The sequence below is a fragment of the Erpetoichthys calabaricus genome, chromosome 1 (genome assembly GCF_900747795.2).
Source record: "Erpetoichthys calabaricus chromosome 1, fErpCal1.3, whole genome shotgun sequence".
In the NCBI taxonomy this organism is placed as follows: domain Eukaryota; kingdom Metazoa; phylum Chordata; class Cladistia; order Polypteriformes; family Polypteridae; genus Erpetoichthys; species Erpetoichthys calabaricus.
Window position 1 is genome coordinate 77525126 of NC_041394.2, and position 288358 is coordinate 77813483.

Consider the following 288358-nt stretch of genomic DNA (forward strand, 5'->3'; position numbering starts at 1 on the left):
TTAAAAATAAAAAATAAAAAGGTTACAATAGTTTTCAAAGCCACTGTAGATTGCGTACGATGCCTGCATATACCTTCCAGGTTGTGAGGGAATAAACACAGTCAGTGCTAAGTATAACATAAGGAGAGAATGTTCACCATCAATTTACCAAAAATTGGACTATGGGTAGACATATTTGAGTACAAGAAACACTGGAGTTTATACAAAGCATGATGGCTCATTTGGTTTTGCTTAGCAGAACACGATGATAGTCTGATAAAATTAATTGAGTGACAAAAAGCAGTGATTTCCATTAGCTGGAAGACTATTTTAAAAGAAAAAAAAAGAAATGGTTTAATGTTTTAATTGTGACTTTAATTTTATAACCGATACATCAATATTCTAGCGTCTGTGTCATGACTCCACAGAGTGTATCCTGACCACATTAGATACAAGGCAGGAGTTTATCCTTAATGGGCTCCAGTGTATCATAGGGCATGCTCACACTTACACAGAGGGTCAGCTGTCAGCCTAAACTGGAAGCTTTCAGCATGTGACTGGTACAGGGACCGCAGGAAAAAAAAGTGCACACAGTGATGATGTGAAAACTCCAAAAAGAGAGGTACTGAGCCAGGATTTAAAGCATTAATTGAGAGATTAGCACTAATCAAAAAAAGAAGAAAGAAAGGAAAAGAATGCAATGGGAGAAAAAAAATCAAGGTAGAAAATAGGACTGAACGAGGAGTAGGATCGGAGGTATGAACCAGTGCAAGACAATCAGGAAAGAACCCTGTGGAGAGGGAGAGGAATAGTGCTCCAGGGGCGAATCACACCTGCATCAAGGGAGCAGGAGCACAGAGGGGCTTTGAGGGTCGTCCTACACATACCTAACAATGGTGGTGGGATGACAAAGCCAGGCTTTGGGCATCCCAGCGGGTGAAGGAATGAAAGCCATTTTAAAGGATGATTGTGTTTGCTGGTGTCTCTGCCTACTGAGGAGATCCAATGGGTAAGATTGAAGGCAAGAAAAAGACTCACTAATGACACTAATGGTAAGACAGCAGAAGTATCCAGATTTTAACTCCAAGATTTCATTCTTGATTTTAACATTATTTTTTTTGGATTATTAATTGATTGATTTTAACTCCCACGAGGCATTTATTTTATTTTACTGGATTATTTATTTGATTGAAGAATGCACTGCCCCTTGTTTATTTGTTAGACACTGGATGATTGAATAAAACTACACTGTGCACTTGTGTTTGCAGTAGCCTTGTTTGTATGATTCCTCATTGCACTAGTCCATCTTCGATTTCATGCATATTGATAACCTGGGTAGAAAAAGATGCCAGGACTGCAGGAAACTGGGCATCACATTATCTATCTATCTATCTATCTATCTATCTATCTATCTATCTATCTATCTATCTATCTATCTATCTATCTATCTATCTATCTATCTATCTATCTATCTATCTGTCTAAATATTGGTATTTGCACTTGGTGCCATTCAAGTCTACAGCACACTGCTTCCTTTTTCAAACCTTTTTTATTCACCACAGTGTTAAAGCACAGGGTGTATGGCAATAAGCAAACCAGAGCAGGACACAAGCATGACACAGGATTCAATAACCCAGACTCATGTGTAACACACCAATTTAAAATAGCCAGTTAAACAATTTACTTCACACTGATAATGATTGTCCCAATAACTAAACCCAAACCGATGGAACTTTGAGAAAACTGCACTAAACAATGCACAGCCATGCTGTGCCTAAAATATATATACAGTATTTCTACCGTAAAATCTATGTTGATAAATGTAAGAGTTCAATGATATTATGATAGCTCCAAGGAGTTTGTGTGCCATTGCAAAGCACTGTATTTGGTTGCTGGAACAGCTGGCTTCTCAAAGAGAGGTCTGTGTAACACTGCTGACTGTTACAACAGCAGGTGATGTCTGCACCGGTATAAGCAGAAATTCCATTATTGAAATGAGCAGCTTAAGCACCAGCTGTAGGGGAGTCCATGAAAGGGCTGAGCCTGCCACAGTCATGCAAACACCATTTTAGCCTCAAAGGCTAAAGCAAGCAGTCATTCTAAGGGTAGCGAGCCCACCTAAAATAGCAATGAAATGAGCAAAAATCGATCTGGTCAGCACTGGAAAGCACCATCCAACACTACAGTATTAAGTAAGTGTAAGGGGGAGACTTTTTTAGGAGTCGCTAAAACCTGGAGTAAATATGTAATCTCAATCCAAATTAAATCAGAACCTTTTCTTAAAGCAATTGTCTGTTTTCAGAAGAAGTGAAATGCTATTTAAGTTCAGCCAATGAGGATTCAGCATTATTCTTTTAAATTTCCACCTGAACCACATGGATGAAAATGAAATTTGTGAGTAATGTTCCGAAAAATAAACATTTCTTAAAGCTAATTGTGCAAAAAAGTAGCTTACCATTAGCAATCTAGACATCACATGGAAAGTTGAAAGTCTCATATCCTCGGTCCCGCTGCAGATGGGAGAAATCTCATTGTAATAACTGATGCCACATTTTCTTTTAAATCTCACATGAAAAACATGAATATGACAGCTATTATAAAATCATATTCCTGACACGTAATGCTGTTGAGTCTCTCATCCATGCCTTTGTTACATATCAATTGCACTGCTCAGCGTCTCAGACAGCACTGAGTTCTTATGAAGGCTGAATCTTAAAAACACATCACTTTATTACAGCACCTTTGTGCACAATTAAGCTTTGAGAAATGCTTTTGTCATCCATATGTTGATTTTGTTTTAGCAAATCCAATTACTGGGGTAGTGTTTTCAGTGTAGGTTTGTGTGTCTTCTGGATAGCAATGAAATACTAAACCCAAGATACAGCAGCAAATATTGGCCAAGTGGGGAATTATAAATGATAAAAACTGACCTAGAACAAAACACTATGGAATGCTGTGAACAAGAGGAAGAGGCTGACCTGAAAATGCCATTGATGACAACCTGCCAGCTTACTGGTGTAAAGGGTGTACCAGAATCAAAATTAATTTACTACTTTTTAACTTGCACCATAGTATAGCCCCTCCATATCTTTAGAGTGTATAAAAAGTGTTAACACTAGTATTGTTTTAGTTAGCAATTAATATTTGTTTTGTTGTCAATTAAGGTTTTATCACAGAACATCTTTAGGGGTGTTTTAAAAATATTTTTTAAAACTGATTTCAGAAACATAATTATTTTTGACTTACTGTACGTCTTGTTTTTAGGCTTTATACTTACTATATGAATCTGTATTAAGGTGTACAAGTTTTTAAAGTTAAATCCAGGATCAAATGTTTTTTACTGCTATTTGTGAATGTTTTACAATGTTCCAGATGAATGTTGGAGTGGACAGCGCCAATGTGGCGAATGGACATTTCCCGAAATGGAAAATCAATACCAAAGCAACTGGAGTCCCAATACGCTTGCTGATGTTTGCTGGACGCTTGAGACATACAGCTCTTAGGCCAAATACAGCAGAAAATTATACGCTTCTATCTTTTAGGTGAGCATGTGTGTATAGTGTAATTATATGTTTATTCCATGTTTTAATCTTGTGTCACCTAACTGATTCATTTGACCAAAAACAAAAGTTAAATTTGTTACCCTGTGTTATTTTTGTCATTCTTTTGTGACTTTATTGCATCGTTTTTTTTTTTTGTTTTTTTTTTGCCATATTCCAAAGGATGCCACAATTTTGTGCATTCTTCTTCACAGTCATTGCTATGCTTTTTATGACAATGACATTATTATGAACTGGGACTCCCTTTTAAAATTCTTACCATTTTAAATAATTATTTCTCCATACTCTATCTCAGGGGTTCACAATTGAAGGTAAATTTTGCCCACTCAGGGGTTTATTTGCTTAAAAAAGCTAAAGTCATGAAGATCTTGATTAGTTCCCAAAGACGACACGAGACTTCTCTTTCAACACTTGCACTAAGAATATCCAAAATCGTAGTAGAAAAGCAAGAACACGCATCTCACTGACTGATGTATTCTCATCGACTCTGTGTGTTTCATTCATTAGTTGTTTTTAGATAAGTGAAATAGCATTATTTCATGCTATTGTAATTGTTATTTGAACTTAAAATAAAAATGTTAAAAACAGCATCTTAAAATTTCCCCTTTATCAATTGCTTTATTATGGTAGAAGTATAAACTCAAATTACGTAACAAAACAGGGTGGGGATAAATTCGCTTTTGAAAGGTTACCACGGGATTAACGGGGTGAAAAATGTTGGGAACCCCTGATCTGTGTGATTCTCTGGAAGACTTTAACCTCATGGAATATTAATAAGTAACTACACTTTATTAATAATGTAGTTATAAACCAATAATAATTATTTCCTTTATTTTAAGCACATCACACTGCCATATTGTAGCATTGTCTGAGAAAAGAGAAAACTGAAATTTTAGTGATTGGCAATAATGGATATAATGAGGTTATTATAAATAAACTCGATGCATTAGGATTAAAAGTCAAGATGGAGGTAAAGAATTTAGGGGTAACTGTTGACTGTGACCTTAATTTTAAATCATATATTGATGAAATCACTAGGACAGCATATTTTCACTTAAGAAATATAGCAAAAGTTAGACCTCTTATATCATTGAAAGATGCTGAGAAATTAGTTCACGCTTTTGTTTTCAGTCGACTAGATTACTGTAACGCACTCCTCTCAGGACTACCCAAAAAAGACATCAATCGATTGCAACTAGTGCAGAATGCAACTGCTAGAATCTTAACTAGGAAAAGAAAAGCCGAACACATCACCCCAGTTTTGACGTCACTACATTGGTTACCTGTGTCATTCAGAATTGACTTTAAAATACTGCTCATGGTTTACAAAGCATTAAATAATCTCACTCCATCTTATATACTGGAATGTCTGACATCTTATATTCCAAATCGTAACCTTAGATCTTCAAATGAGTGTCTGCTTACAATTCCAAGAGCTAAACTTAAAAGAAGTGGTGAGGCGGCCTTCTACTGTTATGCTCCTAAAATCTGGAATAGCCTGCCAATAGGAATTTGCCAGGCTGATACGGTGGAGCACTTTAAAAAACTGCTAAAACACATTACTTTAACACGGCTTTCTCATAACTTCATTTTTATTCAATCCAGATGCTCTGCATATTCAATTAATTATCATTACTATTCATGGTGGCTCCAAAATCAGTACTAACCCCTACTCTCTCTTCTGTTCTTTTTCCGGTTTTCTGTGGTGGCGACCTGCGCCACCACCACCTAATCAAAGCACCATGATGTCCCTTCATTGATGGATTAAATGCCAGAAGTCCATGTGACCATCATCATCAAGTCCATCCATGAAAACCCTGAATACAATGAGGACTGATCATTTATGTTAGGTAGAATGCCTAGAGGGGGCTGGGCGGTCTCATGGCCTGGAAATCCCTGCAGATTTCATTTTTTCTCCAACCGTCTGGAGTTTTTTTTGTTTTTTCTGTCCTCCCTGGCCATCGGACCTTACTTTTATTCTATGTTAATTAGTGTTCTCTTATTTTAATTCTTACTTTTTCTTTTTTCTCTTTCTTCATCATGTAAAGCACTTTGAGCTACATTATTTGTATGAAAATGTGCTATATAAATAAATGTTGTTGTTGTCATTTTGTAACTGTGTTGACTCTCTGTAGGCACCATATACCATTTCACAGATGCACCACTATGTAACCTAGCACGGTTTTCAGGGCTGCATCTAAGATTATGGATTCCATCTTTAAACAATTCTGTGTGTGAGTGTTCTCAGTGATTAGTGTCTTGTGATAATTGAATCATAGCAACTCTTCATGCAAATTTGTTTATTGTCTTGGTTTTAGTACAAGTGTCACTCGCAGTTACTGAATCCTGGCAATCCTCCTTTTGATCTCATTAATGGTTTAGTGCTATGGTTTTGGCTTTGTATTCTCTGACTTCTGGTATCTGATGGCTATGTTTTGTTTTTTTGACAGACATCTCCAGTTCTGGTGAACCGTGTTCTAGCATTCCATCTAGCAGGCAATTTTGGAGGGCTTGCTGGAATGAAAAAAGAAGATGGGCTTTGTCTATGCTGCAGACCAGAATATTAAACTGGATAATGCATCTTGCATTACAGATATACACAGTAATGTGTGCAACAGAATTGGATGGCACATTTTACAAGGTTTCCAAACTTTGAAAAACCTAAGGAAGGTAACATTCTTTTTAATTTTGACCAAATTTTGTTTTTTTGACAATATTTGTCAAATGTTTTGGTTTATAACTGATTCAACAATCTTCTTTGTACTGACCACTGCTTGCCCTCGATTATCCTTCCAGTTCATCTGGACTTACCTTTGTCCAGTATATGTATTAATCACATAGTCTCATTCATTTCATGATGTTTCGCCCGGTTTAGGCCACATGGGTGACTGAGCCTTTAGTGTTGCCAAAGCATTCCTGTGGAATGCACACCATTTCTGTGTCAATACATGTACTGTGTTATTTATACTTAATTTAAAGCACAACTGGAAATTTGTCTCTTGAAGCAACAATTTTCCTTCGTAACCTTTAGAACATTTTATGTGCTTTAGAAATGGTTATCTTTATATACTTTGCTGTGTCTGCTTTTTATGGTATTGATATTGTTATCTTTATTTTACGGTGTGTTATTTTATTCTCTTTTTCATTCTACAGTATCCTTGAGTATCTTGAAGGGCACTTCTAAATAAAATGAATTATTATCATCATTATTATGATTTTGCATACTTTCTATGGAACACCTGTCAGACTTTTGATGTATCCCACTAAGTGCTCACTTCACAAATTGCCATTCAGTGTCTTTCTATCACATTACTTGTGTTAATTTAAAGGCAAGCCTGTGCAGTTCCAATAACTCCCCAACTTGGAGCAAAAAGACCAAAACAACTTTAAAGAGACAACAATGATGTTGTATTCAACAAAAGCAAAGAGAATGGGTTTATCACATGAAGATGCAAAAGTAAAAAATAAAAAAAATAGACAGGGTCTACAGATGCAACATATCCTTTTCTAAAAAGCAAGTGTTAGGTTTTCCAGTCTGCTAACACTAAAAAAGCAAAAGATAAAGAAACTATCTTCTTCATCCTATCCCATAGGAGTGAAAAATCAAAAAAGAGATCTCCTTAATATCTTTTTGGCTTCTCCTAGACAGCAATGAGTTCAAAAAGAAATAAAATGGAGACATTTTCTTTTGTTTCCAGCTTCTCAGCTTTTGCTCCTAAGTAAAAATACCTCTGTATTATCACAAATGTCTCCTCTTGAATTTCGGCAGAGATCTCAGCAAAGTCACACGATGGGCTCATATTTTCCAAATAGTGCCTTGAGATTTTTTTTTTTTGCAATTTCAAAGTACTTGCATTGTATATTCAGTAAGATATGGTGAAATGTATGGATGGCAGTAATAAAATACTATCATTACAAACCTGTAGTGCTTGCTTACTAGTTGCTCTAATCTCTATTGCTGTTCACCAATTAGTTCATACTTATTCTGGAAAAAAAGTTAGGAAGTGTGGCATAGTGGTTAAGACATAGTGGTTAAGACATTGGACTTCAAATCCTGAAGCTGTGGTTTTAAATCCCACTACTGACACCGCTGTGTGACCATGAGCAAGTCACTTCATCTGGCAGTGCTCCAATTGGAAAAACAAAACAAATATAACCAATTGTATCTGAAATGTTGTAAGACACCTTGGATAAAGGCATTATTCCAATAATAAGTAAAAAAACATGAAGTCTTGAAAGAGGTAACAACACTAGAAAGTGATCTCACAAAATATAACGTGTATTTTAAACAAAATTCTCAGTTTTGACTGCTTTTAACTCAGTTGTATCTCATGTCTCCTTTTTTGTCTAAAGCTGCTTCTCCTAAGGAATTCTAGGAGAAACATCTGTGACAACGTTGATTCTTAAATATAACATAAATGAGAATCTCTGTAAAGTCTCATGAGCCATCAAAGATCAACCTTTGAGAAGTAAAATTTTCCTATGGGATATCTGGTAGCACAAATTCCCTGTTAAGCGCTCTTATAGGAATCATCGATTCATATGCCACCCTGAAGTTCCTTCTGGTTCTGCACCACGACAATTTCCAGGTTCAGGGCTGAACTTTCAGAGCTCAAAAGACTCTATCCTTAACTTTAATTCAGGTATCACATCACCTTTAAAAGTATTTAAGATTCATCAATTAGATTTTATTAAGAATATAATCAGTGCCCAGTCCTCTGCTCTTTTTAATATGCCTAAATTATCTTGATACAAATATAAACATCAAAGCTGTTGTGTTTGCAGATGATGCTACACTAGCTGGAATAGGAAATGCTTTTTAATGAGAGTTTTTGAAATTTAAAAACTTATACGATATCATCAATTTGAAACATCTCAATGAAAATTGACCTTGCCTGACATTTTTCCTTCAAGAATAAGTGTGTCAGATTTCAACAAATTCACTCTGCTGGCAGACAAGTTGTTTCCTGCAGACAGACAGATGAACAGACATTATGACATTTGGTGCTTTTTGCATTATAAGTGAACCTGAGTCAAAAAGATGTAACAGCTCTAGAGAAAGTCCAGAGAAGAACAACTAGCCGAATTCCAAGATTGCAAGGTATTGTATGTGCTACAGAGAAGGATTAAAAGAGTTGAAACTTTTCAGTTTAAGATGTATTTTGTGAGGATTTCCTCTGAATACTCTAGTTTCCTTGTACATTCCAAACACATGTGTTTGAGGTTATTAGACTTCTATAAACTGGCTTGATATACAGTAGTGGTGATGTAGATAGATAGATAGATAGATAGATAGATAGATAGATAGATAGATAGATAGATAGATAGATAGATACTTTATTAATCCCCAAGGGGACATTCACATACTCCAGCAGCAGCATACTGATAAAAACAATATTAATTAAAGAGTGATAATAACGCACTGCAAGTTAAAAAAAATGCAAGGTGGAGAGTGCGAGGCAGGTATAACAGTCAATAACATCGTATAATGTTAATGTTTACCCCCCTGGGTGGAATTGTAGAGTCGCATAGTGTTGGGGAGGAACGATCTCCTCAGTCTGTCAGTGGAGCGGGACAGTGACAGCAGTCTGTCGCTTAAGCTGCTCCTCTGTCTGTAGATGATACTGTTCAGTGGATTCTCCATGATTGACAGGAACCTGTTCAGAAGCCTGATGTGCCGTATTCCTAAGAATGCCCTGTGTGGAATATATCCAAATCAAATCAAATTTTGCTTGTCACCTGCAAATTATGCTGTACATACAGTACAATATGTAGTGAAATGCTTAGTTGCTCCCCAATGATTGTTCCTTTAAGAAGAATATAAAAGAACAATAAAAATAATACATGACTTTATAAATACCAAAGCCATCATTATACATTTAAATATGTAATAAATTATAACTAAGTAAATAAATAATTTAATGTCAGAAGGTTGGAAATAGGGTATACTGTAGTTCCAGACACACCTTTTGGACTGTGGAACTAAGCTCCTCCTCAGTCTCTCTAAAGTGGACTTCAGGTAGTGGTATCGTTTACATGCCTCAGCACAGACAGGAGGCTTTTGTTGCCTGATATCTCTAATCATTTTCTTTACCCTGGTTCGACATAGTTTGGTGTAGATGTCCTGACTGTAGACTGTTGTTCTACTCATAGTAGTTGGAAAGCAGGCCAACCACAGCTATGTCATCAGCAAACTTGACAATGATGTTAGATTCATATGCATCCTTGCAGTCAAATGTGTGGAGGTAGTACAGCAGAGGACTCAGAACACAACCCTGTGGAGGGCCTGTGTTGAGACCGAGGAATGATGAGGCCTGGCCACCCACTTGAAAAACATGGGGTCTGCCTAACAGAAAGTTAAAAATCCAACTGCACAATGAAGTGCTCAGACACAGGGCCCTGAGCTTGTGTTAAATGCAAAACTACTGTCTATAAATAGAATTTGCACATAATTCCCTCTCTTGTTGTCCAGGTTGTCCAGTACTGTATGAAGGATCAATGTGATCCTCTGAGGATCTACTGGAGCAATATGTACACTGTAATTGGATCCAGTTCTTCTGCCAGAGACCGCACATATTTGATTTTTGACTAGCCTTTTGAAACACTTCATTGCTATAGGCATTAGTGCGAGACTGAGTGTTGGTAATTCAGACAGGTTGGAATTGCTTTCTTAGGTACAGGGGCAATGGTGGATCTTTTAAATAATATTTGTATGACAGACTGGGTAAGGAGTAATTATGTTTGGGTTGACTTATGCCTTGTGTCAAATGTGTTAGACTGGTGTCTGGCTCCCCTTGACCCTTTATCAAGCTTTATCAGTGTCACATACACATGCATGGGAGGCAGCAGCAAGGTCTGGATGATTCAGAAGTGCCGATAGGTGGGGCTATTCATGTGCACTAAAGCCTTCTTTCCTTCCTTGCAAGAAACAAATAAGATCTAACCCACTTCCTTCTGGCTACAGAACACAATCCTGATGATGTTATTTCGTCACTCCTCATCTAGATGGTCTGCCTCTTCCTTTTGCTCAACTATAAAAGAACCACCTATTCTTCTTCCCTGCAGCAGTCTTGTATTGGGCTCAGTCCTATGAGTTTACTCACAGCTATCATGTGCTTTTTCATTGCAGTGAAAATTGCAATATACGGGGTGGATCCCCCCAAATCTTTATCTTTTGTCCTAGTCTTTCTACAACAGGTAATTTTTTTTCATTATTTACTTGATTTTCATTACTGTGCTCTTATGCAGTACTGGTTCATGAATCATTGAACCCACTCATCTAGAATAGTGATAAGGAGCCACAACCTATATTAGCTGTTCAAACACACTTTCACTATCACTTCTACTGAGTCCGTCAAGAGTTGCTGATCAATCTAACCAACACATATTTGGGATGTGGGAAGAAAATTGAAAATTAGAATACTGGAAGAAAAGCACTGACAGACACATGTTGAATGACTCGAATCCACAGAGGGCTCTGGAGATGTGAGACAGCATTACGTACCACTGTGCCATGTCTCCTTAAACAGTAAATATTCATTACTTAAGGTACAAATTTCATTTATGAGACTCCCATCATTTATAATGCAGCCGCCTTGAGAAGTCTAGGATTTTTAAATTCCTTGCACATGAGCAGTCAGGTTGATTGTAAAGGCTGTTGACACCTGCAGAGTACAACAAGTAAAGCTGTGGTGCACATAATGAAAAACAAGAACAGTATTTATGAAGGAGGAAGCAATGACTGTGAAATTCATCCAATGTTTCTAAAATATCTTTATATTTGGAATATACAAGGATAAAAGTTACACCTGGGTAAAGTACATTCATGAAATAGCACAGAGATATGAGGGAGAAAGCAGAAAAACTCAGTAACAAAAATAAGATGAGAGTTGGAAGAGACAGACTTCAATGGATTTCTGCAATGAGCCATGAGAGCATTTTTCATACATATCTGGAAACTGTCTCTCCAGCTTAAACTAAACATCAGTGAATGGGTAGATTCTCGTGGCAACAGCTCACCAAAACATGTCTGATAAGTCAACTAGAGTCTCAGCAAACCAGGCTGGTGATAACTAGACAGCACAAAGCTGTCTCTTTTTAAGTGGAAATTGAATATTTCTTGGCACTGATGTATTATGAACGCATATGGATTCAATTTCAAAATTAAATTGATTCAGCGACAGAAAGACAAAAAGAGGGAAGGAACAATGCTTCTGTCTAGTTTTGAGCAAGCTTATTAATTGCTTTTCCTAGTGTCTGTAGAAGAAAATATCAATTGAGCATTGGCATCTCTGAGTCTCAACATGAAAAGGCTGAAAAGTGGTGTTGAGGTTTGATCAAGAAACTCCTGAGGTTTATAATTATTCATATTTCACTGAATACTACTTTATTTCAGAATTTAGTTTAATTTTAATATAAATTAAACAGCTTTGCATTACTTGCCAGCCCCCTAAAATGCTTTTTTTTTGCCTATTGATTTTACATTATGTTTTGAGCATGAATGAAAAAAAACATGCCTTTCCTGACACAGGATTTTTTATAGTGTAGTACAGTGATTTACACTGCTACCCTGTCTATTACTCTCTGTGTGAAGATGGTACAATATGTGTTTTCTCTGGTTTCCTCTTCTGTTAGGTTAATCTGTAACTGTACATAATTCTATCCAGACCAAGTGTGAAGCAGCCATTCGAGGCTTTATTCTTCCTTGCATTTGATACCCCCAGAGTACATTTAGACTCATGAAATCCCTCCAGTGAATGACTAGGGTTCAGAAAATGGTCAAATAAATTGATAGAAACATTTAGAACAGATAAACCATTAATGGTTTCTCAAACTGTAAGTGAACTTGAAAAAGTAACCTACAGTGGCTTCAGAAAGCATTTAGCCCTGTTCACTTTTTTCACATTTTTTCAAATGGCACCCTGTGCTAAATCATTTATATTCATTTTTCTTTCTCTCATCAAGCAGCACTCAACACCCCAGGATGACAGAGCAAAAACAGGATTTTGAACATTTTTGCAAATGTATTAAAAGTAAAAAAACTGAAATATCACAAGTATTCAGACCCTTTCCTCAGCAATTAGTTGAAGTACCTCTGGCAGTGATTATAGCCTGTAGTCTCCTTGAGAATTATGTGACAAGCTTCACACGCCTGGATTTGGGGATTTTCTGCCATTCTTTTGCACAGAACCTCTCAGGTTCTGTCAGGTTGGATTGAGACCATTGGTGGACAGACTCACTCTCATTGGTTGAACAGATTTCACTTAGAGATATCTTTGTACTTTCCTCCAGTAAGCTTTCTCTCAACGTTGTCTAGTCTTCCAGTCCCTGCCACTGAAAAAACAACCCCAACACATGATGCTTCACTGTCAGAATGGTACTGCACAATTAATAAGTGGGGTCTGGTTTCCGTGGAAGAAACTTACAGGCACCCCTCCCCCACTGTGTGTCCCGTATAGGCAATAAATGTATGCAAGAGAAAGCGTCAATCATTCTTCTTTATTATCTAAGTCTTGCAAGAGATAGCACCTACAACACAAGCAACTTATTAGCAAGTGTTACAAAGGAGAGGACCTTGTCAAGCTCTATTTATAACACTTCATTTATTAGATCACAATTCCAAGGAATTCTTTACATAATCAGAAAACTTTTAACATGATTGGCTACACCCAGTTACTAATGGCACATGACAAAACATTGATACTTTAAATAATCACAGTTAACCCAGTCCACTAGGTTGATTGTTAGCTTAGGAGTACATGACTTTAGATGTTAAAAGTACATGGTCCCCTGCACATCCATTCCGTTCTGAATCATCTATTTCCTTCTTGGTTCATCTAAGGAAACTTAGCCTGAGCATAACAATACAACAATGATTATGCCTTAAATATGACCCTTTCTCTTAAACTTTATATATTTGTGCTATAAAATAACTATAAAATGCCTTTATCATAGTGAATATTAAAATAACAATTTCAGCCTTTAAGTATAGGCTCTGAAGATAAAAATATGAAACTCGAGCACAAACTCGACAGATAATAAAGCTGAGCTCCTTTTAACAGTTACCTGCATCACAAACTAAGTGCAAATTGAACCAGGGTCCAAATTCAACTCCTACATTTCCTATAGACATTGTGGTAATTTTGCTTCATCAGAATCTTGTTTCTCACAGTTTGAGTCCTTTAGGTGCCTTTTTGCAAACCCCAAATGGGCTTCCCTACAGTTTTTATACAGGAAAGGCTTCAGTCCAAAAATTTTGTCATAAAGCCCAGATCTGTGGAGTACTGCGGTAATGGTTGTCCTTCTTGAAGTTTCTCTTACCTCCACACAGGTTTTCTGGAGCTCAGCCAGAGTGTTCATTGGATTCTTGGTCACCTTTCTTACCATGTCCCTTCTCTCATGATTGCTCAGTTTGGCTGGGTGGGTGGAGAGCTCTAGGAAAAGTTGTGGTTGTTGCTTCTTCCATTTAAGAATTATGAAGGCAACAGTGCCCTTGGAAATCTTCAATGCTGTAGAAATTTTTGTAGCCTTCTCCAAATTTGTGCCTCAATATGGTCCTGTCTTTAATGGTCCTGCAGGCTATTCCTTCAATCTAATGGTTTGGTTCTGGTTCTGACACACATTGTCCACTGTGGGACTTCATATAGACAAATGTGTTTCTTCCTTAATCAAGTGCAATCAATTGAATTTACCACAGATGATCTCCAACAAAGGTGTAGAAACATCTCGGTTATGATTAATAGAATGGGAAGCACCTGAGCCATAGAAAAGGGTCTGAACACTTGTGTCATTGTGATAATTCAAAGCTGTATTTTTAATACATTTGCAAAAATTTTAAATCCTGTTTATGCTTTCTCAATCTGATGTATTGCGTACTGTTTGAGGAGGGAAAATGAATTTGAATGATTTTAGAAGAAGGCTAAAACATAACAAAATGTGAAAAAGGTGAATACTTTCTGAATGCACTGTATATTTCTATGACTAGTACTTGTTCATCCAACCATTTAGCTTCAAATGTCTACTGGGAGCCAAGTTGTGAGGGAGCTAATTTAACAGCAGACTCTTGGTCTCGAGTGTGATGAAAGATAGATTTCACATTAGAACATTATCAAAGCCACTAAATCCATTTCAGAGTCACGGGTGCCACAGGCTGTCCTAGCAGCATTGGGCACTATACAAACCTGGAATGCAGGCCAGTCTAGCATATCACCCATTCATACACACACTCATATGGGGCAATTTCAAATTCAGCTTAAAGTGCATGTGAACATTTTTCTAGGGTTCCAGGATTAAAAACACACACATACATGGGGAGAATAAGCAAACTCCACAAAGACTGCAACAGAGCAATGCATTAAAATCCAGGATGCTAGATTTGAGAGGCAGCTGTACCAGGGCAACCTGTGTCACCCATAATTGATTATTGACGTTGAAAAAATGTAGCTTTTTATGATCTCAGTTACAGGGAAGATTATTAAATTGGGACCTTGTCCATATTTTTAAATGATTTTTATTAATATAAAAAAGTAAAAAATGGATGACTATTGTCATTAACATAACTGTTTCTATAAACCACATTGATAAATTGCAGGATTAAATGGCTGTTTGTTGTAAAGAAACTAAAACAAATCTATTGGAGCAGTTAGGCTGTTAGTTGATGTGACAGGAAAAGTCAGGTTTTAGAAGAAGAATAAATGGAAGCAGTTGATGATGAATTAGCCCACAAGATTGTGACTTGATGACCCGAAATTGTGGCACACTCAAGAAAGAATGCAAAACTGCAAATGTAAGGTGCAGATAACAATTTCTTTTGTTGGGCATGTTTAATTCAGGTTTTTATATTTTGTAAGACAGATCAGAAAAAGATGTCCATAAAAGAACCATCATTTTGCTAGCCGTTGACATAAGAGCTAACATGTTTCAGGAAATCATTACACACTGAAATGTTAAATCAATGTATCACAGTCTGTTTCTATCCATGGCATTTCACAAAAGATGAACAGATATTATGCTACGTATGCCAAGTCATTAGCATTATGAATTGGCTTTTGTTCAAATTATTTATTACTGAGACAAATTAATAAGCTTTTAAAATTTATCTTACAAGAAATCTCTGGTTTCATTGAAACAATACACAATATGGTTATAAAAATCAAAGAAATAAATTGTTATGTTACAAGTCCTTGACAGTATGGTGTACAGCAGTTCTTAAAATATATGGAATATAAATGTTTTAAACATATTTTGTGATCAAAGAGTTGTTAATAAGCATACATCAGAAAATGTGGTGAGACTTTGTCATGGACACAGGGATGTGCTTATCTATAAATAAGCAATCCTTCAAGAGTCAAAATAATCAATGTTCACTTACTGATGGGTCACAAAAATGTAAAGGAAAATGTAACATTAAAAAAGGAATATGTCACATATTTTGTATGGATGTTTGACTTCTACTGCTTCTCAGTATATATTGTACACAAGACATAAAGGTGCTGACTTCTGCATATTCTGTAACTTATTCAATAAACATCACTTCAAAATGCTGAATTATGAGCATCAAAAGAAGATATGTTAATGACCCAGATGGGTCATGTTAATTACCTGGATAGGAGGCTCCTAGAGGACAGATAGACATCCCGCCCAAGGGTGAGAAAGGCGCCAGACCCGAAAAAGTCTCCTCGGGAGGATGGATAGACATCCTAACCAGGAAGAAAGATTCCTTACCTAGGTGGGAAGCCTGAGGCAGATGCACAGGCGTCCCATCCAGACATATTTCTAGGACCTTTCCTGGCCAGGATGAAAGGGACGAACAGAGAAAAACTGTCTCTGGGGGATGTTTATTACCCCCAGTTGCTAGATGGCAGAGGCCTTCCATACCAGTACCCATTTGGCAGAGAATAACAGGAATTGTAGTCCATCAGCGCAACCCTGCTGGGGTCCGTGGGTGCCGCAAGATATTTCTGCTGGGAGAAATACTCCCTGCTATGTGGGATATCTGTGTGACCCAGAAGTGCTTCCAGCAGGAAACAGCCCTGGCACCGGAAGTACTCCCGGGTCCTCAAGAAAAGAGACCACAGTCCCTTGTTCATGGAGGTCGAGGCTGGGTGGAAGAAAAGCAACACTCAACTGGAGTAAGGCAGTGCAGTGGAGAGAGGAGAGCTGAACTGGAGAAGAGACAACAAACTTGTTTATGTGCTTAATACTGATATATTATATAATAAAACACCCTTTATTTGAACCTGGGATTGTCTTGGTGTGTTCGTGTTGGGGTTTCGGGCTCTATGGTGACCTCTAGCCTTCACAGTACATATATGGTAAGACAGTGACATTACTTTGCATGACAGTAAAATGTGCAAAATACTGTATATGTAAGTAGCACCAACTGCTTTTGTGACAGTATATGTTATTAGATATTATTTATTTAATTTACCTAATAATCTTCTTACCATTACTTAAAAACCAGAGCGCAGGGATTTGGTCTCATCCTTTGTGTGAGATGGATGGCTAGAGCTGAGCTCCATTAGCAGCAGTGTTATTGTCCCCTTTTTTACTATCATCCCGAGGTATCCAGTATTTACATTATACATGAGTTTAAATAGGCATGAGCAGCAAACAAAGGGTTCAGAAAGAAAAGGATAAGGCAGCTAAACTTTCATCAAAGTCAAAACCAGCCTCAAGGTCATAGTACGGCCTACCAGAGACTAACCTGGAACAGATGGGCAAAGGAACTGATATACTAAGACATCATGCTGCAGCATTGCCTCCCGCTGAAAATGAAATTGGGAGTGAACATGGCGGGCAAAAAAGATTCAGAGATTTCAGGAGGACTATTGGAATCTGAGTATGGCCCTTTCACCTCCGCTATCAGACACAGCTTAAGTCCCTCCTGAGTCAGGCGCATCAACCGCAACTGGACTCACAACTATGCCTACGGAGTGCGGAGAAGACCGGAACGCACTTTTTGAGCTGAAGGAAATCATTGCTACACTTGAGGGGGACATAAATGATATAAAGAGCAATATAAAGAAGGATATAAAGAAAAAAATAATGGACCTAAACAAGAAGAGTAAGAAACAGCATCAACATATAAAGGACCTGGAGAAACATTTAAGTAATAAATTTACTGTAGCCTTTACAGACATTCTAGGAATAATTGATGAAAAAAATACAAGAAAATGCAAGTTAGAGAGTAAATTCAGAGTACTCGCTGTTCAGTTTGAAGATGAAAAGGCAACAGCAGCAAAATCAGAATGCAAAGTGCTCGATGACAAGCTAGCTGCACAAGAAGATAGATATAGAAGGAACAACATCAGAATCAAATGTCTCCCTGAAAAATGTGAAAGTCCAAATCTAGTGAAATTCATAGCTGAACTATTCTCTAAAATAACTGGAGAGGACTTCAAGTTGGATACTGAGATTTCAGCAGCCTACCGTAAATATGGATCGTATGCCTCAAAACTGAGAAGGCTTATTGTCCGTTTCAACAAACTTACAGACCAAGCAAAAGTTAATGTCCCTTCTCAGACAGAAAGAAGATATTATACTTGAAAATAACCATATTTGTATTTTCCCAGATTTTCCCCCTGCGACAGCTGCAAAAAGTGCTGCATACAGTATTAAATGTCTATGCAGTGTTGATATCAGATACAGCCTCTTGTACGCTGCCAAATTAAAAATGAGTATTGAAAGTCAGTTTTACATTTTTAGCTCTCCAAATGAAGCAGAAAAAGAGCTAAGCAGACTGATCCCAACATCCTTTTGAAACACAATCATGAGTCATACCGTGTTCTGACAAGGCAAAGAAGATTCTCCTTGCAACTTGGAACATCTGTAATATGACATTTGTTGTAACTACATTTCTATTTCCTTTTCAGCTTCCTTTCCCATTTCTTTTTTTCAATTATTATATTATATTGGCATCTCTTTCAATGAATATATGGTTCTTTTTGGCAACTACAAAGTAACTAGCTATTTACAGGATTTTTTTTCCACTTCACATTCTTGATTTATTCTATTGGGAATTTACTACCATACATTATCTCAGTCTCCACAGGAACTGTTTAATTGATAACAATAGGTTTATTGTATTGGGACCCACCACTGCTGGGGGGTTTATTTTGTTCTGGACATGCTGTCTGTCTTGGGATGTCAGAGGACCAGGACTTTGTGAAGTGTGGTATGCCTTATTTGGAGAGGCAAAAATAGGTTTTGGGCAAAACAAGAGCTTTGCTATTTCTTATTTAACCTTTCTACCCCAACAAACCGTTAATACCAACAGAATAGGCTTCGTACCCATAACACCAGCCAATAATATGACATCTAGGTCAAAGCTATCATATACTGTATAAAAATGTACTACCTTAACTTAAGACTACAAAATGTCAACAAAAGTCAGAAGCAATGTTTTTATGACCAAACAGTGAACTTTGTGGGCTGAAATGTTAAAGATCTTAATCAGGTATTAAAGAGAAAGCATTCACACACTTAAAGGGTTTAAATGCCAACATAGTATTTTTACAGGAGACTCACATAATAAGTAAGGACCAGTTTTGATTGCAAAGGGGTTGGATTGGCCAAGTTTTTCACTCCAGCTTTACCAAGAAAACTAGGGGTGTGGGAATCTTAATACAGTGGAACCCTGGGTTACGAGTTTAATCCGTTCCAGAACCGAGCTCGTAACCCGATCTGCTCGTAACCCGAACGAATTTTCCCCATTTAAAATAATGGAAATGAGATTAATCCGTTCCAGCCCTCCCAAAAAGTCCCCAAAATATCATAAATAATGGAAAAAAACATGTTTTTAAATAAGAAACAAACATCAAAATACTGTATTAGTAAATATAGTTAAATAAAAGATAAACCAACTTAAGAAAATGTAACCTTACCTTGGCGGCAGACGATTGCAGTTAACGGAGAGCGGCTGAGGAAGGAGGGAGGGAGGGAAGGAGGACTAGATACGTACTGGCACGATACATAGATTACGGTATGGTACATGTACGGTAAAACTAAAACAACACTCGCCAGCTGCCTTCTGGTCTGCACTTGCTGCCTCGCCATGTCTTACAACAGAGTGAATGCCTGATCGCTTCTTAAATCTGTCGAACCATCCATGACTAGCCTTGAATTCTGGTTCTACTACATCCGTAGATGTGGATGGTTCTTTCTGCTTCAGGTCATTGTAAATGATGCGAGCTTTCTCGCTTATGACTGTTTCAGTAAGCATATCTCCTGCCAACTCTTTCTCTTTTATCCACAATAACAGCAGGTTTTCCATTTCTTCATGGATAGCCGACCTTTGCTGTGTAATTACGGTCATGCCTTTTGCTACTTTTACACTCTTTATGGTCTCCTTTTGCTTTAGTATTGTGCATATCGTGGACATACTGCGGTTGTAAATTTTGGCGAGTTCCATCACACGCACACCTCTCTCATGCTTTTCTATAATTTCCTGCTTCAACTCGACTGACAGCATCCTTTTCTTCTTGCTGCTGTCCTTTCCACTTCCTACCTTCTTTGAAGACATGGTTAATACCCAATATGTATGAAACACACACAAAAAAGTTCAAGAAACGTGGATGTACTACGATAAGAAGAGCGATACGTCTTTCCAGCGCGCGGTAACATGTGAGAAGGAAGAGATGCTGTGATACCAGAGAATTGTGGGTAAAAGAGGATTCTGGGTACAAATACTGTACAGTAGTAGTACGTAGGACAGTAAAGGAATGGTTGGGATAAGCCTTTGAAACGGCTCTGGGTAGAAGGGGTGACTAGCGGTGACGTATCGGAGCTCGGCTCGTAAAACGGGCAGGCCTCGTAAACCGGGCAGAAATTTTGCTCGGATCGCGGCTCGTAAACCGAATTACTCGTATACCGAGCTGCTCGTAAACCGGGGTTCCACTGTACACAGAACTTTCCCATTTCTATCGTCAGACATAATATGTGATCCTGAAGGACGGTATGGTGATGGGCAATTTATTTAATACCAAAGTGATTCTGATAAAAATGTATGCACCTAATGTGGATAATATAAATTACATCCAAAGTGTATTTGCATCTATTCCTAATGTGAACACTCATAAAATTATAATGGCCGGAGACTTTAATTGTGTTTTAAAGTCAGACCTAGATAGGTCTTCAGCTACAGTGGGGATGACATCTAATAAAGCAAAAATAATTACACAGTTTGTAATGGAAAAGAACTCATCAGACCCATGGAGGTATTTAAATTCTAACCTTAGAGCATATTCCTTCTTCTAACAAGTTGATAACTGTTACTCAAGAATTGATTATTTCTTCATAAACAATAATTTTTTGGCTATTATCAAATCGTGTAAGTACAGTGCTATTGTTATCTCCGACCTTGCCCCTCTGATCATGGAGCTTAACATATTATGTCCTACGCACTCATTTTGTAGTTTGTGTCCTAACCCCCTGTCATTAGCACTGTACAGAATTCATATCCAAGCAAATTGATTATTTTCTGGAGACAAATGCATCCCCAGAGGTCTCTGCATGTATATCCTGGAAAACTGTGAAGGCATTTTTAAGAGGACAGATTATTTCATGTCTCTCAAAAATAAACTGGAAACCAAGACGTGGTCTGAGTTAATCAGCGAAAAACCACAATAGATCTAGAATATGCCAGGTCTTCAAATGAGGCACTAAATAGGAAAAGACATGTTTTTCAATCAAAATTTAACTTCTTGACTAATAAAGAAACAGAACAGCTAATCTTTAAATTGCAACATAATTATTATAGGAAGGCCATAAAAATTCTAGATCAACAAATCCACAAGCAGAAAGTCCACAATACAATAACAGTAATTACCAACACAAACGGAGATAAAATCGTTGACTGTAACAATATAACTCATACATTTAGAGAGCTCTATAAATCCTTATATTCCATTCAGTCAAAAGAAGATAAGATGCAATGTAATGAGTTATTTCACTCATTACAGATATCACAGCTAGATTTAATGCTCTGGAACTGGATAAACCCCTGACACTTTCAGAGTTACTAGATGCTATAAACTCATCTTCAAAATGGGAAAGCAGCCGGCCGCGCTGGCTACCCAGTGGAATTTTATAATTTTTTAAAATTAGTTGCACCATTATTATCAATCAACATTTACAGAAGATAAAGACAAAAAATTCAACCTCAAACTTTTCACCAAACATTAATTTCCGTCTTTCCTAAGAAAAATAAGGACTTATTATGTTATGCATCATACAGAACAATCTCACTCCTGAAAAATGATGTTAAGATACTCTTCAAAGTTCTAGCTAGAAGGTCTGAGAAAGTGCTTCCTTCTGTAATATCACAACACCAAACTGGATTTATTAAAGGCAGACACTTAGTTTCTAATCTTCGATGTTTAATACAATATATTCACCCATTAAATCTAACACCACAGAGATTTAACTATCTTTTAATGCAGAAAAAACATCTAACATCGTTGAATGTGGCTACCTATTCACCACATTGCACAAATTTGGGTTTGGCCCAAACATATGTGCATGGATTAAAGTATTCTATACTAGTCCAGAAGCCTCAGTTTTGATTAACAACATTATTTCAGACTATTTCAAACTTGAACGCAGTACTCAACAAAGATGTCCCCTATTACCATTAAGCCATTGGCTGTTTACTTTCAAAATGCATCAGAGATTATGGGGATTTTCAGAGAAGGACTTGAACAGAAAATATATGCAGATGATATGTTATATACATGATATGTGATATATCTGCACTAGCAGATTTTCAAAAAATATCTTGACTCAAAATTAGAGTAAAATGTGCTTTTTCACTCCTTGTGTGATTTTAAGCAGTACAAGAAATAAATTGATGTTGTTGTTGTATTAGGTATACTGCTGTATGTATGTCTTTTTCATTCTCTTAAGTACCTTGTGATGATGAACGCATCAAATGATCCTATTAAAAACAAGAACACAAGCCATTTCAGTTTTGTGCTTAACCTTGGGCCATGTTGCTACTTTTGTTGCACATAATGGTGCTGTTTATGTAAGAAAAGTTTTAATGAGAAGCATTCACTCCAAACTTATAGTCAATCCCGATACACAAAACCCTTTAAAAATGTCATCAAGCCAGAATATAAAGAACCCTAAATTATACAGTGCATTGTAATGAATTGAATGTGTCTATTATTCGTTGTTTTAAGAAATATTTCCTAATTTTATTGTAAATGTACCCCTTAACAATTTCCATCTCCACAAGTATATTTTAAAAAAAAGGCAAGAAATAATAGTGTAAATCTGATGGTGTTAATTCAGGAGATTTGTTATAATTATATTACTTTAAAATGGAGTTGTTGTATTTCTATTCCTATGTATGCTGCTAAAATACAAAGTGTGAAGCTATTTTTCAGAAACCTGCTATATGTATTGCCTATAAATTCAGAAGAAATACTGAGTGAGTGTATGTGGATTAGCATTTTTCTCACAAGATCTGCAGACACTACCTGCAGTGAAGTCTATCCACCCTGCCATTCATGTTAAGGCTTGCATTTCAACAGACCATGTCATCATTGTTGTATGATGTACTTTTAACTTATAAAAATCTGGAATTCTTCCTTATGATCTAAGTTCAAAGTGAAACTATTCCCTATACATCAAGTTCACTACACAGCAGAACTGTTGATGAGTGCTCTAGATGTATGTGGGATACAGCATACTCTCCTCTAGCCCCTCCCACTATACAAGTGGGCACTGGTTCAGCTCCAATGAAGACCTTGCCTCCTGCATGAATGGTCATGTTCATGGTCAACATGAAATCTAACTCTAGAAGAAGCTGATCTTGGATAGGAGCAACATAGACCTCCCATCTCCATGACTTTGCTGCCAATTTTTAACTTCACTATTTTCCCTTTTATAACGACCATCTCCTTTCCTGACTCTGCATTATGCAGCAGCACTGTTGTGGAGGCTGACAGTTCTCCCAATCTCAGCTTCTCATATAGTTCTAATGAAATGATGGTGACCTCAGTTCCTGTATCCACAATTGCTTGAATAGGCAAGTTGTTTATGGTGACTGAAATATGTCGGCTGGGTCCTAGTGCAGCCATCTTTCCCACACTGGATAAGTTGGTCAGCCTCTTAACACTTCCATCACAGACTCTGGGGCATGAATCATCTGGGACTGAGTTAACTTGTTTCTCTGACTTTCTGCACTCACATCTGAAATGACCTTCTTCACCACAGGAGTAACAAACTCCTTTGCCAGCGGAAGATGGGCTTGATGAACGAAGCTGGGTTGTTCTGCTTGGGCTAGGTGGCTGGCATGCACTGGTCCTCCCTCGGTCCATTGCAGGTCGAATACTGGACGATCTGTCCCTTGGGTATGGGGATTGCACACGTGAAGAGGAGCCACTATGATTTAGGACATCATCCAGAGTTACTTGAAGTCTCTCCACTTTATTAAGTATATCTTGCATCTGCTCCCTGGTCACAGGTAGTTGACTAGTGGTTTCTTGAGGACATAGGGCAGTATTTAGAGTAACATCCATGTCCTCATCGCCCCAGTAAACATGTCTAAGCCATCCCCTTGCCTCAGGGTCTCTGCCAAGTGTTGCTCTGTAATTATGTTCATGCACCGTAACCAACCTTTGGGCTTCAGACAAAGTTGCTGGATCTTTATTCATGACTTCGTAAGCCACACACTGGTTGCGAAACCCCTTCAGGAAAATATCAGCGGCTAACTGGTCCTGCAGGTCCAAATTTACTCAAGGATATGCTAATATCACTGGACGATGCACTTCCTCGGCAAACTCTGCCCCAGACTCCTTTTTTTAGTGAAGCTCACCAAGTCATCGGCGAATGGTGGCAAAGGGATCCACCTGTCCAAACTGCTGGGTCTGCTGCTCCACCAGAAGGGCATAGTCTTCTCGAATGTGTTCAGGGAGTGAACAGACATGATGCATAGCTTGCCCTGTGAGTCTTTCATACAGCCAATCCACTCATTCAGTCCCAGTCCATACATGCCTCTGTGCTGCCCTCTCAAAAGGAACAAAAAATATCTCCCAGTCTTCTTTTCCATCAAATATGGCTACCTTTGCTTTTGTGCAGCATGATGTTGCAGGGCGCTGTCCATAATGGTGGTAGTAGCTGTTTGGGCCATTCTGTAAAGTAGTGTTGTCATTATTTTCCTGGGACAGGCAGCTGGGCCTGCCATTCTCCAGAATGGGTGAATGATCTGTTCTGTTAGGGTGACTCCTGGTTGTGGTGGATGGTGGTGCTATAGCTCTTCTATCCAAGATATGGGGGCACACAATGGGTTCTGAAGTAGGGTCCATAGCAGGACTGGAGATGCGAGATCGCTGGTGAATGATTTCTAACTCAGAAGAAAACTGCTGCTCTGCTGTTGTCAGTGCAGGTCTGGGTGAGCTTTCATACATGGACAGCATTGGATGTGGGGAAGCAGACAGCAAACTGGGTATTAGACTTTCAAATGTTCTGGAAAACACTTCTGGGCCTTCAGGGTCTACTGGGGGACTGTACCTAGCATCCTGCAAAGTTCTCCCTGCAGCCTCGATTTTCTGCATTGTTGGTGACAAAATTTTGTTGAAACTGCTGGACCTGGTGCTCAGAAATCACAGCCCCTTCCTCTGATTTATGGTCAGCTTCTTCCATTATCTTTAATTTGGTTATTTATTAATCTTTGTTTATCTTGCAAACTGAAGTAGCCGCTCTTATTTTTCCCACAATACAATCTCTATAACTTCTCAGTGCTGTTTTTTTTTTTTTACCATAGCACAGGCTAGTCTGCTGCTTCAGACGGCTAGAGTCTGCCTTCTTGTCACGTGACCTTGAAGTGCTGCTGGCAGTCTTCTTAGCACTCTCCTCTTTATTTATTAATTAGTTTAAATCCTCATATCAATGTCTCCACCTATGTGAACACTCCACTCCTCAATTTCGTTATCACAGTAAGGACTTACTTTTTTGCCGCTGCTGTTTTATTTGTCTTCCACACTGGTGAATCCATCCCGATGCTGACACCACTTGTCGTGCCGTCCAAGCGGTGTGGGTAAAAAAACTGGTCCACGACAAAGATATCCGTCAGGAAGCCTTTAATAATTAACTAAACATTATCCAGAATTATTCAGCAACATTTGCATTGAATTTAATGAAAAAAATTTCTGTTTAACATGTCATTGCTCTAGCTCAGAGTACAGAGCGCTTTTAGTATGCATCCATACACCAAGCCTGTGAGCAAACAACAACCAAAAAACCTGAGCTTTTACTGTGCATAACAACCACAATAACTCCCAATGTGTCAAAGTCACCCTGAACATTAGAGATGTTAAAACAGCAGCCCTGATCTCTTTCTCGTCATTACAACATAAAAGGAATAACAAAACATTTACCTAAACAAACAGTAGAATACTTCAATCATTTCGAACAGATAACAGGCAGGGAAAAGTATACCAGTCTCTTGATGCATATTAAAGAGATGGTCATTGGTTTTCTAGGTGTAACCTGATTGGAGATTTGGGAAAAAAATTTCTAATTCAATGTAAATGTTTCTATTTATTTATAAGAAAGTAAGAATGCATCTCTTCTTCATATTGTTGTGATGTGGAGATACAAACAAGAAACCTCCAAAAGACCCACAAAACAAGCCAAGAACTTAATTAGCCTCTCCAGAATAGACTCACTAAAAGCAGCCAGCCCCCAAATGTCACAGGGATACTTTGGCCAAAGCAGGCACCAAGAATGGTGAGCTGGCTTAAAGGCACAATAATAGCAAAGGAGTCTCAAAAAACATCAAACAAAAAACATCAAAAGTGAAAACTGTGTGCATTGGAAAGGCACTATATAAATAAAGTTTAGAATTATTATTATTATAAAGACAATCCCAAACTGAAATCTTAATAAATTGAAAGGTTATTAAAAAATGCTCATAGGAGCAAAAAGGGTATGCCTAAAAAAGGCAATCCAACTCCCAATAAACAAGTACGATACCAGTTATTCAAAGAAAAAGGCATCAAAAACCTAATAGACCAGAGAAAAAATAAGGAAAACAATACTCACACTAAACTCCTCATACAAATGTAGTGCTCCAATGCTTAGTCTCTTCTTTTGACTGACTTTTAAAACCAGAAGGTGGGCCCAGCAGCAGTGACGTCAGCATGGCACCACCCTTTGGGGGTTTCACCCAAAGAATGCAGAGATAATCAAAGCATTTAAGAGACAATGTTAAATCATAAACAAACCTAATGGAAAACACATAAAGATGTGAAAAATAATTTAAAAAATAACAAAAACAACAATAAAACAGAAAAGTAACATTAATCTAGGATGACACATAACCCTGATGGGTGATGATCCTTATTTTAATGAGATTCAACTAGAAAGCATAAGGTAAAGAGACCTGGGGCCTCATGTATAACGCCGTGCGTAGAACTCACACTATAACATGACATAAGCACAAAAGCGGGATTGTGCGTACGCACAGAAAAATCCACATGCGGGAATCTGTGCACACGCATACTTTCACGTTCTTCCACTACATAAATCCCGATCAGCGTGAAAAGTAACGCACATGCATGCGCCTTCTGTCCCGCCCCAACTCCTCCCAGAATTACGCCTCTTTGAATATGCAAATCAATATAAATAGCCTTCTGTGAAAAGACAATGGGAAAAGCACAGGGGAAAATATAAAATTTCAGCGAATACCAAGTGGAGGCAAAGGAAAAACGTACTATTTGTTGGTTTAAACAGTGGTATAATCAACAAAAGGAGGTTGACCGAGTGACAGAGTGTCAGAGAAACTTGAAAGATCCAAGTTCACAAAGTTGCACAGTGCCCGAAATAAAAAAGAAATCACATATCAAAGTCGCCGTGAAAAGGCGAGTCGTAGCCAACCGTCTGAGTGTCATATGAAACCTTATTAGGGTACAGACAAAAAAAATAGGCACACAGTGGGAAAAAAGCACGAAATGTCAACTTTAATCTCGAAATTCCCACTTTAATCACGTAGTTTATTTTGCCATTAAAGTAGAACATCATAAACTTCATCTTAAAATCATTTACTAGTTTCTCAAGTAGCACGTTAAATGCTTTGTTCTGTATTTGATCTTCTATGTGCTCTATGTGTGTGAATCACTACATGCTTCCGTTCTTTCTCTTTCTCCGACAGGACACAGAATCCATTACATTCGTGATATTACAGCTCTCTGAATAATTAAAATACTGAGATGTATACGTGATATCATTTTCATGATGATAGGAATGAAAGCATGTTATTAAACATGGGAACACGGTGGCGCAGTGATTGTTCATATCTCACGCAAGAGTCTTGCTGTGCCATGTGCGACCTTCGATGAAATAATTTATTACAGAAGCACTGTCTCTTTCAAACGTACTAACCTCCAATTCCTGTCCTTACTTTTCTTTCTCCAAATGCCCAATCGCCACACAATCAGCTCTGTAATAGACGTTAAGCCATCTGTAAGCTTAGAACGCCGATTCTTCAAAACTTTTAAGGAACATTGAAATATCTTCGTATCTAACCCTAACCCTTCTATCTTTCCAGTGTCGCGTCAGCGCAGGAATACAACGCAATGCAGGAACAAGCCCTGAACTAGCTAGCGCTGCGGCACCGTGTCCTCACATGTTTAATTATTAACAATACAGATTATTTAAATGAAGTTAAAGTTTTATCTGTATAATATAATCAGCATATTTTGCTGCATTTCATCTTCAAAATGAATACCGTCATCATATGTAAATACGCGCTTTATAAAGTGGCGCAGGTTGTGCAATATTATAACTGTAGTGCAAGTTTACAGTGAGGTAATTGTACTTATAAGTCTCAAACAGTTCTACAAGGAGCACTTGATGGACTGATTGAGTGCGTTTAGAGTTCTTGGGATGAAACCTTTTCTAAACCGCGAAGTCCGTACTGGGAAGTCTCTATAAAGTGTTTTGCCGTGGCTCAGGCAGCGTCTGCTTCATGCTGTATACTGATATTTCTCTTTCCGATCAGCTGCTACTGTGATTCCCCACTCAGATACAGTGATATAAATACTCCGAGTGGTGCAGTGAGAGTAATATGGAAAAAGATGATCTGCTGTGGCAACCCTTAACGGGAGCAGCTGAAAGAAGAAGAAGATACAGTGAGAGTTACAACGCTAAAGCAGTTATGGTATTTGGAATACTATGGCTATTCCCTGGACCATTATATTGCTGCAGGTTAATTACAATCAGATGCATTACACTAATTAACAATATGCAGTTAGTTTCAGTGTATTTATAAAGCAACGTCAGGAATGTGGATCTAAGAAAGAAAGGTGATCACACAGGAACAGTAGCACTGCTTTGATGCTGGGTGCCGCCAGTCTGCAAAACCGATCGGATAACTTGTGTACGCCAAGGTATGAGTTACCGTGGAAATGTGCGTGGCTTTACGCCAAGTTTAGGTTTTATACATCGCGATTTGAGCGTGGAAACGGGAGTATGCAACATTTCTGTGCGTACGCACCGTTTATACATGAGGCCCCTGGTTTTGGAATTGTTACTGAAGCTCATTGAGTTTCAGGGTCATACTTAAATATTATAGTTAGTCCACCAAAATTTCAAACACTGTACTGTACAATAAGTACTTTCTAAAACTTTTTACTTCTCTACAGTTTTTGTTTATTTGACTTTATTTTCGATGATATTCTTGTCTGTAGAAGGATGAGACATCTTCCAGCCCTCTGTCTACTGGCTGGGTGAACTACCTTTACATCTGACTTAATGATGGGCATGGCCAGATTAAGGTGGGTGCTATTGATGCTGCAGCATTAGGCCCATTCCTGAAATAGGCCCAGATGAAAACAGACGAGAATTTTCCAGAAGCTGAACAGTTTTCCTTTGCTATATTAACCTCAAAATAATTCTTAGAATGAAATTTGGAGTCTGACTTTCAGATGCCTAGACACAGCGTTACTTATTGTACAGTTACTATTGTTCTTTTCGCTGTGACGTAACTATAACGTCATTGTGTTTTGTTTATTGTTAACCGAAGATTTCAAGTTAATGCTATCAATTTTATGTTAAACAGTTTACTTAGTAATTTAGCTGTGTTTTTTGCAATATCTTGGGGATTCTTGCTACTTTATTATTGTTCGGTAAGTGCCACATAGTAAATTTTTCACCTTGAAAGTTAGTTGTACAGTAAAAATCGATGGCTATTTAAATGGTTATCTGTAAAGGTAAAACTAAAAGGCTGCCTGCGGGCCCGGCATGGATGTTTAGAATTTTTTAAATCCTCGACAGGATTCTACTCTATTATGAAATTTAAATTGTGGACAAATTTTTACCCTTAAGAGCCTGAACTGAGTCACTTTGACCCAATGTCTCTGCAAATTAATTTTTTCTTACTCTGTTTCGTAAGAGAATTGCAAAATTTTGTGTATTTCATGGTTAGGTTTTCTGCATTAAGTGCACTTTTCAGACAATTGCTATTGAATGTTGATGTTACATAGTTTGATGTTAATCTCGAGTTGTTACAATACTACGTCGGTATTATTATTCATGTTCAATAAATGCTGGCTGGTTGCATCGCAAGCAATTAAGGCTCCTTGGTTGGTCTTAGTGCGCATGTACGGTGAGTGTCGAATGCACATGCACCAATGCCGAGAAATCAGGCCCAATTTCATCTTAATCCGGCCCTGATGATGGGTGGGTAGGCTAAGCCATGAAAAAACCATGGCATCTGTTACCACACTAGAGTGGATTAACTTTCAGCTTCTCACAAGTTTTAAAAGAATCTCCAGAGAAAGCAATTCATGTTTTAAGATCAAGTGACAGTCCATAAAGATAACCATGTCATCTTAATCAGTTGCAGTTTCTTTCTGCAGAGTATTTGTATTCAGTACTAAAGTCCTTTGTACCTTCATTTTTTAGCCTTTAAAGAGCTTTGCTTCTTTTGTGATAAAGGTAATAATTATCTCTCATGTAACTGTCAGCATCTTTTGGGTTATAGCCTGTGAACTGTAGAGTTCCATCCACTGTCCTGGGGTATAACGAGATTTTTTTGAACTGTAACAGAGAGAGAAGGAGAAAGAGAAAAAGAGAAGCGCGCCATCTAAAACTCCAATGCAGGCTGATTCTGATAAGGGCATAGTTATAACAGTTGTCAACCATGTCCTGCAGAGTAAAGTCATGTTTTAAGCCTGTTACATTTTTCAGTGTACTTGGTGAGAAGTCAAGCAAAATGACACCTTTTATTGGCTAACTAAAAAGATTACAATATACAAACTTTTGAGGCAACTCAGGCCCCTTCTTCAGGCAAGAAGATGTAGTGCTTCTCTTAGCAATAGGCTGAATGTACCATGCTTAAAAGGAATGTTTAAACTTTTATTTGAATTTGATACATATTTTATTTTCTTTTTTTCTTCAGCAGTAGGGTTTAGGAATCCATCTCTGATTTATTATTGGTTTATTGATCTGAGATTGTTTAGAAGAAGTTGAAAGTATTTCATATCTTGCTTTCCGTTTTATTTTCTCAACAGCATCACCATATTCTCTTGTATTTATGTATTGTTGTTATCCTTGATGGTACCTTGTTACATCCTGAAGTCATTACTGCAATGGTATAAAGTCAGCTTTGTACACTTTCTGGTTGTCCAAGATTCTGTATACTAAATAACAACATAAGTAGTAGTATTGTGTGTGTGTGTGTGTGTTTGACTTAAATGTTTTGAATCTCTTGGCATGTCTTTCCAGTGTGATTTCTAGTTAATGTATTTGACTTAATTTATTTAGGTACCCTTACTATTGTCCTCACCCTTGATTTTCTCCTGCCTATCTCCTGGTCCTCTTTGTTATTCTCCCTGTCATTTTTCAACTAAGTAGAATAGTGGACTTTAATTCACATTGTATACTTGCCTTTCCCTTATTAGCAAAGAAACTCTTTTTATTATTTTTTTATTTCCCTTTTCCTGGTTTGTCACAACTGAAGTGTCATCTTTCAAGCCAATTTAAAATTGAAACATGGAACTAAAATCGGATTGGGTCTCATTTTTGGCTTCAAATAAACTTACCTTTATATGTTTTAGTTTAGCTTTTAATAGTCAGTGGGACTGCAGTGGGTGGTGCATCCCAGCTGGGACATTCAGAAGTATTTTATTCTTCCGGGATACCAACATAATGGAGTTAATCCCCCAGCCAGCTAGAAGGCAGCAGCTACAGTATATTGTTCCCAGGTAATCCCAGAACCCACAAAGAATCCTGGGAATTATCACTGCTGCAGTCTTCACACAGGGTGTAGGACCAGCTTTAACCTGGATGTGCATCCTATCTCCGTAGGAGTGATACTGGTATTGCTTTGGATATCCCAGAACCATAGCCATGGGCATCTTCCTTCATCTGGGACATCAATAGTCATGTACCAAGGAAAAAGACAAGTGACAAGACAAGGGGAGACTTTAAAAATCAGAACTATGGCAGTCTTTATTTTAAAATGGAGAATTAAAGTGCAAAGATTATGCAAAACTGTATAATAAATACATCACCCAATAAATACAATAGTTCAAATAACTATATCCATAAAATCTGTGCTTTTTAAACTGTGCCAACCAGTGTTTTTAGGGTGTTCAATAAATAGAAAATCCAAACAAATAAATTACAATCCCAAATTGGCGAGGTAAAACCTTTTTTTGTGGTCCTTCTCCTCACCTCAGACATTGTCAGTTCCATAGGAATCAGCAGTAATGCAGCCCACCAAAACCCCAGTCTACCACAAAGACATGAAATGCAACTGCCTGCAGCACCCTGGGCACCTTTACCTTCAAAGGATGATGCTGTGTGCCACGTACTGATCTAGTATGCAGATTCTAGCTGCACTGCAACATCTTCCACAGTATGTTCCCAATACGTCTTGCCCTCCTACAAATAATATTGTGTCTCAAGCTTCCTTCCTCCAACAAGCTCCATTGGCCTCCCCTCATATTGCCAGCTCCACTTCTCAGCCAATGACAGCACAGCCACTTCCAGGAGCCATTACATCACTCCATCTGGCTTTTTAACAAACAGCCAAGGCGATTCTACCCTTTCCTTCTTCCTTCTAGCTCTCCCAGCGATCGCACACTCTCCATTTCTCTCTCAGAAACAAAACACAACCTTTCTCCTGTGCTAACCCAATTCCTTTTATATTCAACTTGACCCATGGTTGCTGCCTGCTGATTACCATCACCACCTGACCAATTATCTTCTAACTAGACCAAAGCACATTTTCTTGTGCATGCCTTTCACCAGTCTGCACTAAAATCAATAAAACCATTAAATAATCTATTAAAACATCTACTCCTTCAAACTCTACTTACCACCATGCTTCCGAGGTATGCCTTAAAAGAGCCCCCCTAACTTCAATCAGAAAGTCTGGAGCTGAAAGTATTGCAGGGGCAAGAGCTCTCCTGGCAAGGAGGAAGACAAGGCCAAAGAATGAAAGGAAAGCATCAGAGGTTGGAAGGAGACTACTATTTGGGGCCAGTCAAAGCCTAAAGTCAGTAAAGGCATTCTTAACTAGGCAGGCCAACAATGGACATAGTTGTGTGTACTTTCCTTTGTGTATGTCTCTATTCCCTTCCATTATATCATCTTACCTTTAGCTCAGTTCTCTCAATAAAGCACCTTATTTGTTTCAAACTCTAGCCATGCCTAGTTGTTGTTCAAGGTCAGAGGGTCTCTCAAAACTACCCTTGGAGATCACAAGCTTTCAGCACTTTTAAGATGTTTGTTAATTTGTGCCTTTGGTTGGATTTGACTCACACTCTGTCTTATTCAATTCAATGTTTAATTGCAAACTTCAATAACCCCTAATATGACTGACAGTGTCAGAACTCTCCTACTGCCATTCAAAGGGTGCAGTTGAGAAAAACGAGACACAATGAAAAAAGTTACTAAGTGTTTTTCTATGAATGGTGCTTCTTTTGAAATGATTTATTATTTAATCAATCTTTTCATTCTTAGTGGCATCAAAGTGTGACCTTACTGCAAGTGCATTGCACTGTAAGCCAAAATGTTGTAGGAGTGAATCATGTTGTGATATGCAAGTCACTGTGGATAAAAGGTGTTTAGTTGTACATGCATAATAATATAGCATTTTTATATGAAGCTGACAAAAATCTCTTATATATATTTCTCTTCTGGTTTGTCCTGCTTCCACTTCAAAACCGGTCCCGCCCACACGCAGCTGACACGGCATTTCTCGATTCCTATTCGTCCTCTTCCAAACCCTTCCCCAAGCTGCCTGCGGCAACAAAACTTTTCAAACACGAACCTCACTTGCTAAACACAAGAAATGGCATTCTTCCCAACAACTATATGAGTGCCAGAAATGCAATAAGAAGTTCACTACATAGGATTGTCTGACTAAACACAACAAAACTCATTCACAAGTCTTGCAATGCGACATCTGCAAAGCAACATTTCCAAACCAACGCAGTCTCAGCAGACATGCACACAATCCTCTTCCCGTTACCACAGGTGGTACTTCACCTAATTCCTGTCTTCCCATCCAAGAGTACAACATTGGGACTCCAGACCAGCAGTGCAAACACTGTCATGCAGTATACTGGCCTGCTGAGCGTAATACATCCAACAAGTACTCGAGGTGCTGCCATGACAGTAAAGTAGCTTTACCACCTTTGCGGGAGCCACCTGTGTCTTTAGAACAGCTTCTTACACAGCAAACATCAGAAGCTAAAAATTATCGTGAACACATTTGAGAATACAACTCTTCTCTAGCGTTTGCTTACATGGGTGCACAGATAACTCAACCTCCTGGCCACGGACCATACTGTTTTAAAATACACAGTGTCATAAACTTGACTCCGAGACATAGAACGTTTTGGGGCAGTCACTTGTATAATTGGTGTCCCAGCTGCAAAGTCATAATATTATATACAGCACTGATGTGCACAAAACCGAGTCTAAAACAGAACTGAGGGAATAGGGAAAAGTTGCAGGCTTTTAAAGGGGAAGACAGGAAGTGAGATCATAGGGGTCGGGCTCATGAAGGTCTTCAGCTATTAGTTTGGGCCCGGACATAACATCACAGGGGCTGGAGCCGGCAAGGTCTCCTTCCATAGGCTCGGTCCCGGAAATGATGTCAAGAGACCCAGGTGGAATCTCTCGTGAATGGTCTACAGGAAAGGGAGAAAAAGAGTCAGTGCACTCTGCCACATCCCGGTATGCCTCGGAACTGCCCTTACTCAAGCCCTTTAGCTGCCTCCCATGTGCTCTTGTGTGACAACGGGCAAATTTATCACCAAATCTCTCCACTATACACTAACACTTCTGCCTCTCCAGGATATGGACAGTTGTATGTTTTTGACAAAGCACAAGCTACTGAAGTACGCTTATAAAATAAAGCAAACTCTGCATGCAGTGAAAATTTACTTCTCCAGCTAGATTCCATGCTCAGAACCATCAACCCCTTCGCTAAATCATACAAACACATGCATGAAATCGCTCACACCAATCCAACAGCATCTGTACAAATGGTTTTCAGGGAACACCCTAGGCAGGATATATGACGATACAATGCCCCGACATGTCACACCGATGTTGCAGCGATTTTCGCCTGCTGAAAGGGACATTTGCATCTATCCCATATGCAACTCCTGTAAACAGATTTCCACGCTCAATATGAATTGTGATCCTATGTTTTACCCACTTTTATTCCCTTATGGAGACATTGGCTGGCACAAAGATTTACAACATGTTCCCGATAAAAGAACTGCCAAGCGAATATGGCTTACTCAATGCCGATTTTACGCGTACAGATTAGAAATGTGGAATACATTTAGTATTTTGCACTCCAGTGGCAAACTATTCCAACAGTACATCGTAGATTCGTATGTTAAAACAGAGGACGCGCGTCTCAACTATCTCACATTACATCAACATAATCTGCGCATGGAACAATACAAAGGACTGTCAGACGCACTGCAAGCAAACACTGAAAATAACAACATACATGTAGGCAAAATTGTCATATTAACGTCCACATTTCCAGGAAGTCCAAGATACATGCAACAAAACTATCAGGATGCCATGACCATAGTACATAAATTCGTAAAGCCTGATTTCACAACTGCGTCTTTCAAAATAGTATTTATTTCTGAATACATTTTTCACTGTTTTCCGTTCCTATTCTTACACTGCCATATGCTACGGCGGGCGTTGGCTAGTCTAATTTATTTCTTTAACTTGTTTAACATAGTATAGTCAAACTGAAGAATGTAGGACTACATACAGTATGTTTTAAAAATAGTCTGAGAGGAATAGAATTAAAATGGACATTAAATGAACCCTAGTCCAAACTTTCAGGAGTTTGATCAAGCAATAGGCAGGTGATTAATAACTGATAGCCACAGTCGCAGGAGTTTGTTGTCTTTTTTTTAGGATTTCAGTACCATTCATTTACATGTCCATCTGTTAGTTACTACAGAATTCCTTTAACTGTGTGCACAGCTCAGAAGTTAATCACTTTCTGCACTATTTTAGGCACATATTGTACCACACTGTGATATGGCAAAGTGAGATGAACAGCTGTGTGGAATGTGACCAGCAGTGGGTGGATGGTTTCAAAATGAGAATTATTTTATTCATTATACAAGCAAGCCAAAATAACTTTCTCCCCTGAACTTGCTGTACACCTGCTTACCAGTCCTTTCACTTCCTCCATTCATACAGACATTGATCTTCTCAACCTACTTTTTCCATCACAGATTTGTTGGAAGCCAGAACCTCAGCTGCATTGTATACAAATAAGCAATGTTGAATGAGGACTTCTGTCACACACACCCACACACTTACTCATATAAGGCCATCTCAGAGACGCTAGCTAACTGAAAGTAGAATTTACAATGGGAGATGTATCGAAAGTATTTCTTATGAGAAGGATTTAGGAGTTATAGTGGACTTGACACTATCATCTGTCAGACAGTGTTCAGAAGCCATTAAGAAGGATAACAGAATGTTAGGTTATATAGCATGACGTGTGGAGTCCAAGGAGGTTATGATCAACCTTTATAATGCACTGGTGATGCCTCATTTGGAGTACTGTGTGCAGTTTTGGTCTCCAGGCTACAAAAAGGACATAGCAGCATTGGCAAAAGTAAAGAGAAGAGTGACTAGGCTGATTCCAGGGCTACAGGGTTATGAGGAAAGATTAAAAGAGCTGAACCTTTACAGTTTAAGAAAAAGAAGATTAAGATGAGACATGATTGAAGTGTTTAAATTATGAAAGGAATTAGTACAGACTGTTATTTTTAAAAGAACACTGGAAAACAGAAAATTTCACCCAAACATAAGGAAGTTTTTCTTTACACATTGAACCAGCTTCCAAGTAGTGTGATAGAGAGTAAGGCTTTAAGGACTTTCAAAATGGATTGATGTTGTTTTAGAAGAATTAAGCGGATAGGAGCAGCAGGGAAGGACTGTCCCTCCTTTGGGGCTTCCACCTGACCTTTCCGTAACATTATGGCACTGGAAATACTTTCAGGTCAGGCATAAAGAGGGCCCTCTCAACTGACTCAGGGAGTTGGAGTCAGTTGAGTAGGACAACACTATTCTGGAGGGAGTGGAGGAAGGACAAAAAGCAGAGAAGATAATTATGTTTTGACAAATGCCTGTAAAAGTATTATTGTAAATAAAGGGTTATTTGAACCTTGAACTGGTTTTCCTGCAGTTGTGTCAAGGGTTTGGGATACTGAGACACTCCCTAGTGGCCATAACAGTTATAACTTAATTATTGTTTCCCAAATATATCTTAATCATTAGTTATACCCAACAATGAACTGAAAGGTTTTAAATTGTAAGATAAAAGAAAATCAATATTTTTGTCTCCTATGTGCAGCCTTCATGTCTTATCATTCTGATAATGACTGCAAACCATCACTCATCCCTTACACTTCAGAAATAAAGAGTCACATTATCCTCTCATCAGGAATAAAATCAGAGATAATCACTAACCCTCTCCTATGGTGACCCTGTTATATTACAATTTGTCTCTTTCTTAGAATGACTCATAGTTTTGATAAAGTTAAACTTCCCCAGGTCCCTTTACAGCTTTAAAAGACAGCAAATATGGTTTCACTAACTAATCCCCTATAACTCTTTCTTACGTGAGATAGAAAAAGAACGAGAGTATGGAGGAGGCCAAGAAAAATCTAATCATGCTCTGGTGGAGAAGCCCTTGTAAACAGAGAGCTGTGAAGATTCCTGGTTATCAGATTTAGAAAATTGTCTCCCTGAGATAGCAGGTGAAGAGTCACTGGAGTGCTGCTGAAAGGTCATTATGGAAAAGTGAAAATACCCTTGCGTGTTTCAATAAAGCCTTATGTCTGATGGTGCAGACTTGCGATTTAGCTTGTTTGCAAAGAGATAGATAAACTCTCAAAGTGGCACTCGAGAACAAACAAATCCCCACCACCCCGGGCTAAGCACGCATGCATTTAGAAAGGTCATTTTTATGACAGAGAGATGCTTCTAAGAAATCAGATTGAAATGTCCGGAGAACTGCTATTTTCTGTGCTTCAGGTTACTCCAGTGTAATTCATTGTCTACTTGCATTACAGGTCAAAATACTGCACTACTTCAGCAGCCTAAAGAGTTAATATGTTTTGGCATGCAATACAATGCCAACCTTAAAAGGCTGCAATCTATTATGTCCCACGTTTAGAGCATAGTATAGTGAACTGTTTTATTTTTGACACATTTTTAAAAATTCCAATAATCAGTTTTACCATATAATACTGTATATAAAACAAAATGGCAACATGGTGCCATCTCAATTCTTGAATCTGCTGGAGTGTATTTTGATTATTAGTTTCCTCCTAAACCACCAATTTCCTTCAACATCTCTAAAACGGGAAAATAAACACAAAAACTGTCTGAAGAGTAGGTTCAAGTCCTGTCTCTGTCACTGCTCTGTGCAATGTCTGCCTGTTTTCTCTGTGTCCTTATGTATTTTCTTCTAGTACTCTGACTTTCTTCCCATACCTAAAAGAAATGCCAGTTAGAATACATTGTGACTCTCAATTGAGGGTGAGGGTTGATATATATGAGTGTGTCCTATAACAGCCTGTTGCTCCTGAAATGTATCCAGTGCTGCCAGGATAGGCTCTAGCCACTATGACGTGGAACTCGATTATCTATCTATCTATCTATCTAAGCTGATTTAGTATACAGGTGAATGGAAGGTTATATACTGTAAATGTTCGACTGATTATCAATACAGAACTGACTCAATTTGAATAAGGATATGCGTGTGCACATATATGTCTAACAATGTACTAGTGTCACATAAATGGTTAGTTTCTGCTCTGTTCAAACTGCTCTAGGCTTTGGTAAAAATGTACTTCAGAAGAGAGTTTAAAAAATGGCAGATAGCTAATGTATTGAGAAGGAGTTACCAACATGATGAAAAAGGGTTTAGGCCTTCAAAAAGGCCCATAAAGGCAGATCAGTAACTTCTCTAGCCAGCCCAGATAAGTCACACCCAGTTCAGCTTGCCCTAGACAATTATCTGATTAGCAGGCCTCAAACCCGGGGTATGGAGGGGGGGGTTCGGATGGCAAAATAATACAAAATATAAACAAATTGCACAAAATGCTCCACAAGGGATGGGATAACCAAAATCCTAGGCTTGTAAACAGAAGGGCAATATAGAACTTTTATAAAGGAAGAATGTATTTGACAAAAGAGAAAAAACAAAGCAAAATGTTTAAAACAGAAAAGGATTAGTCTAAAAGACAATCTACCGCAACCAAGTTCTAATACACAAATTGTAAATCGTAAGGGCAAATCCAAATAAACAGTCAAGAAAATCCAGTAACCAGCAAAACAAGAAATAATAATAATACTTACAAAAAAGCTCCTAATATAAGCCAATGAATTATTAGTTGGATCTCTCTTTATCTGGGTCTCCAGATAAAGGCAGAGGGAGGTTGTGGTTTCGGGGTGGCACTGTCTCCTGAGGCTCCACCCCTAAAACACATGGAAAATAGAAAATACATACAAATATGAAAAATAATAATTCAAAAATAACAAACACATAAACTGAAGTTGATACGTAACAGCTAGATATCTGGCAAATATGTTTTAAGTTATACTTCACTAAAGACCATTACACAACTCTACACAACTTTTCCAGTGATTTTCAGTTATTTTTCAGCAATTTTTACACTTCTTTTAGATAATCTTAGCAAACTGGGGACACTTATAGCACACTTGTTAGAAATCTGTTATGTAATGTGACATACTCAAAAATGTCTGAGTTAGTGAAAGCCAACCTAATTCAGGATGATCGTAAGAAATATAATTATTTACTTCATGAGGGAGAAGTACATAATAATCAAGTATAGTCCTGTCAAATAACTTGAAATATTAAAATGTGTTCTTCAGTTTAACCCCTTCACCGCCCTCTGCCGGATATATCCGGCACCGCTGTTTTAATGCTAACGCCATACTGCCGGAATTATCCGGCACATTTGCCTGTGGTTATATGAATGCCTGGCAAGTAGTATAACTGACGGTTTGGCGTGGGTATTATTACTACGTTGTATTTCGACAAGTCTGTGGTTGTTTTGGCCGGTCATGTGACGTGATTCGCATGTAACAGCTGTGAATATGGCGAAACGTAAACTGACTTCAAGTGAGGCTTTGCAGGCGATTTTGGACAGTTCTGATCATGATTGTAGCAGTTCTGAAGAAGATTTTAGTGACAGTGATGAGCAGCAACGTGCGCTGCATGATATTGTGAATGAAGACGCATCGGATGACGGCGCTGAGTGGGTGTATCCCCAGCATCTCAGCTGGGCTGCTGCCCGTGGTGAACTACCTTTTCTGCATTCGTTTGAGGGAACGTGTGGCTTTATTGTTGATGTAAACAATTACACTGCTGAGCAGTTTTATGAGCTGTTTGTGTCACCTGATTTGATTAGACATTTTGTTCATCAGACAAATCTGTATGCAGCACAGTTTATTGAGAAAAATCCCAATTTACCTCCACATTCCCGTGTTCGTGCTTGGTTTGACACTGATGAAAACGAAATGAAAAAATTCATTGGGATTTTGATGTTGATGGGAATAATCAGAAAACCAGATATTGAGATGTACTGGTCTACAGATCCTATGTATGCAACACCTATTTTTGCAGCTGTCATGACACGTAACCGATTCTCTTTGCTGCTGAAATTCTTTCATTTGAATGACAACAGAAACGAGCGAGATAAGAAAAATCCAAACCGCGACCACTTGTTCAAGCTACGTCCTTTGATTGATCATTTATTTGAAGCATTTCAGTTGCCCTACATGCCAGGACCGTCAGTTGCAGTTGATGAAAGTTTATTGTCGTGGAAGGGCCGCTTACAGTTTCGACAGTATCTACCATTGAAAAGGGCACGGTTTGGTATCAAGATGTTTTGCTTAGCTGAGAATTCAGGTTACATTTATAGATTTCGTGTATACACTGGCAACTTGCACAACATTTAGTGGTCAATACTGCTTGAATAAATGTAAAAAATGTAAAAAAAAATGTAAAAAAGTAAAAAAACAAAAATTGTTCAGATTTCGCCTGGCTTGGGGAATATTTAGGGAGTTGGCGGTTAAAGGGTTAAATGTTTAAAGTCAATGTATTTGTCATTTTTCATCCTCTGATAGAGGTTCATAGAGTGCTAGATCCATATTAAAAGATGAAATAGTCTAAAATGATACAAAACGTGCTTATTTTTAAAATGTGTCATTTTTAACCTACTTGAAGTGGCTCTTAAAAAACTAGGACCACCAGTAAAGTATCTCTATATATATAAAGTCCAACTTCTGTCTGTCTGTCTGTCCGCTTTTCATGAGAGAACTACTTAACAGATTTAAATCAATTTTTTTCTATAATTTGCTTGAACATTCAATTAAGAATCAGAGTTCGCTTGCAGGAGCGATGTATTTGCGCTAATCCGAGACAGAGGCTGTGGGCTGAGAGGAGGGGGAAGCACCCTTCTCACTGTCCTGTTTCACTACTATTTGGGGGGAGCCACAGGAGACATCAAGTCAAATATCAAAAATATTATATTCTTTATCAGCATCCACAAAATAGCATAAATTGATACTCTACATGCCCATACTTCTAATCCACATATTTTAGAAGTTTTGTAAAAAAGAGTAACCCCTTTTATCCCATTAGGGGGCAAACTCCTGGGGGGTGTTGATGTGGTATGCACAACATCAGGTCCCTCTGATTATTTTTGCTGAAGACACCTATTGGTTAACTCTTCGTCTTAAGGTTGTAATTTCATGCACAAAACATGGTTCAAAAATAGCCAAAAAATTAAGCTATACGAGGTAGCACTAAATAAATAAGAGCTCTAAGTGGAGAAAAACATAACAATACAAGGAACTTGCTTCCCCTCTGATTAGTCCTACCACTTACTTGCGTGATTTAACACCACGAGTACCATGAAGCACTCTGACTTCTCACCTCACATTCTTTGAGTCTTTCTTCTTTCCACCAGTGAGCCTTCACTGTGTCTGTGCTTCTCCTGACTTTAGACTCAATGGCAAAAGACATTTTTAAACTCCCTCCTGGTGTAATTTGATGGCTCAGCCCCTGTTGCCTTTTTCTGGGTAAAGTGGTACAACTACAGAGCTCCTTCCTGTATCCCTACATCCTTGAGTGCTATTTAGACTATAACATGCTAGGTTTCTTAAAAAAAAGGCACTTTGACTTCTCTTAACTGGAACAAATAATCTGCTAGCTGGTGACACTTTAGTGAAAACATCAGAGATGGCTATAGAATATTATTAAAAAGCCATACGATATTGATCAGTTAATTCATTTTATATTAAAGAGGAACTCGACATAAACACAAAAGACTTGCAAATGGATTACTTTTTTGAATGTCAAAAGTAGCTATTTGCACAGACTGCACATTCAATTTCATTAATTTTTGCACAGAGACTTACAAGCTTTTCTTCTTAATGTAGTCTGACTACTTCTTTTATTTAGGAGTGTATCTGAGACAGTGCCTACCCTATTCCAGTATGTTTCAAAAAGGAACTACAAAAGAGAATTTGACATCCTTGAACCACAACTAACATTTACACAATTACAGCAAACTGACTCAACTTTGGGTTCATCTGCCCATAAAATAAGCAGAAGTCCAATCTACTTGTCATTTTTCTATTGTGTTATGAAATTTAATATAATATAACACCCTGTGATGCACTGTGCCATCATCTAATGCAGTCTGAGCCAGCTGTTATGAAGTATGTCATCTCCAAATGTGCTGTGCAAAATTTGTTACACTTGTTTAACTATGAGAAATAAACATTTTTTCAGTCTTAGAAAAATTGCAGTCCAAGACAACTAACTGAGTTCCTTTTGGAATTTATTCACTTTTCCTGATGCAGAATATTTAGCTTTTGTAAGGTCTCTCAGTAAAGGTTCATATTTCAATCAACTACAAATAACAAGAAGCCTTCAAAACAATATGACAATTAGGAGACTGATTACAGATAGCGATATAAACATATTGATAATCTACACTAAAAAAAGATAACCGAGTTCATTAAATTCAACTTTTTTTTTGTACCAAAAGGGAAATTTGGTTTGACAAAAGGTTTTACAGCTGACATGGTTACATGACGTAATATTAAAAAACACAAAGAACATAGCCATCAAACAAACTCAGAAACTCTGAATTAGTCTGTCAAGTATGACTTTGTCTGATTTCAGATCATGATGTCAATTCAAAATGGCACGGATTTTAGTGAAAGCTGTAGTAGTATACTGTATATTAGCACTTCTGTCTATTTGTGTCTTATTAAATCTGCCATACAGACAGTACTGTCCAACTTATATCTGTGGACATGTTGCTAAGATGTTTAGATACAGAAAATACTGTGTAATTCATTCTTATCAATTGCTATATATTTATTCCGATTGAGCAAGCACAACAAAGGTTTTGCCAGACTTGTCCATATTGGCTTTCCAAATGTTTTACTGGAACGTGGTGTGGAATAAAAATTAGACTTAGGGGTCACATAGTCATTTAGGATAAAGTGTTTTGATATGCTTTCAATATTAACATATAGCATTCATCTTAAAAAATAGAATAAAGGGTTAATACATGTCAGAAACCTGTTCAGATAAAGGTCAAGTAAGCAACAAAAACAAAGATGTAGTACACAACATGTACTGAAAGATGACTAAGAGAGGACTAAAAAGTCATCAGATGTCCTGTGAACAACTGGAATGGATTGTTGTTACATAGAAATTTCAAGGGCAGTGGCTCAACCCAAAGGGTGTAAGAATAATAATGTAGTAGACTTTTATTTTATACTAGCTGTGTAAGCCCGTGCTGTAAAAAGCCCAGTGTCCTAGAAACTATTGAAATGATCAGAAAAAAATTGAAATGTAGAGATGTTAGGTATTTGAAAGGAACTACTCTAGGTGTCTCTCTCCTAGGAGGTTTTGTTTTGCCAACGTGCTCGCATCGCTTGTGTGTTAGCAGTGGGAGGAAAAGTAAAAGCAATACCGTTTTGCCGATGTTAACGCTAAGTAACTTTGGCTTTCTTCGGAGGTTTCGTTTTGCCGACGTGCTAGCCTTGCTTGTATATTAGCGGTGGAAGGAAAAGTAAAAGGAATACCATTTTGCTGATGTTAGCAGCTAAGCAAATTTGTCTTTCTTCTGAGGTTTCGTTATGCTGACGTGCTGGCTCCACTTGTGTTATTATCAGCTAGGCAAGTTTTCTGTTTCCTCGCACGTGGAGTCCTTACACCAACTCCAGCTCTCACTTCCGGGCCAGACAAACATACACACTTCCACGCGTAGACGTTTATATATAAGATAGATCATTTGCGTATAAACCAACTAACCAACCAGAGTAAATGTATGCATGATTGACAGTGTTATGTAAATTCAGCTGCTTATTAAAAAGACCTATACCTTTAATATTTGAGCATTCTCATCATGCTGTAACAGACTGCTGTAAAGAATGCTCCCTCCTCAGCTTGGTGGTGCAATAAATGGCGCAGGTAGACAAGCTTTTCTCCTGCCTGATTACCGACTCAAAGGTTTTATCAGATTTGTCCTGATAGAGGATAAGTCTCTTTCCTTAATTAAGATGTTGATTTCTACCACAGGGGTCAACTCGAGTGTGAAATTATTCCCATCTTTGACATCCGACTTCCAAGGTAAATGGAACAGAGCATTAGTACATATAAATACATTCCACTAGAGCAGTAAACATAATATTTATGTTGAAACATGGGATCAAACATCTTACACATAAAAATTAAACTAACATTTAGTTTTGCATAATGATTAATGCTAATGCTTAATGTTCATCCAATGATATAAGTCTTTGAGTGTTTCTTAAAGTTGAACTTAGAATTTAGAAAATGAATAGAAGCTTGGATAAAAGAGTATTTGAACTGGTTGATTTATATCCTTGGGATCTTGAACTCGTGACCTGATGGAAATAACTGAAACTAAAAATGTAGTGGGTGAGTCCTGTCTAATAGAATACATTCTGCTTACTGTAATATTTTCTTATTAAACAAGTCTGTCACATTTGACTGTTGAGACCTTGTTGTGTTACTATTCCATTTTACAGTTTCATTTATTCTGTTTTTGTTGCTGTCATTAATATTTCCAAACTTTAGGGATGCTGAATGTGAAGCCAGATTTCCAGTATAATGCATTTTTGACGAAGACAAAATGTATTAGCATTTTGCCTCGTGTGATTGCCCGGGATTGGTTCCTGCCTTGTGCCCTGTGTTCACTGGGATTGGCTCCAGCAGACCCCCGTGACCCTGTGTTCGGATTCAGCGGGTTGGAAAATGGATGGATAAAATACAAGCATTGTAATAGTACTTGCAGCAAATAAGCTCATAAATGTAAGATCAAAAACAAGTAACTTTGGTAAGACTACAGCAAAAGTACAAGAGGGGAAATGTCATGTAGAGGGTTCTCATAAGTTTTTGTTGTTTACTGGGGGACTTTATGGTTCTCTGGGTACCCACAGCCTTGGCATTACCCATTTCCCAGGACAATGATAGTCATCTGCCAAGATGGACTAGTGCAACAGGAACAAAGACAAAAAGACTGCTGCAAAGTGCTTAGCACAGTTTATTCTAAATAAATCAAAAAAGTCCAAATGTGTTTAAAAATGTAGCGCAGGTTCTCCAAATAAATAATCCATAAAAATGACTGCTCTTGTGGTAGTTAATAATAAAATCATCCAAAACAACATGTTAAAATCAAGAATAAAATCAATGGGTTAAAAATAGGCTGTTTGTCTCCTTCTCTGAGCTCCAGTGCACACTTCTTTCCCATTTCCTCTGCACACCTTCCATCATTAGCTTTATTGCCAGCCACCTCTCCTGTTAATCTGCTTGAATGCCTGGAGCCCAACTTCTATCATTCCATCTCCATCATCAGGTGTCCATAGGGGACCCTTAGAGTTCTCGGTCACTCCTATTCCTGGAGTGCTGTTCCTCCCACTCCCCAAAGAGCATCCCAGCTTCCATGCCTCAACTCCACTGTACTAGCTTGATCTCACGATTCTTTGCTTTCTCTTGAACTTTTTCCTTGTTTTTCTCTTTCTCCTTTTTGTTTTCCTACATCCTTTTAATACTTTGTGGGTATAGGTGCTTGTCTTAGCGACATGTGGAATTGTCATTGAAGAATGGCTCGGCTCATCTTGCTTGCACATGGGCTAGCATTCAGCCAATTCTCCAATTGAACAGCTCATGGTTGCACGACTTTTCGCCAACGTACACCCACACCTATAAATCCTGAGCTGTACAGTTTTTATAAAAAATCATAAAATGCCAAGGACCCTGTTGCATTTTACCACAGACCTTGGAAGAATAAAGGCTGAGAACCATTGGACTTGGGAACTCAGTGAGCTTTACAATTCATACTCATGTATTTAATGTTGTTAGTTTAGAGGTTTTTTTTATATTATAAGAATAATAATTTAAATATACACTTTGTTTAAAGTTTCCGGTTGCTTTCTTAATTGTCATTTATTTCCTGTAGCATTTTGGCAAGTGAACACAGGACAGTTCATACTTAACGACCTTAAACACAGAAGCCACACTCATGGTGCCTGCCCTACTTATGTCCTAGGAGTAGTTGACCCCAGTGTTATGTTACCCCAGCCAGAGTTTATTCCCTGACTTATGTTTATTTTAATTTTTTGTGGCTTCTTATTTTATCTTAAATAATCGTTTTTCATGTTTATTTTAATTATGTGTTTTCTGTTTATTTATTGTTCAGTATCTCCAATATGTATTGTGTTATGTTCTCTTGTGTTTATTGTGCTTTGCGGGTGGAACCCCAAGGTGAGGCTACCCTTATGTTACAACTGAAGGACCGCCCTCTGCTTTTATCTTCTGAAGCTGAGAATAGGTCCTTCAGTGATTCATTGGCATTTAGAGTGTGCTTTGTTTATTATCAGTATGATTTTCTATCTTATCGAATTATTGTTTTTTTCTTGGATTTGCTTTTGTTTTACAGATTTGGTCATGTTCACCTTGGATTAACTTTTAGACAAGTCCTTTCGCCTTTTTTTGCCATTTTTGGCATTTGCATTTTTCTTTGATAAAGCTTTTTTGTGGACTTTGATATATTTTCAGGCAATTAAAGTTATGTGAACTTTAAACGCCTTTCCCCCATTTTAAGGCTTGGACAAACCTGAAACTTGCCTGTGGAGCTTGCAGGTCAGGCTGCCTTTGGTGAACGCTTTTCTGGGCAGGCTAAGGAGGGCCTTGGCCTATTTGTAGGTGTTTTTGAAACCTCACACCATTTATATGTCTTGTGTTGTAGGGCAAAGTGTGCATTGTCCATTCTGCTATGTTTTTTAATGGTACACCAGGCCTGTTAAGAAAGCAGATTTAACAGGAGTGCACAGCTGTGCACTATTACAAACTAAGTGACTTAACTGCAGCTTGTACCAGGATCTGCCTGGACTTCATCTGATAAGGAAGTTGTAAATCAGAGGTGACCTAACATCTCTTCAGAGGCCACTCTACAGAACTCTTGAGCCAGAAGGCACGCAATGGACTCAAGAAAGGACAAAGACCTATAATTCAAGTGTTGACAACTAAGATGGACAGAAGAACCCATCTATTAGAAGATACTGATTTTGTAACTGGGAGTGACTTTAATCCAATCAGAAGAAGGTTCAACCTTCTTTTAAAGCCACATGCACCCCATCTCTTGAAGTAGAAGAAGAATCTCTCTCTCTGTCTCTCGCTGGGATACTCACTGAACACCCTGGGGGTTCTCTCAGGGCACCCTCTCCAGGATTCTGTCATGGAGGGGTAACTCTCCAATATGACTTTCTAAGATCTTCTCTTGAACTAAATGCTATGAGCCTCTTGATTGGTCAGCCAAGTTTGACAAACTCTTGCCTTTGTGGAATAGAACCCAAGACCCAGTCTGTCAAGCCAAAGTTGTGTGCCAGTAGTCTGACAATGCTAACAACTTCAAGAAGGGAACTTCAGCATCTAAACTCTTGTACCAGAAAGAGAAATGCTTTTCCCTAAGATGCAGATGACACAACAAAGGGCCTAACAGCAGAATGCAAGCTGAGAAAGCAACAGTACAGTACTGACAAGGATCACACAGCAAAGAGAATGAGTACAATCTAACATATAAGGAATCATCCACTTGAACCAGAGCAACAATAAAGCAACAACTTCACACAAATTCAGGCATCATCCACAAAGTATTGTAAATCTGTGCCAAGATAACGTAGAACTCTAAATACCAGTAAATAGCCAGCTTGTACTGTATATTATATGTTTGTCTGTCTAGTCTGTCTGTGTCCTGTAATATATGTCAACATACACTGTATATGTGGTTACCATATTTCTCTTCTCCTTATGTTTATCAATAAAATGCATTATTCTGTTTCTTAAAACAAGTGTGCCTCAGTTACCTTGTTATAAGTCTAACGGCTGGAGACCCACCTCCTACAACAGAGAAAGTTAAGGTAAACAAAATAGGAGCCTTGCCAAGTTATTGGATTAATCTCACATTATTATGACATCCTCATCAGAGGCCATTTTATTGATTATTAATCATCAAAATTCCTGCAGTGTGCTGGTCCACTACAATAGTCAGGCCATCCACAATTATGCTGTGTCACAGCACTCCAGGCTGGTGGTCTTAAGTCACTGCCCAAATCCATTTGGGCATCATAATAATATCACTGTAATCAGTGTCCCTGCTGGGTTCCTCTTCACAACTCTAAACCTGTCTTGATGTTTAAAGGTTACTGTTTGACACCATATTCACCATTCTACCAAGTTAACTGTTTGGATGGCATTTAAGATGTTAGTCACCTGGTGGCAGCAAAAAGAGCAGTGGGCTTGAGAGACTTGCTGATTTTTCCAGTCTTTCACCAAAGTAGAACAGAGAGTCTTATTTTGTTAATGATGATGATGATGTGCTTCTTTTCTAAGCTTTTAATAGCTGACTGTTCAACAAACTAAAGCAAACTTGAAAACATCACCAGGTATTTTGGTGTGTTTAGTTCTTCAAGAGTGAGACTGTTAGCCATGGTATAAGTAAAAGAATAATTTCTCAGGAATATGTGCACCCTTCAAAAACCCCATCTCTAAAAATCAGGTTTTGGGATGGCAGCCTATATTAGAAGTCTGTTTCTCACCAAAATAGACTGTAAATCTTGTCAAGATTAGAGAGTTAAATGGATGGAGTATATGAACAAATATTAGATAGCAGTAAACTTCAGTCTGCAGGCAGAAACAACGAGGTTAAGCTACACTGGCACGGTCTATTTAAAAATGAAGAATGAAATGCCTTGCAGTAGCCCCATAAAAGTCCTGCTTTGAATTCAGTGAAGGATCTGTCATGTCATGATTTTTATCCTCAGCCCCAATTTTCTTGACAGAGCTGGCCCATTAAGAATGACTGCAAATTGATTACTTGAAGTTCTTATTGCTAGCTGAATACTGTCTACTCAGGGTTTGACAAAAAGGTTCTTCTTCAAAAATGAGTGTTATTTGTTAAAAAAACAATTATTTTAAAGGAGTTGATGAATAAGCAAGGTACTGGATGTTTTACATATATTAAATAATTAAGAAAATATGCTCATTTCAGGGTTGCAGCAGGCCTTACCCTCTCCTAGCAGTATCAGATACAAGGCAGAGATGAAATCTGCACAGGGTGCCAATGCAATAAAGTGTGCACTTACATACACATCCACACTAACTCTGCCAATTTAGAATTACTATTTAACTGCTAGAATCTGAGGATGCAAACTGTAGTACTTTAACAAAAATGCATGCAGAAATAGAGAGAAGATATAAACTCTACACAGATAGACACTGGGCAAACCCATGACTCTGGTCCCTGGATGCATCAACACTAAAAACTGTGTCATTTTATTAAATGTACTAAATTCTTTTGTAAACTTAATTCCAAAGTTTACCTGGGAATAATAGAAATAATGCAGAAAATAGTAAAAAAAAATAAAAATCAAACATATAACAATCACATATCTTTATCATACAGCATTTTACATAACTACAGTAGAAGAAAAACTGAAAAATATACTAGTCCTTGTTTGTATGACTATTTTATAACAACCCCCCCGCCCCCCTCCATAAAGCAACAAAAATATTCAGGCTTTGATCTTTACTATCATGTACTTGGTTCTATGTGACACTTATTTGCTACATTTTATTGTAGAGCAGATGCGAGTAAGTTCATAGAAAGCTGCTGCAACAGACATCTGTAGATAAAAAGAACCAGAAGTGCCGCTCTACTTCAAGAATTCATGGTGTTCTTTGATGTGCTTTAGGTTTACAGATTTGTCGTGTGGGCTTTTTTATTCCTTGACATTATAATTATCAGCAAACAACAACTATTCTATGTGTCTTTAAAATAAATCTACAATAGACAACATGCCGTTTCCTTGATTTTCCATAAAAAGATTGACGAACTGATATGGTACCTTCTGCTACGTTCTAGTTTGTTTACTAATACTCAAACGAAATTATTAATGTACTGTATTTAATATGTTTATTTACATAGATTATGAAATACTGTTTTTACTGTTTGGATTTGAGTGGATACATCATACTTTTTATGTACTGCATATTTGATACATGTAGACTTTTATACAACTACACTTTTCCCTTGAGATCAATAACATATCTATCTATGCAAGTTATGTATTGTGATCAAAGTCTTGAGTGTACATAAGGTCAAAAGTAATTTTATATTATTTATTATTTAAAAAGAATTTGCAATCACATTTATAATCAAACCTGAAATACTAAATCTAAGATAATAACATGCAAGTAATGACTGCATTTTTGATACTGTCAACCAACCTATATTACACTGCAGATCCTAAACTGTTTTTAATCTCTGTTTTGTAACTGAAAGACTTTTGGGATAACCTCTCCTTAAAACATTAAAAATAAGCCCTGCTTCAAATGTACAGATTACTTTCCTTTAGACCCAGTTTTATGTCTCTTCTCTCATTTGCCTATTTTTACAACTACCAAACTGTGGAGGTATATAGTTCACAGTCACAATGTACTTGTTCTGACCTCTAATAGCACCTTTGGGTATATAGCCTGCACTTTATTCTATACTGTATGACTGTAATTGATTGTATACAGTCCACACTTTATTTTATATTATGCTACCATATTAATTGCATACTATATATCATGCTACTGTAACAATTTTGTTGGAGCATCTTCCTCACCTATTGATCTAACTAATGCACTTAGTCCCTGGTAGTAAAATAGAGCAAAATTTGAAAACATGAACCCAGACTTAAAAAGTTTAATCTTTGAGTTGTATTCAAATAGCTAGAACCAGAAATAAAAGCAAACAGAGTGTGGCAAATCAACTAAACAACTTGGATTGTCCTGTAGTTCTGAAAGCAGACAAGGATTATGGAATTATTAGTTCATTTTTAGTTAATACAGTATAAGGCTTAAAGCACGTAAGGTCTGCTTCATCTTAGAGAAACCACCAACTTCATATTCCAAGGTTAGAATGAGGTAAATGAATAACAAACACCCCTCTAGAAAGCAGTGCTAAGATCAATAGGAGAATCCGTAGAACACCCCTATCAACAAGGCGGCATTCAGATTGATGGGAGATTCGACAGGAGACAGAAGTTACTTGTGGCTTTATTTGATTGGATAAAAGTGATAAAGCTTTGCACATTAAGAGTCAGATAATGTAATGTATTAGATGAGGTAATGGTAATAGGAAAATATAAAAGAAGGTGCATTATTTGATTGATTGCTCACCCCATGGACTGAGACATTTGTACATAACTCTGTGCAAATAAAGAAAAGTTCTGCATTTCCATTTGGGCTCCAGAGTTGCCTTCTTTGAAGACAGAGGAGAGTTTTTTCCATGACAAGATCAGCAACATATTCAGTATGTGTATTGCTGTTGATTGGTCCCACATCCCAAAGAGATTTTGCCCTTTGTCCAGCACTCTGAATCCTTTGTCCAAAGCAGTTGTTTCCTTTCTGAAGCTCATAAAACTAAACCCTGTTCCCAAAGCCACTTTCTTCTACAGCTCATTCACCTAAAATCTTCTGCCTCCAAAGGAGCTTATAAACTAAACTCATGCTTTGCACTAAGAAACAGTGCTTGTGAAACCACATTAGAAGTAGGAAGCATGCCTGTATACTCAAAAGGAGGAGATTAGGGGGTGGTTTAGCTTGAAAAACCATTAACTGGGCTTTGTGGCAGCTGTACGTGAGAAATGACTGTCAATAACAGGAACATCAATCATATGCATTTCTGTTATCAAATATATATTATATTGTCACACCAGACATGTGGAAATGTAAAAAAAAGTTAGAATTATTAAAAACAAATGAAAGTTTACATAAAAAGAAAATAAAATAACAATAAAGACCAAACTAATTTAATTAATTAATTTAACCTACATAGTCAAAAATCTATAAATTGGCTCAAAATGTGACTAACTTCCATTCAAAAAAAAAAAAAAAGAACATGGCAAGCAGTGATAGGAAAAGGAAACAATAAGGAGGAGGAAAATAAACGACTCGTGGAAGAGGTGGCAAAAAATAAAGATGTTTTATTTTTGGAGGCTTGTGGAAAAAAATGGGAATAAATTGCAAAGAGACTCAGTGCCTGTGGTGCCCAAAGAAGGTCTGGCACTGAAGTCAGAAAAAAATGGGCTGACTTTGCTAATGTTGCAAAAAGAAAGGGTGCTGTGGTGAGAAGACAACAATTTAGAATTGGTGGTGGGCAATCACAGACAGTTCCTGTCACCCCAGAGGTGAAGCAGGTCCTAGGCATACTAGGGCAAACTGTGACTGAAAGAATAGCTTGAGGAGTGGATGTATACTGAAATGAATTTCCATCCACCTCACCCCCAACCTCCCTCTCCAGTGCATTCTTCTCCCTGCTCTAGTGTTGGCCCATCTCCAGAATCCTCTCACCCCATGCCAAGTCAGAGGGCTTCTCTTGCAAACATTCAATTTTCTGAATATGGCTACAGTCAGGAGTTGATTTCTCTGGAAAAGGAAAGGCTTCAGCTGGGGAGGGAACAGATCATGCTGAAGAAGTGGGGAGAGGCACCATAGGCACTAATCCTGTTCAAGAAATCAAAGCTGGTCATCTTGAGCAAACAGCATGCACTGGCGGAAGGCACAATTCTGCAGGCACTCCATTTCAGTCCCTATCATATTACCCTCAGAAGGTGAGTTAGTTACTCATTCAAAGTGAAGGAAATATAAAAGTGTTTAATAAAGTTGTTTATTCATTAAACAAATGTATGTTATAGCCATGTCAATAATATACGTTCTCTCTTTGTAGATACACATGTTCTCGACCAACCAGGCCAAGTGTCCTGAAGGATTCTTTATTTTTTTCTTGTCATAATTCCATATCTATTATAAATTTTCTGAGTTTTGATTCTTTGCTCTGTCTTGTGGATTTTGAAATTTGATTTGTGTATTGGATATCTTTTCTTTGGGTTGCCTTTTAGGCAAACTATTCTCAGCTACTTTTGGGCAAGGTTTTAATTTATCTTTAATATATTTATTTGGTAATAAAATCTTTGAATTATGAACAAACACAATTTCTATTGTTTCTCACTCTCTTTGTGAATTGTGCACAATTTGTTGTATGTTATTAAAGAGATTGTTTTTGTGTTGGGCCCTTGTTACGAAGAAATGCCCATTTTGAACTATATGGCTGCAGATAAAGCCTGAGGCTAAATATTTGGAGGAAAACTCTGCTTTTTCAGCAACTTTGAATTTAACTGTCTTTCGCAAACCCTGTCAAACTGTTTATTGACCTTTATTATATTAACATTGGCTATATCTGACTACCTTTTTGTAATATCCATAAAATTTCTGTCATTTGATCTATCTGGACTTCTACTGAATGCTCCAGGAGGCAGCAGCATAAGTTTGGACCATGAAGGTTGAGTGATTCAGGAAGGAAAAGGCTTAATTCTAAAGTAGCAGCTGTTCAAAATAAAGTGAGCAGCCTGAAACTGCAGATTTCAGAATTCAAAGCCACTATACTGCAGTTAGTAGTTGAGTTGGACACTTTACAAAAGAATTTAGGAGCTTCTGCTGCTGTCTTCACTTACTAAAGAGCCTCAGATTCCTTCCTGTGAAAATGTAGACTTTTTTTAAAAAGAGTTTTGTTCAGCTTTTGATGCCCTTGAAAGAAAAGTACTGGCAGCTAGAAGGTCTATGAATTTATTACAGGACACCAGTGAGTATATAATAAATTTCAAAATTCTTCTGCAAACTCAGGCTGGAACAATTACATTTCAATTTCAATATTTAGAAATGACCACTCCTGAGTGCTAAAATACAATGTGGTCATCATAATGTGGAGGGAACAATGAAAAAGTTATTCGTCTGACAATATGCTGGGTACTAGGTTATTATAGTAAAAAGAGAGAAAAATAGGCCTAAAAGGTTGATGCACTCAAACCTATACCAGAAAAAAAAGAAACTGACACATCCATGGAACCAAGTAGATATTGCACACTCTTCCAGTAAGAATTAAAAATAAAGTTAAAAAACAATAATATTCAAGTTACAATTTACTATCATTATGACTGTAAGTGTTATCAGCAGAAGCCCTTGGACCTAATTTAAGGTTATGTCTGTCTTCAGGGTCTTAAAACAAGGCTAGGGATGAATTCATTAATAATAAAAATAAAACTACAGGTTTTATTCACCTACCAAATAAATCTAATTGTGGCTGTTTTTGTACTTTGTTAAAAGCGGGATAGTTCACGTTGCCCATTTATTAATTACAAACAATTGAACAAAATAATACAATAAAATATAACTTATTTTTGTATACTGCTGTTCACTGAGTGCAAGTGTAGATCGTTGTGAACAAATTCTCAGGTAAAATACAAGTACAGGTACAGATTATACAAATTACAAAATACAGAATTAGCAGATATTAAGATACAGATTTGATAAAAAAATATAAATGGAAAACAAAAACACTTATACATTATTGTCAACTGGCTCTAGTTGATCAGTTAATTAAAGGAGATGACAACTGTAAAAGAGAAAGTCAAAGACAAAGTCCTGGGGCCTAATGAATAACGCTGTGTGTAGAATTCACACTAAAACATGGCATACGGACAAAAGCGCAAATGTGCGTATGCACAAAAAAATCCAGATGCATGAATCTGTGCATACGCCAACTTCCACATTCTTTTGCTACATAAATCCCGGTCTGCGTGAAATGTAACGCTCATGCACGCACCTGCCGCCCCTCCCAGACTCCTCCCAGAATTACGCCTGTTTGAATATGCAAATCAACAGTAACCATTTATAAATATGGTATTACTTATATTTCTGTGCAAATGTCTAACAAACATGTATGAAGTATGCACAACTAATCAGCAGGTCTAGTCAGGATATGTTACTACTACTAAAGTAGTGAGTCTTTAGCCTGGATTTAAAAGCTGAGACTGAAGAGGTACAGTATATCTTATATAAGCAGAAAGATCATTCCACAGCTTCTAGGCTCTGGATCTAAAAACCTGACCTCTTACTGTTATTTTATTTATCCTTGGACTCTTAAGTAGGCCAGCATCTTGAGATTTTCAGGACACCAAATTTAATTACTGAGTATAATGATGTTGTACTGTCATCACGTTTATAATGTACTATAATCGATTTTTAAAATAAAAACTAAACCTGGCGATCACAGTGCCTGTGAGTTCAATGAAATTTTTTAGCCTGTGATATACTGTAGAATAGTCAATGGTATAAAACATTGCACTTACATTGAACAGCATAATTACTGTGGAATTTCCTTTTTCAGAGGATATTAGATTGAGGATATTAGATTGAGTAACTTCTGGGATCCTAGGCATGTGTTTAGAGGTAAGTGTTTAGTTTTGGGTTTCTTTGAGAGATTGTACTAGTGTTTTACTTATCATTCTCTGTGAGTAGTTATTTCATCGTTAGTAAGTTTATTTTCTACTTCCCTTTTTTTCTAACGATGGAGCTGTGTCCTTCTTTGTTGCTGGCTTACTACCTAGTTTCATTTAATGAGTGCCGCCCCCTTGCGTTGTCACTTGCACCTGGGCTCATTCTTGCTCTCTACTTAAGGAGACTTTGCACACTGTTGTTTACTGCTCTCCAGGTTTGCTCATTATCTTCCTTGATAAGATGGATGGACTGCTATCTTCCCTCCCAGATGATGGCAGCCCCCTTCTAATTCTTGGGGACCTAAATATCCACCTGGACAGTCCTCCTGCTGCTGACTTCCTCACTCTTCTTTCCTCATTCAGCATCACACAGATTCTATCAGACAAGAATTAACAGCACCACTGACACACACTCTCTGTTCTCTGCTTTCACTTTTCTTTATTAGAAATAAACTTGATGCATTAGGATTAACAGTCAACACGGAGGTAAAGAATTTAGGGGTAACTATTGACTCTGACCTGAATTTTAAATCGCATATTAATGAGATTACTAGGACAGCATTTTTTCACTTAAGAAATATAGCAAAAGTTAGACCTCTTATAACATTGCAAGATGCTGAGAAATTTGTTGTTTTCAATCAGCTAGATTACTGTAACACACTCCTCTTAGGTCTACCCAAAAAAGACATCAACCGATTGCAACTAGTGCAGAATGCAGCTGCTAGAATCTTAACTAGGAAAAGAAAATCTGTGCACATCTCTCCAGTTTTGATGTCACTACATTTGTTACCTGTGTCATTTTAGAATTGACTTTAAAATACTGCTTATAGTTTACAAAGCCTTAAATAATCTCGCTCCATCCTATATTTCAGAATGTCTTTCACCTTACACTCCAAATCGTAACCTTAGATCTTCAAATGAGTGTCTGCTTATTATTCTGAGAGCTAAACTTAAAAGAAGTGGTGAGGAGGCCTTCTGCTGTTATGCGCCTAAAATCTGGAACATCTTGCCAATAGGAATTCGCCAGGCTAATACAGTGGAGCACTTTAAAAACTGCTAAAAACTCATTATTTTAACATGGCTTTCTCATAGCTTCATTTTAGTTTAATCCTGATACTCTGTATATGTATTTAATTATCATTATCATTCCTGGTGGATCCGTAATCCATACTAATCCCTACTTTCTCTAATGTTCTTTTTCTGGTTTTCTGTGGTGGCAATCTGCGCCACCACCACCTGATCAAAGCACCATGATGTCCCTACATTGATGAATTAAAGTCCACATTACCGTCATCATCAAGTTCTTCCATGTGAACCCTGAATACAATGAGGACTGATTGTGAGGTCATTTATGTTAGGTAGAATGCCTAAAGGGGACTGGGCGGTCTCGTGTCCTCGGAAACCCTGCAGATTTTATTTTTTTTTCTCCAGCAATCTGGAGTTTTTTTTTTTTTTTCTGTCCTCCCTGGCCATCGGACCTTACTTTTATTCTATGTTAATTAGTGTTCCCTGATTCTATTTTCTTTTTTATTTTGTCTTTTTCTCTTTCTTCATTATGTAAAGCACTTGCATGAAAATGTGCTATATAAATAAATGTTGTTGTTCTTAACCCCCCTCCCCCACCTCCTTGTCTGTTGATTACTTTGCCACCTTTTTCCAGACAGGGTGGCTGCCCCCAGAAGTTAGTTCTCATCCTCACTACTACCCATTATGTCTCCTTCCAAGCAACACCTAATATTCTTAACATTCTCTCCACTGTTTGCCACTGATGCTTCCAACCTCCTCTCTAATCACCCCACTACCTGTTCGCTGGCTCCTATTCCCTCACATTTCTTTCAGGCCATCTCCCCCTCACTCATTCCTGCCATTTCACATACCATTAATACCTCACTCAGCTTAGGAACATTCCCTAACATCTTCAAACACACTCTGATAACACAACTTCTCAAAAAACCAACACTCGATCCATCCCAAGTTGAAAACTACAGGCCTGTCTCTCCCCTGTCCTCTTTCCAAAACACTTGAACCAGCTGTTTCCAACCAGATCGCTTTCTTCCTTGTACAAAATTAATTGCTTGATACCAACCAGTCTGGCTTCAAGAGGAACCACTCAACTGAGATGGCTCTACTGACTGTGGTTGACCAGCTATGCCATGCTAGAGCTAGATCTCTCTTCAGCCTTTGACACGATCAACCACAATATCCTTCTTGCCAACCTCTCTGACCTTGGCATCACTGGAATTGCCCTCAGTTGTTTTGAGTACTACATCTCAGGCAGATACTACAGTGTGTCCTGCTGAGGAGTGTTGTCAAATGCACACCAATCATGCACTGGTGTACCCCAAGGATCAGTGCTGGATCATCTACTGTTTCTTATATACACCACCTCACTGGGCTCCATCATCCAATCGCATTAGTTCTCTTATCAGTGTTATGCCGATGATACACAGCTTTACCTGTTGTCCCCCACTAAGATCAACACAATATCATCTAGAGTCTCTGCATGTCTTACTGAAATGTCATCCTGAATGAACAACCACCACCTACAGCTCAACCTGGCAACAAACAAGCTCCTTGTGATCCTGGCCAGCCACATCTCTGTAGAGCTTGACTCACTGTTGCTAACACCTACTAGGTAATTTCGCAACCTTGGGGTGGTGATTGATGAGCAGGTTTTTCTGACTATATTTCTACTGTTTCTTGTTCATGCAGGTTCTTGCTGTACAACAGCCGCAAGATCAATCCTCATCTGATAGAGTATGCAGCAGAAGTTCTGGTCCAGACTTTGATCTCGTCGTGTCTGGACTACTGCAACTCACTTGTGCCAGGAGTACCCGCTTGTGCTAGCAAACCACTGCAAATAATCCAGAATACAGCAGCCTGTCTTGTATTTAACCAGGCAAGACAGGCACATGTCACTCCTCTCTTTAGGTCGCTACATTGGCTCAGAGTATATGGAAACACTGGTGAGGTGGTATGCTCCTTCTTGCCCACTCATGTCTGCCAGGGAATAGAGTCTGGTGATGCCACCTCTACATGGCATTAAGTCTCAATCCAGACTTTTTATGCGTGTGATTCTGAGTTGGTGGAATGGGCTGCCCATCTGTATCCATACTGCTGACTGTCCTCAATGTATTCAAGAATCAATTGAAAACCCATCTGTTTTGTGAATATCTCTCTAATTGAAATGAAAAGAGAAAAAAAAAAAAACCTGTGATACTTAATATTCTTAGCTATTTAAGTGTAATGGCTTTATTGATTTGTAAATTTGAGTTATTAGTTCTTTTCACTTGTGGCAATCAACTTTTGTTACCTGTCCTATTACACTTGCCGAACAAACAGGCACTAGCTTAATGTTACTCAATTGTTTACCTCTTTTGTAAGTTGCTTTGGAGAAAAGCGTCTGCTAAGCAAATAAATGTAAATGTCATTTACAACACAGATTATTATCATTTTTCCACTAAATATTTAAGAGAGAAAGGATAACTTTGAAATAAGTCTAGCTTATTAGGCATATGTGGATCTAGTTCTGGCTTTACAGTTAAGAATAATAACCTCTTTCCTTTGATCTTTTCTCTCCTGCATATATTTTATTTAATGAAATTGCTAAAATATCCATAAACTTGAACTTTTAATTTACCACCACTGCCATCTTATATCACTTTAGTGTCACAGATTACAACACTGGTAGTCACCGATGGTAGCAACAGATGCCATTGCTGCACACAAAATTAGGAAAACTTCATGTAAACTAGTGATTCCCCTGATGAAAACTTAATCTAAAATTGTAATGTGATGATGTCAAAGTCATATAAAATAAAGTATAACAAAAAGCAAATAATATTTTGTGAAATGAGACAGTAATGGCAGAGCATAACTAAATATGTAATATTTATAGATAATCATTACAAACATCTATATGCATAGTGGCAATATTTTTCCAATAAAAGTACTTTGATGTGGAAAAGAAACATTAGTTCTGCTCCTGTTATAAGATAGCTAGTTGCTATTGTCTTCATGGTTTTTCATCCTTTTAGCAATTACATTTATTCTGTTTGACTATATGTTTTGTACATCATTATATAGAAAGATTTATTTTTGTATCTTATTCATTTGTTTTAGTATTGTAGTATTATTGTATGTGTTCTCTTTAGGAGTTAGCTTCTGTAGGCAAGCACTCGAACATGACTACATAGAGACAGGTGAGACAAAGTTAGCAATTGTGGGTTCTACAGTAAGATCATCATTTTGGCTCATTTTCTCAGGATCTGTATTTATAACGCATATTTCTTGCCTTCACTACATCATGGCATTCTTATCTTTGGGATTGTTTGTAGTGTCCAGCATTAAATTTATTGATGTTTCATCTGACTTTGTTACTGTCTCCTTGAGTAGATTTTCTTCATCAACGATAGTGGCTATCTTGCTGATGAGCAAAAGTGAGTTTGTTATTTATTTTATTTGAAGAGCAAATTCTTACAGCAAACTACTGTATCTCCAACACCTGCTCACATAAGGCAACATGCAAAACCCCTTTCCATGAGTTAATAGTTAACAAACACAAGTTTCATGTTCCAGAATTGGAGAAAATTGTCTTGTTGGGGAAGACAAAGTATTGTATTGGTTAACTCTAAGAATTCATTCTGTTGTCCATATGCTATTTGGTTTCTTACCAGATATATATTTAAGACTAATTGGTAATGCTCAATAGATTCAGTATAGATGTGCAGCCAAATGTGTCCTATAAGGCCAGGTGGTAACATGTTGAAATGAATAAAAAATGAAAGAATTGATAAAATATTTGTGAACTTTATATTTTGACAAGCCATTAATATGGCTATATCTTCCTCAAAAACTCAAAATGTGTAGTTGTACAAAAATAAATTTGTTTTCTAAATTGAAAAACTCAAACTGGACTTGTACAATTGTATGCTTGGCTAATCTTGTAGGATTCTTACTAGTATTGATATTAGTGTTTTGCTGACATTTATGTGTGTTTTTTGTATATGGAAAGTACTACACAGACCAATGATCCAGATATTAAAGTCTTCTAATTTTTCACAGTTTCAGTATATTTTGTGAAAATATTAGATTATTTTAAGTTCAACACTGATTTACCAATTTATATCCTTTCTGAAATTGTTCTGTCTGTTAGAAGATTGTGATTGTGGGGAGTTTACGCCTTTTTCAGCAGCAGTGGGCACATACAAGATGCCCACTTGTAAAAAAAATTAAATTTTCTATCCAGTCTATTAAACTATTATGCCTTGTGCATAAAGTAATTTACTTAATGCATTATAATTATCTGTACATCTATCCATCCATTTATTTAACTCACTTAATCCAATTTTAGGGTTGTGAGTAGGTGAATCCTATCTCAATAGCATTAGACACAAAGCTAGATCCATCCACATGTGGAAAACACTGTTAGCATTTTTGTAATATATCCTGAAATATAACAATAAGATTCAATTTAAATATAATGTAAGCAATCCACTCATTTTTCTATTCATCTAGACCTTCCACTTTCTGATACCTGTTCTTCTACTGCAGGTTTTTATGAACCTACAGTAAATTCTAACAGAAATGGAAATATATCAGACAACATACGTGGATTAGGGAATCCATTCCTGGGCTCCCGATTACCGGGAGCCTGGGATTCCCGGATGTTTCCCATTCCTGCATTCCTGGGAATGAAACTGCTGGAATTCCCACCTGAATGGGAACAGCCAAGCTCGCATATACTGTATAGTGTGTAAAAGTGTAAAAATTGATCAATAACAGAGTTATAGTTGAAAATAATTAAGGTGACGCCATTGCTGCACTTCATCAGACAACAGCAAGTTGAAATTGCAATGCGTCAGTCTGTTGCATCTGCATTATCTGTGCCAAGAAACTTGCCATCACAGAATGATGACAAGAAACTGGATGCATCAGTAAAAGCTGAAATGGCGGTGTTTCAGAGCAACGGCAAGCACAGGCGTTGTTTAGAACAAGTGTATCAGTATCTGACGACTGTGCCGCCTACTTCAGTGGAGGCAGAGCGTGCTTTCTCAGAGGCTGGCATACTCTGCACGAAGGTGCGCTCTCGCCTGGACGACCGCACACTCGACACGTTGTGCTTTCTACGCTCTTATTACCGCAACTAACTAGATACATGTACTTATATGACAGCATGAACTGCTTGTAGTTAAGGTTAGTCTTTTATTGGTGTCAACATACTACAGTAGTTTTATTAAAAATAAGTGTCGCTCGTTCTAAAACCATTCACATGTGAGATGCCTGTGCACTGTGTCATTCCCGGGAGTCCAGGATTCCCGGGAATGACATGCGGGATTCCTGAATTCCTGGGAATGGATAACCCCGTCTGAGAATGGATTCCCTAACGTGGATGTAGCACCAGTCCAGTGTCGGGTATAGCTGGCATCAGGCACACATGCTTAGGGCGTATCTTACTGGCTCTAACCAGTTAAGGGTTGAGGATGGGGCAAAGGTGAGTCATAGTTATTGAATTCCTTTCAGTCTTTTCCTCTAAAGTGGAAGACAACAGCCCAGAGAAACCTTGATGTCACTTCCGCCTCTTCCAAGTGCCCATCTTAAATCAGTGTTCATTATGGAATCAACTTTGAAAGAAGACCAAACCTCAGCTAAAGAAGGTCTGTTTGTCAGTTGCAAAAGCCTGACAATCCTTGAATTTGTGTATTTTTGGCCACTCAATAACAGAATTTTGCTTGACTTTATTCTGATCTGGAGGAAGAGAATAGGCAAAAAGGGCATGAGGCCTTCAAAAGAACCACATATAGCAGGCCAATCCAGAAGAAGCTCCGCTAATTCCAGCCAGTCCCAAACTACTAGCTGAGGCTTCAACCTAGGCTAGTCCTCAAATGGGAGGACTAGCTTATAAAGTTCAAAATGATCCTGATAGTCAGACCAATAACACCTCACAAGAGGGCAAAACCCTAAAAAACTGTAGCTTGTAATGACAAACCAAATGATGAATCTTTATAAACTGAAGATTTGCTTAATTGAAAGAAAAGAACAAATAATATACAAAACAGTGCAAAAGAAGTTACCTAAAGGCAATCCAAAGTAAACAAATCCCAATATGCTCAACCAATAGGAAATCCATAAAACAGAAATAAATCATAAAAACCAAGAGATCAAAATAGCAATACTCACGAAACAGACTCCAACCAAACACAATGCATCAGTGCCTGATACTCTTATTTCCCAAACGGGAGCAGTTAAAAGAAGAAGAAGGTGCAGTGAGAATAACAATGCTAAAGCAGTTATGTTATTTGCAATAGTTTGGCTATTCGGTGAACCATTATATTGTTACAGGTTAATTACAATGAAATGCCTTAAACTATTAAACAATATGCAGTTATTTTCAGTGTATATGATAAAGCCATGTTATATGATAAAGATACTCTTATTTCCAGAGAGAGGTCACAAGAGAGATGATATCAGGGCAGCTCCGATTCTTAGTATCATTCACACAGCATACTAAATGAAACATTTAAACAAACAGTACAAAATAACATAATATGAAAAGTAATAGTTTAAATATAAAAAAACAAGAAAAGGTAAAATACACATAAACCCAAGTTTAAACATAACTGTTATTAAGCAGGGTAACTGTCCTGGAACCTCTTTGACTGTTTACATTTTCTCATTTTATATTGCATGCCCTCCCACAGTTACTCACAGTGGCTAACTTTAGTCTTACTAGTTAACATCCATCAATTTCAAGTATGTACTCAGATTTATGGGGGGGGGGGGGGGGAGCCAGAAGACAGGAACCAACCTTGGACAAGTATCCAGCTTTTCACAGGGTACATATCCAGTACAGTAATAGCATGATACTGCAGAATTATTCAATTAACCTAACACACAAATCTTTAGTAAGTGGAAGGAAAATTTAAATGTCATGAGAAAACCCCATGTAGAATGTGCAAATGCCATAAAGGAAGAAAATGGGCCAGGATTCAGACCAAGCCTCTCCAAGATGTGAGGCAGAACTGCTAAACACTGCACCTTTTATAATTGTGCACATTCATATTTTGTAAATTGTTTCTTTTCTCAAATGCAAGGCTTAAAGCACTTAAAGGAATTAAGTTTCTGATTGTGCTATTTTCTGTTTTTGTAGAGATCTTTCTGATGTCATCTCCAGATACACTCTGTTCAATGGAATTTAGTTCTGGTCAATTTCACATCCAAATCTTAAAGTCATACAACAGTTATATGAAGGCTCTACCTACAATGGGAACATTGACCGTAAATCATTTGTTTTGTTCAGATGCATTCAACTGTTTTGTACAGAAACATTTTTTGTGTTATATTTGGATCAGGCTTCTTATGACACAATTAGGCATCTAGGTAACTATTGTTTTTTCTACAATAGACATTTTTTGTACACCTTGTCGTATGTGGGATATTTTGAGAAAAGTACCTAAAATGTATTAAAAAATGTACGGAGCATGCTGATAGTGTGCTTCAGAATTACTTTAATCACAAGGAGCTATGTAAATTGTATGCTGTACTTCACCTCTGTTCTTTAGGTTACTACAAAAATCAGGGTTATTAGGATTTGCAGAAAATAATACAAATAACAAATCCCAAGGTATAGATTCGGTGGGAATACAAGAACAAAGGTTAATAGATCTGAGGATAGAAAATGTATGCAGTTGTATAAAAAAAAAACAATTGTGCAGAAAGTTACATTTTATAAAAGGATTTATAAATGATCATTCCCTTTCCTTAAGTGCCCATGTCATGGATTATAATGCTTATGGTGTATATTTTATGTTTAATATGAATATTTCATTCTATGATATCCTTGAGAGTGTTAACTCCCCTTCCATGAATGCATATTTTTCCAGTTGCAGTCATGTTGGATCAGGCTTTTTACAAATCTAAGTAAAGAACAGAACAAAAAGATTAGAAAATTAAAGAAATTACAGTAAACAAAAAAAGGGGGTTCATCATTAAATTTCCAGAAATATTTCAACCCCATATAATTGTTGGATAACAAATATAATTGCTATCCCCTGCCCCAGGAGAGGTAGCTGCAAGTGTAGTTCTACATTTAAAATCATTTTGTATATTCAAACTCCATACTGGCATCCCCTTAGTTTTGATTGCATTAAATGATCTTGGTTTTTCATTTCTATTTTAATAAATTCTCCTTTGATCGTGCACTCTTGTAATTATTATTTTATGACTTTTATTTAATTCTTTTTAGTGAGATGAGCTTGTTGTATTATCTAGTTTTTATTTTTAATACATGCAAATTATAATGTGAAAAGCACTTACTGTCTGAGTGTCTCTCTGTCTGTCCACGTGAAACAGCTTGGCTCCCAGTGGACTGATTTTGTTGATATTTGGCACACTTTTCCCATCCATCCATTGTCCAACCCGCTGAATCCGAACACAGGGTCACGGGGGTCTGCTGGAGCCAATTGGCACACTTTTTCTTCAAGGAAATTTCTGGGACAGTTTTCATTGAGATACTGTATTTTGACTACAGAAAGTAAAGAAGAAGCAAACATGCAAGCTGCTTATATGTCATTACACTTCTCCTACTGCTGCTTGAAGAAACATTATCTGTAAAACTTAAGATTATAAGAGAAAAAAGATTATGTGATCATCTCCCTATAAGCATAAAATTAAAGAAATATGAACAGTATTTCTGTATTTATTGAACATTATAATGATTCCTTATTCTTTGATATTGTAATTTATTGGCAAAGTTATAGACCTGCTCTTCAATATGGTCTGAAGCAGCTAACAACTGAACTTTGAGACTTTAACTTTACTTTAAAAAATCCTATGTTACAATTAGCCACAGTCCCACCACAACCAATGATTACCAATAGAACCCAATTTTCAGTTTTATTAGCAGGCGGCAAATATACAGGCCATAAACACCTGGGGCCTCATGCATAACGCCGTGCGTAGAATTCACACTAAAACATACCGTACGGACAAAAGCGGAAATGTGCGTACGCACAAAAAAATCCAGATGCATTAATCTGTGCGTTCACCAACTTCCACATTCTTCCACTATATAAATTCTGGTCAGCGGGATTCCTGTCCTTCCTTTTCTTTTTCCAAGTAACCAGTCACCATACGATCAGCTCTGTAATAGAAGCCAAGCCATCTGTAAGCTTAGAATGCCGATTCTTCAAAACTTTTATGAAACATTGAAATATCTTTGTCGTACATGTTTAATTATTCTATCTATCCTTCCAGTGTCGCGCCAGCCCCAGCAAGAATATAGCGTGAGGCAGAGCTCCTTACTAGCTAAGCGACACTGTGTCCTCACATGTTTAATTATTAACAATATAGATTATTTAAATGATGTGAACATTTTATCTGTATAATGTATTAAACATAATTTGCTGCATTTCATCTTAAAAATGATATCGTCATCATATATAATGGCCCTCTTTGTGCAATATTATAAATATATCGCAAGTCTACAGTGAGGTAATTGTACTTATAAGTTCAAACAGTTCTACAAGGAGCACTTGATGGACTGATTGATTGTGTTTATAGTTCTTGGGATGAAACTGTTTCTGAGCCGCAGAAACTCTGAAGTGTTTCCATATGGGAACAGTTCAATAGACAGCATGGATGAGGCAGTGTATGCTTGATGCTGTATACCAATAATTCTCTTTCCGATCAGCTGCTGTAGAGCTGTGATTCCACACTCAGATACAGTGATATAAATACTCCGAATGGTGCAGTGAGAGTAATATGGAAAAAGATGACCCACTGTGGCAACCCTGGGAGCAGCTGAAAGAAATAAAAGAAGATGCAGTGAGAATAACAACACTAAAGCAGCTATGGTATTTGGAATAGTTTGGCTATTCTGTGCACCATTATATTGTTACAGGTTAATTACAATCAGATATCCATCCATTCATTGTCTCCCGCTTATCCAAGGTCGGGTCGCGGGGGCAGCAGCTTGAGCAGAGATGCCCAGACTTCCCTCTCCCCAGCCACTTCTTCTAGCTCTTCCGGGAGAATCCCAAGGCGTTCCCAGGCCAGTCGAGAGACATAGTCCCTCCAGCGTGTCCTGGGTCTTCCCCGGGGTCTCCTCCCGGTTGGACGTGCCCGGAACACCTCACCAGGGAGGCGTCCAGGAGGCATCCTGATCAGATGCCCGAGCCACCTCATCTGACTCCTCTCGATGCGGAGGAGCAGCGGCTCTACTCTGAGCCCCTCCCGGATGACTGAGCTTCTCACCCTATCTTTAAGGGAAAGCCCAGACACCCTGCGGAGGAAACTCATTTCAGCCGCTTGTATTCGCGATCTCGTTCTTTCGGTCACTACCCATAGCTCATGACCATAGGTGATGGTAGGAACATAGATCGACTGGTAAATTGAGAGCTTCGCCTTGCGGCTCAGCTCCTTTTTCACCACGACAGACCGATGCAATGCCCGCATTACTGCGGATGCCGCACCGATCCGCCTGTCGATCTCACGCTCCATTCTTCCCTCACTCGTGAACAAGACCCCGAGATACTTGAACTCCTCCACTTGGGGCAGGATCTCGCTACCAACCCTGAGAGGGCACTCCACCCTTTTCCGGCTGAGGACCATGATCTCGGATTTGGAGGTGCTGATTCTCATCCCAGCCGCTTCACACTCGGCTGCGAACCGATCCAGAGAGAGCTGAAGATCACGGCCTGATGAAGCAAACAGGACAACATCATCTGCAAAAAGCAGTGACCCAATCCTGAGCCCACCAAACCGGACCCCCTCAACACCCTGGCTGCGCCTAGAAATTCTGTCCATAAAAGTTATGAACAGAATCGGTGACAAAGGGTAGCCCTGGCGGAGTCCAACTCTCACTGGAAACGGGTTCGACTTACTGCCGGCAATGCGGACCAAGCTCTGGCACCGATCGTACAGGGACTGAACAGCCCTTATCAGGGGGGGCCGGTACCCCATACTCTCGGAGTACCCCCCACAGGATTCCCCGAGGGACACGGTCGAATGCCTTTTCTAAGTCCACAAAACACATGTAGACTGGTTGGGCAAACTCCCATGCACCCTCCAGGACCCTGCTAAGGGTATAGAGCTGGTCCACTGTTCCGCGACCAGGACGAAAACCACACTGTTCCTCCTGAATCCGAGGCTCGACTATCCGACGGACCCTCCTCTCCAGGACCCCTGAATAGACTTTTCCAGGGAGGCTGAGGAGTGTGATCCCTCTGTAGTTGGAACACACCCTCCGATCCCCCTTCTTAAAGAGGGGGACCACCACCCCGGTCTGCCAATCCAGAGGCACTGTCCCTGATGTCCATGCGATGTTGCAGAGGCGTGTCAGCCAAGACAGTCCTACAACATCCAGAGCCTTGAGGAACTCCGGGCGTATCTCATCCACCCCCGGGGCCCTGCCACCAAGGAGTTTTTTGACCACCTCGGTGACCTCAGTCCCAGAGATGGGGGAGCCCACCTCTGAGTCCCCAGGCTCTGCTTCCTCATTGGAAGGCATGTTAATGGGATTGAGGAGGTCTTCGAAGTATTCCCCCCACCGACCCACAACGTCCCGAGTCGAGGTCAGCAACGCACCATCCCTACCATATACAGTGTTGACACTGCACTGCTTCCCCTTCCTGAGACGCCGGATGGTGGACCAGAATCTCCTCGAAGCCGTCCGAAAGTCGTTCTCCATGGCCTCCCCAAACTCCTCCCACGCCCGAGTTTTTGCCTCAGCAACCACCAAAGCCGCATTCCGCTTGGCCTGCCGGTACCTATCAGCTGCCTCGTGTCCCAATGATCCTAGGAGCTCTGTTGTCCGGGGCTTTATGCCCCTGGTAGGGCCACCCAAGGCAAACTGGTCCTAGGTGAGGGATGAGACAAAGAGCGGTTAAACAAACCTCCTATGAAGAAAAACAATTTTGGACGGCGTTTTCCCTTGCCCGGACGCGGGTCACCGGGGCCCCACTCTGGAGCCGGGCCTGGAGGTGGGGCTCGATGGCGAGCGCCTGGTGGCCGGGCCTGCACCCATGGGGCTCGGCCGGGCACAGCCCGAAGAGGCAACGTGGGTCCCCCTTCCCATGGGCTCACCACCTATGGGAGGGGGCCAAGGAGGTCGGGTGCAGTGTGAGTTGGGGTGGTGGCCGAAGGCGGGGACCTTGGCGGTCCGATCCTCAGCTACAGAAACTGGCTCTTGGGACGTGGAATGTCACCTCTCTGAAGGGGAAGGAGCCTGAGCTAGTGCGCGAAGTTGAGAGGTTCCGACTAGATATAGTCGGACTCACCTCGACGCACAGCTTGGACTCTGGAACCAATCTCCTTGAGAGGGGCTGGACTCTCTACCACTCTGGAGTTGCCCCCGGTGAGAGGCGCCGAGCAGGTGTGGGTATACTTATTGCCCCCCAACTTGGAGCCTGTACATTGGGGTTTACCCCGGTGGACGAGAGGGTAGCCTCCCTTCACCTTCGGGTGGGGGGACGGGTCCTAACTGTTGTTTGTGCGTATGCACCGAACAGCAGTTCGGAGTACCCACCCTTTTTGGAGTCCCTGGAGGGGGTGCTAGAGGGCATACCTTCTGGGGACTCCCTCGTTCTGCTGGGAGACTTCAATGCTCACGTGGGCAATGACAGTGAGACCTGGAAGGGCGTGATTGGGAGGAATGGCCCCCCTGATCTGAACCCGAGCGGTGTTTTGTTATTGGACTTCTGTGCTCGTCACGGATTGTCCATAACGAACACCATGTTCAAGCATAGGGGTGTTCATATGTGCACTTGGCACCAGGACACCCTAGGCCTCAGTTCGATGATCGACTTTGTGGTCGTGTCGTCGGACTTGCGGCCACATGTCTTGGACACTCGGGTGAAGAGAGGGGCGGAGCTGTCAACTGATCACCACCTGGTGGTGAGTTGGCTTCGATGGTGGGGGAGGATGCCGGTCAGGCGTGGTAGGCCCAAACGTGTTGTGAGGGTCTGCTGGGAACGTCTGGCAGAGCCCCCTGTCAGAAGTAGCTTCAACTCCCACCTCCGGCAGAACTTCGAGCACATCCCGAGGGAGGTGGGGGACATTGAGTCCGAATGGGCCATGTTCCGTGCATCTATTGTTGAGGCAGCTGACCGGAGCTGTGGCCGTAAGGTGGTCGGTGCCTGTCGTGGTGGCAATCCCCGAACCCGCTGGTGGACACCGGCGGTGAAGGATGCCGTCAAGCTGAAGAAGGAGTCCTACAATCAGATACCTTAAACTATTAAACAATATGCAGTTAATTTCAGTGTATATGATAAAGCTGTGTCAGGGATGTGGATCTAAAAAAGAAAGGGAAACCACACTGGAACAAAAGCACTGCTTTGACGCTGGGTGCCGCCAGTTTGCAAAACCGAGCGGAGAACTTGCATACACCAGGGTTTGAGCTAGCGTGAAAATGTGTGTGGCTTTACTGCAAGTTTAGGTTTTATACATCGCAATCTGAGAGCGGAAACAGGAGTACGCAACATTTTTGTGTGTACGCACCGTTTATACATGAGGCCTCTGGTCTTTGACACAAATCAATGAATATACAATACACAAGCCTGGTCTGCAATAGAATTAAAATCATGCAGTACATCTCTATATTTCATACTCTATGTCCCAGTAAATACAAACTATCATCAATACATTAATAATCAAATTGCCCTTCAACCACTCAGAATATAGAACCAATGTAGGAAGCACTTTAAGACAGAGAAGCTCTTATCTTTTGCTCCTCTTAATGATAACCACTCTTTTCCACCCTCTCAACCATACATAGAATTTAATGCTTGGAAAATGTGTGGGATTAAAACATTTAGAGGCTAGTACATTGCTAATGTTTTTGCATTCTATGAGCAATTAAACTTCAAATTTAACTTCTTGTCAACACAATTTTTCCACTACTTTTAAGCTCGAACCTTTGCTAATCTGAACCTGTCCTACTTTCCTCAGCTCCACTTATTTCTGTTCCAGAAGAAATATTGACAGTCATGAAGACTCAGATAGTACATACATAATTTATAAAAACATTTTAATGTCCCTTGCTTTCAAAGATCCCAGGGCACAATGGGGAAAGGATCTTTCACTTAACATTTTAGAACAGGAATGGAAGGCAGCCATGCACAGAATACACTCTAGCTCCATATGCGCAAAGCATACAATTATTCAACTTATAATCTTCTAGCTAGCGGATTTATCCTAATTAAAACTACCCAAAATATTTCCAGGGCAAAATTCAATCTGTAAACATTACAATCGATCTCCAGCCTCACGGGATCACATGTTCTTGGCGTGCACCAAATTAAGACCATTTTGGACAAAAATCATTTTATGCCTATCAGACAGCCTTGGTGTCACAATCACTCCTAATCCATTTGCAGCTGTGTTTGGTGTTCTGTCAGATAGGTGAGTTTGGTCTTCATTCCCTGGTTCTTTTCTTAAATATTTGTTATTTTGGATGGGCTTTACCAACTAGCTCATAACAAAGCATGTGACACGAACCCTTGTGGGCACATCTTAAGACTGCTGTTTCAGTTCCTGTTTCAGACAAGTGTTAATTTTTGTCTTTTTTTTTTTTTTTTGCCTCTTTATATGTATTACTTGCTGTCACCCACGGTTCCATCCACTTAGTAATGAAATAGGACAAATTTTCAAAAAAAATGTACTTCTGGCCAAGTGGAAGGTAGATACACTCCAACATCAAACGTTGCCACTGTATCTGATCCTGTTCAGCTCTGACGGGAGAGCATCCCCTGCATGGGGAGAAAAGCATGTGGCTGTGATATTTCTAGCAATCAGCAGCTACCCTCTAAAACACACATAGCTCAGATCTCTCTCTCAAAAACATCTAATGTTACTCCTTAACAATCTGTACATGATAATGTCTGTTGAACAAACAGGTATCACTAGCTAAGTGGAGGCAAGGTATGCTCCAACATGTGGCAAGAGGTAGACCGACTGGAACGGAGGCTGGCTTGTGAGTGGGGAGCATCCTGCCCCCATCCCTTTGCCCCACAGCCGCTCCCTCGGATTCACACAAATAAATTGGTACCGTAAGCGAACTATGATACTTAGTGCGATGAGAGAAGTCGCAAACTCAACCGGAATGTTCAAGCAAATTATAGAAAAAACCTAATCTAAATCCATTAAGTAGTTATTTCGTGAAAACAGGATAGACATACAGACAGACAGGGAGACGTTGGATTTTACACATATATACATTCTATCTATATATATATATATATATATATATATATATATATATATATATACAGGGCCGCTGCTGGCCAAATGGGTGCCCTAAGCAGAAATTTACTTTTATGCCCCCTCCCCCAAATATTAGTTAGGCAGCCGTAACAGAGGTGAGGGCGCGCGCGTCATCACGTTTGCTTAGCCTACTCTGCGTTCACCGTAAAATGCAATATATACGTTTATATTTTTGTTTATTTGTATATGTATATTATTAATATTAATTTATTATTATAATATATAAAAACGATTTTTTTGAGCAGCTGGGATGGTGCCCCCCTGGGAGTTGGTGCCCTACGCAGACTGCGTACTCTGCGTATAGGGAGCGGCGGTACTGTATATATATATATATATATATATATATGACAATATTACTCTGAAGAATTTTGTTTTACTTCTACATGCTGATCTTAAAAGTTGTGACTGCATATACTAAAGTAAGATATTTACACAAATAAACAAGAAAAAAATGTTAGTGTTTCAATTAATTTTAATATCCCATATGAAAATACACAAAGGAAGGTTGCAGCAGTGTCTTTCAGTGCTTGTGCCTATTTTAACATCACTTTTCAGTGCATATTCTTTTCTTTGCACACATCTGTCTATCTATCTGTTAGGGGGTAGACTGTCTTTTCTAGGTGCTATAGACATTTGTAAGCTGTTGAGGATGCTCAGAGAGTAGTATAGAACTATATCTCATATAGCATGGAGGGCATTCACTTTGCTGCACTTCATATCCTTCCACTAAGGTTATTTAGAATTAATATTGAGTCAATATGCTATCTTTCAGCAAGTCACTTACAGTACAAAAAGTACTTTGGTTAAACATATATTCTAATAGGATATCTTAATATTACTACAAATCTTTTTTTTAGCTATTTTGCCCTCACGAAAGATAGATTTTATTCACTGGAATGTATAAAATTATCAACATATGTATAATAGCAAACTGCTGTATTATCATCACACAGCATACTTTCATCCTTGGATATAAATGTGAAGATTTAAAGACTGGGATTGTACCACCAATTTCAGTTTTACAAGACAACTGCATATCTCCAACATCCCTAAAGTATATAAAATTAAATGTACAGAAAACAGTCTGTATTGGGACGTTCATAGATTTGTACAGTATATTAGTAATGTATTTGAATCCCTTGAAAAACTGTGCCTCAGTTATAACATTTTACAAAAACATTTAATTTACTTCATGCACATTAGAGACCATAGTAAAAGAAACCTGGCCAACTTCCTAACATTCCATCACTTTGTGTTGTAGAAATTACACTTTTCTAACGGCAATAAAGGTTTTAGGAGGTATCTGAAACTATACCAGTGATTTCAAAAGAATACATCACTAGATAATCTGAAATGGTTTTGGGAATGGAAAGTCCCAGATGGATTTTCAGATAATGAATGGAAGTCAGCACAGTATAAAACACACTTTTATCAATTTGTGTGAGACATGGTGTATCCTAACTTAAAATTGCACATCAAAGACATTTTTCTCAGCTCAGATTATCTAAATTGTACCCAGCTCGATACCCTTATTGTAAGCAGTGTCAGCAGGGACCTTCCTTTCTGGGTCTCATTCTTTGGATATATTTTTACATATTTATCAGTTTTTATTCGCAATAATCCTAGATCCGCTAGCAGCATTATTCAGGGTAACACCTAATAGGGCATTACTGCTTAATAAAATAGTGTATAATATACACTATTCTGATATTATGTTGCTTTATCTTTCCCACCGACAAGAATCCTGACTCACACGTTATATCTAAATACTTCCTCATGCACCTCATGCACCTTTTGAATCAGTCTCTGATGAAGACACACCATATACCCCTGCTTGTGACACTATGTAAGCATTTATATACAGAGATCTGTATATTTAGTGACTTGTCTGGGAATACAGTTGAATTTTACTTGCATTTTCAGCTGCAACTGAAGTGGTGTCTTTTTATCTCTACAATTTATATTGGAAACCTTGAAGAACGAGGACTTTAAGTTTAACATATTGTGTCTGAGAAAGATACAGTATGCCGAGATACTGAGACTAGAACTTTGCCATGTATTTTTTTCACCCAAAGAAATGCTCTTGTTAGACAGTCTAAGGGTGAATCCAGCAAAGCAAAGGTCACCCTAGTTATTAGAACTGAGCTCTGCCAGTTAATACTCTTCAAACATTCACCAATATCTATTCTGCTGTCTCCTACACAAATGCCCTGATGAACATGAATAGAGCTGATCTATCATTAGCTTTACACCTCCCTATAGCAAAGGAAGAATTCCATAAAGTTCTGTAGCCAAAAGTAAGCTCTTGGTTGTTTGCCCTGGTGTCTGTTTAATTTGGTTCCAACACATAACCAAAGGTTCCAACAACATTATTGGTGTCCTTGTGAAGTGTGGCTTCTTCTCATCAATTTCTGAAGACCAATGCCGGTCTTCACTTTACACAAACACTGCAAGTCACACAGGGCCTGATGATGATCATTTAGCTTGTTAAAGACTTAATAGCTTTTCAAAGATCATGACAGGGAGGGGTCCTCACCTGAGTCAAAATTATGACTGGTCACATCAAAGATGACAACAGTATATTGTCCAGTCATCCTTATGGACCTCAGTACACAGAATACAACAACATGGTCTTCAAATGCCAATATTCATCAGGAGCGGAAAAAGAGAGAAAAAATAAATGAAAAAAAAAACTTGAATGAATGAGAAGAGAGCACAACATGCAAATAAATGCTGTATCTTTTAAGCAATTGCGTTTGATATGTTGTCAAGTGTGCTTTGTTTGATATGAGATCTTACTGTGACTGAATGGAGGGCCTTGACATATTGGCAATGGCAAAGTTTCACTTAACCTATGTTTCTGAATGACTGCAAAACTTTATGTATCCCTGAACAAGCTCCTATTTTTCTTCCAAGCTGCAGTAGAGGGATGGAAAAAAGATGTGCATGGTGCTGGAGCCCAAAAATAATTTTGCTTATGGCACAAGGAATGCTGGGTCAAGTATTGCTGTAGTCCTTCCTTTGTGAGTCCGTCACCCATGGACTAACTGTCCTCTCCTAAAAAAAAGCAGAACACATTTCCTTGTTCCCCCTATGGTTACCTGTGTTCTAATGGCATTTTTAGGGTCCTAGAGGCTGTGGACCGCAAAAGCAAATGGAAAAAAAACTGAGAGAATAGATAAGAGATCCTTCAAGTTATTGAGCACACTTTCACATCATTTTTGTGTATTTTTATCATTTTTCTGACTTTTCCAATGTTGTATGTCTTGCAGGTTATCTGTTAGATCTAAGATGGCCTTAGGGTTGTGATGTAACAAAGTCGGTTATCAATTTTGCTTCTGGAAATTGCTCTAACTTGGAGACACTATTCTTGTAGATGGGGCTTTGGCAGATAATTTTTCAATTTCTGTAAATCAAGCATTTGAGTATAAGATAGAGTAAACTTAAAGTGACTTTTAGTGGTGATTTTCTAATACCTCCTGAAAGTTCAGATAATATTGTTTTATTTTAGGATCTCATTAAAGACAATAAAAACAAACAACTCTGAGGAACCAATTTGAGACCAATACCAATTTTTTCCTATTGTACGCCACCATAAAGAGAAGTAATTCTGAAACATAATATTAAATTTTGGTTGTATGCTGAGAAACAAAAGGTACAAGGAACATTAATTATAAATACAAGATGGGCAAAGCTAAGCTACAGGAAGCAAACTCTGAACAAGATTAATGGACTTATGTTAACCCAGTTTTTTCTGATCTGCAAGGCAAGGTGAAGAATACAATTAAAATTTAAGCAAAATATTATGAAATACTGTAACAACTGTTTAATATAATTCAAGGAAATTTATGTTCAGATTTTAAATTAGTGAGACTGCTTCTGTGTGCTCTTCTGGTCACTACGCAACTAAACAAGATAGTAGCATTAGGAGATCTTTAGAGAGCAGCAAGTTCAGCTCTGGCATAAAGGGCATGTCCTACTCTGACAGGCTAAGTTAATTAAACCTGTTAAATGTTAAAGAGTGATGGCTGTGTGTGGAATTAATCCAGGTCATCAAAAAGGATCAATAAAATTTACACAGCAGAATTCTTCCTGTTAAAAAGTGTCATGCATGCACAGAAAAAATGAAAATACACTGGAGACTGGAACAAAAAAGCACAATTCACCAAAAATATTTCTTCAGCAAAATCCCACCCCATGTAGTTAAATTAGAGGAATTCTAATGGCTTTAGAAATACAGTGACATTTGGGCAATATGTATAAAGTTGCTAACAAAACAAGCTTGGTGCACTGAGTTTTTTCTCTCAATTTCTAGTGTTATTAAGAGCTTGGAAAAATATTTAGTTATCTTTCAATGTGATATTAATAGTTTTTTAATATTTCTAGTATATAGAAAATATTGTATTTATATTAGACTATTGAATATTTGCAGTGGAATTGTAAATGACTGCTATGATATCAAGGGGATGCTAAGAGTAAAGAAGACATGTGGGTGACATAGGAAAGTGGAGAGTGTAACTCTATATACCTGTGGCACTTGGAAAGTTCTAGGGGATGTGGACCATGTTTCTGCAAGGTGTGTTCAGGAAGGGAATCTACCAAGAGGACTCCAAAGGTAGAGAGGCCCTATTCAAAGTTTACAAAATCCCCTGGTGTCAACAAAAGGCATTAGGTTGGTTTGATGGTTTCCTGCTACATGTGAAGGATAGGCGACCCAGCATATGCTAAGAGTGCCTAACCAACTATCAGAATAAATGAGGTCCTGAGGGTTGATAGGATCCCTTTCAGATTGGCAGATAGCATCAGGATGCTCCCAACTTGGACATATAGGGTTCTGTTGTCTGTTTAAGAGATCAGGTAGCCCAGAAGCTGACATAGATGTCTGGCCTATTATAGAACTATCTGTGCTTAGGGCTGCAGGGATGTTAGGGGTTAGGAAAGGGGGCTATGATCTGGTGGCCATATACATTTGCTTCAGAATGCTATCTTTGACCCTGGAAGAATGCCTAAGATGTAATCTGCCAAAGGTAGAACATGTGGTAGACAGGTTAAAAAGAGACTAGGAGATGAAACATGGTATAAAAAAGAAAGAACCAAAAGTCAATACAGGTAGATCCATCAAGAAAGTCAGCAAAACCAAATTGTAGTCAAGAATTGAAATGCAAATCGAGATAAAGAAAACTAGTCACAAAAGCACAAGCAAATTTCATTGAAAGTATCCGCAATCTTGGACAACTAGTCTTATGCCTTCTTAAAGAAGGCAGATTTTAAAAAGAGTAGAGAGCAGGAGATAATGCCATGAAACTGTCTGTTGCACCAGTACACCCACACACTGAGTAGATTTTTTTATCCACAATTTCAGATAACTAGGAAGTGCATGACATTGACCTATATACCATCAAATGACTTTTATCATGTACTGCACACTATCAGCTATCCCTGCTTAGCAACACCTTGGAAACGATAAAAAGAACATGGATGCGTACCCGAGGAAAAAATTAACGGTGTTGCAATATGACAGAATTTTTAGTTTTAAAAGCACTCTAAATCTTTTAAACTTTTGTTCTTATTACTAAATCATATACAGAACCCACACTTTTGACAAAAAATGCAGGAACATTGCAAAAAAAATCAAAACTGGACCAAATCAATATAACAATTAGGAACTGCATGATGCTGACCTTTATACAATCATGACAGTGATGTCATGTGTGGTGCACTCCTAACTATTCTAGTGTAACAAAGCAGTAGCAACCACAAACAAATGGTGCACAAAATGGTGGTGCCCATAACAATCAAACTGGTGTCATGGCACAACAAAATCAAAACATAAAAATAATTCAACCAGTTCAAGGCAAAAGGTAAAAATAAATGACAGAATTTAATTAAGTGCCAAAAGGTTAATTGAACACAGAATACATAAAAGAGTGTAATGAGGAACGAAAGAAAATTTTAAACTCAATCTTAATCTGAACAGTTAAAAAGTTACTTACTGTATGTTCAGAATCAATAATACGTTTGGAACTGAGAAGTGAGATGGGACAAAAAGCCAGTGACTAGGTAGAAGGAAGGAGAAAAGTGGTACAAAGAGATAGAACTGGAAGATCAGAGGCAGTGTTTAATAGAGATACATTGGGCTGAGCAAGAGGAACAGTAGAAGCAAAATCTTTGATGACCCGCACAGTGGTGTATGGGCTTCCATCCATCTTCCAAGTCCATTTATGCAGAGAAGGGGGACACCCGTCCATCGTAGGGTACACCTACACAAATATACACAGGCCAGTCCACCTAACCTGCATGCCATTGGACTGTGGGAGGAAACTGGAGCACCTGGAGGACACATGGACACAGGAAGAACATGCCAACTCCAGCCAGAGAGGACCAGGAACAGTTTCTTTGTTGAGGGGCAGCAGCACTACCACTGCGCCACTGTGCCTTCATAATTTGTTTCTCTCTGTATAGACATTCTCTTTTGCATTTTAGATAGTAAAACAACTCTTTTTCCATTTTCTGACTAATATTTGCTATTTATTAATATGCTGAAAGTCTCTTTGGGTACTCCTTTTGACTGTATACTGTATGTATTGTGGGATTTTTAGTTATTTAAGGTAATTTTTCAAATCCTTAGGAATTCAAATATGTAGTTCTTAGAATTGTGGAACCTTGAGGGGTCCTTCTGCCTCTTCTGTTTTTGTTCAATTGTTAATCAACCACTGATTCTAAATGGTGATTTGTATGATGTGGCTGTTGTCATCTTGAAGAGTTATTTGACATGCTACTCTAGGCTCATCAATATTATTATGATAACAATTTTCTGACATGCATTTACCTTCAGTGTAAGGAAGACACATAATTCTCGGAGAGGCAGATCAGGAAATTAAACTGGATGAAGAAATAACTCAAGGTCAATCAGTGTCACTATTTTCACTGAAACAATCTTTATTAAGGTGAGTCATTGTTCTCTAAATGTTTCTAAGCCTTTCTATATTCCATTTTAGCCCTTTGCATTCTGGCTAGTTATTATTCTCAATGTTCTTATTTGTGCAGAAACTGTCTGAAAGGATGCAAAGAAGTCAATCTTTTTAACAGATGGGAGTCTCTTCAGGATTTCAGTAATATGCACTGCTCTGCATTCTCTGTGTATAATATGCATTGCTGTCAATTACAGTACCAATAATAAAACACAGGAGTGGTTTAAGTTATATTAAAATATAAACAGAAATGCAAAATCAAACTCTACCAATACACTCTGGGTTTATAGGCTTCTAAATGATAAAGTGCATCTTAAATATTACACAATTTGGCAGATTTAAAGGAAACAAGAATGACAGAAAGTGAACCACTAACATTTCCTTTAGGCTCTTTCAATATATCTAGTAAATTTCTTTATTGAAACAATATAAAGTTATATAAGGTTAAAAAGACAAATTAAGCCATAATTCTTGAGTCACCAGGGGTTGCATCAACAACTGTTTGAAGAAGTTTCCTACATTCCACTCATTTTGCAAGAGGTTACCAGAAGCATGATCATTATCTGGCTGACAAAGGGCAACAGTTAGCCCTGTAGGCAGCTTCCACAATAGAAAGAGTAATAGAGAAAGCCATACTTCAAGTGCCAGTGTGGGAACACAGGGGCCACTAGGTGGCAGCACACCAAGTAAGTATGTTGCATACCATGAAATGGTAACAGACAGGAGGCAACATTGTCAAAAAGACAGAGAAGCAGCGTGAAGGGAAGCAGATAATGTTCTTCAAGGACAGTATGGGGCAGTTGACTCAGCAATTGCCAAAAAAAGTCTGATCTTTTCTTTGGAAAGATATTACAGGCAGCAAAAAAATTGCCTGAGGTGGCAATATGTCCTGGCTACTGGGGGCACACTGTCTCAGAAAGAAACATTTGGGACTGTACTGTTCCTCCAGACAGTGAGAGTGGCTGCTGAGTTGCCTTTAAGACTTGGCACTTTAGGCCGCAGGAAAGCTCAAAACACAGGGACAAAAGAAATTGTTAGAGGCAGTTCAGGCTTAGTGTGACTGAAGAAAACTAAAGGGTATTTTAACCTTGCAGGTACTTCTGAGGCATGGACTGAAGTGACATGATGTTATTTGAAGCTGATTGGGGCAAAGTGACTGCTGGGTGGGTTAGGAGAGTGAGTTAAATGCTAAACCAGTGGGAGGTAGCAAGGTCAGTGAAAAGAGGGAAGGTAAATGGCATACTACGTGGTAATGTGGTTGACAAATGGGAAGACAGTTTACATAATAGATACAGGTTCACACTTGTTAAGGTATTTCCAGAGGATCAGAAGATGGTGTTGAATTAATTCTGCCAATTTGTACTTTGTGTCTCCCTTTTGTGTACCCTTGCCTGTTTGTAAATACGAGTACATAATGGTACCAATGCCTTGTTAGTATTGTTCTAGCCACTTACCAGAGCTGAATTAATTCATTCTGGGGGTTTGTTGGGGGGGGTATCTTTCGGTCTTGCACAACTCTACATTGATGAGGTACCATAGTTGACTGATCAGTCGTTAACTCACAAAGCCAAAATAAGATAAATGTTTCTTTAGCAGCTTAATGGCAGCATGACAGAGTAGTGGTAAGTACTGCTCCCTCAAATTTCTTCACTTTTGAGTCCTTGCACTCTCTGTGTGGAATTTCAAAGCTCTCTTCAATGATCACATGTTTATCATCTCAAAGAAGTCAAGGGTCGCAATTCTAAATTTGTCCCCTATTAATGAGTCCAGGTAAATCCATGAGTGTGCCAAAAACACTTATGTTCTGTTGATTCATGGCTTGCATCCAATGTTACCAGAATGGGCTCCAAATTCCTATAGTCTGAGTAGATACAAATTGTAGGAAAAAAAGATTATGTGCTTAACATGAAGTCTGAAATTAAACTGAAAAGTAATCTGTAATAATGTGAGAACACTGAGACAAAATACAGCCTAATTATTTTACAAGATACTATCTTAACATTGACATTAATTAACATCCCATAAATTAATAATTAAAAAAACATAATTATAAAAATTTGGCCAAAAAAATGTATTACTTATGATGTTAAAACACACATATCAAAAAACAAATAGAAAGTCACATGCAGCTGTAACTACAAGCTATCCATCTGCTGGAAACAGAATTCATTTGTTATAAAAAATAAAAAGAAGAAGAAGAAAAGTGTGAAGATAGTCAAGAAGAAGTGTTTTACATACAATGCAGGATAAGTTCATCCTGAAATTTAGAAGATGTAAGAAATTAAAGAGAACTTCACATTAATGAATAATGAAAAAGTGAATTTCCATAGGGGAAGACAGCTGCATAAAACATACAAGAGAAATAACTTCAATGTTGTTTATGGGACATATAAGAGCATTAAGGCAACTGTTAGAAAAGACATTAGGAAAGTTAAAAGACAGTTAGAGAAAAATTGGGGTAAAGATTAAAGATGACCCAAAGAAATTCTTTCAGTATTTTAGCATTAAAAGAATATTCAAGGAGAGGGTATGTTAGAAACAATAATAAGGAATGATAGAGACCATAAAATACTAAATGTTATCATTTTTCAAGTTTATATGAATGAAGAGGTTGACAACATCATAGTAATGATAGGGACTATCAATCAACTTTTTAAATTGTAGCAAGAGAAGTGCAGCATATATTACAGGTTGACATTCAAAAATTCGGCCATCGACAATCCGGTTCCTTCAGATTTCTGGCATGGATTTCAGAGCTCATTTTCAAACTTACTGCGTTGGCGCGCCACTGTTTTCTGGAGGCGCCATTTATGTTTTGGTGCTGTAGTCGATAATCAGTTGTTGGGTCTTGTATGCACCTGCTAACAGGCATTCCTGCTCATTCCTTCTCATTTTATCATTTATTTGCTGCTGTATAGCCCCATAATGGATTCAGCAAAGAAAAGAGGTGGAGTAAAACATAAACATTGTGCGCTGTCAATCACAGAGAAAGTGGAGTGCTAAAAAAACTTGATAGTGGCATGTCTGTGCGAACCATTTGCTTTTCGTTTAGTGTTTAAGTTTCTTTCTTTAAAGGACTGTACAAGTAGTCATTTTCTCTTAAATATATACAGCATATATAACCATACAAAATCCGGCATTTTCGAAAATCCGGCACTCCTCAGGTCCGGAGGTTGCCGGATTTTTGAATGTCAACCTGTATAAAGGTTGAAATATTAACAAATCGCTGAATTTAGAAAATATTTACCCTAGAATGCTTAGGAGGTTAATGAGTACATATATACATTGTTGATGCATAGTTTCCAAAAAAATACCTAAAGACTGGAAGGAAACTAGCAAATATTATTACTTATTGTAATTGGGCTGATCAAGAAACTACAGTATAGGCCAATAAGTCTAATATAAATTAAAGGTAAATTCATACAGAAGTCAGCTTCCTTGACACCACCGTTCAACAGACAGACGGACCTATCTGAGAAGTGATAGCTTCCACCCCAAACATATAAGGTGCGCCAGTGTTTTCAACCTAGCAATACATTACAACCATATTTGCTCAGATCCGGCAGACCGGGATAAACAACTGCAGGAGCTTAGACAAGATTTCATCAGACAATATTATACCCCCAAAATAATAGACACTCAAATAAGAAGGGCTACTGCCATAACCAGAGGCAACCTTCTGGAATATAAACAAAGACAACAAGAACCGCATCCCTCTTGTTGTCACCTACAACCCACATCTTGAAGCACTTCGAAAAATTATAAAAGAACTTCAGCCAATGCTAAACAATGATGAAGCACTGAAAAATGTATTTCCAGAACCTCCCCCCCCCCCCCCCGGCATACAGACAACCGCCAAACCTGCAGCAACAAATTGTCAGAAGCTTCCTAAGTGAACCAACAGAAAATAGCACATCTCCCTGTATAGAAAAGATGTAAAACATGTGCTCACATTTATAATACAGATTGTGTAGTTTTACCACACTGCCAACTAGAACATCACATAAAGGGATCATTTTCCTGCGGATCATCTAATGTGGTTTACCTAATTCTCTGTATGAAATGTCCTGACACTCCACTCTATGTGGGAGAAACTGGACAAACACTCCGCCAAATAATGAATTTACACAGGTCCCACATCAAGCATGGCAACACAGATGTTCCTGTAGCAGCTCACTTCAACAGCCATGGACACTGTCAAAGGGACTTTAAAGTCACAGTGCTTAATGAGCAACTTCAGAACACAGCTAGAGAGATAAGAATGGGAAGTTAAACTCATGCTAAAATTTAACACATTACAACATGGTTTAAATAGAGACAAGATGGCCAGATATGAGGATTGTTTGCATCTCTCGGACTGACACAGACAACCTGTCCACAGACCCACATTGTATTGTAAAACTCATCAGAAACGTCAAAGATCTTGACTATACGTTGTTCTCCTCTCTTGCTAAATGAATCTTAGCCTGGAGAGGTCTACTATTTTTTTACATTTAAGATGTGTCTCACTTAAAGGTTTTCCAATGTCCCAGTGTCTATATAAACACAGGGAACTCCAGTTTCTGTATTGCATCTTGCCTAAAGAAGGAGCTGAGTTGCCTCGAAAGCTTGCATATTGTAATCTTTTTAGTTAGCCAATAAAAGGTGTCATTTTGCTTGACTTCTCACTAGGCAAATTCATGGATGCAGTTATTAAGGAAGAGATTATAGCAAGAAGTAATGTATTAGTAAACAGACACCATGGGTTTAGATAAGGGAGATCATGTTTCACTAATGGAATGGTGGAATTCTATGAGAAAGCAAAGAAAGTGTATGATCATACGGGTACATATGATATTATTTATCTTGAGTTTCAGGAAGATTTTAATAAGGTCCCACATGAAAGGTTAGCCATCATACTAAAAAAGTGGGAATTCAGGGCACAGTGAGTAGGTGTGTGCAAAATTGGTATGATTAATAAGAGGAACTAAAGATTATATTGATTGGAACTTTTTCAGACTTTTGTGATGCCAAATCATTACAGGTGAACTTAGACAGAATTTAGGCTTGGGCAGATTTGTTGCAGATAAACTTTAATGTAAGTAAATGTAAAGTATCACATGTAGGAAGTACATATGTTAGGTTTGAATACACGGTGGAAGGCTTCAAATATGAATGTTGACTTCATGTATTGTAAAGGAACTAGCAGTCATATTGACAGTGCCTACATCCAGAGAGTGTACAGAAGCTGATAAGAGGCTAGTACATTGTTAGGTTATATACTGTAGCCCAACATGTGGAGTACAAGTCAATGAAGGCTATACTTAGACTATAAAACACACTTGTTAGGCTCTTTCTGGAATACTGTTGTCTGATTTGGTCTCCATATTATGAAAAAGAGATAGAAGTGATAAAGAAGGCTCTAAGAAACTAGGCTGATTCTAAGACTGCCATGTGCGAGCTATAAAGAATGGCTGAAGAAATTTAATGTTTTTCAGTTCAAGCAAACAGATCCTAAGAGGTGACATGATTGATGTGTTTAAAATTATAAAGGAAATTAATACAGTGGATCTCAGCTATTAGTTTAAAATAAGTTCTTCAACTCAGGAACACAGATGGAAAGTTGTTAAGGGGAAATTTCACACAAATATTAGGAAGTTTTTCTTCACCCAGAGAGCTAGACACATAGAATAAAGTTCCAAATAGGATGGTTGACAGGAAGAGTGTTACAACCCAACCTATTGTTGTTTTGGAGAAAAATGGAGGGGTGAGCTGTATTAGGGGGAATGATCTTTTCTCATCAAAATTATTATTATAACTCTAAAGATTAAATGATGCCTAATGCAAAATACTCATTGCATGTGTTTTAATGTCCTGCAGATCAATCCATTCATTTTTTACCATACTGATAACCATTTTTAAAATACAGTGTGATATATGGCCGGCAGTTTGTCCCAGCCAATACCCCCAGGCCACCAGATGGAGCCCTCCCTGCAACACGGAGGTGGCCCGAATTCCAGCAGGGCCTCATGGACACTGGAGTTTTAATGCACAGTCCTGCTGGATACCGTGGGGGCCGCCAGGAGACGCTGCAGGGAGGCCCAGGGACTTCTATTTGCCTTATAACCCAGAAGTACTTCCCAGTCGAGGGGAGAGAGGCAATGACGTACTTCTGGGATGAAGAAAAGAAGTTTTCACATGACCCAGAAGTGTTATAAGGTCACATGGACTGAGGGACAGAAACACTTCTGGGTCAAAAAGGCTATAAAAGACTTATGGGAGATCCAAGCAGTGAGCTGAGTTGGGAGGAAGGGTGACTGAGCTGCTGGGAGGTGTGGAGGATTGTGTATTTGATTTTTGTTATTATTGATTTACTATTGAAGTATAGTGGAGGTGGAGGTGCTTGTGCACATTATTATTATAATAAAGATATTATTTTGGACTTTTATCTGGTGTCTGATCTGAGGGTTCAAGGGGACAACAGCGCCCCATATCTGTCACAACAGTAATGTCATTTGATTCGTAATTATTGACTGTTGGCTCTGGGTGAGTGAATGACTAAATGAGGGTATGTCAATGTGGAACGTGGTTGACGTGTTCCCTTCCAGGATTGTTTTTGGCCTTTGCGAGGCTCTACACCTAACCCTTAATTTAAGATAAGAGATTTGATAATGGATTTATTTGCAGTGTCATTCAATTATATTTATTTCTTTTGCATTTTATGTTGTATATTAAAGTTATAACAGCATAAAACTAATCATAAACACCAGTCAGAACCTCAGTTTTTAGTCTACCCTTTGCTTCATATCTTGGTTCACAAGAAGAAAAAAATGTCAACAGGGGAATGCCTTACTAGGAAGAAAATTATGGCTTATACCTTAGCATTATAACTGCTAAATTAAGAAACTGGAAAAATTACACAAATCATTCCAAATGTAGAGTTTTCTTAACTAAGATAAATACATCTTTTATGAAGCAGCAATAAATTGCCAGGTATACTGTAGAAACACTTCACAATGAGAGACAACATTAGTGAACTAGACAGCCTACTTGGGTGATTTTTTATTACTGTTCAAAGTGTGCAATTATGGGTCAATAAAGTTCTCTTGTTTTTTATCAGCTGCTGACAGCTTAATGCCTACTGATGATGTTTTGTAAACAGTGATTGCTAAATTGCTCAAAAGTAATTTTATTACAATCAGAACATGATTGTCCAGGGTACTTTTCCCAATTGGGAAAGAGGCATGGCATAAAGGGTTTAAATGGCCTTCTCAAAAAAGGTATATAGTTCAAAAAGGGGAGGGAAACACAACATAGTGTCACCTCATGGGGGCGCTCCAGCCACCGGGATGAGAAGGAATTTCGCAGCCAAGCCACCACTCACAAATAAAATATGGTTTCATTAAGACAGCATAGTTCAAAAGGAGCCCACCAAGCATTTTATGGTCCCACAGGTTAGTAAAGACTGTTTCTAACAGTCTTGCTTTTCAATATGAGTTTGTTTTCCATCTCTTTATGGGCTTCGGTCTATAACAGACAAAGAATACACCCTCCAGAGGTCTGCAGCCAGATGTGGACTGCCTTTTTCCCTTCCAGTGGATGCTTTTAAAGGCCCTATTGGGTCATGTGCTATTCAGTGGATCTTTTGGGACATATTTTCTCCCAGGTTTGTCCCTTGACTCTTCTGCACATGTACAATCTGCAGCAACTTCCAGTCAGTATCTTAGGAAAATAGAGCATACTCTTAGAGACATCTACAGCTCTCTGATCAAGAACCAGGGCTTTTTCTATGTTGCAAGTCTGAACGTCAGAAGGAGGCAGAATGAGCTGTGACAGGAGGTACTAATGACACAGTATTGGTGACTGTCCTCCAGAATGCAATAAACTGTACAGCAGTGAAAAAAAATAAGTGAATAAATAAATAGGTTTAAATAATAATAATTGGGTTTAGTATTAGTATCTGAGAACATTTCATATCATAAAATATGGCTTACATCTAGGACAAGACGTTTTACAGCCATATCCATCAAACTGTATTTTTTAAATGAGTTAGTTGTGGACTGTTCATATCTGGTAAGCGAGGCCATGGTATTTAGCTGACTCCAAGCAAGCTGAGTGTCATATTTTGCAATTCTCATTTTAAAACAGTGCAGCAGCTTGAACTCTTTACAAATTCAGCTATCATCTTTACAAATCTGTTACAAATGTGGGTTGATTTTTTTCTCTTACTTATCAAATGATGCATAAGTTCACGTCTTATAATTTTTCAGGATCATGTGTGATTTTGTGTAAACCATTTTCAAATAAAACAGTTACTAGAAAGCAAAACTAAGTCTGTTTTACTCATTTCACATGTGGATATTTTTTTTTGATTGTATTGAAATCACACAACATTCCTTAGAAATAAATCAATTTTTACAAAAATAGGATCGAAAATGTGGATTATTTTGAGAATGGCTTATGTGGTCATCCGGGGGAATGACAGACTCAAAAAGAGAGAACTTTAGGAGTGCCAACTTGGCCGTCCCCATTTACTTCTGAGTTCAAAATAAAACAAACGTACAATGATGTAAAAAGGAAACAAAAATAATTGCCATGCAAATTAAGTGGCTGCAATTAATCAGGCTTTCTGGTGTGCTTTTGGGTATTCTTAGAGATCCTTAGCTCTGGTCATTCCGGGTAGAAGTGATGGTTAAATATGTATTGCCTATGGTCTGGAAAGGGCGGAGTCAATGCTGCATAGGAAGAAAAAGACAAGACAGTTAGGGACAGTGACTCCTCTTGGCCTGAGGGGATATCGCATACCTGGAAAGCACTTGGAGGGTGATCCTCTGAAGCGCATGCATAACACTCAGTATAACAGGTGTACAATGATGTTTTAGATCAGCTTTTTTTTTTATCATTTTTACAACGCACACTCTTCATTAGAAAGTAACCATTAAATATATATGTGCATTCTGACATAATTTGCATTTTCCACAAGACTATAGCATTGCTTTTGCAAACCACAAATTTCTTTAGAAGCCAGTTTGAAATCAGACACTCCTAACATAAATGAAGAAAGTATAGTTCACCTTAAACAAGCTAACAACAGGAATTAATAATGATGGAAGAAGATTTACACCCAATATTGTGTGTATGATAAATGTTTTAAGATACAGAGGAGTTGCCCACTCTTCTCTTTTTATTTCATCTTATGAATTCCATTACAAGAAAGGGTGCTGAGAATCTACTGCAGCTTTTTTGAACCACACCTTTAACACATCTTCCAAAATTACTAGAAAGCAACCCAATAAAAGCATAACTTGTTGTTTGGAAATTGTGGCAAATCTGATGTTCAGTGGCGGAACAATGCTGCTATTTCATTTTAGTCAAGGCAATAAAAGTGCAGTCAAACTGTCAAATTGAACTCTGCTTCCCTGAATTTCATCTGGAATTTTAAAAGCAGGTATCAAAGGTTTCACGATTCAGCTGGACAGGGAAACAATAATGAGAACAAAGGCTTTTTTTAACCAAGCTGAATTACAATTTGATGTTCTGAGTGAAATGAAGAACAATAAACCCAGAAGCCAAATTCTTAGTCTAAACTACACAAAGCAGGTCCTCCAATGAATCATAGTCATAAGAAAGGTTTTATCCAGAATGAGACAAACAAATGGTCAAATCCAGGCAGCAACACAAGGCTAACAAAAACAAAGAAAAATGAGAAAGAACTTAAAAGCCCTTTGCTTTAATTCTAAAACTCATACTGAATAGAAGGTTCAAGTCTATATTCTAAGTTAAAAATAATAATAATACATTTTATTTATATATCACCTTTCCCACGCTCAATGCGCTTCAAAAGGGAATGCAGGGGATGCGAACCTGGAGCTCTTAAACGACAGGTGGCGGCAGACAAAAAACAAAAGAGAATGCATTCTGAAACAAATAAAAATAGCAAACAAAAATGTTTTCCTTTTTTATATCTAGATGTAATAATCTTCAGGATTTCTGAAATGGAAAGCATGGGGTTCCCCTGGCCATAGATAGAATGGTGTCTTTGACACCACATGTCAAGGCCAAAACCCACTGAGGCATTTCACAGCTTTTCAATGGAGTTCGACATAATTAGTCAGGTACGACAGGGATCACTGTTGAATATTGGGACGTGATCTCATTCTAATCAAGTGAACCACATAGTTCGTGTTTGTGAATGTACAAATATTCATTAGAATACTAAACTGTCAGACGACAGCATGTTGAGGAATGTAAAGGGAATAGTGTGCAAATATGGCAAAGTTGCAGAGCACTCAGTATTTTTGGTGCTGAAGAAGTGACACGGAAGCAGGGATACATGTGGTAAGCTGGTTTGTGTTTACTATTAAATAAAGTGATGTGTTTTTTAAATGTTATTTTATTCAAAGATCAAGGCATGTTAACAAAACATAATTCAATAAAAAAAGCAAATATAATATGTTCCAAAGAATTCATGAAACCAAAATTCAGCACCAAACCCCCGCAGCCCAACTGATACGACAAAACAGCTTCGTCTAAATGATCTTTTATACATCTTAATAAAAGGAGAAATGTCTGTGCATCCTTCTGGTTGCTATTTCTCTAAAATGCATTACTATAAGTGTTTGTGATGTTCCCTCTGTTGGAATGACAGAGGCATAGTAACCAGAAGGACACACAGACATGTTGTTTTATTTTTTTATTATATTTTGGTCCAAATTATTTTTCTCATCACTAGTCACTTTCTTTTTCAACTTTTTTTTTTAAATTCTCTTTCTCTTCACTGCCTCCATGCTGTTCTGTTCTCAATGAGGAACAGAAGATGTTACGTTTTATAAGATGTTGTTAAAACATATAATGCAAGTCAAACCAAACTTTTATCAGTCCTCAATGCAGAAAATCAAAGTACATCAAAACAAGTGACCAGGATGACTTTAAGTAAAAATAACTGCATGCAATGCTCTTTTAGTCCAGATCTCAAATAGAGAGGAATCTCATGGGGTGACCTAAATATAGTACTGCTGCACTAATGACCTTAGCAATTGCATCTCCTGGTGAATGATGGAAGCATTATTATAGTACCAGGAATGCAATTCCCTCAAAAAGGCAATGTCCATAACAAACCAATCCTTGTGATATAACTCTGTATCTATAGCTGTCATTTATTTATTCACTGGCTTCTAGCATTTTGTATTTTATTCCTGTTCATCGATTTCTTGTCTTGACCATGAACTGTATTTTTTTTTAGTTTCTGTTACTTATGAGATTAGCTTGTAATCACTTTTTTTTGTCAGGCTTTTTTCCTGACCTGTGTATTTTCACTTCTCTAGTCACTTTGAAATATATATATTAAGCACTTTTAGAATTAGAAAATCACTCTATAAATCTACTATAAACAAACACTAAGGTGTGTGTCCATTCCCTCTGAACAATTTGATTGGTCAGTTTGGCTTTGGTGGTGCAGAAGTGTGAGTGTGAGATGCATGAGTAGGAGTAAAGGCATATGTGGCACATCAACAGAGTTGCCTTCAAAGATGGCAAGTATAAAACCAGACTGGAGGTGAGAATGGTGCCTCAAAAATAATGAGAGAGTCTGAGCAGCAGGCTTAACAGGAATGGGCTTGAGAGAGAGAGCAATGGTGAAGACACAATCACACACATACACAAATACAGCGGAAAGGCAGTGAAGGTGACATGTTGGGCAAGAGATAGTATACTTGTATATACTCCTACAGCTGTAGCCTAAAGGAGGGGAGGTAGGCATGTTTGTGGGGTCACCCAGTAAGCCCATACACCTAAGACTGGTTGTGTCTCTTTTACAGTGCCAGAATGTTTTAAATAAAAGCCTAAAAGGCACATCAATGTATTGAAATAATTCCAGGAAAAATGTCCTGAAGCATTTCCTGGGCTGCAAGGTATGAGTAACCATTTGAATTAGATAATTCTTTGCAATTTAAAGTGTTTTTTTTTCCTAATGTAAAGAGAGCCATTTAGTTAAAAATCTTCAGCTTATTTAAAATACAGAAGAGCAGGTCTTACATTTCTTTTTTTACAGAGAACAAACAATACTTAAATTCAAAGCAAATTGCTTCGTAGAATGGTGCAAAGCAGCACACTGGGAGGCCTTTCAGTCTCAAATCAATGTCTAGGAGAAGCAGATAACTAGAAAGTGACAGGCTGTAACTGCGTCTTTTAATTTTAAGAATGCTGTATTTTTGTATGGTTTTGACGTATTACATCAACAAAAAGATCCATTTGCTTTTCATATTGTCCCAGTCAGCTGCCTTATTTATGTTTAACCAGTCCCAGTCACACTATAAAGCTATATTTTACAATTTTTCTTCTCTGGGTATAACAATTAAAGCAAACAAACAAAAATAATAAAAGCCAAGGTGGTGGATTTTATTGATTCCTGACAAATACTGCCTCTTGGTGAGAGGAGGGGCGCCATGCTTATGATGGATGTTCGATGTCTGGCATTACGATGACATTTTTCATATCACGACAATAACAAGATTATGGTGGAAATGAAAAATGATCTTTATGGCAACCATCTTCGCAGCAGTTCCCGAGTTGCACCTTTTCAGCAGGAAACCATTACATAAGCTTCAAATATTCCTTCTGAGGGAGTCATGGTGCGAAGCTCTGCATACATTAATGAGCAAATAGCCATTGTTTTTCTTTCTCTGTGTTTCCAATATAAGCTGGGAAATAATGGATACTGCAAGATAATCTCTGTCTTTTTTAGAGACACTTCAGCCCAGTATAAAGAAGAGAAAGCAAATCTGTGTGCTGCTGTTGCCATGAAACATTATGAAGTGTCTTGGCTCGCTTACATCCTCCTGCTGGAGCCTTTTTACCCAGCATCCATGTGATCTGGATTAACTGCGTGAAAGATTTGAATATGCAGCCAATTTTAATAGATGAAAAAATCCTATTAAAGGCTAGCTTCCTTTAGAAACAGTTTCCAGAATTGCAGGGTTGCTATGCAATCTATGGGCCAAGGGAGGTCTGCTTTCCATGGTGCTCAAAATCACTAAGTTGTATCAGCTATTTATTTTGTCAGTTGTTTGAAAATGTTGAATCAAGTTTAATTTCTTTTGTGCAGTTAATACAGGGGATGAGTGTAAGCAACTTCATGTTCTGTTTTTGTATGTCTACATTTTCCTGATTCACTTACAGCAAATGTAATGTAATGCATGCAACGAGGATTCTGTGCATTAGAGTGCCTGTTAAACTTTTATTTAATTGGCTCTGACTGTGCAAGTATATCTTTGACCTTCCTTTATGTCTTTTGAATTAAATGTCATTATAAATGTAATATTTTCTTACCCAGTCAAACATATTCTCCCTCCATGAAACCATCTATATATTTACCAATTGTCTGATGCAACTTCATCCAACACTCAATCACACAGCAAAGATAATCTAATGACATTAAAAATTGATGGCGGAAGCTTGAACAGAATGATGTATAAAAACAAACACAAATATTACAGTGATGAATGAAGATTCCCCTATCTCTCATAATATTATGGGGACTACAAGGGAAAGAACAATTGTAAAGTGTAAGGTGACAGTACCTGGAGGTGGCACATTATATATGAGTGCCAAGCTCTACCTATCATATGGTGTACCTAATATTGTTGATCACTTCTTTATTCCATGTCCCCAGAGTCAGTTTAAATGTCTGCACTCCAGTCCACCAAGATCTGTGCCTAAGACCTACGCCCAGGTCACACTACACCCAACCTATTTTCTTCCTGCAGGTGATAGGCCCACAGGAGGGCAGTCCCATATTGCGATTTCAGGCTGTTGCCAACCAGACCACCAGCCAGTCGCCAGCATTCACTCCCCCCTGGACCTGGCTCCAGATGGAATCACCCAGTAACCCCCTACCAGGTGGGGTACTATTTTTATATTTGCGCATATGCATCATTAGGGGCTATGAATCGCTCTTTGTTTGATCCCTCACCTGGGATCATTTTGCCTTTGGAGGCTCTGCCGGGAGCTTCTGCTCCAGATAACATAGCTCAGAGAGTCACAGAGGCACATAAATTACCAGGATAAGGTGGCAATTACCAGAGAGGTGACCCAAGGACTTGATGATGGACATCAGAGGTGATGGAGGCCTGCCGCATATGGTTATCCTTACTGTAGCAGCAGATGGGTTCTGACAGGCCAAAAATGCTCCAGGCTTGGAGGTCAGGTAATTAAAAATCTGAGTTTGAAAAGAGTTCAGAGAGACCATGGATAATGACTCTTGATCAGGCTCAGAGAGGTTCTGACAAACCATCAGGCAACTCAGAAAGGTAAGGCAGGGATTCACTCAGGCTGATTCAGGCAAGGATAGAGAAATGCTGACCCAGACTGAAGATATAGTCTTGCTTTGGAAGGAACACTTTGAGGAGCTCCTGAAACAGCCTCTGTAGAGGAGGCATTGCTAGAAGCTGATGGGGGAACAATGCCAGTTTCCCTGAAGGAGGTCATTGAGGTAATTAAGCAACACTGCAGTGGCAAGGCCCAATGGTGGACAAAATCCACCCAGAAATGTCGAATGCTCTGGATATTGTTGAGCTGTCATGGTTGACTCTTCTTTTCAGTGTTTAGTGATTGTCAGGAGAAGTGCTCATGGAATGACAGATGGAAATAGTGGTTTCCATTTTTAAAAGGGGGAGCAGAGGGTGTGTTCCAAATATTGGGAAATCACACTCCTCACCTTCCTTGGGAAAGTTTATCCCAGGATATGGAAAAGAGACTCCACCCAGTCATGGAACCTCAGATCTAGGAGGAGCAATGTGAATTCCGTCCATGCCTTAGAAAAGTGGACAAGCTCTTTATCCTCATGAGCATCCTGGAGTGGCCATGAGAGTATTCCCAATCAGAGTATATGTGTTTTTTGGACTTAGAGAAGGCATATGGCCATATACCTCAAGGGATTCTGTGAGGGTTGCTATGAAAGTATGGGGATCTGGGGCCCTTAATAAGGGCAATAGTGAGAGCTGTGTCCCTATACTCGGAAAAATATTAGCACCTTTTCCAGTATGTGTGAGACTCCATTGATGTGCTTTGTTTTCTATCCTGTTTACAATTTTCATTGACAAAATATCAAGGCACAGCCTGGGGATTGGGATGACCAATTCAATGGCCTTAGAATTGCATCACTGCTTTTTTGCAGATGATATGGTCCTGTTGGCTTCAATGGCTGTAAGATCCAGTATGCATTGGGATGGTTTGCGCTAACAGAGTGTAAAGCAGCAAGAATGAGGATCTCCAAATATGAAGCCATGGTCATCAAAAGAAAAAAGGTAGACTGTCCTCTTCGAGTGGGAGGCGAGTTACTGCCTCAAATGGAAGATTATAAGTATCTCTGGGTCTTATTCACAAGTGAGGGAAAAAGGGATGGTGAGATTGACAGAAAGATTGGAGCAGTGAGAACAGTTATGCTTTAGCTATACCGGTCTGTAGTGTTGAAGAAGGAGCTTAGCCAGAAAGCAAAGCTCTTGATTTAGAAGTCAATCTATGTTTCTAAGCTCACCTATGGTTTTGAGCTTTGGGTAATGATTGAAAGGATGAGATTGTGGGTACAAGCACCTGAAATGAGCTTAATCTGCAGGTTGGCTGGGCTCTGCCTTTAGAGATAGAGTGAGAAGCAGAGACATTCAGGAAAGGCTTTGAGCTTGTCGAGCATGTGATATGGATGTCTCACAGTTGTGTCCATACGGAGGTTTTAAAGGTACAGCTACCCAGGTTGAGACTCAAGGTATGACCCAGGGCCACCTTGGACGATTATATCTCTCAGATGGTCTTTATTAATATTCTAGTCTTTCATAATATTCTTCTTAAATGAATAAACAGTTTATTAACAAGCATCTGTCAAACATGGCAAATGAAACAATATGTGAATTTATCTAAAAAGTTTATCAATTGCATATACACTCACTAAGTAAATTATTAGGAACAGTGTACTAACACTCAGTAGGGTCTCCTTTTGCTCTTAAAACAGCCTCAGTTCTCAATGGCATGGATTCCACAAGATGTTGGAAATATTCCCTTGAAATTTTAGTCCATGTATCTCACAATTTCTGTAATTTGTCAGGTGCACTTTCATGCTGTGAATCTCCTGTTCTGCTACATCCCAAAGGTGTTCTATTGGATTCAGATCCAGTGACTGGAAAGCCACTGAAGAATACTGAATTTATTGTCATGTTAATGGGAACCATTCTGAAAAGACTTCCTATCTATGCCATGGTGCATTATCATGCTTGAAGTATGAGTTAGAAGATAGGAAAATTGTTGCCAAGAATGGATGCACATGGTCAGCAACATCACTCTAATAGGCTGTAGTATTCAAGAGATGATTGATTAGTATTAATGGGACCACAGTGTGCCAAGAAAACATTGCCCACACCATTCCACCACCACCATTCTAGACTGTTGACACAAGGCAAGTTAGGTGTATTGAATCATGCTGTTGGTGCCACATTCTGACCGTGCCATCTGTGTACCTCAGTAGAAATTGAGATTAATTGTTTCTGGTATTCATCTGTCCAGTTTTGGTGAGCCTCTTCTAGGCTTTCTCTTCTTCGCTGAGATGAGTGGAACCCAATGTGGTCTTCTATTGTAGACAATCCACCTTAAGGTTCAATGTGTTGCTCATTCTGAGATGGTTTTCTGCTCACTTGAAAGCTTGAACCAGTCCGGCCATTCTCCTCTGACCTTTGTCATCAACAATGCATTTCCACCCACAGAACTGCCACTCACTGAATGTTTTTGCTGTTTATAGGATTTTGAAGAAACTCTAGAGATGGTTGTATGTGAAAATCCCAGGAGGTTAGAAGTTACAGACATATTGAAACCAGCCCAACTGGTCCCAACAATCATGCAACTGTCAAAACTATTGAGATAACATTTTTTTCTCATTCTGTTTTTTTATGTGAATAATAACTAAAGCTTCCATGATCAATATATGTGTGATTTTATGCATTCTGCTTCTGCCACACAATTGGATGATCAGATAATTACATGCATAAGCAGATGTACAGGTGTTCATAATAATTTACTCAGTGAGTGTATATGGCATGTAGTCTGATAAAACACAGCTTTATTAACATATTCTCTTTGCTGATATTTCTGTATATTCTGTCAATGGCAATGACAATAAAAATTTCAAGTTGACTTTGAAATGAATCCTAATAATTGCTAAAATAATAAGTAATCAAGTAATCATTCACCTTAAGGTTGCCAATTTTTTATTCTCTGCCACTGTCCATAATAATGTCATTATGCTTTATTTTGATACAGTACTTAAAGCCCTTGGGAGAATATGTTCTATCAAAACGTGCTGTATAAAATGCTGAACTTATAATTTATAAGAGATGTAGGTTAAAAAAAACTGTTCTTGAGCTGCAATTTGGTTATTAGAATCCAGTTATGATTCTGGTTTTGCTTGTGATTATTAATTTAAAGGAATACTCCACCCACAATTGAACATTTTTGTGTATTCTACTTACCCTGTGTTATTTGTAGTGATTTCTGATAAAAGCTTTTAACCTTATGCTTTCTTCGAGAATGGAGGGCACAAAATTTTGTAATACAATAAGCCCCTCAATGGAGACCCACCTTCAACAACAGCAATTTCAAACTATCCATAAAAAAACTCAAACTACTTAGTGTTGCATAATCCAAACCACGCAAATCCAGACATGTGCTCACAATGTCCCAAATACATGTACTGTGCTCAAAATTATTGCTAAATAAACCAGTTCTGGACAGAAATGTGTGTTCAAATGGATTTGAGCTTTTGAACTGAAGAACTTCCTCTCCCCTCATGTGTTTCTTTAAACATTAACATTTTTTTTCACTGTGTTTAACTTTAGCCACATCCTTCAGTAATGACTGCAAAAATCTCTGACACTTGATTAGAACAAGAGGCCCTTCATGCTTCATAAGGCAGTGGCACTAAGTACTGCTCCACTGTGCTGTCCAGCCTAAGTAAATGTTATGAGCCAAGCAACAATATAGTACCTGTTTTGTTTATAAACATTATATTTTTATTTTATAATGATTATTTGACAGTTTATGATTTTATTTCTTTAAGTTTTACTTCCTCTCATTTAAATTATAACTGCTAGGAAAGATGAGCTCAACTTTTCTGAAATGTTTTTGAAAGTTAGCACAGCTGGCTGCTATTTTCAATCTACTGCTGAATGCAACTCATTTTGAGTCTTGGAGACTTGACTAAGTGTCACTGAATGTGCTGTATATTTCAAACTGGTCTTGAAAAAAGTATGTTAATTAGGAAACCTGGCAGGTTCAGAGATCTTACAAGTTGGCTCCAACTAAATTAAAAATGTATTTTGATAAACTGTTAAACCCTGTATATATTCTGTACCTGCAGGAACGAGGGAGACAATGACTCCCAGGTAAGACTCCTTAATGCCACAGCGCTTTGCCATGGCATTAGATAGCGTTTGCTTCACTGCTTTTGGCCCATTTCTTAAAGCCAGAATTTTTCTTTAGGCTGTTGCCTCTACTGAGACATAGCGGAGAGGAGAGGTTGGGATCCTGCACTTATACAGCAGGTTGCTGTACCCACCACACGACAAACCACCTCAGGATCCCAAATTAGGACCCGAGCACTGCTGTGCAACAGGTGACACCTCCGCACCACACTAGTTTGAATGGAGCGGATCAGTGCAAGGTTTTTTACATTGGCTGGAGTGCCAATCCTGCCATCAGCCCCCAAGTTTTCCTTGCAAGTTGAAGGAACTGTTTTCAGGGCAGGTTAACTTCATACCAAGGAAAGAGCAATTGCAAGTTAAGGGCCTTGCTTAAGGGCCCAATGGTGTGGAATCACTTCTGCCATTTTGGGATTCGAACCAGAAACCTTCTGATTGCCTCCGATGCCTCAGAGCCACCACTCCGGCATAAGTTGTGTTCTCTTTTGGAAATCTTTCATATAGTTCTTTTGTGGTTGAGACCTTGGCCTGGCGTTTAGAAAATTTGACATTTTCCTTAGGTTTTGTTTTTGTTTCTCTTTCTTCTCTTGTTTATTTGAACTTTCCTATTTTTGCTAACTCATTTTTTTTGTTTATTTTCTCCAAATTAATGTATTGACTTTTTCTGTCATTTATTTTGTGAACTGCAGCACAAAAGATGGAAAAAAGGATGAAAGACCTCTAAATAAACCTACAAAGCAGACCAGGATAGGCCTCACCCTTGACAAACAAACTTCACAGGAAGGCTTTGGCCTGCACAGGCCCAAAATAGTGGATAGGCTTTTAAAATTCAAAAACCAGTTTATATATTCACAATGAACAAAAATATCATTAAAGAGGGAGTGTAAACTACAAAACCTATAGCTTGAGAGACTAGACAATTGACAATCTTTATAAAGAACGTATTTATATAAATAAGAAAGAAGCACAAAAATAAGGCAAACAGGGAAAAGGGAAAAAATGAGGCAAAAAAGATCTGCCTAAAAAGGCAACCTAAGGCTTACAAGTCCAAATTGTAATCCAACTATCAGTATCCCCCAAACAGAAAAAAAAACTTCACAAACCAGAAATCAATCCGACAATTTGCACAAAGAACTGCACTCTACATTTTCAATGAACCTCTGCTGGGACCCTTTCTTCCACCAGAAAATAACGGTGGAGACTGAAACATAATTTAATTGTTGAAATAAAACTAGATGGCTGATATTGTCCATTAACTTTTTTTTTTGTTAAAGTGGTTTAATTATTGCAGTATTGTATTGATGATTAGTTTTCATTCTTGCATAAATTAAAATTTAAAGTAACAATTACTAGTTTTTGAGTTTTGAAGGCTTTTTTTAAAACCTTTTTCCTTCCCATCTAAGGAAAATCATAACCCTGTGCAATTTAGCCAGTTATTTTCTTCAGTATTTTTGTGGATTTGTTTCCCTTGTGACAGATGGCCGGGGCCCATGCCTGGCTGGTACACCCCTGCACCATGTATGCCAGGGGGACAAGGGTGGGAAACCCAGTATCTCCCCCTGGATGCTAGATGGTAGCCTCCCTGGGTTGCAGTGGTGCCTCAGACTCCCCCAGGGCTTCATGGGGGTTGGGGTTATGTGCAGCCCTGTTGGGTTCCACAGGCGCCGCCAGGGGGTGCTGCAGCAGGAGCTGCTGGCCCCTTTTGGGCATTGGTCTTGCCACACCCGGAAGTGCAGCCAGATGTTGGCAATCAAGCACCTGGAGCACTTCCAGGTACCCAATAAAGGGAGCCAGCGACCACCACTCATTGGCCAGAATCGGGAGGAAGAAGACGAGGTTGCCAGGGAGGAGTGGCGGTGGAAGAAAAAGTGCTTGGTGTTACTTGAATACTGTGTTTGGGACTGTGTTGTAGCTGGAGGGATTACGGGGAAGACGTGCCTTCCAGCTGAAGAAAAATAAACAGTTTATTTTATTTTATGAGTGCCTTGGTGTGAGTCTGTGTTGGGTCGGGCACAATATAGCACTCTCTTACACCCTATTTGTTTCATTTCAATCTGTTTTTTCCTTTTTAATTTATGAGCTTTGTTCTGGTTTTGTTTGCTCTTTAGCAGCTAGTTTATTTCAAGCAAAAAGACATGTCTCTCTACAGAAGAAAAGTGAGTGACTTAGTCCATTCATCCACCAGTCTTCGTTTTATAATCATCATCAGTATTACAGGTTTTACTGCCACTTTCCAGCTTTACCCATGTTAGCTGATTACCCCCAGATCTTTTTCCTCTACTCCCTGTGGTCTTATTCTTTTTATATCATGCAAACACATGTCCAACTATTCTGTGCCTCATCTGCTCCACCTCCATTTCGGTATACCTATTTACTCAATCATTTCTGCCATTGTTTTACTTAACAAAACTGCCTTAATCTGTTTCTCCTATCACCTCCAAACCATGCCTTTCTTTTAACTCAACATTCAACATCTTTTCACATTATGACACTCCACACATCCATCTGATCATTCTTATGTCTTCTTTCCAGGGTTTCTTCATGTTCCACCTTCATCAGCTACGACTAACTTCTATAGATCATAATATGCCTCATACAGCTTTCATAAGTGTTTCCCTCCAGTGCCAAAGAGGCTGTTTTAGAAGTCAGAATGGTTGACAGCTTGCAATTTTTAATCCACACACCTCTCATCAACACTATCATTGCTGTGCCTGCATCTCCATCTGCACCTAACATTTCATTTAAGTAGCAGAACTTTGCTAGTTACTCCACAACAACTCCATTGCTTATATCAGCATTCTCTATCCCTCTGTGGTGGAGTGTATCTGAGGTCTGTGGCAGATCCGGGTAGGTGCAGTTTATTTTTTTTAAGTGTGGCTCAGATTTCATGGGTGTAAGTGTGCACAGTAGGAAGAAATAGCCGCTGAATATGTAATAGAGGAATAGTCAATTCTACCCATGCCGATTTTGTGGAGCAGGGATGATCGGTGCACAAGGTGTCCTGCTGAATCAATGAAAGGGAGCAGGATAAGTGAGTGAGGCTCAAAGTGTCCCTGCAGGTACTGAGGGAGTTGGCTGGGATGGGAGTCGGTTTATGAACCTCATTTGCCCTGCTGAGCACATCTGATGGGAACTTGATGAAGGGAAGTTTATTCTCAATGTGATTTCATTGTTGGTTTTATCTATTTAATATATTAATATATTGAAGTTTAACTTCCTTCCATCACTATTGATTTATTGAATTGTTTATTGAATATTTGTTGCACCACACTTGGGACACTGTTTACCTCATTGACTGTTTTAATAACACACTTTGCACTTTTGTACCTTACTTATTGATTGGGTCCTCACTTGCCCTAGCCCATTGTCATTTATGAATATCGATGTCCTGGAAAAACAGAAACAGCCTATGGCTATGGGCACCCGGGGCATTACACCCTTTCACATTTGCTACCTGAAGACTAACACTTACACCTCTACATCCTTTATGAACCCACCTCTGACAGACATCCCATGCGCCAGACTGCGTTTTTCCCATCACCCCTACCACACACATTCTACATGACCTTGCAGCCTGCTCTTCCATGTCTCCTGCTCCTACACTTCCAACTACCCCCTTTGTCTTCCCTGCATTTACAATGAGACCTTTTACTTTCACACTAGCTTTCCATTTCAGTATCTTCTCCTTCAATTCCACTTAAAATGTTCCCATCAATACAAAATGATCAGAGTAAATAAGATTCCATGGTAATTCTATAATGGTAATCACTATCACAAAAAACAATGGACTCTGAACTGACTGCTGAACTGATTGCTGGTAAGGCACCGCCTTCAGCTTAAAACATTCACTATACCCTTCTATGGTTAATGTATCCTCATTCATTGACATTGCTCCAGACACTAACCATTCTTTCATACATGACCTTCTCAATGCCCACCACACCATCTCTCATGAAACCTTAAAATGCCATCTGCAAATGTACAGATGCTATAATGCATTTATATTTCCTCTGCACATTGCTTTTGCAATCTTTTCTTCTGGACATTTACAACTCAGTTTTGCTATTTGTGCTCAATTAACATCATTTTCCTATTTGTTTTCCTCATTCAGCAACTGTCCATGCACTTTAATCAGGAATCTTTAATCCCATTACTATCAATCATAATGTTCCCTTTAGCATTTTTCAACCAAGTCACATATGCTACACCCTGTCTTTCACTTGCCATTTGCTTTGCGATTCTTAACACATTCCTCCTCCTTCTCCTCCCTTTCTCATTCTGCATCTCATTTGCAAACTCCTGTCTCATGGCTTCTTGTGACCTTGCTACTGCCTTTGTAGCATTTTGCTTTGCTTTCCTATAGAGCCCTATCACCTTCAGCTTTTGTTTTCCCTCACTTATAGCATTCTACTACCAAGTTTCTTTGCATCTTGGTAATTTCTTTGTCCACCCATAGACCTCTTCTATTGTTTTCAAGCAGAGATTCTTCACTGCTACCAACCTGCTTCTGAAAACTCGTTCACTCTTGCTATCAACTTTACAGCAAATTTACTTCTCTCATTCTCGTCATTCAGCTTCCAGACCTTCAGCCTCAATATTTACTTCCTTTTACTTTAACTTTGTGCTTTTATGGTCTCCAAAAAGCAGGCAATATTGTGATATACAACCTTCTGCAGGAATCACCTTCACATTTTTACGCAATGGCCTGCTCAACATTCCTCCCCAACAAATAGTTTATCGTACTTATCACGCCACCAGATTCACATGTTACCTAATTATTTTCAATCTAATATGACTTTTAGTTTAATGCAGCAAAACATCCTTCATGAAGAGGGGTTTACATAATACTACATATTTTTAGAGAATGTTAAATCTAATGCCAGGTAAAAAAACATACTTGAAATAAATAATATGGCCTAATTTGTTCCTTCACTGTTGTTTAATTTTAATAATTTACTTGATTATTAAATATAAAAGTGCAACATGTCGTCCAAAAAAAAAAAAAGCAAAACATTTTTAGTCTCACACATCACTCTTTAAAAATATGCAAAAAAAAATAACATGAGAAAATTTGTAATCGCTAGCTCCTGTTATGTGAAGAATGGTCACATTTTTGTTTGGGATTACAACTATACAAATACATGTTCACCACCACATTTCAGTTTCCTCTTGTGTATGTCCTCCTTTTAGCGATTAAACGATAGGGGAGATCCTTTTACTAGTATAAATCAATTATCTAAAGTGAACCTTAATGGGTACAGTATAGTTTATTCCTTTTTCTAGTCAGAGATTGATCTAGAAGCGAATTTGCTTTATTCTTTATTTGGTCTTGTTATTGTTTAGACTTGTTTTTGACTTAATCTCGACCCTCTATAGACTTGTCTTGACTCAATCTTGACTCATTGTGGTCTTGGACTTGACAAACAGCACTGGAAACAACCCAATGAATTTACAAATACTCTTAGAATCGCTTTCATAAAAATTCTGTAAAGAGGTTGAGAACAATTTTATACTAAACTAGCAAAATACAACGCGCTTCGCAGCGGAGAAGTAGTGTGTTAAAGAGGTTATGTAAACATATATATATACATATACATATACATATATACATATATATACATATCTACATATACATATATATATACATATACAAATTTACACATCTACGTATATATATACATATGTACATATATATATATATAAATATATACATATCTACATATGTATACACATATATATATACATATGTACATATATATACATATAAATATATACATATCTACATATATATACACATATATATATACATATGCACATATATATATATATAAATATAGACATACATATATACATACATACCTACATTCACATATATATATATACTAGCAAAATACCCGCGCTTCGCAGCGGAGAAGTAGTGTGTTAAAGAGGTTATGAAAAAGTAAAGGAAACATTTTAAAAATAACGTAACATGATTGTCAATGTAATTGTGTTGTCATTGTTATGAGTGTTGGTGTCATATATATATACATATACACATATACACACACATATACACACATATACAGATATATTATATATACATATACACATATATTTTTTATATATATATTTTTTATATATATATATATATATATATATATATACACATACATACATACATACATACATATACACACATAGATGCACTTACAATAACATAGAAATCAATATAAACAACATTAATATCATTATCATATGAGAATATGAAGTAATATATAAGAAGCACATTTCATATAAATATAAATTATTAAACAGTAAAATCTTCTTCTATAATTTGCTACCGTGGCTTTTCGTTGGTCTGTCCAGGATTTTAAATCACCTGTAGCTTGCAAACCGTTTCACCTATTGACTTGAAATCTGGTACACATATAATACGTCACGTCTGCTATCCGCTTTATGGGTGATGATTGTATTACTCTTTTTATGTTTATTTTATTTTAAAATCAACTCCTATCTGCGCACACCAGGGCGGCCGTGGGCAGATGCGTATGGTGTATTCACTCCATGTTATCGTGCATTGCGCTGTCACTGGTATTTTGATAAAAGAATTTGAACAATATATAAGAAGCGTATAAATTATTAAACAGTAAAACATTAACATTTAAGAAGTAAAGTTACATTGAGTACTACTGCAGTGCCTTCGGGTATACGTCATTTTTTCTTTGCCCATTACATGCTTAAATGTATACATTTTTTGGTGTACCTACCCGAGAACACGCGACATATAACCGACCGTGGGAGAAGCATGGATTTTAAACACGCGTTGAGTTCATCTGCTGGTCTCCCTCGTGGAATAACTGGTAATGTTTGACTAAAATCTACAGCGAGTAAAACGACATTACCTCCTTTTTTTTTTTTTACGATCTCTGAGATCTTGCTTTTTTCGGTTCAAGGCTTCATAAGCTCTTTTATGTTCCATGGTGTACTTAATAAGTACTAATTATCCCAAACCATCATCTTTGAATGTTGCAAGACTTTCGCCTTGTATGTAGATCGGGGTAATTACATTCATTGCATTCCTAGTCTGAATCACAATCTGATTGTATGGGTGGTTACCTGGCACTGTAGGGTTGCCACCCGTCCTTTAAAATACGGAATCGTGCCACGTTTCAGAATGAAATTGCGCGTCCCGTTTTGAATCAATACTGGACGGGATTTATCCCGTATTTTTTTTATCATTTTTTTTTTAAAGCAGCGTGTCATGCAAATCATCCCACACGCATTTTATGAAGATGCCTCCTTTCCTACTTTTGATTGGGTAATACTTGATGTCATCGTTAGTTTGATTGGTCTTTTTAACTGTCCAGTGAGGAGGGCGTGTCTTTTAAGTAGAGTCTGCAAAGTGTTGGCACTGAGATGTGGCGTCAGCGCCATAGTTGAAGCCCCTAACGTTGCGGTCAGCAAGTCGGCTAACATCCGCCATGTGCCGTCTTTCAGTTGCGAGAAGCAGATCATAGAATGGTTGAAACTGTTGCCCCTAACGTTGCGCCACGGCGTGTGGTTCGTTTATACCTCGTGTCTTCTCATTAAACTTTTATCTCGCGAATATGTTATTGCAATCCACAGCGGGAGCGTTTCTATAAACTTAATTTAAACTTACGTTTTACACCGTGCTTTGTTTCCCTTATGAACATGCTTGTATGCTTCACTCGCTCCGTTCTCAATTGTTTAATTAATTTTTTGCTCTTCGCTGTTTGCGGCTCTTCCTCCATTTCCCCCTACTTCGTTCTTTTATCTCGCGAATATGTTATTGCAATCCTTAATGGGAGCGTTTCAATAAACTGATTGAAAATAGTTTTGCATTTACCTTTTTAGTAAAAGGCGAGCTTTTAAGCCTGAGAAATCACCCCGTAAATGCACACGTTTAATTGCACATGTGTTAATATGTATGGTTACACAGTATTAACAGTGAACAACGTCAGTTACCTTTGTTCCCGCGTTTGATAAAAGGTGAGCTTTTAAGCCTGAGAAATCACCCCGTAAATGCACACGTTTAATTGCACATGTGTTAATATGTATGCTTACACAGTATTAAAAGACAGTCAAAAATTAACGTCATTTACCTTCGTTCCCGCGTGTGACTCGTGCTGTAAATCTCTTCCTTGTTTTTAGTTCACGTGATTACGTAGGAGGCGTGATGACGCGATACGTGACTCCGCCTCCTCCATTACAGTGTATGGACAAAAAATATGTTCCAGTTATGACCATTACGCTTTGAATTTCGAAATGAAACCTGCCTAACTTTTGTAAGTAAGCTGTAAGGAATGAGCCTGCCAAATTTCAGCCTTCCACCTACACGGGAAGTTGGACAATTAGTGATGAGTGAGTCAGTCAGTGAGTGAGTGAGTCAGTGAGGGCTTTGCCTTTTATTAGTATAGATAAAAACATAAAACTACCAAAGAAGGTAAAATGACAGCTAATGAGGGCAGCAAATTGTCTGAATGGTGCTTCATTAACGACTTAGAACTCAGCACCTCCCAAACAAAAGAGCTGATTATCAACTTCATGAGGTCAGGAAGAGGAACCCGCTCCTCTATACATCAGAGGAAATATGGTGGAGGGAGTACATAGGTTTAAATTTCTTGACACACACATCTCTCATGACCTTACATGGTCTGTTATCACAACTTCTCTGGTAAAGAAGGCACCGAAGCGGCTCAGCTTCTTAAGGATGCTGAGGAAGGCTAGCCTGTCCAAGCAGGTGTTGGTGTCCTTCTATCTGTAGAAAGCATAATGACCTGTGGTATCCTCGTATGGTATTCTGATTGATCCATGGCTGACAAGAAGGATCTTCAGAGAGTCATCAAATCAGCACAAAAAATGACCAATATCCACTTACCTTCACAAGAGGACATATACAGAACTCAATGCTTACAGCGTGCCAAAAAATCATTAGGGACTCATCTTACCCAGGCCACCACCATTTCCATCAGCTGCCATCTGGGAGGCATTATAGTTCTATTAGGACACAAACTTCCAGATTATTGAAAAGCTTCTACCCGAGACAACAAAATTTTGTTAAATAATTGCTTACTGCATTTAAGTGTCAGGTTTTCATTTTATGTCTTTCACTGCCATAGCATCAATGGAGACTCATTACAGTCATTGTAAAACAGAAGTATGCCACTGTTTATTATTTTTCCACCTTATATATACGTTTGTACAGAGACACTCAAAGTTTTATTGGTTTTATTATTTTTTTATTGGTTTATATTAATGCTTGTGTGTAGTTTAAAATGGAAGAGCGTATGCTGAATCTGCTGAAGATTCAGTTTTTATTATATCGTATACACTATTCAGGGGACATACAAAAATTTTGTTGTACATTTGTGCAATGATAATAAAAGGCATTCTGTTCTGTTCTAATCTATTCTATTCTAGTTATGTTGGTCAGAAAACCTTAACTTTTGCATCTGAAGAAAGCTACTATCTGATCTTCTTAGTCAAACAAATACAAAATGAGAGAATGTTTACTGACACAGATATTTATTGAATGTCTAGTAGGTTGTGTGCATTACCTGCCTTCATAAGATACTGTGAAGTACTTGATCCGAATTATAAAAAACAAAGCACTGCTAAAGTAAATAATCTGCTCCTTGAACACAAGAATGCTGCTGCTATGTTTATCAAGAGCTCAGAAGATACAGTAACTCTCAGTATAGCTGGAGCAATAAGAGGCTCACAGAGTCTTTCATGGGTAAATCTGCATGCTTCTACAAAGAATCTGACATGTAGGCACAGTGTTCATCTCTTAATTTTATCAAATAGCAATTTTTTAAGCTAAAAGGAAAATTACACTGAAATGATACTCTTAAAATAAAATATAATTGAGGTAAGTCTATAAAATAAAAATAAAAGAGAAATTGTGAAAACATTCATAAAACTAAGCTGAATCTAAAGAGATGGATGAGGTGGCATGTAAAAAAATAGAATAAAAATAAAAATTAATTTAAAAAATGGAACTAAAATAACCTTCATTCCCATTAAGCATTCTTACACATTTACTCTTCCATTTTGTCTCCTGCATGTAGTACAAATTTACTCTTCTTTGATTCAGTATTTCTACCATTCTGCCCAATTTTCCAGTCACAACAAAATTCCAACTCACAATGCTTATACTCTCTTCTTCACTCCCCTTACTGACTGCCTCTCCTTCATCTTCCTTGTCACCCAAACTGCCAAGTATGGGACCAACATAAATTGGTTTTACTCCACCTGTAGTTCTGCCTGGAGGTACTGAAGCATAATTTCCCTGGCTACATGACCTTACTGACACCAGCCTCTTTTAATTGTCCTTTATGGTACACAAGAAGAACGGTGCCCTTAATCTAAATTGGGTCACCTCCCATGCTTCCAGTACAGCTTAATGTTTACAAAGATGACATGATTGTTACTGAATGCTTTTCGATCATCTTAAATAAACCTGAGAGACTGCTGCTTAGAAGGGGTGATTTATTCTTTCTCCCCTGTTAACATTTCTATATGGGCAAGACAAAAAAATATTAATTGTACAAGAATTATGGAGGGCAAGATTTTTATTTGAACCAAACCTACTAATCAGTTGGTTTCGAGTGTGGCATACGAACAGGCATCCCGGCCAGGAGAGAGCATGAATTATTACCTACACGGGAGGCCAGAGAGAAATGTCATTGGCCAGATGGGCGGAAAGATTATATCATGCCCAGCCGGTATAAAATAATGGAGGGACCAGAGGAAGCTGGGAATTGGGAGTAGGTCCATCCCCCATACACTAGGTGGCAGTGGTCCTCGTGTAACAGCCCAGTTGGGGCACCTGCAGGGGTCCTAGGGAAATGGAGTCCAACATAAAAGGAAGCCCGCTGCTACAGATGGGAGAGTTGGAGACGGGAGGCAATGGGTAATACTCAGTGGAGGCAAAGAAGAATAAGAAGACCCAAGAGATAATTTATTGGACAGTTGGTGTCTTGTTATTATTATTTTAACTAGGGGGCTCTGCCCCCTGCTTGTTTTGCTTGCCAACCCCTGGGCGGGAACTACGTGCTAGCCACTTCACGGCTCTGCCGCTCGTGTATTGGGAAGAGGATGTACAATAACTATTTTACATTACAGCTAGTAATTAACCATAGAAAAACATAGTAAAATGTAATAAACTGAAAGAAAATTATGTTTCATGTTGCGTTAGAGGTATTTGTTGCGTTATACGTTTTCTTTCTGTTTGGCTTTGAAATTAACACTCGAAATACTTTTTAAACTTTTACTTTTACTGTAAAAGTTCAGTAAAAACAATATTTGGAATTAAGTTTTCATCAAAATCGCATTGAATTTTGATTCCATGTTTGGAGTTACATCATGACAACACAATGTATAACTTCCTATGAGTGAATATCGTTTCTTTCTCTCTAATAAATAAACGGACTTTTTCAAATGTTTGTCCCTGTGATTTGTTAATTGTCATAGCAAACGCTAAAAGTTTTAAAGGGAAACTGTAAACGTTTTAATATGAATGGCATATCAAGATCTCCTTTGGTGTCTAATGTTATCCACGTACGATGTACTACCTTTCTTGTACCTGTTAAAATTTAACATGCAATAACATTACGATTCATCCTTCTTTCAACAGTAACTCGGCCGGTGGAAGACCGGACAGTATTAATGGTTGTAGATATTCTACGGGATATTGTAAGTTGATGTTTTCATCTTCCACACCATCACCACCAAATGTTTCAGCATAGTCTATTGATACAAATTTAACCAATTTGCTGTGTAAAGAGTCGACAGTTTTCATGTTAATTCATTTGACTTCACTGTTTCACGGTGCTAGGATTGCGCATGTACTCATTTTTTCTGTTGATAATCCTTCAGGATGAAATTCTTCAATAAGATTTGGACATAATAAGTCTTCTTTTACTGGGAACTTAAAGTGAGGAAAAAGTAAAAATTTATATGAGCTAAGAGTGCAGGAACTGTGTCTGACAAATTCATTCACACGAATGAGAGGTAAGAGGACCGTGGGCCGATAAGAGTGACTTGAAAAAATCTCTTGGCAATAGTCTCGCCTTATCTCAAGATTTTCTTTTAAAACAGAGAGATGTGATTAAGACAGATTGTGAGAAGGTGCTTGAAAAGGAATAAAAGTCTTTTATTTTATTCTATTATACGTGTGGTATATTGACTACTAGCAAAATACCCGCGCTTCGCAGCGGAGAAGTAGTGTGTTAAAGAGGTTATGTAAACATATATATACATAAACATATATACATATATATATATACATATACACATCCACATATATATATACATATATCAACATATATATACACATACAGACACATATATACATATACATATTTGTATATCTACATATATATACACATATATACATATACTTATTTGTATATCTACATATATATACACATATATACATATACTTATTTGTATATCTACATATATATACACATATATACATATACATACATATCTATCTACATACATACACATATATCTATCTATCTATATATATATATATACACATACATACATATCTATATATATATATATATATATATATATATATATATATATATATATATATATATATATATATATATATATATATATAGCTGATTACCCAGTGGATTCGCTCACTGAGTGCAAGAGAAAAAAATAAAATGTATGTATAAAATAAGTTTAATTGCCAAATTTATTTTTCCACAAATAAAGGGCACTTACAATAACATAGAAATCAATATAAACAACATTAACATCATTATCATATGAGAATATGAAGTAATATATAAGAAGCACATTGCATATAAATATAAATTATGAAACAGTAAAATGTTCTTCTATAATACGCTACCGTGGCTATTCGTTTGTCTGTATAGGATTTTAAACCACCTGTAGCTCGCAAACCGTTTCACCTATTGACTTGAAATTTGGTACACATATACTACGTCACGTCTACTATTCGCTTTCCCACACATATGAACAAATATATATATATATATATATATATATATATATACACATACATATACACACACATACACATATATACATATACATACATAGTGCGTTGCAACACGGGCTGCGATTGTTACATGGGAGGGAGAGGACAAATCACAGCTTCCCGCTTTCTAATCGGGCTTGTGATTGCTGCTTTGACGGATGCCCAGATCCCACAGTATTTCCCCTTAGGAGAGGCGTTAGGCAAGTGTAATTGAATAGCGGTGCTGCAAGTTATTGCTCTTTTTATCTTTATTTTATTTTATTGTAGAGTCAACTCACAGCTGCGCGCACCAGTGCGTGCGTGGCGGATGCGTACGGCTGACGTTTTCATTGTCTACCACCTCCGCTAATCATTGTTGAGGCAGATTGAAGACTTAAGTGCCAGCTTAACTGAAAAATTAAAGAAAACATACTAAGTTTTCAAAAAAATTAGTTTTAACGGGAAAAGATGCCGACGAAAGAAGAGAACCAGCGGGACGCTAGGGTGAAGAGCTGCTCATTAAGCAGCAAGGTCATCAACCTCTGAGCAAACGAATGGTAAACGTACAGAGAAAGAGGATAAATACTATGAATGGTCATGTCAAGTATATTCACTCCACGTTATCGTGCAGTGCGCTGTTACTGGTATTTTGATAAAAGAATCTGAATAACATATAAGAAGCGTATAAATTATTAAACAGTAAAACATTAACATTTAAGAAGTAAAGATACATTGAGTACTACTGTAGTGCTTTCGGGTATAGTACATTTTTTGTTTGCCCATTACATGCATAAATGTATACATTTTTTGGTGTACCTACCCAAGAACACGCGACATGACCCGGCAGTTAAAAATGTATCGCTCCAGCAATTTTAACTCTGTTACAAAGTCATCTAATATGGTATTGCAAACGTCAGCGGGAGCGTTTCTATAAACTCAATTTAAACTTACTGTTTACACCGTGCTTTGAAGATGCATAGTATGCGACACGTGTTTCGCCGTAATTGTGGGCTCATTAGGAGTACACAGTCACTGCACTCCCTTACTGGAATCGATCCTCGGACGTAGAGGCGAAGCCCCTAACGTTGTGCTACGGCGTGTGGTTCGTTCATTTGACAGCATGTAGATCGGGGTAATTACATTGCAGGCATTCGTAGTCTGATTCACAATCTGATTGTATGGGTGGTTACCTACCAGGTAATGCTTGTGGTTGGTGAGCAAGTCGGCTAACTTCTGCCACGGTGCCCTCTTTCAGTTGCGAGAAGCAGATCATACAATGGTTGAAATAGTTTAATATATATAGCAAAATCACCGCGCTTCGCAGGGGCGAATATGGTATTGCAAACGGCAGCGTTTCTATAAACTTAATTTGAAGTTACGGTTTATACCGTGCTTTGTTTCATATTCTTTTCCAACTTTATCAATTGTGTAATGTGTTTTTTGAACAGGTTTGATTCATGGAAGTAATCACTCCTGCTGCGTTCAGTCACTTCACGTGAGCCGCTCTCTTGTGTGATGTTGCGATGTCCATGGGTTTATTTAATGTTAGCTAAGACCCGGCAGTTAAAAGTTTCTCGCTACAGCAATTTTAACTCTGTTACAAAGTGATGCAAACTGTCGTTTATACCTCGTGTCTTCTCATTAAACTTGTATCTCGCGAATATGGCATTGCAAACGGCAGCGGGAGCGTTTCTATAAAGTTAATTTAAGGTTAGGTTTATACCGTGCTTTTTTATACCTCGTGTCTTCTCATTAAACTTGTATCTCGCGAATATGGTATTGCAAACGGCAGCGGGAGCGTTTCTATAAAGTAAATTTAGACTTACGGTTTACACCGTGCTTTTTTATACCTCGTGTCTTATGAAGATGCTTGTATGCGTCACTCACTCGCTTCTTATTGTTTCGCTGCCTTGTCAATTGTGTAATGAGTGTTTTCTTCAGCGCTCTTTGGGGCTCCTCCTTCTTTTCTACGTACTGAGTTCACAGTCAGTTCACGTGATTACGTGGGAGGCGTGATGACGCGACACGCAACTCAGTCTCCTACAGCCATCTTGCTGCCTTCCATTACAGTATATGGACAAAAAAGAGGTTCCAGTTATGACCATTACGCGTATAATTTTGAAATGAAACCTGCCTAACTTTTGTAAGTAAGCTGTAAGGAATGAGCCTGCCAAATTTCAGCCTTCCACCTACACGGGAAGTTGGACAATTAGTGATGAGTGAGTCAGTCAGTCAGTGAGTGAGTCAGTCAGTCAGTCAGTCAGTGAGGGCTTTGCCTTTTATTATTATAGATAGTTTAGGGCTCTCTGGCACCCTCTTGTGTCACACCAGACTTTCAGTGTTACTCTAGGTTTCTCATGTGGACCTAATATTCACAGTTCTTGAGGTTGTAAAACCACATTCACGCAGTGAGGACTTTTGCTAACACCCTCTTAGGTATGGAAGCCTTCTTGACTTTTTATTTAAATCCCATTGGTTTAAACAAGTCCCATGATTAAAAGTGTTTTCTCTAAATGTTAAACTATTTCGGTTTAAGAAATTGTTGATTTATGCCTGAAGCATTCTTGGGAATGAAGGTGCTCAATATGTTCATGCATTAGTAGAGGAAGGCCTAAGAAGAGGTTTATGGATATGGTGAGAGAGGACTTGCAGGTGGTGGGTTTAACAGAGCAAGATGCAGAGGACAGAAAGATATGGAAAAAGATGATCCGCTGTGGAAACCCCTAATGGGAGCAGCCAAAAGAAGAAGAACAATATTAGAATATTAGTTTTCTTTTTATCAGTTCCAGCTGGTGACTATATTTCATATTCCTTCAGTGGTCTTCTCTAATGAACATACTGTATGACCTGTAAGATTTTTCTACTTATATGTTTGACATTCACCAGTTATGTAAACCTCCACTTCAGATGTCTTTATAGGATATTGGCTCACAAAATTAACTCTGCATTTTTGCTGATATCATCAAGGCTACACAAACTTTCAAAAAGGGACTGGGTCAGAATCAAAATGCACAACTTTGAATGCAGCAACGATCTTAAAGGATTATCCTAGTATAGTTAGTAGATATCACGTACATGACACTTACTCTGGAGGTTCTATAGGAACCATTACTTGACTGCAATTGCTCCAGTATTCTAGACCTTGAGATCCTCCTTCATGCCAGTAACCTCGCAGTCTACATGGCTGGACTTGGTGCTGTCCCCCTGAGTGCTTCTGCTTTATAGTATTGTATGCTGTTAAGACTGAATTTTCACAAAAGAAAAACTGTCAATTATTTCATGTACTCTGACAAGCTCATAGGATGGAAGTGTCAATCTGGTAATGTTATGTGGAAATATTTTATTTAAACCTTGTATCTAGTGGTATTTTGGATGTTTGAAATAGGATGAATAATGCACCTGTAAACAATTTTGAATTTATGTTTTGCACATGTGCTAGTATGTTATGTGCTGCTGGTTATTTATTTAGGGGGGTTAAATAAGGCTAGGAGTTATTTTTTTATTTGTCTCCCTGTTGAGTTCTGGCAAGTCAGCAGCACATTTTGTACATATTATTTTTTATTATTATTTTTTTTTATTTTATTTTACATGACTTCCTAGGACAACTTCTGGAGTTTTAAGCAAAAGGTAAAAACCCATTCTGGACTGGGAATAAGTTCATCACATGAAACACTCAAATTTGGCAAATTTTGCATTAGAAATCAATCTAGCAGCTGTGAAATAAACAGACTCGACACACTCAAAAAGGTTTGGGGTAGCCACAATATCCCTGGTTGCAAAAAGGGGATGAAAATGGCACTGATGTGCATAGGTTGGAGTCCACAACTGAACAAATAATTTAGTTAAAATATGGCAGCTTTAAAGGCCAGGACCGGAAGTAACATGGAGGAACCGGAAGTTCTTCAGGGCGCCGGAACCGGAAGTGGCATTCTTCTAGGCACTGGAAATAACTGGAACTCACTAAATATTTTAAAATGAACTTTTGGACTGAGAGATTTCTTTCGGCACACGTTTTACCTGTACTTGAACTTGCCTTACTCTCCTGCGGCTACACCCTGGGTTTCGTCACTATATCATGCACAACCAGGGAGGTCTGTCCGGGCTTCTCACCCACTACCTTCAGGACAGACAGTTTAGCTGCTTTGTGCTCCTGTTGTTGTAGGCAAGTCAGATTATCACCGAAGTTAACACTAGAATTACTAAAGCCTATAAAAAACTCTGACACTTTGTTTTCAAATAATATTGCATTAGTGCGATGATGTTTTCTGATTGGTACTATTCAGGTCATAAAATGATTTCTTCAAAATGTCACATATATTTGTCTGTTTCTTTTTTTTCCCCAGTGCTGCGTTGACATCATGCACCAGAAGGTGAGCTTATTCAGTGCGAACAGGAACACGCGGGTGGTTGATTGCTTGTGCTACAACATGCATGGCAGCGATTAATGCACATGTACTGTACAAGGCAAGCATGGGTCCACTGAGAAAAGAAGAGTGTTCTTTGCTCACCTTGCAGAGAGGAACTTCGTCGTTGATTCTTACAAGAAAAGGCGATGGAAAAAGAAAGAGGATGCAACATCGACAAGCTTCTGTTCCAAGAGCGCCGCTTCCCCCAGGTTAGCAAACTCAGTCAGTGTCAGGTGCCCCTTCATTGTAATAGGAACCACAACATAGAGAGAAGTGTGTACATTGTAACAGGTACACATGTCATAAATGTAGGAAGGATGGTCCTTGAGTGTGTGGGAACTGTTAACATTTGAATTTTATGATTGTATATAGCACTGAACTGACCTCTCTGTATTATTCTTTCCTCTGCACGTCCTGGAGTACAAAGGAAACACCACCATGCACTAAAATGTGGAGATTGGGCAAGATCGGGAAAAAAAAAAAAACGAGGTCACTGATTACAACCGCAAGAAGGTATGTGAATGAAAATGAACAATATGAATAATGTTGCATCCGTGCCACAATGTTTTCTGAAATGTACTATACAGGTCATAAAATTAATAATTCCAAATATCATACAGTATATACCTATGTTTCTGTTTTTTTGTCAGTATGGCATTGACATCATGGACTATAAAGTGCATAAGAATTCAGCGTAAGCAGGAATACTCAATAAAATTGACTAAAAAAAATCAAGTGACAATGAGATACGAATGAGGCAGATTCACCAGCGTTTGTGTGTCAGCTTTTATCCCTCCAGATCAGAGAATTTCCAGTTCCATTGTCTCAAAACACCACTGACATCTACAGTTATTCCCAGTTTCAGATAAAAAGTAACAGCATCAGATCACTGGTGGTGGGGGATGTAGTATGTATCGTGATTGTGACTGAGAGAATAAAAGTGAAAAAAAAAGGTAACTTTTACAAGTACCATACATTTACAATGGCTGTTACAGATGCAAATCAAATGCATGTGTTTATTGTATAATATTAACAATAAGAGCAGCTCACAACTCAAAACGGTAAATATATGAGGCAGTCAGGATCAAACCGGGGGACTCTTGACTACAAGTCAGTAATTCTTACTGCTGTGCCATGGAAGCTGTTGTATCATCCTTGAACCTTTTGTAAAAGTGTTTATTTGATCTTTGCACTTCAGGCTTTATACATTATATAGTTTATGTTTACGTTTTGTCATTTATTACTAAAATATGAAAAACATTTCTGTTTTAAAGACATGTTTACACAGATGAAATGCATCTGTTCCAAATAACGATCTATTATTTCCATTCTAAAACTCCAGCACTTCACTCCCAGATAATGAAGGCTGGAACAGGGAGCACGTTGTGGCCGTTCTGCGGCGGTGGGGGGATGGAATAGTAGGCTTCTTCCCTTTATCGGCACATTTACAAGACAAAAGATGCGGTCGGAGAAGTGCGAAGGGATTTAGGGTGGGCTGGATTTATGAGTTTTTTCATAGGCTTTGGTAATTCTAGTGTTAACCATTTCTTGAACCTCTCCAATGTAAAAGTTGTCCCTTGATGCCAACTTGCGCGAAGACCCCTACTAGTTCCCCTGCGATAGCTTTCGATGTTGCTGAGCGCAATGGAACAGCTTCAGGATATCGGGCAGCGTAATCTACCAGGACCATTATATATTTATGTCCCCCAGCCTAGGGCTCTAGGGGTCCCACTAGGTTTACTCCGATTCTCTCAAATGGGACATCAATTAAGGGTAAAGGAACTAGAGGAGCATGGTCCTTCCTAGGAATCTACCACAATTAACATTCCGGACAGGATAGGCAAAAGCTGCAGACCTCTTCATTAATTCCGGGCCAAAAAAATTGGAGCTTAATCTGCTCTAGTGTTTTTTCGAGGCCCAGATGGGCTCCCAGGTGGTGAGTATGACCTAGTTCACAGACTTGTAGCCGGTAAGTCCGTGGCACTAACAACAGTTCCTTACCTCCCCCTCGTGTTCTGCCACCAGATACAAAATGTCATTATTTAACACAAAGTGAGGATACTGTAGCATGGGATGTAGAGTGCGTTGGCCATCTACCAGAACTACCGCATTTTTTGCAAAATTAAGGGAGTCATCATTCCATTGCTCACTTTTAAATGAAGCCAGGGTCTGCCTAAATTGAAACTGCAGACGTGTGAGAGGATCGGATTCGAACTCAAGGGGCGTGGGTTCATCCTGTGTCGACACAGTGCCTGATGATGATGCATCATGCATTGACAACCCAGGTGTCTCCAAGTCATCATTTGAGGCTGAATTCCGTCTCTCCTCTGGTTGTGTACAAGGCGTGGAGGTAGCTGAGGATGCTGTTTCTGCATCCATGACTAGACCTAGGGGTTGTATGGGACTAGTGAGTGTGATACCACTTTTATTTTCTGACCAATCTCTACCCAGTATCACGGAGAACAGAGGATTTTTTAATACGCCGCGTTAGCTGATATAACAGGCACTGGACTCATAATAATGTTCTTCTGGGTGCTGGAACTGGAAGTGATGTCATGAAGATTGAATCAGGCAGGTTTTCCCATGATTGGACTGCAGTGACAACAGAAGAACATTTAGTGTACCCCACCACCCCGTGCCCTGGTGTGGAATTAGCTTCCCTTGGTCCATATAGCTCCTTCCTACTCACATGTGTGTGACACAGCATTATATTAAGAGCAAACTAATCCAAGGATGAAAGAAACACAAAAACTTCAAATGCAATGCACCCAGAATCAAACCTGTTTCAAAGCATCCTGAGACATCAACGACACTTACTTTGCCAGCTTTTCTCCCAATATACTTCCAAACTGAACCTTATACAAGGCGTTTTAAGCTAACCAACCAAGCAGTGTGTTTTTGTAGCCAGGGGGATGTTAAAGAACTTCATCTCACATGGCATAAAAACAGGTATTTTCTACAAATATTGTGACTAACCTATAAATTTTCTTTGAGATGATGATTATTATTCAAGGTGTTTTATATAATATTTGTTTGTTTATGTATGGCGGTGATGAAGCGAGAATTATAGCTCGCTCTAAATTTTTAGCATCATAAACACAATCAACAGATGACATGAGTCATGTCTTGTTACAGTTTTTAGAAAAAGAGCCTGAGACATGTTTCAGAAATGCATGAGTGAGCATCTCAGAAGGGGTAAAACGACATGCATTCATTACACTAGGGTGGCTACGTGACGCCTAATTAAAAATGAAAAAAGATGGTAGAGCTACAGAAGGACCTCAAGGTAGAAAAACATTCTTTTGAATGTTTTATCAGCTACACTTCTGGTCTAAAGAAACTGCAGATGTTATTGATTTAGCCTGTAGTAAGTGTTGGAGATGCAGTGTCTGCTGTCAGCACTGACTTCCTATGTGACAGTTTGAAAAATGTAAGAAGGTTGTCCAACAACCATTAAAAGGGCAAGGAGAGGGCGCATTCCCATCAAAAAATCAGAGATTTAAATAATGTAATTGGACAGGATGCTCTTTATAACGCAATTATTATGAACTTAAACATACAGCAGATGGGCTCACACAGAGAGATGACAAAGAAAGTAAAAAGAACAAGAACTAAACTAAATCTCTGATGGGCTTAACCACCCAATCTTCCTTGTATCTGTTTATCATGCTAGATAGATTGCCCATGTGCCCCAAATTTACCACCTAAGCACTACCTAATTTTCCAACCTCTCTCAATCACCCACTTTCTATCTCTTAGCTTAATCCACTTGTAATCTGTTGTCTAAAATATATCTTTTATACTTAATAGATCTTTTGCATTAAAACTGATTGCATTAATACTTATAAACTAGGGAATCACAGCTGATATCAGGGATCATTTAATTTGGTCTCAGAACACTAACCCAAATCCCTCTCAGGTGTTCCCTAGTGTCCTAACACTTGAATCCTCAGTAGCCCCGAAGGAGACATGAGTTCATGTCAGCTCTCTTGCTGCCTGTCATCTTAGTCAGGAAATATGATATCCTCTAGTACACTTCTAAACTGTGTGTATATTAATATGTGTGAGACCAGATAAATTTACAATGAAATAATAGCAACACTGAAAACAATCTCACTATTACTTCTTTCCTAAATATTGTTCCTGGTGTCCTTGCACATCAAACTCTTCATTCTAAATTAAAATTATCCACACACATTTTCATCTTGCTTCCATTTAACTTGCTTGTCACCAGTATACCCTGATATTCTGGAAATCTGCATAATAACTTTGAAGATCAGTTTCCTCCTGTCATTAAATACATTGCAGTACCTTTAGACAGAATTTCTGATCCCTTCACCCGTTTTTATTTATAGCTGACCTTGCCACTGTTTGTGAAGGTGTTGGTTTCCTCTGTAGATGCCCCATGGTTTAAGCCCACAGGATACGGTTTACCCATTAATCTGTAAATTGAGGTGTTCATCACCCCACCACCCCCAATCCAAATAAACTGCTCTTTAGTTGGAGTTGTGGCTATAAATCCTCCATAGTGAGAGACCCTGTTAGTTCACCTATTAAATTACAATTCTGATTTGTTTTTAAAGCTTCCCAGTTGTCATTATCATAATGTTACAGTTACAGTAAGCCCCACAAATCACTAAATAGTTGACTTACAGTACATTTTTAATTAGACACCTGTGCATTCTTCATGATTATTTCATTCTTAGTTTCCTGCTGGGGATCACTGTAGCAACATAATAAAATGTCATGACTAGGCCCTTCTATCCCCATCATTTTGCTGCAACCCTAATGCTCACAATACAGTTGAGAGATTCAAACTTTGTAGCATGTTCTGGGTCTGCCCCGCTTTTTCTAGTGGGCTATACCTTGTAAACATTACAAAAGAAACATGCTGGAGGCATCACAACTAAATGGCATTCTGTCTTAACTGGGTTCTCTTGGTGTGGAAAAGCAGTGATTATGCTTCTAAATCTTCCTATTCAGTGGATCTCACAGACAGTGAGTCTAGCAACTCTGCACTAGAAGTTTATTTCAGACTTTTGAATTTGCAACCTCATTGGTTCATCACCACACAGGGCTTTTAATTACAGGTGAAAATGGGGATGTAGACCAGTTAATTAGCAGCTTTGTCTGTGTACTTGGCACTCACTTCATCGCTACAGTCCAGTCCAGTAGAATGTTCATAAAATTGCTGATAAATATCAAATTCATTGGTCAACTACACAATGTCCTGTACTCTCACAAGAACCAAAGCACCTCGAGTCCTTGACATGAGACAGTTTCTTTCCCCTTACATATGCATTCCTGCACTAAAGAATTCAACATCAAGTCTAACAAAAGTATGTTTTCACATATGTTATAAACTGTAGGTTCCATTCCCATTTCTTAATTTGTTCTTGAATTGCTACTCTTGGTTTGAATGGTTTATATCCTCTATGCTGCACGGATCAGTCCAATAACATTTCACTGCATCACTCCATTCTACAGATAACTGACAGAGAAGTATTTTTCGATTTAGAATGCTTCGCGAAGGTGCCAAAACTTTTTTTTCAGCTTTCACTAACTGAACACTGCTGTCTCCTTATTCCATTGTCAAGTGTTTTTGGATTTCCTGCACTGGCTGAACCTTTACTTCCTTTTATTTCTTTTTTAATTTTTAATTTTGTAATTATGCCCTTTTTAGTTGTTAATTCTTGTCTCAATTGAGTCAATTGAACAGGATATCCACATTCTGATCCTTTCTTAGGTCGTGATCCTTATTTAGCACAGCCGTCTTAAGTCATAAATAGAGAAGTCCATAGCCAAGGTTTTGGTCTTTGTCTTATCAGTCTTTTTATTTGTTTTATCTGGTGTATTAGTTTTGAATTATGTAGTTAGTTCTTGGTCATCAGATTTAGAGTTTAGATTTTTGAAATTTTGTTCTATTCTGGATTTTTCCCATCTTGTGTTTTAGGAAAAGAAATAGAATGTATGAAAGTAACCATTAGTAAAGAGGAACTATTAAGCAAGCCAGAAGCTGCAACTAAGAATCAAGCCAATCTTTTGTCTGATCAAAGCTAAGAATCAAAGTAGCAAAAAGTCAGGAACTGGGAAATCAAAATATCACTGGACACACAAACAGTTTTTTATTTAGTTATTGGCAAAACTTGAATATTGAGGCATCTAATGTAGCAATTTTTATAATGGCACTTTGAAGACGTTAATTTTGCAACCTCTGGGACTACACTCTGTTGCAACCATCGTCACATCTTGACAACAGTAACACAAAATGCCAGCTTCCCAGGAGAAACAATATGGTGATGAAAACTATAAAAATAATTCTTAAACTACCCAAATAATGAGATCATGGTATTTTGGCCTCTGTGTTTTTCTAGTTCTTACACTTTGTGAATCTGTTGTAACCATTTCAAACTTTTTTTAAAAGTTGGATCATGAAAGTCAAATGATGTAAAAAAAAGCCAGAGTGACATATAGGTGCTTCACAGCAAAACCAAAAATAGTAGTCTGAGCAGAGCTGAGGTTAAAAGCCCGAAGCAGAAAAAGACTGAGAACCAAGTTAAAAGCAGCATGGAGGCTCCAAGTTATTGGTCAAAAGCCCATGAAAAGAAATTGTCAGAGAAACTAACATTGTTTTCTTTCAAAAAGGATTTCATGTTTATTGTAATAAAGTGCAGACAATTTTTTTAAACATTTTATTGAATTTATTAAAATCAAATAACATTCCATACAAACAATTCAAGTTTTACAAAACTAGGTTCGAAACAAGTCAGCCCTCACCCATGAGAAAGAGCTAGGCCAACAAAGTAAAACGTTAATAGTAGGAAAAAAGTGCAGACAATTATTAAGCAATCAGTTTACCTGTAAATAAGACGGTTGTGAAAATCATTTCACTATAATTCAGTCATCTCACATATGTATGACAAACGCCTAAGAAAGGCATGTATTCGACTCCCCCTCCCATATTATTCAGATTGAGGCAGCCTTTTAATAGCAATTTTTTTTTTACATTTTCTATTATACATTGCGCCCCCTGTTGGATGTTTGCTACCATTGTGATCTGATTGTGACCATCAGGAGGTGCACCAACTGCCCAAACCCAACACAGACAGACACCAGGACACAAGTTTCAGCACACCACATGTTTATTTCATGGGGAAGCGCATCTCCTTCACTCCCTACAGCAGCACAGTACAAAGCACCAATTAAAGGACAAAGAAGCAGTACTTTCTTTTCTTCTTCTTTCTCTTTCTCTCTCTTTCTCACTTGCTCTCTCTCTCTCCATGTTATAGCGGGTCCACAGCTCTCATCAAGGCCCGTTTTAAAATAAATAATCACCGCGCTTGCGGCTTAGCGAGGGGGCGTGGTGGTTGTGTGGCTGAAGTGGTTCTCAGGGCGATTCACGATGTGGGCGTTTCTCACCTAAGTGCACAGGTGAGAGACAACCAGCATCCGTGATTGTTCCTGGGGCTGCTAATTTGCCACAGCTGCCATGCCCTCTTGATATATAGAAGCGCGAGTCGGCTAGAAGAGAAAAAAGAAAGGAGAGAAAAGAATGGAGGTTGCAGGAGAAAGCAGGAAGTGGAGAGAGAGAAAGCCAGTGTGGGAGAGCGAGCGAGCGTGCACATGCAGCTGAACTGTGAGCCTGGGTGTTGGGCCAACAGCCTGGGAGTAGTAGTAGTGGTCGCTCCCGCTGAGTGATCATGAAGCGGGAGTGACCAGTGACGAAGGGCGGATGACTCTCCGCGTAAGGCAGCGGGTGTCGGGACTTGGGACGTGGATTTCTCCAGCATGAGAGCCCTGGTCGTTGGGGAATCCCAAGTCGCTGTTCGGTGGTGCCTACCGGAGCCAGGGATCAGAGAGGCGAACTGAACAGCTGAAGCAGGCAGAGTGAAGGTCAACTGCAAGTAGGGTGACTCCCTTGTTGAGAAGCCTAGACGGGGGAAGCAGGGGAGCCGCCAGGTAAAAAGGCACCGGGCTTGTTGTTGTTGTTTTTTAAAAAAGAATGCTTCCTGCATTATTTTAACCTCGTTGTTTTTAAGAAGATTTTTTTCTATTGTTTTTAACCTCCACGTTTTCACTTCTGTTTTTATGGATTATTTATTTAATGAAGACTAATTTGAAGCACTGCACTTTATTTAATTTGAACACTGTTTTTGTTCTGTTGTTTTAATGAAAGCACTTGACAGTTTTGCACCATCCCCTTGCTATGTTGTTGCCTCACTGCTTAGCTCATCGGTAACATTACTGATGGTGTCAAGTTAAGGGGTCCCAGACAGCAGATGGGAGTATGCAGCAAACCCGCATCGTTACACTCTCTCATTTCTTTTCATCTCATCTCCTCCTCGGGCAAGCTTTGTCTTCTCCCTCCTGACTCTGGCTCCCTGAGTGAAGTAAGGTGGCTACTTTTATGCTGCATCAGGTAGCACTGCAGGTGGCTCATCAGCATTATCTGGAAGCTCTCCCCAGTGTGGTGGAAACCAGGGACCTCATGTATAACGCAGTACGTAGAATTCACACTATAACATGGCGTACGGACAAAAGTAGAAATGTGCTTACACACAAAAAAATCCAGATGCATAAATCTATGCATACGCCAACTTCCATGTTCTTCCGCTACATAAATCCCGGTCAGCGTGAAAAGTAACGCACGTGCACACGCCTGCTGTCCCGCCCCAACTCCTCCCAGAATTATGCCTCTTTGAAAATGCAAATCAATATAAATACCCCTTAAGCACAGCCTTCTGTGAAAGGACAATGGCAAAAGCACGGGGGAAAATAGAAGAATTTCAGCGAATACCAAGTGGAGGCAAGGAAAAACGTACTATTTGTTGGTTTTAACAGTGGTATAAACAAAAAAAGGAAGTTGATTGAGTGACATAGCGTGTCGGAGAAACTCAAAAGCTCAAGTTCACAAAGTCGCACAGTGCCCGAAATGAAAAAGAAGTTGTTACATATCAAAGTCGCCGTGAAAGGGTGAGTCGTAGCCCACCATCTGAGTGTCATATGAAAGCTTATTAGGGTACAGAGAAAAAAAAATAAACACACAGTGGGAAAAAAGCACGAAATGTCAACTTTAATTTCGAAATTTCCACTTTAATCACGCAGTTTATTTTGTCATTAAAGTAGAACATCATAAACTTCATCGTTAAATACTTTGTTTTGTATTTGATCTTCTATGTGCTCTATGTGTGTGAATCACTACATACTTCCGGGCTTTCTCTTCCTCCAACAGGACACAGAATCCATTACATTCGTAATATTACAGCTCTCTGAATAATTAAAGTACTGAGATGTATACGTGATATAATTTTCATAATAGGAGTTAAAGCATGTTATTAAACATGGGAACACGGTGGCACAGTGATTGTTCCTGCTGCACACAAGATGCTTTCTGCACCGTGTGCGACCTTCGATGAAATAATTTATTGCAGCAGTATTGTCTCTTTCAAACGTACTAACCAATTCCTGTCCTTACTTTTCTTTCTCCAAATACCCAATTGCCACACAATCAGCTCTGTAATAGACGTTAAGCCATCTGTAAGCTTAGAATGCCGATTCTTCAAAACTTTTAAGGAACAATCCGTGAACAGAGCGCCAGCTCCTCCCTAGCGCTGCGTGTCCTCACATGTTTAATTATTAACAATATAGGTTATTTAAATGAAGTTAAAGTTTTATGTGTATAATATAATAAACATATTTTTTTGCATTTCATCTCAAAAATGATATCGTCATCATATGTAAATACGTGTTTTATAAAGTGGCTCAGGTTGTGCAATATTTTAACTGTATCGCAAGTTTATAGTGAGATAATTGTACTTATAAGTACAAACAGTTCTACAAGGAGCATTGATGGACTGATTGAGTGTGTTTATAGTTCTTGGGATAAAACTGTTTCTGAACCGCGAGGTCCGTACAGGAAAGGCTTTGAATCGTTTTCCGTGTGAGAGCAGTTCAATAGACAGCATGGCTGAGGCAGCATGTGCTTGATGCTGCATACCGATAATTCTCTTTCTGATCAGCTGCTGTAGATCTGTGATTACCCACACAGATATAGTGATATATATACTCCGAGTGGTGCAATGAGAGTAATATGAAAAAAGATGATCCGCTGTGGCAACCCCTAACAGGAGCAGCTGAAAGAAGAAGAAGAAGGTGCAGTGAAAAGCAGCTACGGTATTTAGAATAGTTTGACCATTCTGTGGACCATTATATTGTTACAGGTTAATTGCAATCAGATGCCTTAAACTAATAAACAATATGCAGTTAGTTTCAGTGTATATGATAAAGCTGTGTTTTTGGCTGTGGATCTAAAAAAGAAAGGGTAACCACATAGGAACAGTAGCACTGCTTTGACGCTGGGTGCTGCCAGCTTGCAAAACCAAGTGGAGAACTTGCGTACACCAGGGTTGGAGCTACCATGAAAATGTGCGTGGCTTTACGCCAAGTTTAGGTTTTATACATCGCGATTTGAGCGTGGAAACGTTCGTATGCAACATTTTTGTGCGTACGCACCGTTTATACATGAGGATCCAGGTCTTTTTGGGTTCACCTCCAGTTATCTCCTCATTTTTTGCCCTAAACAATGACAGCTAAACGCCTACTCAAGGAATCTACTTTCTGATGTTCAACTGTCAAAGCTAATGAATTTCACTCCTGATTATATTCCTGAATTTTGGGTGAATCACGTACGTTTTCACTAGCTGGTCACTCGTTACTTTTATACACTGAAATTTCCCCGTTTCAGTTCAGAGGATAGACAGCAAATGGAGATTTATAGGATAACGTTTTCATTTATTATGATCTCTGCATTTTTATATGACCAAAAATGTCTTTTAATATAAGCTTTAATTTTGGGTGTTCCCATGACCTTAACTTTCACTTATATAATCTGTTACCTCAGATGTATTTTTTCCAATTAAATCTATTACTACTCCAATTAATTATCATTCAAAGAAATTCCTATTCTAAGTTATAAAAATTAAATTGCCAACTCTTCTTCTCTATGTTAAATCTCAAAAGTATAGAACCTTTGCTCAATTAGTGAATCCATAGCAAGTACTCCATATCAGAATCTCATGTTTCTATAAATCACTCAGATTTAATGCAATATACCAGCAAGTCAAAGTTAAATTCTCAGTGGCATAAATAAAAGTACCTTTTGTTATAATTGACAGCCTGAAGACCTCATCTGTCTTGAAAAACGTAACTCCATATGATTTACTACCTAAATTTCTTTCTCTGTGTAATGAACTTTAGTTCACAGATGATACTGAATCTGCAGTGACTTGTCAATGGTTCATTAGATACTTTTGTTCAATACTCTGTAAATCCAGTTGACTTCATGACTTATTTTCTAAATTTCACCTTCACAGCTGCCAGCAAGAAAATTTCCACCTAATGTATACAATTAAGAAGGGCTTATTAATTATATACAACATGTGTTGTATTCTCTACATTCTTCAAAATGTACAAGATTTAATACAATGTTTGCTGCAGAAAGGTAAAAAGGACAAAAAAAACATAACTCCAGTAACAGTTTAGAGGTACGGGGAATGTAGATCACCAAACAAGAGGTTTCCAGGAAATAAATGCCATCCAAATTTTCAATATGTTTCATTTTCTATCTTAGATTAGATGAGTTAACAATCAAACTGTCTTTCAATCCCAATCAAACAACAAAGACAGTCTGTTTAAATCCAATAATACTCTTTCTGTAACCCTTTACTGCCTCTCTTTTTAAATGAGGAAAATATAGGTCAAGTTATTAACAGTTTAAATATTTAAATTTTATATGTAATACTCTATGTTAATGCAAATTCGCTGTCTGTGTCTTATGCTGCTACGGTGTATGTCATTTCTTGTGCTAAAGGTGATGAATTATAGTATGTAAGACATATTCCTTTCACCTTTCTATTTTCTACACTGATTCAAATCAAGTATAGGGTTTGTGGGTGCTTAGAGCTTTTACTGGCTACAGTGAGGCAGCAAGTAGCATTGGCAGTGGTGTCATTTTATCATGGGACACATTCTTTCACCTAGCAATACTCACTTAACTTGCACCAAGTTAAAATCACCAATTACTCTACCCAGTACATCTTTGGGTATAAAGGAAAAAATGGAGTACTGAAGAATAAAACACACAGATACTGGGGGAACAAGAACACTTTTCACAGAGAGTGACTAAGTGAGGATTTATCCGTAGTCTCCCGGTACTGTGAGTGTAATGCTAATACAATATTTATTACTACTACAGAAACATAATACATTTTTAACATCTGTTTTCTGAATTGAAAGCAGATTGTCTGAAGAATTAATGAAGGAAAGACAAAGGAAATTTTGGTAATGATGAGAAAGACAGAAGTAGGCAAACAGGAACACAGAGACCGACAAACAATTACATCTGAGTGGGATGACAAAATATCCCTTCAGAATTTTCTAGCCTCTGGTGAGTGTTGCTGACTAATTCCAGAGGGTAAAAGACAGTTGACCATTGCTGCACTCTTTATAAAGATGGCTATGGAGCACAGGCACTTCCTCTGTTATGTAAATCTGGCCAGTCTGCCATCATTCTTATTCCCATATATAAACAAAAGTTATGGTGAGAAGCTTTTTGCACAGAACGATCAAAGCTCATTCTCTAGGATGTACTGAATGTTGCTGGCTGGGGTATGTTCATATGTAGCTTTGATTACAACATTAAACTGTTTACAGAAGCTCTGACCTTTTGTATTGGATTTTCATAAACAAAACAGTGCAATAGTCAACATCGGGACGTTGCCAAACCAAAAATCATAGGTGAGCAAAACCTTCACCATGCACTAAACGCACGTACAACTGCATTCAGCTCGGGGCTTGTGTCAGGGAAAATGGATGATTACAATTTAAGGAGAGCTGTGATAGCTACTAAGTGACAAAATGGGGAGAAAGTGAAAGGACAATGTCATCATTCCTATCCTAGGCAAGCATGGCAAGGTCTACAGACCATAACGGACTATAAATAATTACTTCTACCATGGTGAGTACTGACACCTCTCTGGCAGATGAACTTAGAATTTTAGGAAAATGAACACCAGGAAGGCAGCAGGTCCAGACAGCATTCCAAGATGTGTTTCTACGATCTGTTCTGATCAGCTTCCAACAGTGTTTGTGTTAATATCTAATTTCTCCTTAACCTAGTTTGCCATACCAACATTCTTTAAAAGATCCACGATTATCTAAGAATCACATCAAACTTGCCTGAATGACTATTCTCACACTGTACTAACTCCTGTTGCAATGAAGTGTTTTGAGAGGCTAGTCAAGAATTACATTTGCTCTTCTCTGCCAAAACACAAATTAAAGTTCATGTATTTCTCAAGTAGATCCCCAGAGAATTCCACTACCTTGATCCTTCATACAGTACTGTCCCACCTGGACAGCAAGAGGAAATTATGTGCAAATGCTACTTATTGACTACATTTCTGCATTTAACGTAATAATTCCTTTTAAACTTATCACCAACCTCAGGAACCTGTATATGAGCACTTCATTGTGCAAGTGGATTTTTAACTTCCTGACAGGGCTACGTTCTGAGTCCACTGCTGTACTCCATCTACACATATGACTGCATGGCTGCAAATAACTTTAACATGAATGTCATGTTTGCTGATGATACAGTTGTGGTAGGCCTTAAATCTAGCAGTTTAGAGATTAGTATAGAGTCTGTCACACTGGTGTCAGGAAAATGGTTTACTCCTGAGTGTCAGCAAGACAAAAAAGCTGATTGTGGACAACAGAGGCACTACCACCCCTTCAATATTAACAGCATTCAGGTAGAAAGGATGGACAGTTTCAGATACCTTGGTATCCACATCAAAGAGCACCGAACCTGATCCAAACACACCAATACCTTTGTAATGGAAGTACAACAACGTCTTTACCTCCTCTGACACTTCAGGGATTTCAGGCTGCTCTCCCAATTAATAATAATAATAATAATACATCCATCCATTTTTCAACCCACTGAATCCGAACACAGGGTCACGAGGGTCTGCTGGAGCCAATCCCAGCCAACATAGGGCACAAGCCAAGAACCAATCCCGGGCAGGGTGCCAACCCACCGCAGGACACACACAAACACACCCACACTAGGGCCAATTTAAAATCGCCAATCCACCTAACCTGCATGTCTTTGGACTGTGGGAGGAAACCCACGCAGACACAGGAAGAACATGCAAACTCCACGCAGGGAGGACCCGGGAAGCAAATCCAGGTCTCCCAACTGTGAGGCAGCAGCGCTACCACTGTGCCACCGTGCCGCCCAATAATAATACATTTTATTTATTTGTAGGCGCCTTTCCAAACACTCAAGGACACCGAACAATAGACAAAACACAGATTAAAAACAAAAGTAAAATACGAAAGTTAAAATCAGACAGAGTTATTGTAATCAAAGAGAAAAAGCAGTCTTAAACAAGTGAGTTTTAAGTTTAGATTTGAAAAGTGAAAATGATTCACTATTTCTAAGCTCAGGTGGTAGTGAGTTCCAAAGCTGGGGAGCAGAGCAACTGAATGCCCTGCTCCCTATAGTGGTAAGACGGACGAAGGGGGCAGTCAAGTGGATGGAGGAAGAGGATCTAAGGGTACAGGAAGGAATGGCAACATGGAGGAGGTCAGACAGATATGGAGGGGCAAGGTTGTGAATAGCCTTAAAAGTTAGTAGGAGAATTTTGAATTGAATTCGGAACTGAACTGGAAGCCAGTGAAGCTGCTGCAAAACGGGAGTGATATGGTGAATAGAGGGGGTTCTAGTAATGATGCGGGCAGCTGAATTCTGGACCAGTTAAAGCATATAAAGAGATTTGCGAGAAAGACCAAAGAAAAGGGAATTGCAATAATCCAGACGAGAAGTGGCAAGGCTATGAACAAGAATAGCAGTGGTGTGGGGAGTGAGGGAGAGGCGAATACGATTAATGTTACGCAGGTGGAAATATGCAGACCAGGAGATGTTATTGATGTGGGACTGAAAGGATACAGTACTGTCAAGGATAAAGAACTTCTGCATATCCACCATTGAAAGTATCCTGACAGGAAGTATTACTGCTCGGTTTGGGAAGAGCATACAGCAGGACCACTTGGCTCTGCAGAGAATGGTGTGGTCAGCTGAACACATCACTGGGTGTGTACGCTTAAACTTCCATGACAGCTGCACAAAGCGATGTTGGACCAGGGCAAAGAAAATAATCTGTGACAACAGTCATCCCAACAATGGCCACTCTTCTATCCTGGTAAAAGTTACCACTTCCTAAAGTCCAGTTTAGAGAGACTGAGGAGGAGCATTTTCCCAAAGTCAATCCGCATCTTGAATAAGGAAAATTTCTGAAAGTATATGATGCCTTACTGTTAATTGTTTTACATTACATTATTTAAATTTTTAAGTTATTTATTTAGTTATTATTTAGCACACATTTATAATTCTATTAATATTTTTTGATATTTATAAAGTCATGTATTATTGTTAATGTCCTTTTACATTCTTCCTAGATGCTAAATCATAAAAGTTGACCATTTATGCATTTCACTACATATTGATTGAATAAAAGATAATGGAAATGAAGCCAGTCTAAACCCAGTAGTAAGAAGCAGAGGGACTTGCATACATTTTTTATATAACCATAAAAAGATTGTACTTTCTCAAACTGCACTTCCAATATGTGCATTTGTGGGTTAGCCAGTTTGCCCAGTAAAAGTCAAGAAAGCCTGTTTTACAGGCACAATAATACTTTACTCAAGAACAAAGTGACCTGTGTATCCCATGAAAGTGGCAACAATTTACAGATTATTTGAAACACTCATAAAATTGATCTTAAACATGCATAAGGCAGTTTAACAATGGAGACAGAAAGTGGAGTTTAATCTGTGGCACTGCTGAAACTAATTTTAATTAACTAAAATGGTAGTGTTGCATGCCAAAACTGGGGACAGTCAAAGTACTGAAGGCCATCTAGGTTCAGGAGAAAATGATTAAAAATGAACAAATTGGTCTATACTTAATAATAATAACACCAAGGGGTGGTTTCCTATGGAATAACATTTCTGCCAAATGAAATAAAGAAAAAGGCAATTCTGAAATAAATGATCACTTGAATAAGTGCAGCAATGTACAAATGAGTCATTAAACTGAGAAAAAAATGCATAATTAAATAAAAGTTATCTAATTGTTTCATTGTGTTCAATAATACAGTTACGTTAAATTTAATTATCGCGGGTTTAATTTCAAATTGGCCTTATTTTTGTGTTACAATAGAACTCTTCAGAATGTCAGTTTTCAAGATAGTCTCCTTATCTGTCAATCATGACCAATGATTGGGGGCAAACAAGACCATTGGTTGATCACAAATTCTGACCCAAGCAACAGAATGTCAATTTCAAGCAGTATATTTTTGCTGCTGCCATTACGAGTTGAAGTGTGGGAAAGCAGCATTTAGCAAGACCGAGGGAGAGTCTATTTCTCAACTTCTCAGGGAGGCAATCAACTGTTTGGAAGATATATCTTTATCTCTATGGAAATAATGTACCTATCAGAAAGTAGAAGTGAGACCATCTTTTGATACTTTTAGCAGGAGCCAGTTATTTATTGGCAGATAAGGGTATGGACCTGCACTAAGGAGGCATTGAAGAACATCTGAGGTATCTGAGGAATGAAGCAGGCATTTTAGTTTAAGATATTTAAGACACTGGACAAGGCACTTTTATGTTTCAGTCTAAAGGGTCATGATATTCCCATAAAGAACCCACTGATGATATCTGACGTGATTTGTTAATAAACTTTCTTTCTCATTGAAAATTTGCCTGTAGTAAAGATTACTTAGGGTATGGGCTTGACTTATGCATAGTCCTATAAGGTCACAATGTACTGCTAATCAAATGTACAAGTCTTACAACAGATATTAATTGGATTCAGTTATGGGTTATGATTAAGCCAATCATAAATATTTGTTGTAGTAGTTGAAAGGTTTTAGTTTTCATCCTGTTGGAACATGAATATCTGCTTCATAAAGAAGCATATTCACATTTATTTCATTTACTGCATCCATAAAGTGTCTGAAGAAGGAGACATTAAGGCTTCATCTGGATCCACCACTACTGGTTACACTAAAAAAAAGGGAAATGGCAGGTTGTTACATTTACAAGAATGTATTTACTTTATATTACATGTATTGTTTATGTTCCACTTTTGAACATTACTCGATCATGTTTAATGTTTAATCTCTTGTGAGATGTGCAATATACTAATTTCAGTCATTTAGGTAGAAGTCAATATAGTTATATTTAGTCTTCACCGGAAATGAATACGCACCAAGCGGATTTATCATCAGCAGAGGTTGGATAACTTGGCAGTAAAGTCATGTGACTTTCAAAGAAGCAACAGGTTTTTCATTTGAGTTATTGTTGCTGGTTAAGAACAAAAGGTTAGTGAAATAAAAGTTAAAAAAATAAAAAAACACACATACAACAAGAAATATTCAGATATTCATTTAAAATACTTAATCACACAGACTAATGTTACTCCGTTTTGCATTTTTTCTTGTATTCTCTTTTAATGTTTTATCAAGGCAGGCATGGTGGCGCAGTGGTAGCGCTGCTGCCTCTCTATCTATCTCAGTAAGGAGACCTGGGTTTGCTTCCTGGGTCCTCCCTGTGTGGAGTTCCTAAGTTGACATGAGCCATGTTTATTTAACATAACATAATTAATTTAACAAAGAATGAAAAAGTTTCCTTCATTTTATATAAAAATATCATGTTGTTTCAGAATATAATAATTTAGTGCATTAAGCATAATTAAATTATTTTTGATAAAACCAATTTTATTATGTGCAACCAATGTACATATTTTTTAAATTTTAATCTGACATGACATTTTTTTTCAGTGTACATTTGAACTCGACAGGCACTAATATATCTTGGAGATACTGTATGTCAGTAGATGAGATGAGGACTAATTTAAACTAGGGAATTTAGGGAGTTACGCCAGACCAGGCCTAGAACTTCACATTAAGGAATAAATAGTAGTATAAAACATGTACACATGGTAACTTAGAAATTCCTAGGCAAACATTTAAAATCCAAAGTAAAATGATAGTACAGTAAAAACTTCCTCCTTTAATGCTAGAAGTATCAAAAATAAAACGGCTGAGCTGGAGATATGTGTAGCTGAACATAATTATGATATTATAACAGAAACATAGTTTAACAATAACGATGAGGATGAGTGTAACATATATGGTTATGCATTGTTTAAGAAAGGTGGAGACATTAAAATTCATGTGAAACAGATTTTGAATGTATCACTTCTTTGCTTGGATGATGAACAACATCTTAACAAGTTCTTCGATGATATTCAAATCAAGGGACTGTGAACATTGTACTTCTTCCTCTGCATGAATGCCTTTGTAGATTTCGAACTGTGTTTTGGGTCATTGTCTTGTTGGAATATTAACCCCTAAGTAATTTCAACTTTGTGACTGATGTTTGAACATTATCCTGAAGAATTTGTTGATATTGGGTTGAATTCATCTGACCCTTGACTTTAACAAGGGCCCCAGTCCCTGAACTAGCCATACAGCCCCACAGCATGATGGAACCTCCACCAAATTTGACAGTAGATAGCAGGTGTTTTTCTTGGAATGCGGTGTTCTTCTTCTGCCATGCAAAGCGTTTTTTGTTATGACCAAATAACTCAATTTTTGTCTTATCAGTCCAAAGCACTTTGTTCCAAAATTAATCTGGCTTGTCTAAATGAGCATTTGCATACAACAAGCGACTCTGTTTGTAGCATGAGTGCAGAAAGGGCTTCTTTCTCATCACCCTGCCATACAGATGTTCTTTGTGCAAATTGAGCTGAATTGTAGAACGATATACAGATTCACCATCTGCAGTAAGATGTTCTTGCAGGTCTTTGGAGGTGATCTGTGGGTTACCTGTAACCATTCTCACAATCCTGTGCATATGCCGCTCCTGTATTTTTCTTGGCCTGCCAGACCTGGGTTTAACAGCAACTGTGCCTGTGGCCTTCCATTTCCTGATTACATTCCTTACAGTTGAAACTGACAGTTTAAACCTCTGAGATAGCTTTTTGTAGCCTTCCCCTAAACCATGATACTGAACAATCTTTGTTTTCAGATCTTTTGAGAGTTGCTTTGAGGATCCCATGCTGTCACTCTTCAGAGGAGAGTCAAAGGGAAGCACAACTTGCAATTGACCATCTTAAATACCTTTTCTCATGATTGGACATACCTGTCCATGAAGTTCAAGGCTTGATGAGCTAATCCAACCAATTTGTTGTTGCAAGTAATCAGTATTGAGCAGGTACATACATTCAAATCATCAAAATTACAAGGGTACCCACAATTTTGCAGAGCCAGTTTTTCATATTTGATTTAATTTCATACAACTATATACTGCTTCACTGAAAATATTTGTTCGGAAAACACCCCAGTACTCAGATGTTCCTAGGAAATGAAAGACATACCACTGTTATCTTTTTTGTTGAAAGTAGAGTCAATTATTATGCAGGCTGAGAGGAGTTCCCAAACATTTTCATATGACTGTATGTACAGTGAAATAGCAAATGCTCTAAATTTGCATTTTTTCTGAAGTTCACATGTGAGATGAAGTCGATAACCTCCAAACAGTGACAGTACCTCCTATCAAGGAGGTACTGAGTGATTTGAAAATTGTAGAGGGAGAAGTACTGCTTAAATTAAGTCTAACAAATCACCAGGACCAGATAGTATTTATCCTTGAGTGCTTAAGGAGTTAGTGAGTGCATATACTGTATAAACCATTGAAGCATATGTTTAGAAAATGACTATGTGCTGGGGAAATTTGTAAGGAATGTAATGTGAAAGATAGAGGCACTGTCGTCCCCTTGAACCCTCAGATCAGATGCCAGACACCAGATAAAAATCTAATTATTATTTATTTTATAATAATACTGTGCACCAAGCACCCTTCTCTCCACAGTACTCATAAATAATCAATAACCAATAAACAATAAACCAATCCTCCTCTCCCAGACGCGTTGCCACCCTTCCACCCAGCTCAGCTCGATGTCTGGGATTTCCCATAGTTCTTTTATAGTCCTTGACCCAGAAGTGTTTCTCTTTGTCCATGTGATTGTTAACACTTCCGGGTCAGATAAAAACTCCTTTTCTTCAACCCGGAAGTGAGTCATTCGCTCTTTCGCTGTGACTAATACGCACTTCCGGGTTATAGGTGAAACAAAAGTCTCTGGGCCTTCCTGCAGCGTCCCCTGGAGGTTCCCATGGTATCCAGCAGGGCTGTGATGAAAAACTCCACTGTCCATGATGCCCTGCTGGAACTCGGGGCACCTCTATGGTGCAGGCAGGGCTCCACCTGGCGGCTTGGGGGTATTGGCCGGGATGAATAGCCAGCCATATTCCACAGTAAGTTAACAAATTTTATCTCATTATAAAAAAAAGTTAAAAGTGCTGACTCAAACAACTACTGGCCATTAAGCTTAACATTTATCATGGATAAATTAATGGAAGCAATTGTTAAGGAAAAGATCAGGAATCACATAGCGAAAAAAGGAGTTTTAGTTAACAGTCAACATGGGTTTAGATGGGGGAAGTCATGTTTTGCTAATATGCTGCAATTCTGTCAGAGAGCAACAAAAGAATATGATCAGAATCTCTCCGCATGCTTCTGAGAGGAATGTTGTAAGGCACATTACAAGAGATTAGGCTTCAATATATAAAAAAATTTGTAATTCAGTGTGTTGTGTGTAGATGGGGGGAAAATTAGCTGAAACACAGAACACAAAGGGTTATTGTGCAAGGTACCTTACCAGAATTAAAATTGATGCACCTCAGGGATCACTGCAGGGGCCGCTGGTCTTTTTAATATTGTGATGCATTCACTGGAGACAGCCACACTTTCTTGTACATTTAAGTCCAAAAGGTGCAGGATCAGCTGCATGTCAACTGCCTTTAAAATGTCAAATGTCATATCTTACAAAAACAGAACTCTTTAAAAGTGCTCTTTTCTCTGAAGCAAACGAGCCTTTCCCTGGCTGGGCTGCTACTGTCCTTCAGTTCTGTCTCAATTGCAGCATCCCCGCCCACTCCAAGGGAGCAACTCTGAAGAAGATGCATTTGAATTTTATTAAATCAAAGAGGACAGAAACGAAATTGAGTTTTATTGAAGATCTATGTTTTCTTTTCTGTTTTATTTATTGCTGAAGAACTCTAAGCCTATTTTCACAACTTCAAGAATAAAGTGTGTTTAGAAAAGAACTGTTTAACAATTTCCTTTTTGCAACTCAGAATCCAGAATGTTAAAATATATATAAATTTGGATAGTAAAATAAGTAACAAGCTGGTTATGTTTGCAGATGGTACTAAACTAACTGGAAGTACAGGTAATCTAAAATGTTAGATCTGAATATACAATGGACTGACTAAAAGAACAACTTATGAGAAGGATCTAGCAGTCTTAATAGACTTACAATTATCTATACCCAGACAGTATGCAAAAGCGATTAATAAGGCTAAAAGAATGTTAGGTTTTAAAGTATGATGTGCAGAATGCAAGTCAAGGAAGGGTATTCGTAAATGGGGTAGGTCACTAGTGAGGTTTCATTTGGAGTACTGTGTGCATTGCTGGTCTCCATATTACATAAAAGTCATACAATTGCTACAGAAAGGATTGAGAAGAATGACTAGACTGATTCCAGAACGGTGAGGTGTAAGCTAAGAAGAAAGACTGAAGTAATTTAAATTTTATTAGTTTAAGAAAACAGAGAAAAAGAGATGACTGAAGTTTTTAAAATTATGAAAGGATTTTGTACAGGGCTTTACAGCTGTTATTTTAAACTGAGTTTTTCAACAAGAACACATAGAAGGTAATTTATTAACGGTAAATTTTGAGCAAAGTTTTTCCTCACGCATGAGTACCATAGTCTGTGGAATGAATTACGAAGTAGTGTGGTACTCAATGAGACATTTGGGTCCATCAAAACTTGACTCAGTGTTACATTGGAGAAATCAGGTTGTTTGGTGTTGGTTGAGCTGTTCTGCTCTGCGGAGGTGAAGCAGAAGTGGAGTCTAAAGACAAAGCTTTCAGTTTACTGGTTGATCTCACCTTACCTACCGTCATGAGCTGTGGGTAATGAAAATAAGAATAAGATTGTCTAGTACAAGGGGAAGAAACAAAGTTTCTTTGCACAACTGCTGGGCTGACACTGTGTGATAGGGTAAGGAAGCTCAGAAATTCGGGAGAGCCACAGAGTAGAGTCGCTACTCTATCAAGCTGAGGGGCATTCTGTAAGGACACACAGAAGGTATTGTATCTCTTGCCTGGCTTGGGAATGCCTGGAAGTCCCAGAATCTGCAGCTGGGGACAGGGAAGTCTGGTCTGACCTGTTTGACATGCTGTAGCCACATCCTTAACAGGATGGTTAAGTGGTTTTGGGTGATGAAATGAGAGGAGATGGGGATAAGTGAGATTTGTTGGGCTGTGCTTTCATTAAAATGTTCTAAGTTTTAATAGACATGTTTTATTCAATTAACTGCAGGATAGACCCAATCAATGCATAAATGATCTCTTTTCAGTATCCATCATATTAATAAAACACATTATCAGGAAAAAGCAAAACTTATGTAAGATATTGAATTGAATTGAATATATTATTGTCAAAGATTGCAACTAAGCTGAATGGTGATGCACAATAACTATTATTTAAAGATTTAAAGTTAGACACTAACATTATATTATTACATTTTTCATCATTCATACCAATTTCTGTATTTAATGCAGGAGGTTATAATTTGGTTAATTTAATTTACTTCACTGAGGAAACAGACAAGCAAAACAATTGAGTTTGATCAGCAGATACAGCTGACTATCATGATGTACTGTGTAAGTCATGTGCTGTATAAGCAGATATTATATTTTTTGAACTAAATCTTCCAGAAATAGCATATAAAGCAAAAACAGCATGGTGAGCCCTGAGGGCCACTATATCTAACTGCAGAATGTAATAAGGGAGTATTAGCAACACATTTCTGTGCATACTGAAATCAATTTGATAAGTATGTACTAAACCACAGAAGTGCATGTTTGATAGTCCAATGTAATTTTAAGCCTGTGTAATGGGATGCTGAATCCATTGAGCCAAATGTGGTAATTACATTTATCAACATAATAAATGCATTGCAGTGATATAAAAAGTCACTACTCTCCATGAAAAATGTATTTCTTTTTTAAAGTATAGTATGTGGACTTATCAAGATTTGATCTTCATTTAAAAAGCATGCATAGACACATGATATAATAGGCATCATATTACCTTTGCATTTTTCACTCTATTATATAATTGAAATAAGTATATATGCAAATTCTGCATTTGGAAAAAGGATGTAAGCCCCTACACTTACACTATCTTAAATAAGTCCGATTAGAATCAGGCGAAACAAATAATGTACATATTAGAACAACATTAGAAGGAATGTCTTATTTAAACTTCAGACATTAGCTTGCTTTGCTTTGCTCTTTCTTGTTAAAATGTGTGTTATGGCCACACTTACATTGACAGAAGAACGTGCTCTGAGACATCTGAAGTTCTTGTCTTTTCCTCCATGGCCATGCCTGTGCTTACATCTCAGGCTATACACGAAGGGGAAACAAAACAGGGACATTAGCACACTCCCAAGCTTTGATCAATATGTCTGAGCAGAATGTGCCGACAAGATGTTCACCTCAAAAAAACACAAACGTATCCCTCCAATACTCAACTCAACAGGATTTTTGTGAGGAAATGAAAAAAAATCGAGAGTGTGCTCCTCACGACTTTCTCATATATGGAGATAGAAGAAAAGGTCAACAGAACCCCTTCCAGTTGCGCGAAATATCATATCTCTTTGTTTCTCATAATAATTAATTGATAATATCGTTACACAATCATTTATCTTTATTTATAATCAAACTTTATATTAAAATTACAGCGGGGAAAATAAGTATTTAATGCGTCAATATTTTTCTCAGTAAATATATTTCTAATGGGGCTATTGACATGAAATTTACACCAAATGTTGGTAACAACCCAAGTAATCGAAACACACAAAGAAATCAAAACAAATAGGCCCATAAATTATGTGTAATAAAGTGGAATGATACAGGGAATAGTACTGAACACGCTTACCTGAAATTTGTTTAATACTTAGTCGAAAAGTCTTTATTGGTAATGACAGCTTCAAGACACCTCCTGTATGGAGAAACTAGTCACATGCATTGCTCAGATCTGATTTCGGTCCATACTTCCACACAAACTGTCTTCAAATCTTGAAGATTCTGGGGGCCAAGAGGTAATATGTTAATCAGAAGTCAAAGTCAAAATGAAAGTCAAAAGAACTATAAACACACCTAGCACTAGGGTCTGCTTTGAAAATTTGTTAACTATGATAAGAATATTGAGATGCAGTTTAATCCATCAAGCTATAACAAAAACACAAAGTGTTGTGACTGCTGGCATATTTATGGTATCACATCATGTGACGTCAGCAGTGTTACAGATGCTGTCACATGACACTTCAATCAAGACCATAACAAAATTAATATTGCCAAAATAAGGGAAAAATAAATTGTGTAAACAGAATCTACATAAAAAAACATAAAATACACTAAAACGTTACTAAAAGTTGTCTATATTACCCCATGCAGGTAATTCCCGGATATAATATATACTGTGTATATATATATATAAACAAAAATCTGCTACTGGTTTTGTTATCCAGGTTTTCAGCATGATTTTCCTGATCCCTCTAAGAAATGGCTCTTGCCTTGTGGTTTACTGGACAAATGCAAAACAAGAACATCATTTTCTGATTGCTTTGTGTTTTATTTAAGGTTGCATAATTATTGCTGTCTGTGGCCAAGGGAGAATGAACATTTTAAAAGGAAACGTGGTATGGTGCACTACAGTGGCATAAAAATGAAAAATAATGAAATACTACATAAATATTGCTGATGTAAACCTGGATTGACATCATTTGTAACAGGTTCAGTCTTATTTAACATCTTTCCTATATGACAAATACATTGTGACATTTTTCAGGTAAAGGAAATGGAAGTTTCGATGTGAGGTAGTTATACTCGCTAACCTGAGAGTGGTAGCGTGCTGCATGTTGATTGGCACATGCAAGTAAGAATTTCATTGTACCCTGTACATGTTCAAGTAGTGATCCTAAACACTTATAAACTTTATAACTAAACTACACAACCTATCACCATGTATAAATATAATACAAAACACAATTAGAGAACTACTTTTATTATTTGGACAAAGTTAATATTCACTTTGTTTGTTACTCTATTTTGTTTATGCAACATGCGGTTAGTTACAAATCATGTGTCCATGAGTGGAGCTTCAATGACATACTGTATATTGTTCAGCTATGCATTCGCCAGCCCCACAATGTAGCTTCTTCCTTCAGTGGATAAATTCTTTCAAAATTTATCTAGTCTAGTTAGTATGTTTTTCAAGTAAGCATAGTGTTGGGTTTAATTTTGGTTTTGACTTCCTTCTGTACCTGACTTCGCTTTCGATTATGCCTCATGTTTTGTTTACTGGTTACAACAATCTTTTCAGTTCTGACCTTTGCCTGTTCCTCATTATGAGCCTGTCTGATGTGAAATCTGGTCTCTTTGCATCTAACAATAATTTGTCTCAGCCTTTACTGAAGGATCATGAGTGACCCTGAGATGTTTGATTTTGTTACCAAGTTCAATTGCCTCAGGGAAAAGGTGATTGCTATTAGTGAACAAATGAAGGGTCTTGCTGCCACAGTTCTGCATACTCACAAAGAAGCCATCAAAAATGTTAAAATGGCTGAAACACACCATACTCTTCCTGAGTGCTATGCTGGGGATCCAAAGAAGTTTTGCAGGTTAATTAGCCAGTGCAGGCGGCACGGTGGCGCAGTGGTAGCGCGGCTGCCTCGCAGTTAGGAGACCTGGGTTCGCTTCCCGGGTCCTCCCTTTGTGAAGTTTGCATGTTCTCACCGTGTCTGTGTGGGTTACCTCCCACAGTCCAAAGACATGCAGGTTAGGTGGATTGGTGATTCTAAATTGGCCTTGGTGTGTGGGTGTGTTTGCGTGTGTCCTGCAGTGGGTTGGCACCCTGCCCAGGATTGGTTCCTGCCTTGTGCTCTGTGTTGGCTGGGATTGGCTCCAGCAGACTCCCGTGACCCTGTGTTCAGATTCAGCAGGTTGGAAAATGGATGGATGGAATTAGCCAGTGCAATATTGCATTTAACTTCTAACCTCAGACTTATGCAAATAAAGGACTAAGGTTTCTTATATTTTTTCTTTAAGAATAGATAAGCCTCTTGAATGGGTGTCCTCTTTATACATTAAAAAACATCCCCCAGTTGAACTTTGTGACTTGGCAATGCTAAATTCACCCAATGATTGGTGGGTACCCTGTCCAGGTATTCTTGTTGCCTTCAGTCCAATGCTTGTTGGGATAGACTCAACTTTCCTTGCCGCCCTGCTCTTGATAAGAAGCTTAAGAAAGTGGACCAAGTGAAAATAAATACAGTTTCATCAAATTAAATTTACAACCTTTGCTTTAATGAAGTGATCTACCAGCGACAATACCACTGGGGTTAATGGGAAATGTGCAGTACAATGATGAGGACATCTGAACTTCTTTCACAAATTGTATGGTCCCACATAAATGTAATATTAAGTATGTTTCTGAGACACTTGGTATAATTTAATTAATATGTCCAATCTCATAATATGAATCAATGCACAGCAACATTTTTCATTTGAAAGTGGATCCGTTCACTAAGTTATAAGACTTCACTTTTTGATTGAATTACTTAATGCAGGTTAACTTAAAAAATGTAAGTGTCTGAGGCAAATGCCAGCATGTCATAATAAAAAAAAATACCAAAAGTATCCTTTAGGCATTTAAACATGATTATATTTGGAAGTAGAGAAATATGAGATGATTAGCGAATTAATGGTTAATCCTGCTTTCTCACACTCCCATAGATTTCCAGATTAAACAGTTTCTGTGTCAAAACATATTTCTCTGACTGACTCAGTTTTCTTCCAAATTTTAAATATATTACTGTTAGGCTATCTGATAACTTTAAATGCCCCCGATAGCAATATGCTGGAGCATCTTTAATTTGTTTATTATATTTTATACTGTTTTGTTCCAATGAATAATTTGATTCTGACAATCAGTTTTTCCTAAATCAATTATATGAAGACTTTGAAATGCTTTCCCTCACGCCATTTTGTTTTTTCCTTAAATGCCACCATTTTGTGGCTTCGTTGAGGGGATGCAGTGACCCATTGTTAGAAGGTGTGGATTTGTGGGTGGCAAACAGTGATGTATTTGTTGAATTGATATTAAGGTCAGTGCTTAATATTTCCTGGTTATCCAAGTTTATGAATAAAAACCTCAGTCTTTGGTGAGTGCATGATTGTTTAGTATTTTACTGCCAATACAATTCTTTGAATTTTTTGGATTTTGTAACTAGTCTTGACAATAAATCACTCTTACCTTTTTTGATGAACTTGGCTAATCTTTTGACTAATGTTTAATTTCCCAGTCCATTAAAAAAAAAAAAACTGCCTCATTCTCCTATGGTGGCAGTACAGATGCGTGTTCGGTTTCTTACCCAGTGTTTGTTACTACCTTTACATTGGATACTGTTTAAATACTCTTCAATGGAAAATAAGGTTTCTGAAAAAGTTTTGATGGATGGGATTGTCAAATTTAATGTCTTGGGAAAAATACCTTTATACAGTTATTTTATTTTATTACCTTTTTGACTATTTTTTTCCCTCTATTACACACGTGTACTTGGTAGGCAGTCAAAGGGCTTAACCAGGTGTGAAATGGTGAGTCAGGGGTTGACGCTGTTCTCCTTCCTCTGCAGATCACCAGATGACAAGAAGACCTAAGCCTTAACCAGCTTTCTCATTCCTCTCTAGACCACACCCCCCTCCTGACCTCACTTCGGCCCCTTATTCCTGGACCCACCTTTTTGCTCTCCACTGCCTATAAAAACCCAACCTCTATCCTTCTGTCTCAGTCCTGTTTTGGACACAGTCTCTCGTGATGACTTTGTATTCCGGCAATATACGGGGGTGGAATCCCAGACCTTTTTTTCATTTTGTTTGCTTGTATTTACACTGTTTATTGTTCTTTGCTTATAGCAGAGTCTAAGTAGACTCCACTCAGTGTGTTTTTTTTTTTTTCTTGATTGCTACTTCCCAGTGGAGTTTGCATGTTTTCCCCGTGTCTGAGTGGGTTTCCTCTGGGTGCTCCAGTTTCCTCCCACAGTCCAAAGACATGCAGGTTAGGTGCATTGGCGATTCTAAATTGTCCCTAGTGTGTGCTTGGTGTGTGTGTGTGTATGTGTGCCCTGCGGTGGGCTGGCACCCTGCCTGGGGTTTGTTTCCTGCCTTGCGCTCTATGTTGGCTGGGATTGGCTCCAGCAAACCCCCCGTGACCCTGTATTTAGGATATAGCGGGTTGGATAATGGATGGATAGATGTTACTTCCCAAAGAATGAATAATAATTTTACATTTGAATACAAGAAAGACCACAACATGATGTCTGTTTAAATGTTTTTGAAGATTCTAGCAGTAGGTATACTCTGAGTCTAATAATTATTAAAGAGTGTTTTGATACTTCCTTTCCTGAAAAAAACATTGACAAGTTTGAATTTAACAATGTGTTTTGCAATATTTCTTTTGATCAGCATTTTAACAACTGTCTTTCACACCTACTATGACATTCCACCCTTTTTATCCTTCATATTTTATAAGTGTACACGTTTTAACCAAATATTTGATGAAGGCTCAATATCTGGAACAGTGCCCCTCTACCAATTTTATTTGTCAAACTGGAATTAACTTTAATCTGTTTTGTTTTTTTTTTTGTATTTGATTTTTGAATTGCACACATATTCAGCCCTAATTGAACTCCTTTAAATTATGCCTGTGTACTGCTTTGGGTCAATGCTGATGGTTCAGGCAGTCTCTCACACTAAGGAACAGAATGAAAAGATTTTTAAAAAATCTATCAGAAGCTCACTTTTATATAGAATTCTCTAACATACACCTCATACTAAGATGGCTGAGGATTTCTTATTTTAACAAAATAGGCTGGCAGGAGTTTAAGTATGGTGAGATCACAGAGCATACATTTAAAGAACAGCTTATTTTTTTGTACGTGAGATTTTAATTATTGCCTGTTATATCTCCAAAATTCAGTAAAGCAAAGCCAGTGAAGGAAATTTAAGATTTATTTATCCTTTTTTGGTTTTTCTTTTAATACATATCAAATAGGTATTTAACTTTACAATTATGTGTCATTTGTCACTTTAGTTTCACTAATTAGTATTAATTGATTTGCATTTCTGGCACATGTTTAGTGTGTAAATTGGTTGTCTATGTTGTCTAGTTAGCTCATTATGAGAAGTCTGTGGTATCTGTAGTGGCTTTAGTTCATTCCAAAAGAGAAAATATGACACAGCAATGGATGGCTGCCACATAGAGCAACGGGAATAATGAAATTTCTTTAATGGGAATGTGAGAAATTAAAGCACAAAGCCAGCTGAGAAAGCACTTCTTCATGTAAAGAGTCCAGAATAAGCAACTGGGTGATGTCTTCAGCCATAGTTTTGTTTGTTTTTTTTTTTAATTAATTTAAAAGTTTGAGTTTGTGGCATGAGGTCTTGAGGATTATATTTGTAAGTACTAATATTTTGCACATTTTTCATTATTATTGTTTTTATCATCACTGAATTTAAAGTGCCAGGGATTTTACATATATGTATGCTTCAGCATCTACTTGCTGACCTGGAGAAAGATCAATCTCAGTGATCCCTGGCTTAAACCATATATACTACCGGTCAAAAGTTTAGAACATCTGCTGTTTTTCTGGTTTTTTTTTTATTTAAACAGTTCAAGTCTAGTGGACAACCTGAAATGGCACAAAGATAAGTGGTAAAAAAGGTTTAATCCCATTATTTTCAGTTTTTGGTAACCTGTGTCATTTTGTATAATAGTATAATGTAACAAATTACGTATTTTGAGTTTTTGGAAACCTATATTTTACTTTAACCTCAGGCAGTTTACCTCTTACCTTTACAGCTTTTCAGGTTGTTACTGGTCATGAAGTGGACATGATGTTTCAATGAAAACTTGAAAAAAGGGGGTGTTCTAAAACTTATCACCGGAAGTATAAGTCTATGCCATTGGCTATTCCAACTTCTCAGAAATTTAAAAAGGCCCTTTTGAAACGATCAAAGGATTATGAGAGACTTATAGCTGTGCTGCACTTTAGATGGACATCAGTTGTGTATGATTGTTACTGCTACCTGAAACAAATTTTGTTGCGTTTTGTTGTTAAATTTACTTTTCTAAATGTAGTTATATTTTGATATTCTTAATATGTTGTCATCACAGCAGCATTTTGGATTTATTCTTGGCCGTTTATCATTTACGGTCACATGAATCAAGGTGATGTAATTGTTGCATAATTTTGAGATACCTTTATGATAACAGGTTTGTTTATGTGCTTTAATAAATTCTAAAATCAAATGCTTGTTAAAAAAATTTGATTACAAAAAAAATTGAATGCTTCAATATAGTAAAATAGAGAAACGAGTTTTAGACATGGAGAAATCTTTGACATTGTTATTTCACTTAATGGCTGTCATCAAAGTTTTTAGTGACTCTTTTTTTTTCCTGCCATCTGAGTCTTTCCACATATGTCCGTGTGGTGCTTTCATTTCCCTGACTTTTACTGTGCCTTTCTGGGTGAGTATCTCAACTCACCAGGACCACCAGCTTTATAATACACAGGGCATGCCAGGTTTGGAAACAGAGCCCTGTTTTCTTGTTATATATTTTTTTTTCACACTGCTTTAACATGCCATTTGGTTATTTAAATTTTTGTATGGTAAATTCCATTCTCTGATAATAATGTAGACATGCTAGTTTTACAGACACTCATTGCAGATATTTGCAGACTTATTAGAAACACGCTACTCATAGCAAATTAATGTAGTTGTGCATATCAGTGCAGTTCAGCTTTTTTCTAACTCCACAAACAGGACCAAATTACTTTCTCTCATTTGTAAAATGTCTGCACTAGAGGAAAAAGGCTACTAGAAATTGGCTCTGCTTCTGTTGTGTAAAATGGATGTTCTTCTCTCCCCCTTACCTAATTGCAAAATATCTTGGTGGCATCCCAAGAACATGCCATCAGTACAGGAATTGTACAGTGACACTATGGATGTCTGGTTGTTTCGTATACAACAAAAATGGATGAAAGGCAACCAGAGAAAAATTTCAAGAGGAACTGTTTTTATTGATAAAATGTAGTTAGTTTTGAAAATAACTGCAAATTTGTCTAATTATTATTTTAATTGCAAGTTTTACTGAATTTTGCTACCCATTTTCTGTAAAAGTGACTGACAATTTGTTAACCCCCATAAACAATGCAGTGTAGTCTCAGTGTGTTTGAAACTTAAAGGTTTAATCAAAAGGCTTGATTTGAGGCAGGTAAAGGGTGTTATAGAAAGCAATGTGAGTACAGGCTGTCCTGCTGATAAGTGTTTTGTAGCTCTACTCTCCCTGGGATTTCCCTTGCCAGATGACACTGACACATGGAGAGCCGACTTATTCTCTACACAAAGTGCTGCATGCAAATGACATCTCTTTTTAACGGTGAAGCTTACTAAATGCTCCAGCATATTGCACATCCATCCTTAAAAACCTGTGAACAGCCTGCTGCATTGCAGTAAGAACATAGCAACCAAGTCTCCTGCTGATTTTAAACACGGAAAGCCAAAATTGGAAGTGTTTACAATATTTATTGTATGAGGGTAGCACAGCAATGAACTTTTCAGAAACTGAGAATGAAAAAGAGAGAGAAGGCTTAACAATTTAATTTGCAATTGGAAATTAAAACACAAAGACATATTAAATCATATATAAATTTCTAAATACTGTAGCCCATCCCCTTACCATGAACTGCAAATAATGTCTTTCATATTATGGTAAAATAGCTTTTAATCTAAAAGAGAGGTTGTTAAGAATATTTGATCCAGTTCATACTACTAGTGTAGAATTCAAGGTCAGATGAAACAATAAGCAACAGTTTATAAACTATGTACTGCAAAGGGATATGTAAATACTGTCCTGAATATTTTTTTTGATAATGGGGTTGAAGCATGGGAGAACCCTCATATGTTCCCTTTAAAAGTCAGCCCGAGACTGTTAAGAGTCCTGTCTTCTCGACTGCATGATGACTTAACTTGGGCTGCTTAGTCAGTTCTTCTCTAATCCTGTCTATTTGCTAAAAGCAAATGCTATTCAATCTCCTGTAGCTTGCCAAGGAAAAGAATTATGCATACCAACATGGGAAATGCCACTTTGTTAGGAGACTATTAGACTGAGTCCCAAATGTGTTCTTTTATCATTTGATGCTTAAAGACCTACAGGGAAGTATTGCATAGACTGCAAGTATTGTATATTCCAGAAGGAGAAGGCATGAATGAAAAACAAGTGGGGATTGGGAGGTCGGGGTTTTGGGGCATTGGGCTTTGAGCATATAAATGCCAGTGTGGTAAAAGTGAACCAGAGAAAACCGTGAAAAATAAAGCGGCAGACAGAAAAAAAATCATTCAACGTGCCTCAGGACTTTGATTTGAACCACCCAGTCCCTCCCTCTTCATATTACAAATGATTAGGTAGTTTACATTTATTTTATAATCTTTTTGACAGAAAACAACCATGAACAACACACTCAACTGGAATACCTAGATAAAACCCATGTGGTCGTTGGGAATACATGTGAAATTTACAATAAGTTTCAAGAATAAAACCCAGGTAAGCAGAGCTGTAAGATAGTAGAGATAACCACTGACCCAACATAACATAAAGTAAATTTCTTTCCACTTTCTTTTGAAGCAAGGAAATTTCAATTCCTTCAAATATCAATACAAGATATTAAAGTAATACATTTAAATGCTTTATATAAAAAATGGAAGTAGGTTGTCTACATCCAGGTCTGTGGGGACAACCAGATTATCCATATTTTTCCAGTCCAATGGGGTAAGAGATTTAGACCTCATTAGGGCCTTTAACATTTAGTCAGCAGTTCCAGAACTCTGGTCCTAGCACCTGGTGACTGGCCTTTTAATAGTTTCAGTTACCTGTTGTAGGCCTTAAGCCTCTGTTGTCCTTTAGTTCACAGCCCTAACCCTGCTTAACAATCCAGTGAAACCTCTAGGTTGAGCTCTGCCCCAGCTTAAACCCATGAGAGCAGAAAAATTAAGGAATCTCGGCTAAATTAATATTTTAAAAGTTTATATGAGCAGAAGAAAATTATAATAACAAAACATTAAATGAGAGTAATTCAAATTATAACAAGCTAACATATTGCTTACTTGGCATAAAAGCTTTATAATATAGTTAAAATATAAATAGAAAAGAAACAGAATGGTCTTATAATAATTTAATAGAACTGAATTAAACTCTATCCTTCTTTTCTGTTTTCATAATGTAATGTCTACCTAAATCAGTTCTACTGTCTAATTTATTTTGGATTTCATTGGTGCAACTTTCTTCTAGTATGCCTCTTTGTTTCTAAGTACCATTAGCCTTAAAAGCACATTCTGTTTTGGGTCATTCTGTAACCATCTTCAGGACTTCCCTTTTTCTCCTTGATCTTATTATGTACTAGTTGTCCCCCACAGCTCAGCCATAGTAGTGAAACAGGATAAACTTTAAAAATCAATAAACAAACAAGTATCACTAACTAAGCAGAGGCAAGGTACACTCCAAAACATGGACAGAGGTAGATTGGAACGGAGGCTGGTGTATGAGTGAGGAGGACCTCGCCCTGCTCCACATTTCTGACATTATGCTTCCCCCTCCTGATGGCCCACAGCCTCTGTCTTGGATTAGCGCAAATAAATTGCTCCTGCAAGCAAACTATGATACCTAGTGCTCTGACAGAAGTTGCAAAATCAACCTGAATGTACAAGCAAATTATAGAAAAAAACCCAATCTAAATCTGTTAAGTGTGGGATAATTTGTGTATAATACTGTTAAGTGTTAAGAGGTAATGTAGGCTGCGGGTGGAGGAATGCTGGAGGGGAACTGGAAGGGAAGGAGAGGGAGGAGCAAGGACGGGGGGAGAAGGAAGTGCATTGGTCTGTAAGATGCTAGTTTTGTTAAATAGAAGTTATCAGGTTCTCACAGCAGAGTCAAACTCACTTGAAAAACACAACATTAAGTAGTTCTCTCATGAAAGCAGAAAGACATACAGACAGACAGACAGACATTGGATTTTATATATATAGAGATGAATGCCAAACAGGTGCGAATAGGGGATATTCTAATGGGTCTTTTGAGAATGTTGTGCATACTCCTGACTGAGAGAGGGTGCACGTGCTGACTCTTTCCCTCTGTTCATCTGTAGTCATGACAAAGAAACACCGGAAGAGACGTCACTTCCTATTCAAACCCAGAATCCCCGTCTCTTCTGCATCTATCGGTATCTATAGACATGACAACATGGATGCGCGTGTTCACTTGAGAACCCATCTCTGTAAAGGATGCTACTTCTCAGTAGAACTGCTTATATTCATTGATGGACCCTAACAGTTCAACCATATTATTCTGACCTATTCAATTTAACTTGAAATTTTTAGAGGCTTCCCAAGCTTTTATCTTGTCCTGTTGTCTGGTTTTACAAATAAAAAAATACATAAAAAGCATGTTAACCTTTATGATTAGATTTTTAATTATCTTCCCTTATTTCTTTTCCTAATTTTGCTTAGGGTCAGCCAAAAGCTTTAAGATTAAAGATTAATTGTTTTAAAAAGCATACATTTTTATTATCTTAATATATAATTCAGAGCAGAGAGCTTCAGTTGTAATATACCTTAGTTCAAAGGTCACTTAAGCTAGAGCCCACAAATGTGGAACATATTCCTGTGGTTTTGAGTACTTGCTCCAAACATTAATAGAGTTCTTTTTCAATTGACAGCCCACCGTTTCTTTCCAAATCTCAATTATCTAAATGAATTGTTAAAAGTCCATATGTTAATCTTTGTTCTTTAAGCCTTGACTATCACTGCTCCATTTCAAAGCCAAGTCAATTCCTAGGCTGAGCTTTTTCTAGGAAGCCAAAGAGGATTGTTTTCTTAAGAAGGTGGTCATCATGATGCTGAATAGTGGTTCTTATTTGGAAGCCTCTGTGAAATCACCAGCACATCTTAAATGTGGTAGTCTCATTAAATTGTGTTCTTCTATTACTATAAGTATGTTTGATTTATTATTTCATTAATGCTTTTATTAAAAAATTGTAACAATCCTAAAGAATCCTTAGATTTGTTTGATATCTAGCAGTAATATTAATAAATGATGCCTAATTAAAAAAATGAAAACATAACAAAGCAGAGATCCAACACACATATTCCCCAAAGTGGATAATCACCAAATATATGCTGCACTTAGGATGCAGCCATGATGAAGTTCAATGCCCATATTGCATACACTTGACTTAATTCCATGGATGTCAACACATCTGTTGCCCAACAAATACAAGGACCCAATAAAATGTAACTGAAAAAAGGAATTCATGAGTGCAAGTGACCAAAATGTGGTTCTTGTGAGGGTTTCTAGACTCAGTCTACAGGATAAGACGAGGAACTTGGCAATTCAGAAGAAGTTCAGAATAACAACTGTTAAGACATGTAGTTTGGTTGCCTTTTGAGCGCCTTCTTTGGGTGATGTACAGTAACAGATATGTTCCACTGGTTGATGACAGAAGGGCAGACCCAGAATGCACTTGAGTGATTATATCTCTCTGAGAGTACCAGAAATGTTGTCAATGAATGCGTTAAGAGGTGGAAGAAGGTACTGATAAAAGGATGGCCTGGATAGTGAAGCTTGGTATGTTGCAACTGATGATGAGTGAAATTGAATTTGGAGTGAAATTTGGTGTTTTGCTTTGTCAGAAAAATTATGTTTCACTTCCAGCAAAATTTGTGCCACTGACAAAAGAACAAAGGTGCTTAATCCCACCTAGAAGAGTTTGAATGCACTAGTTTCATATGCGTCTGCCTGTCACTTAGTATTTAAATAAAGATCTATAAAACCCCAGACTCGTTTTTTTGTCACATTTAGATATTTTGTTAAACTGACAGTTGTAGTGGGGGCAGTAGATCCCTACTTTGTCGATTAATATGATAATGTTGATGATCATAATCCTAAAGATGCATCTGAGACAGAAAAGAAAGTTGGAGAGTGCATATCTTCAATCTTTTGTTCAGGAAGCAAGAAACAGGAAATGGCAGTTGAGGGGCTGCTTGGGTATGTGGTTAGCTTCCCATGTACTGAAATTTTCCTTTGAAGAAAAAAAAGTAAGGTGGCCAATGGGTGTTTTGACATGTCTTTATCTGGAGAATATACAGCATGAGAGGCAAAAGTAGAACTAATTTAAGTGGTGTGCATGTAACTATCTGCATTACACAATCGTAGAAAAGAGCACAAGTAAATATGGAAGTGTGAACAAGGTTTTACAGAACATAATTCCTTGGTTTCAACCCCAAACCAACTCTTTTCAGTGAGTTTCAGTTTTAAACAATTGTGATGTCGACTGCAATACCAATTTTAGTGTCAACAACAACAACACTTATTTATATTGCACATTTTCATATGGCCAATGTAGCTCAAAGTGCTTTACAAGATGTCAAAAAGAAAGTTATGTGAAATGAAAAACAAGATTAGGCAATAATGTTAAAGAATAAGTAACAAAGACAAAAGGTAAGGTCAGGAAAACAGAAAAAAAAAAAAGGCTGGAGAAAAAATAAAAATTGCAGGGGTTCTAAAGCCAAAAAAAAAAAACCCCAGCCCCACACTGGACATTTTTCAGGGTGTCAGATTTGCAAAGCTGTATGCATATCAAAACTTGCCTGTTTCATTCATCACTAGTTGCAACCACAACCCCTAACTGGCTTGAAAAAGGTGGGACTGTAGCTATAAAGTCAGCCATCATGCTTAGGTACACTGTGGAATTCAAAAACTCTAAATTGGTACAAAGAGTCCTAATGTGTGCAAAAAGCCATTCTCCATACTGGAGCAATAGCTCCACAAGCCTGTACTTCTGACACTAGACCTACAGGTTCATATATGGCATAATCAAGATTTCACAGACCAGTGAACATTTTCAAAATCTTCCTTCATCTGGCTTTGCTAATGACACATCCACTGGAGAATTATTTTTCTCTTCTTAGCTAACTGAAGTGGAACCCCCTTCCCTTCTACACATCCCTGTTGGAAAGAGTCATCATTTGAGTACTGTTAGTTCAAACTATTATGGCTATTCTGTGTTCACTCTCATTGAAACGATTCTCTGACCCAAAGGACTGGTGCACTGTAAGGCCTGGGAACTGCAGTACGTGAAAATCCCACAAAAAGAGCTCTTTCATAGATTCTGGAATTACCACATCTGACCCCAGCAATCATACATACCGTGGTCAAGATCATATAGATCACAACTGAACCTCACATCCAAGTCTGCATGCTACATATATTGAGACACACCCACATGACTGGCTATTTGAAGGTGTAGGCTATTTGTGTTAATGCCTATGTAAACCTCCTAAAGTGACCTCTGAGTGTTTATTAATGGAAAGCACTTTATTATTTCAATGTTCTAAATAAACCTTATTCACCTGGGGCTTTTCATCACCTTTCCTGCATTAAGCACACCCTGAAAATGGTCTTTTTCAGTTAGAAAGTGACCTACAAACAGTAGCAGATTTCTTGTGGGAGTTCTCTAGACAACATCTGACCGCTCTTTGACTATGCTATTTCTAGCCTCTTATAAACAGAGAGCTTTTCCCCTCAGTGCTGCTGGTAATCGAGCAGTGCAGATGAGCTTTAAAATTCCTCACAAAAAATAAAGTTCAAATAGACAGTCCTGCCCTTGGAAAGCAATCTTCTTGGAGGGATGGGTGATTAGTTTAACTTGGTTCTCCTGGCTATCACTGCTCATTTACAATAGTATGTAATATCGGAGAAAGCTTTATTTTTTTTTTTTTTGCTGCTTGTAATTATTTATTGATTCAGTTTTGCTGTTTGGCATCTTTTAAATTGAAGTTGCCACTGTTCAGAGTTAATGAAGCAGTTTTTACATTAATTAACATTTCACCTGAAGGGACAAGGGCTTTCATTTTTCTGTTAATTGCTGAGAAACCATGACCCCCCCCCCCACCCCCCCAGACTAAAAGAAAAAATACAGCTGTGGCTACTACTGAAACTAAGCATGCAGAAAAAAATGTTTAACTTAACACAATGGATTTCTTTATTTTAATTTCTATATAAAATCAGTTTTTTTGTTGACATTTCAGTATGCATCTGAAGTTGGGGAATCATCAAGAAATACAATACTGCATATGTGTGAAAAGAATCTATTCTTTTAACATTATTGTTAAAGTATAAGTGTTATGGAAAAGTATAAATTATATGCGGGGAAAGAATGACATTGACGTGTTTTATTTTTAACTATTTTTCCTGAAAATTGTCGATGTGTTTTTCACTCAAATATTTTTAGTTAGAAGATCTTATTACAGATAATAATAATATTAATAATCATAATAATAATAACCGTGTCTGTGTGGGTTTCCTCCGGGTGCTACGGTTTCCTCCCACAGTCCAAAGACATGCAGGTTAGGTGCATTGGCAATCCTAAATTGTCCCTGATGTGTGCTTGGTGTGTGTGTGTGTGTGCGCGCCCTGCAGTGGGCTGGCACCCTGTCCGGGGTTTGTTTCCTGCCTTGCACCCTGTGTTGGCTGGGATTGGCTCCAGTAGACCCCCGTGACCCTGTAGTTAGAATATAGCGGGTTGGATAATGGATGGATGGATGGATAATAATAATAATAATAATTAATTGCATTTTATAGCACTTTTCTCTCTACACGAAGTATTTTACATAGATAGTGAGGAACCACTTCAACCACCACCAATGTGTAGCACCCACCTGGATGTTGCACCAGCAGCCATTACTGCACCAGTACGCTCAACACACATTAGCTATTAGGTGGTGAAGGGGTAAGAGACAGTCAGCCAATTAGAGACAGAGGATGATTACAGGGCCAAATAGATGAAGCCATGACAGCCAATTTAGCCAGGACATTGGGATAAACCCTACTCTTTTTCGAAAGATGCCCACTGATCTTTAATGACTGCAGAGAGTTAGGACCTTGGGTTTAGTTCTCATCCAAAGGACGGCACCATTTTTACAGCATACTGTCTCCATCCCTGCACTGGAACTTTGGGATCCACACACAGACCACAGGGTAAGTGCCCCCTGGTGGCCTCACCAGCGCCTCTTCCAACAGCAGCCCAAGCTCTTCCTAGATGGTCTCCTATCCAAGTACTGGCCAGACCCATTCTGAGAAACGGTCTGGTGTGATTTGTCTTGATATGAACCTTTACATTAACAACAAGTTAACTTTTCAATAAGAGCATGCATAATTTTGATAGCCATTGTATATCTGCTTTATTTTTAAACACATGGAAAATGTAAGCTCTGGACTTATTAAGATTTCCTTCTTATATACCATATGTAGGCAACATAAATAAAACGTAAACTGTGGCTCACCTACTGTACCTTTACCTCAGATATTGGCAGGCATTGATTTGTGTAGTAAAGAGATATTCAGACACAGTGATAAATTAATAAATGAAAGCGCACTCTGTCTTCACATTTTTTAGACAACACATCTGCCGCTAAGTCAGCCTATATTAATTTTTCAAGCATGTAAAATCATTTACATATACTATTTGTGTAAGGGGTGCCCCTCATATTTCACATTTAAATCCATGCTAAAGATTCACTACAAGCACACATTAATTTGTGCTGCTGATCACTGTATATACAGCTATATTGTTTTTTACTTATTTGTGCAAAAACAGCATTCACTATGAACTGTTATGGACCTCTTTCTATTCATTTTATTTACCTGGTATTTTCCTGAGACACTTTGTGTCACTGCTGCTTTTCCAAGCTAGAACAGCTGTTCATCAAATGAGGTGTCACACTGAACTTTCCAACTATATGGTTGCTGACCCCACTCCAGACTTTCTTATTTTCCTTTGGTTTATATAGCGGTGGACTTCAGCATGTAGCATGTGAAATTATACAATACTTAACAATGACAGGGATAACAATACTGTTACTTTTCAAAGGATCCCCAGTGGTTTGTTTTTCCCTTGAATTTTATTTTAAATGGAGATATTGCTTTTGTGCCCTTTTATTGACAACCGGGCACGTGTTAACAGAAACATATTATTTTCTAACTTTATTTTCTAACTCATTGTGATTTATTGATTGTTTAACTTGTTATGCATGCCAAGATTTGCAGATATTGTTTTGGTGTGTTAGTTTGTAAATCTTGTATGAAAAATGGGACACTTTTAAGTCAAATCCCAAAATTATATGAAAAAAAAATCTTTTAGTATATATATAAACACACAAGGGAGAGCTTGTAACAAAATGAGTGACAAAAGTAGAAAACAGACAGAAAAAAACAAATCCTGCTTCTATTCTGGATCTTCTTAAATGAGATAGTCCTTGTCTATTTGGTGGAGTAGCTGGTCCACTACTCAGTATAACTCCAAGCTTGTGTCTTTTTCACCTTTCGTAGCTCTTTTTCTAATCGTTCAACCTTTCTTCCCATTGTCTGTCAAGCTCTTATCACAACTCATCTTCCATATAGGACTCTGAACAGAAGGGGCTTTTAAGCACCACAATCCTGTCGAGAGTCAGGTGTGTATCTCTTCCAGCCTTCAGCCCCAGTTCAAATTTAGAGGACCAAACAAACCTGTTGTAGTGATCCTACCATAAAACAGAGTGGATGCTATGCATAATGGAATGGGGTACTCCTATATAAAATTAAACTATATCCATTATTCTGCTCTTAATTCAGTGCCCCATGGCTAATCATTTCCATGTCATGATCCTCCACATCATTTTGCATTATTTTCATTTTTTGTTTTTCACAAATGAGCATTTTTGTATTATTTTTACTGTTATGCTGCAGCATTTTTGACTCTCATGAATACCACCATGCTGTTTACTATTGCCGCGGCAGTTGCCAGGCACTTGACATGTGACTTCCAAAGTCTATTTAGCTGTCATCCAAATTTTTGGCTTTCCTTAACAATGTGTTTCTTTTGTTGATTTTGCCTTTTGTTTGATCATCTGGTTTTTAATTTTTTCCAAAAAAGGTTTTTCATTATGAGATTTTGTTTCTCTTTCAGTGTTGCAGTTCATTTTTCACTTTCTGGTCACAAATTTCTTGCTAGACCTCAACCTTGCCTGTGCTCAAGTCCTCTGGACTCTACACAATTACATTTTCATAACTGCCCTTTTAAGGACAAAGCTACCTTTCCTCAAAGGCACATTGTTCCTTTGGCTACTTACAAATCTCCTGTCGTTAATTAGGTTCTTTATATTTGTTATCTGGTCCTGGATTTTTTCAGCTGCCCTTTTTAGGACAATGCCATGGTTTTTGGGCAACACATGTCAGAGTACTTTCTGTTTCTGTAAGCATATGCCCCACCACACTCTGACAGTTGTCCCTCCAACATACAGGCATGTATCCCTCATTTGTGCCAGGAGTTTATAATCTTATGCTTATTAGGGCCTTGCAAGGTCCTATTCCTGTCATGTGCTGTTTAGCCTGCATTGCTGTTTCCTACCCAGTGCCTCTTGACAGTTTGTGAAGACACTCTCAGCCTGTAGTCAGTGAAGAGTGTTATGTAAGAATAAATTGAAAAAAACAAATTAAATATTTGCTTTTGAGTGATCACTTGAAAAAAGAATGTGCATTCAGGGCATGTATAGAGAAAATCTAACATGGGTCACTTTTAAAGGCAGCTTTTGCCTTTTTCTTTCAGGTAATCAAATTCAAGAATAGAAATGGTAGGGGTCAGACAGACCTGATGCACAATAAGTTGACTGTTTAATAAGAAGAAATGAATCCAGCTCCCAAAGGGGCCCAGCAGGCTTGAACCCGATGTGGCATCTCACGGTGTTAGCTTTTAATTTTAGTTTTGCATTTGATAAGAAATTACAGAAAATGGATGGATATAACATAACATTCTCAAACTTGCTTAGTCCACTTCAAGACTCGGGGAGGTGTAGCCTATCTGACAATATTGAGCATTAGTCCATTTCAGGGCCCAATCATGTACACAGACATCCACAGTCACCCTTGGAATTACTCATTAAGCCTACCTTTTCTGTTTCTGGCAATGTGAAAGGAAAACAGGGGTACTCAGAGGAAAGCCCACACAGACACAGGTGGAACATGCAAACTGCGCTTTGAAAACAGTGTGAGAACAGATATGCAAATGGTCAGTATAATGGAAACTACTCTTCAAAATCTAATGTTGTCATACTCAAAGTGGGGTTCCACTGTTAAGTAACACAAAAACAATACAGAACATCGCTCAAGCTTGACTTAAAATGACCTACTGTATTTTATCTGAACAAAGTTAATTAATTACATTTATATAGTTCTCTTCTCATTACTCAAAGTGCTTAGATAGAGGGGAAACACTTCAACCACTACTAATGTGTAGCACCTAACAGGATGATGCAGCAGCAGCCATTATTGTTCCAGTACGCTCACCTCCACATTAGCTATTAGGAGGTGAAAGGTTGAGAGATAGATACCCAATTAGAGACAGGGGATGGTTAGGGGGCCAGAATAAATGGGGAGATGATGGGCAATTCAGCCAGAACATCTGGATAACCCCTACTCTTTTTAAAGGATACCTAGGGATCTTTAATGACCACAGAGAGTCAGGATCTTGGTTTTATATCTTATCCTGAAGAACTACGCCATTTTTACAGCACAGTGTCCCCATCACTGCACTGGGCCATTGGAATCCACACACAGAACAGAGGGTAAGTGCCCTCTGCTGGCCTCACTAACACCTCTTCCAGTAGCAACCCAAGCTTTTCCTAGTTGGTCTCCCATCCAAGTACTGACCAGGCCCAAACATGCTTAGCTTCAGGTGGATGACTTGTTCTGAAGCGCAGGTGGTATAGGAAATGTATAGATCTCTGGCAACATGCATTTCTTGGTTTATGTTGTTCTTGGATTTGTATTCACCACTTGACGTTTATTACTCTAGCCCCACTGGTTACACACATGATTTTCTCCATTGTTGTCATTCTTGCATTTTGTATCTTGCACTTGACACTCAGCAGATGACACTGTTCTTCTTCTTCCTATTACAGTGTTCTTTGTCATGTCATTGGGCTCTATGATTTGCAGGATGCTCAGCAGATGTCACTAGTCACTTCATTTGCCTATCATTTTGGGGTAGAAATCCCAGTTTGCTGAGTTTGGCGCTAACTTAATTTTTTTAATTACCAGAAAGTATTAGGTTTTAAGTTTTCAATCAGGAACAAAATCAAGGTTCTAGCCTCAGTAGTTCACAAGTAATTGTGCGACAGATGGATAGTATGAGAGTAAATCAAAAAGAAAAGGCAATTTGAAAATTACATGGTAAACAAAACAAATATAAGCTGACACAATACAACATGTTTGCAATGATTTCATAGTAGTTTAAAAACACATAGTGCAGTGCTCTGCCATTAGTCTCATTGAAGCCAACGTTAAATGAACACGGATGCTCTGCTCTGATTTGTTGAAGAATGCGGTGTAGCGACATTTCTGTTGGACAGTGTGATTGAAACCTGCTGAAATTAACCAAAGGATATTGGCTTGTGCAGATCAGTATGCTGTTTGGGTACCCATCTTGCACAAGCTTTATGGTACTCCAAGTCATTATGCACTGTGGAAAGTGCAGATCCATAGCTGATATCTAAATGTACAACAATAGCAATAACATAATCCGTTAGTCTTCTCTGATGAAGGAATTCACCATGTCAATGTGAGCTTGTATGCGCAATGTTTATGGTCCACCAGATCGAGCTTCATCGGTTACGTTTGTTCTTCCCACTTTAAACCTTTCTACCCATTCATAAACTTTTTGTTAAGTCATGTTGTTTCACTTCCATGCTGAGCCAACATCCTTCAGTAAATTTCAATAGATTTCACTCCCTCTGCCTAAAGAAAACTCACTATGGCACGTTATTCAAGAATGGAGCAATCCTGCAGTGGCATCTGAGATCTTGTTTTCAACTATACTAACAGTAGAGCACTGCACTGTGCATGTTCAAACTACTCATAAGCCATCGCAAACATCTTGTATTCTGTCAGCTTCTATCCATTGCAGTTACCACATCATTCTAAAATTGCCTTTACCCTGGTATAGATTTTTATACAGTATTGCAATTTTATTATATTGTAATTACACGGTTTCAGAAAATGGATATATAATATACACCACTTACTAATAACATTTTTACAGGGTAGCATGATGCCATAATGGTTACCTATAAGTTCAAATATTTTGGGTGTAAATACTGGCCAAAAAACGTAGCTCTAATTTTATAAGTATATGCACAGCCTTATCCAGTCATTTTGCTTAAAAGCAATAAAACACACAAAAGAAAGTCCTGCTTTTGGATTCTGCCACACTCAGTTGGGGTCACCTAACGTGCTTAAACAGTTCTTGCCCATATCTGCTGAATTTTCTTTTGGTTAAAGGCACAGAAGGCACACACAAACATGCCTAACTGTGACTTCAGAGAAGGCCTTTGTCTTCCCCTTGTGCAAAGGATTACCACCTATCAAAGAATAACCCCAGTTTCAACCAAAAATCTGAAACGTTAACGTTAGTTCAACTAGGAGACATGAAATAAAGCTAAATTCTCCCAGTTCAAGCCCAGCATGCTTTGTTTGTAAAAAATGTTACAACAGAAGAAAGAGAATTAAGCAATTAATTAATTGTCAGGGCTAGCCTCCAGTCCTCTGTAATGACCGATTGCATTGCTTCATGTGAAAGTTTCACTGGTTGAATGATAATGATGGACCCAGTTTTTTAATGCAACCAAAATGATTGGCCTGGGGCTTGGGAAAAAATGTTAGAAAGCCTGTGGTGAAATAGATTAAAAAGACTGATGTGGAAATATGATGAGCTCCTCTTCAGGGTTAGATGAAAGGTTCCAGTTGTTTTAACAATAAAGCCGAAAGTAAAAGCAAATAGATAGGCTTACAAAGGCAAATTGTAAAAATAAGTTTTATCTTGAAAAGAATGAAGCTGAATGGGTTTTAAAACCAGAGACATGACATTTGCTCTGCTGTGAAAAGAACATGAAGAGTACAAAAAGATGTGAAAGCTTAAAATGTCAAGTCCTGCCTGCAGGAATGAGTAGGACATCAACAGCACACTAGCAGGAAAAAAATCATGTGGCAATTTATGGCTAATTTTTAGACCAAGATTTACACTTCTAAAATGTTTTTAGGGCTGGAGGGGCTTGTCAGTGAATACCATAATGCCATGTACAATAATGAATTCCACATTACAGCAGTATCATCAGAAAAATTAAAAGGCATTTTTCCCAAATTAGGTCAATTAATAGAACAAATTTACTATATATGAGAACTACAGTCTTTTCTTCTCTTCTATAAAGCTTTAATTGGGACAAAAGGCATATTTTGACAGAAAGTGTTTAAAGTCTTTACATTAGTGGAAAAGAAAAAAAAGAGGATTTTTATTTCATGTAAATTGGTATTGGGGATAACAAATAATTAAAATGGGTCATTTTAGAACTGAAGTGCATCAGCAGAGTAGCACAGTGAGTAGTGCTACTACTTCTCCTCCAATGACAGTTTGTACATACAGAACCAAAACGATGTATGTTTTGTGTTAATGGGCATCTCTGAATTGGCTCAGTCTGAGAGGATATGTGTGTGTGTGTGTGTGTGTGTTTGTCTAGACTTGTAAGGCCAGATGTGATTCTCAAATGAGAATACACATCTGGAAACAACCCATTAAAAGGTGTGTAGTGAATAGAGATGAAATCCTACATTGCAAAGACTATACCCACAGGGCTTCCTCCTAAAACACCTACCCAATTTCTCAATCCGTGCATTGTACACTGCTGTATCCAGCAGGGGGTGCTTGTTCCCTGGGATTGTGTCCTTTGTTGATGTAGAACGGACTAGAACCAATACCTATCACTTTTGTAACCATGGTGGAATAATCATATAAGAGAAATGTGGTACAAAAACAGATATACTGTATGTATTTAACTTGTTTCAAAAAGAATACAATGCATAATTGATTTATACATACATATCCAGGCCAGAGAGAAGCCAATGAGATATACAGTCAGTCTTCAGTGGGGGATGATGACAGCTAGATGACGTAGTCAGGCAAAGACAGGGAACAGCATTTGGTAGGCTTTGGTTTTCATGATGGATCCTCTTCATTATAAACACATATTTGCCAAGTATGGGCAACTTCCAACAGAGCCATTTACATTACTTTTGGACTATGTTCAAATAACACCTTCCCCTGGTCTCATGGCTTCTGCAGACAGTAGCTGTTAGTCACTCTGGTTATATATTGATTCAGTTAACACCAGCATTTTTAAAACAGTCTACCTGGGTTGTCTTTCACATGTTTCTGTCCATCCTCCTGGCCAGTTTCACCCTGTCAGCTAGTTTGTGTGGCTATTCTTTTATAAAATAATGTGTTTTTAATAAACCTCACAGATCACAGTGGCACACTTTAAACCTTTGTCTACAACCACGACCAGGGTTTCAGGGACAAAGCAAACCATACTGAACAAAAGACTTGACATTTAGAGGAAGTAAAAAGCTAAAATTGCTGTTATCTTTTGAGGAGCTCAGTTGCAGGCAAGATAACTGAAGCTTAATAATTAATTTACATGTTGTAATGAGTACTGAGACAGCGGAGACCACAGACACACACACACACACACACACACACATGTTTGAGAAGTGCCTCTGTCTGCTATGATATATTTGTCATTTTGTCTATTGCACCACTATATGGCATAACAACAGCAAACAATGTTTAGATAAGCATTGTGGTCTATGGATATACAAGGTGTTAAACACATTGTGACTATTTTGTCACGGCATGTTTGCATTTACAATTAGACAGTAATGTGAAATTTCTTTAGTTACTCATTTGGACGTGCAGTCAGAAGGTGGATGCTATGCAGGCTTCTCCTTGATTGTACTGATGTTGTTAGGCAGATATGTTGATTAATGTATTTTGAATATGAAATCTGCATCTCCTGTGGCTCTTCGTTATCAGCTTTCTTAACAGCCCTTCCTTTTGATGGAGTGTGACACACCGTTTACTTCAAATGCATGTTATACTTCCACAAGTATATCTGCCAGTTATCTCAACTATACATCAACTCTTATGCTACAGTCGTAACTCTGAACAACAGAGATCATACACAGTACCTATGACAACGTATTTTTCCCGTCTACCATTCGTCCATTGATGCCGTCGAATGCCAATGTATAACCTGATTCTACAGAAAGGTTTTTCCTTTGAAACAGGTTATGTTTCTCTTTAAAACAGGTTATGTGTATTCTTAACACGTGCAATGTGCTTATATATGATACATCTGGCTTCCATGAGACTACTGTTTTTGCCTTACAAAGAACTGGCATTTCATCCAGGATTGCCTCCTGTCTTCTGCTCAAGGCATCTGAGAGAATCAGTTGTTCTAATCTGACCCTAACATTGACAAAACATATTAAATAAGAGGATACGTGGGTGGAGTTCCAAATTCTTTATGTCAGAGATGCTACAGTGATTTTTTCTCTTTATTCTGAAGAATATTTTAAGTCACAGACATGTTTATTTAACAACAGAATATTTAAGGAATAAATATAGAATATAAAGACTCACAGGCTAATTCATCAAATTTACTGGTGGATTACAGATAAAGCCTGCAGGCAAATATATAGTATCCGTCAAAAGTTTTGACACACCAGCTCAGAGAGGGGTATTTCTTTATTCTGAAATGCAGAAAATACTAAAAAGACATCAGAACTATGAAACAGCACATAAGGAACTTTGCAGTGATCAAAAATTGTTAATGGATTATATTTTAGATTTTTCAAAGTAGCCACCCTTTGCCTTGATGACAGGTGTGCATGCTCTTGGAATTCTCCCAACCAACTTCATCAGGTTGCCATTTGGGATGTTTTTCCAGCAGGCTTGAAGGAGCTGCCTGAGTCAATGCAGGCTGTGTTTCCCTCACTTTCTGTTCCAGTTCATCCCAAACCTTTATTGGGATTAGGTTGGATGATTGCTGAGGTCAGGTAATCTGTTTCAGGACTCTTTCACTCTCGGTCTTTGCCAAATACTTGTTACACAGCCTTGAGGCATGTTTTGGGTCACTGACCTATTGAAAAACAAATGGTGGCTCAACTAAGCACAAACCCGACAGGATATTGTTTCACTGCAGAATGCTGTGGTAACCATGCTTACTAGCACACACCACACCATCATGCTTCCTAATCTATGATTCATGGATGAGAACCATACTGTATATACAGAGTCTGCACTGGTTGTCTATCAGTAGTCCCTTTTCTTAAAATGCAGGAGTTTAATTCAGTATGGGGAACTGAGCCTTCATGGCAGTATGGCCAAGATTAACTGTTGTTTGCTCCATTTAGGATGCATTCTTTAAAGATTTTTTGCATATAATATTTGATCATCACATAATTTTTCTATTCAGGAACAATGTTCTGTTTGTCTAAATAGTTCTTGCTCACCACCTTTTATTCATATTTGGTGTCAATTGTTCCCAGTATTTTCAGGACAAAATTATCATCAAGTAAAACACTGACTGAAAACTTTAGTTACTGTTTGACTTTATTCATATTATATTCTTTTGCTGTTTTGAAGACCATCGTTAAATTAGGTAATGACTTTGCTGCTAGTCCTGAAGTTTATTATCTCCAAACTAAATTCCTGATGAGCCCGCACCCTTTCCTAGCGAAACATCTCTAGGGTTTATACTTTGTCCATTAGCTTTTAGTTAATAAAATGGATAGGATTTCAATGTAATTCGGTTTTTTTCCCACAACATTTTTAGTTTAGTCTTTTTACTCTATATCTTTTTTCTGACTAAAATAGCAATGCAACGTTTTTTAAAATAATGCAAGAACAATCCATCCACTAAATGCCTAGATTCATTACTGCAAACTCCCTTGACTGTCTGCCTTACAAAAACACAATTTAGCAGTACACCTAGTTATTTTAATTGCTCAATATCCACTCTGAAAAAAGCTAATTACCTCAGACTAACTTTATTTATCTTAGTTCATATGGCACAAATCAAATCAAAATATGCAATTCAATCAGTCAATTAATCAACATTTGCATCATGCAACACCTTTCAATTTGAGCTCTTCTACAAACTGCTTCACAGTGCTGTTAACAATATTACAAAATGAGGTGAATAAATGGAATGCAAATATAGGCTTATTAGCAGGTATGTTTAGCAAGCAGCATCAAATTTTATAACTTAAGGCATCTTAAATCCTGGAAATCTGGATTACATTTTCCCAACTCTGGTTAACTTGCACAAGTGGGGAATGAGGGAGGACCGACTTTGCAAGCTTTGTTGGGGCAAAGGAACCTGGGTGGACATCTTATCTGGGTGCAAAACTGGATTGACCCAGAGATGACATTATGACATGGTGCTGACAACACTCGAGGATATCTTGGTGCGCAAAAGGAGAAAGAAATAAAAAATGAATCTCTTGGCTTTGTAAATGATGGTCAGAAGATGGTCGTCCAGGGAAAAGCCAAACAAGATCTGCTGCAGTCAATTCAGGTATGGGAAATGAGGGTTTACCTTGGGAGAAAACTCCAGTTTCCAGAGAAGGTACTGTACACAACTCTGAGACCAGACATTGCAATGTAGTCTTCTGAGGAAAAGAAAATCACAGAAAGAAGGAAAACCAAGTACCAACAGTTTGTTAAAAATTGAAGGACAAAAGTTGGATATTGAGGGATTCCCAGCTCAATCTATATGGAATCTGCTGATAAAAGCTGGAATGAGAAAGCATGAGAGGAAAACAGCTTAATGAAGGCTGTGGCTCTGGCATAACAGAGAGGACACCAGCTGCATGCTTAAAAGGAGATGGGCAGTTACTTGCCAACCAGTTGAAACTTGCCAACTGGAGAGTATTGCGGTTAATGGTCAAAACACTCTGAGAGGGTTGGGTACCATCCGATGACGTAATCTCCTAGCCATGGCTACATCTATAAAAATGGGTTCATCCTTGATGTAATACAAATCTGAACATTTTCTGTGTTTGCCAAATTTTGGAGAAGTAAAGAAACACATCATATTTTGAGGGGGGAACACTTAGCAAATATTCAGACTTTGTAAATGAAATATTTCTATTCTTTGCTACCTAAATTTTATTTTTTGAGGAAATAAAGTAGAAACAGACATAATCCACACATGCTCCTACTCAGTGCTATTTTGGGGCATAAGCTGTCCAGGCAAGAGCTCTAGTGGTCAGGGTACTTTATTGCAGCCCTCTGTCAAGTCAAGTCAAGTTGGGGAGCATGCACTGGTACAGTGCATTGCCACACCCACTACACGGCGAAACAACTCGTGATCCTGGTTTGCAATCCCCCAGGCAGACAAGCGGTCCAGTCACACCCTCTGGAAATGACCGTCTATCTGCCACAGCCAGGTGTTACGTGGGCTACCCCTACAATGAGGATCTTACGTGCCGGATCACCCTTGGGGAAACGCGACACATGGCCGTAGTGCCGTAACTGACGCTCCCTCACAATGCAGGTAATGTGCCTCATTTGACACAAAGTCAAAGGATTTTCCAGACAGACACAGTACCAAAGGAGTCCAGTCTTCATCTCAGGTCACTGGATAGCATCTATGTCTCGCAACCATATAGCAAGACAGGAAGCACCAGGACTCTAAAGACTTGGACCTTTGTCCTTTTGCATAGATATCGGGAGCGCCACACACCCCTTTCCAGTGACCTCATGACCCCTCATACTCTCCCAATCCATCTACTGACTTCATAGGAAGACTCACCAGAGACATGAATGTCACTGCCAAGGTAAGTAAACCTCTCGACAAGGTCAACACTCTCTCTGCAAACAGACACACTGCTGATGGCTGTGCCCAAGAGGTCATTAAAGGCCTGGATCTTGGTTTTTGTCCAGGACACTTGCAAGCCCAAACACTCAGACTCCTCGCTTCATCTCTCGAGCGCCCTGATCAGAGCCTCCATTGACTCCACGAAGATCACAGCATCGTCCACAGCCGCTGGACCCCACTACCTTGCCCAACACCCAGTCCATACAAGCATTGAGCAGTGTAGGAGCAAGAACACACCCCTGACGAACCCATTAACGAATTAACTGGGAAAAATGCAGAGGTCCTGCCTCCACTCTGCACAGCACTCACAGTACCAGTGTACAGGCCGGCCATGATATCCAGCAACCTTGAGGGGATACCGCAAACCCTCAGGATGTCCCACAGGGTAGCTTGATCAACTGAGTCGAACGCTTTGTAAAAATCAACAAAGCTGCAAAGAAACTCTGCCGATATTCACGTTTGCACTCCATGAGAACCCTCAGTGCTAAGATGCGGTCGATGGTAGACTTCTTAGGCACAAAACCAGACTGTTCCTGGTTTGGTGAGCAAGTGATCACGGATCCTATTGAGGACGACCCTAGCAAGAACCTTACCTGGCACCGAGAGCAGTGTTATCCCCCTGTAGTTGCTGCAATCCAGGCGATCACCCTTCCCTTTCCAGATAGGAAGGACAAGTCCCGTTTTCCAGTCAGTTGGGATGACACCCGTCTCCCAAATGGAAGCAAAGATTGCTTGCAATGCCAGGAGGACAGCCTTACCGCCAGCCTGGAGAAGTTCACCCCGGATACCACAGATCCCTACAGCCTTTCCCCCCTCAGGTGGTTCACCACCTGTGCAATCTCAGTGACATTGGGTGGTTCACAGCTAATTGGAGGATCAGCCTTAAGACCCTTGAAACCAGAGATATCCAACGTCCTAGCCAGAGGATCAGCTTTGAACAACTGCTCAAAGTAGCCAATCCAGCAGGTCACAACTGCAGTGTCATCCGTAAGGACCGTTCCATCACCTGCCCTGACTGCGACTCTCCGAGGAACAGATTTAGATGTGCGTAATGCTTCAGTTCCTCTGTAAGCAGGATGTGGGTCGCTAGACCACAGATGGTGTGTCACTTGATCACAGATTCCTCTATGAAATGCCTCTTTATCTGCCCTCAGAGCCCTCACAGCAGTCCTTCTCAGTTCCTGGTACAGACCAGAGTTGCCATTGAGCCGTGCGCTGCGACTCCTCTTGATGATATCCAGTGTGCCCTGTGATCTGAAGCACCTCCTTCTGGAAACACCGGTAACAACACAACCCTCAGCAACCTTGAGGGTCTTTTCACGGAAGGTCTCCCACATCACATTAGGATCGGCAGTCATACCCAAATCTAAAAGTTCATTAGAAACAGCCTGGTCTTGGAGTCTGGCCAAGTCTAGGCTCATTTTCCTAGTAGGTGGTAACCTACTGGACCTAAGCTGGATCCTAAGACTAGCAACAACAAGTCTGTGGTCAGAATTCACAAATTCTGTAGAGATTCCTATCTTTATTTTTATTTTATTTATCTTTATTTTATTTTGAAAAATGTATGTTTATGTTGTGCACCTCAGCAGTGCATGTACTGCCTGCACTATGCACAGTACAATCTGTGTGCTGTTGCATACAATAGTGCAAGCTGTGTGCCAGGCATCTTGTGCAGTGTACAGCCTTCTCGCCACCTGTGTGCCACACAAGTAAGAGTGAGGCAGAGCAACTTCAACTTCAGCAGTTACCCGCTGCCAGGACCAGGAGTCAGGACTCACCTCCTGGTTTTCCCAAATGACGCGCATCTCACCAGAGGGATACAGCTGGGTCCCAGACAACCTCCTACTCCTCTTCAAGTGCAGCAATGCAGAATAAGTGATGGCCAACCCCGGTGCAGTCCAGACTCCAGTGAGTGACTCAGTCCAGGCAGCTTCCCTCTGTCATCGTCGCCACCCACTTGGCTTGTTCCTCGGGTCCGGAACTAATAAGGTGAGAGAAGGAGCATGAGAAGAGGAGGTCTTGGAGTCAGGAGCATTGGCACTGCAGCAGGGACACTGTGGCCACTACACCACCAGGGATTTTTAAATAATACACATACTCCAGGGAGACATTATGCAGGGGCACATTTAGCACTACACAAGCATAGTGCCAGTTGAACCTCGTTAAAAAAAGGCCCTGGTGATGTATTGGTTAAGATTTTGAGTGTTGCGACAGGCACTGTTCCTGGTATAGTGTTAAATGTGTCATACCGCAGCATCCCCTTCTTAATGTCATTGTCCCTGATGGTGTATTGGTTAAAATCCTAGGTGGTGCAGTGGCCAATGTCCCTGCTGCAATTGATTTTTACTTTTGCTGTGTATCATGTTGACTAGAATCTAGCATTATGTATGCTCACTGCTATAGCACACTCCTTTGTAGGCTGTACATCATCATGAAAAGATCAAAGCACTCAGTGGGGTGAATTTAGGAAATGGAGGAGAAAGGTGGAGGAAAGAGCAGTGAAATACAGAGGGATTTTTATTTTTTTGTAAATATAAATATTATATAACTTGACTTTTTTTGCTGTCAAGCCAGGAAAACTTCCTTTAAAGCGAAACTCACCTTAAGTTTAATAATGGCCCCTATCAACCTTTCCCAACCCTGGAGTCAGTAGGATCATCAGGTGCTAGGAGTGCCCATCCTCCCGCTCCAAAATAATGCTTCATAGACCCTCAAATCTTCAACGCAAATATTAAAACCTAAGGATTATGAGCTTTACCTATTCAACCCTATTTCCACAGAAACATTCTTGGGTCCAGTGATTGGTCTCTCAGGCAGTGCACATCATACTGGCAAAGAGGAGCATTCTGCACACAACCAGGAGGTGTGGAGATTCAAGGGAACTTGGATCTCGATATAGGAATGTGTAGAGTTAAGGGCCCATACACACCTTAGACTTTAGTTGTCCTAAATGATCGGTCTTGATATTTCCTTCTGGCTGAGGATCACTGCAACGACAGCTTGGATATTCCAAAGCTGAGTTTGTGCAGTGTTCCTGTGACAAAGCTGTGAAGGCTAGTGTTAAGAGAGAGAAAATGAAGTCACAGAGTCTGCTGTGACTGTGCTGCGTGATGCTATGTGAATCGCAAGAGTTGCATAGACATTTTCAAATCTATTGGCAAGAGAAAGTTCACAAATTTATTTAATCTATTACTTATTCATATTTTCTAGGGTTCAAATTTTCTTGTGTGCATGATTAAGGTTAGTTTTATGACTGCCATCTTTAAATAACCCTGGTGTACATTTTTGCACATCTATGCTGCAAGACTGTAGATTAATATCTGTGAAATGCCAATTTACAGATGCCATGAAGAAGTTTTTGGATCACTCAAAGTCAAAACCAGCACCAGATGACACTGCTGGAGACAGTGGAGAAGGACCATCAAAGCTTACGTTTGACTCAATTACACTCAGTTCTATCCTGTCTTCTTGATTTCATTTTCATAACTATAGTTGTCAAAGATTTAATTCTACATGAATGTTTGGATTCTCCTACAGGAGAAACACTGCAAAGTGCATCATCTTACAGTTCTAGTACTAGTAGTTCAACAATGTTTCACACTGAAGAGGTCCATTCTGGAGCACAGGAGAATGAAAAGATCCATTCTAAAGCTCAGGAGCTTACAGAGACAGGGACGTTCTAAAATGAAATTCAGAAACACATAAGTCTATGGAAGAACATTTTGAAATACAGGAAGCTACTACACAAGGAAGTGATTACATCAAAGCAGCACCTGTAGACCTTGCTGATTGGCCAGTCCTAACAGGTAAAGTGAGGGAAGAGTTAGTGAGAAGTGGACCACATCAGATTGAATCACTCTGTATATTTCCAAAAACGGAAGATGGGAGATGTTGCCATCATCACTACTACTACTGAGTATTAATGAATGGGTAGAAAATTAAGAGAAGCTGACTAGTCTATTCAAAGAAAATAAACAGTCTTTTCTGTTTTTGTTGCAAACTTTACTCCAAGAAAGAGTATAATCTGATAAGCAAAGGAGTAAATGATGGGAAGAATTATGAAGACATACTCAAAAGCCATGAGAATAGTCCAGAACATTGTTAAGAACCTGAAGCTGTGGAAAGAATTGGAGACCTGCCTTCAAAAAGAACAGTAGATAAATTAGAAATAGCACTTTATAAAACTGACAAAAAATAGTGGTGTTCAGTCTTGATAAGTTTGGTTGCTATTATTTAATCACGAGCAGAAAGAAATATTGTTCTAAGAAGCACCACAGACACTCTTTACCAGCCAAACAATGGAAACTTTCTAAAAGAAGTGGAACTTATGAATAGATTTGACGCAATACTCAAACAGCATACTGGTGAGGTGCAAATAATAGCCAACCACGCCACATATTTAGGAAATATTATTCAGAATGAGCTGATAGACTGTATTGGTTGAAGGATTACCAATGTTATTCTCAGTGAGCTAAAAAATTCTAAGTATTATGCAATTATTTTGGATTCCATTCCTGATGTGTCAGATAGAACAGTTATCAGTGATTATTAGAATTGTGTTGCTTGAAAATCTTCAAATTAAAAAGCATTTTATGGGTTTCCTTACACCAGAAATATCTACAGGAGAAAGCCTGGGATCTCTCATTCTTAAGGGACTGGAAGCACTCAATATCCCCTTTAAAAACTGCAGGGGACAGTCTTATGACAATGGGTAAAATATGAGAGGAAAACGGAAATGTATACAAGCCAGATTTTTGCAACTCAATCCAAGGATGTACACAAACATTAAATCTGGTGGTGACTGATTCAGCTAAAAGCTCTCCAGATGCCACTGCCTATTTTGGGTACTTGCAAAAACTTTTCATTCTGTTTTCAGTGTCTACTCAGCAATAGGCTATTTTAAAAAGCAAAATCTGTCTCACACTGAAATTATGGTCAGAGACCAGATGGGAGAGTCGAGTGGATAGTGTAGTGTAGCTATAAGATATAGAGGAATATTTTGGACAAATATAAAAAATAAATACATAAGCAAATAAATAAAAATACTGAGAAATGTCAGCATAAATAAATAAATGTGTTGTAAAATATGTTATTTCTTGCTTATTTATTTATTTATTTAATTTTGTTCATAAGATTCTCTTAAACACATCGTTGAGAGGGTGGACTCTAGCACATACTGTGTTTTGATCGGTGAATCATCTTCTGTACAGTAGATTGGTCATGCCTAATTCAATATGTCTGTGCAGATGGAGGTAAATGAGATAGCACATAAATTAATTACAAAAATGCTTACTACTGCCAATGAAAGAGATTCTGCCAAAGTCATCACGTATATTAGAGAGAAAATGAAAGATTTATCAGAAAAAAATTACAATGTTGCTGGCCCTTTAAGACTACGATATTGATGAAATAATTTTTGAAAACATCAAAGAACTGGGGCAATGGACTTGGCTATATACCAGTTCAGGTGACGAAGTTACCTGCCATGGACACTCATCCTTTGAGATTCCAACTAAGTCAGTGGAACACTTTCTATTATGAGGTTTAAAAGTATGACTGATTGTACATCTATATGGTGTCTCAGAGAAGACGATCACAAGACGAATGAGCCAGCCTGAGATACGGTGAGCTGTCTCTGTGGCCTTGTAATGGTGAGCATTAACAGAAACGTGTAGGAATATATCATATTATGATATTATAAATTATTTTGCTGTAGGAAAGTCAAAGCATGTCCAATTTTAAAAAGACTTTTATTTGCAATGTTAAGTCCCTCCTTATACCAGTGACATGTTTCTAATATCATTTATTTGTTGTAATTCCCTTTTCTATATAAAGCTTGTAGAGACAGTTAAATAAGTTATTTACAAGCAAAGTGGTTTTGTTTTGCTATTTTATTGTTCTATTGTTCTATTATTCTTATTTTATTATAGTATCTACATTTATTTATTTTTAATTAAATAAGTGATTAATCTGTGTTAGAAACATATTGTGTGTGTGTGTGTCTGTTTATGGTGGTGTGACTGGGAGGTGGCAGGGGACAGATCTTCTTGCTTGTGGAATCAAATAGGTCAGAAATGGCCCTGCTGCTACTGGAATTGTCTCTGGCCCCCTTGCCCCTGAGCTGAATTAAGCTGTTATGAAAAAGATGGATAATGAAGAAGAATATTCTTTTATTATTTAACAACTAACATATTTTTTATCATTACAAGTTATCAATAAATAACTTCACAGAATAATTAACAGCAAGCAGAAGTCCAAAATATTTACCTATGGAGACTGACCCCTAATTAGAAGTCAAATGAAATTCCATTGAAGACACTTCAAAACATAAAGAAAAATCAGAATCTAAAACACCATTCTGTAAGTGCTGTGTGTGCATGGCAGCATATGTGTGTATTAATATTTTATTATGTTATACTGCTTTTGCTTTTGTTTGATTACATTTAAACATGTGGTGTATACACAGGGGTGACATGATGTTACCCAATTAAGTTTAACAGAAAACAAGCAGTTTAGGTAAATTAAAATGAAACCCTAATATAGATGCTAAAAAATGTACATGGAAAGATTTACCACATTGTACAAAAAATTAAACAGATCGTGGACAGCATTAAATGCAGAGTGCTATTAAAGACAAGATCTAATGATAACAGGATCCTTTTTGGTTTAGTATCTCTCTCTCTTTGGGCCATGTTAACACTAATTTGATCTTACTTTCCATCCTTTATCAGTATCTTGTGATTGTATATAAAAGAGAATGCTACATTAGGTCCTGGATCTTCAGGCACACATTTCTGATAATGAAGAAAAGGATTAGTTTATCCTGAAGAAGGTAGTATTATTAGCATAGGAGTCGAGTGCAGTACCCAATAAACACCTTCAAAACAGATATATAAAAAACAAGTACATAACAAACAAATTAAGTTCTTAAATTTTTTGTTGAGCTGGACTATTTTGAGCTGCTTTCTACATTTCTTTAATGTTAATGCCTAAAAGGTTATATTGTATTTGAAGATTAAGATGCACTGTAATTTCCATTTATATTAAACTCTGAATTTGAGATCTGAATAATGTAAGGAATGTATTATAAAGAAAACCAATGATGATAACCACATAGGTTTTCACAGGAAACAAGAAAACTACAACTCAGAAAAAAAAGAAAAAAAAATTCTCTTCAAGTTTTTAGCATCAGCTCCATTCACATTTATACAGAAGACTATCTGAAGGAATAACGAGAAGAAGAATGTGATTGAATTTCTTGTTTTAATTTTATTGATTTTGCAATACAATGGCCACTTTACAAATCAGTAACATAGGCAGTAGTACCTCTTATTCAAATCAGATAATGTAAGCCTACTCCTACCAATCTATTGTGCAGAGAAGGAAAATGGTTTAATATTGTTTTGTGGTGTAAAATTATTCATGAAAGTCATTTTCAACTCTAAAGTTCTTTTTATATTAGTGGACATGTTAATCCTGGAAATGCCTAGCCTTAATTTATATGTACACTCCATAGTACTTACCTATTTACCACTCACTTAGCACTCATGCTTTAAGCACAACAGTGGCTAAGGGCCTGTCTTTGCACCTGCCAGGTTACAGATGAAGCTCAAAGCAATTTCAGAATAATTATACAGAGGCCATGGGCCTATTGCTGTCCCAGGGCACTTCCCCTGAAAGGGATACACTTCAGAATACCTTAGCAAAGGCCAGGAGCCACTTCACAAGCTGGGCTGCTACAGGGACTTACCAGATAAACTACCTTAGGAATGGCTGCACAAATCAAATAGAGTAATGTGGTTGAGGCTGGAGACCTCAGCTTCAAAACATTAGTAAGTTTCTGAGAGTGTCCATAAAAGCAAGCTTGGCTTTAGACTAACCAGGAGAGAGATGTCCATGCAATTTAAAGAACTTATTCTTCTTAATCCAGCTGGGGCATTCTTTAAAAGATATTGCCACCATCGCATTGTGCTCTGCTTAACTGGGGTATATATAGCTATGCTGGCACTTTCATAGCATGACAGTTCAGTGTGACTTCAGAACTGCCTACACCCTCTCTCTCATATCAGTACTGCATTGTTATCCCTCTATTATCACTCACATTTTTCCCTCTCAAATGCCATTGTGTCTGCACCTGTCAATGGTATTGCATCTACTGCACAATAGTTGTTTTCTTTTTATGCAGTGGCTTGATGGCTATTTTTAGCAAGTGAGATTGCTAAAGATCAGATAACTGACTTACTCTTCTGTCAACATAAAGTTATTTTAAGGTAATTATAAGATACACATTAAACAACAAAGTCCCCAAAAGCTCCCAATTCACAGCTTCTTACAAACATATACACACTGGTTAATTTAACTGAGCTTAAACATAAAGCATTCAAAAAGATAACACTTCTTCCTGATGTTTGCTGTACATTTGCATATTTCTCCAAGAGTTCCCTGTATTAGCACGATTGTTTGCATCCTGGAGTGGTGGCTCTGAGGCTAAGGATCTGCGCTGGTATCCCGAAGGTTGCCGGTTCGGATCCCCGTCACTGCCAAAAGAGATCCTATTCTGCTGGGCCCTTGAGCAAGGCCCTTAACCTTCAATTGCTCCAGGGGCGCTGTACAATGGCTGACCCTGTGCTCTGACCCCAAGGGGTATGCGAAAACTAACAAATTCCTAATACAAGAAATTGTATAAGGCGAAATAAAGAACAAAAAAAAAAAAAAAATCTCAGAAATCAATTCTCTGTTAAAATACAGTGTTTAGCCCCTGCAATTTTTTTAGTTGATTGTGTAAAAGAAAAGATCTAACAGACCCTTTTTCTACAGTTATCTCCGTCCTGTCCCACAATGTCTTTTAAAATTTTTACCTTCCTTGCTAGCACTTCAAACACTTGTCTTCATTCAGCTCCTCCCTTTGTATCTGCTCCCCACTCCCCCAGCTGTCCCAGGCAGCACAATGTCATTGCTTGCTAAACTCTTTACTAAAGAAAAGTAATTTTCTATAGTCTTGATCGCACTGATTATTCCATTAAAACCTACATCTTATCTAAATAAAACACTCAAATTAAATATTACAAGCCTTATGTAATAACCTAAAAAACAATTTTAATCCCCATTATAAATATGAAAAAATGACTCAAATATTGGAAAGGCTAGCAACATGTTAGCATGCTCAGTATATGGATAACAATATTGAAAAATGCTTATAATCAACTTTTAAACTGTTCCTTGTCTGTTGAATTTAATTTATTCAGATTTTAGGTAAAACAGAACATCCTGTCCTCACTGTGAGGATTCTTCCAGATGAGTAATATAAGACAGTTTGCTACCAGTGTAGTACAAGTTACCACCACAGATTGTTCATTATCAAGTAATGAATCATTGAGTGTTACCTCATAAAAGAGACTTAAAGGTTATTGTGACACCAATGCTGTCTGATAAGTAAGCAGATATGTTATTTCACTAAGCTCTGAGAAGGGAATATTACCAAAGCGCATGATCCAGTGATGCAGGCACCTTAAAGACATCTTTCACAAGTACATTTTGAATTGTCTGACTTGAGAGAGATGTATGCGATTAAGCATTTTGAGTTGAGTTAGACTATGTGACAAATTGTCAGAGGAAAAAGGTATTTTATCTAGTGACGACTTGTATTCATTTTCTGGAAAATTTAATTGAAAGATCATATTTCAAACAAAGTGTCTGGAGGTGCACTCTTTTCAAATCATCCATACCGTTTATATAGATTTTATTTATATCTTTAGGACTGCTGGAATGTATAATATCTACAGCAAATAGTGAAGGAAGTTTAGGAAATGTTGTTAAATGTAGTCTGTGAATAACATGCAATAAAAAAATGTTGACAAAAGGTTATATTTGAAACAATTGCTAAATGATGAAAATATACTGTCAATATATACTGTGAATCACTAAAGTTTTCAGTATTGAGTGCATTAAATATAAATAATATGTACTTTAGGATTGGTGGAAATTTTAGATTTTATTCTGAGTGATCAATTGACAGGATCAGTTTAGTCTTCACTCTTCATGGGTCTTCTGCAATGGCACTGTATATTAAGTGAGTATTAAACAAGTGGGTTTCTACTTAGTTGGTGTTAATTTTAAATAGTGCTTAGAGCAAAGAATTCAGGAAGGAATTAGTGCACAGTTATTTCTGAATCACTATTTGAATATACTGTCAAGATATGACAATTTGGCGGATATTGATTTAAAAATATCAATTCATGCAACCAATGTTGAGAAGATACAGTATGGCCAACTGATAAAGTTTAATACATTCTATTGGACTGCTAAATTCATATTTTAATAGGTTGCTTGAGTACTTATGATTCCTAGTTATGTCAGCTGCTTTAGGACAGATAAAGAAAACTTACAGAATTTAGGCTGACATAGATAATATTTACACAAAAACAATATGCACTTACTCAAATTACTCTTAAATCTTTAGCATATACAGAAGCAATGATATAAATAAGAGCAAACTAATCATGAGAATCTCTGCAGTGATGTTTATACATTTAAAATCAAGCACTGAAATGTTTTACCATTTCTCCATTTGCTACTCTTCATGTTTTTTGTCCACCCATCTGCATCAGAAAATTCTCACTAGATCCGCCATGCACTATTTCAGTGTTTATTGGTACTATAACTGTAAAAGCTACACAAACTGGAGTCTGAATCATTTTGTTCTCACTAATGGTCCATCGGCTTGTCATCTTTATAACACACCTCTACTGCCTTAACCCAGAAGCCACAAATAGCCTAATACAGCTTTGAATGAATGTAACAATAAAAAATTTCTTGGCACACAAAGTGTATTTGTTTGCATATATTTTCACTTTGAATGTTAGGAAGAGGAGGAAGTTGGGCATACACTTTAAATTAAAAAAAAAACATGGTGGCATGGCTTTAGGGGTGATAACCTCTTTAGTGTTTATTGAAAAGCAAAATAACACATTTCAATTAGCTGGAAACATAAAATAATAAATGATGTAGAAAATTATTTTTTATTTTGACGCATTACATGGTTTTCATTTTGTTTTACTGTGTGTTTATTCTCCAACTTTGAACTGCTTCATTCTATTGTTAGCGAGAACCACCCAGAATTGTGTCTGTGACACAAGTGGCTTTTCAAAGTTGCTCTTGTGCTTGCTGTAAAACCATTTCAGTATTTAATTGTCTGATGATTTCACCCTAAACTGACATCATAACTAACAACAATAAGGCATGACCCCATGAAATCAGAACAGAAAATAACATCACCCTTGAAGAAAACTACAATCAAAGTAGAGATGTAGTGACATGACCACTATAATATTAAATCTAAATAAAAAAGATCATCAATAAAAAAGTAAAAATAAATAAATAAGTTAGGTTAAATTCTGCACAAAAACAACAGAGGATTTAAAGTTCTTGAAGTGTGTGTTTTGTCATTTCCGGAAAGTGGTAAGAACTGTGTTTATGAAGTTCTTCAAATAAAACTTATTTTGCCTTCCTGTTGGTTTTTAAAGGAGTGCTTTTCAAATCGTAAATACATCTAAACTGGCAATCAGTTCTTCAGAGCAGATACAAGTAAATGTGCACTACTAGCAGCTATATATTACTGGGACTAATATTATTAGTTTACTGGAACACATTACGCTTGAACATGCTAAATACAATTGTTCATCAGTAACATTCCAACTGTACATAAATTCTTGATTTTCCTAGTCACTGACATTGGCTTTTGTTGATGGTCATTGCAAAATGCAATTTTACAAGAAACTGTTTTGAACTGAAACAGGTAATTAGTAAGAATAATGGGAATTTCTGGCTATAAATATAATTTCACCTTGTAGCACATCCATCCATCCATCCATTTTCCAACCCGCTGAATCCGAACACAGGGTCACGTACTGAAAAAAAATCAAACTTGAAAGTAACGCTTTGAATTGTCTTCTTGCAGTGTTATAAAGTTTTGGAAAGTTTAAATTAAAAGTATACATTGAATCGTGATTTACTTTTACTTATTACATACAGTATTGACATTTACAGGCTGCACGTTTATGAGGCCAACACAGTGAACTGAACAGTACAAGCGTTGTATAGAAAAGAAAAGGTGAAAAGTATAATATTGTGAACTATGTACAGTGGGGAGTCTGGAGGCATGATTCATTCAGTGCTGAGCTAAAAAAGGATGCATTTCCTAATACTACTACCTATTTGCTACAGCATTATTACTAAGAAATATTGAGAAATAAAAAAAAAAAAACTTTTTTCTATAATGTCACCAAATTTCAATCAAATCAGTCAAACCTTGCTTAAGATTTTAGGGTATTTTCTTTTTTCTGTTTTGGGAGGTTGATTCTCTTCTTCATATATTTTACAATCATATGAAAAAGTTTGGGAACCCCTCTCAGCCTGCATAATAATTTACTCTATTTTCAACAAAAAAGATAGCAGTGGTATTTCTTTCATTTCCTAGGAACATCTGAGTATTGGGGTGTTTTCTGAACAAAGATTTTTAGTGAAGCAGTATTTAGTTGTATGAAATTAAATCAAATGTGAAAAACTGGCTGTGCAAATGCATGTAACTGCTCAATACTGATTACTTGCAACACCAAATTGGTTGGATTAGCTCGTTAAGCCTTGAACTTCATAGACAGGTGTGTCCAATCATGAGAAAAGGTATTTAAGGTGGTCAATTGCAAGTTGTGCTTCCCTTTGACTCTCCTCTCAAGAGTGACAGCATGGGATCCTCAAAGCAACTCTCAAAATATCTGAAAACAATGATTGTTCAGTATCATGATTTTGGGGAAGGCTACAAAAAGTTATCTCAGAGGTTTAAACTGTCAGTTTCAACTGTAAGGAATGTCATCAGGAAATGGAAGGCCACAGGCACAGTTGCTGTTAAACCCAGGTCTGGCAGGCCAAGAAAAATATAGGAGCGTCATATGCGCAGGATTGTGAGAATGGTTACAGACAACCCACAGATCACCTCCAAAGACCTGCAAGAACATCTTGCTGCAGATGGTGTATCTGTACATCGTTCTACAATTCAGCGCAATTTGCACAAACAACATCTGTATGGCAGGGTGATGGGAAAGAAGCCCTTTCTGCACTTATGCCACAAACAGAGTCGCCTGTTGTATGCAAATGCTCATTTAGACCAGCAGGATTCATTTTGGAACAAAGTGCTTTGGACTGATGAGACAAAACTTGAGTTATTTGGTCATAACAAAAAGCGCTTTGTATGGCGGAAGACAAATGCTGCATTCCAAGAAAAACACCTGCTACCTACTGTCAAATTTGGTGGAGGTTCCATCATGCTGTGGGGCTGTGTGGCTAGGTCAGGGACTGGGGCCCTTGTTAAAGTCAAGGGTCGGATGAATTCAACCCAATATCAACAAATTCTTCAGGCTATTGTTCAAGCATCAGTCACAAAGTTGAAGTTACGCAGGGGTTGGATATTCCAACAAGACAATGACCCAAAACACAGTTCGAAATCTACAAAGCTATTCATGCAGAGGGAAAAGTACAATGTTCTGAAATGGCCATCACAGTCCTCTGACTTGAAAATCATTGAAATTCTATGGGATGATTTGAAGCAGGCTGTCCAGATAGATAGATAGATAAATACGTTATTAATCCCAAGGGGAAATTCACATACTCCAGCAGCAGCATACTGATAAGGAAACAATATTAAATTAAAGAGTGATAACAATGCAGGTAAAAACAGACAAAAACTTTGAATAATGTTAACGTTTACTCCCCCGGGTGGAATTGAAGAGTCGCATGATGTGGGGGAGGAGTGATCTCCTCAAGTCTGTCAGTGGAGCAGGACATTGATAGTAGTCTGTCGCTGAAGCTGCTCCTCTGTCTGGAGATGATACTGTTCAGTGGATGCAGTGGATTGATAGGAGCCTGCTCAGTGTCTGTCGCTCTGCCACAGATGTCAAACTGTCCAGCACCATGCCTACAATAGAGCCTGCCTTCCTCACCAGTTTGTCCAGGCGTGAGGCGTCCTTCTTTTTTATGCTGCCTCCCCAGCACACCAATGCATAGAAGAGGACACTCGCCACAACCGTCTGATAGAACATCTGCACCATCTTATTGCAGATGTTGAAGGACGCCAGCTTTCTAAGAAAGTATAGTCGGCTCTGACCTCTCTTGCACAGAGCATCAGTATTGGCAGTCCAGTCTAATTTATCATACAGCTGCACTCCCAGGTATTTATTGGTCTGCACCATCTGCACACAGTCACCTCTGATGATCACGGGGTCCATGAGGGGTCTGGGCCTCCTAAAATCCACCACCAGCTCCTTGGTTTTGCTGGTGTTCAGGTGTAGGTGGTTTGAGTCGCACCATTTAACAAAGTCCTTGATTAGGTCCCTATACTCCTCCTCCTGCCCACTCCTGATGCAGCCCACGATAGCAGTGTCATCAGGGAACTTTTGCATGTGGCAGGACTCCGAGTTGTGTTGGAAGTCCGATGTATATAGGCTGAACAGGATCGGAGAAAGTACAGTCCCTTGTGGCGCTCCTGTGTTGCTGACCACAATGTCAGACGTGCAGTTCCCAAGACGCACATACTGAGGTCTGTCTTTAAGATAGTCCACGATCCATGCCACCAGGTATGAATCTACTCCCATCTCTGTCAGCTTGTCCCTAAGGAGCAGAGGTTGGATTGTGTTGAAGGTGCTAGAGAAGTCTAGAAACATAATTCTTACAGCACCACTGCCTCTGTCCAAGTGAGAGAGGGATCAATGTAGCATATAGATGATGGCATCCTCCGCTCCCACCTTCTCCTGATATGCAAATTGCAGAGGGTCGAGGGCATGTTGAACCTGTGGCCTCAGGTGGTGAAGCAGCAGCCTCTCCATGGTCTTCATCACACGTGATGTCAGAGCAACAGGCCAGAAGTCATTCAGCTCACTAGGACGTGATACCTTTGGGACTGGGGTGATGCAAGATGTTTTCCAAAGCCTCGGGACTCTCCCCTGTTCCAGGCTCAGGTTGAAGATGCGCTGTAGAGGGCCCCCCAGCTCCGATGCACAGACCTTCAGCAGTCGTGGCAATACTCCATCTGGACCCGCTGCTTTGCTGGCATGAAGTCTCCTCAGCTTTCTGCTCACTTGTGCTGTTGTAATCATGGGTGGGGATGTCTCTCCTATGCTGGTATCAGCAGAAGGATGTTTGGAGGGTAGTACTCCGAGGTGAGAGTGATATATATATAGTTATATAGGCAGGGTGACTAGATTCTGCCAGAAGGGGTTTAAAATGGAACATCTCTCTATTATATAAAAAAATCCTGGGACGAGACAAGACTTTTTTCAAGAGATTTTATCAAGTCCCACGAGATGAGACTTTGGCCATGAGATTTTTTTCAAGTCACACCCTCCTCTCAACCATATTGAACCACACACACAGTACTGTTATGAATAGAAAAAATGAGTACACTGGCAATTCTAGCACCAGGAAACAATGAAGTCAAACAAATTAACGCCAAAAATGACGATCAGTTACACGGCAAATTGGTCGAATGCATATCAATAGACTATGCTGAAACAGTTGGTGGCGATCGTGCAGAAGATGAAAACATCAACTGACAATATCCCGAAGAATATTTACAGCCGTTAACACCGTCCGGTCTTCCACCACATGAATTATCATTGAAAGAAGGATATATCCAAGAAAGGTAATGTAGTACATCTTCTGCGGATAACATTAGACAACAAATGAGATCTTGATATGCCATTTGTATTAAAACGTTAACAGTTTCGAATTAAAATAGCTTTTGCTAAGACAATTAACAAATCTCAGAGCCAAACATTTAAAAAAGTAATTTTATTTAAAAGAGAGAAAGAAACGAAATTCAATCACAGGCAGTTATATGTTGTGTTGTCAGGATGAAAGTCCAAACACAAAATCAAAATTCAATGCGATATTAACGAAAATTTAATTTGAAAAATTGTTTTTACTGAACAAAATCATATTATACAACGAATAATGAATAATAGTTCTATTATGCATATGTAATAATTTCCATGAAAATAACAATCTGTGGGGGCGGCATGGTGGCGCAGTGGGTAGCACTGCTGCCTCGCAGTTGGGAGATCTGGGGACCCGGGTTCACTTCCCGGGTCCTCCCTGCGTGGAGTTTGCATGTTCTCCCCGTGTATGTGTGGGTTTCCTCCGGGCACTCCGGTTTCCTCCCACAGTCCAAAGACATGCAGGTTAGGTGGATTGGAGATTCTAAATTGGCCCTAGTGTGTGCTTGGTGTGTGGGTGTGTTTGTGTGTGTCCTGCGGTGGGTTGGCACCCTGCCCGGGATTGGTTCCCTGCCTTGTGCCCTGTGTTGGCTGGGATTGGCTCCAGCAGACCCCCGTGACCCTGTGTTCGGATTCAGCGGGTTGGAAAATGGATGGATGGATGGATAACAATCTGTTTAAATTGTAAATCTGAATCCCCATAAGCGAGCGGCAGAACCACAAAGAGGCAAGAGCATAATGCAGGCCCGGGGGTTGGCGAGTGAAGCAAGTGGGGGGCAAAGCCCCCTGGTTTTATCATACAAACGAGTCCTGAAAAAAAGTCCAGCTGTAGACCTCCACTGCTCTGCTCCATTGCATTTAGCTACATTTGCATTACACGTTCGTCGTGTTACATGGCATGTCCAGTCATTTGTATTGTAATCATTGTTGGGGGTAAAACTAATGTGCATTACGTAGTTAGATTACAAGTAGTGAGTAATGTAATACAATACTTATTTTACTGAAGTAAAAATGCCCATGTTACAAAAAAAAACAAAAAACAAAAAACAGATAGGCTTTTCTGCATTACTACCAAAGCTTATTTCTGACATATTGTTCTATTTCATATTGGTGTTACATTAACACTGTACATGCATAATCTCCGACCTTTTGGTGACAACCGGAGAGGAAGAGGTTAAGCACTGTGGAAAGTATTCACTAATAAAAAAGAACTCCACAAAATATAAAGATTTGGGGACCGACCCCGTATATTGTCCTGCGAACAAAAGGTTGCAAAGTGATCAAAAGTACTGAAAAAAACAAGTAACAATTGACAAATGTGTTGTGACAAAATGGCGTTTTTATACAAATTGGTTGACGGTAACAGGAAGTGGTTGGCAGGAAATTACGACATAATCAGGAACCGGAAACAGCGTCATTATTGAGGAACCGGAAGTGATGCCAAATGGAGTCGCCGGAAGTGACGTTGTGGCGGCCATTTTGAAACCCGGAAATGGCCGCGATTATTTTTCTTATGTTTTCCTGTTGAGAGAAGAGGTTCAGGTAAGTACCACGTGATAACCCTTTATCTCGCGATGTTTCACTCACTTTTGGGCTTTTTGATTGCCTCCCAATCGCATGTGTGTGACATGACCCCCCCTCAGCCCAGATCCATCGGGTCGGGCGACCTGCACCAAGAGGTCGTAGGCACGAGAAAGAGCATCCGCGTTGGCCTGCAAGGAACCTTTACGATAAACAACGCTAAAATTATAAGGTTGAAGGTCTAAAAGCCACCTTCTGACACGGGGATTAGACTCCCGGTGAAGGGACATCCACTGTAGGGCAGCATGATCCGTCACCAGAGTAAATTCTCGTCCCAATAGGTAGTACCTTAACTGTGTGATAGCCCATTTAATCGCCAAGGCTTCTCGCTTCACAGAGGAATACTTTGTCTCTCTGTCCAGCAGTTTCCGGCTAAGGTACATAATGGGGTGTTCAGCACCATTGACACACTGGCTCAACACGGCACCAAGTCCTGTATCAATGCGTCGGTCTGGAGAATAAAAGGGAGAGAGAAGTCAGGAGATTTTAAAATAGGTGCTGACGTCAGGGCCAATTTTAAGTCACAGAATGCCGTATCAGCCTTATCATCCCATACCACTTTCAATGGTGCCCTCTTCTTTGTCAAATCAGATAAGGGCGAAGCAATTCTCAAGAAACGAGGTACAAAACGGAGATAGTAACCCGCTAAACCAAGAAATGCTTGAACTTGCCTCTTAGTCATCGGACGGGGCCAATTAATGATGGCATCAATTTTGGAACATTGTGGTTTAACAGTACCTCCCCCCACCAGGTAGTCCAAATATTTGGCTTCTTTTAAACCAAAGAAACATTTATTTGGATTAATATGAAGACCTGCTTTATTTAGTGTGGAAAGTACTGTCTTAACCTGCAATACATGATCCTTCCATGTGCCGGAATAGATGACCACCTCATCCAGGTATGCGGCACTAAAAGAATTGTGGGGCCGTAGCAGTGAATCTACCAGATGTTGAAAAGTTGCTGGTTCCCCGTGCAAATCAAATGGAAGAACCCTATACTGCCAATGTCCACTATGTGTACTAAAGGCGTTTTTTTTTTTTAGCGGAGGCCTTGGAATTTGCCAATACCCTTTTGTCATATCAAGAGTAGTTAAGAAGTGTGCATTTCCAAGTCGATCGAGTAGATCGTCCACTCGAGGCATTGGATACGCATCGAATTTAGAAACCTGAATAAGTTGTCGAAAGTCATTGCAAAATCTCCACGACCCATCTGGCTTAGGAACTAAGACAATTGGACTAGACCAGTGGCTATAATTTTCTTCAATAACCCCTAAATCCAGCATCCGCTTTACTTCCAATTCTACTTCCGCTTTCTTTGCCTCCGGGAGCCTATAGGGTCTTTCTCTGACAATCACCCCCAGGTCAGTGACTATGTCATGCTCAATCAGAGTAGTCCATCCTGGTAATTCACTAACAACTTCCGGTATAGACAGGATAGCCATTTTTAGGTCCTGTTTCTGGTTCGGGGTCAAATCGGGTCTGAAATTAAGGTTAGAATGTTTGATGAAAAGGGAACGAGGCTGGCCGGAGAAGGGATCAATTTCCCTGTCCTTCCACGGTTTCTGCAAATTAATATGATAAACTCGTTCACTCAGTCGACAATTTGGTTGTTTAACCAAATAGTCAACGAGTCCTTTTCTTTCCTTAATTTCGTACAGGCCTTGCCAATAAGCCAATAATTTAGAATGGGAAGTTGGATCACACGATCACCCGGGACAAATTCCCGAATGGTGGTGTTTCTATTATAATAACGTGACTGCGCCGCTTGAGCTTTTTCCAAATTTTCCTTTAAAATAGGTCTAATTTCCTCCAATCTATCGCGTAATTGCATGATATATTCAAGTATATTTGAGGTAGGGAGGACTTCCTCTTCCCAACCTTCTTTTAGCATGTCCAATAGACCATGTGGTTGTTGTCCATATAATAATTCAAATGGAGAAAACCCTATTGAGGCCTGAGGAACTTCCCGATAAGCCAATAAAACAAGAGGAAGTAACTGATCCCAGTTTCTTCCATTTGCAGCAACTACCTTGTGTAACATCTGTTTTAAAGTTTGATTAAATAGTTCTACCAAGCCATCTGTTTGAGGGTGATAGACTGATGTTTTTAGATGTTTTATCCTGAGTAGTTTAGCAACGTCACCGAACATCTCCGAAGTGAAAGGAGTCCCCTGGTCCGTTAAAACCTCTTTGGGAATCCCAACACGCGCGAATATCCCTACTAGTTCCCATGCAATGTTTTTTGTATTGGCTGAGCGCAAGGGAACAGCTTCGGGGAATCGAGTGGCATAATCTACTAACACTAAAATATATTTAAAGCCTTTTAACGAGAGTTCTAAGGGGCCTACGACGTCAATACCGACTCGTTCAATCGGGATATCTATAAGGGGAAGGGGAAACAAGAAGAGCTCAGTCCTTCCTAGGAATTTGCGACACGAAGCGCAAAATCGTCGAACCTCCTCATTAATTTTAGTTTTGTCAAAGCCCAAGTGGGCTCCCAGAAGGTGAGCATGTGCTAGTTCACACACTTGTCGCCAAAAAGTGTGTGGTACCAGCAACAATGTTCACACTTCACCCCCATGTTCAGCCACTCGATATAATAATTCATTTTTTAATACAAAGAAGGGCATCGGTGGCATGGGATCTAGGGATGTATGACCCTTGGTTGATACTATGGCATTCCTTGCCAACATTAAGGAATCATCGTTCCACTGTTCTCTTTTGAAGGAAGAAGGAATAACTAGAAATTGAGCTGTTAAATTATGAATTATGACCTCAAGGGGAGGAGTCTCAGCCACTACGTCCTCTACGTTAACTGTACTAGCTCCCGCAGAGGACGATGGGACATCGACTTCCTCGTACTGTGTACCTGAATGGGTCGTAGTGATTGGGTTACATGGCGTAGAGGCAGGCGGAGTACTCTCCATTATTAAGCCCAAATTTCTTTTAGGCACAATTACCTTTTTACCGCTGTTAATTTTTTCCCAATCTCTCCCCAAGATTACAGGAAATGGAGGATCCAGTAATACAGCCATGGTCATTTTTACCATAACTTCATCTACCGTAACCACACATTTAGCGGTTTTATAATACCGGATATCTCCATGTATACATTTTAGGCTGGTTTCAATTTTTAGCCACTGTTGCGGTAAAACAGATCGGGAAGTAACAATGGAAATGTTACTCCCGGAATTAAACATTGCCCTTACCTTTCTGACATTTATAATAACTGCACCTGTATAAGGAAGAGACAAAGGATTAATCACAATGGCACAATACCTTTCCCCCTTCATCAGTGAGCAATACATAGGCTCGGTGTTACAATTTGGGGACAAATGACCAAGCTCTCCGCACTTGAAACAGCGCGGCAGATTATACTGTTTGTCCCTTTTTTGGACGGAAGGCATGGGAGATTGTCAGATGAGCTCAGGTTATGCTCCACGTACTTGTTGGGTACGATGAGAGAACCTTTCTGACAGCCCCAATTTCCAAACTGACCAGTGACGCTCCACGATCTTTATTAAGGTGTCCATGTTGTCATAATTTTGCCTCCGGATATGCTGGGCCATTTCATCAGGGAGGGCATGCACAAAGGTTTCACAGGCTAATAACTGGCCCATTTTATGGGAGCTGTTTACATCGGACCGTAGCCAGCGACAAACTTTGCTCTATGCTTCGAATGCCTGTGTTCGCAGTGGCCTCTCAGGGTCAAACTTCCACTCCCTCCATTCTCTTGCCTGCTAGTCTGCAGATATGCCGTAGCGTTTGAAGACCTCGCTCTTTACAACGTCATAGTTGCCGGCCTGTTCCTCAGTTAGATCAAAGTAAGCTCTCTGCGCGATCCACTTCAAGTAGGGAGCCAGTAGGTATGCCCACTCCGACCTCGGCCATGCGTTTCATTTTGCGGTGCGTTCAAACACCAAAAAATACGTTTCAATGTCATCATTCTCCGTTAAATATGTCAACTGTGTTGACAATGACCGCCAACTGGGTTCTGGTTTCGACCACCTGAATCTTCAGAGTGTGTAATTCACTCACGATTGTATAAAGAACTTCGTTGAGGTCCTGTCCTTCTGCCATCTTCTTAAGAACAAAATCCTGCCGGCTACGCCAGTTGTGGAAAGTTTTCACTACTAAAAAAGAGCTCCACAAAATATAAAGATTTGGGGACCATCCCTGTATATAGTCTTATGGACAAAAGGTTGCAAAGTGATCAAAAGTACTGAAAAAAACGAGTAACAATTGACAAATGTGTTGTGACAAAATGGCGTTTTTATACAAAATGGTTGACGGTAACAGGAAGTGGTTGGCAGGAAATGATGACGTAATCAGGAACTGGAAACAGCGTCACTATTGAGGAACCAGAAGTGATGTCCATGGGGTTAACCGGAAGTGATGCCAAATGGAGTCGGCGGAAGTGACGTTGTGGCGGCCATTTTGAAACCTGGAAATGGCCGCGATTATTTTTCTTCTGTTTTCCCGTTGGGAGAAGAGGTTCAGGTAAGTACCACGTGATAACTCTTTATCTCACAATGTTTCACTCACCTTTAGGCTTTTTGACTGCCTCCCAATTGCGTGTGTGTGACAGCACATACAGTGCATCCGGAAAGTATTCACAGCGCATCACTTTTTCCACATTTTGTTATGTTATAGCCTTATTCCAAAATGGATTAAATTCATTTTTTCCTCAGAATTCTACACACAACACCCCATAATGACAACGTGAAAAAAGTTTACTTGAGATTTTTGCAAATTTATTAAAAATAAAAAAATTGAGAAAGCACATGTACATAAGTATTCACAGCCTTTGCCATGAAGCTCAAAATTGAGCTCAGGTGCATCCTGTTTCCTCCTGATCATCCTTGAGATGTTTCTGCAGCTTAATTGGAGACCACCTGTGGTAAATTCAGTTGGTTGGACATGATTTGGAAAGACACACACCTGTCTATATAAGGTCCCACAATTGACAGTTCATGTCAGAGCACAACCCAAGCATGAAGTCAAAGGAATTCTCTGTAGACCTCCGAGACAGGATTGTCTTGAGGCACAAATCTGGGGAAGGTTACAGAAAAATATCTGTTGCTTTGAAGGTCCCAATGAGCACCGTGGCCTCCATCATCCGTAAGTGGAAGAAGTTCGAAACCACCAGGACTCTTCCTAGAGCTGGTCGGCCATCTAAACTGAGCAATCAGGGGAGAAGGGCCTTAGTCAGGGAGGTGACCAAGAACCCGATGGTCACTCTGTCAGAGCTCCAGAGGTCCTCTGTGGAGAGAGGAGAACCTTCCAGAAGGACAACCATCTCTGCAGCAATCCACCAATCAGGCCTGTATGGTAGAGTGGCCAGACGGAAGCCACTCCTTAGTAAAAGGCACATGGCAGCCCGCCTGGAGTTTGCCAAAAGGCACCTGAAGGACTCTCAGACCATGAGAAAGAAAATTCTCTGGTCTGATGAGACAAAGATTGAACTCTTTGGCATGAATGCCAGGAGTCACGTTTGGAGGAAACCTGGCACCATCCCTAGAGTGAAGCATGGTGGTGGCAGCATCATGGGGATGTTTTTCAGCGACAGGAACTGGGAGACTACTCAGGATAAAGGGAGAGATGACTGCAGCAATGTACAGAGACATCCTGGATGAAAACCTGCTCCAGAGCACTCTTGACCTCAGACTGGAGTGACGGTTCATCTTTCAGCAGGACAACGACCCTAAGCACACAGCCAAGATATCAAAGGAGTGGCTTCAGAACAACTCTGTGAATGTCCTTGAGTGGCCCAGCCAGAACCCAGACTTGAATCCGATTGAACATCTCTGGAGAGATCTTAAAATGGCTGTGCACTGACGCTTCCCATCCAACCTGATGGAGCTTGAGAGGTGCTGCAAAGAGGAATGAGCGAAACTGGCCAAGGATAGGTGTGCCAAGCTTGTGGCATCATATTCAAAAAGACTTGAGGCTGTAATTGCTGCCAAAGGTGCATCAACAAAGTATTGACCAAAGACTGTGAATACTTATGTACATGTGATTTCTCAGTTTTTTTATTTTTAATAAATTTGCAAAAACCTCAAGTAAACTTTTTTCACGTTGTCATTATGGGGTGTTGTGTGCAGAATTCTGAGGAAACAAATGATTTTAATCCATTTTGGAATAAGGCTGTAACATAAAAAAATGTGGAAAAAGTGATGCGCTGTGAATACTTTCCGGATGCACTGTACATAGTGAGCAATTGCTATTTCTCATTTGTGATTTCTGCGCTAGATTTGATCGCTTCATCATCCCCTGATGTGGGGTATCCCTTGATGATTTCAGCGCAGGGATACTCTGTCATTAAAGTGAGCTGGGTTTTGGGTATCGGTAAAAAGGTCTTTTGCCATCGCAGCCCCAGAACACCCTGATGGTAGATCCAACTCTGCCATTAATGGACATTTTAAATGCAAGTTCTGACTTAAACGTTCCGACATAAGAATAGAAGTTGTTTGAAACCCTGTTGTTGCCTGTACTTTGTAATCCAATATATTAATATTGAAATATTAATATTAAATCTAGCATGATTATTGATGCAATTCTTTTATAATGTCATTAGAACACATGCTTGTATCTTCCACTCACATTAACGCAGTTAAAAATAATTTACCTTCTTTTCACTTTTGGAGATTTGTTTTCCACGATGCAATCTAATTTATTTCTTTCATTATTTGAGTTGTGATTTAATCATTTTTCATTTGTCCTTTCACATTAGTTTCCTTTAATGACTGATTCAAATGTTACACTCTTAACCGTTTTTTATGAATATTTCATTTAAAAATGTTCTTATTTTAACCACATGTTTCAGATTAAGTTTCTGCATTTTTGAATGGTGAGCTAAACTTTCTTGTTCTATCTTGGGTGGCAGCGATCGGAATTCTAGATGGACCAAAAGTGAGCATGAACTAAACACTACCAATTTTTTTTTGTTGTTGGAGAGATCTTGAACTTATTTTAATTTTCAGATATGCATCATTCTCTCAAAGAGGTAACAAATTAAGGATCTTTTGAAAAAGAGTCTTAAATCAGGTATTCACAGTATTAAAGTATAAGCACTGTCTGCTAAAGTAATTTCTCAGCTCTTTCATTACACATTATATAGTTGCTGATTTCACTAAATGAGCAGAAAATTAAGCTAAATGTGAATTGTTTGGAACCCACTGAGAAAACATTACAAAATATAACTTGATCAGACTCTCTACTAAGTGAAATTTAGACCTTATGTTTCAAGCCAGTACTCACTTGCCGGAGTCCCAAGCCGTATACACCTGCAATGCATTTATTTTACATTCCCATTAAATGAAAACAAAATTAGAAAACTGTTATAGACAAGAGCCTTTAGTGGTAACATCTCAGGAGAAAGAAGTCATGCTCACAGAATGAAGGCAATTTATAACAACTTAATTGTTAGAAGAGAATAAAGTAAAAAAAAATTATACCAGGAATTATAAATAGGTGGATACCTAATTTTCAGAGACAGAGCCTCAAATGGTTCAGTAAATGAGTTTATCAAATTGTAAATTACCAGTACACACATATATGACAATTTTCATCAGTATTTTATGCATTGATTTTAATTTTAGATTAGATCTATTAGTGAAATAATAAATATTCCATCTTATTTGGTACAAGAAAACTCAGCCATGCAATAATTCATTTCACAAGCTTTCTTATTACTCTTTGAGATTATACGGAGATGAATCCTAATAACAGACTCTCAGCCAATTTCTGAGCACATGCACACTCACACACAAATGCACATCCATCATCATAAGAGGCAAACATTGTACAACAGAAAGGTGGACACCAGGTTTTGAGAATAAAATATCTACACAGATAATAAAATTTATGTTCAGCAATATAAAATTTGTGAAATGGCCTTCAAATATGTTGCAATAAAAATAAGTTCATCATGTGTGAGCCTTTCCAGCATGCAGAATTGTCTTCATTTTGCAGTCACTTTTAGTCTGGGTCTTACTGTCCCTTGTTCTTACCAATTTTAATTTATTGAATTTTATTTTTGCCAATTGAGAAATGCCTGCATAATGCATGTACTTTCACCGTACTCTGTACAGGTGAAAAAACTACTACAGCTACAACCTGTAAATTTCAAAGATGAAGACAAGGTTGCACATAACAGCACCATGTGTCAGTATAACTAGCGTCATGTTCTCTTTTTTATTAGTTAATGTCTTCTCACAATAATTGAACTTAGACTTGAATTGGATGCTACTACATTGTGGGCCTTCTGTTTTTTCTAGATGCCAATTGCACATACTATGGTCCTTCAGTTTTAGATAAGGTTATCTAATTATTTATATCTTTATGGCTAACATGTACTGTCTGACACTAGAAACACCATGGCTGATGCCAACTGACATTGTGTTTTTAAATCTTAAATTTGTATTCCCTATATGTTTTTGTGAATGAAAAATGGTGCTACCATAGACACATTACTATTAAAGCACAGGTATGCAACCCAAATATTGAGCTGCTTGCGGTGGGATTATGACCTTATTATATGTTGTGAGTGTTTTCACATGCCATTGCGCTAGCAGTTTACACGTAGGCTGACTCGGCATTTACAACAGACACAGTATATTCTATAATTAACAAACTTACTACTGGTTATCCCAGTGCTTTCATTATAATATCTGTAGACCATAACCACATTTCACTTTCCTCCACTCACGCCAATTTTTGTCACTTTGTGGACTGTAAAAGTAAAGAAAAAAGGACCCTGGACTTGTATGGCAATGTTAAAGATGCATATAACTCAGTTGCTTTGCTGGTGGTAAGGCTGTCCTCCTGGCATTGCAAGCAATCTTTGCTTCCATTTGGGAGGCTGGCATCATCCCAACTGACTGGAAAACGGGACTTGTCGTCCCTATCTGGAAAGGGAAGGGTGATTGCCTAGATTGCAGGAACTACAGGGGGATGAAACTGATCTCGGTGCCGGGTAAGATTCTTGCTAGGGTCGTCCTCAATAGGATCCGTGATCACTTGCTCACCAAACCAGGAACAGTCTGGTTTTACGCCTAAGAAGTCTACCATCAACCGCATCCTAGCACTGAGGGTTCTCATGGTGCGCAAATGTGAATATCAGCAGAGTTTCTATGCAGCCTTTGTTGATTTTCGCCAAACGTTCGACTCAGTTGATTGAGCTGCCCTGTGGGACATCCTGAGGGTTCGCGGGATCCCCTTGAGGTTGCTGGATATCATGGCTGTCCTGTACACTGGTACTGTGAGTGCTGTGCAGAGTGGAGGCAGGACCTCTGTGTTTTTCCCGGTTGATTCTGGGGTTTGTCAGGGGTGTGTTCTTGCTCCTACTCTGTTCAATGCTTGTATGGACTGGGTGTTGGGCAAGGTCATGGGGTCCAGCGGCCTTGAGGCATCTGTTGGTAAAGAAAGATTCACGGATCTTTGCTGACTTTGCTGACGATGCTGTGATCTTCGTGGAGTCAATGGAGGCTCTGATCGGGGCGCTCGAGAGACTGAGTGAGGAGTCTGAGTGTGTGGGCTTGTGAGTGTCCTGGATAAAAACCAAGATCCAGGCCTTTAATGACCTCTTGGGCACAGCCATCAGCAGTGTGTCTTTTTGCAGAGAGAGTGTTGACTTTGTTGAGAGGTTTACTTATCTTGGCAGTGACAGTCATGTCTCTGGTGACTCTTCCTGTGAAGTCAGTAGATGGATTGGGAGAGCATGGGGGGTCATGAGGTCGCTGGAAAGGGGTGTGTGGCGCTCCCGATATCTATGCAAAAGGATGAAGGTCCAAGTCTTTAGAGTCCTGGTGCTTCCTGTCTTACTATATGGTTGTGAGACATGGACGCTATCCAGTGACCTGAGATGAAGACTGGACTCCTTTGGTACTGTGTCTCTCCGGAAAATCCTTGGGTACCATTGGTTTGACTTTGTGTCGAATGAGTGGTTGCTCATGGAGTCCCGAATGAGGCACATTACCTGCATTGTGAGGGAGCGTCAGATATGGCACTACGGCCATGTGGCGCATTTCCCCGAGGGTGATCCGGGTCATAAGATCCTCATTGTTGGGGACCCAAGTGGTTGGACCAGACCTAGGGGTCACCCACGTAACACTTGGCTGCGGCAGATGGAGGGTAATTTCTGGAGGGTAGGACTGGATCGTGTGTCTGCCTGGGGGGTTGCCAACCGGGATCCCGAGCTGTTTCGACATGTAGTGGGTGCGGCAATGCACTGTACCAGTGCATGCTCCCCAACTTGACTTGACTTTGCCATCTTTAGGCAGATTAGACCATAGTTTGGTACAACTCATACCTGCATTTAAACCCATTTTCCAGTGGGTCTCAGCCACCACCAGGACTGTGAAGGAATGGAAAGCGAAGGCTTAGGATGCCTTTGACAAAACTTGCTAGGACATGCTTTGTGAATCACGGGTCCAGGACATTGAATGACTCAGCCACTGCATCACAGACTATATCAAGTTCTGTATGGATAACATAGTCCCCAAAAAGAAAGTGAAGTGTTTCCCCAACAACAAACCATGGATCACAAAAGACTCGAAAGCCCTTTTGAATAGGAAGAAGACAGCCTTCAGGTATGGAGCTAAAGATGAAATAAAGCAGGTGCAGCGAGAACTGAAAAAACAGCTCCGAAAGGGGTAAGGCCACTACAGAGACGAACTAAAGCACAAGTTACAACAAAACAATATGAAGGAAGTGTGGAATGGGTTGAGGACTATCACTGGCTACAAGCTGACTATAGAACATGGCGGGGAAGGAAACAAGAGCAGAGCTAATGAACTGAACCAGTTCTTCAACAGGCTTTACTCATTCTTGTTAGTACAGTCCTCCCCTAATACTGCTAGCCTCTGTGAGCGAGAGGAGTAAGTTCTAGAATCCCAACTGCCATCGTTACCCAGTACGACCCTCCCCCACAATGACATCACATCTGTGGTCTCCAACTCCTCTCCACACTCTGGACTTTGTGTCTCTACTGATGAATTGAGGAGAGAGCTGAGAAAACTCTGCATAAACAAGGCTTCAGTGCTGGATGGAATCTGCCCCAGGATGGTGAAATAATGTGCTAACAAGCTTTGTGGGGTCTTACAACACATGTTCTCCCTTTCCTTGAATTCCCTGAGGTTCTCCAGCTGCAGAAAACATCCTGTATGGTCCTGGTGCCAAAGAAATGTCATTCCAGTGATCTCAAGGACTTCAGATCAGTTGCTCTTACTTCATACATCATGAAGTACCTTCGATCACCTTTGATTGGCTGGTCCTAAAACAGCTATGGCCCTTGGTTTCAGCACACCAGGATGCTCTGCAGTTTGCCTCACAGACACATATAGTTGTGGAAGATGCTGTCATCTATATGATCTACAGAGCCTACTCCCACTTGGACAAAACGGGCACCACAGTCAGGATAATGTTCTTTGACTTTTCCAGGGCTTTTAACATTATTCTGCCTAATTGACTTTGCACCTTGACACCATTCACAATCTCCTGGATAATGGACTACCTGAACAACAGACAGCAGTTTGTGAGGCTGAGGGACTGTGTTTCAGAAATGGTGGTGTGTAATACTGGAGCTTCTCAGGGAACTGTCTTGTCTCCCTTACTGTATACCATCTACACAACAGATTTCCAGCATAATATCAGTGCTTGCCATATACAGAAATTTTCAGATGACTCGTCCATCATAGTCTGCATTGATAAAGAAGATGAGTACAGGAAATTTGTGGAGGCCAAGCAGCCTCTGAGGCCAGGGGTCCATATAAACAAAAAAATGGACTGGTCTGACAGCACAGTGGCTCTGTATAAGAAGGGTCAGAGCAGACTGCACTTGCTAAGGAGACTCAGAACTTTTGATGTGTGTAGGAAGCCACTGGAAATGTTCTATCAGTCCAAAGTAGCCAGTGTGGTGTTCTTCACTGTGGTCTCCTGGGGAGGCAACTTGAACTCAAAAGAAATATAATGACCAAATAAACTTATCAGGAAAGCCTGGACACACTGTCCCAAAGAACTACAGGTCCTTGCATGCTCTTTGGGTGTCCATGTGGGAATCCTAACCCAGGGAGCCTCCTACTTAGCGTATGGGGGTAGAAAATATTTATCATTGCTCATCTCCCCTAGTTCTTCCATTGCACTGACCTCCTGGCCTGGGTGAGGATCCATGTTCAATCTTTCCCAGGATACCAGTCCATGTGTGTCATCCATTAAACTGTTAATCAGTGACATTATACTAAAGGCTGAGGGAAAGTATCAGGATAAAAAAAGTCCAGAGAATTGGTGCATGTTGTATGCATATGCAAGAATAAACAGTGATCTTTAAATGTTGAGTCACATAAACGCACATTTGCCTGTAATGAATCACTTACACACTTTACATAATGGCTGCGCACACAAGCAAAAAAATCTGTTCTTTCTTCTATCTGCTACATTGTCATATCTCCAGTGTCTGTGAAAATGTGACCGAGCTGACTTCCAGTGCTGTGCTGTTCACTGGCATATCTCTCCATCCACAGTGTACAACCTCACATATTCTCCTTTCCTCGTGTCAAATTGATGCTGGATGTGTACTTTGTATAGAGACAGCTTTGCTGCTATATCAGATACTTGCCACACTTTGTGCAGAACTGCATCATACATTATAAGTAATCATTGATGAGCAGTTATTCTCAATAAAGTGGTCATGTCTTTTTATTCAGTCAAGCAAACCTGATAGGTCTGTAATCAAATTTTGGATAGCTGCTGATTGAAATAACAAACTTATACAAAATGTCTTCTATTTTTTCACATCCCTTTCCATGTCAAATAAGTTACTTGTCTAAAAGACAAACCTGTTCCATGCTGAACTGTAAACAAAATGACACAGCAGCTATCACTAAACGGTGAAAGGTAATACAAGGGATGACCAAGGAGATAGACACAGATAAAGTGTAGAGACAGGACCAGATGAGGACATGCAACAAAGCAAAAGTGCCACTGTTTTTAGTGAGGGAACTGCTCACAGACTGCAACAATGAATGTGTACTGATGTAAACAGTATTATAATCAGTCCATCATGCTGCTTGCTGTTTACCAATATATTCCTTAAAATGTCAAAGTAATGCTGTCATTTTTATAAACTATATAGAAAAATATTTGTGCTTACTTCACTTAGTATGCTACATTTTGAGCTGATTGAAAACCATTGTTGATTTTTACAATTAAAATGTAAAGCTTTTTTATGCTGAGCATGTGTGGAACTTTTTAAAGACACTCTTGTTTCAGCATCCCTTTAGGTCCCTCTAGCTCCTTGTAGAACGAAGCAGAGCAAAATTGAAAAATGCACATACAATAAAACAAAACTGTGTAAAGTGTTACAGTGAAGATGCCAAGAATCTGTGCTGACTACTGATAGAGTTATTTTGTAAGATGCCTACAGGTCAATTGCCACATAAATCTTAACTTATCCACAGAAATATGTAAGTATGGTTGTACAACTGTCAGCGAATTTCTAGTTAAAAATTAAAAGTTCTACTTCATTTTGTTATTTAATATTCTCCTCTGATTGAAACTTGTTGTTTTGCTTTTCACTATTAAATACTAATAAATACTGAAGCACTTTTCAGTAGCAGCAGCAACACAACCCTAGAAAGTTTTTTTTAATTGAAAACTCATGTTAACATTTAAAGTGAATATATATGCAAACCATATATTCCTTGTGCCAAGAAATGTTTTACTTTTACGTTTGCTCCAGATGCATTAGACTATCTGTATTTTTTGGGGGAAAGGCTATAGGGATATGTTATGAGGATGCCCAGCTGATTGGCCATTAGTGAGAACAAATTAATCACCCTTGAAGGTTATAGTATGTATGGCGGTTCTAGTCTTAATTGTAGTTTTGTAGCTTTGAGGAATATTAGACGTGGAAGCCTAATCATTTTCAGATTAAACACTTATGTCCTGGTCCAGATACCCTATCTCTGTGTTTTTCTGTTTGCCACTAGATAATTCCAGATGGTCGGCTAGAACTAAAAAAGCAGACGACTCTGGATAATATGACTGGCATAACACCCTGTACACTTTGTTCTGCATACCAGTTTATCATGATGAAGAATTTTGTTTTTACACAAAAATTCTTACAGTTTATACAGGTCATCATGATGGGATCCTGGTTGACAGGGACTAGGCCTACGGACAGTTTTTAATGACCCCATTCACCAACCCCAACCCTGGCTCACAAACCTGATATAATGCAGCTCTGTCTAGGACATGGGCACAAATTGAAATGAACTTTGGCCAGCTAAAGGAGAGATTTTATGGTTTAAGAAGGCTGAGAGTTGATCTCGACAGAGCATGTGACAAAATTGTTGCATGCTCTCTCTTACACAACAAAGCCACCATCAGAAAAGAAAGGACCCTTGAGTTGGTGGTGTAGCCTGATGATGACCTTGAGCCACTGCACCTTGACCACCCCAGTGGAAAAGCTGCCAGAGACAAAATTATGGCCCGATATTTTCAATAATGATGATACAATTGCTCAACACAAATGTTGTGTTTATTACCCAAGACTCTTTACTTCCTTTCAGACTGCAAGGGTGAGAGAATGATTAATAAGTACACACAATGTGTATGTGAGAGAGAGAGAGAAAGAGAGAGATTAATTCTTTACCATTTGTTTCTGAAGTAGTTGTATCTGTAACTTGATTTTCCTCAGTTCAGATAGCTCCATGTCCTGCTGCATTTTTCTCATTAATTTTATGTATGTCATTTTCTGTCTAAAAATATTCTTTGTACAATTCACTCACATTTTTCTGTAAATAAAAATCAAATACAAATGCCATAGGATTTTTGTCTGCATGGTGCCTCTTGCCTCTGCAGTAATATGTACTGATCCTTTGGACGTTGAACACTTTTGACACGTCATGTGTTCACAAAATAAAGCACATGGTTCAAGAACCTTCATTAGGGCATCGCAACTAACTTCTCCATCTCCCTTTTCGATGTAAGACAGTATACTGGCAATGGGCTCCTGCGCAACAGTTATATCACTATCTGTACAAGAATGCTTAGAGTGGAGTTTATACATTATTAAATATTAAGTATTTACATACTTACATCTTCTCCTGATGAGTGGTCAGACACTGTGTCCTCATCCAGCACATCACATGGGTCAACCTGTTATTGCTCAGTCCCATGTTATGAAACATGCCTGCAACAGACCCATCAAAAAAAGGAATATATGGAAATTGAATGACAAGGCCTCTGAAAATACACCTATGGCCCACCCAAAGCAGAAATATGTGCAGTGCTGGTCCTTTACCTGCAATGAAGTGACTACTGCTGTATCCTGCCTCTGGTTCTGAAGAGGAACTTCCCCCTTCAATGCCTACTGTAATAGGGTAACGGGCATTTTGCTGGAGATCCAGCTGTTCAGCAGGAGTGAGGTCTGGACCAGGTGGACCTCCACCAGTTTTTTTGTTTTGTTTTGGTCCGTTTGGTATAGTCCATCTTCTTCTTATTAATTTTTAATGGAATAATAATTGGCTCCAGCAGACCCCCGTGACCCTGTAGTTGGGATGCAGCGGGTTGGATAATGAATAGATGGAATAATATAATGTAAAAATTATAATATACGAAAAAAAAGTTCTTTAAACAGTTTATGCTATGATATTTAAGATTTATCAGTTTGAAGTATATTTTTGTACTTCACTTTAACCTTAAACTTAAGTTTCACTTAAACTTAAAAGAAGTGGTTAGGCAGCCTTCTGCTGTTATGCACCTAACATCTGGAATAGCTTATCAATACAAATTTGCCAGGCTAATACAGTGGAGCACTGTAAAAAAACTGCTAAAAACACATTATTTTAATATGACTTTCTCATAGCTTTATTTTAGTTTAATCCTGATATTCTATATATGCTTTTAATTATCATTATTGTTCATGGTGGCTCCAAAATCCATACTAACCCCTACTTTCTCTGCTGTTCTTTTTCCGTTTTTTCTCCCAACATTGATGGATTAAAGGCCAGAAGTCCACATGACCAGCATCATCAAGTTCTCCCATGTGAAGCCTGAAAACCATGAGGACTGATTGAGGTCATTTATGTTAGGTAGAATGTCTAGAGGGGCTGGGTGGTCTTGTGGCCTCGGAATGCCTGCAGATTTTATTTATTTCTCCAGCCGTCTGGAGTTTTTTTTTGTTGTTTTTTCTGTCCTCCCTGGCCATCAAACCCTACTTTTATTCAATGTTAATTAGTATTGCCTAGTTTTATTTATTTATTTATTTATTTTTATATTTTTATTTTATTAATTTTCATTGTAATCATTCCATACAAACAGATTCATTTATAACCCAACAAATTTGAAAACAAATCAAACCCCATCCCTGAGAAGGAGAGCTTAGCTAAAGGAAAATTTCTTTAAGCTTTTTAATAAGGCAACATTAGACAAAAGAAGGGGAGAAGTAAATATCTATATAAATAAGAGATGGAGAAGGGAGTTAAATACAATAATAGTTAATTCTCTTATTCTAAAATAATATTGATTAAATCCTGCCAAGTTTTGAAAAAATTTTGTACAGATCCTCTAACTGAAAATTTGATTTTTTCCAATTTCAAACAATATAAAACATCAGTTTCCCACTGACTTATAAGAGGAGAATTAGGATTCTTCCAATTTAACAAAATAAGTCTGCGTGCCAAGAGTGTAGTGAATGCAATCACCGTTTGTTTGTCCTTCTCCAATTCAAGTCCATCTGGAAGGACACCAAACACAGCTGTTAGTGGGTTAGGAGGGATTGTGATACTAAGGCTGTCTGAGAGGCACTTAAAAATTTTTGTCCAAAATGATGTTAGTTTGGTGCAGGCCCAGAACATGTGACCCAGTGAGGCAGGAGCTTGGTTGCAGCGCTCGCAGGTTGGATCCTGGCCTGGAAACATTTTGGACAGTTTTAAGCGAGACAGATGAGCTCGATATATAATTTTTAGTTGAATAATTCTATGCTTTGCGCATATAGAACTCGAGTGAATTCTCTGCTTTGCTACCTTCCACTCCTTTTCTGATATATTGATTAAGAGATCTTCTTCCCAATGTCCTCTTGGATCTTTGAAAGGTAGGGACTCTAATAAGATTTTATATATTGCGTAAATAGTGTTTGTTTCCTCGGAATTGAGCAGTATTTTTTCCAGCATTGTGGAGGGTGCAAGGTGGGGGAAATCGGGCAATTTCTGTTTAACAAAATTTCTAATTTGAAGATAGTAAAAGAAATGTGTAGCTGGGAGGTTAAATTTTGAACGTAATTGTTCAAAAGATGTAAATATGTTGTCTATATAAAGATCTCTGAGCATTTTAATCCCAAAACTTTTCCAGGTATTAAAAACTGGATATACTTGCGAAGGTTGAAAGAGGTGGTTCCCTTGCAAAGGTGCCACTGATAAAAGATTTTCCATCTTAAAATGCTTCCTAATTTGGTTCCATATTCTGAGTGAGTAAAGCACAATTGGGTTATTAGTATATTTGCGATAACTTTCATTTATTGGAGAGCAAAGCAGGGAATATAAAGAAGTACTACAGGATTTTACTTCTATTGCAGACCAAGCCTGTGTATGTGCATTTATTTGTGTCCAGGTTTTTATGGCTTGTATGTTTGCTGCCCAGTAATAAAACTGAAAATTAGGTAAAGCCATGCCACCTTCTGCCTGAGGTCTTTGTAGGGTCGCTCTTCGGATACGTGGGTGTTTTGAGTTCCAAATGAATGAGGTTATTATTGAATCTAACTGTTTAAAAAACGATTTATTGATATATATTGAAATGTTTTGAAATAAAAAGAGAAGTTTAGGAAGGATATTCATCTTAACACTGTTAATTCTTCCGGCTAGAGTGAGATGAAGGGTTGACCATCTATGCAAGTCTTGCTTAATTTTTTCCATACAGACGCCAAAATTTTGTTGATAAAGAGCTTTATGTTTACTTGTGATATTTACCCCTAGGTATTTAAACTGATCTGCTATGGTAAAAGGTAGGGTGTCTAATTTAATATTATATGCTTGTGAGTTCACTGGAAAGAGTATACTTTTATTCAGATTAATTCTAAGACCAGATATCTTTTGAAATTCTGTTAGTGCTGTTAAAACAGCAGGGACAGTGTTTTCTGGGTCCGATATATATAAGACCATATCATCTGCATATAGAGAAATTTTCTGTTCCAGTCCTTCTCTGACAATCCCCTTTATCTGATGAGAATTTCGGCAGTGAACCGCCAGTGGTTCAATAGCGATTGCAAACAACAGTGGCGACAAGGGACATCCTTGTCTGGTACCATGTTCTAGTTTAAAGTAGTCTGAGCAAATTTTATTAATACAAACTGAAGCTTCTGGACTGGTATACAGTAGTTTAATCCAAGCACAAATATTCGGGCCAAACCCAAATTTCTCCAATGCAGTGAAAAGGTAATTCCATTCGATCATGTCAAATGCCTTTTCTGCGTCTAATGATAGTAATATCTCTGGGGTGTTTGATTTTGCTGGTGAATATATAACATTAAACAAGCGTCGGAGATTTGAAGATAGATGTCGGCCTTTAATAAATCCAGTTTGATCTTGTGATATTACCGAGGGCAGCACTTTCTCCATCCTTCTAGCTAGGATTTTTGAGAGTATCTTAACATCATTATTCAGGAGTGAAATTGGTCTATATGATGCACATTGTAACAAGTCCTTATTTTGTTTAGGAAAGACGGTGATTAAAGCTTGTCGAAATGTTTGAGGTAGTATTTGGTGGTCTTTAGCTTCTGTAAATGTTACCAATAAGAGTGGAGCTAGCTGAGTGGAGAATTTCTTATAAAACTCTACGGGGTAACCATCAGGGCCTGATGATTTCCCGCTTTGTAGTGACTTTATAGCGTCTAGTAATTCTGTTAGCGTTAGAGGTTTATCTAGTTCCTCAGCACTTAAAGCATCTATTTGTGGTATTTGTGAATTATCCAGAAATGCATTAGATTGCGTGTTGTCTTCTTTGGGCTCAGTGGAATATAAAGACTTATAGTAATCTCTAAATGTGTGCATTATTTTATTATGGTCGATGATTTCTTCTCCATTCTTGTTGGTGATTACTGGTATTGCATTGTGAACTTCTTGTTTATGAATTTGTTGAGCTAAAAGCTTATTAGCTTTTTCTCCGTGTTCATAGTAATTCTGCCTAGACTTATAAATAAGTTGTTCAGTTTCTTTAGTTGTTAAGATGTTAAGTTCTGTATGCAAGGCCTGCCTTTTCCTGTGAAGAGCTTCACTTGGACGCCTGGCTTGTTCTTCATCTATTCTAGTAATTTCATTTCTTAGCTCTGACACTTTCTTGGTTTCTAATTTATTTCTATGGGAAAGATATGAAATAATCTGGCCTCTTAGGAAGGCCTTTAGAGTTTCCCAGAGTGTTCCTGCAGAAACCTCTGTAGACGTGTTTGTCTCTAGGAAGAAGCTGATTTGTTTGGATATAAATTCTGTGCAGTTCTTGTCTGCCAATAAAAGAGGGTTAAGACGCCATCTGCGAGGTGAGTACGAGGGGCTTATTGATTTTAGCTCCGAGACTAGAGGGGCATGGTCAGAGATAACAATTGTGTCATATTTGCATGATTTAATTGTAGGCAGGAAATTATTATCTATAAAAAAATAATCAATTCTTGAGTAGCTATAATGCACTGGTGAGTAGAACGAGTATGTTCTTGAGTTTGGGTTAAGAAACCTCCAGGGGTCTGATAAGTTGTGATCATTTAAAAACTGTGTAATTATCTTTGCAGTATTAGATGTCGTCCCCCCTGTCACAGAAGTCCTATCTAAGAGTGGATTTAAAACACAATTAAAGTCCCCAGCCATTATAATTTTATGAGTGTTCACACTGGGAATGGATGCAAATAGATTTTGCATGAATTCCTTATCATCAACATTGGGTGCATAAACATTTATCAAAATCATTTTACTGTTATATAAGTTGCCCATGACCATCACATATCTCCCTTCAGGGTCCGACACTACCTCTGATGCTACAAATGGAACTGTTCTATGTATGAGAATTCCCACCCCTCTAGTTTTCTTTATAAAGCTAGAATGGAACATTTGGCCAGTCCAGTCTTTTTGTAATCTGAACTGATCCTTGGTTAGTAAGTGGGTCTCCTGTAAAAATACTATTTTAGCGTTTAAGCCTGTTAGGTGAGAGCATACTTTCTTTCTCTTTAATTCGTGATTCAGGCCTTTAACATTCCAGCTCACAAAGTTAACTGTCCCATCATGGAGACATTGATTCTGAGTTTTTTATATTTTGTTTTTTTTCTCTTTCTTCATCCTGTAAAGCACTTTGAGCTACATTATTTGTATGAAAATGTGCTATATAAATAAATATTGTTGTTGTTGTTTAACATGTTCCCAGGTCCTGACTCTGCTTATATTTGATCAGCATTATAATGAATAAATAATAATTAATGATGTAACATTATGAAAATTGAATGTTGTATACAAATGATAAAAGAAATATGTTTTTAATTTGTCTGCCACTTTTTGCCAGCCTGCTTTTGAGTTTTGTCCACTTTTGCATTGTTTCCTTTTGTACACATTAATTCACTGAATTCATCATACCTGTCTAGTAAAACTTCTCGCCTGGGAAAAAATTTGCACTCTTTCTTTTGCCATCTCTATCTACCATTAAGGGACTTGTCAATCATTTTTTTCTAGCCTTGATATATGTGGGCTTTTCAAGCAGCACAGGCGTGCACAGTCATTTTAGATGACAGAATCCAGCCACTCGAATCTAAACCTCAGGTGCCTTTGTAGAACTGACATAACCGGATGAGTTTTACCACCATTAGTTGATCTAAGATGAGGCTTCTGATCTTGTATGATTTAAGTGACTCCCCCAGTTCTGAGGGCAAAAGAGGAAAAGGTGTAAATGGCAGTGCTACCCTGTAACAATTAACAAAGAAGCCCTGAAGATGCTCCCTACTGACATGTGTATGACAGCATATGTTATGTTTCACGTATGGCTTCAGAATTGGTTTCACAAACACCACATTATACTTGATATTTTAAAGTTGTTTACGTAAGTTTAAAATTTGATTTTATATATTCAAAAAACTGATTCCATATATTGCTGTTTGGTATGCCATAGTATGTAGAGCTGCTCATCAAAAATGGGGTACGGAAAGTAAATGAACAAATATAAAAGTATAAATATTTTATAGAGAATTATGCACCAAATCGACTACAGATATAAAAATCTGATGCTAAAGGGCTTATTTATTTAGTAGTTTTGCTTCTTAATGTTTATTGGCAACGTTGTCTTAATTATTTATTGATTTCTTTTAAAGTGTTGCTCCATGTTATCTTTGGCTTTGGTCTATCCTTTAATTTTCACATTAACTCAATGTCAAAGATTTACTTTCCAACAACTTAAAAGCAATGCAAAACTAAGGTGATTTCTTACTGTGCAAGATACTGTAATGCACATTCAGACATTGGAATTCAGCAGAAATAATTATTCTAACACGTTACTTTCAAATGCTGAATTATTTCTCTATCATGCCTTTAGTTGTTCTGAAACATAACAGGAAAACATCACTAAAAGGCAGCTGTAAGCAGCTTTACACTTGACCATGCACTTAAAAAATAGAAGTACTTTTTGAATATTTTGGTGCAGGGTGTAAAGTAATTGTATTACATATACAGTAAGATGTTACATATTGCAAGTGAGAAATTAGACAGAAAAGGCAACTCTTGGAGAGAAGAAATAAATAATTAACCTTGCAGGCTGATGCTCATATGAAGGCTCAGGTGGCCAAAGAGAATAGAAGTTCTTGTTTTGATCGTGAGGACCACAAGTGAAAAGCAGGCAGGACATTATCAAATGAAATGGCTGCAAGGCACACTGTGATTAGTAGATGATGCATGGAAACATGACATGTATTGTGGGCCATTGTTCTACTTTGTGCAGAGCTGAAGCTGTGAAAGTGATCCGCAGTATGTAAGGTACCAATCAGATTTTAAGTTAATAGGAGACGATTGAGGCATTATGATATTTAGTGTAAGACTGCACACCAAATACTAGACAAAGTATTGACCTGCTCACAACTGAAAGCTAAATGCTAAAGCTGAATCATAAAACCAATTATGCCACCAGACGCATAAGAATCCAATGGGAGCACTTTAAAGGCATAAATAACGTCGACTAGGGAGAGTAAAGCACTGTGCCTTGCAGTTATAAAGGATTGAAATGGATGGTCTATGGTGGAAAAGAAAAAAATAAAATGAGTGCTGGGAATGCTCTGATGTTAGAGCAGAGAGGTTTTGTAAAAGCAGAGAAGATTCCTTCATTTTACAGCATTCTGAATCTAAAGAAGCTAACAACACTCTTTAATGAGTAAGTTGTCTAATGATGTTGAACAGAGAAGGGACAAGCAACTTCAACAAACATTGAAGTGGGACCAGGCTCTAAGGACTTGTACCCAGCGTATTGAAGCAGTAGCAGTAAAACACTAGACTGAAGACAATGACATTTTGAGCTACAGTCAACTCACTATTTTGCACTTGCATGTTCTTCAGGGGGCAGCATGGTGGCGCAATGGTAGTGCTGCTGCCTCAAAGTTAGGAGACCCGGGTTCGCTTCCTGGGTTCTCCCTGCGTGGAGTTTGCATGTTCTCCCCGTGTCTGTGTGGGTTTCCCCCGGGTGCTCCGGTTTCCTCCCATAGTCCAAAGACATGCAGGTTAGGTGCATTGGCGATTCTAAATTGTCCCTAGTGTGTGCTTGGTGTGTGGGTGTGTGCCCTGCAGTGGGCTGGCACCCTGCCCGGGGGTTTGTTTCCTGCCTTGTGCCCTGTGTTGGTTGGGATTGGCTCCAGCAGACCCCAGTGACCCTGTAGTTATAATATAGCGGATTGGATAATGGATGGATGTTCTTCAGGTTATGTATTGTGTATGAATCTCTCAGCTTTGTGCTGCAGAAAGGCATTGTTCAGACGTATTGCTGTTGGTATAAAGGAGCCCCAGCAGCGTCTCCTGACATACTTCTGCTGAATAATTTGTTGGCTGAAAGTCCTCAATCTTAGTGTGTCAGAAAGAGGATGTGCAGCATTGTTCATAATGGTACTCAGTTTTGTTTTAATTCTTCCCTTCACTACTACAATTAGCTTGTTTATTCAGTGGGCCTCTCTTGAAGTGATGTTATTGGCCCAGCACACCAAAACATAAAAAATCCCACTGGCCTTAACAGAGTTATAGAAGAAGTGAAGGATGTCCCTTCCCACATTAACAGAATGCAGTCTCCAAAGGAAAAACAGCCTGCTCTGCACTTTCTTATATAGTTCCTTTGTTATTAGATTAGTCCAATCTGTTATTGATGTGGACCCCCAAGTACTTTTAGCATTGCACCACCACTCCCATAATACCACACCCAAACTGCGGTCTGCCTGACAGATAGTCCATTATCCAGGACACCATACCCTCATCCACTTGCATATTTCTGAAATTACCCCTTAGCAGGGATGGCTGGATGGAGAAAACAGAAAACATAATCCTCATAGTGGTGCCAGCTTTGCCTAGCCTTTTGGAGCAGATAGAAAATTGCATATTCCACTCCAGTCTTAGTCTAACAGGCAAACTACAATGGATTCAGGTGGTTTACCACAAGAGGATTCATATAAACTAGGATGAGCTTCTCAAAGGTCTTCATGATTTAAGACATAAGTGCTAATTGTCTGTAGTCATTAGGTGAAGAGATGCGTGTTTCTTTGGAACAGGAACAATGCAGGATGTTTTCCATGGCAGCACTCATTTTTTGTAGCATTAGGGGAAAACTGAACAGGTAACAGATGACACCACAAAGTTGGACAGCATAGGCCTCACGAACTCGAGGACTAACTGTATAGTCATAGTCATGCATAGTGCCATGCATAGAAGGGGAAAATGCCTTAGGATGCGGGAAGGACTCTATAGTTAAAGATGTTAACCAGCACAGGTACTAGAGATCCCCTCCAAGGGATTAATGGATTATAAGAAAACTTTGCCAACTAAGAAAAGCTACTAGTGTGAAATGCATGCTAAAAATAGATTCACCTAAACAAGGGTCCCAAAATAAGAAAATGGACTTTAAGCTTGTGCAGGAGCTACATGATTCTATGTCCATGCAAAGGTGAAACAATGCATTCTCTGTTCCTGCAATGGATGCATCTACTTCAACTAGCAAAGAGTAATCAGTAACATACATAATAGAAGCTATAATAAAATAATAATAATAATAACTTGATTGAAGGCCTCTTAATTTTTTTGCTGACCAAACAAATGGTTCTTTTGATTTTTTTTTTGTCAAAGAAGTTACTGATGAGACAATAATATATGGAATTTATGCTAATAATACAAATAATTTCCCATTGGGATTAATAAAGTATCTATCTATCTATCTATCTATCTATCTATCTATCTATCTATCTATCTATCTATCTATCTATATATGATATACTAATAATATAAAATATATGAGAATATGATATTTGTGGAAATCACACTACCTCAAATTAACAAATAAATGATTTTGAAATCATCATTATTAAACTTTGTTCAGTTGTTAAGCAAAAGTCAAACATCTTGTCTAAATATACTAGAAGAAAAATTTCCCAGATTTCTAATTAAATATTCTTCACAAACGATTGAATTACAGCCAGTTCACTCACTGTCCCTTATGGGATCACCACATATTCATAATACCCAGAGACTGTATTAAAGGCTGCATTCTGTTTGTTTCCTTTTATTACTCTGTTTAAATTGTAAGCAATAAATACAATAAATCTGGTAAATTCTGTCGAGTCACAGGCTTGAACTAAAAGTTAAGAAATTAAAAGGCAGATCATAACTGTTCTTAATTGAAATTTTATTTAAATCTCCACAACCAATTCTGAACTAAAGAAATCATCCATCCATCCATCCATTTTCCAACCCGCTGAATCCAAACACAGGGTCACGGGGGTCTGCTGGAGCCAATCCCAGCCAACACAGGGCACAAGGCAGGAACCAATCCCGGGCAGGGTGCCAACCCACCGCAGGACACACACAAATACACCCACACACCAAGCACACACTAGGGCCAATTTTAGAATCGCCAATCCACCTAACTTGCATGTCTTTGGACTGTGGGAGGAAACCGGAGCGCCCAGAGAAAACCCACGCAGACACGGGGAGAACATGCAAACTCCACGCAGGGAGGACCCGGGAAGCGAACCCAGGTCCCCAGGTCTCCCAGCTGCGAGGCAGCAGCGCTACCCAATGCTCCACCGTGCCGCCCTAAAGAAATAATTTTGCTTAAAACAAAACACACACACACACACTGACTGAATTTCTTTGTGAGCAAATAATGAAACTTTCAGTAATACATTCTTCCATAGCCTTCAATATAGTGAGTGAATATACTGTAATCTCTTCTTGGGTAAAAGGATCCCATGCAGGAAATCAATTGCACACTCATAAGCTCCATGAGGAGATTTTCTGTGATCGGCATTGTGGAAGAAATATCAAAGCTGTTACATGTTTATTGAATTGTTTTATACAGAACTGAACCCTTTCATTCTATCCAGTTCAAATGAGTAAGAGAAGATTGTGAAGACCAAGCCAAGGATAGCATACAATTATCTGGAGATTTTATGTATGCATAATCAGAAAGGAAAAATATTGTAAATGGAGTAAACCAAATTACATTTTAGAAGTTTTTTGTTTCATCAATATTTCCAAAATCCATGGGTTCACCTTTTATGGTATGTAGTTTAATTTTAATCTTTAAGTCACGTCTTCAGATTCAATGTATTTCTTAAGAGAAGCTAAACAATTCTTTGACAGCTACACAATCCATAAATGCTTCAAAAGAGATAGTATTTTAAGGTTATTGGTTTATATACACACTATTGTTGTCTTGAGGTTTAAAGAATTTGTCCACCAGAACTACGACCTCATAAACTGATAAACTGTTCAGTAACTTTGGAAATGTATCTTTTAAGTGAATTGAACTTCCACAATAAAAGCACTATTGTCTTTTAATTTACCACTTTCTTTCATTTATACTTCCTGCAACGTGTCTAATTTCAATAGGGTTTGCTATGTCTTTTTTTATTCAACAATGAGACATTAGGAGGTTTTTAGGCATGTTTTCTGTATTTTCTGCTTTCAGCAACAAATATACCAATTTAATTCCTCTATCTAAAATGTTCTCATTATTTCATACTTGAATTTTTCCATTAAATTTTTAGGAAAAATAGCATGAATGTAATATCCATTGCACATTGCCATTTCAAACAAACTTTACTGTCAACTATGGACTTGTTTCCCATCCTCTAATCTGCATTGAAATCTGCTCTATAAACATTGTACATCATTGTAGCATCAGTGTCTAAAGTCTTATAAGATAGTGATCCATTTTAAATACTTTCTGTACGGTAGCGAAACAATAAATTTTAACTTTGATTCATCTGTGGAATAAGTATCTGTAAAAATCAAAAACTTTTAAAAAAATTTCCGCAATTGTTTACTTCTCCAGCTTAACACCTTTTGCAACTGCAGTAAGTTACTGAAAACACTTTAAAATAATAATAATTCATTACATTTATATAGCACTTTTCTCACTACTCAAAGTATTACAAAAGTATCAGTAAAGTGTTATTGTCCTTCTCTGCACTGTGACTAACAGAACTTCACTGTAGAGTGATCTTTGGTGGCTTAACTGAGACACATTACTCTTGATATTACATATTTAGCATAAGACCTATAAATCCTTCAAATTAACAAGTAATTTTACCATCATGTTAATATGCCGCGTGCACACAGATGAATATGTGATCTGGTGATGTTTTATAAGCGTCATGATGAACTAAAGAAGCCTTGGTTAATGTAAGAGTAAGCGAATAGTGGATGCATTTTTACAGTACTTAAACTAAAGTGTTGCTCAGTTACTCCATCACTCCATACAGTATACATTTAGCCACATTTAAACTGCAGATTTAGCTTCCACTAAGTAAGCAGTGACAGTCATTTTTTAACAATAAGAAAATAGTAAATATTTAGAGACAAGCTGCAAAAGATGAATGTTAAACACAAGATCCAGTGAACCTGGTGGATGTTTTTTGTTATAGGCAGAAACTGGGACAAGAAAGAGTGTTTAGGGTGATTGTATCTTTTATTGGACTCATATTTGTTAGCAATATTCTAATAAAATGATAAAAAAAAATAGCAGAATTCTGCCTGACTGACTTTAACATCAGACTGCTGATAAGAAATTCCATTCAGCCTTTACCGTCTTTTCTCCAAACCAAGCTGTATGAACACAATCGAAGAGCCATGAAATCAGCAATAGAAAAGAAATGCACTCATATTCCTATTTTCATTATTGGAATAGAGATTCTTTTTTTTTCTCAGCTTGTCAGTATGAAGTTAAACCAACATTAAAACTCACACTGTTCTCCCTAATGTTGCAGTGTTTTCCTTTGTTCTGTTTTAAAGAGGGTGTGTTAGCAGGCACACACATGTTGGTTCTAAAAAATCCCTTTTTGAACAAAAATCTTGTGTAATATGCAGCCTCCAACTATTCTCAAGCTCCCATCTTCAAAGTGCCTCACAACTCACATAAATAGATTAAATAAATTTAGAGGTGGATTGTGATGGTGCAGGTCTGGCTCCATGCTCCCTCTTCCAGTTTTGGGAGCGTCTAGAACCTGACACCGTTGAGAACGTAACCAGATGAACGTGGAAAATGGGGACAAAACACTCTAGGCAACAGGATAGTTGAAAAGTGTTACATGCTTTTATTAAAACAATCAAAAAACAAGTATTCAAAACAGTGTAGTGAATCGTCCATAAAAAATAAATAAATAATCCATAAAAACAGTGTCCAGTGGAGGTTAAAAATCCCAATAAATACATCTTCTTTAAAACAAGGTTAAAATACTGGCAGCAACAATCATTTAAAAAAAAACAAAAAAAACCCTGTGCCTCCTCCTTTTATTTGGTGGCTCCTCTACTTATCCCCCACTGGTCTCACAGCAGAGGAGTCACCCTATCAGCAGATTCAGCTGACCTTCATCAGGTCCGGTTGCCTTCTGTCCCCTGGCTACGTACAGGCTCCCTTGCCGGACCGAGACTCAGGTCCCCAATGACCAGGGCACTCATGCTGGGGCTCTCCCCCCGAAGCCTCCTCAACCTCTGCTGCCTTCTGTGGTGAGCCATCCAAACTCCTGGTCACTCCCGCTCCTCAAAACAGCTCAGTGGAAGTAACCCATTCCGACTACCCCCGAGTGTCCGCCATACACTCTTTACAGGGGCTCTCCTCACAGCTTGTCTGCCTTCTCTCCAATGAACCTGCTCTCTTTCGCTTGCTCGCTCACTCCCTCCCGCACCAGCTCTTTCGCCTTCTGCCTTCACTAACCTCCGTTCTGTCTTTTTTCTTCCTCCTATGTCACACTAGGGCTTCCCGTTTTGAAATGGAGACATGGCACAGCAGCTCCCGGCATCAATTACAGCCATGATCGATTCTGCACCTGCGCACTTAAGTGCAGAACCACCCACATCACACCCAGGAACGGCTCCTGCCATGCTACCACGCCCCCTCCTTAAAGCCACGAGTGTGGCGATTATTTATTTAAAATGGTGCCAACCAGCCACAGACCTCACTTTACCACATGGATATCTGTCACTTTAAGGAGTGACCCATTTTTTCTATTTTGCCTCATTTTTAATCAAAAATGCCTTTTAAAGAATTCTTTAACATGAGTGATACCCCCTGTTTTATTATGTGTATGTACTGTGCTAACTGTGAAGTACAGAGTAGCTGTCCAGAGCTTTTCTTTGGTGTTTTGGGGTCCAGACATTCAAATTACATCAGATATTTAACTGCCCTGCTGTTGTAGTTGTCTACATCTTTGAAAGAATAGTATGGTTCTCTTGATACTGAAGATCCCTTTATCATCTAAAGATGTGTAAAATGTCTAAAGTGACTGTTATTTATGGATTTACCCTAAAATGGACTGACACTAGATCAAGTGTTGAACCCAGTGCTGCTAGGATAAGCTACAGCTCAATGTGATTCTAAACTGGTTTAAGTAGGCTAAGAAAATGGGTGGTTTGTAAAATGGCATCCATTTGCTATATTTAGCCTCAACATGTTAGCAAATGTGACTGATTTTCTAAAAAATTGTTGGTCTCTTTCTATTGTAATTACATTTGTACTTGTATATGATTACAAAAAAGGTTTGCTTAGTTAATTATTAGAGCTCTTTTAAAAAAAAGGACTTTTGTTCTCATTTAATTTTAACCAATGTTTTTTCACTTTATTTGATGTTGAGTTCAGTTGCATCAGCATTTTTTTTTCATTATTAAGAAATGCCCAAATAAATGCTTCCAGTTTCCCACGAGTTTTTTAATTGAGAATCTTCCTGAGTCTTGATTTTCACCAAAGTGGAGGATTTCATGAATTTGTCCATCTTGCCAATCTGCTATATCCAAGCAAGCATAGGACATAAGGCAGAATCAATCCCTGGACAGGGCATCAGTTCATCACAGGGTGAACACATAGACACAAGGGCCAGTTTGGCATCACCAATCCCCCTAACCTGGTTGTCTTTGGACTGTGAGAGGAAACCAGAGAACCCATGCAGACACAGGGATGGTATGCAGATTCCACTCAAGGTGGACCCAGGAAGCAGATTCTGGACTCATTCTCGCAAAGTGCAATCACTGCCCCACCATGCCACTTAATGGAGGATTTTCCCTAATTAATGATATACAAGCTAGACTCTTGGAGAGTTTATAGCAAGGAACACATTATAAGCACAAGTATAAGAGACTTACATATGTCCTCATGAGTTCATTCTATTCATTCTTTCATCTAATTGTATATTGGACAGATGTTTGTACAATGACATTCTCTAAGCATGCCATCCTCAGACATTTGTCATGTTCTTCAGTTCTTCCTGTTCTTCAATAATCCTTTGTTATTAGCCTTTATCCATTATGATAATATTTATATGACAGTGAATGCTGACAAATGAAAATCCATACCAAGTCATCTCTTGGTAGTTGTTTATTTTAATATAAGGCTTTAGCTTAATATTTAACAATTTTGACAGCAGAAAGCTAATTGAGTATGAATATTGTTAATATATAAATGGCCAGTTTAGTATATTCCCAATGTGATGATTTGGGTTCTTCTCCATGCTCCCATTTCCCTTTTGAACCCGACACCATTGGTAATGTAACCGGGTGAGCTGGACAAGGAGGACACCAAACAAAGCACGGGGAAAGGTGCAAAGTGCAATCAGTGCTTTTATTAAAAACCAACAAAACAAATCCAAAGTGTTCAAATAAATAGTGCAGTGCAATCAAAAGCCAATAAATACATAATCCATTAATACAGGTTGAAATTTTGAGGTTAAAATCCAATAAAAAAATCCTTTAAAACCGAGGTTAAAATACTGACTGGAAGCAGTCCCTTCTTTAAAAAAAAAAAAAAACATGGTGCCTTCTTCAGCTGGCAGCTCCCCTGCTTCTCCCATCCTGGCCCTGCACCCTAGTCACCCTACCTGCAGCTTACCTGCTCCTTCTGCTGGTCTGGTAGCTTCCCAATCCCTGGCTTTGTTTAGCTAATCCAGACCGGGACTTGGGTTCCCCAGCAACCAGGGTGCTCACGCTGGGGCTTCAACCTCCCAATCCTCCGACTCCCACTGCCTTCCATAGCCTTATGCGGCGAGCCAAACCACTTTTCCGGTCACACCTGCTCCTCTTAAGCACTCAGCAGGAGCGACAACACTTCTTGTTGCCCCATTAATACAGTGAGGCTGCTCTCGCTCACTCACTCACTCACTCACTCACTCACTCACTCACTCACTCACTCACTCACTCACTCACTCACTCACTGGCCCCTTCACCTCCTGCCTTCTTCTTCCTTAACCTCCGTTCTGTTTTCTTTCCCTCGATCTCCTCCGCATTCATGCTTCTATTTATAATGGGGACGTGGTCCAGGTGTGGCCGTGCACTTCAGTGTGGAAACATCCAAGCCCGCATTGCGCCAGGGAACTGCTCCAGCCACACTACCACACCCCCTCTTTAAGCCACGAGTGCGGAGATTATTTATTTAAAAGTGGCCTGTTATTCTGAGCCATGGACCTGCTATATCATACTTGACTAAAAATGGTTTTTGATAACAAGATCACATGAGCTGTTCATTCTCAATTTCAAGAACATTTAATGTTACGATAGTTAACATATTATTCAATTTTTTCTGAGATGAATTTATTTTTTGATAGCTGTGATACTTTTCTACTATGCTCTCACATAGAATTTGATTTTACTGTTATTTTGTTTTGTTACTTTTTTAAAAAGGCTTGTTATCTTATTTTAGCTTTTTGCCTTGTTTTTGTTTTAGTTTATTGAGACACCATTTTGTTTTTCAGTGTTTTTCACCACTGAGACTTGCCCCATAAGCTGCACCACATGACATTATTTGCACAACTATACTTATGCTGGCAGCACATGATTCTTGCTTTCCAAGTTTGTGGGCAATTTTAAAACTCTTTTTCCAAGTGCAGTTTGGTTTAGTTCTTCTTTTCTTATGTACACTCAATGCTGAGTTTAAAAGATTTGAATTAGTATTAATGCATACTATTAGTTTTTTTCCGGCTTTGACCCTCATAATTCTTTCCCATTCAAATTTCATCTCCTCATTATCCTTCTTTTACAGTCTGAATCAGACCTCATTCTGTTTCAGTACAGTGAGTATTATTATACTGTAATAATAATAATAATAGCTTTATTTATATAGCACTTTTCTAGCTCAAAGTGCTACACATTGAACATAGATACAGTACCAGAAACAAATAAAATAAGGCAACATAAGATCAGAGGTTTTAAACAATGATTTGGTAAAGTAAATAAAATAGAAAAGAAAATTACAATTAAGAACTAAGTGCATTTAAAAAGCCTAAACAATAAAAGTATGTCTTTAAATATGATTTAAAAGTTGGTGATGAATCATTTGATCTAATGTTCCAAAGTCAAGGTACTATCACAAAAAATGCTTTATCACCTTTCATCCTTAATCAAGACTCTGAAACAGCCAATAGACCTTGACTAGAGGATCATAGTAGTCTCACTGTTTGATAAGTTATCAGCAATTCAGAAACATATTCAGGATCAAAATCATGCAAAGCCTTAAAAGTAATCAATAAGATTTAAAAATTTATTTTAAATTGAATTGAAATGCTGAAATTGGAGAAAAGTGATCAAGTAGTTTTGATCTTGAAAGTAATCCAACTGCAGCTTTCTGCACCAACTGAGGCCGGGCAAGTGAAGAGCAGTTCTACATAGCAAAAAAAGAATTGCGATAATCAAGATGGGGTGTAATAAAGGCATGTATGACCCTTTCAGTTCCTTCAAACAATAAAGAAGTTCTAATCTTAGCAATGTTTTCCAGTTAATGAAATCATAGCTGTACCAGTTGCAAGTGCCATTTAGGACAGATGGGCAGAACGACTTCTGGATGAGAAAATGACTTCTTGACTGGTCAGAAAGCTATAAAGGATGGATTTGCCAAAAATGGAGGCCAGGTGCAGTTCCTTCCCCCATACGATAGGTGGCAGTGGTCAATTCAAGGCATCCCAGTTTGGATGGGACTTGGAGTCTGGAAGTGTACTTCTGTCTGTGTCGCTGGGTGCCATTAGAGGGCGCTGTCAGAGGAGGACCTCCCTAATTCACGTGTGACCCTGAAGTGCTTCCAAGAGGATGCACCATAGTACTGGAAGCATTCCTGGGTCCTGCATTAAAAGGGCCTGCTATCTCACATCGATGAGTCAGAGTCAGGAGGCAGTGGGCAACACTCTCCAGGAGGGTGGAAGGAGCGAAAAGGAAGCAATCTATCTTGTAATGGTGTGTATGTGGCTATGTTCATTTTGGGAAAGTATTTGTGATGAATAAAGATCCCTTATTTGAATCTGTTGTTGGGCATTACTTGGACTGTGTTGGGCATTACTGTGTCTGGGGTTTGAGGGCTCTGTGGCACCACCTACTAGTTACACAGTTTATTAACATGAGCTCCAATACTCAAGCTGTAGTCAAAAAGCACCCACACATTTCTGGGCACTAATTTAATACTTGGTACAAAATGTCCAAGGTTCTGCTTTACCTGAATGTATTTTGTTGTTTGCCAATTACTAAACTCTCAGTTTTATCAGAATTTAGCTGAAGAATGTTATAAGACATCTCAATTTCATATTGGAATGATTACCATTCCATTGAATGAAGCACAGTTTGCCCCAGCTGAATTATGCTGAGTTTGACACCCTAGGGGCCAAGTAATAACACTGAATAGTTACAGAGAAAGCTTTTGGGGTCTGTAAACTGAACACTGCACTTTAGTTGTGTTTAATGAACTGAATAACCACTCTTACTTGTAAGAAGGACTTCTTAAAACTATACTGTAAAAATGAATTTAAGGTGTCAGCCGTACATCTCATAGATGCAGTTTAGTTTCCTCTCTTATTAGCCTGTTGTTTTTTGTTTGTTTGTTTTTACAATATTTTAGTTTCATTATGTGCTGTTAAATGTTTGTTTTCATTGATTATTTTTACTCCAGTATAACATCCCTATTATCTCAAAAAGCATTGGTGTTTTACATTTGTTTCTGTTGTTGTTTATGGTTCTTTTGACTCTTTGGCTCTTAACCAAACAGTGATATATGTGTCAGCTGCGTGGCTGTCTTTTCCATTTCTACTAATAAGTTCTGTTTATTTGTAATATCCATAATATCCATAACAGCAATTACTGAATTAGAATTTTACTTAAAACAATTGTTCATATGCTTTTAACATTTGTACTTACACTTCATACTGTGTTTCTAAGATTTTGACATTTCTGACTCTTATTGGCTATTTTTTCATTTTTCTTTTTTTGGATTTCTTAAATCATAGTATGTAGCTATATTTCTCTCCATCTGTCCATTAATGTCCCCTGTTTAATGCCACTCAGGGTCATATGGGGAGGGGGATGCTTATTCGAGCAGGAGTGGCCACAAGGGAGGAAGCAACTTCCAATAGGAATCCAGTCCATCAACTCACAGACACAACACTTGACCAGTCCTTATTTAGTGATGCCAACTTCTTTTCACAGCTCTACAGTCCTTGTTTCAATGGCAGCCCAGGTACTGTCAGTGATTTGCTGGAACATTCTCAGTGTCTACATTGTGTTTTTCCTCAAAGATCCCAATAATTTGCATTTTGGGGTAATTTCCAACTCGAAATTGACCCTGCATGGGCAAGTGCATTAGGAGGAAATGCCTTAGTGTCTATATAGAGTTTGTTCTTGCATTGCCCCTGGATTAAGCAGGATGGATGACAGATGGAAATTTGCTTTTGATAATTGACTTAATTTAGATCTACCAGTTCACCCAATGCCATCACCTTTTAAATATTATTGCACTGTATATCTTATTTTTCTGTAGCTTGTTTGCTCATGCACAGTGTCAGGCCAGTAATGCTTGCTTATTATCGCATTAATATCACGTTTAAAATTTCCCTTGAACATTTCTTCATCTCGAAATGTTTTATTCATGTGTTTTTCCAGATTCCAATTAATTAAATAAAAATTTCCTAGTGTGAGCAAAAGAAATGTATTGCTATAAATAACATCAGAATATGAATCATGGTTTAACACACTTTGATGACTTAACATAATGTATCAGAGGGCTGCAGGGTGGAACAGTGTTTAGCACTGCTGCCTCTGAGCTCCACAGTCCTACATCCAAATCCTCTGTCAGGCAGCCTATTCTGTCTGTACTGTTTTGGTTTTCTCTGTATATCCCTGTTTATATATATATATATAACAAGTACCACTTCTGATTAGCAGCCATTGTGAGGGGATATGCATTGTGATTCACTGGCACAACATCCAGAGCTGGTATCTGCCTTGTACTTGATTTTACTGGGATAGCCTCTGATCCTCAGGAATCCCTAAAAGTAAAAGATAACTTCAGAAAAAGTATTGATAAATGGAGGGTAGGATAATGTAGTACCAGACGTGACAGTGATTTCTAAATCCAAATGTACAATAGCATATGCAGTGAACTCAGAATTCACATTTTCATTCTCACTTTCATCTACTTGCTATTCTACCTAATATATCATTTGTGATACACTGCACAAAGTTATGCACAATTTTTAAAGACAAGGTCATCTGTTCTACGAAATGATGAAATAATCAGATTTTTTCCTTATCTCTCTTTGACACATGGAACCTAAATGCATATGAATGGAAAGAATCAACATCTTTTTCAGATGAAATATTTAATTTTGTCTGTGTGCTTAGGAAAACTGTGTGTTTCGAAATGAAAAAATTACTAATGCTTCTCTCTGTTAATTTAATGAGAAGACACCAGTTAAGATAAAGATGATATGCTTAGCTCCACTCCTTGTGATGTGGAGGGGATGGGAGCAAACATTTCCGTTTGTTTTGCTGTTATAATACTTCTAAATTTCTTGAGGTTCTGTAAAAGCAAAATTACCCTATCTATCTATCTATCTATCTATCTATCTATCTATCTATCTATCTATCTATCTATCTATCTATCTATCTATCTATCTATCTATCTATCTATCTATTTCTTGGTAAGAACTAGTGTAGCAGACCCCAGTGTTAAAAGAAGCAAATAAGAGAACATTGGGTTCAGAGTATCTGTTTTTGTCCTGACATTGCAGCTATAGCACATGAAATGAATTCTTAAACATTAGGACTCAAGCTTTGCTGTTTATCCATTGTCTCTGTGCCAGACTGATCAGACTCTCCTGGTGTTTATGATAAGGACAGCTTCATCAGGGACTAGCTAGTCTACTAAGTTTGTTTTCATATACTGCAGTTTTTCTCTTTTATTTCTTTTCTTTAAAAATTGCTTTGAGTCTTAATGATAGTCAGTTAATCACTAAAAGCTATGAAAGTAAGCCTTACCAAATTTATTATGATATTTTTGCTATGTTTTCCTGTATGTTCATCCATGCTATTCTGTATATTTGCTAAAATTATTAAGTTTTCATTTTTATTTTTATTTTTATTTTTGCATTATACAGAACACAAGGCTGGATTAAGACCCCTACAGTGCCCTCAGTGACGTAACTGCTTAACAGAGAACTGATCATATTTAACAATGCAGCGAGTGTGCACACAGGGTCTTATAATTCAATGTCTTGTAGATACTTGATCCAATCATTTCCACAAAGGAGAGGGCATCCTCCTTGATCATTTTGGCTTGGTGAATCTCCTTTGTTTAATCAATAAGGAATCTGAGGGGGTTCAGTGATGAAAAGGCTCCTTGCCATCGCATTTACCCAGAACACCCTGATTTTAGATCTGCCCCGACAGCAGAAAACATTTTGACCTCCACATCGATCCTTAATTTTTGAACAAATTAATACTTTATCTTGAGCAGGGTTTCAAGGAATCTGAAGCGTATCTCAGCAAGGATCAGCAAGCATCAGGCACAAGGCTGGAAACACTCCTGGACAGAGCGGCAGTCGATCACAGTGTTGAACAAAATAAATAGATAAAAAATTTACAGAAATCCAAGAGAGTGATTTCCATGTTTCAGACACAGATATAGTTGGTATATCAAAGATTGCAAGCTCCACCGCCATGGCTTATTTCTCAAGTATTTTTATGTGTACTTCTAATATAAAGACGTTCTTAAGCCTACAACAAAAAAGTTTAACCTGTCTTGGAAAAGATATGCTTATCACGTTAAGGTCTTGGCTCCATCCATTCTTCTCATTCTGCTTGATTAGTGTTGCCTGGCAACATAGCCAGACGAGCAGGTCCAGGGGCAAAGAGCATCTGAAAGGAGAATCCATGGGCAGAGATGGGCAAACATCTGACGTGGATGCTGAGTGTTCACAGTTTCACTTCAGGCTAACGTATGCCAGCTAGAAATGTGTAACCATGAATCACATGGAAGATATGATACCATACATTTGCTTTTTGATCATGTTGTAATCTGCCTTTGGCAAATATGATTGCATTTGTCACATACTTCATTTGTCACATTTGCTATTTATATTCTTGTTACTTAATTAGAAAGGTAACACAGTCATACAACAAATTCACATGACAGGCAGTGTGATGAGTTTAAATGGCGTGTAGAAGGTTTGTTCTAATTGCATTAAGATGCTGATAACAGATTTGTGCAGCATGCATCACAGAGAACTGGATCACAGGTTTTGCTTTATTTCACTCCTGAATTATCTTTGCATGAACTTTAAAGAACCTGTCAATGTTTACACTTAATGTTGTTCTTAAAGCTAGAGCAGTGAATATAACATGATATAAATTTATAAGAGGGCAGCCTGGAGGCCCATAAGTTAGCACTGCTGCCTCAGGGACTGAACACCTAGTTTCAACTTCAGAGTTCTTTTATTATCTGCATGGTGGTTGCATATTCTACCCTGTCTGTGGTGGTTTCCTCTAAGTATGTTGGTGTCCTCCCACATCCTAAAATCTATGCATATTAGGTTACTTAATTCCAAATTGGCACTGAGCGAGCTGTGAGATAGACTGGTGCCCTGTCCCAGGCTGCTTCATGATGTACATGCACAGCTTGTGGGATTGGCCTCTGGACCCAGCGATCTTGTATTAGATTAAGTGGGTTTTAGATTGTTATGATATGTTACTCTATTAAAAAGGCTTCCAGAAGTAGGCCAGCACCCAGAGTTTGCTGGTAGTTTTGGAATTTTTTGTGAGTGTAAAAAAGACACAATAAGTCAGAAAAAGGTTTGGGGTTTTCCGGCCCCATATACTGTGGGAAAAGTGCAATCAAGCGAATTAATCAATACAACTGTCATAACACCGTTCGCCATCATGGCGGACGAGGGGAACATTTATGAGGGAGGGACCGGAAATGGATGAAGCGCTGCTGGGAAGGAACCAAGATGGATGATGGGACTGCTGACGTCATTGGGGTGCGACAGAGGGAAGGCGGAAGTGGTGTGTTGCAAATCCATGTTCAGCAGGTTCATGGCGGTGTTGTGTCTTTCTTTCTGTTGGAGATAAAGAGAGAAAGGTTAGTACTCCGCCATTCCCGTCTGGTATATGTTTTCGCGCAACAGTTTAGGTCATTCCGCGGCTCCCTAATCGCGCGTGCGTGACATGACCCCCCCCCTCAGCCCAGACCCACCGGGTCGGGCGGACCGAACCGAGAGGTCGTGAACCCAGGAGAGGGCATCTGCATTGGCCTGAAGGGGACCCCGGTGATAAGTAACGGTAAACTTGTATGGTTGCAGGTCCAAAAACCACCTGGTGACACGAGGGTTCGATTCCTTGTGCAGGGCCATCCACTGTAGGACGGCATGGTCCGTTACCAGAGTGAACTCACGACCCAGCAGGTAGTACCGCAGATGAGTCACCGCCCACTTAATGGCCAAGGCCTCCCTCTCAACCGCCGCGTACCGGGTCTCTCGGTCCAACAATTTCCGGCTCAGGTAAAACACGGGGTGTTCGGCACCGTCGACGCTTTGGCTCAACACTGCACCCAGGCCTGTGTCCGAAGCGTCGGTCTGGAGAAGAAAAGGTAAAGAGAAGTTAGGGGTGTGTAATATAGGTGCCGACGTCAGGGCCTTTTTTAAGTCACTGAATGCCAGTTCCGCTTTCTGGTTCCATACCACATAGACAGGAGACCCTTTCTTTGTCAGATCAGTCAAGGGAGCTGCCTTTTCAGAGAAACGGGGAACAAACCGGCGGTAATACCCCGCTAACCCTAAGAAAGCCTGCACCTGTTTCTTGGTTATCGGACGGGGCCATTCCAAGATGACTTTTATTTTGGAGCATTGGGGTTTCACCTGTCCCCGCCCCACTAGGTAGCCTAAATATTTGGCCTCCCTTAAGCCAAAGTAACACTTACGGGGATTAATGCGGAGGCCGGCTTTCGCTAGTGTGGCAAGAACAGCATACACCTGCAGTATATGTTCCTCCCAGGTGCCGGAATTAATGACTATGTCATCCAAGTAGGCGGCACAATAGGATTGATGGGGCCGTAGCACTCTGTCCACCAGACGCTGGAATGTTGCAGGTGCCCCGTGCAACCCGAATGGGAGAACCGTATACTGCCAATGTCCACTAGGGGTACTGAATGCTGTTTTCTCTCTGGCGGATGCCGTTAAGGGAATTTGCCAGTACCCTTTTGTCATGTCCAAGGTAGTCAAGTATTGTGCCCTCCCTAGGCACTCCAAGAGATCGTCCACTTGGGGCATAGGGTAGGCATCGAACTTAGAGACTTGGTTCAGACGCCTGAAGTCATTGCAGAACCTCCAGGACCCGTCTGGCTTAGATACGAGGACGATAGGACTGGACCAAGGACTATAGCTTTCCTCAATAATATTCATGTCCAGCATCCTTTGGATCTCCAGTTCCACTTCCGTCCTCTTTGCTTCCGGGAGGCGATAGGGTCTCTCCCTGACTACCACCCCCGGGTCAGTAACAATATCGTGCTCAATCAACGAAGTACGGCCAGGTAACTCGCTAACCACTTCGGGGACGGCATGGATAGCATGTTCCAGCTCCAGCCATTGTGATGGGGTTAAGTCCGGTCCGAGGTTAAGTGTGAGTTTACTTGCGCAAAGGGAGAGGGCGGTACCGGAGGGTGGAGCCTCGTCCCTATCTCTCCACGGCTTTAACAAGTTCACGTGGTACACTCTCTCGGCAGGTCTACGATTTGGTTGTTTCACCAAATAATCCACCAGCCTTTTCCGCTCCTTAACCTCATAAGGACCCTGCCAATGGGCCAGTAATTTAGAGTGGGATGTGGGTACAAGCACCATTACGCGGTCTCCGGGGTGAAATTCCCTGAGGACAGCATTTTTATTATAGGACCGGGCTTGCGTTGCTTGAGCACGGGTCATGTGATCTTTTAGGATGGGTCGGATTTTGTTCATTCTATCGCGCATTTGCGCGATGTACTCCAAAACATTACTGCCAGGTAGAGCCTCCTCTTCCCAGCCTTCTTTTAATATATCTAAAAGCCCCCGGGGCTGACGTCCATATAAGAGTTCAAAGGGGGAAAAACCCGTGGAGGCCTGTGGGACTTCCCGGTAAGCAAAGAGCACGAAGGGCAAAAGCTCGTCCCAGTTCCGACCGTCCGCGCTGACTACCTTACGTAACATCTGTTTAAGCATCTGATTGAAGCGCTCCACTAAACCATCGGTTTGCAGGTGATAAACAGACGTCCTCAGATGTTTGATTTTAAGTAACTTAGCAACCTCCCTGAACGTATCCGAAGTAAAGGGAGTACCTTGATCCGTGAGGACTTCTTTAGGTATTTCCACTCGGGCAAAGAGCCTGACTAATTCCCGTGCGATATTCTTAGAAGTAGCGGACCGTAAGGGCACCGCTTCTGGATATCGAGTTGCGTAATCTACCATGACCAATATGTACTTTTGGCCACGGGTCGAAGGTTCTAGGGGACCTACAAGATCAATACCGATCCTCTCAAAGGGAACATCAATAAGGGGAATAGGAACTAAAGGAGTGCGGTCCCTTCTAGGAATCTGACAGATCTGACACTCCGGGCAGGACTGACAGAAACGTCGGACCTCCTCATTTATTCCTGGCCAATAAAACCGCTGTTTAATTCTCTCCAGCGTTTTTTCGGTTCCCAAATGGGCACCTAGGAGGTGGGAGTGTGCCAGTTCGCAAACCTCCCGCCGGAAGGTTCGCGGCACTAACAATAACTTCCGCGCTCCACCTTCGTGACTCGCGACTCGATACAACAGATCATGTTCTAATACAAAGTAGGGCTCCGGTGGCAAGGAACTGACGGACAAATGGTCATTTACTGAAACAATTGCATTCCGGGTGTTTTTTAGGGAATCATCATTCCACTGTTCCCTTTTAAATGACGCGGGGGTAGACCGGAACTGATTGATCATAGAGTCTATCGGGTCCGCATGTACGGGAGCTCTGCAGACTCCTTGGCTCGAGCCCTCGCCCGGATCTTCTTCCGGGTCGGGGTCCGACGCCAGAGACTCTTCCCCCCGGTCACTGTTGTCTACGGCATTCGCCCGTGTGCACGGCCTGGGAGCCGCGGGGGTGGTGCTTCGCGTACCCATAACAAGACCCAACTTAGCCCTAGGAGTGGTTATTTGTTTCCCGCTGTTGCTATCGGACCAGTCGTGTCCCAAAATGACAGGAAAAGGTGGCTCGGGTAAAACTGCGACCGTTAATCGAGACAAGCCACCATTCCATGATAAAAAACACTTTGCGGACTTATAAGACTTGGTCTCCCCATGTACACAAGTTACACTAACGTACTGGTATCGCCATTGTTGCGGTAAAACATAACGGCGAGCAACAATGGTAATGTTACTGCCGGAATCAAACAATGCAAGCACAGAATGACCATTAACTAAAACCACTCCCGTATTTGGAATAGCCAGAGGGTTTGACAGAGCACAGTACCTTTCTGTGGTGGCCCAAGTACAGTCCATTGGCTCCTGGAGTGGCTGATACAAAGGACAGGCAAACAACAGGTGACCGAGGTCCCCGCACTTGAAACAGCGCGGTGGGCCGGGTCTGTCCTTAGCTTTTGGCGGTGCTTCCGCCGCGCGATGTGTGGGCTCGGAGTGACTGGACCGTCCCTGTCGGGCGCCACGAGCCGACTTTTCCGATCCCCCGGCTCGGTGTACCGCAAGTTGACGCTCCAGGACCTCCAAGAGTCCTTTCATGTCCTTGTAGGGGTGTCTACGGACCTGCTGGGCGAGATATCCCGGCATAGCGTTCACTAAGCCCTCACAAGCCACCTGCTCTACTACTTTACGTGCCTGGGGACCTTCTGGTCTTAACCAACGCCCCATCTTGCTCCAGAACTCGAAAGCCTGGGCTCGGGCAGGGTGGTCGGGGTTGAACTGCCAGGTTCGCCATTCACTCGCCTGCTGGTCCGTAGTGATGCCGTAGCGACTTAGGATCTCTGGCTTTAGGAGGTCGTAATCTGCGGCCTCCTCCTCGGGGAGATCGTAATAGGCCCGCTGCGCAGCACCCTTCAGGTACGGAGCCAAAATGGACGCCCACTCCGCCCACGGCCACTTGTTGCGAGAGGCGGTCCTCTCAAATATGCCGAGGTACGATTCTATATCATCTGCTTCGGACAACGGTACCATCGGAAGAGGCGGAGGTCTGGAGGGCTCCGGTCTTACCGCTTCTGCCGTTGTCAGCCTTGCCTTGGTTGCTTCAAGCTCCCGCGTTGTTTCTGCATGTGCAATCCGGAGATTCTGGATTTGGGCAGCCATCCCAGTCAGCACTTCGTTTAGGTCTTGTCCTTCTGTCATGTTCGGACAATCTTTCTATCCTGCCGACTACGCCACTGTAAAAAAGACACAATAAGTCAGAAAATGGTTTGGGGTTTTCCGGCCCCATATACTGTGGGAAAAGTGCAATCAAGCGAATTAATCAATACAACTGTCATAACACCGTTCGCCATCATGGCGGACGGGGGGAACATTTATGAGGGAGGGACCGGAAATGGATGAAGCGCTGCTGGGAAGGAACCGAGATGGATGATGGGACTGCTGATGTCATTGGGGTGCGACAGAGGGAAGGCGGAAGTGGCGTGTTGAAAATCCATGTTCAGCAGGTTCATGGCGGTGTTGTGTCTTTCTTTCTGTTGGAGATAAAGAGAGAAAGGTTAGTACTCCGCCATTCCCGTCTGGTATATGTTTTCGCGCAACAGTTTAGGTCGTTCCGCGGCTCCCTAATCGCGCGTGCGTGACATGAGCAACTTAGTCAATTTTAGTAAGGTTTTGACTCATGTAGAATTTCAATTTATTTTCATTTTCTATTTGTTTTCTTATTTTCTTGTGGTATTAATTATTGCTATAGTTTGCTTTGCCATTAGGGGCTCGTTCACAAAAGCTGTGCGGCATGATGCCATCGCATCAACAGTATTTAAGCTGGCATTGAATGGCTTTCATTGTACAAAATTCTTCATACTCTTTTGAAAACATTTTGCAGATAGTTTTGTTTAGATCCACTGGACAAAAACGTTTTCCTAAGAATTTGATTTCTGGTAATGACCCCTGTTGGTTTCATCTTCCTTCCATCTCTTTCTTTGTGTACTGCCAAGTTTTCATCATAAATTATTTTCCTCCTATTAGCAAATCTATCCTTTCTCACAAATCCATCCTTTCTCACCTGAACAAAGAATAAGTAAAGTATCTCAAACTGCAATCAGAATGTTAATGGACATATAATGAAAGAAAAAGTAAAAAGCCAAAGCAGGTGCTATCCAAGGGAGCTATGTATGTGTAGAGGAAACTGGAAAGGCAACAAGTAGGACCATCAGTACGGGGTGGATTGTCCTGTATGAAAATATGCAATGTTCCCCTGGGGCATAAGATTACAGGCAAACTAGCAGGTGCCATAAATGCCCGACCTAATAGTAACATGAAGAATGAGACCAAAGAGGATCTGTGGGAAGTCAGAATACTCCATGACAATCAGAAGGCACCATATAATCCCATTTGTAATTTTAAGAGTATCTAAAGGTTCAAGAGTGTAGTGATATGAGTGTCTGTGTTGTGGGGCTAGTTCAGGGAGAGAGCAGGGGGTTATTTGTTTAATTTATTTAAGAATTTTAATTGATTTTTTTTAACACAACCTGTTATTTCAGCTTGTTCTAACACATATTCTGCATGAGAAGGTGTACACCAGTTTATTTGAGTTGTGGCAAGGTAATCAACAGACGAATGCAGGGGGTCGAGCTGTATGAAAAAGAGTGGGTTAGGGCTAGGGAACAAGAAATGTGTTTTATGAAACAAGAGGAGATTAGCGATGGAGAGATGGAGAGGTATTGGACAGAAGCTAGGAAAGGTACCATCAGCCAGGCTGACAATTTGAAAGAAGGAAGACCGAGAGCTGCATAGAGGTTCCAGGACTGTGAAGGTGGGAGGATCAAGACACAGCAGTATCCTTAGAAAAGATAGATAGATAGATAGATAGATAAGCAGGGGTCCTGAAAGGTATGGATAACCAGTGGCAGTTGTAGTTCGAGTTTGTGGTGGACCGAGATGTGGCAAGCTGCGTTGTTGCAGACTCCTAATGTTCTGATAAAGATGTAGTATTGGAAAGAAAATAAAGGGCTTTACCTCTCCACTTTTGATGAGATGTTAAATGTGTTTATTTATCGAACACTGTTTTGTTTTATGGCATGATTTTATTGGATTCATTTATGGAATTATTTTTTGATTTTCAATGTGCACTCTCTTACACAGCTTTTACAATTTTAATTTGCCCTGTTTTAATATACTGTCATTCTTTTGATTTTCGCCGTGGTCCATCTCAGTTTATGACTATCGATGTCCTGGAACTAAAGAGAGATGCTCATGGCTGCATGTCCAGGGTGTCACAGACTGTTAGTGGAACTTTTAGCACATATATAGTAGATGTTTTTAATTACAGAGTTGGGAAATGCCTTGGAAAAAGGTACATTGGTGGGAAAAATGGGACAGGGCTTTGTAAAATAAAACAAAACATGGAGCTTGAGAAAGTTATTTGATTCTACTTTGGGGTAGACAAGTAAGTGAGTCAACTCATCAGGGATACAGGGAATGATGATTCATGTAGCAATGCCCAGAATGGAAGCAAATTATTAGTTCTGCTCTATTTTACTTGGTACTTTGTGTTCTTATTTTCCCTGTATCCACACCTTTCTTCAATGAACACCCCATTTTCAATATATTTAGCCTCCTTAAATTTAACTATAGCTTTGGGAAGAAGGTTTTTCCACTACGATAAAATGTTAAGTACTCAAAGTTTAAAATTAAATTAAAACTTTTGTAATAACTTCCTCTTTATATTATTACCATAATAACAATAAGTTAATTTTCACCAGCCGTAGAGGATGAAATGCAGAATGTTTTACCTTATTTTATGTCAGAAATATTTTAAATTGCATTGCAGAAACATAGATGAGCCACGCCACTGGGAAGGGATTGGCATTGCCTTCAGTTTGTTCCAGAGGAATAAACTGGAGGGCCAGATGCTCATTAAGTACACTTACTATTGTCCACAGATCAGCAGATGATCCAGGGACAGGCCTCTGTGGACAGAAAGGTCAAATGAGCAGTTCTGGGCAGCAGAATCACAGCTGCTGAAGAGAACTGGCTTGACATTACAGCTAAGAGGGTCAGGTTTCATAGTGATTTGTCTTTTGTACTCATTGCTTTTTCTAAAGTGTTGATTGGCCGATATTGTGCTGGTTGCCTGATTCATCTCTGTCTGAAACAAGTAAAGATAAAGTAGGTAATTCTCTGACTTTTAGTGATGGCAATCATCCTTGAATACATGCTGAACTTCTGCCCACAATGATTTATAACGGATAGCAGTGTCTTCAGTTGCTTTTCACTTTTATAGCATCCAGAGTGCCCAACAAACTGATGAATTCAGCAAATGTTGGACTTCAACAAATTATGTTTTCTGTAGTGGCACCTATTTTTGTATCTTTAACAAGGAGGTTGAGATCAGCCACTGGTAAAGGCTTTATAGGCAGTTCTGTAGAGTGCCCCTTTTTGCCAGCAGAGCAGACCCAAGCCATAGTATAAGTGAAAAAATCGTGTCTACTTTTACTTTGATGTGGTCAGATGTCAACTCTCAACCCCTAGGATGCAGTGGAAATTAATTTATAAAATCACTCCTATTTTTGACATTAAACATTTGAGATCATGAAATCCACAAAACTAATTTAACAGGAGGCACATCGGGAGGGTCACCAAAGACGAGAGCTATGCTGAAGCATGTCTGATGAAGGTGGCCTTTTCTAAATCAAAGTACAAATCAATCAAGTACAAAGATCTGCTTTGATTAGTTTATTTTCTTCAGGAGGGAACCTCCTTTCCAGACCTATCCCAACATTTTAGGCATTATACTCATATTCTCTAGATTTTTACTCTTTGAGTTAATATAACTCTGTTCATGGTCAGTGCAAATGTTTTCTTCATATATTTGTCAAGTTTCTTAGACAATTTGATCTGAAATAATCAAACACCTTATTTAATGTTGTTTGGTTAATTTTTTTTGTAAGTTTTGAATTATTCGGCTTGGTTAGTTTCCTATCATTCCAAGTATTCCACTGTAATAGGATGATCCCAATATATTTTATTTAGTTTCTTCCAGTGTGCGACTTACAGTATGCAGTTACAAAATTAGCCACATAGGAAAGAGAGCGAGGAACATGTGACTACACCTATGAATGTAGCGCAAAGTGCAGTGGTTTGTATCATAGCCAAATCTAAACACCATTTTCTCATTTCTAGTATTCAAATCTCAGTTTAAGGATCAGAATACTGCCTTTGTGGAGCACGTATAAGTCACCTTTAAATAAATGACCTGCAAAGTTTATTCAACATGTGAAGCACACAAAAATCATACATTGTAGTATGTAGTTTAGGGACGATTATTGCCATTAGACTTGTATTTGTCCTGACAGGAGTGTGTCTGTGTTAGCGGCCAGCAGTGGATTGACATCATTCTTGAGCTGCTTCCTATCTTGTTTTTAATGCTACTGGCATAGTCTTCTGCTCCTTGTGAGCCTGTAATATTATGGTCTACCCATTTTGGTCGATGAAACAGACCATAAAAAAGTGTGAAATCTGGGTGACAGATAAAACATGAAATCATTGTATGACTCATTCAGAATTAGGGAAAATGGAAGCACGTACAATGCTAGTTGGCTAGAATAGCCAGACTTTGACCTTATATATTTTATAGGATTGCGTTAATATCTGTGGCTTACTAACCATATCTTTTTGAATTTCCAGTTAGCTTTATATTCTGTTTACCTTCACCTTTGGGATCTTAAAAGTAACAGGTACATAGAAGATTTTAGTTAATATACTATTCCTGCCTAACCATCCAACTGAGTGATGTCTCTCTTGACCCTGCTCACCTGGCTTTCTCAGGTGTAGTGGCAGTTGTCTTGTGTGTGCTCCAGTTGTCCTTAAAGAAAGTTATTGATTGCCCTATGTTTTCCTTTGTTGGGGGGTCCCATAGGCAGTAGTGGTCCTATTGCTGTCCTGCCACTGTTGTGTTGAAAGGTGGCAATTTTCTTTTGTCTTGTCTGCACAAGACAAGTGGTCCAAAATGAAGCAATAACTACCTTGTATTTATTTTGTCTGCATACTTAGCCAACCCACAATCTAGGGGGCAGTTATCTTGTTTCTCCTTTATCTGTCCTCCTGGCAAATCTGCAATACAGCTCTTGATTCTGACCCCAGAATTCTGATACTCACTTTAGTTTAACAACTATTTTGATATTTGCTTTCCCAGACATTAAAATAAAATTTCTTCTTTCATAAATAATATTTATGTTTTCTGTTAAGGGCCACTTAGTTTGATTCTACTGTAGCGCTTAGGTACTGCTATTGAAAATAACATCAGCCATCTTGTGCTGCAAAAATCTAAATACATTATTTTTATTTTTTATTTTGTTACGAGCTGTATATACCCGGCGTTGCCCGGGGCAGAAGTAACCTAATCGGTCAAACACTTACATATATACCAAAGTAAACCTAATCGGTCAAACAGCTTCATATATACAGAAGCGAACCTAATTGGTCAAACAGTTATGCATGTGCAGAATGATTTTACAAACATTATGTGTGTTAACAATCATTAAAAAGAAAAGATTGAGGAACTGTTCTTCTATATGTGATGAAGCCACTAATAAGACAGATTTTTTTCAGGACCCAGCTGTTTCATAACTAAACTACTGCCACCCCAAAGTAATGCCTAATAGTGGTTTTTGGGGTAGCTGTGGAATAAAAAGGGTGTTTTTTAGTCAGTAAGAATCTGACAGTACCCTTCAGTACGGGCTGAAGGGTGCCTATGTAAGGTTTTACATCCTTCCCGTATGGAAAAAAAAACATACTAAACTTTTTTTTCATCATTACAGATAATCTCAGTCAAATCGAAGTACGCATTCTCAATTTATTTTTATCATCTAATTTTTACTTTTTCACAAAGCCATCCCATGCCAATTTGTATGAATAAACTTTTGCTAGAGAGTTAGCAAAAGTTTATTCATGCACATATTTTAATACGGATAATCTATCTCTAATCAAGGTTCTCATTTTCATTCTAATTTAAAATAATAATTGATACTCATTTTTTTCTTCTGTTTTAGAAAAACCAATCTATGCCACCTACGTCTTCGTCAAGTCAGCTTCATCCAGCTTCATTACATATAGAAGAAGAGTTCCTCAATCTTTTCTTTTTAATGATTGTTAACACGCATAATCTTTGTAAAATTATTCTGCACATGCATAACTGTTTGACCAATTAGGTTCGCTTCTGTATATATGAAGCTGTTTCATCGATTAGGTTTGCTTTTGTATTTATGTAACTGTTTGACCAATTAGGTTTGCTTATGTATATAGATTAGCTGTTTGTCCGATTAGGTTCGCTTCTGTATATATGAAGCTGTTTATCCGATTAGGTTCGCTTTTTTTATATATGTAACTGTTTGACCGATTAGGTTTACTTTGGTATATATGTAAGTGTTTGACCGATTAGGTTACTTCTGCCCCGGGCAACGCCGGGTATATACAGCTCGTATATATATATAGCAAAATACCCGCGCTTCGCAGCGGAGAAGTAGTGTGTTAAAGAGGTTATGAAAAAAAAAGGAAACATTTTAAAAATAACGTAACATGATTGTCAATGTAATTGTGTTGTCATTGTTATAACTGTTGCTGTCTTTTATATATATATATATATATATATATATATATATATATATATATATATATATATATATATATATATATAATATACACACACACATAAACATTTATATACATATACATATATATACATATCTACATATACACATGTACATATATATACACACACATACATAAACACACACATAAGACTTACTGAGTGAAACGGGCTTTCATTGACAATCATGTTACGTTATTTTTAAAATGTTTCCTTTACTTTTTCATAACCTCTTTAACACACTACTTCTCCGCTGCGAAGCGCGGGTATTTTGCTAGTATATATATATATATATATATATATATATATATATATATATATATATATATATATATACATATACACACATACATGCAGTTTTAATAACACAGAAATCAATATAAACATTAACATCATTATCATATGAGAATATGAAGTAATATATAAGAAGCACATTTCATATAAATATAAATTATTAAACAGTAAAATCTTCTTCTGTAATTTGCTACCGTGGCAATTTGTGTGTCTGTCCAGGATTTTAAATGACCTGTAGCTCGCAAACCGTTGCACCTATACACTTGAAATGTGGTACACATATAGTACGTCACGTCTACTATCCGCTTTATGGGTGATGATTGTTTTAGTCTTTTTATCTTTATTTTATTTTATTGTACAATCAAGTCCTATCTGCGCACAGCAGGGCAGCCGTGGGCGGATGCGTATGGTGTATTCACTCCATGTTATCGTGCATTGCGCTGTCAGTGGTATTTTGATAAAAGAATTTGAACAACATATAAGAAGCGTATAAATTATTAAACAGTAAAACATTAACATTTAAGAAGTAAAGTTACATTAAGTACTACTGCTGTGCCTTCGGGTATACCTCATTTTTTGTTTGCCCATTACATGCTTAAATGTATACATTTTTTGGTGCACCTACCCGAGAACACGCGACATATAACCGAGCGTGGGAGAACCATGGATTTTAAACACGCGTTGAGTTGATGTGCTGGTCTCCCTCGTGAAATAACTGGTAATGTTTGACTAAAATCTACAGCGATTAAAACAACATTAGCTCCTATTTTTTTTTTTACGATCTCTGAGATGTTGCTTTTTTCGGTTCAAGGCTTCATAAGCTCTTTTATGTTGTATGGTGTACTTATCCCAAACCATCATCTTTGAATGTTGCAAGACTTTCGCCTTGTATGTAGATCGGGGTAATTACATTCATTGCATTCCTAGTCTGAATCACAATGTGATTGTATGGGTGGTTACCTGGCACTGTAGGGTTGCCACCCGTCCTTTAAAATACGGAATCGTGCCGCGTTTGAGAATGAAATTGCGCGTCCCATTTTGAATCAATACTGGACGGGATTTATCCCGTATTTTTTTTATCATTTTTTTTTTAAAGCAGCGTCTCATGCAAATCATCCCACACGCATTTTATGAAGATGCCTCCTTTCCTACTTTTGATTGGGTAATACTTGATGTCATCGTTAGTTTGATTGGTGTTTTTAACTGTCCAGTGAGTAGGGCGTGTCTTTCAACCGTAAGCAGATATTTTGCACTGGTATCACTGACCTCGACGACGGCGGCGTTATACGTCAAAAATAAATTACGATAAATGACGATTTTAGCGATACTTTATTACGACGGCGGCTACATAGACACGATCAAATAAAAACAAAAAAATCAAATAATCATTCTACATTTTCAAAACGTCAAAAAAACGACGGAATGAAAAAAAGGCCCACCCGACGACCCACCCATTCCATTTTTATATATATAGATTCCTAGATAACATAAACATCCATCCATCCATCCATCCTCTTCCGCTTATCCGAGGTCGGGTCGCGGGGGCAGCAGCTTGAGCAGAGATGCCCAGACTTCCCTCTCCCCAGCCACTTCTTCTAGCTCTTCCGGGGGAATCCCAAGGCGTTCCCAGGCCAGCCGAGAGACATAGTCCCTCCAGCGTGTCCTGGGTCTTCCCCGGGGCCTCCTCCCAGTTGGACGTGCCCGGAACACCTCACCAGGGAGGCATCCAGGAGGCATCCTGATCAGATGCCCGAGCCACCTCATCTGACTCCTTTCGATACGGAGGAGCAGCGGCTCTACTCTGAGCCCCTCCCGGACGACTGAGCTTCTCACCCTATCTTTAAGGGAAAGCCCAGACACCCTATGGACGAAACTTATTTCAGCCGCTTGTATTCGCGATCTCGTTCTTTCGGTCACTACCCATAGCTCATGACCATAGGTGAGGGTAGGAACATAGATCGACTGGTAAATTGAGAGCTTCGCCTTGCGGCTCAGCTCCTTTTTCACCACGACAGACCGATGCAGAGCCTGCATTACTGCGGATGCCGCACCGATCCACCTGTCGATCTCACACTCCATTCTTCCTATAACGTAACAAACAGCATTGTTCAAATTATTCCACTTTATGTATTAATCATGAAATATTTTTGATAAAACATTTTGAAGACAAGATGAAACAAATTAAACCAAAACATATCCTTTTGCATAATAGAATGGGTTCCCACTTGTCATTAAAGACATTCTTCTTAACAGATATATCAACACTACTATAAATCTCATGTTTCGAATTAGTAACATGGCTAATTAAAATGTTAAGTGAAATAGTACTTTGCATCTGACCACTTACATTTATTCTTTAAGTACATGTTGTATTAAACTGTAGAAAAACTGGCAACACATCAAAAACAAAAATATAAGTCAGATAATTAATGGATCAGATACTTCCATCTGCCCTTTTAATTTTATCAGTTAGAATGTTGACAGAATGAATTGCAAATTGAAGAGAGATACAGGACTACCTCATTTGAGTTTTATGAAATAAGACATTTCCTTCTTACGCAAGACACATTTGCACAATCCACACTAAAGTAAAGATGGGTTGGACAGACATTTCACTGTAAATTTCAAATAAACTAAAGGAGCTGGAATATTCCTTTTTTTCTGGCAAATAGTACAGCACCATTAACCCTGCACTATTAGACTCAGCCACCATTTTTATCCACACAATATTTGTGTACAGAACAGTCATTTGGACTGACAATTGTACATCTTATGTTTCATCGCTGTTGGTACTGTATTACCATCACTAGTGTGTGACAAAACGTAAGTAAGAATTTCATTGTATTGTGTACACATCAATTATCAATGTTTAAGTCCAACTTTATTGTGAAGTTATTTCATTTTTCATTTCTGATATTTGATGTTTGAAACTATTGTATTATTGTAACCAGTGTGATACATGAAAATAAACTGATTCTTTTCAATGTATAGTCTCCCAGTTAGGACAATAAAGGATCAAAGATATAAAGTGTGCCACTGTGGTCTTCATGTTTAGTGAGCTTTACACTCATAGAACCTGCTTATGAAATATTGTTTTATGTACCATATATATAAATATATATATATATATATTATTTTTGATTTACTTTGCTTGCTTTTCTTTTTTACTATACATTCTTGCTTTTTTGTTTTCATTATTATGATCTATCTGATTGTGAGGAATATATTTCATGGACTCCGCCAGGAAAAATGTTGGTAAAGGTTTCTTATAAGTGATTTTTAGAAGGTTATGGGTGCTCCTAATTAGACACTGGTTTGGTTTATTGTCCCAAAAAATATTATCTTAAAGAATTTGACACACCAGACATGTTGAACCACCACAGCTGCTTAACCCTGAGACTTTTAAATTGCTGCTCTCCATCACCTTACACTCCATACTTTTGTACACTCCAACAGCAGCTGAAGGAGACAACAGTTAGAGCACTGAGAAAACCTCACCTAACTACTGTGTTGACTTTAATCATGGCTCAGAGACAGCCTGCCTGTAGATTTATATGCTGAAAGATTCTTCTGTACATACTAAGTATTGAAGTACCGCATTATTTGTGTTCTGATTGGTGTTTGATTTTGCTTTGGTAATTTTTTTCACTGTGGGCTTACTGTATGCTGAATAACCTTTTCACATTGTTATTCTCAGCACTGAAACTGATCCATTCATGGACTTAACAAAACCCTGCTGGACACACTAACTTTATCTATTTCGAAACTAACACTAGAAGCAGTTTCACTGTGCCCTAAGTCCTGCTCTAGGCCATTTATCTTTGGCAGCAACATTGCTATCTATTGTAAGATTTCAGATTCATACAGGTGTCTACATCCATACTATAGACAATATTTCTGTATTTCCTTTGTGCATCATAGCTACCCACACACTGAATATTTCTTCCTGTATTCTGTCAGATTTATAACTGTGCCACTTTAGTAATCTCTAATCGTGCTTCAGTTATACTGTACTTCACTGTTTGTATATTTAGATATATAGTATACTCTTTTATTTCTGGTGCTACTTCACAGCTTACCAGGACTACATTTTCAGCCTGGTCACTATTTGTAAAAACAAATTCACATTGTCCTTTTAGATTCCTCCCACACACATTTAGCTATAGCCAACGACCATCTATTGGCTCAACATGAATTGAGTGTGGGTGTACATGCCTGAATGTGCCCTGTTATGGACTGGCATGAAGCCCAGGGTTGATTCATCCTTTGTGACTTATGCTGCCACCCTTTAATGAAAAAATAGGTTATCTTGTTATTTTTGAATTTTGCTTCTGCAACCAAACTTGGCAAAAAAATAACATTTTTATCCAAAGGAAGGTTATGCAATATCTTTTGGCCCAAAATATTCAGCTTCATTTGATTTAAAGACGCTTCAATTGTAATGCAGCCCCCATTTATGTACAGGAGACTTACGTCCTTCTTAGGTGCAAAAATAATTCTTTTATAACCAAACCAGTAAATAGTTCAAATACTAAGGATACTGTTTCTTTTTAGGATTTCAACATAACATATTTCTATTAAAATGCAATGCATGATCCTGTAGTTGGAGCAGCTGAGCTGTTTTACTCCCCATGGGTGCTAGCCGGGTATATCTCTCTCCAGGGCATTCTTCCTGCTGTTCACCTTCCCCCAGATGCTCTCAGCAGAGATGTCCCTTAGAAACATTGTACAGAAGGACAGAACATCCCCCAGACTGCCCACACATACACACGGGATGTTTACATGTGTGCCTTAGATTCTTTCCCAGCCTTTTTTCTGGAGCAGATCCCCATGTTTTGATGACTGACAGATTTTTGTTTACTTAAAAATGGAATAAAAATCATAACAGAACAGAGCAAGCTTTGTATCTTGGAACATAACCAGGCTAAAGGGACAAGTCAAACGAATGAGTGATAAATGGAGTAATATCAGCAGAACAAGGCCTGAGCAGCAGGGTGACTCAAGGATGCTGAGAGTACATGGTCAGTGGGTAATGACGGGGAAGGTCGATGAAATAGAAGCTATTGAAACTGCAGTAAAAGGTGTGAAAAACAAAAGGATTAATATTAAAATGGGTGGTAGAAAAAGAGGAGAAGAATGTTTCATATGTTGAAATGAAAAATCATAATCATGGAAAATCAAGAAAAATGAAAAGTTGGTGTTTATTTTCTAGGTGAGGGATCTGCTCAATAGTCCATCCATCCATCCATTTTCCAACCCGCTGAATCCGAACACAGGGTCATGGGGGTCTGCTGGAGCCAATCCCAGCCAACACAGGGCACAAGGCAGGAACCAATCCCGGGCAGGGTGCCAACCCACCGCAGGACACACACAAACACATCCACACACCAAGCACACACTAGGGCCAATTTAGGTTTGCCAATCCACCTAACCTGCATGTCTTTGGACTGTGGGAAGAAACCGGAGCGCCCGGAGGAAATCCACGCAGACACTATGCAAACTTCACGCAAGGAGTACCAGGGAAGCGAAACCGGGTCTCCTAACTGCGAGGCAGCAGCGCTACCACTGCGCCACCGCGCCAACGCTCAATAGTCTTTTTTTTCAATTACAATTCAAAAAAACAAGTGGTTGCATAAAATAAACTGTCACACTGGATCATTGGGTGATTCATACATTTATCTAAAAAATAAGCAGATTAGCTATGAAATTATGTGGTTTTGTTAACTTGGTCTTCTTTTATCTCATACTTTATTTTGGCCACTTTTTTTTTTTGATTCAATATACTTTGTAAATCCCTAAGGGGAAATTTTCACATGACCTTTGTGGGTCAAAGCGCAGGGTCAGCCATTGTGCAGAGCCCCTGCAGCATTTTTCAGGTGATGGGCCCTGCTCAAGAACCCAAGAGAATAGGATATATTCTGGCAGTAACAGGATTTGATCCAGCAACCTTCCAGATACCAGCTCAGATCCTTAGCCACAGAGCCACTACTCCACTTTTCATTGTGAAAAAAATGAAATAATACAAAATAATATTTAAGAAGCAGATATATTCTCAGGGCATTTGTCAACAGATTGATCATAGCACTGCTTGACCTCAAGCTAGGAAGTTAACAGCTCTGTCTATATACTCCTTAGTGATTTCTTCACCAAACTGAAAAAGGACCCTTTCCAAAAAGCTTGACTTTGTCCATCAAAATGAACCTCCAAAGATAAAAGATGACATGGTGAACACATGGGAATGTGTAGATACAGGCTCCCTGAGAAGGAGTTGAAATATTGATCATGCTTTAATGGCTGCCTTTTGTATGCTTTTGCATTTTCCTGCATTACATACTGCATATACAGACATTCTCCATACTTAAATCCTCCTCACAATAAACTTAAACTTCAATTTGAAAAAATCTTAAACAAAAAATGGTTTTCAGAGAGGCTATTGAGACACAATGTTAGTGCATCCGGAATCCATATTTAACCTATCGTGCCTCCCCATCACAGAAAGCTGCATGATGATGGTTTAATCAGCAACATATCCTGTTAGGCAGGGCTGAGAGCAAACTGCATGTTAAAGGAGAGACCAGAGTCCATTACTGATTGTAATAAAGGGAGAAGTAAACTATACATGTTCAGATGACTGGAATAATGGGACAGAGAGAATAAACTAATTTAAAAATGATTGTGGTTCTGTCCCATGTTCAGTCAAGTAGTAGTAGTAGTAGTAGTAGTACTGATCCATTTTAGTGGATCAGTAGAAATCAGAGAAAGTGACCACACTTGTTTAAAGTGTGTGGTTAGTGCAAAAAAAAAAATAGTTATGCAATAAGTTTAAAAACACTAACAGTAGTCTTTGTTTCTACCTTTCTTCCACACTACCCAGGTGCTTTCAACCCCTGAAAACTGAAACGTTTAGAAACACTCTCCAGAGCCATGTAGCCTCAGTGTTCTAATGTGAACGGGCGAAAACACAGAAATGTAAAAATGCAGACTTTAGTCGCACCCTGATTTGCTCATACTTATTAAATAACACTTCCCTAATTGGATTTTCCTCATTACAACATCTCATTCTCTGATTGATTACCCTTCACGGAAGAAGACCATATTCCAACATAGTGAGCACAGAAGAGTTGCTTTCCATGGTGCTTGTTGTGTTGCTTACCTGTATACCTCTAAATTGCATTTTGTACTCTTTGAATGCTGCACAAATACACAAAAGGCAAATAATTTATTGGTCACCACAGTTCTGTAATAAATCAGACACTATACCACCCCTTCAAGACGTTTTCTGCTAATGCGACCATAGCCACTGTATGGATAGAGATAAGTTTTGTATAAAAACACTGTTTTTAAATGAAAATATAGTAGTGTGGACATAGCCTAAGAATATATGATCCAGAAAAGATCCTGTGCATTAATCAAATAATTACCACAATCAAAATCAGCATGGTAAAGAAGAGAAGAAGTAACATCCTAACAGAAGTGAGTGTTGGTTGTCTGACCTGGGAAACGACTTTGTTTAAATGCAAGAGTATCAAAAAGGTAACTGCCAAACTAGTAAAACTGACCTAAGCTTACCCAGGTCTTTAAAATTAAACTCATAAAAAACTGTTTTAATTTTGAATAATTATTTCTATTGGCATTCATGGACACAATACAAAGTATAATTAGAATGTTTCCATCACATCACATTTAAGTGTAAAATTGAAAAGAAACTTAATTAAAATTTAACAAATTATAAATCTGTTTGTGTATAAAATTATTATTTAACATGAAAATATTTAGTTAATCTAATATTTTTAAACATATATACACATAAAATGACAATACATATGTATTGACTTACATATAACTAGTGTTTCACTACTTCTTTATGTAAAACTTCATTGCTGGCCTGTTGTTTGTACACTTGTATGACCCTATGAAACATGGAGCAGTAATCTTCCATCGTACAAACATTCCTGGTACGGTCTTTCCATATTCTTGATAACCAAGATTTTCAGGGAAAAATTTCAACGGCAAGAAGTGAACTTTGAGAATCATGTTGCAATCTAATTCTTTAAACTTCACTAATAAGTTTTATCACAACTTGTTTATAATTTGGAACTTTATTGCTACCTAAGAACTTTGAAATTAGTTCTTTGAATGATACACATGCCTCTTGTTCCAGACCATTCATTGCTCTATTAAATTCTGCATGAGAAATCAGTTTTCTAAGATCAGGTTTGGCAAAAGTGCCCTCTTTCAATTTAGCCTCAGAGAATCTTGTAACTTTGGGCACAAATATATCAAACAGGCTTCACCCTTTGATATGGCTTTGACAAACTGCTTTATTACATCAAGTGTAATACGAAATGGTGGTAGCAGCTCTTTATCTGCATCCACCAAGCTATGTCTGATGATGTTTTTGGCACCAGGCTGCAGCTTTTTGTTGCTTGCCATTCCTTTTGAACCCAATGTCAGTTCTTGGCGCTGCTGTCCCACTCACAGAGAAAATGTGGGAATTTTGTATTCCCTAACTAATGACCCACTAAGATACACAGAAGTTTCAGGACCCACATATGAACCAACAGTGCATATTATATTTAGTAACTGCTAAAAAAAACAACTTATGTTTCAAAAATAGATTTTAATTTTAGAAAATATTAAGTTCAAACAAATTATCGTTAAAATAAGATATTTAATTAACTACAGTGTGAAAACAATAAAAACCTGTAATTGACAAATAAAAAAATGTGTTTTGCGGTGGAGAAAAATGGTTTTCACTTTTCAATTCAGGTGCCCATAAATATATAAAATTCACACAAAATAATCCAAACAATTTTTTCAATATATACAGTACCTGTGAATTATCATTCACCTTCCTTATTTAACCAAATGATAGTGACTATTGCTGCCCTACAGTTAAGTCTTTTTGTATTCAAATACACCTATCTTTGGGATGCATGGTATTCAAATGTAAATGACCCACCCACCAGAACAGCAGGAAATCTGAGATGTAAGTCATTACCTAACAAAACATACAGTGAAATTCCTGACTTAACTGGGACAAACTAACAAATTACATTCAATTAACTTGGCAAAAACAGATAAGCAATTTGACAGCTTAAGCAACCAACCTGGAACTTACTTGACTGTAGCCTAATACGTCTTCTGACTGTGATTGATAAGCACAATCCATTGAAAGAATATATGCAAATTTAAAAGCAACAAGTAAAATTAACTAACAAAACAGGCCGCAGCCCAAGCACTTTGTTGTGATCCCACTACCAGCTGCACCTCTTTGGCATCCTGTTCTCCATCGATGAAGTTTATTTTAATGAGAAACAGGAATATATCTAATATATCTGTTATATGAATGTACAGTATATTATGTTGCAATGAATTAACCAAATGTTAATGTGGGTCTCTCAATAAAATATTGGTTTATATTCTACTTGAATAGTTCCAAATAAAAAAAAATCCCCATTGTATGTTTCTTAAAGCAGACTTGATTTGTTTTGTGTGTATAACTGACAAATTCAAATATGTGCGGCCTCAGAAGCTCTGCATCACAGCATGATAGCACTGAAGTTGTAGTTCTTAAGATTGTTTCTGCTGACGTACAGTATCTTTATTTGAGTTAAGCACATTCCTGTGATTGCTTTAGGTTGTCCTAAAACCTCAGAAGATTGATGGTAAAAAGGCTGTTTAATTATATAGCTCTCTTTGGAGAACCACGATCCCTCCAGGCAGCCTTGAATGATTCATGTGTGAATCTCTCTCAACACTTTTAATGGGAATTCGCTGGACTGCAGTGAGATTGTATTATGATCTCGTCTTACCTAGAGGGAAGGAGAAAAAATACTGAGGTACATGTCTCCATTGCTTTTTACTTGCATTACAATACATTATTTATTATTTTCAATTTGCATTTATGTATTACAGCTATTGGGAAACAAGTTACAGTTCTGTCAGATTTATTCATTCACATCATTAAACAAGTCAAAAGTGCTAAACTGAAGACATCAGATTTTTTAGAGTTTATACCTGTTCACACAATAGAAAAAAATCTTTTACACAAGGATACTCATTTCTGCTCTTGTATGCTGCTGTCTGACTTGCAGTTCTGTGCTTAGATGCTTAAGCAGCTATGCTGCTGAATCATGCCTCAATATGGCCTGAAACATGTCTGAGTTTCCCTGTTTCTGCCTGATAAAAATGCAGGCTATAAAGGAAGAATGTGTGAAAATGGAAAAAGTCATATTGCGAGATCAAATCCCAATATGCTAACAAGAAGGTTCAGGAAAATATCCTACACCTCTGAATAAATATAGGTAAATATACCATAACGATTTAGTTTGATATCCACAAACCTGGGCAGTGAAGTATCCACATCGCCATCCAAAAAGTGCAGTGCCACAGCGGCGTGATGATGTTATGCAACTGTACATCAATGCTATTAGCAAAATGCCCACTGTAAGACAAGAAAACCTAAATTGAAGTGTGGTGATGTCACAAAAATAATGCAAGAAAAAAATCAATATATTGAAAAAAATGTGCCAAAAAACCCCCCAAAAATCAGCAGAATCAAAATCAGGAGGGTTGAAAATTAAATGTCATAAACTGGTTTAGGGCGGCACGGTGGCGCAGTGGGTAGCGCTGCTGCCTCGCAGTTGGGTGATCTAGGGACCTGGGTTCGCTTCCCGGGTCCTCCCTGCGTGGAGTTTGCATGTTCTCCCCGTGTCTACGTGGGTTTCCTCCGGGCGCTCCGGTTTCCTCCCACAGTCCAAAGACATGCAGGTTAGTTGGACTGGCGATTCTAAATTGGCCCTAGTGTGTGCTGGGTGTGTTTGTGTGTGTCCTGTGGTGGGTTGGCTTCCTGCCTTGTGCCCTGTGATGGCTGGGATTGGGTCCAGCAGACCCCCGTGACCCTGTGTTCGGATTCAGCGGGTTGGAAAATGGATGGATGGATAAACTGGTTTAATTTTTTTTCTTGCTTTATTTTTCCTCCTCTGTGATATTTATTTTTCCTCTTAAGAGTTTTGCTCTTAGGTGAATTCATTTCTGCTATTAGTTTTTGGGAATTCTATTGCTTTAAGGGTCCAACAAATATTTTCTGTCTTTCCGGTAACGCCATTCATGTGTGGATCTTTAATGGTGATGCCAATTTGTGCAGTATTGTTGTAACCGTTGCTATGGTGTTGTTCTTTATGATGCGTCTGTCATTGGGGTTCAAGGGTATAAATGTCAGCTCCGTGCACTTCTTCGTATTTGAGGTGGGATAACAAACTTTTTCCTTGTTGTTCCACTTTGATGCTTGATATTCTGGTATACAGAATCCTTGCTTTGTTCTATGACTTTGATATTTGTTTTTGACTCCTGGTTTTGGCAAAAGATGTGACAGACTTTTGATAAATGTTTCAATTTCTGGACTTCATAGGATTTGTCAAACTTTGGCATAGTAAGAACACAGGCTAATGAGACTGTAAAATTAATGGCATATTTTGAGAATCGATGATAACTTGCTTTTAGGATAGAAATTTTGGTCACGCTTTAGTATCAGTTTAGTATAGAATCAGTAAAGTGTTTCTTCATCTCTGTAATGTGACCTACTAGCAGAACTTCACTGTGGAGTGGTCTGAGGTGGCTTTACGGAGACACGTTTCTCTTGATATTACATCTTTAGTATACCACCTGTGAATTCTTTATATTAACAAGTAATTTTACCATCATGTCAATATGCCACACTGCACAGAGATGAATAGCCCATCTACTGATGTTTTATAAGTATTATGAAAACCAAGAGAAGCCTTTTTTGAGGTCTTGTTACATAAGACTAAATGAGTAATAGAGGCATTTCTACAGTTCCTAAACTGAAATGTTACTGAAATTTTTAAGTGAACTGTTCTCACATTGTTCCTATATTATGTAGTTTCACAAACGTGAGCATGGGAAGCAGCTAAAGGGTCTGCAGTAATTCCATGCCAGACCAGGGGGTGGAGAAGTGCACTAGCTCTTTTTCTCACTTCTCTGCAGACTAGTTGCGGGAAATCTCACCTGGCCCTGATGACATCACTTCTGGTCCCAGGCCTACTGATGACGTCACTTCCTGGGCACAGTGATATCACTTCCGGTTCTGATCCCAGAGATGACATCACTTCCTCCACTCTCCTTTAAAGATGCCATCTTTGTGCCAGGAAGTCAGTTCAGTTGTGGACTCGAACCTGTACAATCTGTACCAAAAAATATCCATTGAAGCCAGGAACAATATACGGGTGGCTGCCCCAAACCTTTTTTCGTGTGGCTCTTTGTCATAGATATGACAATATACAGTAGATCTTCTGACTTTTCTTTCATATTTATTTGTAGTCAAAATCCTTAATAAACAGCAGAGCTAAAAACATAAATGTTCTTTTGTGTTTATTTTTATGATGCCTTGCATATGTCCTTGGTGAAACCAGAAGAGCCTGTGTTCAAACACAGCAGAAGGAACAACAAAGGCCTGGGGTATTAGTTGTGTATGTAATCGTATCTTGTTTACAGATATGTGTTACCGAACTATATATTGCTGAAAGAGTCAAAAAAATTTGTGCAAAAAGTTCAAAATGGATAAAGGGCATGTTTGTGGTATTTTTTCATATCTTGATTTTTAAATGTTGGGAGAATCACCTGAGTGAGCACTTAACCAGAGGGCTGCTTTATGTAAAAGAGGAGTCTGACAAGTAAAAGATTGTTTTTAAATTCATTATGATTCACAACAAAATGGTACAGTGACAACCAAACAACAGTGCAGCCCACCATTTCAGTGCTTACATTCTATGTAAAAGAGGTTCTCCAAAAGAAAAACTGCTGAGCAATTAAGAGTGTACCATGTATAGGTGACCATTTTCTTGTGTGCCAGCTGAAGTAACCAGGGGCCTCATGTATAAACGGTGCGTACGCACAGAAATGTTGCGTACGAACCTTTCCACGCACAAATTGCAATGTATAAAACCTAAACTTGCCGTAAAGCCACGCACATTTCCACGGTAACTCATACCTTGGTGTACGCAATTTCTCCGCTCGGTTTTGCAGACTGGCGGCACCCAGCGTCAAAGCAGTGCTACTGTTCCTGTGTGGTTACCCTTTCTTAGATCCACATCCACGGTGGCGGCTTTATCAAATACACTGAAATTAACCGCATATCGTTCATAAATTTAATGCATCTGATTGTAATTAACCTGTAACAATATAATGGTCCACAGAATGGTCAAACTACTGTTCCTGTGTGCTCATCCTTTCTTTCTTAGCTCCACATTCCTGACGCGGCTTTATAAATACACTGAAATTAATTGCATATTGTTTATTAGTGTAATGCATCTGATTGTAATTAACCTGTAGCAATATAATGGTCCAGGGAATAGCCATAGTATTCCAAATACCATAACTGCTTTAGCGTTGTTACGCTCACTGCATCTTGTTCTTCTTTTTGCTGCTCCCGTTAAGGGTTGCCACTGCGGATCATCTTTTTCCATATTACTCTCACTGCACCACTCGGAGTATTTATATCACTGTATCTGAGTGTGAATCACAGTAGCAGATGATCGGAAAGAGAATTATCGGTATACAGTTTCAAGTACACACTATCTCAACCACGGCAAAAAGTGTCAAAGCCTTTCCTGTACGGACCTCGCGTTTCAGAAACAGTTTCATCCCAAGAACTATAAACGCACTCAATCAGTCCATCAAGTGCTCCTTGTAGAACTGTTTGTACTTATAAGTACAATCACCTCACTGTAAACTTACACTACAGTTATAATATTGCACAACCTGCGCTACTTTATAAAGCATGTATGATGACAATATAATTTTTAAGATAAAATGCAGCAAAATATGTTGCTTATAGTATACAGATAAAACTTTAACTTCATTTAAATAATCTGTATTGTTAATAATTAAACATGTGAGGACACGGTGCCGCAGCGTATAGCTACTTCAAGGATAGCTCCTGCCTTGCGCTGTATTCTTGCTGGTGCTGACGCGACACTGGAAGGATAGACGGATAGAATAATTAAACATGTACTACGAAGATATTTCAATGTTCCTTAAAAGTTTTGAAGAATCGGCGTTCTAAGCTTACAAATGGCTTAACATCTATTACAGAGCTGATTGTGTGGCGATTGGAGAAAGAAAAGTATGGACAGGAATTGGAGGTTAGTACGTTTGAAAGAGAACTTCTGTAATAAATTATTTCATCGAAGGTCGCACATGGTGCAGCAAGCCTCTTGCGTGAGATATGAACAATCACTGCGCCACCGTGTTCCCATGTTTAATAACATGCTTTCATTCCTATCATCATGAAAATGATATCACGTATACATCTCAGTATTTTAATTATTCAGAGAGCTGTAATATCTTGAATGTAATGCATTCTGTGTCCTGTTGGAGAAAGAGAAAGAACGGAAGCACGTAGTGATTCACACACATAGAGCACATAGATGATCAAACACAGAACAAAGCATTTAACGTGCTACTTGAGAAACTAGTAAAATAAATGATTTTAAGATGAAGTTTATGATGTTCTACTTTAATGGCAAAATAAACTACATGATTAAAGTGGAAATTTCGAGATTAAAGTTGACATTTCGTGCTTTTTTCCCACTGTGTGCCTATGTTTTTTGTTTGTACCCTAATATGCTTTCATATGACACTCAGACGGTGGGCTACGAGTTGCCTTTTCACGGCGACTTTGATATGTGATTTCTTTTTTATTTCGGGCACTGTGCGACTTTGTGAATTTGATCTTTCGAGTTTTTCCAACATTCTGTAAACTCGATCAACTTTCTTTTGTTGATTATACCACTGTTTAAACCAACAAATAGTACGTTTTTCCTTTGCCTCCACTTGGTATTTGCTGAAATTCTTATATTTTCCCCTGTGCTTTTCCCATTGTCTTTTCACAGAAGGCTATTTATATTGATTTGCATATTCAAAGAGGCGTAATTCTGGGAGGAGTTGGGGGGGGGGACAGAAGGCGCATGCACGTGCGTTACTTTTCATGCTGATCGGGATTTATGTAGTGGAAGAACGTGAAAGTATGCGTGCGCACAGATTCCTGCATCTGGATTTTTCTGTGCGTACGCACAATCCCGCTTTTGTGCTTACGCCATGTTATAGTGTGAGTTCTACGAACGGCGTTATACATGAGGCCCCAGGAGAGTGACAACTTGGTTTTGCGCTTTAAGAGCTTGGGCAAGGGATGGGATGGATGGTCAGATTACATCAGATTACACCTTTTTGCATAGATTGCTCTGTTTTGCACTTTTATATTATAGCAGGCATAATTAATCTACTGTAGTTTGCATCTAGATCAAATGTCACTGAATCGGGAAGCTGTGTTCACAGAGCAAACTCTACCAGAAAAAACTGAACTCTGAATACATGTGGCTGGGGGAAGACGGTGATAAAAAATAGCACCACTCTACTGCTTGTATACTATGCTGTGAACATTCAGAAGAGTGTAGGTCTTCATTCATCTTTTGCCTATTTATATAAGTCCTAGAAATGTGGTTAAAGCTTGCACATTTTTTCTACCCAACTTAATTGGAAAAAAATCTCCTTTTGTCAAAGTACTGTAACTGATGAATCAATGTCTGTTTTATCATACTTTTTCTCATACTGTATTCCTCGTTTTCTTCATTTTTGTTCTGCTATTCTATGCTTGTCCCCTTGGTTTATATCTTGTGAGCAAATATCTTGGTCAAGTACAAAAATGGACATTCTTCATTCATGACTAAACTAAATGCAAACTTATGGAGAAAAAGACACACATCTATTAGGAAAAAATAGCAGTGCCTGGCCTCTGTTTGGGTGGTGGGCAGCAGGATACTACAAGAAAAACTTGTACATGTAAAAAAAATCTCCTTTAACCGTCACCTTATCGTGGTGGAGGGGTTTGCGTGTCCCAATGATCCTAGGAGCTCTGTTGTCCGGGGCTTTATGCCCCTGGTAGGGCCACCCAAGGCAAACTGGTCCTAGGTGAGGGATGAGACAAAGAGCGGTTAAACAAACCTCCTATGAAGAAAAACAATTTTGGACGGCGTTTTCCCTTGCCCGGACGCGGGTCACCGGGGCCCCACTCTGGAGCCAGGCCTGGAGGTGGGGCTCGATGGCGAGCGCCTGGTGGCCGGGCCTGCACCCATGGGGCTCGGCCGGGCACAGCCCGAAGAGGCAACGTGGGTCCCCCTTCCCATGGGCTCACCACCTATGGGAGGGGCCAAGGAGGTCGAGTGCAGTGTGAGTTGGGTGGTGGCCGAAGGCGGGGACCTTGGCGGTCCGATCCTCGGCTACAGAAACTGGCTCTTGGGACGTGGAATGTCACCTCTCTGAAGGGGAAGGAGCCTGAGCTAGTGTGCGAAGTTGAGAGGTTCTGGCTAGATATAGTCGGACTCACCTTGACGCACAACTTGGACTCTGGAACCAATCTCCTTGAGAGGGGCTGGACTCTGTACCACTCTGGAGTTGCCCCCGGTGAGAGGCGCCGAGCAGGTGTGGGTATACTTATTGCCCCCCAACTTGGAGCCTGTACATTGGGGTTTACCCCGGTGGACGAGAGGGTAGCCTCCCTTCGCCTTCGGGTGGGGGGACGGGTCCTAACTGTTGTTTGTGCGTATGCACCGAACAGCAGTTCGGAGTACCCACCCTTTTTGGAGTCCCTGGAGGGGGTGCTAGAGGGCATACCTTCTGGGGACTCCCTCGTTCTGCTGGGAGACGTCAATGCTCACGTGGGCAATGACAGTGAGACCTGGAAGGGCGTGATTGGGAGGAATGATCTGAACCCGAGCGGTGTTTTGTTATTGGACTTCTGTGCTCGTCACGGATTGTCCATAACGAACACCATGTTCAAGCATAGGGGTGTTCATATGTGCACTTGGCACCAGGACACCCTAGGCCTCAGTTCGATGATCGACTTTGTGGTCGTGTCGTCGGACTTGCGGCCACATGTCTTGGACACTCGGGTGAAGAGAGGGGCGGAGCTCTCAACTGATTACCACCTGGTAGTGAGTTGGCTTCGATGGTGGGGGAGGATGCCGGTCAGGCGTGGTAGGCCCAAACGTGTTGTGAGGGTCTGCTGGGAACGTCTGGCAGAGCCCCCTGTCAGAAGTAGCTTCAACTCCCACCTCCGGCAGAACTTCGACCACATCCCGAGGGAGGTGGGGGACATTGAGTCCGAATGGGCCATGTTCCGTGCCTCTATTGTTGAGGCAGCTGACCGGAGCTGTGGCCGTAAGGTGGTCGGTGCCTGTCGTGGCGGCAATCCCCGAACCCGCTGGTGGACACCGGCGGTGAAGGATGCCGTCAAGCTGAAGAAGGAGTCCTACAGGACCCTTTTGTCCTGTGGGACCCCGGAGGCAGCTGATAGGTACCGGCAGGCCAAGCGGAATGCGGCTTTGGTGGTTGCTGAGGCAAAAACTCGGGCGTGGGAGGAGTTTGGGGAGGCCATGGAGAATGACTTTCGGACGGCTTCGAGGAGATTCTGGTCCACCATCCGGCGTCTCAGGAAGGGGAAGCAGTGCAGTGTCAACACTGTATATGGTGGGGATGGTGCGCTGCTGACCTCGACTCGGGATGTTGTGGGTCGGTGGGGGGGAATACTTCGAAGACCTCCTCAATCCCATTAACATGCCTTCCAATGAGGAAGCAGAGCCTGGGGACTCAGAGGTGGGCTCCCCCATCTCTGGGACTGAGGTCACCGAGGTGGTCAAAAAACTCCTTGGTGGTAGGGCCCCGGGGGTGGATGAGATACGCCCGGAGTTCCTCAAGGCTCTGGATGTTGTAGGACTGTCTTGGCTGACACGCCTCTGCAACATCGCATGGACATCAGGGACAGTGCCTCTGGATTGGCAGACCGGGGTGGTGGTCCCCCTCTTTAAGAAGGGGGATCGGAGGGTGTGTTCCAACTACAGAGGGATCACACTCCTCAGCCTCCCTGGAAAAGTCTATTCAGGGGTCCTGGAGAGGAGGGTCCGTCGGATAGTCGAGCCTCGGATTCAGGAGGAACAGTGTGGTTTTCGTCCTGGTCGCGGAACAGTGGACCAGCTCTATACCCTTAGCAGGGTCCTGGAGGGTGCATGGGAGTTTGCCCAACCAGTCTACATGTGTTTTGTGGACTTAGAAAAGGCATTCGACCGTGTCCCTCGGGGAATCCTGTGGGGGGTACTCCGAGAGTATGGGGTACCGGCCCCCCTGATAAGGGCTGTTCAGTCCCTGTACGATTGGTGCCAGAGCTTGGTCCGCATTGCCGGCAGTAAGTCGAACCCGTTTCCAGGGAGAGTTGGACTCCGCCAGGGCTGCCCTTTGTCACCGATTCTGTTCATATCTTTTATGGACAGAATTTCAAGGTGCAGCCAGGGTGTTGAGGGGGTCCAGTTTGGTGGGCTCAGGATTGGGTCACTGCTTTTTGCAGATGATATTGTCCTGTTTGCTTCATCAGACCGTGATCTTCAGCTCTCTCTGGATCGGTTCGCAGCCGAGTGTGAAGCGGCTGGGATGAGAATCAGCACCTCCAAATCCGAGACCATGGTCTTCAGCCGGAAAAGGGTGGAGTGCCCTCTCAGGGTTGGTAGCGAGATCCTGCCCCAAGTGGAGGAGCTGAAGTATCTCGGGGTCTTGTTCACGAGTGAGGGAAGAATGGAGCGTGAGATCGACAGGCGGATCGGTGCGGCATCCGCAGTAATGCGGGCATTGCATCGGTCTGTCGTGGTGAAAAAGGAGCTGAGCCGCAAGGCGAAGCTCTCAATTTACCAGTCGATCTATGTTCCTACCCTCACCTATGGTCATGAGCTATGGGTAGTGACCGAAAGAACGAGATCGCGAATACAAGCGGCTGAAATGAGTTTCCTCCGCAAGGTGTCTGGGCTTTCCCTTAAAGATAGGGTGAGAAGCTCAGTCATCCGGGAGGGGCTCAGAGTAGAGCCGCTGCTCCTCCGCATCGAAAGGAGTCAGATGAGGTGGCTCGGGCATCTGATCAGGATGCCTCCTGGACGCCTCCCTGGTGAGGTGTTCCGGGCACGTCCAACCGGGAGGAGGCCCCGGGGAAGACCCAGGACACGCTGGAGGGACTATGTCTCTCGACTGGCCTGGGAACGCCTTGGGATTCTCCCGGAAGAGCTAGAAGAAGTGGCCGGGGAGAGGGAAGTCTGGGCATCTCTGCTCAAGCTGCTGCCCCCGCGACCCGACCTCGGATAAGCGGGAGACAATGGATGGATGGATGGATGGATGTAAAAAAAAAAAATTACAGCTACTTGCAAAGGAACAGCCTGACAAAAAGTTACATATGTGAAGAACACTACTGCAATATTTTAGAATGTTAGCACACTCTAGACGAGAACAGGCCATTCAGCCCAATCATGCTTGCCAGTCCTAGCCACTTAATTCTTCAAAAAAACATAAAGTCTAGTTTTGAAAGTCCCTAAAGTCTTACTGTCTACTACGCTACTTGGTAGCTTTTTCCAAGTGTCTATGGTTCTCTATGTGAAGATAAACTTCCAAATGTTTGTCCGAAATTTACCCTTGACAAGTTTATAACTGTGTCCCCTATGTTCTTGATGAACTCATTTTAAAATAGCACTCTGGATCCACTCTACTGATTCCCTTCATAATTTTAAAAATTCTTCTTTTACCTAAACTGTAAAGGCTTAGGTTTTTTAATCCTTCTTCATAATTCATACACTGTAGCCCTGGAATCAGTCTAGTCACTCTTCTCTGGACATTTTCTAGCACTTCTATGTCTTTTTGTAGGCTGAAGACCAAAACTGCACACAGTACTCCAGATAAGGCCTCACTGGTGCGTTATAAAGTTTGAGCATAACCTCCTTGGAGTTTTACTCCACACATTGTGTTATATAACATAACATTCTATTAGCCTTCTTAATGAGTTCAGAACACTGTCTGGAAGTTGATAGTGTTGAGTCCACTAAGACTCCTAAATAATTCTCACAAGGTGTACCTCCCATTGTATATTCAAATGTAACATTTTTACTTCCTTTGTGATTTTAAAAGTATAACTCCAGCTGTTTAAGCGTGTATTTGAATTATGGGTACAAAGAGACTCTTGTTGTGAAAATATGCTATGGGCAAAATATACAAATTACGTGTTTTTATTCTTTCATATTTTTCTGATCTGAAATCTTAATAGAATGTATCGAAAATAATATTGTTTACTATAATTTGTTTGCTGTGAAGGAATGGTGCTGTGACCACGGCTGTTTCATGTTTTGTGCTCACTGCTGCTGGGATATGCTTTTCTCCCAGCAATACTGAAATAAGGGAATTTTAGAACGCCCCAATGCGTCATGTTGGGTATTGAGAGAGCACCAAATGAGATTGATTAAAAAGGAATTTTGATTTGCTAGGGATGTTCCGTGCCTCTATTGTTGAGGCAGCTGACCGGAGCTGTGGCCGTAAGGTGGTCAGTGCCTGTCGTGGCGGCAATCCCCAAACCCATTGGTGGACACCGGCGGTGAAGGATGCCGTCAAGCTGAAGAAGGAGTTCTACAGGACCCTTTTGTCCTGTGGGACCCTGGAGGCAGCTGATAGGTACCGGCAGGCCAAGCGGAATGCGGCTTTGGTGGTTGCCGAGGCAAAAACTCGGGCGTGGGAGGAGTTTGGGGAGGCCATGGAGAACGACTTTCGGACGGCTTCGAGGAGATTCTGGTCCACCATCCGGCGTCTCAGGAAGGGGAAGCAGTGCAGTGTCAACACTGTATATGGTGTGGATGGTGCGCTGCTGACCTCGACTCGGGACGTTGTGGGTCGGTGGGGGGAGTACTTCGAAGACCTCCTCAATCCCATTAACATGCCTTCCAATGAGGAAGCAGAGCCTGGGGACTCAGAGGTGGGCTCCCCCATCTCTGGGACTGAGGTCACCAAGGTGGTCAAAAAACTCCTTGGTGGCAGGGCCCCGGGGGTGGATGAGATACGCCCGGAGTTCCTCAAGGCTCTGGATGTTGTAGGACTGTCTTGGCTGACACGCCTCTGCAACATCGCATGGACATCAGGGACAGTGCCTCTGGATTGGCAGACCGGGGTGGTGGTCCCCCTCTTTAAGAAGGGGGATCGGAGGGTGTGTTCCAACTACAGAGGGATCACACTCCTCAGCCTCCCTGGAAAAGTCTATTCAGGGGTCCTGGAGAGGAGGGTCCGTCGGATAGTCGAGCCTCGGATTCAGGAGGAACAGTGTGGTTTTCGTCCTGGTCGCGGAACAGTGGACCAGCACTATACCCTTAGCAGGGTCCTGGAGGGTGCATGGGAGTTTGCCCAACCAGTCTACATGTGTTTTGTGGACTTGGAAAAGGCATTCGACCGTGTCCCTCGGGGAATCCTGTGGGGGGTACTCCGAGAGTATGGGGTACTGGCCCCCCTGATAAGGGCTGTTCAGTCCCTGTACGATCGGTGCCAGAGCTTGGTCCGCATTGCCGACAGTAAGTCGAACCCGTTTCCAGTGAGAGTTGGACTCCGCCAGGGCTGCCCTTTGTCACCTATTCTGTTCATAACTTTTATGGACAGAATTTCTAGGCGCAGCCAGGGCGTTGAGGGGGTCCGGTTTGGTGGGCTCAGGATTGAGTCACTGCTTTTTGCAGATGATGTTGTCCTGTTTGCTTCATCAGGCCGTGATCTTCAGCTCTCTCTGGATCGGTTCGCAGCCGAGTGTGAAGCGGCTGGGATGAGAATCAGCACCTCCAAATCCGAGACCATGGTCCTCAGCCGGAAAAGGGTGGAGTGCCCTCTCAGGGTTGGTAGTGAGATCCTGCCCCAAGTGGAGGAGTTCAAGTATCTCGGGGTCTTGTTCACGAGTGAGGGAAGAATGGAGCGTGAGATCAACAGGAGGATCGGTGCGGCATCCGCAGTAATGCGGGCATTGCATCGGTCTGTCATGGTGAAAAAGGAGCTGAGCCGCAAGGCGAAGCTCTCAATTTACCAGTCGATCTATGTTCCTACCCTCACCTATGGTCATGAGCTACGGGTAGTGACCGAAAGAACGAGATTGCGAATACAAGCGGCTGAAATGAGTTTCCTCCACAGGGTGTCTGGGCTTTCTCTTAAAGATAGGGTGAGAAGCTCAGTCATCCGGGAGGGGCTCAGAGTAGAGCCGCTGCTCCTCCACATCGAGAGGAGTCAGATGAGGTGGCTCGGGCATCTGATCAGGATGCCTCCTGGACGCCTCCCTGGTGAGGTGTTCCGGGCACGTCTAACCGGGAGGAGGCCCCGGGGAAGACCCAGGACACGCTGGAGGGACTATGTTTCTCGACTGGCCTGGGAACGCCTTTGAAATTCTCGCGAAAGAGCTAGAAGAAGTGGCTGGGGAGAGGGAAGTCTGGGCATCTCTGCTCAAGCTGCTGCCCCCGCGACCCGACCTCGGATAAGCGGGAGACAATGGATGGATGGATGGGTTTGCTAGGGTCAGGTATTCGGTTGGGGTACATCTCCAGCTCCTGAATTTGCTTTTGATAGATAAAACTAATTACATGTGATGGGAGAGGTGGGGGTAATGAAAGGGGCTAATTTGGATGATTTTGCTCTCAGATTGTACACTTTCTGCTTTTGTAAGAGTCAGCATTTTGAGCTCTGCTCTTGGCCTTGTATTTAGTGCATGCATTTTGCACTCTTTTTGGATTACTTTTTTGTTTTGTGTTTCTTGGAAACATTTGACTTATTTGCTTGATTTACTTTGTATGACCTTCTGCCTATTTTTCAACTATTCTTTAGAAAATGTGTTTGCTTATAATTATTTGCTTTGTGTAGCATAATACTTAGGAAAACAGTGGGAAAACCTATGCTTAAATAATAATATAATGAAGCACAGTGTTGAAAGAGGCCAGGAGATGCAATGATGCAAAGAGAGAAGGTAGAATTACCAGAGGAAAAGAAGCCTAAAAACCAAAATGAAAAAGTCACAGCAAAAAAGTCAACACCAAATTACAAGAATCTTTAGCCCAAAAAAAATTAGTAAAAAGTGCTGCAAATTGCTTTGAATGCCCCAAAGCTAGAGTGATTTTTCCTGGCTCAATGCCATGGCATGTCAACTATAACAGTAGTTCAGTCAGATATCCAAGACCCTACCTCGGTATCTGCTCTGTAAGACCACACTAATAAGACATCAATAGATACAGTAAATTGCTCTCTCACCCCACTGGTTTTAATTGGTTAACATTGCCTGTATAAGACATTATCAGAGTGTATTTCTGTGGGAGTTCTACTTGGCATGCAGAACATAATTTTAATGCTGTGTACATGACCAAAGGTGGTTCTGCTTGAGGGTGAAATATTGAGGAAGTGAGCAGAAATGTAATTAAAAATCAGACAGGGGCAGCCTTCTGCATCAGAGTATTGGGTGCATTAGAATAGTCAAAATCTTTAACCAATCAGAGAGACATTAAAGGTCTTGTGACACTTTCCATGTACCACATAGAGTAGTGTGGCATAGCAAGCAATCAACACCTGATCTGAGGGTTTGGTCTTTTCACTTTATACTCTGACTCTAACTTTTTTCTCAGTTACAAAAGAGGATCTGCTATGCATGTTGAATCAGCCAGAGGTCATCTGCTATTTAAAGCCACCGTGAGTGATTTGAGGTATGCGTTTTAAATTCACTATTGGTGTCTGGGGTATGTTGTTGATATTATAGTCCAACCTGCTTAATGCCACAATGTATAGTGTCACATAAAAACTCCACAGAAGTTTTTTGTCCTGGACAGCTTCTATAGAAAATATGAAGGATCAAATTGATCTAATGCTAATTTTTAATGTCATCAGTTAATGTCTGACCCATGGTGGAAATCTCTCAGCTCATATCACATTATTGCTTGTACTGTTTACATTATCAACACTATTCATTAAAAGACAACATGCAGCATTCACACTCTTCAGGACACCCTGCCATAAATTGTACTATCTAGGGTGTGGTGTCAGGATATAATAGGATGTATGTAATGCAACGCAATCCAAGGTGTTAAAAATGGATGATTATCAGAGAAAAAGACATCAAAGACAAAACTGGTATTGACGTTTCAACTGCGTCAAAACTTGTTTGTAGGACTTTTGTTTATCACTAGCAACAGCAAGCTGCAGTGACATATGAATGGACCTGTATATCAAAGTTATTGACAGACCTGAACCACTTAACTTCCAATTTTTCTAGAGATTTCTGAACTCTTAGCTAATGGCTTCCTTATGGCATACATTGTTCTTGTAGATCTATAAATCATGTGTTTGAATTGATATGCTATTTTTACCAATTATACCATCATGAACATTTTTCCAATATGAGCATGTTGTGGGTGTGGTGTTGTGGGTCCACAGCTCCCATCAAAGGCCAGTTTTAAATAAATAATAGCAGTGCTCATGGCTTAGCGAGGGGGTGTGGTGGTTGTGTGGCTGAAGCAGCTCCCAGGATGATTCGTGATGTGGCCATTTCTCAGCTAAGTGCACAGGTGAGAAACCTTCCGCCTCCGTGATTGTTCTCAGGGTTGCTGATTTGGCACAACTGTCATGTCCTCTTAATAAATAGAAGCGCGAGACGGCTAGGGGGAAAAATGAAAGAAAGACGGAGGTTGCTGGAGAGCAGGAAGCAGTCTGGTGAGAGAGCCGGAGTGAGCGAGAGAGAGAGAGCGAGCGAGTGAATGCAGGCTCGCAGGCAGGCAGCTGGAAGGTGAGCCCCGAGAAGGGTGTTTGGTCAACACTCGGTGGGGCAGAAGGAAGCGGTCACTTCAGCTGAGTGAGCAAGGAGCTGGAGTGACCAGATGAAGGACGGCTGGCTGTGTAAGGCCATGAAGGGCAGGAGTCGGGAGGCTTGGTTGGTGATGTCCCTGACATGAGCGTCCTGGTCATCAAGGAAACCAAGTCTCGGTCTGGGTTGAGTGCTAGACCGAACCCAGGAATCGGGAGGCCTCCAGACCAGTCGAGCGGAGAGAAGGTCAGCTGCTGACAGGGCGACTCTCCTGTTGCGGGGCCCAGCCAGGAGAAGCAGGAGAGCCGCCAGGTAAAAAAGAAGCACCAGGCTTGGTGTTAAGGATTGCATCCAGCATTGTTTTAACCTCGTTTTAAAGGATTTATTTATTGGTTTTAACCTCCACTTCAGCACTTGGTTTTTACGGATTATTTATTTAATGATTTGGAAGGCACTGCACTATTTATTGGGATATTGGTTTTGATTTGTTTGTAATAAAAGCACTTTTGCACTTTTACACCATCTCATTGCTCCATTGTTGTGCCTCACTGCAAGCTCATCGGTAACATTACCGACGGTGCAGGGTTGAAGGGCTCCCGGACAGAAGATGGGAGCATGGAGTCGAACCCGCATTGTCACAGTGGATTGTTGGTGAAGCAGCTTGATTTTATCTACCATATCATACCCATAATAGTGTAAACATTTGTGACTATATGGTGTTATAAATTGTGGGCTCTGCAGCTGTATAAAATTTGCAAGCTATTACCCAAAAATCCTGTAGCTTACTGAATTTTGGCAGTGAAGATCTCTACTAGTGTTTTTTGAGTGACATTAACTCCATTGTATGCATCATTGGTTGAGTAGTTATTAAGAATGTTTAAAGTTATCCATTTTTCTTTCCCAATAAGTAAGAAGATATAATGCCCTCATCACCAATGCCCTTTAATAATATCTCTATAGTGAGTGAATCATTTTTCTCATTTCAAAAGTATGACTTCACTATCCCAGCACATTCAATGTATAAACCGTTTATTTAACACACTCAACAAAACCTGTCAAGTATATTTCTGACAACATCACTGACAGTTGCAATATAATTTACAAAATATAATTTTAAAATGCTTGAAGCTGGCTATTCTCTGTTTAAGGGCTGTATTTTTTACTTGATGTGACATCTTGCACGTTGCAGAAGCCATCCGTGTACTAGACATATTGACATAGATGTGAATTTTGCAGTAACACAGTGTCACTGGTGATTAAACACAGTTTCATTTTTAGAAAGAAGTTGGCACTGACTTTTTGGGCTGAAATGATACATCGGAAAAGAAATCCCCCAAATATTTTGTGCTAACTAAAGCACTGTTCCTTAACATCCAAAACTAAAATTCATGACGAATGGTTGTCATACTTCTCGCATCAGCGGATATTAAAATATTGCTGAGAACATGAGTTAAGGATGTTACCATGCAGTGATCAAGGAGAAAAGACAGTCTGAGTGTTTCAAATAGGTTCTAGTGTTTAAGATTGATTAAACTGGTCTAGGAAACTACTGCATTTTCAGGGATTTTAGAATGAAATGAACATGTTTGAAATTGACTGCAGTTATTCGGTTCATGCAAGTCTAATTTAGATTTTTTTTTTCATTTGTATAACAATACCTACTCTGAAGCAGTGCCTCGCAGTATTTATAAATTGTGTTCAATATGGGTTCTCCAAGTATACTAATTGAGATTTTCAATATTTGTTTATGATTGGGTTTAATGGAAACTGGTAACATTTTTAAAATTAAATGGTATCTTGTCCTGCTTGTGTTAAGTTAAAATCATTGTAAAAGCACTGACTTTAGCAGCAGCAAGGAGAGTAGGAAACGTGAACAGCAGGAAAAGTTGGCAGTCTCCATTGGCAAACCGCTCATTCCAATGGGAGGAGCCTATAAAAAGGCAAACCCACCACAACCACACCTTGACCATCTTAGTCTAGCATAGAAAGGAGTCCTTTATGGGAAAACAGGCAAGTTCAAAGAGAAATAAAATTAGTACAAATCCATTGAGTCATCATGGGCCAGAACTGCCCTGCCACAAGATTGAACTTGGCAGACAGCTGGAGAACTCAATGGGCAAGGAGCTGAAAAATCAAAATGAATAAAACATCAACCTAATGTGCATGGAGAACAAAAACAAATTTTCAGAGGTGAGATTCTAACTAGCACTTTCAAAAGAATTTATAGAATATACTGTATATGCCATCTTCCGTACTAACCCCTACTTTCTCTGCTGTTCTTTTTCTGGTTTTCTATGGTGGCAATCTGCTCTACCACCACCTAATCAAGGCACCATGCAGTCCTGAAGGCCAGAGGTCCACATGACCATCATCGTCTAATTCTTCCACGTGAAGCCTGAAAACCATGAGGACTGATTTAGATCATTTATGTTAGGTAGAATTCCCAGTGGGGTCTGGGCAGTCTCAAGGCCTTGAAACCCCTGCAGATTTTTTTTTTTTTTACTCCAGCCCTCTGGAGTAGTTTTGTCCTCCTGGTCATCGGACGTTATTTTATTCTTTGTTACTTAATATTGCCTAATCTTATTTTTATATTTATCTTTTTATAAACTTTTTTTTCTTCATCTTGTAAAACACTTTGAGCTACATCATTTGTATGAAAACGTGCTATATAAATAAATGTTGTTGTTGGTGCAAATTCTGGAACCATGTCATAACAACAGTGACAAGAAAATGGCTATTCCCAAAAGAAACAATGGAGCCATGGAATTTTTAAAACAATGCATCAAAATAAATCAGTAAGTCAAAATTCCAATTGTAAACAGAAACTGAAACAGTTTCAAAACATAAATAAAAAATTAGTCAAGACTAAAGAATATTTATCAAGCCTAAAATAAATTAAAGTGAGCTAAAGTAACAAAAGCAAGCTTTGTTACGGCATTAAGGTAGTGTGTATAATTACTAGATTTTTACTAGTGTCCTATTACTAAGTTTTTTATTTTTAAGTATTTACTGTTAAAAAATGTAAAAAGAAAATCTTTGCTACTTATGTTGGGAGGAAATTTAATAAGAAATTCAGACTTCTTAATTTTGAAATTTGACATATTTTAAAGAATATATGGGAAGTTCCAGATCTAATATATAGAGGTGAATATGTGTTTGTGCACAAAACACCCCATGTGTACAGTGGAAGGTCATGGGCTACGTTTTCTTTCAAAGGTTTTCCAGTTGGGAAACTTTATTTAGTGACATAACTTTTACTTTATTAGGAAAGTGCCGCAGTGTAATGATTTAAGATATCTGGTATAGCTGTATTTAGTTATAGCGTATATATTTTTTTTAAGTTTGTAAACTTTATTTTAAGGATGTCACATATTGGTGCTTGAGGATCATCTTCAGGGCTCAGACCAAGCAGGTAATACCATTCTGGGAAATGAGAGGGCGCTGTCGCCCGCTGTTCTGTCTCTTCCTATCAGAGAAGATGCTTGGTGAGGGCACATGATGTGTGCAAGGAAGGCCCCGCCCCTTCCTGTCCCAGCCTTGTAAAAGTCAGTTGACATGAAAAGGAGACATCATTTCTTGGACCTGAGCCTATGAGAATGGAACTCCCAATTATTGTCCTGCTCTTCAAATAAGAGGTATTAAGAAGACGCTACAGACAGCATTTTTTGTTTAACATTTATGCAGTGCCATTGTGCACGTGTTTATTTAAGTACTCAGATTAAACAGGGTTTTCCAGTTTGTTCCCCAACTATTCCCTGAGATGTTATGAAGTTACTCAGATGATTAAAAGGGTTTTTGGGTTGGTCTGAATTGCTCTAAGAATGTTTATTCATGTACAAAGCAGACACCCATTGGAAAGACTTATCAGTGAGCAAGAATACAACAAATGCTACATTAGCCTTATCATCTGTATAGGTGCAAATTAAAGCATAGTTCACACTGCCTGACAAAACCACTAAACTTTTTGGGATCCACCAAAAAAAAAAACACCGGGTGTGGGATATGAAGCTCAGTAATAGCAGCCCCATCTGAAATTACTTCACTGGCTTAAGGTGGTAACTTCAATCAGCTCATACTACATCCTCTTTCAAACAATTAATCTCTGTAACCATGTCAGTCATCTTGGGGCTACTCATGATCCTTCAGTATTAGAAAAGAGGTATTAATCATGAGATAATTAACACTTGACAAAAGAAGTAGAACTGAGCCAAAGATATAACTAAACAAGAGAAACCAAAGGCAACCAAATTACAAGGAAAAGGCAGAATCAAAAGTTGAAGGCAAAAGAGAGTTCAACAAACTGAAATGAAACCTGACATTAGGTCCACTTGGTTTAAAGTTTACTGTCACTAATAACAATTTGAATGATTTAATTCAACTGAAGGGTTGCAGCAACATGACACATCCTGCTACATTGCTTAAACAAAGAATGAGATGTGAAAAAAATTAAACATTAAAGTAATTCAAAGTAACCAGAAATCCCTTAAAACAAAGTTTACAAAAGAAAATAGAGAAGCATGCAGAGTTGCTCCCCACAGTGAGTTTAGTCTGTGAAATTTTGGTTTGCAGACAAAATGTATTTAGTGACTACACCTACACTTTATTCCACCCCAGGCAGTACCTAGTGCCCCTGCTATTTTAAAGATATAAAATGAAATAGTATTTAGAGAATGGCATGGAAAGAGCTTTCTTATATTTTTAATGTTTTGAGACTTTGCTGTTTGTTAAGTCTGTTATTTACTTTCTCTCTCTCCATATGCCACATTCTGGCACTGCAATTTAAAAGTGCCGTCATTATAGTTCTGTCATTTCACTTGAAAAGTGGAGCACTTAGCAAAAAGAATAATTTTCTAAGAAAGACTAAACCCAAATTATAACAATATCTCCTGGATTACACGCCAGGCAAGAAGTAAATGCCACTTTATCTGAGATACATAGGGTATCTCATACAATAAAATTGGTGTCAGAATTATGACTATTCAGATGTATCGAGGTGTGGGGACATCAAATGTAGCATGGAACTGGATTACAGAGTAGGCTAAGTAAATGATATGTTCATCAGTTTTCTTAACAATTGAGAAGTCACTGACCCAAGAGGAAAAGCAATGACCACAACTGGCTTCTGCTCGCCTCTTCTGCTTCTGAACAATCACACCAATCCACCACTATAAAATATAATTTTTCCCACTAGTTACTAAACATCTGACCAATAGCAGCTGCATCACAGCACAATAGGGGTTACTAATGGTGTGCTCAACTTCACTCCTTCTCAACAATAAATGAGGTTTATCTATTCTAGGACCTCAGCACTGGTTAATCTCTGTGTGCTTTCTTTTTACAACGTTTAAATGAGAACAATCACATACATCAAAAGCAAAACAGAAGCCCAAAAGAGATTTTAAAGGTATAGTGAAAAATACAGGAAAGAAATTCAGGAATCAGAAAAATAAAGTAAATAAAGACAATACTGTATATATGGTGAAAACTGAAGTTCCTAGGGAATGCACTTTTTATACTAAAGGTAATGTCAAGAAAATGGTCATGGCCTATCTTCAAAACAAGCATAGAAGCCTCCAAAGGTCATGTGCAAGTATAACATTGGCTGGGCACTAGAGACAGCATGACGAGTAGGTGTAGTGTTATTATCATGATAAACTAATTTTTGCTGTAAATACTTTTGCTTTGAGAAAAGCCACATATATAAAATCTGGAGATAAGCTGTAGTTATATTGTACTGATTTATATTGTTCTCAATAATACGATTTGAACTCCTCACAATATCCATGGATTGATGTACTGTATTGCTGTAATCAACAATCAACATTTCTGGTTTAAACCTGAAACAATTATAAGCAGGTGCACATAAAATGTAATTAAGTAGTGATCTGAAATTGTTTCAGTTAGAGATGAGATAATTACATTTTGGATATCAATACCACAAAAGTTATAATTAGATCTAAACTATGATTATAAGAGTGTGTCAGACCTTTCACAATTTGACAGTTATAGAAGCTTCTGCTAGGAATTGTTTAATTTACAATTATGTGAATATTAAAATCACTCATCCACACTAGCTTATCATAGCATATTGCTAAAATGGATAAAAGGTTGCTAAATTTAAATAAATAAATAAATAATAATAATAAATAAATAAATTGCTGCTGGAGTATGTGAATTTCCCCTTGGGATTAATAAAGTATCTATCTATCTCTCTATCTATCTATCTAAATTCAGCGATGAGTAAGGAGTGTGTCTCAGGAGGTCTATAAATTAGTGATATAGCTTACCTTGATTCTGTTTTAGTATCAGGCTTTAAATACGCTTGCACTGGACCACAATATCCTTAGTTGTGGAGGATGTCTGATAGGTTATCTCTATAAAGCCACTGACTTTTTCTTTCGTCTTATTTACTGTACTTCCGAAGTCCCAGAAACATATATTGAGTAATTAACTTTTTATTAGAATTTCTAGCGATGCCATCAGCCAGAAGGTCCACTCCTATCCTGTGGTTTCCAGCCTGGCAAAGATAACCCCCCTTACTTACCTACATGACCTCAGATGAAGATATCATTTATATTAATGTTGACATCATCCCTGAAAATACAGTATAAAAAGGTTTGTACTTGAAAAGGTTGCTAAAATGAGAAACTTTACTCAGATTAGTTTTCCAAAAGGACCTTCAACTGCAATATGAATGACATCCAAGTTGAGCAAAAAAATTATCATGAATGAGTATGAAGTTTTGTTAGACACAGTGGGCCACCATAAAAATCAGATTTGTGCTATGCCTGCAGAAGTTATTCATGTGTTATGATTACTTAGGTCATACTAGCGGGGCATTGTTTATTGGTTTGTCATTTTATGAGAGTGGTTCTTTTTTAGTGTCTTGCTTATGTTTTCTCTCCTGTCAGCCTTATAGCTACTACTGTATTCGCTTCCTGGAATGGTTGGCTTTTGCCTTGAAAGTAAAAAAATGGAGTATCGTTAATTATTTCTGGAAAGAAAAAAAATCATTACTTTCCTGCCGTAATCCAGGCTACAGTATTATCTAAAGATGTTCTCATATTTATGAATACACCACTTCATAAATGCACCTGCCCCCCTAACTCTTGCAAATATGGTGTGGTTATTCTATTGCAGTTAATCTTACAGTTTTAAATTCTAACTTGAATTCTTAAACATAAATACTTTGAAATAATTGTTGGCACTGATCCAAATTCCTATATTATATTCTGTTAGATCTGCCGCGTGGGCAAAGTCAGTCTTGGTGGGCCACAGTGGCTACAGATTTTTTTTTCCAACCCAGTTTCTTAATTAGAAAACAATCCTTGCCAATAATTTAATTTCATGGCTTGTTCGTGCTTTAACTCTGCCATGAATCATATCCCTGATTTTGTTTCCTTTCTAAGGATATCATCCAAATAATCTGAAGCCTAAAACAGATGAGTAATTCTCAGTCCTTCACTTTTTTCTCTTCACCTTCCTTCCAAGTATTCAATTAAATCAAATAGTGTGTGATAAATAAACACTGGTACAAATGGATACAAGCTAAATGGAGAACAGCTAGTTTCTTTTGTCATTTGCATCTTATTGCTAATAAGGAGCAGTTAAAAATAAGTAATAAGGGTTCAAAATCTTAATGAGTGAGACAACTAAAATGAAACAGTAGTGTTACTTGATCAATAAGCACTTATTGATTAAGCAATTGGTTTGGAACAAAAACCAATTGCGGCCCTCCAGGAATGACTTTGCCTTTCGACTCAGCTACAGATGCCAATGGAGACCAGAACTGCTTTGGAAAAATATGAACGCCTTACGGCCAATCTGGAAGAAGGTAGCGCAATGCCTTGACTTAAATGATTACATGTCTTGGTGGGTTTGCGTAGCTTTTTATCAATATCTTTACACCTGTTTTTAAGGCTTATTGACTGAAAGGGGCTTTCATGAAAAAGTTAGAGCTTTGCTACAGGATACGCCCTCCACAAGCCAAGGAAGTAAAAATAAAGGTATATATTTCTGTTTTATTTAAACCTTTTAATTTCGTATGCATAGCCCCATTTGGCCGTTTTAGTTTTTTTTCTTTCTTCTATAATATTTAATCTGCCTAAAGAAAAACAACATATGCATTTTACTTTTTTGTATCTCTTTAGTAATATTTTAGTGTAAAAGGATAAACAGTATTTAAACCTTTTATGTTACTTTAGAAAGTTATTTTAAAACAATGTTGAAAAATTAATAAGAAAGCTACATATTTTGGCAGAGGCTGCTTTAATTTTCAATGAAATGAAAAAAGCCCTCCAAGAGAAAACATCAGTGAAGAAGAAGCAGTTTGCACTATCTAAAAAGGAGAAACCCTCATTTATAAAGGTTTGCTGCAGATGGCTTAACTGAAAATAAATGAATAGTTCCTATATGAATAATACATATTTGACTTATGCCTTTATCCAAGCAACTTGCAACGTTATATTACTTTTGTTTTTTGCAGCATAGGCAGGTGAAGTGACTTCCTCAGGGTCACACAGTGGTGTCAGTACCAGGATTTGAACCGACAAGCTCCGGGTTTGCAGTCCAAAACCTTAACCACTATGCCACACTGCCTGTCTTAATCATACAGATTTCTGTTTTATGCACATTAGTTCACATTTAGTACCTTTTTGTGAATTTTATATAAAACTTCTAAATACAAATTTTGTTTAAGGTGAAGGTGATGGCAATGGAGTGGAGACATAGAACAAAAAAAAAAACCCTGGAAAATACCATAAGATAATGCTGGAAGAAGGGCCTCCTAAACGTTTAATGAAACCATTGGATGGTTATGATGATATAATAGAGAAAGCCAAAGAAATGTTTTGGAAAGATGACAAAAGAAATGAAGCTTAGTACACACTGTGCAATGTGGATGGATCAAGATGGCCCAAGTCTGATTTTGAGAAGGAGTATTTATCAGTAAATGAAATTCCAGATATATGGAAGAAAACATTATATGTTGGTCGTAGAGATTTAGGTACTTCTTTTAATAGTTTAAACTGTGTTACGTACTGAACATATTGCCATTTAACAGTAAAATTAATATAAACATGAACACAAACCAAAATGTGCAGTAGTAAATTAACACTTTCTAATATATAAAACACTGTATATTGGTTCATGGTTTCTATACCTGTATATAAACACATTTAAGTGTTGCTTTGACACTATAAGAGTTATTGTAACACTGGTAATTTTGCTGTGTAAATAAATATTGCTTGATGATGAGTGGTGTATATTGCTGTGAATAAAATAACAACAGAGAAGGAAATGTCTTAATTTGCAATTAACAAGTTGTTTCTAATCTTTTTATGATCAAGATGCTTGACAAGTGAAACATACTGTCAAATAATATGCAGATGGAAGTTGAATATGACATTTTTAATGTTTTTTGTTTTCTCCTCAGATATGTGTTGGACAGCTTTGTTTGGCATCTAGAAGTGAAAACTTAACACAAACAAAATCCATGTTGGTGGACAATGCAGCAATGGTACAGACAAGTATTTACAGATTATTATTTTTTCAATAGAGAAGGTTGAAATAATCACATTAATAAAAATAAAAACATTTACTTTTTAACAGGATAATCCAATGTTGCAGTAAACCTCAAGTTTGTGGAATTTAAAATTTTATACATTTATTTTCTTAGAATTATTCATCAGTGTAACATGTTCTTAATACTTTACAGGCTGTTTGAAGAAAACTTCCACCAGTTGTAAGGTTAGTATTTAAAAAAGATTACCGAATGTTCTTTAAGAACATAAAAATTGGCAAACAAGAAGAGTCCTTTTAGTCCATCATGCATGTTTGTTTAGTTAACAGCTGAGCTTTTGTAAGTATTTCCAGATACTTCTTTAACTATTTATTTCTCCTTCTACTACATGAGTTGGTGTATTCCAGATTACCAAGATTATTTTTTTTTTATTTCATTATAGGGAAGCACAGTGTTAGTGATTTTAAAATTTACATTGCTGCTAAAGTATACACTTTTTTCACTTCTTTAAAGTTTAACTATAACAGAGCAGCACTTGACACTTACCTAAACTGAGAATTTAGAATCTGCAGAACATTATACACATTTAACTGATCATTATGTTTTGCTTTCCTATAGAGAAAACCAACGATGGACAACTTACAAGGTATTGAAATATTTTTACAATGAATTTCATTTAAACCTAGATTATTATTAATTTGTTTTTCTTTGTCTGGAGTTTTTTGTGATTTTTAAAAAAAATTTGATTAATAGCACAACTTTCAGGAAGCTTTTCCTTTGAGGTAAGACTGAAATACAGTTTTAATCCAATAAAAATAATATGTTTTTCATTTTATGCCATTGTTTTACTGCATTAGAAAAATCATTGTTAATTGAAAGTAAATTTATGTTGTTCTTAACTTTCTTCAGCTGATGGTGTCATCTAGTAAAAAACATTGTTCACTGGCAATTGCTGAAAATATGGAAGATGGTTCATTAAAGTCTGATGTTCAAACACCTCCTCATCATGTAATTTCTCCAGGTATGTTGTAATGCAGACATAGTGAAAAGCAATAATTTTGTATTTTGAAAAAAAAGACATGCAGGTTAGGTGCATTGGTGATCCTAAATTGTCCCTAATGTGTGTGTGTGTGTGTGTGTGTGTGTGCACCCTGCAGTGGGCTGGCGCCCTGCCCGGGGTTTGTTCTTACCTTGCGCCCTGTGTTGGCTGGGATTGGCTCCAGCAGACCCCCGGTGACCCTCTGTTAGGATTCAGAGGGTTGGATAATGACTGACTGACTGACTGAGTTATTGTTGATTTCTGAAAACTGTGAATGTCAGATAATTGAATGTAAAAGAAAACTTTTCTAAAAGCTTGTATTAAAGACAAAGAAACATGACAGAATTTTTTAAGGATATTTACATTACAATGTGTTGTAAAGTCTTTATTTTTAAGGAGAAATATAAATGAACATGTTATGTATAGTTATGTTTAATGTTAGTATTTTTTTATCTGTAGAAGACTTTCTCATCCAAACATTGTTAGATTCTTGGCTGCTACCAAAAAAGATCAGTATATACTCATAGCAAACGAGTATATTCATGGAGCAAGTTTACACATTGTACTTCACAGTGAAGACAGTCCAGTGAAGGTATGGAATGTTCTGTGGTCTTTAACTTGATATAACAGAGTTTTTGTCATTTGAACCTTTTAAATTAAGTTTTCAAAAATTAGCAGTGTTTCTACTTGAAAATATGAATTGTAAAAAAGGACATTGTTAGTTGTTTTTCTGATCCATTCTAAATCTTTTTATGTTACCACTGTGTCATGTGAAAAAATTGCTTTCTATTCATGCAAGTTAATATTAATGCAATAATACTCCTTTAAAAAGGAACAACAAAATATTGATTATCAAAGGATAAATATATTTATTTCTGCCATTCTTCCTATAGACTATTCAAGATACCTTTATAAGTAGCTCCATTTTGCATCCTTGGTAAAAAGCTTGCCATTTAACATTCCATTTTCTCAGGCAGCTTTAAATCGTTTCATTTTCCTATTTGTGTAGTTATTACATTATGTACTTGTAACGTAGCACCATGATAACCTAAAAAATTAAAGAATTGTTGTTTAATGCTAAAGCTGGAAAGTTCTACCTGTAGTTTATTAAGTGCTGGTAAAAGGGTAAACAGCTAAACTAACTGTTAAATCAATTCTAATAGTGTTAAGGTAACATTTTAAATTGTACATGTGGAAAGTATGGACCATCTATGCAGTTATAGTGTTAATTTAACAGTGGTGATTTTACTGGGGTGGCACGGTGGTGCAGTGGTAGCGCTGCTGCCTCGCAGTAAGGAGACCTGGGTTCGCTTCTCGGGTCCTCCCTGCGTGGAGTTTGCATGTTGTCTGCGTGGATTTCCTCTGAGTGCTCCGTTTTCCTCCCACAGTCCAAAGACATGCAGGTTGGGTGCATTGGCGATTCTAAATTGGTCCTAGTGTGTGCTTGGTGTGTGTGTGGTGTCCTGCGGTGGGTTGGCAGCCTGCCCGGGATTGGTTCTTCCCTTGTGCCCTGTGTTGGCTGGGATTGGCTCCAGCAGACCCCTGTGTTCGGATTCAGTGTGTTGGACGATGGATGATTTTACTGTTTATAGTAATATAGATATTAGCGTTCAATAAAATTATACCTGGAAATTACAAGTTCACATCAAAGTTTTTAGGATAACTTGATGCATTGAATATTACTAGGATAATTCAGGTTGATTTTACAAATCATTTCTCATTTTGTAGTTAGCAGCAGAAGAAAAAAATTATGTTGCACTTGATGTGGCAATGGCTGTGGAATACATCCATTCTAAGAATGTAATACACCAGGACCTGAAGCCTGCTAACATCCTGGTGGGATATATTTTTAAACAGAAATTGAAAATACAAGGGAAACAAAAGAGTTACTGTGTTAGTATGGTTTCACTTTGGTACCTCTTTGGTAAATTAAACATGGCCTATTAAAGCCTGTTTAGACATTCTTTATGTAATTCTGGGCCATATAAAAATAAATAGCTGTTTTGGGATGTTTTTCTATATCAATCACAATCGCAATTTTAACATTTTGAATTCTAAGCTTATGTTTACTTTTGTGCAAAACGCAGGGTAAACATGTATTCTGTTTAGGTAACAAACATATGCTTTGTTGATCATTTGTGTTTCATTAAGTAAATTCATTTTCATTTCTGGTCTTCTAGATTGAAGGCAGCAGCAAAAAGGCCTGTCTTACCGACTGGGGTTTAGCCAATGTTCGTGACTCAGTTTCGCTAAGGCAGGGGAGCAAAATATCTGATCTTTTAAGTGGACCTCTTGGTGGTACTGCCATTAACGCAGTTCCTGAATGTCTGCTAACTTATCAACCTTGTTCTGTACATTCAGACATATGGTCCATCAGCATAACATTTTTAGAGCTGTACACAAACAGTGTACAATGGTCTGTAAAGACCTGTAAAGAACTGTGCCAGTTAATGTCAAAAGAGGCAGCTCAAAATTCTTTAGACCAATTCGATTCATTGTGCACACAATTAATATGTCCATGTTTAAAGTATATACCATCGGAAAGAATTTTGGCCTCAAACCTAGTTCTTCTGTTAAAATCATTGGACAACACTGATTTAAAAAAACATTACGGATACCATTGGTAATTACCAAATGAAATATTTTAGATGTTGACCTTTGTTTTATTCATCCCCAAGAGGAAAGTAAAATGTTTAGTTTTTCCTGTCATTAAAATGTTGTGTTAAATTATATACTGTATGAAGGAAAAAAGTGCGTACGATTATTTTGATTATGTTGTTCTTCTTGATGTTATTACTATAAAATTCTGATGCAAATAAATAATTTCTCTCCCAGAGAAGCAAAAACAGCCATCTAAGTTGCACTCAACAAATTCATAAATGGTGCTTGATTCTTCTGCCACAAAGGAACTCTTAAATCAGTGCAAGTTCATAAAATTAATGGACTGATAATGGTTAAACCTAGGTTATGGAAGGATACTAAATGTTCTATATAAATATCCTCTGGGTTGTTTTAAATTGTTATAATGGATCATTCTATGTGTAAAAGCTCAAAAAAAAAGTATGATTAAACCAATTTATTTTCACAACAACAAAATTTATTTAGTATGAGAAGAATTGATTATTTTTTCATATATTTCAAAAGCCTGTACAAAGTTATCTGGCTCAATCAGATTCATTCTGGCCATAAGGGTTTTTATGTGATTTGCAGTCGTTAGATAGGAAGCCACAGCATCATCAACTGAATAACCATCCATTGATCTAGGGAGAGTAAACACAGTGGAGTAGAACTGCCTGAAAGCAACGTAGGCCACAGTCAGGGTTGCTCCCTTTTCCATAGTCTTTGCATGCTGCTGAAGGTCATTATCAATTGTGCACAGCATATTTGGAGTTCCTATTAATGACAAAAGATAAATGAGTAGAATGAGTAAACAGCAAATGAGCACTCTCCATAATACCATATATACAAAATACAAGAGTACACCAACATCTGATAAACTAAAAAACAGATTAGACAATAGGTTAGGTTTGGCAGATTTTATTATCTCAGAGGGAAATTTGTTTGCAGTGTAAAAACACAGAATATTGTTACACAGATACAGGAAAACAAGACAAGACTAATCACGTGACAGGAAGTCAGTACACACTCAAAGGCACACACAAGATTCCTACTTAGAAAAATAATTTTAATAGTACCTAATAATAACTCTTACAACTGCTGGAATTCAAAATGCTTATAACTATGGGAAAATAATTCTCAAAACTATTGATCTTAAATCATTTAGAACCTTAATCTGCAGCCTTATGGCAACAAATAAAATGTGGGAAACAGAAGGTTGCCCTGGGTGAAAGAAATGAGCTAACCTTCTGATTTTTTTTGTGGTGTAGCTCAGTGAGAGATAATTTTATTGCTATTTTTGACAATGTTGTTTATACAGTTTATGTTCTTCAAGGCTGAAGTTTCTGAGCTAACACATAAAACCAAATTTGACAATAGAGTGAATAGTTGGCTTAAATATGTTATCACAGTTTTGTCCAAAATAGTTTAAACATAAAACCTTATCGATTAAGTATGAAAATAGATTTGGATAAGCTGTGTTTAAACATACTTTATTTTTGTCCTCAATACAGTAATCTGTTATGTCTGGTTTTCCAAATGGTCCTGCAGCTAGAGTCTGCTTACAAATCCTGTGGTTGTTCCATTCAATGCGCTCAGAGTAAAGCTGCCTTTCAATTAGAGGTAAAAAGCAATATTGGACACAGTGTCTGAAACAGAAGGAAATGTATAAAAAACATTTTTCTTTCAGTTTTTTTATTAAACTGTTTTATAGTGATGTAGATAACTATCCTAGTGTATCCGAACACAAGCAACTGTGAATAGCATGGCAGTTTTGTTGTATTCTCTCACAGGTACACACAGTTACAACATTCATCCAAACTTAGGGATGCCAAGTAAGCTAAACACAAGTATATCTGATGCAAAGCTACTCTTATATGTGGTTAACATGAAGATTTCATATAGATAGGTACCAGGCCAATACTTCCAACTAGCAATACAGTAGTAGAGCTAAATACTGAACCGTTACAATGCTCAAAAATACAGCATTTTTGCTGATTACTTCATAAGGTCCTTCACAAAAAAAAGCATCTTTTTTTTCACGATACACTGACTCGTATTTTTTCAATTTTCAGATGTCTTCCATCATAGGCTACATTAATAATGGAGACGATTCAGAGTACAGGAAGGTTGTAGAGGACTTTGTCTTGTGGTGCCAGGACAACAACCTGCAACTCAGTATCAGCAAGACAAAAAGCCTTTGAGACCAGTCACCATCCGGGGGAGGACATGAATGTGGAAGAGGTGCAGAGCTACAAGTACCTGGGGATTCACATAAACAACAAACTGGACTGGTCTGACAACACAGTGTCTCTGTAGAAGAAGGGCCAGAGCAGAGTGTACTAGCTATGGCAGACTCGGGTCTTTTGATGTGTGCAGCAAACTGCTGGAAATGTTCTACCAGTCAATTGTAGCCAGTGTTGTGTTCTATGCTGCAGTCTCCTGGGGAAGCAACCTGAGCACAAAAGAAGCACAATGCCTGAACAAACGTATTAGGACAGCCTGCTCCATCACAGGGCAAACCCTGGACACACTGGAAGCTGTTGTAAAAAAGAGGACTGTGGCAAAATTGGATGCCATCATGAAAAATCCCCTCCAGTAGGCACTGTCTTGGAGTACGTTTAGCCACAGGCTCATTCCACCATGGTGTGCTATGATGCACCTCTGGGGGTCTTTTCTGCCCACTATCATCAGGCATTTCAATGCTTCCACCAGGGGCACTCATTAAATTCTTTATGAAATACCTTTTTGAAATATCTGCACAATATACATTATATTTATATTTGCTTATCGACTGATTGATAGTTTGGCTATATTATTTATCCTGTGAGTCTGCTGCTGTATGTGTTTGAATTTTCCCATGGGATTAGTGAAAAGTCAAGCAAAATGAAACCATTTATTGGCTAACTAAAAAGATTACAGTATGCAAGCTTTCGAGGCAACTCAGGCCCCTTCTTCAGGCAAGATGTAATGATTACATCTTGCCTGATGTAATCCTGTCAGCAAACACTCGCAAGGGATATTGCAATTTACCTACTGTACATAGCTTTTTCATCTTTAAAGGTAAAGCCACAATAATGAAATATAAAACAATCTGGTATTTTTTTTATACTTACTTGACTATGTATATAGACTGTTCACTCCTGCTAAGCTGTCACGGTGACAGTATCTAAAAGACATCTGTATAATGGCAACTAAAGAATTTTCACAACCCCTATCTGCTCTCACAAGGTGTAGACAACCTATAGACATAGCAATTCAAAAATAAATAAAACACAGTAATTTAAAGCACACAGCCAGAAAAGTGCTCTATAAAATATTAAGAAAATTTTCTAACGATATACAGCTAAAGAAACTCATTTATCATAGGAATTAGCTGGAAACGAAAGTAAATGTTTCACCATTTTCTGTTTCCACAGCATCGAGAAAATATCTAGCAATGAAACATGAATTCTGATTGGAGGTCCCTGCATGTAGCCATATAACACGTCTTGAATATCTACAATAAAGATATGAAAATATGCAAAAAAAATACATAGAGAATATAAATATTAACAGAACAGTATTGATCATAATACCAATTCAGCTTGTCTCCACATACCCATCAATACACAGATAAATCTAGACTTCATAAAAACTCAATTTATTATTTCCTGTAACAAACAAAATTCAATAAATGAACCCTGCAAACACAGTAATACCATTGCATCCATGTTAAAAACAATGGGTTTAAAGTACCTTGTAAGAATCTCAGATTTCACAGTTTTGCACTTTCTATTCTTATCATATGGATCATGTACATTAGAAAAAAAACAGACAACAAAACCAATATAAGACATGCCATCAATGTGCCAAGTATGATTGGGGTCCTTTGTTGAGTACTGGCATCTCAGAATTTTGTGATTTCCTGGCTGTTGTCTGTGCAGCCCACTTGCATCCAATTGATGCATTACTTCATGTACATCATTTCTACAGAAAAAAAAAAATTTAGAAATCACATATTTAAGGAAGGGAATGAGTGTTTACAGTTAACCAAGTATTCAAAGAAACAACATAAATAATAGATAAAACATGCTGTAGAATTAGATACAGGATACCGATAGCATGGTCGAATTCCTCTGAAGTCCCTCACACATTTATACATAGCTCGAACACCTTTCATTGGGGGCCACTTTTTTAATTCACTCTTAAGATACAAAAATAATTTGGATTTAATTAATTCACTTAATGATCACCTCCATAATCAAGGAGTCAGTAATAATGGTACCTCAACTGCAGCAAAAAGTTCATTTTTGTGGCGGTCATTACTCCTTGCAGAACAATTTCATTTTGTGCAGAAGTCTTCTCAGTTGGCGATCCCAGAAAATGTTTCAGAAATTTACCATGTCCTTCTGTTCTTTAAATCTTAAAACAATGCATAATATTTGTAATTGGTAGAACAAACTTTTATGTTGTAGTCATCTGTTGCATTAACTCATAAACAAATATATTATCTGAGATGAAATTTGATAAAAAATAATTAGCATAATGTCTGTTCTACTAAAAATTAATTTATAAACTGAGAAAAATATTAATGCTTAATACTGAACTATGTTTTCACACAATACACACTAAGTGAACCAATTACAAGAGCATATGGTACATTGAAATTTGGACTTAAAATGATTATGAATGACCTTTCCCACAGTATAAATATATAATCCAAAATCTTATGAAAAATTAATGAAAATATTTAACTTACGATATTTTTACTACTCCGAACAGCTCAATTACTTTAACCATCTCCTTCTGAGTATACCCTTGATCAAATAAGTTTCTGATAATACGCAAACCTATGACATGAAACATTTTGATACCAGAACTTTACAGACTAATTCAGATTTTTAACAAAAATGTATTTTATTCAGACAGTGTGCAAAACATATTAACTTTATGGGATAATTCATTGTGAGGTGTGTTTATAAAATTGAAATGAAATTACAATTGTATTATTAAGGCTAGTTACTTACGATCATGGTTCTTTACTCCAATGACATGTGAATCTGTGATACAAAACAAGATATGCAGAATAAACCAAGACGTTAAATACATTCTGAACAATACATCTTACTGAAAAAGTAATGTCTCTGCAGAAAGCCATGCATTTTGTTAACAGGACTTTCATAAGTATGCAACTTTTTAAATATTTTCAACAACTGGCAAGTGGTTATACTACTGATAGTCAAGTATCTATGTTGTGTTTCTAAAATTACATTTTAAATATCAATGTTCTTTATTTTTAGAGAATTGAAATATTACTGAAGAAAGAAAAAAAACTAAAACGGCCAAATGGGGCTACGTATGTATACAAACTTAGAAGGTTTAAATAAAACAGAAATATATACCTTTATTTTTACTTCCTTGGCTTGTGGAGGGCGTATCCTGTAGCAAAGCTCTAACTTTTTCATGAAAGCCCCTTTCAGTCAATAAGCCTTAAAAACAGGTGTAAAGATATTGACAAAAAGCTACGCAAACCCACTAAGACATGGAATCGTTTAAATCAAGGCGCTGCGCTACCTTCTTCCAGATCAGCCCTAAGGCGTTCGTATTTTTCCAAAGCAGTTCTGGTCTCCATCGGCATCTGTAGTTGTGTCTAAAAACACCATCCCATACTATTAGTTAATGATTAACACATTTCTACATGTATTGTAAGCATACAATACAACTGATAATATGTTGTGCTTATTTACTGTATCTGGTGTACCGAAATTTTAGTGCGTTTAACGGCTGAAGTCCAAAGTGGTCTATGCCCTTCAGAATGAAAAATGTTTGTATTTACCTTTTTAATAAAAGGTGAGCTTTTAAGCCTGAGAAATCGCCCCGCAAATGCACACGTTTTAATGCACATGTGTTAATATGTATGCTTACACAGTATTAAAAGACACTCAACAATTAACGTCATTTACCTTCGTTCCCACGTTTGAGTCGTGCTGTAAATTCTTACTATGAAATATAATTGACAAATAATTCAGTGAATGAACTTGTGAAGAAGGTGGACCTGAAGTATTACGTCACTTCCTTAACAAAAATGCCGTGAGGGTAGTGTGGGGGTCGACGTAGAGCTGAAGGCGGATGACTGAGATAGGAGGGTGGATGACGGAAAACAGACATCGGAGAACTGAGAGCGGACGGTGGTGGAAGGAGGGAGGATAGGGGAGGGAGGAGGGTTGACAGGGGATTCCTCGCAGGAAGGATAAGTATTTTGTCGAAGATAGTAGGAAGGATGGAGTTTTCTCAGAGGGAGGAGGATGTCTTAAAATGGACACTGTACACCCTTTTGCTAGATACATTTTCTGTCATCGTCTAACATACTCTTCCCACTGCTTGTTTTCTTTACAGGTCCTCCTTCACTTTATATTTTGCTGATTTCTTCCATTTGACAAAGTTCTCTTGTAAAAGGAACTCTTTCTATTTCCTCTGCCCTCATTCCCATTTTAAACTTGACTACATTTTTAATCCTCAGTCTTTTGCCTCCTTCACTAGAAATACCTCACTTACCTCTACCTTTATATCACATCACAGATGGTGTTTCTCAATATATTGTTTTCTGTTTTTATATTGTTTTTCCCAATGGAGGTTTAATTTTCCTTCAGTTTAACATGTTGAGATTACAGTCCAAAGTAGAAAGTATCACTTTAATTAATTCTGTCTCTGTGGATCATCCTGCTTATTTCTGGCTAGCTATAAAAGGTACTAGAGGCTGACCATCACTAATCTGGCATCACTGGGACATGGGGGTTGCTGAAGTGAGTTTGCTGGTTAGATTCGTACATATGAGTCAGGACTCAAAAATTCCCAGAATTGGTCAATAGCACAAGACTAGGGTATGGTTATTAGGTATTGCATGCCTATAATTTTGCAAATTGGTCTGCCAAACAACTTTAAGCTGGGTTGATTGAGACATTCACTTCTGACATTTATTTGACAACCATGCGTGTGACTTTTATTTTTTCAACAAACCAGGAAAAGCATGTCAGGTCATATCGAACATCAACACAGTGATAGATGTTTGTTTCAACTTTAAAAGATTTGTTAATTTAATGTTTTCTTCATGAAAAGACGGGTCTGTTAATGAGCAACATCACAATGAACTGCTGAGGTAGTTATGGGAAAACATCTGAAAAAAAACCAAAACAAAAAACGTTCAGACAATTTTGCAGCACACTTACATACCCCACTGCCAACTTTATTTGTTATGGACAATGGTATTTGACCACAGGAACACTTTCTTTATACATTGGAACCAAACCTGAGGCTACAAATGAGCAGGCTATAATAATTAATGCAAAAAAAAAAACAAAGTAGGAATGTCTTCTTGTACTTTTGGAGTGTTTACGAGTTTGTGTCACCTGCTGATGTTACACCAAAGCCACCAAAACAATATCGACAAGTTGGTTTGAATTAGAAGTAAAACTGGATTACCAGTGGTGATGATCAACCTGTATTTGGTAACCATAACCCTAACTATAATTTGATCCAACTTAACTCACGGGTAAACAAATTACTGCTATTTTATGTGTAGCACTGTGAGGATAGAATGCTCTGTTGGATGTCATTGTGGTACTTAGCTTGAGGTGCCAAAGTTTGCAAAACTAAACCAGCCTATCAAGATCAGCTCTAAGCATGCATTTGACTTTAGAAAAGCTTTTGTCTTTCATAACAAATTAAATGTCATCTGAACAGATACATAATGACAGAGACTTCTGGGAGGTCATTGGCATACAGGTTAAACAAGGCTGGAGCAAACACAGAGCCTTGTGGTAATTTTTTTTTTACTGGGCCATAAGCTAATTTCGTCTACCATGTGAAGCTGGAAGTAAATCACTGGTCAAATGAACAAACCAAATTTCTATACATTTGAATAACTTGTAAATTAGACCTGTGACTGTCAAACAAAGAAATGGTGATTGATGTATTTTCAATATACATAGTGCTGTAACTTGACTTATAGTACATACATTATATATATATATATATATATATATATATATATATGTATCTGCGGTGGGTTGGCACCCTGCCCAGGATTGTTTCCTGCCTTGTGCCCTGTGTTGGCTGGGATTGGCTCCAGCAGACCCCCGTGACCCTGTGTTCGGGTTCAGCGGGTTGGAAAATGGATGGATGGATGGATATATATGTATATATACTAGTCATTTAGCCCGTTACAATAACGGGCGCTAGAACAGTAGTGCATAAACATTAGTAGGAACAGTCTGTATTAAATGGCAAGGGACTTTGACCTCATTCTTTTTGTTGGTCATATTTTTCTTTCTTTCAGCCTTTCTTTTGTTGATGTTTACTTGCTGAGCTGACCGTTCTTCGTGGGCTGCCGCCGTGTATTGTGTGTCTTTAATTTTCTGTGACAGTAATACTGTCTTGTGCGTCCGCTGGCTTGTACATCCGTAATATACCTTTAATTTTCTCTGGCGGTAATACAAGCGTGCGTGTCGGTAATATGCCTTTAATCTCCTCTGACAGTAATACTGTCTTGCATATGGCTGTAATATGCGTCACTGTATTGTGTACCTTTAATTTCCTCTCGCAGTAATACTGGTTTGTATTTCCTTCAAACGCCTGTAACTTTCTCTGACAGTAATATCGCACGTCGCACCGTGCCCCGCGCATGCGCACTTCACCAGAAGACACACACACACACACAAAGAGGATATTATGAGGGGCCATTCAGGTATAAAAGATTGGTTGATAAATATATAAATTGGTTCAGATACATTGGTTTGAATATATACATTGGTTTTAATACATCCATTCAGATATATATATCGGTTCAGATATATACATTGGTTGGGATACATTGGTTTAGATTGAATTTCCCCTTGGGATTAATAAAGTATCTATCTATCTATCTAGATATTGTCACAAACTCCACAAAGAGCCATAGCAAGGTTTGGGGCAACCACCCGTATATTTGGTTTCCTGGCTGCAAATTGAGGTTTAACCCTTTAACCGCCAACTCCCTAAATATTCCCCACGCCAGGCGAAATCTGAACAATTTTCGTTTTTTTACTTTTTTTACATTTTTTTTACATTTTTTACATTTATTCAAGCAGTATTGACCACTAAATGTTGTGCAAGTTGCCAGTGTATACACAAAATCTATAAATGTAACCTGAATTCTCAGCTAAGCAAAACATCTTGATACCAAACCGTGCCCTTTTCAATGGTAGATACTGTCGAAACTGTAAGCGGCCCTTCCACGACAATAAACTTTCATCAACTGCAACTGACGGTCCTGGCATGTAGGGCAACTGAAATGCTTCAAATAAATGATCAATCAAAGGACGTAGCTTGAACAAGTGGTCGCGGTTTGGATCTTTCTTATCTGGCTCGTTTCTGTTGTCATTCAAATGAAAGAATTTCAGCAGCAAAGAGAATCGGTTACGTGTCATGACAGCTGCAAAAATAGGTGTTGCATACATAGGATCTGTAGACCAGTACATCTCAATATCTGGTTTTCTGATTATTCCCATCAACATCAAAATCCCAATGAATTTTTTCATTTCGTTTTCATCAGTGTCAAACCAAGCACGAACACGGGAATGTGGAGGTAAATTGGGATTTTTCTCAATAAACTGTGCTGCATACAGATTTGTCTGATGAACAAAATGTCTGATCAAATCAGGTGACACAAACAGCTCATAAAACTGCTCAGCAGTGTAATTGTTTACATCAACAATAAAGCCACACGTTCCCTCAAACGAATGCAGAAAAGGTAGTTCACCACGGGCAGCAGCCCAGCTGAGATGCTGGGGATACACCCACTCAGCGCCGTCATCCGATGCGTCTTCATTCACTGTATCATGCAGCGCACGTTGCTGCTCATCACTATCGCTAAAATCTTCTTCAGAACTGCTACAATCATGATCAGAACTGTCCAAAATCGCCTGCAAAGCCTCACTTGAAGTCAGTTTACGTTTCGCCATATTCACAGCTGTTACATGCGAATCACGTCACATGACCGGCCAAAACAACCACAGACTTGTCGAAATACAACGTAGTAATAATACCCACGCCAAACCGTCAGTTATACTACTTGCCAGGCATTCATATAACCACAGGCAAATGTGCCGGATAGTTCCGGCAGTATGGCGTTAGCAATAAAACAACGGTGCCGGATATATCCGGCAGAGGGCGGTTAAGGGGTTAAATGATAGCACTGCTGTGCACAAAACCAAGTCCAAAACAGAACTGAGGGAATAGGGAAAAGGTGGAGGCTTTTAAAGGGGAAGACAGGAAGTGAGGTCAAAGGGGTCGGGCTCATGAGGGTCTTCAACCATAGGCTCGAGCCCAGACGTGACATCACAGGGGCCGGAGCCGGCAAGGTCTTCTTCCATAGCTCAGACCCGGAAGTGACGTGAACAGAGCCAGGTGGAATCTCCCGTGAATGGTCTGCAGGAAAGGGAGAAAAAGAGTCTGATTTGGAATTGCCCTTACTCAAGCCCTTCAGCTGCCTCCCATGCGCATGTGTGTGACAATATATACATGTACATTGGTTTAGATACATTGGTTGAGATATATATAAATTGGTTTGCATAGATCCGTTCTGATATATATATACTTTGGTTGAGATGCATTGGTTTGGATATATACATTGGTTTGAATACATCCATTCAGATATATATATTGGTTGAGATACATCCATTTGGATGTATAGGTCGGTTCAGATATATACATCAGTTTGAATAGATCGGTTGGAATTTACAGGCAGGCCACCCAAGTTTAGCATCTCCCTTTCGCATTGTTGTCATTAATGTGCATATTTTGTACAAGTAGCATATGCCTGTCTGTCACATTTTGTTTTGTAAGCCGTCTTGGTTGGGGGTCCTCAATTTCAAAGCACTTTTTTTCCTTTCATTATTTAAAACACTCGCCCCACTCCGTCCCGCCCCGGCTCATTGTACCTGCCTCACTCACTCCCTCTTGTCCCTCCCATAACAAGAAATATGACACAAAACAAGTCTGCGACGCAGATTCTATACCATTTTATATGATTTTTATATCATTATTTTAATATATATACAATATATGTGAACTATAAATAAATACATGTATAATTTCATGCATTTTAACCAGTTTACATCTCTGAACTTGTTAAAAATGTGTATATAATCAATTTATATGAAGCTTTACTTCAATATACACATTATGTTTGTATTGTGTGCGCACCTTGCTGTGTAATTATTTCAATGAACACGTGGTATTGTCAAGCACATAGTGTCTCCATTTATACCCCACTGCAGTGGTTGAATTTGATCATGCATTCACACGTATAGTAATAGTAATAATAATAATAAAAATAATAGTAATTCCTTACGTTTTTATAGCGCCTTCCTTATTACTCAAAGCAATTTGTAAAAATAAATAAATAAAATAACAGAAAGGGAGCCCCCCGACACAAACCAGTGATCATTTAACTGCGAGTCAGCAATCTTACCCCTACCATCACCTTTTCCTGTTAGATAAGACGCATTATAATTTTGAGCACTACTTTTTTATTTTAAACTGTCGTAAATAAATTATATCAAAAAGGTTTTTTAAAAAGCCAATCTGAAGCAAAGAGGGCAAGTAATACCTATTATTATTTCAATCAAAAATATTTTTTGGGGAACGGCAGAATTTTACTTATTACTTTATTTGTGCCATGAGATGAAAAAGGTTGAAAATCGCTGGTTTAGATATACTGTATATATATATACACTGGTTCGGATATATATAAATCCATTCGGATAGACCGGTTCAGATATATATGCCGGTTCAGATATATATACATTGGTTTAGATATATATACACCAGTTCGGATATATATAAATCCATTTGGATAGACCAGTTTAGATATATATATATGCCGGTTCAGATATACAGTATATACATTGGTTTATATATATATATATATATATATATATATATATATATATATATATATATATACTCTGGTTCAAATGTATATACAATGGTTCAGATATATATACAATGGTTCAGATATATATAAATCCATTCAGATAGGCCAGGTTACATAGGCCTAAAAAAAAATTGTCGTGTCAAAATAAGAGATTCTTTCTCCTTCTTGTCGTGAATCATCTTTAAATGAAATGCTGCCAATAAGGAATAATAGAAATCACCACACTGCTTTCTATCTTTGATGAACTAATGTTTTATGGGGTAAAGAAAATGATCGCCCCTGACAGATACATTTAATCAGTAGTGTGTGCGACCCACGATTTGTGAGTTTCAGTGTGTGTGTGTGTATACGTGGGTGTGGTTTTGTCAGTTTTATTATAAAAACAGTTAGACATCAGTTATTTGTGAAGCAGGAATATTCTGGTCATTCTGATACCCTTTCCGGCACCTGGGAGGAACATTTAGTGCAGGTTTACGCTGTACTCCTGACGCTAGCGAAAGCTGGGCTGCGTATCAACCCTTGAAAGTGTTACTTTGGGATGAACAAAGCCAAATATTTGGGCTACCTAGTAGGAGGGGGTCTAGTGAGGCCACAGTGTTCCAAAATTAAAGACATTCTGCAATGGCTCCGTCCGATAGTCAAGGAACAGGTGCAAGCCTTCTTGGGATTAGTGGGCTACTACCGCTGGTTTGTACCCCATTTTTCTGAGAGGGCTGCCCCCTTGACAAACTTGACAAAAGGGCCCCTGTACAAGTGGTGTGGAATGAAGAAGCGGAACGGGCATTCAGTGACTTAAAAATGGCCCTCACAACGGCACCTGTATTAAGGACTCCTAACTTTTCTGTTCCTTTTATCCTCCAGACCGATGCTTCGGACACAGGTCTTGGCGCTGTGCTGAGCCAAAGCATCGACAGTGTCGAACACCCCGTGATATAACTGAGCCCGAAACTGTTGGACCGGGAGACGAGGTATGCCACGGTGGAGCGGGAAGCCTTGGCCATGAAATGGGCAGTAACTCACCTGTGGTACTATCTGCTGGGCCAGGAGTTCACCCTGGTGATGGATCATGCCAGACTCCAGTGGATGGCCCTTCACAGGGACTCGAATCCTCAGGTCACCAGGTGGTTTTTGGACCTGCAGCCGTATAAGTTCAGTGTCCTTTATTGTCGAGGTAACCTGCAAGCCAACGCTGATGCGCTTTCTAGGGTTCACGACCCGTTCGGTTCGGGCTGCCCAACCCGATGGGTCTGGGCTGAGGGGGGGTCATTGCATGCACGAGCGCTTGGGGAGCAGCTTAAGGACCTGATTTGCATTGCGACAAGTCCTGCTGGGGGACAACAGCAGTGTACTAACCTTTCTTACTTTGTTTCTTCAGAAAGACAGAGACACCGCCACTGTAAGACCGCCCAGATGACTGAAAAGAGCTACAACACTTCCTGGTTGACGTCAAACAACCACAGTCCATCACGATTTACCCAGCATCCCACATTGTAATTTCCGGTCCTCCCCTATAAACTGTCCGTCTTCCCAACCTTCAATGTCTTTTGTGGTTTATGGAAAAATGATTGACCCAGTTTTCTTTGCAGAATACGGGGCTACCACGCCCCTTCTGCTAATGTTCCGGGGGAGCAGCCATGGTCTCCTCAGTACCTCCCCTGGTACGCTTGGTGGCAGCCTCCCTGGTTGATAATGCCTCAGTTCCCTGCAGGGTTTCATGGGAGATGGAGTTCTCCCCAACCCTGTGGGGACCTGGGATGGCCGCCAGGGGGCGAGTCAGAGATTGTTAAGCCCAGCTGGTTTAATCATCTACCCCACCTGGGAGTGCGATTGGGAACAGGTGTGCAAGCACCAGGAACACCCCGGAGGACCATAAAAGGAGCCAGCAGCCACCACTCAGGGCCAGAATCGGGAGAACGAGGATGAGGTTGCCTGAGAGGAGTGGTGGTGCCAGCAGAAGGATTGCTGTGTTAAAAGTAAGATGCTTTGGGACTGTGTTATACCTGTGGGATTCATGGGGAAGACGTGCCCGCTATGGGAATGGCCAGTGACCACTGACTGACTCTGTAAATCCTCTTGGCACTTTCTTCTTCATGCTCTCAAACTGTCCTTGTGTTTCCTCTTTCTGGTTCTTCTTTTCTAACATAGACATTTCTCTTTACCCCTATCAAGTTACAACAACAACATTTATTTATATAGCACATTTTCATACAAATAATGTAGCTCAAAGTGCTTTACAAGATGAAGAAAGAAAAAAAAAGGAAAAATATAAAAATAAAATTAAAATAGAATAAAAGTAAGGTCCGATGGCCAGGGAGGACAGAAAAAAAAAAAAACTCCAGACGGCTGGAGAAAAAAAAAAAAAAATCTGCAGGGGATCCAAGGCCACTAGGCCGCCCAACCCCCACTAGGCATTCTACCTAACATAAATAATCTCAATCAGTCCTCATGGTTTTCAGATTCTACGTGGATTAATTAGACAGTCATGTGGACCTCTGGTCTTCAGTCCATCAATGTAGGGAATGCATGGTGCTTTAATCAGGTGGTGGTGGCGCCGCCACAGAAAACCGGAAAAAGAACAGCAGAGAAAGTAGGGGTTAGTATGGATTTTGGAGCCACCATGAATGATATTGATAATTAAATGCATATACAGAATATCAGGATTAAACTAAAATGAAGCTATGAGAAAGCCATGTTAAAAGAATGTGGTTTAGCAGTTTTTTAAAGTGCTCCACCGTATTAGCCTGGCAAATTTCTGTCGGTAAACTATTCCAGATTTTAGGTGCATAACAACACCACTTCTTTTAAGTTTAGCTCTCGGAATAATAAGCTCATTTGAAGATCTAAGGTTACGATTTGGAGTGTAAAGTCAAAGGCATTCCACAATATAGGATGGATCGTGATTATTTAAGGCTTTGTAAACCATTAGCTGTATTTTAAAGTCAATTCTAAATGGCACAGGTAACCAATGTACCAACATCAAAACCAGAGAGATGTGCTCGGATTTTCTTTTCCTAGTTAAGATTCTAGCAGCTGCATTCTGCACAAGTTGCAATCAATTGATGTCTTTTTTGGGTAGTCCTGAGAGGAGTGTGTTACAGTAATCTAGCTGACTGAAAACAAAAGTGTGAACTAATTTTTCAGCATCTTGAAAAGTTATAAGGGATCTAACTGTTACTATAAGTTAAGGCAAAAGTCATGAAAACCTAGCTTTTAGTTTACTAAAAGAGCTTGATGGTTTGAATGGTTTCCTCGGGATATTTCTTATGTTCTTATGTATTATCTACATGGATAAAAAGCAGCCCTCTTGCTATTCTTGTGAGCTGTTGCCTGTTAGATATATGCTAGCCCAGAATTAGTCATGTCAGTACACAGTCTACGTTTTGTTTTCTGGCTCATCAGCAAACCAAATTTCTGCCTCCATTAGTCTGTAATATGACAGCATCAAATATGGTGCTTTTGATATAAAGAAGACAAATTATCTACAAGAATATGTGTTTGCATCATGTATTTAATTATATTATTACTGAATACTGAACTCAATCGTTATATTTAGGGTACATAGCACATTGTGTTATTTCTAACTCACTGTCACTGTAGCCACTGTGTACCTAGCAACCAGCACCTAAGCAGGGTGGCCCAAGGTTGGGAAGAAATGTATATATTTTCATGAGGCTATGGATCATTGGATCGGAATAAAAGAAGAGCTTACCAAGCTGAAGCATATCAGCATGAGCAGAAAGGCTTACTTCTTTGTTATCTGGCAGAGGGAGTAATGATTGATTGAAATGAGTATACATGTGCACTCCTATTTATCGTACAAGGTGATTGACTGATTTCATTTACATTGAGATGGCTTCTGAAAGACACCTGTGAATGAAAGAAATCCAGGACAAGGTAGTTTGTACTAGTGCTTGGAAAAGGCAGACAGCTTGCAGACAAAAATCCTAACATGAATTACAAGTACTTTGAGCCAGAGATGAGTGTTGTCTCCAAGAACAGATATGACCAAACTTGAACATGTTAAAGCTTTTTTGAACTATAATCTGCTTTATACCCTAACAAATATCCGGTGTATAAACTGGATACCGTATTTCTGCACAGACATGATTACAAATAAACAGAATTCTATCTCCCTGCACGTGAGAAGACTTAGAAATGTCTCTAGCTGACAAAATGCTTGCCTATATTTGAAATATATGAAGTGCACTATGTGCTGTGTGTTCAGTATGGTAAAATTGTAATAGTTGTCAGTTTTTTAATTGATTTGTCTTTTTTGTGTATAGGAGGAAGTGCGCAAGTAGGCATTTCATTATACTAGTGAGCTTCTAACAATAGAATTACACTAAAGATGACTTAATGAAGACATGCATTTACTAGAAATTCAGACGGTTAAAAATGTAGTCATCCATAATAAAGTACATTTATTGTCTACCAGTAAATAAATGTGTGTGCGTTCTATTTTGTGGCACTGTACATTACCCAACATAATCATTTGAGTTTACAGAGAGAGACAGCTTGTTTATACTGCCATAAATGAATAAAAATTTAGAGTAGCATTCTATTCCTGAATAAATGTATGCATTCATTTGTATGAGACAGATTGTTTGATTTTTCAAATGATTTGGTCAAACATTGAGTAAATAAACCTGTCCCTATGGAATTCTGCCTACACTGACAAAGCATGCTGCAATTAGTATGAATGCTGGTAAGAAGTGAGGGGGGAACTGGGTCAGTATTGTTTTCCATCCAAAACAACTTGCATTCACAAATTGCTCCCATTCCTCAATGCTTACATATTTTTATGTAGGTCATCCATAAAAGCCCATGTTTTGTTTTAGATGTCATCTGTTGGTTAGAATAGTAGAGGTATGATATAGTAAAAAAAGTAAACTAAAAAAAATAAAATAAAAGAGCTCCACCAGCACACATGGGAAGGTTTGCCAGAGAAGCAACATAATATCAAAAGGACCACAATACTGTGTATATGCCTGTGATTGCCGATTGTTATAATGTGCATCTATTATTCTTCTATTGAGTACTTTTAACAATATAATATATTTCTGGAAAAGTAGAACATGACACTACCAAGCTGCTTAGTATTTGATAAAATAATGGCATTGTGAAGATACCTTCCTAAACACAAAGAATATATTCAAAACACATAAACTATGATCCTTCTTTAATTGAACATTGTGGACATTTTACCTGGTTATGAGTTTAGGCAGATGTTAAATTTCAGCTCATTCAGCTTCACCACAGCCACACATCTCCTAGCCAACAGAAGAAGAGTAACATGAACTATTAATCTGACACCAAATGCTTTGCTTTTATTCTAATAAAGCAGTTATGTCTTTAGGAGATTAATGAGTTATTCATAGGGCTGTCTTGATGTATGGGCACAATAGGCACTGGCGCAGGAGAATAGGGGCCCACAATGTTTCTGAGGCCTATGTACTGTATGTTTCTGTTTTGCTTTCAAAACCGGGGCCCCAGCTCACTATTTTGCCTGGGGGCCTGTTGTGCTGTTAGGATGGCCCTGAGCTAGTGAGACTTGTTATAATAGCATTCTGATTATGGACAGTAATTGCTTTTTCATAGAATATGTAACTTCAGAGGTTATGCACTATGTAGCATGTACTTTATAATAAATTTTCTTGTGAAATTAGCTTTGTTAGTGTGTGTGTGTAATTTCACATGCAACCTCAGAGGCTAAGTACCGTTTCTTAGCATATGTTTTAGAATAAAACCTCAGAGGCTAGGCAGCTTAACATGTGTTACACTTAATTCAAGGCTTAAACAATACTCACCAAATATTCAGAATTCCAGTGTGTGTTCATAGCAAAAG